This window comes from Xenia sp. Carnegie-2017, unplaced genomic scaffold, assembly GCF_021976095.1.
Source record: "Xenia sp. Carnegie-2017 unplaced genomic scaffold, XeniaSp_v1 HiC_scaffold_29, whole genome shotgun sequence".
Classification (NCBI taxonomy): domain Eukaryota; kingdom Metazoa; phylum Cnidaria; class Anthozoa; order Malacalcyonacea; family Xeniidae; genus Xenia; species Xenia sp. Carnegie-2017.
Window position 1 is genome coordinate 1 of NW_025813492.1, and position 279,921 is coordinate 279,921.

The window sequence follows — 279,921 nt, forward strand, 5'->3', positions numbered from 1 at the left end:
AGTCCAGAAGTACACACAAAAAGATACTTTTATCAACGAGGGTAACTTGTGTATAACCAAGAACACGACCAATAAAATTAGATGATGTTTAATGAAGAACTGCAACAGTTGTATTGCTTAGAACAAACTCAAATTGTGTTGACGGCATTTCGACATCTAATGATAAAATGATGTTTTACAATTTTTAATTGTACAAATACTTTTCTTAAATCATTGGTATTATTAAAGTAAACGACAGCACGGGAATAAGAAATGTAATTATGTTTACCTATCATAGCGTTTTGTCGAAATCTTTTGACTGTGTATTTGACAGCAGTATTTATCATAATGTAGACATCCCTCGATGGAATTATTAAGTTATCAATCACCAATAACTTTACTTCGTCAGATTGAACATCCTAAAAGACAACATGAACGTAAAAGTACAAGAAACATCATTAAATAATCTTAGAGTTTTCCTTCCAGCAATAAATTCCATTTGCGATATTACATTTTAGTGTGATAAATGGAAAAGTTTCACCCGTTTCGCTCATTCTAAATGGGTATTACACAGAGTTCTAAATTTTAGAATGCGGAAGATAGCCAATTTAGATTGCTTTCTGTGCTATCCATTGAGTTATATAATAATTGAGTTATATAATTGAGTTATTATAGAACTCAATGGTGCTATCTAAAGGCTATGTTTGTCTCTCCTGACCTCAATATCTCTGGACACAGTTAGTGTGAGACAGAAAAACCATACTCTTTGACTGTGAAAACATACTCTGCTCATTCAAGTTTCACCCGTTTCGCTCATTCTAAATGGGTATTACACAGAGTTCTAAATTTTAGAATGCGGAAGATAGCCAATTTAGATTGCTTTCTGTGCTATCCATTGAGTTATATAATAATTGAGTTATATAATTGAGTTATTATAGAACTCAATGGTGCTATCTAAGGGCTATGTTTGTCTCTCCTGACCTCAATATCTCTGGACACAGTTAGTGTGAGACAGAAAAACCATACTCTTTGACTGTGAAAACATACTCTGCGTCTGGGAAACTTAGTAGGAAAAATATTTCTCTCTCTCCTAATGTTGTTCTTCCCATTCGCACGATCGAAGGTACAAAAAATTTACGTGGAACTGGATCTCGATATGAAAGGAGGAGAGTGAATGAAAACGAATCCTGGAAGTGTTTGCAAGATAATTTACTAAAGTCGTACATCGAAAATTGTGCCATGTTGCCAGGACAACTCTGCGTAAAATGTTTAGAAGATGGGATACCAGCAAAGAAAGCAGAAATTAGATGTCGTGATTGCAGTCACGGACAGTTCTACTGTTTTGAGTGTGCGGAATCCCTTCATCGAACGAGGAATGTTTTCCATTTGGTTGAAGCATGGAAGGTAAGCTTAATTCTTTCTGGCGGCACAAATGAATCCCTATAAAATTTGCCTGCCAGCAAAACATAAACAAGTTAAATCGTCTATTAGAAGGCAATTCTAGGTGATTATTTCCAAAAGTCAATTCTTCAGATGAAATATTTTGCTTTTACATTTGGAATTTGGCTTGTTAAGTCTAGTATTCATCAAATGCTGGCAATTTTTACAACCATGTCTTAACTCTAAAGTAACTTAATCTGTAGTATTTTGTTAAAACTATCAATCATTTTCAAGAAGGATATGCTGCTATATGCTGTGCATGGTGCCTTATGGAATGTATACATGTTCTGATGCTTAAATAACTACTCTTTAGACTGATTGTGAAATGTTTGTTCCATTACTTTTGGTGGTATATTACGGACAGTCAGCATGCTAACTGCTCTTCAACACAATCACGCTATAATATGTGTGGATGGAAAAGGTACAGTATGGCAGCAATGACAGTATTTTGACATTGACTACATGTAAATGTGTATATGTTGGTCATACTGTTAAGTATTAGCTTCATTTAGGCCAATAATTTCTATGTTAATTATTTGCATATCAAATAATCCAATTTTTAATCTCATACAAAATTTGGGTCGGCAGCATTTAAAAATTGTTGAATTCTGTCAGTGTATTAAGGATGCTGAAAAACTAATTAAACTCCAGCTGTGGCCAGGCTCATCTTCTAAACCCAAAATTGCATTTCACTTTGACTTCATGGATTTTGCTGAAAAATTCTTGCTCAAGAGCCATGTATCCTTGCACAAATTTTGCAGCACTGTTGAAGTTGAATATCCTGAAATGCTACCTAGACTGGTATGTATTTCTCATAAACCTGAATTGTGTACCCATATGATAGTCTACCCATCAAATAGTGGAAATAGATGGGTTGTACTTTGCAAAAATTTTATTGAATCACTGTTATTTACAAACAACATAAATAATGCATATTTGCCTCAAATAAAGGTAAGAGCACATTCAAATTATACATGAAGTTTCCTTTGCTTTTATGACATTGTGTATTCAACCTTATTTTATTTTTGAAACAAATGCACAAGTTTACTAGGTGTTCATTTTATTCTTGTTAAGGTCAAAAACATATATAATGTGTTAAACAATGGATCATTCGATGAATACAGGTATGTTATATGTTATAAAACAAAAGTCTATTTACAGTTATTGTAGACCTAATAGTTAGATTATATGTGTAGAGGAGTACAGTCTAACCTGTTTTAAGTACACACCATTGGACAACAGACTAGTGTCAGCTTATTGAAAGTGTCAGCTTGATTGAGGTTTCATCATTATACTTCCATTATTATTAGCTATATGAGATTAAGTTTTGGATTTTACACAGTATCTGCTTAGTACAGGGTCATTTGATACAAGAGGTTTGACTGTATATATTATATCATTTAAGAATTTGATTTTTTTGTCAGATATTTCAAACACCAAGTCAGATTTAGATCATTAAAGTTCATACAGAAAGACCTGATTGATTATAGAAATTGCCCTCTTTGCCCACAAGTCAGTATTTGATTTCTTTTTTCTACTATTTGCTTTGTGAACTATTTTAAATTATATGTTTTTGTCACATATATTATCAGAACATTTAAAGTTGTTGTGAAATATGAAGTTATACATGTTTACCATAAAATTCGTTTCATTTTATTAAAGAGCTTTGTTTGCTTTAGACTGGTGAGTTAGGTGTGGCCATTCATTCCATGGATGCTTGCTTTGGTCTAACTTCAAAAAGTTGGCAGAGAATAGTTTTGCCGTCCCAAACCATGGCTGCCTTAAGTTTGCTGATCAGGATGAAGTAGATGATTTTGTTGATCATTATAGCAAGTCTAATAACAAAGTAGGAGAGGTAATTATTGCATTATGAAGGACTTTGAAGCCTATTCAAAAGTATTCTGTGAAGGGAGGGAGTGAATAGTTTGAAAACAAACTTTAAAAGCAATGGCAAAGCCAGCATTTTTACTTTTACATTGCAAATATTTTTGTATTCAATCACTGAAAAACAATGAATGGATTTGATTTTCTAAAGAAATTACTAACAATTTTGCTGACAAATTTGCATTGTAAGAGTAAAAGATTGGGCATGCTTCACCCTGAGAAAAGTGGGTCTATGCTTCATGCAGGTCCATGGGCCTTGATACATACGTGAGTAGCTACGTGGATTTAAAATCAAAATTACAAACAGCCAATTTTTTTCTTTTCCTTTAATTTATCATTCTTATGCATGGTCTATGACTTGATTGTGTAAACTGTCATGTTTACTTTTACAGTAATAAAACAATTGTTATATATGCGCTAATCTATAATGTGCTCCACCTTATTTTAGAGTTGTCAGTATTCAGAATTTTGTATTCGCTGTTCCTAATCCAAAGCATTTTAAAAGATGCTGACCAAAGTCCTGGTGTTGATTTAAAAATAATGTATGATATTGGATGTGTATTATCCTCACATTTAAAGGTATTTTAATGTTAGCATGTATGATGTGGGACAAGTTCATTCACCAACTAAACTTTGAATAAATTGGTACCGTTCTAGGCAAACAAGAGGCATGACATTTTGTCAAAAGTGTCAATTTCGTTGCCGATATTTCATTGTTATGGACACAAGGCTTCATGCCAGGTAATGAATAAAGCATTTTCCCTAAGAAATTTATGTATATCAAACCATCAAGCGATCGTAATTGGGGTTTATGGAGCACAATTTCAAAATCTCCAATCATTGTATATAAGAAACAAAATTTAACGAAAATGTCTTGCATGTTACGACAACAAGCAGCCACTAGAATCTTATCCAAACTAGAGCACCCCTCCCTCCAGAAAAGTACATCCCTGGTAATGATGTAGCGATTGAAGAAAGACAATCTTTTCTGCTCTGGTTTCTTCCTTGATTAAAAGCCCCGTAGGTAAAATATTATTTTTAGTGTCTTCAAAAACAGGTCAAATTCAGTCCTAGAAGGCTCGATGGTTTTGGTCTTACAGATGGTGAGGCTATTGAAAGGCTTACCTTCGTGGGTTCTCAGCAATTAATAAGGAGATGTCTGCCAGTAGAAGAGTAGATCTTTTGACAGACGCGCTTCTTCAGTTACCTTGAAGAAATTTTAGCAATGCAGGTGCTTGAATATTGTCATTGCTTTATGTGTAACTATGCGTTGACACAATGAAAATGTTTTATTTGTTTGTTGCGCCTTAATTGTTTTAATTTTTGTATATGATTTGTTTCAGGAAAATCGTTAACGTCGAAGCTTAAAAAATGTCTACAACTTAAAATTAAAACGCAACAAGAAATGAAGGATTTATTTAGCGAACTACCTGGTAAGTAGTTCTGGTAGATTAGAAATTTCTTATGTTTTCTGTGGCCGAAAAGTATTTAAGATTTCTTTTTGCCTAACCAAACTCTCAATTCAATTTGCATCCAAGGAAATACGAATTTATTTTGTTTGTTAGTGACGTACGATCCTGAAATTGTTTGTCAGTGGGAGGCCAGCGAGAAGAAATTATGTCAAGAGTCTACCCAGGTACATAATGTCATTCATGGCAAATAGTTTCAAAATTTTTTCGTTTAAGAATTCTCTAGTTTCGATTCTTCAAAATTTAGAATCCTTTCGATACGAGAAATCCTCGGGATTTGAGGTACTTTATACGATAAATTGAATTTAAGTTATATAGCTTTAATAACTCTCATCTGTCCATCGTAACTTTGCTATACTTCTATGGATTAATTATGTTTTATCCGTGATAGTTGAGCATTAGAGCGTCGCATGTTAACTAAGGGAACCACATAATCCTTGTTTGTTTGCCATGAAACATATGGATGGTTTGCTCGTGATACAAGAGAAACAATAAATGGGAGAGTTAAACCAGAAAGATATAAACTGATAAAAATGCTATAAAACATGTTTAAAGTTGTCTTTATTTATAAATGCAAAGACTAGAAGTCTCTAGTTTTTTTTAAATAACTACAATTCTCATAAATAGAAAGTATATTTTGTAAATTATATGAATGAATAGAAATAAATATAGAAAAGACTGTATTCATACTTATATAGCAAAGCAAATCTTGTGGTCTTTTCAACATTTCAAAAAGGGATGTTGCATGATCATGGTTGCTGTAAGATCAGTATTTACTCTCATTATACAAGAAAATGACCCAACAGCATTCATTTTAAGGAACTTCACAACTTGTGAATAGTTAGATATTGCAAACTGAACTCATAAATATACTTTGATAGTTCCATACGGGTTTCTTAATAAAAACTGTTCCAGTAAGTAAATGACAGTTAAAAACTTGAAAATACAAATGTTTGAATATTGTCAATAATGTATTTATACCTTTTATGAATATAACCCTGTTGTTATTTGAACCTTTGTTAAAAGAAATCTACAATACAACTGTTTTTAATCAGCTTTAGTATAAAAAGAAATACCTAAAATGAAAAGAGAAATTGATTTTCTTCTTTATTGAAATTGAGCTTCAAATTCATTTCCTCTTCTTCTATCTCCTTGCACATTACCTCAAAGACAGGAGAATTTTAGCTTCTAGCAAATAAAAGATAATTAGAAGTCCAAATGCTTCAGTTTCAATATCTATAGTTTGTTTATAACCAAATGAAGATTGTTGTATTTTATTGCAGTACATGTTCAGGTCCAAATGCCTTTCGTTTCAATTTCTTTCGCTCGTTCATAAAAATCTTTTGCTTTTTCGTACTCTCCCATCATACTGTAAACCAAACCCAGATTGTTGTACATTGTCGCAATATTAACATGTTCAGGTCCAAATGTTTTCGTTTGAATTTCTATCGCTCGTTCATAAAAACTTTTTTTTTCGTACTTTCTCATATTTTTGTAAGCCGAACCCAGATTGTTGTACAATTTCGCAATATCAACATGGTCAGGTCCAAATGCTTTAGTTTGAATTTCCATCGCTCGCTCATAAAAATCTTTTGCTTTTTCGTAATCTCCCATGTTATCGTAAACCGAACCCTGATTGTTGTACGTTGTCGCAATATCAACATGGTCAGGTCCAAATGTTTTCGCTTCAATTTCTATCGCTCGTTCATAATAATCTTTTGCTTTTTCGTACTCTCCCATATTTCTGTAAACTAAACCCAGATTGTTGTACGTTGTCGCAATATTAACATGGTCAGGTCCAAATGCTTTCGTTTGAATTTCTATCGCTCGTTCATAATAATCTTTTGCTTTTTCGTACTCTCCCATACAATCGTGAACCGAACCCAGATTGTTGTACGTTGTCGCAACATTAACATGGTCAGTTCCAATTGTTTTGGTTGAATTTCTATCGCTCGTTCATAAAAATCTTTTGCTTTTTCGTACTTGTCACTGAGTTGTTCGTTTCGTTGGGTTCGTTAGGTTTGTAAGTGTTAAGTTTGATAAAGTCAGAGTTATAGTTGTTTTTGTCAAAAACACGTTTCAGATAGTTGTTTTCATTTTGTAGAGCGTCCGGTGAATCACATATGATTTGTGCACGTCTTGTTAATGTTCTGATTGTGGTGGCTTTGTGTGATGTAGGGTTGTAAGATGATTGGTCTAGTAGTCGGTCAGTATGTGTTGGCTTGCGATAAACTGTTGTTCGCAGTTTTTGATTGTCATGTTTTGCCAAACAGTCGAGAAAAGAAAGAGTTCCGTTTTCTTCGACATCTTTGGTAAATTGTATGTGGCTGTTCTGTTTGTTGATGTGAGTATGAAAGCCATTAATGTCGCCTGCATGTAGTGCTGTGATTGTGTCATCTACGTAGCGAAACCAAAAAGGTAGTGCATGTTTGTAAGTCGTGAGCGCCCGTTCCTCTACAGATTGCATTACAATTTCAGCAACTACAACAGAAACGGGCGAGCCCATTGCCGTCCCATGTAATTGTTTGTAGTGTGTTCCTTTGTATTGAAGTAAGTCGAGGTGAGGCAGAGCTCCAGTAACTCCATAATGTCTTCTGTCGGTAATGGCAGTACGTCCGTGGTGTTTGTAATGAGGGTTTTTGTACAAGTAAGTGCCAGATTAACTAGAATACTGGTGAACAGTGATTTCACATGAAAAGACACTAGTATATAGTTGTCCGGTATTTGTATAGTGCTCAATTTTTTAATGAAAGTTTCAGTGGATTGTAGCTTATGTTTTGATTTGTTTGTAAGTGGTTGCAGTATGTTAGTCAAGTACTTTGAAAGTTCGTAAGTAGGCGAACCACAGAATGATACAATTGGTCGCATGGGTATTTGTGGTTTGTGAAGTTTTGGTAGTCCGTATAGTCTGGGTGGTCGTGGTACTGAACATCTGAGTCGATAGTAAATACGTTCATATATAATGTTAGATTTTCTCATAGAAGATCTTGCTGTTAAGTTTGCGTACTAGTGATGGTGTTGGGTCTCGTTTGAGTTGTTCGTACGTTTGTCTGTCGTTAACAAGGGTGTCCATTTTGTTAAAGTAATCATTCCTGTCCATGACCACAGTCACGCGTCCTTTGTCTGCTGGTAAAATGACAAACAAAAAAATGTTAGTAATGATTGCAATGATCATTAGTTGACCATTTATTTTCCATTCCAAATCATCATGCTTTCATGAACAAGTAATTTCCTATACATACAAGTATTACTAATGTACGACCAATTTACTATGAGTTCAATTGAGTTAAACAGTTTTTCTTGTTTGTACCTTGGACGGATTTTCTTGTTTGGGGTATGTTCTCCACTTATATCAGATTTCGCCCTTCTATGAAACATTTTAACCGCCCTATAAATTTTTAGCGAAAGAAATCAGCTGTACGGTACTGATGAAATGAGATTTTCTGCTCAATATTTTAACTTTTTATTCCACCTTTGTTGGCTACACGATTCGACTGCCCCTAAAATCCACACCCTTACCATGTCTTGCGTCGTCCCCTCTAAAATATTTTACATCACTCCTGTAAAAAATAAGAAAATCCGTCCGTGGTTTGTACGATAACGAGGCGCGATGATTATTTGTTTTCAATTGTATCAAAGATAAGGAAACACAAAAAGAGAAGGCGTGGTGTTGACTACAATGCCGAAATACCATTTGAGAGAAAACCAGCTCGGTATGTATAAAAAGTGAAGTTCTCCAGGAGGGTGGTTTGTCATCGAGTATTCATTAGAAGTTTGTTGATGCTGCAGGACTGTACTAACCTGGAAAACGATCTACATCTACAAACATGTAACGGTACTCCCGGGCTCAAACCATTCACTTTAACACGTAGAACTGTTGTTTGAAAAATTTCAATTACATCTGTATGTTGAGCATTTTCTCTTTTTCACTTATATTTTCCCACCAAACCTGTGTAATTTTAATGCCTCTAATTTCAGTAACTAATCGATCTTAGCTCTTCTCGGCATCGTAAGACCGTAAGCTATGGTATGCGTAGCTGGAATTTGTTTCGGCGAGAGGTGTAATTTCATTTGCCGACCGGGGATGTAGAGAACGTAATTGCTTACTTAATCAGTAGAACGTCAAATCAAGATGGTGCCATATTCACTTCTTTAGCGAGTTTGTCTACAAGTGCGAAATTTGAATGTACTGTGTTGCTGGAAAAAAGTGCGAGCGAACAATGGTTTTGTGTAGAATACTTTACTTTTTGATGCAGTCATAACTGTACTTTTGCACCAAATGGACGTACTTCTGACTCTTAACTAGGGCCCCGTACTGCCCTAGCGAGAACACTAATTGAGAGGAGGGTGTATGTTCTTTGAGTTGTGCATGACTGAGTTGTTTTGAAAGTGATTTGGCTTTCAAAAGAAATCGTTTGGGTGCAACTGAATGTATAGATGCTAACGCTCCTCCCACCACCATCCTAACCCTTCCCCGATCCCGATCCCTAATTAATGCTCTAGCTACGACCCTTATCTTAGTCGTAGTCGAAGTTTTTTCCTAAAGCTGTTATCGCTCGGGTAATTACGCGCTTGGTTTCTATAATTTATCATACAAACCTCGCTCTAACACAGCTAGTTTGCAATTTAGCTGTACGTAGCCTCTTGGCGTTCTCTTTTTCTTGTTCTCTTCTCTCTCGCAGTTGTTGTGCGAACATTACATGTTGGCGTGCGATTTTTATTCAGTTCAGTGTTTTCCCTATAGGATTTTACGATACCTCCGATGAGAACGTGACGCCCATCCAACTTGAATTCAAGAAACTACGACAGGACCGAAGGTCGAGAGTTCTTACAACCGTCTCCGACACTCTCCGAGGTTTGCATAAGCCGGGAAAATTCCTAACATTTAATGCGCGGCAACTTTTATGTAAATTTACGAACGGCATGAACGTCTTTCTTTATTTCATCGTGTTTTTGTTTTACTCCAGGTTAAATAATCCTGACCATATCAAAAAGCGCAGTAAACTTGTTATTCCAAAACCGCAGGTTTCGGATGCCAAACTCGAAGAGGTAAATGGACACGTAATTCACGACGTTATTCCAAAGCCATCATCAGAGATTATACATAATATAAATCCTAATTTACTCTTAAATCCTTAATCCTGATTTAGGATTTAATTAACGACGATTCATTGTGTTTTATTGCAACTACCTTTTTTTACAATATATTGTTCATGTGACTTGTTCATGTGACTTCTTATAAGCCCTCAAGATGGGTTTTGCCAGCGAGAGCGCACGTGCAAGCGTCGAAGACGAAAGCACCGCATCCGACGCTTTACTATCTGAGTACTCTGTTACCCCTGGCAACCTCAATCAACTAAGGACACCACGTACACCTGCTTCGCAGGACACTGTTTTGCAGGTACATGGACGAACTGTAATTCATATTCAGCCTTTTGCCAGTCTTTATAAATGTCTTCTGTTGAGGCACGGATCCATTTTCTTTTAATTGTAGTTTTTTTTTATTGGAAAACTTCTTCGGCATTGCTTCCGTACGTGTATCTTTATCATCGAAAAACGCTTTGGGAAAAAATACGGGTGTAGGAAAAAAAAGTAGACGATATTGAAATTTTTAGCGAACTATGAATTTAGCCATGCATCTCGTAGATTTGTGCCAGTATTTGTACTTTTGCATCCTGAGCATCATTAGTTCAATCTGACTCGAAAAACAATCCGAGAATGTTCAACCTCAAACAAAGAAAGAGCGGTTTGCAAAAACCGTATTTTGAAGGGCCTGTGCATCGTGGACCATGAATTCAACCGAACATTCCATAAATTTGTGCCAGTATGTGTACTTTAACATCCGCTTTTAAATCTAACACCAAAAACAAACCGAAAATCAACCTCGAAAAGCACCTTTATAATCTTATGTCAATACTATAGTCGAATCGAAGGGGCTGTTGCCTCTTTCACCACAGCTTTTAGAAACTTGGCAGCCACAGCTACCATTTTTTAGTTATCATGGGACTGCTACACGAAGCCCGGATAACGTTATCCATTGGATAGCAAATTTTGTAAACAGTTAAAATACTTCTCAAAAAGGAAAAATATAAGGTTCGAACTGAGCAATAACTGAAATAAAATATTGTCGTAACTAAAATATAAACACTTTTTTACAACTTTAAAAAATTTTCTATCCAATGGATAACGCTATTCAAGCTTCGTGCTACAGCCCCCTGAACTATATTGCGTTTTTTGTCTGGAGTGTTGTACACGAATGTTTTTGAATAGTCTACATTCATTTGATCGTAGTCAATGTTCGTGATTTACACGACGTTTTGACCTCTCTTCTCCTACTTTCAGGTGATGTTTCTGCCATCTCAAGAGAGATACACGAGAGCCGCCCTTGCCAGCAAGAAAGATAGATTGGAATCGTTAGAGAAGCGACTTGAGGTAGATTTATCGATCACTTGGAAGCTAATTTATCTTTTAGCGAAATAACGTCGAGGAGTTTCGTCAACAATGTAAACTGCTGTTGCCAAGTGCGCATTTAATTTGATTTGAAATGTGATCTTGAATCGGAGAGATTTATACCTTTGTTAATCGGATTCGATTGTATCTTTGGATATACCATTACTGGTCAGCGGTTCACTAGTTTTTATTTAATGCAAAATTGGCGTCCGAACAAAGGGTGCGGCCTATGTGGTCGACTTCTGTTGTTTGAAAATTCATTTTATACAGAAAGGAAGTTGATTCTGTCGCATAAATCAATTTGAATCGCTTTTTCAACGTTGAAAACCGTATAGTATCTACTGTATTTAGTATCTACTGTATATGAATAAACAGCAAGAAGGCGTCTAGGATTGAGAAAAAATTGAAAGTGTTGCTGGGTGGCTATCAGGTACGTTGTTTGGCTTTCTGATATACCTTTGAAATTGCGTTGTATATATAGGACGTAAAGGATTTGATGTTGGATGTCATATCTTCATTGTTTTTTGTGTAATTTGTCCATTAATCATCATACAATTAACCCTTTGGACACATCGTTTTGTCCGTTTAACCTATTGATAACTTCATCATATCCAATTATCCATTAATGATTTCATTTCATCCAATTAACCTATCGATAATTTCATTATCCAGATTACCATTAATCACGTCTTTTTATACAATTAGCCCGCTGATCATTTCATTTAATTCAATTAACCACTGACAACTTTATTATATTCAATTAACAGTTAATCATTTCGGGCATTTCACTCAATGATCTCCATATTTATTATCTAATTGACCTGTTTTTCTGAATGATTAATCTGCTAAAAATCCGCTTCGTGTGCGTCTTTTCAGTCTCGGGCTGTTTGCTTCATAAAACAACTTTCTGACGCGAATGACCAAGTTGAACAGGCTTACGTCGAGAAACGAACGTTTGAGGAATTGCGAAATCAGGAAACTAAGGCTATACCAAAACGACTCAACGTAAGTTTTCGTTAAATTTACGTTTTCTTGATATGCCGTAGTCTTGCTATTGAAGCGCCTGTTGTTGAAGCTTGGTGTTGTATACTCCTGTCTAGTGTCTTCATCAGAAGTGATTTCATGTAAAACTTGAGTCCTTACATACTCCTGTCTAGTGCCTTTATCAGGAGCGATCTGTTGTAAAACTTGGTTCTTATATATTTTGTCTGTTGTTGTATTTTAACACTTGTATAGCCGTATTCATGTGTACGTTGCACCATTTGCTCAACATTAGCGCACAGTGGACATTCAATTACACGCTTTGCTAGAATATTCATTAACTGGAACGTGCATTCAATAAAATCAAAGAAAGGAACATTAAGATAAAGCATACATTCAAATAATCTTAAACTAACTCTTTCTCAACAGAAATAATCATTCGCAGATCGTCTGTCCCAACTGTAACACCGCACTTCTCTGTCATATAAAGTGTTGTTTATGTTTATTTGAATGTCTGCTTTATCTTAATGTTCCTTTCTTTGATTTTATTGAATGCACGTTCCAGTTAATGAATATAGAAAATTTATTCACAAACACTGTATTGAAAATTTATTCACAAACACTGTACTTTCTTCTTTTATATTCGTTTTCCAAATGTAGGCATGAAAACCTAAAGACCTTGAAAGGAGATGCTTACAAATTAGAGAGTTTCGTCGATGAGATTGCCGAGAAAGATGCTGTCATGTCGTGTGACGGCTCAAATGCTCGTGGTATTGGTCAAACTACCACGATATACTCTGAAACCGTCAAGATTATCTTTGAAGCCATGAAAAGGTAGTTTTCACGTGTAGGGCTGTTCTGCCGTTGTATGTTTATGGACAAGTGTTTACACACATTTCAATGGTTATATTTGAGGTTAATATCTTTATCATGCGAAATCATCACCATTTCCATGGCAATGCCCCGGGGCAAAGATTTAGAACCCATGGGGTGACGCAAGGACGCCATCTTGAAAGTTGGCAAAAAGCAAAAATCCATGTAAAAAATAAGTTAAAGAAGGTTGAAAAACCCACTCCTATCAAACATTTTAAAAACCAAACCTAGACTATAAACTTTACAACTGTATATCAACTCAGGAAAAGCAGATATTAATCCTAAATGCCTTCAGTTTTACCACCTTTCAAGATGGCGGCTTGCCTCACTCATAACCACTTCGTAACTTTTAGCATTTTGGAGGAGTCAGATATGTAGTATATTGGGCTCTAGGTCATTGATCCGGGAGCTGACACTTTTTGCCTCTGCTAGCCATTTCTTTAACTTGTAGGGATAATTATAATTAGTCTGTTATACAGCTGGCTATATGTATTTTATCCAACATACATCCATGTTACAACTTACGAGTAAAAATGAAAAAGCAATCCTTTGCAGTGACAAAAATGGCCATTTTATCTGGTATTCAAAGCTCACTAACGAAGAAAGCTTAGCGTCTATAAACATTCCCTGCTGCTAGCCATGCTCAAAACCTTATAAGGTATTGCTTCGTGTGATTAGCTCAACCCGATAGTCCAGTCATCGTGCAAGTTCGGTCATGCTAAATAAATAATCATCGTTCATTTGTTAAGAAATGTATAGGGTTAAAATTCTGTGAACGGCAAAATATTTTAAAACCAATAACCAATAATTAACTTACTAACTTTTACATCTTTGTGTTATGTTTATGCGTTTGAGTGTGATTGACATCAATGTAATAAAGTCGAGTTGGTTTTAAAACTCTACTTGATCAATTTTTGAAGAAGAGCTGCGGTTTGTTGTTTTAGTTCATCATTTATCTTAGGACTTTTTATGGACCTATGCTTTTTGAAAGAATATGCAACGCTTTGTTCTGTTAACTTCGCTTTGAGCTTTGTCCTGTAGTTTAGAAACAAAACTTTCAGTATTTTTTTCATTTCGACACAGACACTCCGTGAAACGTTTCGTTGCTGTTACAAGTTGGTGCGGTAAGAAAACTCCTCAGAATCCCTGGTTTTTCGAATGGATTATCCGTCCTCTGTACATTGGCGGTGCTAAGTGACTCTGAAGATGACTACCGGTAAGGTTGTCGAAACGTCAGTCAACAACAAAATCCTAGTTCTCAGGACTATACCAACCTGGACGATCTACATTTACAAACATGTAACGATATTCCCGGGTATAAACCACTTACTTTATAAGTTGGTTTGTCAAACAGGACCTCGCAACATGGACTTAACCCTCAAACGCTCTCTCAACTGACTTTGTAGAACATTTTCTATGTCAGAACAGATTTTTCTAATACTTATAGTGCTTTTCCGTAATATCATTTGTTTTTTGATTATCAGAGTGAACACGATAGATATATCATTACCTATATCAATGATAGATCAGTGTGACACATGGCAGATAAATCTTTACCAAGTGAGATTCCCTTATCTACTCAGAAACTAACCACAGCAATTTCTTCTAGTCAACCATTCTTTTCTATTAGCTATGATGCATAAACTTGAGTTACTTGAATAATCACTTTTTTCTTGTTTTATTGAATAGAAATCATAGTTTTTGCTTCATTTTTTAATTATTTACAATGTTAGTCTTGTTAGGGTTAGGGTTACAATGTTAGTCAACGGTCTACTCAAAATGAAAACGTTCTACACAAAATGAAAACGGTCTACTAAAAATGAAAACGATCTACACAAAAAAATTTATAACCTCTATCTGGAGAACACAAAATATGTTGCGATGTAAACAGTTATTGCTTACCCTTTTTTTGTAAAGCTTTTTTGCAAGCTAAGATGATCGCAACAACAATGATTCCGAAAACAAAAGCAAATGCAGTTGCCGATATAAAAACAGTTGTAGTTAACCAGGATTCGGTTGACGACCCTGTTATGTCATTGGCTGGTTTTGTTGAACCTGTAAAATTGAACAATATGCATTGAACAATATGCACTATCATACGATATCCAAAAGGTTTTTGTTGTAGAAGATCGAGTTTCACACAAAATTAGTAAGGCTCTAAAATCTATTACTGTGCAAAAATAAAACGGGCAGAAACAAACTAGAATAAAACAGGCAAGAAAATTTTAATTTCAAGATAACATCACACATTTTCCTTACCCGTTTTCTCAACGATTTTCCCTGATGGCCAAGATGATGGTGTGATCTTCGTATTTTCTGGAGTGATCTTTTCATTTTTTGGTCCGCTTATAACACCAGATAGCTTTGTTGCCAAGGTTATTTTAGATGACGATGAAGGCTGACGAAAGGTCAGCAAAGAAAGCGTTGGTTTTTCGGTTGAAGCAACTGGACAAGAAGAAATATCACAATCCTTGTCCAACGTAAGACCTGAGAAATAAAAATATTTGAAGCAAACGTGTGAAATTTTTTTTGCGCCTCAACTTTCTATGCAATTTATGGACAAGGATTGAAAACGTTATAATACGAAACGAAATAACAAGGTAGTCATACCTTTTTTCTCAAAGTTCATTCCATAAACTGACTTTTTATCTCTTGTAACGTAAACAGCAAACAATATGGAACATTTTGCTTTCTTGCTTGATAAACTAGAAAATGTACCATCACCATTGTCTATATAAGATATAAAAAGCATGTATCTATCGATGTTTTACCATTGAATATCGTTTAAAGATGACAATTTTCTGTAGCTATAAAGCTTGTCCTTATATTGAAAGCCTGGGGAAAATAAAATTGCATGATTTCCACTGAAAGCGTAAAAATATGACTAAAAGAAAGTAGTATAAAGATATAACATAAAAATAAATTTATTTCACAAATTAAAGTGATCATCGAGTGACTTCTTCATTATTTTAAAAGTATTCATTACCCCTCAATGTTTTTTCATAGTGCAACTATAGCAGATTCGACAAAAATGATCTCATTAATATTTACTCTTCATTAAAAAAAAATCACGATATTAGATCATATTAGATCAATGCATTCTAGTAATACAATGAAGATATGATGTATTTTTTTCATGTACACCAAAAACAACCTAGCATGCAAATATTGTTCACACTTTTTTGTGTAGTCAACAGTCCAGTTCAGGTTTTAGCACATGAACTACGCTTACCGGATTTCCACTTGCAAAAAGCATTCGCGCGAATCGAATCGTCTTCCATCGATTTTCTTTTTGAAGTTGAACTAATCACGATGCAAATATAGATAAAAAACATTTTGCAGGCCAACTTTACGAGAGAAAAATGCATAAGCCTAATGCATGACCTGTTGACAAAACCTATCCGAAATAGGGCTATAGGGCACGCAAACATGCGTTCACATAGGCCTTCTTTCACAACACTCGCGCGCTCATTAATAAGCAAATGAAACGTGTCTTACTAACGTACTACGGAACTTAATCTCACGAAAATGAGACACTATCATTTATATGCATTGGTGGCCTAAACCGCATTACAACAATGTTACGATTACTTCGAACTTGGAAGTGCAACAGAAAGAACGCGCGCTATTTGGTTTCGTTTCATTTCATACATAAATTTCTTTGTGTAAAGAATGTTCGACCAGACGGTTTATGTTAAAAATAACCACGGCAGGAAATTACTGCTCAAACACGTTTCTTCTAGACGTTCGTCATCGTGATTAAAATTCCTTTTGGTTGATGCATATTTCTATGTTATCATCAACTGTTTTTGTCATTCACGATGAGAGGATTAATTGGATACCGACATATACCGTTTTGTGAAATTACCAACACAGCACAAGTTAAGTTTGAATCTATGTAGGTCGGCGGATGAAATGCTTCGTACATATTACTGGATGTTTACCGTTCTCGTCCGCCACAGATTCATAAATTTATTTTCCAATTATCGCGTTGAAACAAGGCAAGTTCTAGCTCAATTTGTAAACTACCGAGCTCCTTTTCCAAATCACCGTTGCTTCGCTGTAAACTGCTGGCTTCGTCGATCTTCTTTTGTCGAAAAGACTTGGCATATTCTCGATTCTTCAAAGTCCGCCTACGATGCTTAATCTGCTGGACAATCCGCGGCTGCAGATGTCGCACTCGCCTGTTCAGTTCCTTAGTATCCAGAGCTATCAAATCCTCATCATTGATATACTCTTCTGTGTTCACTGGTGAAACGCAAGGTACTTCGGCTTCGGGACTTGAAATTGGACTAGTGTCGACAAGTGGATATGAAGAACTTGACGTACTGGACCTTACTCGATTCCTTCCACGTTGCTTAACTTGTTGAACACTTCCAGCGTGATGTTTGTTGACATTGCTGTAGGAATGTAAATCTTCAATATTTTCAGTCGTTACTATCTAAACAATCAAATGAAACATTGACAACCATAGGATCAACTCTAACCTTGATGCCAAAACAAATTATAAAAAGGTAGCTTGAACTGGAATTCTTTGCTACAGAGAACACATTGTGTATATCACAATTATGTTTTGCTCCTTTTAATCATGTGAAATAAAACTTTGAAATAAAAAATGTTAACAAAAGGTGTCTCTGGAAAGCATGAAAATGACCAGGCACATAGTAAGTTAGTAACCCAGGGGTCAGCTGTAAAAAGTCAACATACCTGGACAGGCTGGACTGTAATAGAACTAGAATTAGAACTGTTTTGGCTTGGGATGTCATCAGCCGTTGATGCCTGCTGATTGAGAAAAATACTTAAAATCTGAATCAACGAAATATCTTTGCTCGTGCTCAATGCTCATCTGTTAAATTTGTTTCAAATCAACAAAGACAAACTACTGTTGGATTGATATAAACTAAATGCGAAATAACTCTCTCATTTATCTCTGCTTAAAGGACATTGGCAACGAAAATTTTTCTTTCATACGTTTATCATAGATAGCTATGGAATACTTAATTTCGTGTTTTCGTGTCTCTTTTGAATTTTGCTGTTGAGAAAATTTGACATAAATTTGAATCCTTATCCGCCATTTTGAAAAAAGGCATGCTAAATTATGCCAGAATACATTACTGACGTCATTAGCTGGTATCCACTGAATGACACAATATAAAATAATAGTATTATATAATATATAGCACATTTGTTCCCTGGAATTTTAAAACAAAAACAACAGTCGGCGGTTGTTAAGATTAACAAAAGTTGTGTAGTTTATCACGCTTATATACTTTTCCAATATTTAGTCGTTATAAGACGTAGAAACGTTTATTTTAGCAGATCTTACAACTAGGTTTTGCCGACATACCAAGTGTAAGCCCAGACAACAACAAGCGCGTTTTATACTCTGCACATTTCGTGCAATAGAAATATTTCATTTTCCCATATTACAAACCTGTGACCAACAAATGAGTTATACGTTTAATTTATTATTTGTATACATAAGAGTCTGAAAGATTATGTAGTTTTATATAGGTGATAAGCTCTAAGCCGCTATGTTTTGTTCTTGACTGTAGAGTTTCGTTTATCCGTAATGTTTTACGTGCGTGTTTGCGTGCACAATGTACAAAACACTTTTCGATTAACTTTATAACTTATGAATGAATACAAGTTTTGGGTGGATCACTCATGCATTTTGCTTTTGCGCAGTTCGTGACAATCCTTCGATAATGATATGGCATCGCAATTGCAGATCATAACAAAGAACATCAAAGAGCGTCTGTCTAAGACTAAATTTACGGTCTTTCGTGATAACATGCGTATTTAAAATGTGTATAAAGTCCGTCTGGTGACACGAAGCGTTTTCGTATGCTAGCATAAACACAAGCAGGAAATGGTCTTCGATGTTTCTTCCCCAAAATTTGAAAAATCCACCTAGAACATCTTTGATAGGCAACTAATCGATACAGCTTTTGTATTCTCTCTAGATCCTCATCACACAGGGGCCAGTTTTCTTCAAGATGCCGACACGTCTATCTTTAACACACTTTCTGAGAGCATATTGTCCCTAAATTCTTGGTGTGCTGTCAAGAAATTTACTCCTTGAGTTTCTGTTTGGCCTAGCAAAGCCTCATACTCATCGTATTCAAGCGCTTTTTCGTGGCAACAAAACACTCGATTGCCTTTTTTGACAAAGTAGAATGTCCACACTTACACCAACTAAGAGTTTGAAGGCGCTAAGCATTTGCTTTCTCAAATTCAGCATGTATTTCATCCTCCGACGAGGACAAGTCGCTCTGCTCACTCTCCTGTTCGGAACCGCTTTCTTCACTAGTTTCGGCCTTCACTTCAGGTTCATATTGATAGGACAGAACCTCACCCGGTTGATTTTCGTGTATGTCATCCATTACAGCAAAAAAAAAACCGTAAAATACGCTTTAAATGTGTTGTAACGCAGTCAATCACAAAGTATATTGTATTGTTGTTTTGAGCAGAGCCCTCTATGTTGTTTTGAGCAGAGCCCTCTATAGTATATATATATATATAAAGTATATTATACTATAGGGCTCTGGTTTTTTAACTCACCAGCCAATGACGTCACTACCGCTCGAGATAATTTTTTCAAAATTTTATCCAAGATGGCACAATTTGTAAAACTTTTGCTGCAAATTTCTCAGCAACAAAATATTTTTGAGAAAAAATTTTTCTATTTTAGTTGTTAGACATCACAAAGTTCATGTTCTCCAACGTTGTTTCCCCTGTCTCCGTTTCTTCTGAAGCCATTTTTCTCGTTACTATTTCTTGAGTTCTTTAGTATCCCGTCGGAGGTGCCACTATGTCGAGAATTTGCCTCCGCTTTTAGATCGTAGTCCTCGAAAACTCACAGATATACGTTTATTTAACTAAATATATTGTACTCATGCAACCCCAAGTTGCCGTTTTGAATACAGTCACTGTGCACGTACGTTTGCTCTTATTCTAATCACAGTACAGATACTAAAGAATAATCGTAATGGTACATCACTATCTAAGTACATGATTTAGAGGAATACAATCACTATCTATCCACTTCTAAGTCCCTCCTAATAAATGTAAATCTTTATGTGTTGAAGAGATATACGTAAGGCACACACTGACACCATAGAATAGAGCTATGCTGACACACAAACACAGTTATTTCTTCACATCATTTCCGGAATCATTTCGCTATAGCAAGTATCTAACGAAACATTACCTCGTTTACTTACGGTTTATTTTTTTTCGTTTGGCTCGGCTCGCAAACTAAAAAAAGAAACACGCTGTCTTCATCAAAAAAGTTCTTGGGGAACTACTACATTCTTAGAAGTGTAACAAGCTACAAAAACAAACATAAAGCGCATAGTGACTTAAATCGACACCTTAGGATACACACTGGGGAGAAACCTTATCAATGTGAAAATTAATTTTAACTGAACCATTGCTCTCTTCAGACAACAGACGAGGAGATGTCGAAGGTATTGTTATTCCAGAAGAAATTAACGAAGCCCCTCTAAAGGCAACCCCAAAACCAGGGAGAAACAGTACTTCAAATAAAGAAACGTTGCTTAAAAAAATGGGAACAGAAGAATCAATTCATGACAACGACAACGAAGTAGCAACAAAACCTGAAATAAATAAAGAGAATGTTCAAAACGCAATTGAAATTGTTGAAAATCACCATGATATTACTGAGAAAAAGCCTGCAGGTTTATCTAGGAACGAGGAAGACAAATGTGAACCAAAAATTGTCCTAGAATGCCAAGAGATGAAAAGCATGAGAAACAGTAAGAATTCTGATGATGTCTCAAGTCCAATAGTCCAAACTGAAAATGTGCAGAACCAGAAGGAGTGAATGATGAGGACGACAAAGTTCGACATCATGATTCTCAATTGAAAGCAATTGATAATGTGACAGAAGAAAGTAATAATGTTGAAAGAGAAAGAAATAATGGATAATGAGAAGAAACAAAGTGAAACTGTGACTGTAAAGGAAATTCAATTAGATGATACCAAGAACAGTGACACATCATCAGAAACATCTTCTACTGACAAACCAAGAAAACCAGACAGGTATTTATAACAATTGTTTTTAATAACAGTACAGTATTTTACACAATGAAATGTTTAATATCCAAGTTTGAGCAGGGCTTCCAAGAGAAGAAATCGTTCTTTGAATTCAACGGGACTTGCCAATGCTGCTAAAAGGAAAAGGCAGACAAGATCGTCTGCAGGAAGTGAGAGAAGCCGTCGTTCAAGATCAAGATCAAATATTCCAGAGTTGAAACCCCAGGAACTCACTGTACCTGTAACACCACAATGCCTGAAGTAAGAAGAAGAAAAAAATCGACTCACACATATTGCTAGGGAGTAATAACAGATAGGATTGAGTTACATTTTACATAATCTTTTGTTAAGGCGTCAGAAAACCAACAAGCCTACAATGATCAAACTGAAAACAACCGAAGAACTTGAGATGGAATGCATTGCTAAGCTTCGCAAGCAAACCAAGAACCACATCAAAGCAAATGAGAACATGATGAAAAAAGCATTTTCATGTACCTCGGTTAAGCCAGTAAAAACAAATTGCATTAGTCTAACACAACCACAGGAGTTTAATTTTCAAACTGAAAGAAGGATAAAGCAAAATCCAGAAATATCAAACCAATCATCAGACACAGTTAGTGAAGATGTTGAAAAGGGATTTTGGAACAGTTTAAGACAACATCCACCTTCACCGGTAAACCTAAAATCTAACTTTTGTAAAGAAATACCAATAAAAAATTCACCTTGTGACATACTGAAGAATAATCGGTTAATAGATGTAGATCATTCAGTTTGGTTGAGTCCTGAGGACTGTTGGTGTTGACATTGACTGTGAAGATGACTAATTCTAAGGTTTTCAGAACTGTCAGTTAACATCAACACCAACAATCTTTCTCAGAACTTTACCCATGTGGATGATCTTGCACATCAAGAAAGACATGTAACTGATGGGTTACATCTGTTGATGTACTGTTGATGTACTAATCACAAAAAATTCAAACAAAATGGACAACCCCAATTGAAGGATTATTATTGTTCGTTTTTTGCCTATTTGAACCTTCTCCATAGTCGTTTATCTAGGTAAATCAATAAGAAAAAATCTAATGCATTAGAATTGTCTCTACTACTGATGACGTGTACAAACTGTCGCATCTGTTGCGCAACTCATCCTTTCTTTCGATTCCTGTAGACATGGAAAAATCGTAATGTAACAATACCAAAGCCTTTCAATCTGAGTAATGGTGGACAAAAGAAACGCAAACATGCGACAATGGAGAAAGACGCCGGTGTAGAGAGTGATTCATACGTTCCCGTAGCTCTTCAAGTTTACAAGTTTCAAACTTCAACGCCTCCAAGATTTCATACTAAGGCAGCAAACGATAAAAACATGCCCTGTGCAAACAACCCAGAAGACAGTAATGACAATACGGTTGTAACGAAGACAAAATCGCTTACCGTCCCGAAGACACCGAATCTGAGCACCAAGACGCGTTCACGTCCCGTTGGTTGTGACGTGTTGAGTTGGCAAGAACAAGAAGAGAAAGACTTGAGAAAAACGACGATTTTTTTGAGAGCAAACATGTTTCGACATTATCAGAATGCCATCTTCAGTGCAGAATGGTTAGTAGTGTTAAGTAATATGATACGTAATATGATATGAATAAATTAATTACAATGAGTATTAAGTATTAAGAACTTATAACATAAGTTCTAAAAATAAGTATTAAGAACTTATAACAAAAAATATTATTATAAAGTAAATATAGTGTTGTTATAAGCTTCAACAATTCCAGGCTTATGTGACCAGCAAGATACTCGTACATAAACTACTATTAAAACGACGACCGGTATACAGATAAATCTTTATTTCAATGCAATGCGTCAAACGTACGGTTCTAAACGACAGAGTATAGATATTAACATAACCGACAAGGAGGCCTAAAGCCGTAATCATCGTTACCTCGTAATTTGGCCACTAAATATAAACATCCATGTACAAAAAATACACCACTATACATGAATTGTGCTCAATCTCAAAAAGACCCCAAGAACCATGCTTTTATACGGGTCCCTTCTTGTTTTTCATAATAATTAGCATAATAATTAGCATAATAATTAGCATAACCTAAGCTCTATGCATCTCGATCCTACATACCAGCCCCGAACGACCTACTATACGTCGTTCAATAATTCAAAAAGGATCGAGAGCTACAATACAAATGTTTTCAATGTTAACTTGCGCAAGTTTTAAACAATGTGTCCACCAATCTTGTCGAATAACCAAACATAAACCAATAGATACCGTCGTTTAACGTAAACAAAATAATAATAACAGTTAAGTGACAACAACAATAACGTTCGTTTTCTGAAGAATTTCTCGCTTTACTTCGCAGTCTCCAATAGGCACAACTTCCTGACATCTCGACGATAACGACTTTGATTCGCCGTGCGGATCTCTACTTGCCGAACATGTCCGTTGCTATCGGGAAATGTTTCTTCAACTATCGCTAGAGGCCATTCACCTCTGGGAGTATCTTCCATCACCATCAAAACGACATCACCTTTGATTAAGTTTCGTTTTGGGTGTAGCCATTTCTGTCGTTCTTGCAAACTTGGCAGGTATTCTTTAACCACCTTGCCCAAAATTGGTCAGCTAACTTCTGCGCTCGTTTCCATATTTCTCGGGGGTTATTTGCCGTAGGTGAAGAACTTGCACTTGTGCTTATGTTTCGATAACGCAGGAGTAGAGTGTTTGGTGTAAGAGTTGATAAATCTCGAGGGTCATCACACTGCCGTACAAGAGGCCGATCATTCACTATTTTCTCGACTTCGCACATTACTGTAAGGAGTGTTTCATCATCAACAACTCGGTCTCCTATTATAACACGCATTTGCTTCCTGATTGTTCTGATCATGCGCTCCCAAACTCCCCCGCTATGGCTTGCTTTCGGAGCAGAGAAATGCCATTGAATTCCCTTTCTCTTAGACGATCTAATATTCTAGCTTGATTCCAATTTTGCAACATTTGCTTAACTTCAGATTCCGCTCCTCTAAAATTCGTCCCGTTGTCACTGAACAACTCATTCGGCGGTCCGCGTCGACTGACGAACCTACATACGGCTTGAATGAAGGAATCTGTCGATAGGTCATGTGCAATCTCAATGTGTATGGCCCTTATGGCTAAGCAAGTGAATACACAGCCATATCGTTTTCAGTTCCTCTTTATATTTGACTTTAAGAGGTCCAAAATAATCGACTCCCACAGATGAAAACGGGTACTCACCAGATTTCACACGAGCTTTGGCAGTGGGGCCATTATCTGCTTCCCTGGAGACTGGTTTCGGCGACGACACGGAACACAATTATTGACTATACTCTTCACAGTGCTAGGTCCCTTTATTATCCAGAAGCGTTGCCGTATTGCTGCTAGAGTTTGACTGGTTCCAGCGTGACCTTCCTTTGCATGGTAATACCGGACAATGAGCTTTGTAACGTGATGACTGGAATCAAGAATTGCGGGATGTTTAGATTCTTCCGGCAGCGATGATTTATCCAAACGTCCACCAACTCTCACAATTCCTCCGGCGATGACTGGACATAGTTTGGCGTATCTCTCTCTCATAGTTTTCTCGTTGATAGATGAACTTCGTTGGGTAAGTTTAATTATTTCCTGGGTTGCCGATTCAATCTCTTTTACCTTTAGAGGACCACGTTGTACTTCTAATCCTGGACCGTTTGGATAACGGCTTAAGATGTACTGTTTGAATCTTAGCAGCCATGCAACCGACTTCTGCAATCTGTACCATTCGGATGTTCGATGGATAAGTTGTATTAGCGAATCAGGGGGTGCATCCTTTGAGTTGATGACGGCACCAACTCTTGCTTTAGGTTTCTTTACTTCCACATCTGTGTCTTCTACGTCTGGTATGTCATCTAGCTGCGTTGGCCATAATTTGGGATCTTTCCAAAGGAAATCGGGTCCGTTCAACCAAAACTGCAAGTCCCGTTGGTCTTGGCCTGTTGCGCGACCAAGACTTATACCTCTTGATGCAAGGTCGGCTGGGTTGAGCTTGGTTGGCACATGTCTCCATTGATTCGGGTAGAAGCATCGTGAATAACTTGTAATCGATTCGCTACAAAGGTTTGAAACCTTTTGTTCTCGCTCTTAATGTAACGCAGCACTATCATTGAATCGCTCCAGAAAACAATTTGACTTATTGACAGATCCAACTCATCACAAATTTGTTTATTCAGCTTCACGGCCAATGTTGCAGCGGTTAGTTCCAATCTGGGTACCGTGACTGTTTTAAGAGGTGCAACTCTTGATTTGCCCATAACTAAGGTACAATGAATCCTTGGGTATCTTCCAGCCGAAGGTACGTTGCTACCCCATATCCTTCAGTCGATGCGTCAGCAAAATAGTGGAGTTCCGCATTCCTTGTCTTGTTAAATTCGTGCGGTTTATAGCATCGAGGTATTTCTAATTTCACAAGGGAATGGAATTCGTTTTGCCAATCATGCCATATTTCGCTTGTCTCGATTGGGAGATCTTCGTCCCAGCCGTGATTTACTCGACACAGGTTTTGCATTATGCGTTTGGCTGGTAAAACGACAGGAGCGACTAGACCAAGGGATCGTAGACCGAAGCTATGAACGATAGAATCCCTCTTCTTGACTCTGCTTTCAATTTGCTTCCCGGAATCCCAACGTGTCCCTTTCCGTATTCCACTGAACGCCCAATGCTTTCTCCATCGGCAACTTCTCCAACTGAAGGCTGACGCATGGCGCTCTTTCTTTGTTAGGTACGTGAGATAAGACTTCTCGATCATTTGACACCCACTTTGTGAGATGGAATCCACCGCGAGACAGCAAAACTGGTAGTTCGTCTACCAACTTCATTGCTTCTTTCCTTTCTGGTAAAGACTTGAGACAGTCATCTACATAAAGTTACGATCAACTGTGTCGACAACTTGTTTGCTGAATTCTTCCCGATTATCTGAAGCTGTTCTTTTTAACGCGTAAGAACAACAACTTGGGAAGAGGTTGCTCCGAATAAATGAACAGTCATTTGATGCTCTACTGGTTCTTTGGATAGATCTCCCTCTGGCCACCATAGAAATCTCAGTGCATTACAGTCTTCTGGCTTAACCTTCACCTGATGGAACATCTTCTCAATATCTGCCATTACCGCTATCTTTTCCTGCCTGAACCGCAACAATACACCAACTAATGAATTGGTATAATCTGGTCCTTGAAGAAGCTGATTATTTAGGGATGCGTTGTGGAACTTCGCAGCACAGTCAAAAACGATTCTTGTCTTTTCTGGTTTTTGCGGGTGTGTCACAGGGTGATGAGGCAGATACCAAACCAGTTTTTTGAGTGACTCGTCCTGTGTATTTTGTTTATCCACTTGAACTACTTTAGCGTGCCCTTTTGAGATGTATTCCTTCATCGTTGCCTTATAATTTGCGTGAAGTATGGGGTCCCTCTCAAGTCGTTTCTTCAAATAAGCAAGTCTCCTTTCAGCCATAGACTTATTGTACGGGAGGAGTGGGTCATCGTATTTCCAAGGAAGACCAATTTCATATTGATGATTTTCTAGCTTGACAGTTCTATCCATTATTGCCTTTGCGCGACGATCCTCGACCGACAGACATTCTTTAACGTCAGCAGCCGACTCGCTAAACTCTGAATTGTAGAGATTTTGCAATTGCTGACGAATGGAACTCATACCATCTTCCCTTTCCATACACCCAAGAGCTTGATCAACATGAATGAAGTTCATCTGAGCTTCTTGATAAGGTTTTCCTTCAGAGGTCCCATCACCGTCCAACCGAGGATTGTCCGTATTGCGTAGGGTTGATTTCTTTTCCCAGAACGCACTTCAAGGGGGCCAAGAGCTTCGGGAACGTCACTTCCAATAAGGATAGTGACTTTCTTATCCACTAAATCGGTTAGATTAACGCCTTTAAGGTGAGACCACCCTTTTACATCAGTGTTCGTGGGAATACTTTCTAGAGCAACAGGAAGAGTGTTGGTCGTCCAAACTTTATCTAGTCTGACACCTTTGCCCGTGGATACTCCAACCACATCGAGAGATAACTGTTGACCCTTACTTTTGTGGCTGCCTGAAACAGTCGCTAACGTGAATTCGATGGGTGAGCAATCGGCTCCAAGATCTTCAGCTAAACTGGTTAAGCACATGGTTGTGTTGGAGCCGCTGTCTAAGAACGCATAAGTTTCTATCACACGACTACCATAGGGTGCGCTGACCTTAACTGGAATAACTTGCAAACCTATACGACAACTGCTATATGATGAATTTGTCGCGCCAACTCCAGACGTTGGGAGTGCTTTGGATTGGCTGTCGCTTTCAGATGGTTCAGGATTTGGATTACTCCTTTCACTTGATTTAGAATCCTTAGCCTTTATTTCGGATGAGTGTAACAAAGGATGGTGCCTTCTCTGACAACCTTCAACACCGCATATGCGGGCACCTCTGCAGTCTTTCACGAAATGTCCTGGGCTCAAGCAAGCATGACAAACTTTGTGCGTCTTTACTAGGTCTTGTCGTTGCTGAAGATTTTGAGCCCTGAACTTGTGACAGCGTTCAAGATGGTGTGTGCCTTTGCATAGTACGCAGGATAAATTTCTTCCCTTTGATTCACTACTGTCAAATATTCTCTGGCTGTGAGTTGCTAAGTTTGTGCTATTCCCACTAAACAAGAAGGATTTCTTCTTCAATCTGTCAGTTCCATCCTTTCGGGTTTCATTTTTCGAGGTAATCATTTGACCAAAGTACGTACTAGCCACGGCTGCGCGGGATTGTATGAATTCAGTTAAATGAGAGAAATCTGGTGTGATGTGATTGTCGTACATATGGCTTGCTTTATCAGCCCATTTTGACTTGAGATGCATTGGAAGGCGGCTAACTACCCTTCCCAGAGTGTCCATCGAATTGATACTTGCCCGATTTCCTAACTGAATAGAACCAAGGAGACACGTTTCCATATCTCTTGCTAGCTGCGACAATTTCTCGGCTTCGTTTACTCTAATTGGCGGTCCATTCAAGACTTTCTCAAGGAATGCTTGGGTTACGATGTGATTTCGACCAAAGTTTTTTCTCAGGATTTCCTTAGCACGCTTGTATCCTTGATCCGGAGGCATAATGATGCAATGCTCTATCGCTTGTCTTGCTGTTCCTTTACAATACTGAATAAGGTAATTCAGTCGATCTGCATCATTACTTTCTTTACTCTCGACATTCACTTCAAAATTCTTCATGAACAACGGAAAGTTGCGAGGTTCGCCATCAAAACTCATGTATTCCCTTTGAGGCATTCTTAATCCCTTCACTACTTCGTCCATCGTAATCTGCTGCTTCTCTAATAGATATTGTAACTGCGACGAATTGTCTCGTTGCAAGCTTTGCTGAGTTTGACATCCAGTTCCACTGGTTATTATACTTTCTTGGGGTACACAATTTCCGGTAGGAGGTATCGCCAAGCGCTGACTTAAACTGCTTCTGTCGATTGGGGTTGAAGGTTGCTGGACTGGGTTTTTATCTGGTTCACGAGCGTTACTACTACTTTCCCTGTCCGACAGTTGATGTTCAATATCATTACCAAAAACTTCTTCTTCAAGCTTCCGAAGCTCATCTCGACGTCGTTGTATTTCCCGTTTCTTCATAGCCATCTCATGCTCAATTCTCGCCTGATGCATTTCTTTCTCTAGTTTAAGCCTTGCCTCCCTCATCTGCTTGTTCAGCTCTTCTCTTCTATTAATTTCCAATTCTTCAAGTTCACGAAACCGTTCTGCCCATTTTGAATCAAGCGCGCTCGTTACTCCAGCCCGTTGTCTTCAAAATTTGTTGTTTGCGTCGGCTTTTCCCGCACGAGCAGTCCGCGTGACGTTCACGTGAGCTGCTTGTTTACCGATATTAGAATTGGACTGGAATACAGGAGCAAGAGGCGATAAAACCGAATTATCCTTCAAAAATGAAGCGACCTGACTTAGACCAAGTTCAAGCTCCTGTTCCTGTTCGTCTGCTACTCGCTCCGGCGAACCCAAACTCGTCGAAGCCTCGTCAGAAACGACAACTTGCTTGTTTTGTACGACGACGTTCGGTCCGCTTTCAGCTCGCTCGCTACCGTCATCTTCAGCGGATTCAATCATGTCTTGATTCGTATTGTTAAGCGAATTCTCTCCAGATTTAGCTCGACTCACTTGACCTGGAGGACTTAACTGTTCGCCAGACGGCTGAAGTACGCGTTTTGATAAGCCTTTAATTTTCGACTTTTTACCTTGACCCTTTCGTTTCTGAGTCATTGCTGATCGATTAAACAACAATTACGAGAACTATATAAGCTTCAACAATTCCAGGCTTATGTGACCAGCAAGATACTCGTACATAAACTACTATTAAAACGACGACCGGTATACAGATAAATCTTTATTTCAATGCAATGCGTCAAACGTACGGTTCTAAACGACAGAGTATAGATATTAACATAACCGACAAGGGGCCTAAAGCCGTAATCATCGTTACCTCGTAATTTGGCCACTAAATATAAACATCCATGTACAAAAAATACACCACTATACATGAATTGTGCTCAATCTCAAAAAGACCCCAAGAACCATGCTTTTATACGGGTCCCTTTTTGTTTTTCATAATAATTAGCATAATAATTAGCATAATAATTAGCATAACCTAAGCTCTATGCATCTCGATCCTACAGTTGTAGTGGTGAACTTGGATATTTAAATCGGGATTAGTTTTATTAATGTGTAGAGCTTCCTTGATTTTGAGTGAGAAAGTGGATTGATCAGTGTCGATGATTTTAAAACAGGAAGGTGAGAATTTGTTTTACATGAAGGAGGCTTGAAGATGTTTGTAGATAGTGGAGTTTTTTGTCTGTGTGAGTATGTTCTTTTATCCTGGTAGATAATTGGCGAAGTTTCACCAATATAGCGGGAATTACATCCCGCACATGAAAATTGATAAACTACCATAGATTTGGAAAGTTCGGGAAGTGGGTCTTTAAACGAAAATAAAGATTTTATTTTAAAAGGTGTGAAAATAAGTTTAACGTCAATGTCAGTGCAGTAGCGTTTAATGATTTGTGTGTTTGCGTTGTGTGTGTCGTGAGTAATCACCTATGTAAGGTAGTTTGAAATAACGTTTATTGTCAGGTTGTTGTATATCGTTAGTGTTAGTTGTGGAGTTAGATGAGTCAGTGCTTTTCTTGTTGTCCAAATAGTGTTGTATAGTGTTGTTGATGAAATGAAAAGGAAAAGAATTACGTTGGAGAGTGAATATTAGTTTCTTTAAATCACGTTGAAAGCCGATGTCTGTGTTGTTGAGTTTCCGTGCTCTGTCGGTCAGTGTTCGTATCAGTCCAATTTTGTAATTTAATGGTGTGAAACTAAAAAAGTTAGTCAGTAGTCCTGTATATGTTGGTTTGTGGTACGTGGAGGTCATGCAGTTTTCATGTGATTTAGTTAGTAAGATGTCAAGAAAGGGTAACTGATTGTCTTGTTCGGTTTCGTATGTAAAGTTTATGCTTTGATGTTGTTTGTTGATGTATTCGTAAAGAGTAATGCTTCGTCTTTGTTATGAAAAATACAAAAAATGTCGTCAACGTATCTGCGGTAAAATAAAGGTTTGTTGTTGCTGTAGTTATTTAACCAGTTTCGTTCGTGAAAACCCATGAAAATGTTGGCTAGAATATTGGTGAAACTTCTCGCCAATTATCTACCAGGATAAAGGAACATACTCACACAGACAAAAACTCCACTATCTACAAACATCTTCAAGCCTCTCCTTCATGTAAAAACAAATTCTCACCTTCCTGTTTTAAAATCATCGACACTGATCAATCCACTTTCTCACTCAAAATCAAGGAAGCTCTACACATTAATAAAACTAATCCCGATTTAAATATCCAAGTTCACCACTACAACACTATATTTACTTTACAATAATATTTTTGTTATAAGTTCTTAATACTTATTTTAGAACTTATGTTATAAGTTCTTAATACTTAATACTCATTGTAATTAATTTATTCATATCATATTACGTATCATATTACTTAACACTAACCATTCTGCACTGAAGATGGCATTCTGATAATGTCGAAACATGTTTGCTCTCAAAAAAATCGTCGTTTTTCTCAAGTGTTTTTTAAGAAGAGAAAGAAGTTGAAAAAATGAAAAAGTTAGTAGGCTTGGATACTAGTACAGATGTCATATCATATACTCTTCAATTTCTGTTCTCCATTTAATCATCTGAAAACGGGTTCCGTCTTGCATTTCTACAAACCTTCGTTGTAAGATGAAAACACATGCTTCTCGACGATTTTATTTCCTTTGATCTTACTTTATTATCTTTTAGTTCTTCTGCAACATACATTGAGCAACAAACCATTAAAACAGTCGCGTCTTTTTTCAGCTATACCTTCAAAGCAAAACCGTTCGACCGTCGCATTGTAGAATGCGATGGCCTGTACGGAATCCCAGTGAAATATCATGAGGCTATCGCACCCACAAAACCTGAACCTTTCTCGTTCGAGCCTGACGAGCGTCAACTAAAAAGAAAAGAGAAATCATCTGCAAAGGTAACATTTTAATCTAAACCCGCGGCTTTTTATCATGAGAAATAACCAGCGTAAAATTATAATTACCTGTAATAGATGTGTTTATTTTATTATCTTTATAACTCTTCAGGAAACGACAGCAGTTAATTTCAAAGCGATGCCGCAACCGAATTTTGAGAAAATTTTCCGACCTCAACTGAAGCACGAACACACATAACCGAAACCGTTCTCGTTTATTGAGAAAGACAAAGAAAGATGGCAGAAAAAAGAAGAGAAAATCCAAGACGTCTACAAGGAAGAAGAAAAGGTAAAGTTCAAACGACTGGACTGGTCTGCATGTTTTTCTCATCAAAAAAGGATTCAAAGTAGCTCAACACTTATAGTTTATGCTATATTTAGCTAAGAGAATTCAAAGCTCAACCGTTACCATCAGATTCGCCAGATCCATTGCCAGCTGTTGCAACGAGATGTGGTACCAACATGATGCCATTTTCATTAAATACTGAACACAGAGGAGCGAAAAGGCAGAAAATGGATACAGAAGGTTTGTAATTGCAAAGCTTTCTCATCAACAGTGAGGGTTTTTGTAAGTTTTCCTAGTGTCGAGGTGCTTCAGCTATTTGTATTCTCAGATTAAAACAGAACTAGAAGAAAGTCGAACGACTGCCATTTTCAAAGCAAAGCCATGTAAAGTTGTCCACGACGCTCCATTTGTGCCGCAGAAATCGAAGAAACCTTTGACTGAAGTCAGTGAGTTCACCTTGAACACGAACAGTCGCGCGGAGCGACACGAAGAACTGGAATTGAACAAGAAAGAACGTGAACAGATTGACGAAGAATTACGAAGAGCGCGATGCTCAACGAGAGAAGGAGGAACAAGAAGCCCTTGTTAAGTTGAGGCAAAATTGGTTCATAAGGCTCAACCAATTCACAAATACAAGAATGTAAAAATAAAACCGAGCGATAAGCCACTGACCGAAGCTCAATCGCCCGTTTGGAGTGAAATGAAGCGACGTAGAGTTGAAAACACAAGATGAACGCTGGCCGTTAGCACCATCGTCTTTATCATTAACTAAACTGAGGCTTATTAATGATTTTTTAAGGTGGCTCGATAGAAAAAAAATCAAGAAAAATTCAATTTTTCAAAAGTATCATTTTTAGACAGTTTTACTAATAATCTTTCATATACAATAGAGTTTTATAATACTAGGCTTTTATTTTACGTGATTTTAGAGGTTTTCTAAGATGCACCATAAATTTTTTATTGGTAACCATGGAAACCACATCAATTTTTTTCAAAATAACCATGTTATACAGTTTTGCATGGTGATTTTCATTTTGTTTTGTAAAAGTAGAGTCCTTACAAGAGGACTGGTAAGTAGCCCCCTTTCATCGCCTGGTTACCAAGTCAGAATGTTCATGCATTCATGCTTGTAAAGAAAGTCAGTGAAATGCTTTGTTGTAATCGTGTCAAAATCTGGTGAAAATGCCTAATAATAAGAAGTTTGTTCGATCGAAGGGTAAAAAACGAACGTTTCATGAGAATTGTTATGTTAAAGTCAACAAATTAGTTCATTCTCAGTCTTCTGAAACTGAGAAAATAGATGAAACATGTACGAGTGTACGACTACTTTGTCAAGTGAAGTGGCATCTACGAGCGCATCAGAAATCAGATCCTTGCCTGATCCTACGTCATATGAAGAAATTTGTGAGAATACGTTGAGCATTCCAGTTGCAGCCGACGTAGAGTGTTGAATGTTACTTCAAAGAGACTATGATAAAAAGCATATTTGTTAAGTCATCTTCAGAGTCAAGTGAGGAGTAAACGTCAGGTTAGCCGTATTTGTCTTTATTTGTCATACGTCATCCTGTATACAAAATAGGATACGACGACTTAGAAGACGACAATCGCTAAGGTTGTCAAAACGTCAGTCAAAATGAGAAGGGGTATTAGTGAAGTGAGGTATTAGTTATCGACTGTTGTTTTTTTTTTCAGAAAGCCCTTACAGATATAGTAATTTCATTCATCAAAAGAACTTTCTCACCAAAATATTGAATGATTTAAAAAGTGATTCTAACGAGGTAAAGACATTAAAAATACTCTCAGTGATCTTTTTATTCACCATATTTAAACTCTATCTTTTCCAGGTCATTACAGATTTGTTTTCATTACGTGAAAAATTAACTCACCATAATAACATTCGTGTTCACATGGCCTGTAATGTAAATACTTTACCAGAGAAGACGAGCGAGATGTGGGAGACTGAATTCATTCCCAACTCTTGTCCATATAAAACACAACTACAGTGTGTATTACCAGAGGATACTCTTTTTAAATTCCTTTTAAATCACCATTTATCCATGCTTATTCCTATGTATCCATTATGTTTGTATCAGGTTGGAGAATGTGCAAAATGTGTGCGTGTTTTTTTATGAGAAAATGTTGGAAGTAAAATCATCGGAGTTGGTTCTGTGGAATCATCATTTCTCATTCAATGCTGTCGTTGTATTCAAACTTACACATTTCCAGATTTTCCCGCTATTTTAGTCTTCATTGAGTGTATGACTGCTTTGGAGGTATGCTTTGGATGAAAAATTTATTGAGGTTTTTGCACGTTTTTATACATGGACTGGATATTTTATTTTCAAGGGTCCAATGTGGCATACTATCCGTGGGCTTGGACTCTCCTATCACTACAGGTACTTTTAAAAAGTTACAAAAAGTTACAAATACACTTTAAAAAAACTTTAAAAAAAACAAAGTAAAAGTTAAACTTAAAGTAAAGTTACAAAAGTTTTTGTTTCAATCTGGAGTTCAAACGTGACTTTGAAGTCGGAATAGTTCAACCTGTCCCTGTGTCCATGTACGACTATTATGATCCAGGTAAGCGCTTATTTATTCACAGCTCGAGAACGAATGTTTTAACTTTTTGGTAGCAAGCTGTTATACATTCTTTATTTTACCAGATGTGTAAAACGCTACATTTCTACAGGTTTTTGACTGTTAATGAAAGTACAGGAATGTCAATTATTGATGTTGGTGTTCTCAATGGATTTAGTGTGAAACAAGATAGCCTGATTGAAGTAAATATATTTCTTTTGTGTTTAAGAATTCGGTTTTTAGGAACTACACAAATCGATTGCACGAGAATGAAAATGTGGTCTTAATTTCATGGATCGTTCAATTTTATCTGTAGCTTGGCGACCATTAAAATATTTTTCAAACAAACAGAAAAATAATAAAAAAAAAAACAGTATCCAGATTTCGTGCAATTGAAGTGTTTTTCTTTATTCGCTATTCCCTCGTAAAAAAATATATACCTAATTCTTTGAATCCATTTGTTAAAAATTACATTTTCTTTTAGCTTCAAGATAAAGCTAATCCAGGAATAGCGAAGTTTGAAATATCTGACCGACAAGTGTATTTGTACCTGGACAAAATAGCCAGCACACACGCGCTTTGTTTCAATCTGGAGTTCAAACGTGACTTTGAAGTCGGAATAGTTCAACCTGTCCCTGTGTCCGTGTACAACTATTATGATCCAGGTAAGGGCTTATTTATTCACAGCTCTAGAACGTAAAATGTAAAATGTAAAATGTTTTAACTTTTGGTAGCAAGCTGTTATACATTCTTTATTTTACCAGATGTGTAAAACGCTACCAGGGGCGGATCTAGGATTTTTCAAACATCAGTCATAAAACGTCGGAGGCGCTCCGCACCGGGGGGGGGTCTGAGGCATTCTCCCCTGAGAAATTTTGAATTTCAGAGTCTTGAAAATGCCATTTTCAGCGTTTTAGAGCAATACAAAATGTATTTTGTGGGCATCGTTTTTGCGTAAAAACAACACATTTTTCTTACGTTTTTTTTTTCAAAAAAAAAAAGTGAACAATACTTGAATGTTTTGCCAAATATTTAGGCTCATTATCATGCCAAATATATGGCTCATTAGCATGTCTAGGAACGTAAATTTATTTTACAATAATGCTATTCAAAAACAGATATATTCTTTAAAATTTCTACCAAGTTGTCAGGCATAGACCCCCCTAGAGACCCCCATTCAAACCTCTATGTAATAAGTTAAGTTAGAAATTTGGTACTACAAGTGACAGTTCATAGATATAGAAAAGCTCAGACTTCAAACCATGCAAGTTTATTGTAACTCTTTACCCATCTCCACATCAGTGCCAGCAAATTCACCTTTGAGAAAAACTCAAAATTTTTTTATGCCAAAGATTAAGCAAAAATTATCAGATTGAAAATTTGCAGTTAAGGTTAGCTTAATGCCATAAATGTTTATTAGGCATTTCACTAGACTATTATCTTCTGCAAGGTGTGCTATATAGCAATCACTAGTAGCATTGTATTATCAAATACAAACAGAATGTAACCAACATGTCTTTAATTATATAATTACATGAATGTTAAAATGGTTTATGTGTCATGCTTACTGGTTATGATAAATATCTTTTCATATGATCAAAGCTTGTTTAAATGTAAATCTAAAATAATTTAGTTTAGAAATTATAATGATAATCAGAAAAATTACCTAGTGATCATGAAAAATACTTTGCTGTTTTGCCAAATTTCAAGTTTATCTGCATACATAGGAAGACATTTTTACTTTATAGAAAATGCTTTTCATACATCAATAGCCCTTTGGAATTTATGGCAAACAATCTGGTATGAGCCGTAGATTAACACACCTTTACATCTCTACATGAGGTGTTCAGTTAGAAAAGGGACAATATGTGACATGGGACAACATTTCATGTATGTGAAATACTCAGGTTTAATACCATTCCAGTCAAATTGTCAAAATAAAAGCTTCATGGATCATAAGACTCAAAATCACAGGTTATAGTAAACAGCTTCTCATGTAATCAATGTTAGTTTTCTCAAATCTTAAACAATATGTAGTATAACTGTCTAATGATTGAATGATCAATGATCATAAACTGAAAAGCCCCAAACATTTGTTTATGATAAAGTAAATAATAGTATGGCACCTTATGGCTACAGATTTTTTGTCCATTGAAATATATTTGCAGAAATGTAGGATTTCGCTGCCATATAACGGCCACGATTCCCCAAGCATTAAAGAAATCATAGCTAAAAGTCCTTCGGCAACAACAATTTTAGAAGCATCAATCTGCTTACCATACGCCATATTAACATAAATCGCATCACACACTCGCATAAATTGACTTTGATATATTGCATTCATGCATACACTTCACTTGTCCTTTACTTACGATTTTCGATGTAAATTTCTGCTGATAAAACTCAAAACAATGTTGGCTTTGTTTTGAACATCAATGACTGAAATGTCGCTGGCGAGATCGTCTTTGCCAAGCATTTACAATTCATCCATAAATTTTCACCCTCTTGAAAAATTCCCATTTTGGAAAGCAGCATTCATGTCAACATATGAATTTGTAAAGATTTCCATAAATTCCATCTGATTGTAGTTTAGTTTCTATCATGCTTATAAAAATTACTATGAAACGATCAAACATTCAATTCAGACAGTGAGCTTGACTATGTTAGTTCAGTTGGCTATCAGTCGAAATCGGTCAAACCAATCACAGTAAGACAAAAATTCAAATGAACCAATTGTAAGATAGCAATTGGACTCCCTTATAGGTCCGGCCACCCCTATTATCGGTCGAGATTATTCCAGACTGTCCACTGATCTGGCCATTGACCAATAAAATAGCGTTTCTGGCGTTCATAGACTCCTTTATAAGTCGAACCAGTCAAGCCACCCCGCTTATCAGTCGGTTATTCCAGGTCAATTAAAATTCAACTGATCTGGTTACCAAGGAGATATTCATTGGATTAGTCATTAGTTTTCAATAATAAATAAAGCTGGATTTTTATCACGAAGTAAATGCGATAATAAAGTAAGAATAATTAATGAATTTTAATTAATATGAATAGGTAATTTTGAATTTCAAACATCAGTCGCGCGACGGATTTGACATACTCTAGATCCGCCCCTGAACGCTACATTTCTACAGGTTTTTGAATGTTAATGAAAGCGCAGGAATGTCAATTATCGATGTTGGTGTTCTCAATGGATTTAGTGTGAAACAAGATAGCCTGATCGAAGTAAATATATTTCTTTTGTGTTTAAGAATTCGGTTTTTAGGAACTACACAAATCAGTTGCACGGGAATGAAAATGTGGTCTTAATTTCATGGATCGTTCAATTTTATCTGTAGCTTGGCGACCATTAAAATATTTTTCAAACAAACAGAACAATAAAAAAAACAGTATTCAGATTTCGTGCAATTGAAGTGTTTTTCTTTATTCGCTATTCCCTCGTAAAAAATATATACCTTATTCTTTGAATCCATTTGTTAAAAATTACATTTTCTTTTAGCTTCAAGATAAAGCTAATCCAGGAATAGCGAAGTTTGAAATATCTGACCGACAAGTGTATTTGTACCTGGACAAAATAGCCAGCACACACGCGCTTTGTTTCAATCTGGAGTTCAAACGTGACTTTGAAGTCGGAATAGTTCAACCTGTCCCTGTGTCCGTGTACGACTATTATGATCCAGGTAAGCGCTTATTTATTCACTGCTCGAGAACGTAAAATGTAAAATGTAAAATGTTTTAACTTTTTGGTAGCAAGCTGTTATACATTCTTTATTTTACCAGATGTGTAAAAGGCTACATTTCTACAGGTTTTTGACTGTTAATGAAAGCGCAGGAATGTCAATTATCGATGTTGGTGTTCTCAATGGATTTAGTGTGAAACAAGATAGCCTGATCGAAGTATATTTCTTTTGTGTTTAAGAATTCGGTTTTTAGGAACTACACAAATCAGTTGCACGAGAATGAAAATGTGGTCTTAATTTCATGGATAGTTCAATTTTATCTGTAGCTTGGCGACCATTAAAATATTTTTCAAACAAACAGAAAAATAAAAAAAAACAGTATCCAGATTTCGTGCAATTGAAGTGTTTTTCTTTATTCGCTATTCCCTTGTAAAAAAATATATACCTAATTCTTTGAATCCATTTGTTAAAAATTACATTTTCTTCTAGCTTCAAGATAAAGCTAATCCAGGAATAGCGAAGTTTGAAATATCTGACCGACAAGTGTATTTGTACCTGGACAAAATAGCCAGCACACACGCGCTTTGTTTCAATCTGGAGTTCAAACGTGACTAGGGTTTAAGAGATCATTATCCAGTGCCATAGCGCTATACAGGTATCATACAATCAATTCCTGGACATTATAGTATGATTATCTTTGGTTAGAACAACGTTCATGTGTTCAGTTTTGTTTGTACGAAATTACATTTCTTGACATGTGTTTTATGAAGTTTGGATGGTGCTTCAACTGGAGATTGAGTTTTTAATTTTGTGAGACTTTTACCAAACTGTAGTGATCGGTTTGTTGATATTAGCTGGGATTAAGTTGTTTCGCTCTGTTTTTATTTATGTAAATTTTTCGTCAAGGTAAACAAACACAACTTTTGATGATGAGTAAAGTTTGTGAAAGATCCATTGATAAGTCCATACCTATACCACAGGTCGTAGCAATTAAAGATGATACAGGGGATATATCATTCACTGGCAAAATTGCTACTGTGGATCCACGTCATCCTGTTCAATTTCTCGCAGCGTTCTGTGACCTTTGCAAAGAGCGTTTTCAAATGAAAGAACTGTGCATCAAGAAACTCACTAAATTGTTTTGCCCTCGATGTGCTAAACATTTGTCTCCGTCACTGTTCCTTCACATAGAATTTAAAGATGACTGTGGTATGGGTTACCATGTTGTGTTGGCAGACGAAACTGCAAAAATTTTCACTAAGACTGATCCCTTTAAATTACTCACGGAGAAAGACGAACAAGAACGCTTGAGAAGTTTTCTTGTTTCAAAAGAGATAAGAAATATGGAATATGACATCTGTATTCGAGAATGTGGGAAAGTGAAAGGAAAGCCTGTGTACGTTCTACTTAAACTATCAAAAAAATGGAAGGTGTAATTTTCTGTAAAATCAATTTTATTATATTCTAATGAGCGTAATGATCGAGGGTCCGGCTACCTGCATGGATAGTTGGGGTTTCAAGTGGTTTATTAAGGTCGTTGTGTACAGGATATTATGCTTAAATTAGAGTTTTAGAAGAAGTTTTTTAAAGAATTCAAAAAAATACAATTCACAATCTATGCAGGCTTCCTGCAATTGACCCCTGTCACTATATTAACTATTTTACGGTAAGAATAACATTGTGTGTAAATTAAATAGAGGTTTTTGATTTAATTAATCCAGTGCCATAGCGCTATACAGGTATCATACAATCAGTCCCTGGACATTATAGTAAGATTTTCTTTGGTTAGGACAACGTTCATGTGTATATAACTTTGCATTGTTTTAGTGTTTTATCAATTTTGTTATGTTCGTATTTACATGTCTTGAGGCCGGTTGCACGAAGCTTGAGAATAGTGCTGTCAACTGGATTATGAGTTTTTCAAAAGGGACTTTTTTGTGGGTATCTTTACTGTAGTGATCAGTTTATTTATATTAACTTGGGATTGGGATTAAGTTGTATTTTACGTTGTCTTTATCACTTTTGTATAATATTTTCTCAAAGATAAACAGAAATTTTATTTTGAAAAGTTTAGGTTTATAAGTCTATATTTGTGGCACCACAGGTCGTTTAAGCTAGGGAATCGAAAAATTCTTTTAGAGAAAATCTATTAGAAAATTTACACAAAAGTGGTTATGCTCGTGGTAACTTTGATGATCGAGATTGACCCATTTAGGGTCTCATTTTAGAAACATCGTAAATCAACTTTAAAGAAAATAAGGAAGTTGAATACGGCATGTCACTAGTTTGATATTGTGCAAAGTAGGAAGTGTTAATGTACGCAGGCGTACCTATTTTTTGAGAACAAGTACTTATCTAATTTCATTTCTGTTTACTTTCCTTTATTGTGCAATTTTTAGGACTGTTTTGCACAATTTTGGCACTTGTTGCGCCAGCAGATATCTGACGAAATGTCGGAGTAATTCTGCAGTTTTTGTATGGAATTGATTTAAGTGGACATTTTTGAAACTGAAGAAATTAGGAATGTTTATTGCTTTAAGGAAGGCGAATATTGAATCACTACCGTGAAATTGGCACGACATCGGGCACCACACTCAATCATTTATATTTTTGTGCACTTTCCAAATTTTGGATATATTTTAGACAATATAAAATTCTATAATATACTTGAGTTTAAAAAATTCTACCCTGTAGTTTTTTAGCTATAGAGCTGTGTCGATTGTGGTGCCAACTTCACAGTTTATACCAGAGTACATTCTCAAGGAATATTATTCCGTTTATATTTTTGTGCACTCTTCAGATTTTCGATATAATTTACACAATATAATTATCTATATTCTGGCCAAGTTTAAAACAATTCTACCGTGTAGTTTTTAAATTATACGCTAATTAAGGGAAATGAAAAGTACACTGTAACCTAAAGTTTAGTGTTTTCTTCAATTTTTTGACTTTTATACTTTCTTTGTGATGGTTAAGGACAGTAAAATAATAATAAACAGTTAAGAATTGTTTTTACTGTTGTATTTCATGGAAAACGTGTTTTAAAGACGATTTTTCGATTTATCATTTTGAATGATAAATTTTAGTTGAATGTGGTGATGAATGTTGTGATGAATGCCCAATGTGGTGCCAATTTCACGGTAGTACACGTATAGTCGATCCAATACGAAAGCGGAAATGGCAACAGGTATGATAAATATAAATTTTTATCGTAAATAATGGGATAAAGATTGCCTTTCAAAATTTTTGAGTTAAACCTTTCATCATGTGAAATAAAATTTTGTTACCTACGTACAACAGTTACGTCAAGAGCTCACACAAGAGTATGAACAAGTTAATGATAGGAATAAGACATTGAACAACTTTAAGAAAGATCCCATTCCAACACAGTACGGAGGAGTTAGTGCAAATGAAGCTCCGACCAGAGACCCAGAGGTTTGGCCTCCACCAACTCCTGTTGAACGGGAGAAAAAATACGAAAGGTATGATTAATATAAATCCAGTTTTTCGAAAGATTTTTAAAAATTCATCTTCAAGTAATTCAAGTATGTATTTATGCAATTAAAATTTCCTTGTTTTATAGAAATGCTCGACCTGCATCCAGGCCAGTTAGACGTGAAGAACAAAATGCAAAACCTGTTTCAAAAAAAGTGTCAAACCCACGTAGGTCTGAGGTAAAGCCATCTGAACGTGGCCGTAGTGCACCGTCCAAGAATCCTAAGAGTGACAGAGACAATCATCGTGCTGGTCGTGCTAAAAAAGTTAGCATCTTTTGTTTCTACCCATAGACTGATTTCCATTTATAATTAAATACATGTATAAGGAATGACATTATGAAAATTTAGGATGATGAAAAGCCAGAATCAAAAGACTCTGAAAATGAAAAGAAGTTTGATTCGTCAGGTAATGACAAAGATCTTGTTGAAGGACTTGAAAGAGATATATTGCAAAGAAATCCTAATGTTCGATGGTATATATTTATTAACTTTTGCTCAATACTCTTGAATTTCAATTTTATTTATAACTTGCCCATTCCAATGATCTCACGATAACTGAATATCTCATCTTTCTTATTGAGGTCGGATATAGCTGAATTAGATGAAGTTAAAAAGCTGCTTGAAGAAGTTGTAGTCTTGCCAATGCTTATGCCAGAGTATTTTACTGGACTACGAAGACCTTGGAAGGTGGAAATCTAAATGCTGCCTTATATTTATGTCATTTCAATGTATTTTTTCATGGAAAGTTAAAAAAATACATTGTTACTAGTTTACTTTGAGCCAAAAATAGTCCATATTACCTTCTCTCCTCTTTCACAGGGTGTGTGTATGGTTGGACCTCCTGGCACAGGAAGAACAATGTTAGCCAAGGCAGTTGCTACCGAATGTGGTACAACATTCTTCAATGTATCTTCGTCAACGCTTACGTCCAAGTATCGAGGAGAGTCTGAAAAACTCGTGCGATTACTCTTTGAAATGGTGAGATTTTGTTTTCCTTTATAATGAGATCAGATTTATTGATTAAATGTAGATAATTTCCCCCCTTTCTCTGATGATATTTCCACTACAGGATAGGTTCTATGCGCCAAGCACTGTGTTTATTGATTAGATCGATTCAATCTGCAGTAGACGCCGCACGGAGAATGAACACGAGGCCAGTCGTAGAGTGAAGTCAGAACTTCTTGTTCAAATGGACGGTATTACTCAGAATCAGTCGCTTTCACTGTTTAAATTGTCTATAGAGACAAAGTCTACATCATAGAGATTTATTATACAGTATTACGTATTTATAATCTTGGTGGGCTTTATTACGTTTTACGTGTTGACGGGGCAACGTCTGTTGATGGTAAACTCGTTATGGTCCTAGCAGCCACGAAGTTTCCCTGGGATTTAGACGAAGCTTTGAGAAGGCGCCTCGAAAAACGAATATATATCCCTTTACCAACAGGTGCTGGCCGTTATTGACCGTATTTTGCAACACTCGCAAAATTTTATTTCGTATTCATTGCCATAGTTTTCATGTTTAGTTTCACTAGTTCTTGGTAATAAACAATACTTTATTCTTACCTATCATTATTTTTCATTCGTTTTGTCTTTCATTCTTTCTCTTACAAGCGTTGTTTTGATTTTTATTTCGTCATGTTGTACCTCTTTTTTTTCTCATTGTCATGTTCTATGTAGCCAAGGGCAGACTAGAATTATTGAAGATATGTCTTCGCGATGTGGCGTTGGCTGAAAATGTTGTCCTGGAAGAGGTTTCTAAAAGTATGGAAGGTTATAGTGGGGCTGACATCACCAATGTTTGCAGGTGATTTATAAATTGAAGGCCATTTGTGCTTAAATATATACGTGTGAAATGTTAAAGGATCTATTGTTTTATACCTTGTATGCACCGCACTGTTTTAGTCAAGCAACCATACGCAGATAAATTTTTTAAGGAGATTAGTTGTTGTCCTAATGCCTATTTCCTTATATTTCTTTTATGGTTAAAAACATTGTAAAAGTTGTTATAGATATTAAAAAATTTCACCGTATTAAACTAAGCTGTATTTTTTGGCACCATGCAAGCTCGCTGCATTTAAATTTCACTGCCAATATGTTCGGGAGTCAGACCATGAATGCGTCTTCTCGTCGACATCATAGACGCATCTCTATTACTTATGTCTCGTATTAACGAATCCTGTGCGTGACGTCACAAAGATTAGCTGCTCCAGGCTTGGGGCAAAGTCATTGAAAAATGTCGACGCTCAATTTAATCTTTACCATAAAAACAGAACGATTAGACAAAATTAGAAACTTTTCCATTTATCACACTAAAATGTAATATCGCAAATGAAATTTATTGCTGGAAGGAAAACTCTAAGATTGTTTAATGATGTTTCTTGTACTTTTACGTTCATTTTGTCTTTTAGGATGTTCAATCTGACGAAGTAAAGTTATTGGTGATTGATAACTTAATAATAATTCCATCGAGAGATGTCTACATTATGATAAATACTGCTGTCAAATACACAGTCAAAAGATTTCGACAAAACTCTATGATAGGTAAACATAATTACATTTCTTATTCCCGTGCTGTCGTTTACTTTAATAATACCAATGATTTAAGAAAAGTAATTGTACAATTAAAAATTGTAAAACATCATTTTATTATTAGATGTCGAAATGCCGTCAACACAATTTGAGTTTGTTCTCAGCAATACAACTGTTGCAGTTCTTCATGAACCATCATCTAATGTTATTTGTCGTGTTCTTGGTTATACACAAGTTACCCTCGTTGATAAAAGTATCTTTTTGTGTGTACTTCTGGACTGAGGGGGTAGGTTTTTGTTCTTTGGTATGTACAAGTCACCCTTGTTGATAAAAGTCTTCTTTTGTGCACACATGGACTGGGTGGGTTGACAATTGTCGCGCGAGGGAGGGGGCTGGCTAACATTTATATATGCATGTTCTTTATTAGCTTCTCTTAAAATCATTGTGTATGTACGTATTTCTGTTTCACTGTACAATACAATAGACAGCATGTACTTATGGTACGTCAGTAGATACTTGTAGTACATTACGTAGGTACTTTTATGGATACTTTGGTTTAATCTTTAACGTTGTGATGAGACATGAAAGATCAAATATCTACAAGACAACCAACAGCTTATATTTATGTTGATGAACCTCATCTAGGTAATTCTTGAATTCATAACTGTTTAAAATGATTATGGACGTCGTGATTTGCACGTGCTTAATTCATTATTGAAGCGTGTTCGTGTGACATCACTGAGCGCAAGTTGTGACGTTTGCAAGGCAAAACTTTGGCGCCAAATTTTGTTTCAAACACGAAACGACGTTAAAATTTCAAAACTTGGGCGAAGAAATTGCGTTAGAAAAGGATTTGGAAAAATTGTTATTGATTTCATTGAATGAAAGAGTTAAAGCACATTTACCTGTGACGTTTTACACGAGTTGTACATGTTTAAGTTTTGTTTTGTAAAATATCATTGATATTTTCAGCTTAACGTTTATAGAAATCTCACAACTCTCTCGTATTAACTTGAACATTTGCTAACTATTTGAAAACCACATCAATAGTCTTATGAAAGAAATCTTCAATTTTCGTGCGTTGCTTAAGCTGTAGTTACTGTTGCTTCATCACGTAAATATTCATCACGTAAATATTCATCACGTAAATATTCATCACGTAGATATTCATCACGTAAATATTCATCACGTAAATATTCATCACGTAAATATTCATCACGTAAATATTCATCACATAAACGCAAGCAAAATCAAGAAAATTTTCATGTAATGTTAACATTGAGATGATTCCGTCTCTATGATTTTTTAGGATTTTCTATCACTTCTGGCGATGTTTGGATCTTAGAAAGTAAACGTGAATATTTTGTCACAGTGAACGTCTTTGACAAACTTAATCATAAACTTTATGTTGGTGGTAACATTCAAATCACAACTTAATTTCCAAAATCGCATTTCGATGTTTCTTATTCATCTGATAATGGATCGTATCATGAGACGAAGACGTTGACCAGTGGGAAAATAGTGCTGCGTGCTGTACTATCTAAGATTACGGTAACAATTTGAATGTTTTGTGTTGTGTAGTTGACTACCATACGTATGTACTACTATGTAATGGATATTTGTATGGATTGCAAAGTTCATTTTCTCACTGATCAGATTCAAACGCTCATACGTAAGTCATACGTAAATGCCTTGTACGGTAGGTCGTTATACTAATAAAGTGAAGGATATCACAGTTTGTTTCATTATTGTGGAGAAGTTGATGCCAGCTGCTCAATAATGATTTTTCATATCAATATTATTGTCAAGTTATGTAATGTTCACTTACTCCATTTTATAGTCAATTATCACTGGAGAAACTGCGGTCCTCGATACTCCCGTACGTGGTAAACATGATGTTATTATTTATAATCCTGTCACCGTGACACCTGCTGTTTTGGCATTTCCATGGATACTAAATGGTAGGGATCATTACAAATACCAACTTGAAGTATGTACATGAACCTAATTTACTGCATGTTTGGAGGGAGGAAGAGGATTTGACATAAAGAAATTGCTGTTGTTTTCGCTTGCCAAAAGTTTAACCAGTTATTTTACGTAGATCACGTTGTATACAATATAAATACTTCATGTAACATTGTGCATTACCTTTTTAGGCCACAGGGGGGAGTGGACAATACTCGTGGCCTTCTGATGCTACGACCATTGCAAGTGTCAACATTCGAGGTCTTCTCACTACGACTGCTGACACTGGATTCACTATTGTGAAGGCTCATGACACTGAGAATTTATTGCATTATGTTCAATCAAAGGTGTGTGTATGACTTGAAGAAGAAAACTTTTAATGGTTGTTTTTCAATTCACTTGTTGTATTGTAGGTTTATATATTGCCTCCGGACAACTTAAAGTTTGTCCCCTCAAGAGTTGAAGTTGAAATTGGTACAAAGTTAAAGATTCCTGTGTCTGCTGCTGCATTTTCTTTACCAGGTTTGTTGTAGATACGTATATTGTTTAACAAACATGTAATGTTTAGAATCAGTTATACGTAGTTCATCCTTTCTTTCGATCATACATGTTTAAAGTTAGATATAATTTATCCTTTTTTAAATACTTCTAAAAATTGAAACTTTACGTACAAAAGTTTAGGCGTGATTATTAATTGAAGTTATTTAACTTATGAATAATTTTTTTAGAAAACGATGATTTATTGTTTTTTGATGATTGTCGCAAAATGAAGCTTACGATATCTGTTAATAATCCTTTTATTGTTATGTAAAGCAAAGTAAGTTCTAGCGTTCAACTTTTATGTTCGCCAAATTTGAATGAGATTTAAGATTCTTTTTTGTTATTTTTATTATAGAAAATGAGCAACGGTAAGTGATTTATTCATTATAATTAGCATTTGTTACTTATCATTTCTATCCATTTTGTATGTAATTTTTCGAAAGTGATTTCAAAAGAAATCAGTAAGGCACAACTGAATATATGAATATACACACCCCCAATTAACGTTCTAGTCACGCCTCTGTTGCTCATATACACTTAGCGTTATCAATAGTGCTTTTACGCAGCTATATTCAGTATATATCATCAGACGAAATCATCAGTTTAAAGTATACTAATATATGCTATGGTTCTCGATGTTCAAGTAGTAAAAATGTCATTCCTGGTCATCAGCTTGACGAAGATTTTGCGGTTAATGACGATAATCGAAAGCCGAAACCAAAAAGAATCATTGCCAGTGGTGTTTGATAAAAACAAAAAAGGGAAAAATAGTACTCTCTAAGCATTATTTAGTGTTGTTTTTTGATTGAATGACTGATATGTAGCTCGACATAATATTTAAATTGACGACGAACAAAACTAAAAGTTATTCCCCTTTTTAGGTTCTTATATTTTTTAAAAAGCCTTACGTACTATTTCAACCCTCTCAGTTGATCTTGTACTAAATTTTCTAAAGAATCTACTCTTTCATTCGTCGGCAAAACCTGTATTCTGTCAGCTACATGCTTCATTTATAAACGTTTTGTTTTCATTATATTTAGCTTTGATCGACAAAGGTAAAAAAGTAGCTGCATAGTGTTCAACAGTTTTGTGAATTTAATGCATTTATATAACAGACACCTCGCTTATTTAGTCCTGTTTTTGTAGTTATTTGTGTTCACTTTCTGCGAAAGCAATAAAGTATAAAATATATTGAGTAATAATTAATATTCTTAAATTTACAAAACAGCCTTTACCTGTATACTGCAATAAATTAATAAGAATGTTTTAAGAATGTAGCAGTCAAGTTTAAAGCAGAGTGACAGGCATACGTAATTAAGCAAAATTTTAAAAGATTTGTAACAGAATAGAGAGGAGAGAAAATTTTAGAAGGAGTTTGTGAATTGGGTAACCAAAGTTTTTTTATTCTATTTTACATTTACATTTTTATTCTGTTCGAATAGTCACGTGATTTATCAGGTGAGGTTTTTGTTAATGCATTCAAAATTATATGAAAGAGCGTCGAATTCTCAGAAAAGTTTACTAAATCCATAACTGAAAATCCTTTCCCCAAAGAGTTTGCATCTATTTTCCTTTATCTTTCTGTCCGGCATTTTGAGTCTTACGTGAAACTTCAAACTACAAGAATATAAGGTTTTTTGATAAAAGAAGCATTAATAGCTAAAATATATAAGATCCAAATGACAACTAATATGTAAAAATGGTTACCTCTCTGCATCCAACATCCTTGTATTTGTTTACGCTTTAATGTACTTGATAAAGATGTATACTTTGTACTTTTGGAAAACACATTTGATTTGCTGACATTTAAATTAAACTTTATTTTACTTTAATCTAAAATACAGTTTACTACTGTTTACATTATATGTATGTTGATTGTTTCAATATTTTATTTGTTCATCTGTTAATTGCCATGAGCTTAAATGACTATAACAAAAAGCCAACCTGTATAATTTCCACGTGCAGAAACTTGATTTCTCTTTTTTACTAAATTTTTCTAATATTAGTTGGATTTCTTTGAAAAACATCTTTTTTTCCTTTCCGTGTGTCTACAGCAATATAATTAATTTTTCATCAGTTAACGTGAATTTACACTATTGGGTTTTTTATTTTGCTATAAAAATTTGTCTTCTAAGAACAAAGGGGTTTCACGTATAGCTACTGGCTTCACAGATCAGTCACTTAGCTCGCTTTAACAACTGAGATGCCATGATTAAATCTTGACTCGTTTACTGTGACTGTTTAGACCGGTCTGTGCCCTGCATGTGTGCTTTTTTATGTGAAGAGACTTTTAACACGTTTGACAAAATTTTGTACAAAAAGACAAAGGTCCGATATTTATCAGTAAAGACTGAAAGCGAGCTTATTAAAAAGTATATTATATGACATTATTTCACCTGAAACGAAGCTTGCTTTGTATCTCGTCATTGCTGTTTTGCACGTGTAGGCTTTCACTTTTCTAGTTTTCATCAGAAAAAAAAATCGTTTCAAATTGTATCGTCTGGAAAGTAATGGACTGGCAAAAATGTTTTTGAGCCAATCAAGACGCACTAATTTGCCGGAAGTGACGCTTGCCATATAATAACGTTTAATTTATGTCGTAATAATGTGACAATGCCACATTATATTGACGCTTTTTTCACAAAAAGTTTGTATTATTATAGGTAAAACCATTGTTACATTGTAAAGAAACGAGCTTAAAACTTTTCGCTTAATACTAGCTATGACGATTGTTTAATTGTTTTTTCGAACTTCTGGAAGTTCTTTGGCATACCAATAATTTAAGACAATGAAGTTTAACGATCGTAAACCGGGGCTATTGATGTTTGGAGATCGAATGCTTTAAATAGTTCCAAACTAAAGTTAGTAAAACTGCTATCGCAATGGCCGCCGACGTGTGCAGTTATGTTTAAAATTCTACCAATTTTTTATTATTAAAATAAGCAATATTTTAGTGGTCACAAAGGTTTGACGAATTTAAAAATTGGTCGCGACCAAAAAAGGTTGGTAATTTTGACCAATCTGTTTTTATTGTGTAGCATAGATGTGGATTATAACTTCTCCTTATTTTGTAACGATGAAAATTGCCAATTATTTTTGTAAATATTCTTTTCCCAGCACCTTTTTTTAATTACAACACTGAACAAGAGTTAAACCATCGATTAACATTTTTAGACGTTCTTGTTTATCAACGCAATACTGAGTAAATTCCTTACTACTATTCTACGCAAAGTTACTCTCACGGGTTTGGATACACGCTTGGACTTGTTCTCTTGACGAAGAGAAATAATGTCTTTGGTAGAGTGCCTGATAAAGCCCATGAATAGGGATTGTTAACAAAGAAGTTCTTAACTTCTTAAAAATATATTAACTTCTTCAAAAGAAAATAGGAAGTGGATAGATAATCAAGACATTTCTTTTAATTGGAGTCCTTCAAAGACCTCAACTCTCTTCGTAAGGATTCTGTTTTTATACTAAAAAAATAGACAATAAGGAGGAACTGTTAAAATTGTTACTCATGTAATAGCTCTTCGCATGCATGTTTTTAAAAGAGCTGTGAGTTTGTGTTAAAACATAGAAGAAACAACTTTTAGGAGTGATTAATTTTTTTTAGTATCTGTAACTAAATGTTACATCAGCTTCTGAGTATGCTCGCTCCCAAGGAAGTATTTTACTCAAAATAATCAGATTTTGAATATTTTCCTGACACAAAAATTGGACTATAAGATTATAAAGAAATTACTTTAACTTACACTTAATAAAGCAATAATTGTAAGTAGCAACAGAACAAACACCCACCACCAGTCCAAATCAACAGCCAAACGTGACGGTGTAGTTTTGATTTAGAATCCAGGTTGCATTGATCAGCACATATAGGTAAAGATGGAGAAGTAACTGCTGTGGTTGTGTGCTCCCTACTATTAGGTATAGTTGGAAATCTTGAAGATGGTAATGTTGCCGAAAACTCTGTAAATCTGGTTGATGAGAAGAATGAGCTCATCTTTTTCGAAAAATTAACATAATGCTTTCCACTTGGCCTGATTGTAGACGCAACTGCTCTCCTTTGTGTCGAAAAAACGAAATTAAATAATGCTAAATGCCTTTTAATTTATACAAGATTTTTAAAAGTTAATGAATCCAATATTTGGCAATGTTAAGTAGACATGAAATGCTACCAAGCATCACAAAAACTATCATTGGAAGAATGCAGTCAGCACAATGCAGTCAGCAAGTTTGAATTTTTATGTAAAATTTTATATTGTTAGCTTTATCCGATTTCTTTTCAATTAGACTGCAAAAATTAATGTGTTAAAATGAAAAACCACGCGTGCTGACTTGCGTGTGTGTTAAAACAACACGAAAACGCTTCAACATCGATCAACAGTTCTTTTTCTTCGCAATATGTTTTTTGCATTATAAGCATGTTATACTTTAAACTATGGGCTGAACATTTGCAAAACGCAAAAAAGTAAACTTGAAAAACTTAGTTTCCGTTTGTAGAGGCAAAGACACTTGATTGCGCAATAGTTGACAATGTTGTCGGTGAAAGAAGCTGAGTGGAACCTGGAATAACAGAATTTGCTTACATAAAATTCATTCTAGAATTATTCTAATTCAGGGCTGGTTTACGAAGCCTGCATAGCGTTATTCATTGGATAGCGAAAATTTTCAAACTTGTAGAAATGGTGTTTGTATTTTCTTGCAACAAAGAAATTTTGTAATCTTCGAAACAATATTTTATTTCAGTGATTGCACACAGTTGAAATCGTACAATTTTATTCATAAGAGATTTTTTGAAAGTTCAAAAAATGCTATCCAATGCAAAGCTATTCGGCCTTCGTGCAACCGGCCTCTATTTTTTGCATAATACATAATGATTGCCTTCAAATGAACATCATATTTTTGTTAACTTTAACTAATCAAAATTTGAATTAGCTTATTCTCTCCTCTTTTAGATTGAAATAATTTATTTTTAATAAGCAACTTTACACAGTATTATCATGTAATGTAGCTACGTTTTAAATATCAGAAAACCACACGGACTACGGAAGAAAGCCAATGTTGACGATATTCTGATTTGGTAAAATTCTTTAGAAAATGTTCTAGAAAACTTTTTAACTTACGGACTTATAATTACTTTAAACAATAATTTTCACTGCAAGTAGCAAGCAAAAAAGAATGCACACTACAATTAGACACTGCAAAATGGAATAATTCAAAGAATTGATAAAGATACTGTTTTAGTAGAAGATATGTTGAATGGCATATCGGTTGAAAACGTTGATAAACATGATGTGGGAACTAAAACAAAGCGTAGGTAAACATAATAAGATTTATTTTTGCAATTCTTTTTGCTTTGGGAACTTTATGCATACTTTTTATAACTGTTTCCTCTAATTATTTTTAATATAAAAATACATCCTGTTGCCATCACATGCAAGGATAAAAAATTGAGTTTTGTGACAGTTATCACAATGACACGATACTTCAAGCTAGCTCAGGAAACTAATCAATTAAAATTCAGAGTAGTTGTGAATTTTATATTGAAGAATTAAGCAAATTTGACAATATAATTTTATCATTTGTTTTTGGTGCTTAAAATTAATGAGCTGGTGTTATTCGCATATTTTATTTTAAGAAAAGTTCTTAAAAAAATGTTAAGAAAACCTTTTTTCACGAACTTTATTACCTAAAACAATCACATACAATGCAAGCACAACCAAAAAAATGCACAGTTTAACGATGAAAAACGCTGAAAAAACATTAGAAAGTTATTATTTCTAGAAGTAGAATTTCTGGTAGCTTTATAGTTGAAAATTCTGTCGGCATTAAAAGTGATCTAGAAGCTAGAACAAAAGCAAAAATTCTTTTTAATTCGCAATATCTTTGTATCGTTTTGAAGATGCCATACTTTAAACCATGGGTCTGAAAAATTAATCTGATCATATATTGCAAAAAAGTTGTTTCGTTTAAACAATAATTTACATATAAAGATCATGAAAACGGCAACATGTATAATAAAGATGAAGAAGTACCAAGCCACATGAAGAAGTACCAAGCCACAAAACAATGAGCCTAATGAATAAAATCCAAGCTTACCAATGATATACACATTGACATTCCTCGAATAGCGTTTCATTCTGGTATAGATGATTAGGGTATATTCCCCATTGTAACGTGTATCCATATTTTTTAGTTCTAAGATTGATGGCATATAAACGTGAATTTCTAAGTTTGAATAAGGATGATAATATACAATTCCTCCATGATCATGCATTTCTGCAAGTCTTTTACGGGAAGACGAGCCATGGGGATGGAACAGCCACACCCGATATATAATTGGGTATGAAACTTTAAACGTCCACGTTATATTTATTGTGGTACCAGGACGAAATAAGAATGTTTTGTTCTTATTTAAAACTGCTATATTTCCTGTAAGCAGAAGAGTATTTTTGCATCAGAACTCATTGAAAATTCAAGAAAATTAAAATTATTTGAGTTATAATACCTTTACAAAGAGAAATAAAAATTGTAAAAAAAACAATTGCAGATGCAGCTTTCATTGTTCTTCCTAAAACGAAATAGTTTTTGCTCAAAATTATATGTAGCATTTTAAGTATCTTTTAAAAAAACAAACGTGTTTTGCATAAAAATCAAACCAAACTAGCTAAATAGTTAAGATTTAAATCAAATATTGCCATGATTGAGGCAGAGGCGGATCCAGGCTGGTGCAACTGATGCGAGTGCATCAGTCATAAAATTGAATAGTTAATGTTTCACAACATTATAACTTACAATCAATACGAGCAAAATGCAAGAAATATATCAGATTGGAACGTTTATAGTTTCTAAATGCTTTAAATACCTTAACACTGACAATATATTGACAACAAATGTACATTGATGATTGAGAAATATTGTTAAAAGCCTTCGTAGATTGTTTACATGTGACTATCATTTTGATTACAGCCGCATTATTAAAAAAATGCATCGCTAAATATGGCGTTTTTATGTGTCGAAATTTTTAGCGAAAATTTGTTTCATCATCCAGCTACACTGAGCTGAATTTGTATTACTACGTCACGGTGGCTAGATAGTGAATCACTACGTCACGGTGGGGAAAAAGTGCACCAGTTGGTGCAACAGTCCCGAGTCTCTTTGGCCGAGTGAACCACCTAAACGTCACGAATTTCATTGTTTTTTAGCCTACGTCACGGTGGGAAATCGCTGCTGACTGTTGCACTTAAGCCCGCGAACACCAAAATTTCATTCTGACTGGTGCACTTGAGCCAGCGTTATCAATCTTCAAACCTTCAAAATTATAATTACATGACTATGGCATTTGGCTTATTTATATCTTGAAGTCATCATGGCTGAAAGTAGGCCTATATACGATCTTGGCTCATTGATTCAAGGCAGTAAAACCAGCGAGATTTCTTCTGTAAGCAAGGATTATGAAGCAAAAGTCTCTGCTGCCATTCCGACTAAAACAGACCTGTTTCGAAAAGGAAAGCTGGCAAGAGATCTTAACGCAGAGTTGCTTATCCCTAAGCATATGGGAGATAATTGGCGGCTTTAAAGTAAGTAGCTTGAAGTGCTTACTGCTTACTATGCTTGACATTGTAATGCATAGCTATAGGTCTATACTTGTATTTATGTAATGCTTATGGCTTACTCTTTTTATTGTTAGGAATATGATGGGAAGGGGCACATGGGGTGTTTATTCCCTGTTGAATTTATTTAAATTTCAAAGCATCCTGACCTGCATTAACCTATTAAATCGAAATTTACTGTATTCTATTTTACAATGTCAATTTTCAAACTCCATGTCCAATATTGTTGGCTCAATGAAATTTAGCCAGTAGTATAATGCAATGCTTTGGATTTATGCCATAACTAGTGTGCACATAATTATGCATGTTGTTGTGCCAAATTTATAAAGTGTCATATAACATAAGATCACAAAACATTTTATTCACAACTATATGTTTGAATTTGGGTAATCATGCATATTTATAGTGAAGATTTCTTCGGATTAAAGTCACTGGTAGAAGTCTCTACGCACTTCCTGGAGAAATCTCCACTCTAATTGTGCTCACATGGATATTGGGATTTCAAAGTTACTTAACATACATAAAAATATAAGAGCTAATAATTTATATTACATTACTTCAGGATATTTCATAGATATATAAATATTCCATGTAATATGTTGTAATATGTGCTCAATGTGACAGACAGAGAGGGCACATTTTTCATACATTTTGCTTGTTTATAAATACTAACTTTCTGAGCTATGCAATGTGTTGAATGTAAGAGCTATGCTGGACCAACCATGTTATTCATTAGAGTTTTTCATTTTCATATTGCATGCCTAATATTGTCAATCCCCTGAAATTTAGCAAAGCAAACTGTAATTACATATTATTTCAGTCACAACAATTTCTTATTATTTCTTCCACACCTAGCTTGATAATGACTTTCATATGAAGTTGAAATATTGCTTCGAACATTCTCTGTTGCTGTTATAACTGGAATCTTGAGTTTACAAGATGATGTTTTTTGAGTGTGTGCTCTCATTTACAATCATGCACAGTGTGCCAAATTTCTAAATTTACCCTAAAACATTATGATCACATAAGGGTGGGTACACAGCAAAGCATTTCATTTACATAGATATGATGTTACTGTATGGTCTTTACATTATTATTATGATCTCAAAATTACCCACTATACATAAAGATTTTAGAGCAACAGTTCTATATTGTAATACTTTTACATATTTCATTGTATATTACATCACCATATTTTATTTTTGCATATGTGCATATGTGCATCCTGATCCTTATGTATAGAAGTCCTCACCATTGCACTTTGATTAAAGCTAGGAGGGCACATAGTATTAGCTATTAGGTACGTACTTATACTCGTCTTGAAAGCTGGTCTCATGAATTTGGTGGGAAAGTATAGCACTGGCATTACCATGCTTAGATTCAATTATCAAAAAATTTTAGATTTTATATCATTGAAATTTGCGAAAAGTTTACAAACTAAGTAAAGCCAAGTTTTTTTAATTCTGTTATCAAAACGCAGGAAATCGCATTTCCGATTGTCTAAAATACAAAATTTTCCGGAGGGCATCCTCCCAGACCCCCTACAGAGCTAGCGCCTTTGGTGCTCGCAGTGGTGCATCAGTCACGAAAATTGCTGGATCCGCCCCTGGATTGAGGGATCTAACGGTCTATATTGCTTGAATGGTTTTGTGTTGATAATCTTATTTGATTTGAATAATCCTGGACATAATTCAGACATTTCCATTATTACTCATTAGCTATAAAACCATTGTTTTTTTTCGGGTGTAGACATTTTACAAGAGGTTTTTTTGCCTACAATCTTAACTACTAGCTTTAAGCCACATATGAGTTAATCTAATCAAAACAATTTATATTTTCCTGAGTCTGTTTATCGGGATCCAAGTAAGTGGGGTTATTTTATGAATTAGAAGAAGGTCAATATATTAAATTAAATTATATTCTAGAGTTAAGTTTGCTTGAAGAAGGTAACTATAAAACATTCGGAGAACATTGTCAGTTTTATACTTATCACATAGAAAGTTTTCTTCTCAAAGATATGATACTAAAGGAAATGCATATGATAGACTTTGACGCTGTTTAAAAATAACTTTTTTAAAACGATTTGAAATTGACGTTGTGCATAGCACATAACATCAGGAAATATGGAAGTATTATATTCAGAAAAAATTTAATTGTAAATATACAGTTACTTAATGTCATGCTTTGATCATTATAACAAGAATTGTGATATGTGCTTGCTTTTTCTTTTATTCTAGAAACATATAAAATGCTGGCAGTAATGCTGGTATGGACAAAATACCTTGTACTGTGTTACGTGAAATGAGTAAAAGTGCGGACAAATGTTTTTGCAATTGCTGACCTTTCACCCCTTTGAATACAAGTACATGTAATGCAGTGAATGTCACCCAAATGACGTATGCTCAAATTTCATAGCAAGAACTTCCCGTAAAAATGTGCACAAAATACAACTCAAACTCTGACTCTTTCTCTTAGCGGCTAGCACTTGGTATACATCAGTATTCTACAGTTGTAATACAACGAAAGTTTTCGGTAGAACTTCGTCACTTTATCTGCTGTTTGTTTAAGATTTGTATGTTTTTGCCGTATATGCAAGCTGTGCATCTAAAAATTTATGTGGGCAGACAAAAGAGTAGTTGCAAATTTAAATTATAAGTTACTATGCAAACTAGGCTTTAAAAACAGTATCATAACACTAAACGCACAGAAAAAAACAAAAGATCAACAAACGTTTTAGCGATAACAACTCAAAAACTACAATTTCAAGGTTGTAAAACTAACTGCAGAAATTAAACGACTGAAAGTTTGATAGATTCAGAAAATAATTCGACAAGTCAAGGCCAACTGAACAACTATATCGTATCAAAGATAGTTTGATAAAAGACTATTCAGCTCAAACTAAGAAAAAACGCGGCAAAATTGATAAAACATGTTTTAATTAAAATACAAAGAAAAAGAGACCTTACTTTCTACTTTCGGTAACTCCTCCAAGATCTTGTTTCCAAATAATGGCAACATGTACAAGTACTGATAAATTATGAAAGTCAATATTTACTTTACACTTGATACTTTCATTTGTGAGACAGGGAGTTGAAGTTTCAGACGTTTTCGTGACTTTTATAGAATATTTCTTCTTTAATAACAATCAACGTCTTTCGCTTTGACAAACAAACATACAGGAGCTGTCAACAGCGTAAAGATAAAACTTAACATATATATACAAGTTAATTCACCCAAACAGATAACAAATGTTGACAACTGACTAGTTGTTTGCCTAAATGCAAAGTTTCTAAAACAGTTCTTTTCCGAACTCTTGATGTTTTCTTTGTTTTCTCTGTTTAGTTTTTTCTCGGTTTTATCTAGGGTTTCGTGGTTTTTATTTGGTTTCAGTCCATTCGCTATGGCAATTGCTCTCTTTAAGGCGATATTCAAATTTGTCACCACGACAAAATCTCTGTTTTATAGATTGCGATGATGTGTTGCCTAAGAGCGTGAAAGAGAGTTGGGAGAGGTTGCAGAGAAATGACATTGCCTAGGTAAGGAAAACCCTGCAGATTTTGGGTAAGGAGGAGTGTTGGTAAGAGAGTTGAAAAATAATATATTATGGTGGTCAAGACCATCTTGGTTGCGTGCGTAGTAGTCCCGAATATTATCCTATTGCAGTTATCGTATAGAATAGTTTTGGTGTTGTTTGTAGTATTTTTGTCCTTTTTCTTTAGTTGTGAGTATATGATGGGTATGTCGATATTTCTTTTTATTGTGTCGTTGTTCTTACTGTACCAAGCTTCTTTAAATTTGCGTGCGTGTTTAGTCTGTGTGCGTCCGAGTACTTTAGTTTCTGTCCAGTCGAATGTGTGGTTGTTTCCGTGGGTATGTTCTGCCGGTAGTGAGTTCGGATCTCGTCGTTTTATGGCGTTTTTGTGTTCTGTGAGTCTTGTTTCGATTTTCTTTGATGTTTGTCCTATGTATTGCTTTGAACAGTCTTTACATGGTATCATGTAGATCGCGTCAGTTGTATCATGAATTGTTGTTTTGTCTTTATGTTTGGTGAAACATGATTTGAGTTGATGTCTGATGGTGTGAGGTGAATTTTTGACTAATGGATACAGGATGTTATAAAGATATTTTGAAAGTTCATACGTAGGTGATCCTGAAAGTGATACGATAGGTCGAAGTGGGTTGTTTTCTTTGTGGAATTTTGGTAGTCCGTAGAATTTGGCAGTGGATGCGTCATTAGGTCGGATTCTTATGTAATCGTTTTCGGTAGTTTCTTTTTGTCTTTTAGTTGTTTCAGTTTCTGGTTGATGCGGTTGGTGGTCGTTTTTGCTGGGGTCTGTGTGGAGAAGTTCGTAGGTGGTGGTGTCTTGTAGGAGGATTTTGGCTTTGTCGATGTATTCTGATCTGTCCATGATAACTGCTTTGCGTCCTTTGTCAGCTCGTAATATGATTATTTCGTCGTCGTTTTTAGGTATTTAAGTGCTCGTAGTTCTTTGTTGTTTTGGTCTGTTAAGTTGGTGTACTTTAAAGCTGATTCCAGGTCGGCAACGTAGTCAAGTTTCATGTTTGTAAATGATGATCGTCCAGGTTAAGTCCTGAGAAGGACTGTTTTGTTATTGTCGACTGACGTTTCGACAACCTTAGCGGTAGTCATCTTCAGAGTCTACCGCTAAGGTTGTTGAAAAGTCAGTTAACAACAACAAAAACAGTCCTTCTCAGGACTATACCAACCTGGGCGATCTACATTTACAAACATGTAACGATACTCCCGGGTTCGAGCCATTTACTTTAAGTTCGTCAAGTTTGTTCGCGTCTTTGAAGTTGTAATGTAATCCTTTGTTTAAAATTTTAGTTTGCTGTGCAGTTAGTGGTTTTCTCGAGATGTTTGTGACAAATTCGTTTGTGTTAGGATGGAGTTGTTTGTAAGATCTGGATTCTTGTAATTTTCGATGAACATATTTATGTGTATTTTATGTGTATTTTATTTATGTATCTTATACATATTTATGTGTATTTTAAAATTGCCATTACCATTAACTAAAGGAATGTCTCTCATGTTAATTGAAAGAAATTTTGCCTCCAGAATGATATACAATACAGTAAAAAAAAAAGGAAGGATTCATTCCTTGTGACACATAAGAGCAAAAAGACTGTTTATGCTTGAATCAGTAATAAAGAACTGCTTTTTAATCAATGAACGTAATAAGACAAATCGATAACAAAATTTGGCTAAATAAACTACCAAAATTCAATTAAGCCTGAGACTGTCCTTGGAACAGAATTACTGCCATCGTTAACATATAAATATTGAATTATTTTGTCATCCAAATATTGTAAAAACGACCTATTTCACCGTTTCGTCTTTTTACTCTTATTCCTTTTCTTATGAATCTGCACTTGTATACTTCATGTGACATACAATTAAAACGTACGTACTTCGCAAGTATTCTATCCAAACTTCAAATTGGCCGGAAGTTTGTCTTGTGCGTAGTGTATATTCAAAGTTATCACAATTAACTTCATCCGACGGAAAACCAATATGGGTACATGGAAGTCATAACGTTGAACTCGAAATTCATACATCATATCATCATAGCGAATAAAACCAAACGGCTTATTTAACGCTTTGTCTTTGTCGAAGCGTTTAGACTAAAAATGTTTACTTTATACGGAGTGTCAGTTGTCTTATGTTTCAGCATCGTTTCTTACTTTTGATGAAAAAATATGACTTGTACAAACAAAATTTGCCTTTATGGAAATATTATTCTTGTGACATCCTTTTACGCAGAATTATAATATATATAAAGATTCACTTTAATATGGCAAAAAATTATCATCGATTTCCACTCAATGTACTACCTTTCTTCTTAGGTACTTTATTTTCAAAAGCACAAACAAAGGCATTTTAACTGAAGAAATGCTCAATGATTTTCTCACAATTTGAAATTCAAAATCGCCGTAATTTTCGTACTGCGAATTCAATGAACGGCGGATGGCGTCTCCAAGTGGTATGAATACTTAAGCAAACACCTTACAGCAAAACAATCTTTTTTCTTAAGACTTACAACAGCAAGTACACATGTGCATTGACAATAAAACGAAATACGAAATGTAACTCACACAGATATTTTGGCTTGTTTCTTTGGATTGTTTCTTGTTTCTTGTCTCTTGTATTTTATACGTTGACAATGTCGTCGTCAACAACACAATGAAAATGCCCTTATTTAATATTTAATTTCGTAGATGAAAGTGTGATCTTCTGAAGTGCTCGATCGGTCTTTTAGCAACTAAACGAACAAACTGAACATTTAACAGCAGGGCGTAATCTAATTCTTAATTGAATACCATAAAGTTCATATGGAAATAAGTACTTGAAGGCAAATTAATTGCAAATCACAGGAATACATTTTAAAATGTTTGTTTTACATTTGTCTGTTTGCATTATTGCTGTTTTCTAAAGAAATAAAAGATGATTGTGTTTGCACTGGCTTAGGTAAATCAAGGAGACTTTATGAGAAGTATCAGGCGGGTGAAAGGTGCAACGGTCGACAACTCGACCTTCGGTCTCAAGCTTTCACTGATTTTCTCTCAAGTTCTCCTAAGTCTCCTCAGTTTGTATAAGTCTTTATATAAAAACATAAATAACTAAAATAAGTCAGAAAACTATGTAGAGACAGGCAGACTGAGGTCAAGTCAAGGTCACCAAAAAAGTATTCGTAAAAATAAAATGTTGTGTATTGAAATTTTCAAAAGATGAAAGGTCTATTTCTTTGACCATCCTGTGCAAACATATATTTTATATATTTTTGAAAAACAAGATGAGAAGAGCTATGACTTGTGTAATGGTAACAATACCATTATCCAGACAGGACACAGTAGTTAGTGGAACTAAGGGGCTGTTTACATGAGCCCGGCAAGCCGGGCTAAAAGCCGGGCTAAGAGATGTAGCCGAGGCGCCCGGCCTCATAAGAACTTCCTAATAAAATATAATTTAGTTTACATGAGCCCGGTTTGCCGAGATCCCGTTTGAGCTAGCCGGGGAGCCCGGTTAAACGGGGTAATTTTTTCCATGCAAACACGTCAGCCCGGCTGACCGGGCTTAAAGTAGAATTACCATAGTAACTAGATACGTTCATTCTTCGTTCTTTTGTGTAATGGCGTCGGACACATGTGCTCAATCAAGGTCAGTAATTACAAAAACAAGACCTTTTCGATGGTCACATGAAATGATCGAACTTCTTATCAATAACATCGAAACATACAAAACAATGTGCGAGTACGAAGGTAAAGATTTCGATGCAGATCGCACGAAACAATACGAATGGATAAGAGGTAATACTGTACTTCGTAAAGACTGTAAAGCTTTTGTTATTTTATGTACTTCTGGTTGAATTTTGCGCACAAGTATGCTTAATAAGCTTTTAAATTTGTAGTTTAATACCACTCTGAATGATTCTTTTATATTTTTTATCTTGACAGTGCAAATGTTAGAGATGTATAGTGATCACTTTGGTCCAGCAGAAGCCGATATACCACATGCCATGGAAATGTCAAAAGATGAAAAAGAAGCTTATGTTAAAGATTTAAAAGTTCAACGTGACTTTATCAAAAAGGGGTATTGTCGAATTCAAGAAAAAGTTAAAGAAATACGTCAAAATTTTAGCACTGCTGTAACCAATGGTAAAAGAAGTGGCAGCGGTAAAATCGTGTTTGAATTCTACGATAGGCTGGCCAAGATATATGGTGGCTCAGCATCAGCTTCACCTCTAAGCATTGGAGTAGACACTAATACATTTAGTACCATAAACCAAGAGCAATGTGATGAAATTGGGCTAACTATAACAGATGAAAGCCATGATGGTTCAGATTTATCATCCAATGATTCACTGGATACCAGCTCTGGAAGTGTATCTTTGGGTGATAAGCGGGGTGCAGAAGATGCATGTGTTAAGTTAATCGACAATAAAAGAAAGCATATGGAGCACCCTCAGTGCGGCTCAACGAGATCAATTCTCCTTAAAGAAAGCAAACATGAAATGAATTTTAGGAAAGAAATGACAGATGTTGTTAGAGAATCCTCGAGGAATGCAACTGCAGCAATTACACACATGAGTACGGCCATTGAAAATATTGGATCAGGATTGACACGATCAATTGAGATGTTAGCTTCGGTGATTGCCAACGAGCAGCAGCAGCAGTATCAACATCCACGATATCAACACCCCCGATATCAACATCCACAATATCAACACTCACAATATCAGCAGCCACAATATCACCAACGATTGTCAATACCTGCACGGCAACAAATGCAAAACAACTCTGGTCATCATATAATCCAGATGACCCTGCAGTGTAGCTATATAATGTATTCACACTCCAAAAGGTATTTACTTTAGAGTATGAGCAGATGACACTATGGCTGTACTTGGCATTGAAACTTAAGACATTGTTAGCAACAGTAACTTTTGTGTCACTATATTATTAAATTTTTCAGTTCCTCTTTTGACATATTATTTCACTCAGAGACCCTGTATGTTCAATAACCCATATAAGCACTTACATCACTTGTGAAATTTCTAGTTTCTACTGTAGTATTTGTAGTTTGCAATCCCATTTTCTGATAATGTATGTTTAAAAGAGGCTTAATGGGTTCTTGTTGTTTTGTTGAGTTGTTTTAATAGGGACAAAGTATTAACATTTTGTAACATGCTTGTTTTTTTTTGTATATTTCCTATTTGAAACAATTTTGTTTACCTTAACAAACTATATATATCATAAAGTTTTACAATTGCATGAAAGTGTAGACTTCATTTACTTATTAATCTGTTACCAAATGATCAGGAAGATTTAACTTAATGTAAGTAGTCAAAACAGTTCTAACAACTCCTCCTTCCCCTTCATTGCTAGAATACTTTGCCAAAGGATTTCCATTTTCTTGCACCTCCTTTAACGAAATTTGTTTTTCAACTAAGCTGTGGTCAATTCCAGTCTTATTTTGTTCACAATAGTTGTGAAGAACAAAGCATGAGTAAATTATTACTGGTACATTTTCTAATTTTACATCGATCTGCTTACTTAAAACTGACCATCTAGCTTTAAGCCTTCCAAATGAGCATTCAATTGGGTTTCGGGCTGATCGCTACAAATTATTAAATAGAACCTCTTGGTTTGTTGTGCATGTTTGGTATTCTTTCATGCAATACGGCAAAAGAGGATAGGCTGGGTCCCCAATTAAATAGTTTGGGATTTCTGCATGACCTAGCACTAGTCGTTTGTAAGTAACTGGAAGTAGACCATTGCTCAACTTTCTATTTATAGAAGAGTTGGCAAACACTTTCGCATCGTGGACACTTCCTGGCCATCTGCAATCTACATCCATGAAACGACCTTGAAAATCACAAACAGCTTGAACACTCAAGGAATAAAACTGTTTATAATTAAAATATTCTTGAGAGTTACAAACTGGTCTTTTAATTCGTACATGAGTTCCATCAATGCATCCAAATGCTTGGGGCATCCCAAATTTTGCTTCAAATTCAGCAGATTTTGTCTCATTTCGTCTTTACTCATTGGCAAATGTATGTATTTCGGGCCGAGATGCTTCGCAATGGCATAACTGACTTGTACTACATGTCTAGAAACAGTACACAGCGCCACACCAAAAGTATTTGCTGTCATTGCCATAGAGCCGGTGTCCTTCAAAAAATACAAGGTCATAGCCAACTTTTTCTGCGCTCAAAGCCATATAATTTGGAGAAGAAAGATCTGGGGATATAAAAGGCCGTAGTTCGTCAGCTAGTTTTTTAAATTCTTCCCGGCTCATTCGAAAATTTTTTTTCCACGTATCAAGTGGCATTTCGTTAGATAAAAGCTTTGCCCACCAAGATTCTGTCCTTCCATTTTGCCTCCAAGTTGACCTCCGCTTTTGTTGTTTCTTTTGCAAAGCACGCTCGTCTTCTTTTCGAGCGAAACAACTTCTTGTAGCACACAATAATATAGCCATACATTGTACCATTTGATGATGGTTTAATATATTGATGACCAAAAAGCCGTAAATTTGAATGAAAACGATCAAAAAAACAAAAATTAATACAATAATCGTTATAAGTGCAGAAACGTTCGCCATGTTAGGTTTTTTAATTTTCGCGCGAAAAACACCAGCGACTTCTCGCGCGATTATTGCCATGTAAAGTCGGGCTTAAAATTAGCCCGGCTAGCAGGGCTAGCCCGGCTTGCCGGGCTCATGTAAACAGCCCCTAAGGAAGGTGGGACAAACCTGATAAGGAACTGTTTAGTTACACAACGTGACTGGGCAGATTAAGCAAATGTTTCCGGATCTCGTGGTGTGTGGATAATGTCTTTGTTGACTGTGGCAACAGATAAATCATAAGACCACAAGAGATTTTTGTTAAGGACTGAATTTAAATTTTGTGTATAGGTGTAACACAGGTGTAACATAATAACGTTCATTATCTCTGATACTTCATTAAAAGAAAATTTAAGCAAATGGCTCTTTTATAGCAAACTTTAGCTCTAACCACACAATGCAATTAACATCTCGACCTTCGCCTTAGAGTTAATGGAAATGTTTAATTCAATTTATCCAATGCTCAATCAAAATGCTCCAATCTTGTTATCGTATGTATTTTAGTATTTCTATAATTTCGTAAAAGCACTATTGCCAACACACATTTAACTTTTTGAAAATAGACATGTTTCGACATGTCATGATGCCATCTTCAGTGTGAGTGAAATAATACAAGGTTTATATAAAAGTAATATGATACATAAATTACAACAATAAAAAGAAAATAAGATAAATTAATGAGGAGCGTCAGAGCGTATTATAAACTAAATATTGTATTGAATTTAAAAACTTGAACCTTGAGGTCAGGGTTAGTTTTGTTAATGTGGAGTGCTTCTTTGATTTTAAGGGTGAATGAGGTGTCGGCAGTGTAGATGATTTTGAAACAAGAGGGTGAATAGTTGGTTTTGCATGAGTCGGTAGATATGAGAGTTTTTGTCTGTTGTGGTATGTTCCCTCATTCTGGTGGATAAATGGCGCGAAGTTTCGCCAATGTATCGGGAATTACATCCCGCGCAATTGAATCCATGTACCACCATAGATTTAATTGAATCAGGGATTGGGTCTTTGAATGAGAAAAGGTTTTTGATTTTGAATGATGTGAAAATTAGTCGAATGTCAATATCTGTACAGAAGCGTTTCATAATGTTTGTAAGTCTGCGTTGTGTGTGTTGGGAGTAATGTCCGATGTATGGTAGTTTGAAGTATAGAGTTGTTATTTTGGAAATGAAAATTCCCGATACATTGGCGAAATTTCGCATCCATACCACTAGACACAGCCAAACAAATTACAAACGAACTACTCACAAACGACAAAACTTGGCATGTTACAACACAACTAGACAAAAATGACATCCTAGACTTACTCAACCTTTGCCTCTCCATTGAATTCACCTTCCAAAACACATTCTACAGACAAATTTTAGGCACATCAGTGGGATCACCACTATCCACCTTCCTCGCAGAAGCCGTCATGCAACACCTCGAAACACAATCAGTCACAAACAACACAAACATCAGACTATGGAAAAGATATGTCGACGACATCTTTGCCATAGCCAAGAAAGACAAAACTGAACAAATTCTACACACCATAAACATTACTACAAAGAACATAACTTTCACTAAAGGCGAAGAGCACGACAAACAACTTACCTTCCTCGGCATCCTACTAACCAGAACAGGTGACAAGTATACCGCAAAACCACCCACACAGACCAAAGACACAATTTCAACAGTAATCATCCAACATAACAGAAAATAAGCAGCATTCGAACACTTTTCAACAGGATAAACACTCATTGTAACACCGAAGAAGCCAAGAAAACAGAACGCAACTACTTATACTCCACATTTATTAAAAACAATTACCCTAGAAACTTCATAAACAAAACTATAAACAAACTACAAAAGAAAACACAAACCGACAATAGCAACAGGAAACCGGACGAAACAGTAAGATTCATCACATTACCATAGATAAACGGAATTTCAGAAATGACTGCCAGACTTCTTCGACCATTTAATATTAACGTCGCCCATAAACCTACACAAAAACTCAAATCATGTTTCACCAAACATAAAGACAAAACAACAATTCATGATACAACTGACGCGATCTACATGATACCATGTAACGATTGTTCAAAGCAATACATAGGACAAACATCAAAGAAAATCGAAACAAGACTCACAGAACACAAAAACGCCATAAAACGACGAGATCCGAACTCACTACCGGCAGAACATACCCACGGAAACAACCACACATTCGACTGGACAGAAACTAAAGTACTCGGACGCGCACAGACTAAACACGCACGCGAATTTAAAGAAGCTTGGTACAGTAAGGACAACGACACAATAAAAAGACATATCGACATACCCATCATATACTCACAACTAAAGAAAAAGGACAAAAATACTACAAACAACACCAAAACTATTCTATAGGATAACTGCAATAGGATAATATTCGGGACTACTACGCACACAACCAAGATGGTCTTGACCACCATAATATATTATTTTTCAACTCTCTTACCAACACTCCTCCTTACCCAAAATCTGCAGGGTTTTCCTTACCTAGGCAATGTCATTTCTCTGCCACCTCTCCCAACTCTCTTTCACGGTCTTAGGCAACACATCATCCCAATCTGTAAAACAGAGATTTTGTCGTGGTGACAAATTTGAATATCGCCTTAAAGAGAGCAATTGCCATAGCGAATGGACTGAAACCAAATAATAACCACGAAACCCTAGATAAAACCGAGAAAAAACTAAACAGAGAAAACAAAGAAAACATCAAGAGTTCGGAAAAGAACTGTTTTAGAAACTTTGCATTTAGGCAAACAACTCGTCAGTAGTCAACATTTGTTATCTGTTTGGGTGAATCAACTTGTATATATGTGATTGGTTTTGTTGATGACTCATCCAGCATGGGAGATGGGTCATTATCAAAATAAAGCCAATTTGCAAATGAACTACTTCTTAGTTTCCCTAAGTGAGAAACTAATTTTGTTTAGTTACTTTAAACAGGTCGACTAAACCGGACTGTTTCTGCTTATTGCATGCCTAGGTCATATGGTCTAAGTATTACCATGGAAATTTATGCAATTAAGGTCACCAAACATACGATAGGCCCCAGGCTTCCTGAGAGGTTAATCCGGCCCTGGTTATATATGTATCATTATGCTAGGTCTTTCATTTTCGTTGATCTATGCTCCTGCCTCGACTAGAACTTTGCTTTTCTACTCAAATAAATTTCTTCCTTTCAACTCGAGTTTCTTTTCATCCGAATTGATGACCTTTCAAGTTTGTTTAATGTAGTAAAGCGTTGCAATTTCTTGTGACATGCAAGTCTATCAACAACCGTAATTTTAGAAAATACACTCAAACTGAAACCGTGAACTTATTACTTGATAATGATAGTAGAGTTAGAATCGAAAGTCGTGAAAGAAATTATATTTGTGTCCAAATTAATTAAGAAGAAAAAGAAGCAGAATTAATTTTACTAAAGAATGCATTTGAAATACTACATTTACCGGATTGAGCATCAAAGTATTCTGTAGATGCATGTGCAGCTTGCTATATGGTGTGGTTGAAGTTGAAAATGGTACTCTTAACTCTAATGAATTCTAAAGCCGTAAATAATATTTGTATTTTTTAAGAAAAATGATGAAGGCGAGTTTAATAATTTTAATCGTGGCATTTCCAATATTTATTTCGTCTTGCAGAGGTATATAACTTTTTACAACCATGCATCTATAGTTTTTTCATAAATGGTTTTTGACGTTTTAATATCTCATTTCAATTTCAGGAACAATAATATCTCCACCTGATGGTCGAAGATTTGTATTTTTACCTGGATCTTCTCACAATATAACTTGGAGATCAAATGTTACTGGAAGCATTAATACATGGAGTTGGCGTTTTACACCTCGTGGCTCATATTCCCCTCAACAAATTGCAATATTATTTCGTATTAGTGACATACCCCTATATTCACCATCACCTTTAACATTTGAAGTTTTTAAACCTGGAACTTTGTGGCTGAAGAATGTAAATCAAAGTTACAATGGCGAATTTACATTTGTTATTTCATCTTTTCCTACTACTCCTCCATCAAAAGTAAATGTTTATATTGCTGGTAAGTTTAAATTATTTCAATCTTTCTTGTATTGTATAAATTGTTCTAAGTATTTAATGGGGGAACTTGGCCTGAATATTTTGGGGAAAAAACATTTATTACTGTTACTTGTTGTATTTAGAAATTAAACTGGTGCAGCTCAGTAAGTTAGAATAATTTTGCCAACTTGGGAATCTCATTCATATAGCTACGTTTAAAAACAATCAGAAGGGTAAAAATACAACCGCAACACTTTAAAGAAGATGATGGCTGTTTGTGGTGTTATTGATACAATAGCATATTTATAAATTGTAAAATCAACAAATATATAGCACTTAATTTGCACGAAAAATGTATACATTTAGGTAGTCGGTAATTAGGCCCTCTTTTAGTTTGAATAATTGGATTAATGAGCTTTGGCATAGATGCAGTTAGTCTATGGCACAGTTGTAAAGCTGATTTCAACTCATCAATATTTTTGAAAAGTAAGAACTGTACCGATTTCTTCACAACTGCCCAAAGTTGTGAATGGTGTTGAGATACGGTGAATTGATTGGCTAACGATTAGGGCCAAACATTGTACGCTAATTAAGTGGTATGAATACTTTACATTTAGCTCTGCCCGACTGAATTCGTTTGAAAATGCAATATTTAGCAATTATTGAAAGGGGTTGTGTGTAATATGAAGAATTATAAAGGCCTTGGTATAATTTATCTCAAAATTAAGTTCTCTTGTGACAGAAAATTACATTAATTGTAATGAAATGTTCTTCTGATTCATGCAGGTTTTTTACTTCGCGACTTGTTGAGTGATCTATGTTTTGTATATGAGAAAAGAGAGATTTAAAGTGACTCGTTTTAAAACACACGTAGGCTCAAATTGATAACTTTATCCAACTCTTTTTCTGTCTTCCAGACCTAACGTGTGGCTCCTAAATAAATATGGCAACGAAGTAAATGAATTTTGAGTCTAAGCCCAAATTAACACAAAGATGTTATTTATAGTCACAGCATATTTTCCCATATTTTAAAGTGTTGCTCTCCTTATGTGTTACCAGATAAATTTGACTGTGCTTATCAAAACGGACTAATGACAACATATTTAAGTGATGAAAATTTTATGCTTTTAATTTCAGTGAAACCAAATGTGGTACACAATTGTTCAAATCTTCTGGTTGTGAATGAAGGCGATAATGTGTCATGTGTATGTAGAGGTGAAGGAGGTAAACCTCCTGCTAATGTCACATGGTTTGATAAAAATAACAACATACTTGGTGATGTTGGAGTTGCAAGTAAGACATTAGTAATCACTAATGTTACAATGAATGATGGTGGAAATTACAGATGTAAAGCACAAAGTTATAATGATCCACGTTTTAGAGATGAAAAATCCATTGAAATACGAGTGAAAGCTACTTGTAAGTTTCAAGATTTTGTTTCAAATTTCATTTTCGACGTTTGCAATTATAAAGACATAAAAAGACAGTAGAATATGATTTTTATTCTTCACAGATCCACCGCAACAAACCAATATTACCATCAGTCTAATGTCAGTAGAAAAAGTTCTTCCCCCCTCATTCCGTAAAAATGCCCCCCCGGAAATGTTAACAGACAGAAAGACAGACAGACACAAATCGAGATTTTACCTCTATATAGGTCGAGTAGAGGAATGGGCCGAGACATCTCAAGATTAGTGTGCTGCCACGCTGATGCGTGGCAGCAATAAATGCGCAAAAATTACCCTTATACAATATACATATTGGCCATTTCTTTCAAAAATAATTCTCAAACTCATCCATTTTAATAGTCAAACTATTATTTGCAATTTTTTATACACGTGAGTCCAATTTTGTGGTAATCAAAAAGCGGAAAGTTAAAGAAAACATTTGTTTTTTTTGAACAACTTGACCGTCGTTTGAGCGATGTTCTTGAGTTCGCAAATGTGCGGATCTCATAAGCCAAGTCAAACGAACTAAACCCTAAACTAGCCGAGTAGCCGTGAGCAGTCATAGCCGAAATGGTAAAAAATGCGCGTTGTGCAGTTGGATATTGCGATAATGATAAACGCTATCCCTATTATTAAGTTAAGAGGTCTCACGTAGAAAATTTAGTTTTTCTTAAGTGGCCCAAAGATCAAGCACTTGCTGAAATTTGGTGAAAACAATTGCAAACAGCAGAGCCGATGACTTTAACCCAAAGCCTGGTGCACAAGGTACTTTCATTTGCTCAAATTATTTTCCCTTGGTAAGAAGAACCCCAAATAAAAGCGGAACGGATTATCCTTTGGTTTTTATTACGCTATCAGAGTACGAGCAATCGAGGACCCCGCTTAAACGTAAAGGAGAAGAAACATGGACGACATCAAAGCGTCCTCATCAAGCCTATGACACCGAGGATTCTGATTCAAGTTTTGATGGAAATCCAGCAAAATCTGAGGCATCTTTACTCCCTGTCCCTTTGGAATTTGAACAGTTGACGAGATAGTATGATGTAAGGTTTCACACCGGCCTGCTATCGACTAACAGTTTTAAGTGTGTATTTGAATACTTGGCTGTTTAGTAGCCTTACATAATAATAAAAATAGCAATGTCACTTTACAAATAATTGAAAATACTAATAAGAGTTTGCCGTAGAATAGTTCCTCGTGATACTTGCTGACTTTGCTGTAGACATGTGCGTGTGTTACGAACTCAAGAACATCGCTCAAACGACGGTCAAGTTGTTCAAAGAAAACAAATGTTTTCTTTAACTTTCCGCTTTTTGATTACCACAAAATTGGACTCACGTGTACAAAATATCGCAAATAATAATTCAACTATTAAAATGGACGAGTTTAAGAAATATTTTTGAAAGAAATGGCCAATATGTATAAGGGTAATTTTTGCGCATTTATTAGTAATTTATATGGACGCCATGCGTGCCCGCGCGCTCGGCCCAATGTTTTTGCACCCCCTGCAATATGGCTGCGATAACCTTGAAAAGGTCTATAACCTCATACTCATGTAAACTAAATTTAAAACTTGTCTACTCTAATTACAAACTATAAAACCTGGATCAAGTTTTTTCATTCTCCTCTTTTGAATTTGCCTCTTTTTATCTTTATTTATTAGAAAAAAAACCATGCGTGCAGTATAACCATAAAAGCAAATGTTTTTTACTTTCACAAGACTTAGTCTAATGACCTTAGAATTTCCCTCCTGTTTTATGTAGATGCAACATTCAGAAAAGGGGGGGAGGACAATTTAAGCTTATACGACCAAATCTGGTAAACAAACTTGGTCACGCTGCATGTGGGTGTCTAGGTATACGGACATGTACAGCTTTTGGAGTGAGTGCCCTAATAGGAAGGACAGCCACAAATTTGCCTTTTTGCTTGAACGTTTTCAATGTGATGTTTTTACTCGTGTATTAATTTTCAATTCAAATAGAAACTGTACAAAAATGTGTCGCTCGTGTCAAATGCTACAATATATTAATGAAGCGTTTACCAGCTTTCCAAAGCGCCGTCCTCAGCTTGTTGTTAAAATTGAAGCCTTTAGCAAACTTATACGAGTTCTCCAGCACTTCGCAAAACAAAAACAGTTGGTTAGATGTAAGATGTGGAAACATTCCGTCGTGTTTTCGTTTAGCGGTTCGTCGAGGAGTGTTGAGACACTGAAATAATGAAAAACTAAGTCAATAATCATAATGAGACATGTACGATTATTGAAAGTAAACAACTCTGACTACAGTGTATCGTTGCTACTTATAACAATGTCAAGACATGAAATTGTATGAAAGTTCAGCTCTTGTTAAATAAACGTCAAAAACCAAGATGCAAAACTCTCAAAGAGCGCATTTGAATGGATCATGGTTGACAATCACTCTCTGGAAAAACACGGTTGTAGCTACATATGGTATTTAAATGACTATTTTTTAAGTAAATAGTCCGACTTCAATTGTGTATATAATAGTGTAATCAGCACGATAGCACTCCGGTGATCACATAGCTCAGTTCTATGATTTCTTTTGGTATTTCGCGAAGGAAAGTAAAATTCGTAAAAATTGCAATTTGTCTATTTTTACATCAATGCCGGCGATTTTGTGAATCAGTTTGACCAATCAGGTGAAAGAGGATTTACTACATCATTGTAGGTGATTTAGAGAATCAGTTTGACCAACCAGGTGAAAGAGGATTTACTACACCGTTGTAGGTGATTTAGAGAATCAGTTAGACCAATCAGGTGAAAGAGGATTTACTACATCATTGTAGGTGATTTAGAGAATCAGTTTGACCAACCAGGTAAAAGAGGATTTACTACACCATTGTAGGTGATTTAGAGAATCAGTTTGACCAACCAGGTAAAGAGGATTTACTACACCATTGTAGGCGATTTTGTGAATCAGTTTGACCAACCAGGTAAAAGAGGATTTACTACACCATTGTAGGTGATTTAGAGAATCAGTTTGACCAATCAGGTGAAAGAGGATTTACTACATCATTGTAGGTGATTTAGAGAATCAGTTTGACCAACCAGGTGAAAGATTTTACTACACCGTTGTAGGTGATTTAGAGAATCAGTTTGACCAATCAGGTGAAAGAGGATTTACTACATCATTGTAGGTGATTTAGAGAATCAGTTTGACCAACCAGGTGAAAGAGGATTTACTACACCATTGTAGGTGATTTAGAGAATCAGTTTGACCAACCAGGTAAAAGAGGATTTACTACACCATTGTAGGCGATTTTGTGAATCAGTTTGACCAACCAGGTAAAAGAGGATTTACTACACCATTGATGATTTAGAGAATTCGTTTGACCAACCAGGTAAAGAGGATTTACTACACCATTGTAGGTGATTTAGAGAATCAGTTTGACCAACCAGGTGAAAGAGGATTTACTACACCGTTGTAGGTGATTTAGAGAATCAGTTTGACCAATCAGGTAAAAGAGTATTTACTACACCATTGTAGGTGATTTAGAGAATCAGTTTGACCAATCAGGTAAAAGAGGATTTACTACACCATTGTAGGTGATTTATAGAATCAGTTTGACCAATCATGTGAAAGAGGATTTACTACACCATTGTAGGTGATTTAGAGAATCAGTTTGACCAATCAAGTGAAAGAGGATTTACTACACCGTTGTAGGTGATTTAGAGAATCAGTTTGACCAATCAAGTGAAAGATGATTTATTACACCATTGTAGGTGATTTAGAGAATCAGTTTGACCAATCAGGTGAAAGAGGGTCTTACAAGCCTGCATACAACACATAAGGAACTTTAAGAAATTCAACCCATGGAAATCGTTTATTCTATAATGTCTCTGGAGGATATTTATTGAAATTTTTTACGTGTCTAAAGAAAGAGGTACCAAATGTGAACTCGATAAATAGGGAGGTTCATATACTCATGTTTTTTTGTATTAACTTCCAGTGAAATCAATTGTTCTCTACAGGTTAAGAGATGCATATATGACTTTGTGACCACCCCAGCCCTACAACCACAGAATAATAATTATACAGAAGGGCCACTCAAGTGTGCACTGCGTCCTCATGGCCGCCATTATTCCAACAAGATATATTTAGGGTTTTTCATTTGTTTCCAAACACTACAATTACATGACGTCATTACTTCGTAATGAAATTAAAAATATTTCAATATAAGAAATGACGTCGGTTCATTTTAGTGTTTGGAAACAAGTGAAAAGCCCAAAACATCTTGCTGGAATAATGCCAGTCGATATGCGCGGCACAATATGCTTGAGGATAAAAACATCAATGGTTCCGACACAAGTGACTTTTCTGTTTATTACATATTCTGCACTTCAGCTAAGAACTTTATTATGCCACCAAGGGGAACTCTGGTATAACAACATTACGACAAAGCAATTTATCTCAGTATTACCTACAATGACCGCAATTATAACTGACCTGTAATTCAGCCATAGTATCTTCATCTTCTCGCTTGCTGGAGCTTGGGAAAAAGACGACATTGTCGATCATTTGGATAAGTTCCAATTGAACGACACACTTAATGATCAATGAATTGAACAGCATCCTCTCCGTCTGCACAACTAACATAATGAGATGATTTTACGACGTTAAAGTACATACATGAAAAAATTAAAAAATGTCACTCGGGTGTTGGTTGAACATTTCCGTATTCACGCACAGACGATTTTTTCATTTGTCGGTAAAAATCGAACTTTTGAATATGTCAAACAAAGGGCTAATTTATCTTATTAGAGGTCTTCTAAAATAAAATAAAATAAGCAACGAATGCCAAAAAATAAAGCAAAAACGAGTTCCTTAAGTTAGTGCCATTTTTTATGAAAAATAAGTGTTAAAAGGAGAAGTAGTAATAATTACAAATTAGTAACATTATTAGTTCTATTAGCAACAATTAACAACATTATTGTTTCAAACATTGCAAAAAATGTAAATTTTTAGAACATAAGCAGTTTCAGGAAATGTTACATGACGTCGCTGTTTACTTCAGATTGAGTTTTTCAAACGCATATATCAATTATACGTTTTTCTACGCCTTTCCAATAAACCAAAGTAAATTAAACACGTAAATGGCAGCAGGCTGTGACAACAAATTATTAATCTCGATTTCTAACACATAGTTACCTGGTTCGTGTTCTTCGACAGGTTCAAATCGTAAACTAGGCGTACTATGTAAACTGATGCTGTCTTGTTCTTTTGTTTCTTCAACTGTTTCTTGAGGCATTTCCTCCTCCGTTTCATTCAAACCTTTTGACGATTGCTGACCATCTTGTTCGTCCTCGTCTATAAAATAATACGGAAAAATTTTCACTTGTTACTCAAAGAATACAAGCTGTTTGTCCATACGAGTTAAAGATTCACACGAGCTATATTGCAATATGCGAACATTTGCTTCATATGAGCTTTTGGTTCAAATGAGCTTTTTTAATATGCGAGCTTTAGCTTACCATGAAATATTTTCCAATCCTATAATCATGGAGACAATTGAAGCAACATTTTCCTTTAAAAGAATTCAAAAACTTTTTATTTACCTTCCAGATATTTGGGCACGATATCATCCTCCAGGTCAACAGGTAACATTATCTACAATATACGTCAATTTTAAAGGTAATAAATACATAAAACAAACAGAATAGTTATGAAAATTTGTCTGAAATTTTACAGTGAAATTTTAAAGAAACGATTCAATACTTATTATCAGATAAATTTTCTCAAGCAATTTCACAAAATTCTGATTTAATAACTACGCAAAACATTTAAAATTAAAACAACCAATTTGCCATAATTTGAGAATTACAACCAGAATGACGTGTGGTGCTTCGCAAACATTTGTAATTTTTAACCTTGAAGTTTTGGCTCTTTTCAATCCCTTGAAATCATCGGGGCTAGCTCGCTATCCGGGCCAGCTCGCCTCCATATAATCAGGCCCTAAGTGTAACTTACCTTGAGTGGTGATGACGGAGGAGTGACATCAGGTGTGGGTGGACTAATTAATTATGGTCAGCGGGTCTCCATTTCAATAGTTCGTGAGGTACGGTTGATTCAAATATCGTCTTTACACATTGACATGTTTTTCCCAGACGTCTTCGGAGAACGTGTTGCCAATGGATATGACGAGATTTTCCAAACAATTGGTACCAGACCTCGCTAACTGCTCGTTATCTAAAGACATGTATTGAATGAACGAGCAAAGCAGGACATGGTGTTACAAAGCATTTACAGTCGAACCTCTAAGAATCTCTGATGCTTCTTGTATACTAATGTACCTCACACCAAATCAATCACAAACTCTAATACTTCAAACCAATCAGTAACTCTGATATTTCAAACCAATCAAAAACTCTGACACAACGAACCAATCACCAAGGCATATGCCAAGCACAAACACGTTGCGTAATTTCAAGCTTACCTTGTTTAACACACCACTCTAGATGGCCATACATATCATCAAGAAAAATTTCAGCAAGAATATGAAAATACTGAGTAAAAACATCGATGATAGCAGATTGAGCGTGATTACAAGTTGTTGTCATCCATTCTGATTTCTATAAAGAAACATCACAAATTTCAAAACAACCTCAGCTGATGTCTCATTTTATAACGAGGAAATACAACACCTTATACACGGACTTTATTGTATGTAAAGGAAACGACCTTCCCGTAGTTTAAAACTACTCCCTCCTGTTTTAAAGGCAAAAGCATTCTTTACAGGTGGGTAACTTTCACAAACGAGTGTTTCAAAACTTCCATACTGGTACAAATCGTTTACACAAAATGAAATCGGTGTGTGAATAGGGAATGCAAGAGGACAAGAATGGATAGAGAATGAAGTAGAGACTCTAGAATGAAAGTGGATAGAAGTGAATAAGAAATAGAGGAAGATATGAGGGGATCATTGAACTAAAATACATGGAACGCTACATGAAGCAAATAATTGAAGCCAAATCTTACATCCAGACACACGCGTGTTTAGTGTTTTGAGTTCTCTCGCGCAGTGAAAATTGATTGAACTACACCCGCGTGTCTGGGTGTAAAATTTGGCTTCAAAAAATTACTACGGTTTTCTATTACAGGTAGCGTTCCATGTATTTTAGTTCAATGGAGTGGATACACAATTGAAATGGATGAGTGAATGAGGAATGAAGGTGGATAGACATGAACACATGAAATGAATATTATTCCATGTGGAACTGGATAGTCATGTATGTAAGTTGACTTTTTGCGATATAATGTGTGTTTATGGCAATCATAGACAATAAGACCAAAATAACGACATATTATAAACTACGCGTTTTGAAACGTGGTCGGTTACGGGAGAATAATGGACCGGAAAAATGTTTCTCAGCCAATCAAAGCGCGCCATTTAGCCGGAAGTGACGCTTGCCATATAATAAGAGCAAAATAATGACAGTTTTCTAACCTCCTGCCAATCTATCTGTCTGTCTGGTAGTTTCATGTTGTCGAAAATTCGAAACACGACTTTAAACACATCACGCCACCAATGTTGGAGAAACGTGTTCCCGTATGTTTTCATGATTTCAAACATCACGGTTAGGCCTCTAGTTGATGGATGGAAAATAGCTCACATTCAAATTATACAATGCATACTAATCTATACAGTACAAACAACTCAATATTTCCACCATACCTTGTTCTGACATCTAGTTTACATCGGTTGATGATACACGAAAGCTCAAAGGACTGGAAACCAGCCTTTCACACAGATTCTGTCCTGCTCTGATATCCCAGCATTCTCTACTCCGTAGTCTTTAAATATCTGTTTATAAAAGAAAAGAAAACAGACGCCATTGAAAAATTCTACACGAAAAAGCGATTGAATGTTGTTACATCATTTAATGATTTCCGTAAAGCTTCATTAGTCACCGTGTCTGTACCACAAGATGGAACGATGAACGATGGAAACATGTAAGGGTGGAACTTTGAGGATATAATTTCCTTTTTGAAGGGTATGTTCTTCAATTGAATGTTCTTACATCATTTAATGATTTCCGTAAAGCTTCATTAGTCACCGTGTCTTTACCACAAGATGGAACGATGAACGATGGAAAGATGGAAGGGTGGAACTTTGAGGATATAATTTCCTTTTTGAATGATATGTTCTTCAATTGAATGTTGTTACATCATTTAATGATTTTCGTAAAGCTTCATTAGTCACCGTGTCTTTACCACAAGATGGAACGATGAACGATGGAAAGATGGAAGTGTGGATCTTTGAAGATATAATTTCCTTTTTGAAGGGTATGTTCTTCATAGAATGTTGTTACATCATTTAATGATTTCCGTAAAGCTTCATTAGTCACCGTGTCTTTACCACAAGATGGAACGATGAACGATGGAAACATGGAAGGGTGGAACTTTGAGGATATAATTTCCTTTTTCAAGGGTATGTTCTTCATAGAATGTTGTTACATCATTTAATGATTTCCGTAAAGCTTCATTAGTCACCGTGTCTTTACCACAAGATGGAACGATGAACGATGGAAAGATGGAAGGGTGGAACTTTGAGGATATAATTTCCTTTTTCAAGAGTATGTTCTTCATAGAATGTTGTTACATCATTTGTTGATTTCCGTAAAGCTTCATTAGTCACCGTGTCTTTACCACAAGATGGAACGATGAACGATGGAAAGATGGAAGTGTGGATCTTTGAGGATATAATTTCCTTTTTGAATGGTATGTTCTTCAATTGAATGTTGTTACATCATTTGTTGATTTCCGTAAAGCTTCATTAGTCACCGTGTCTTTACCACAAGATGGATGGATGGAAAGAACATTCAATTGAAGAACATAATATCTTTCCAAAGCTGGGTTGCCTGTAATATCGTGGCATCATGGGTATTGCCAGGAAATCCAGCACTTGCCCATACAAACCTATACTTGGCATCAATCAAACCCATTAAAACAATTGAATAAAAATTTTTGAAATTGTGATATTCTTTGGCTGCCTCTGCACCTCCATTAGGACATTTAATCGAGATATGACACCCATCAACTGCAGACCAACAACATGGAAATAGCCAGAGTTTTTTCCATATCAATTATTTTTTCCCTCATATGTCCTTCTGACGAGGGAAAATGCGCACTAACAGCATCCTTCCATAAATGAATTACAATGCTTTTGCACACTTCTTTGACAATCTGCTGTAATGTTGCTATTCCAAGGCCAGACATTTCAGAAAGAGTGTAATAATAGTCGCCACGTGCTAATCTATAAAGACATATAGCCAATCGACATGCTGGTGAGACTGGTTGCTCTGACATTGTTTTCTTTTCTAAATCACATTCAATTTTGCCAAGAATCATCGTGAAAATATCTCGTGATACACGAAATGTAGTCCTAAAGCGCTTTTCTGAATAGGTGAACCATATAGATTCCCACCAGTGTCTCCATGATAATGTTCTTCCAAGCCGACGACAAGAACGAATTCTAGGTATTTCATTCTCCTCAGAAATAAGATTTAGCAGTAACAAGCACAACTGACAAATCTTTCTTCTTCTATTAATCAAAGCCAACAATATATGAAGACGCCTTTGTCGTCTTTCTCTTCGTATTCGTATTATTTTCCTTAAAATAATAGCTTTTGCCACAGCCACCATGTTTAATTTTGCCTAAGAAACAACCAGTTAGCAGGCTATAGAGTCGCATTTGATGATTTGAATCCGATGCAAATTCGACGTATAAATCGAGAAACTCATTTCTACGGTGGCCCACAAGGGACATGCAACTTACATAAGTCTGTTGCTGCAAATTAAGTCGGTTGCTGCAAGTTAAGTCTGTTGCTGCAAATTAAGTCGGTTGCTGCAAGTTAAGTCTGCTGCTGCAAGTTAAGTCTGTTGCTGCAAATTAAGTCGGTTGCTGCAAGTTAAGTCTGTTGCTGCAAATTAAGTCGGTTGCTGCAAGTTAAGTCTGTTGCTGCAAGTTAAGTCTGTTGCTGCAAATTAAGTCGGTTGCTGCAAATTAAGTCTGTTGCTGCAAATTAAGTCGGTTGCTGCAAGTTAAGTCTGTTGCTGCAAATTAAGTCGGTTGCTGCAAGTTAAGTCTGTTGCTGCAAATTAAGTCGGTTGCTGCAAGTTAAGTCTGTTGCTGCAAATTAATCTGCGGCTGCGATTTGCAATTGTCGTATGCTGCTGAAAAAATAATAAAAATGGCTGCTGAAGATAACGAAAACGCTTTAAGGACTTTAATAGAAAATTATTTTTATTCAGGATATAAATACAACGAAATAGTCCTACTTCTAGACAAGCATCATGCCGTAAAAATGTGTTGTAAAACTTTAAAAAGAAAACTCAGAGAATATGGTTTCAAAAAACGAAAAAATGATGATTGTATTGATGACGATAGGCTAAAAGAAACTATTCGTCAGCTAATAAATGATGCTGGAAGCTTGTCAGGATATCGAACAATCTGGCATACCCTGCGTCGTCGATTCCACGTACACGTTTTACGTAAAAAAGTGGCATTAATAATGAAGGAAATTGATCCACAAGGTGTCCAGCAAAGGAAAACTCACTGTCTCCAACGACGAGTATATCGATCAAACGGTCCAAACTTTTGCTGGCACATGGACGGTAGGAAAAATTGAAATTTACTAAAGTACAAAAGATGACTACATTGATTTATTTGGTTTGCCTGTTTTGATTGGGTATAAAACATAACATAATGTTTTATTTCATATTAATCACACCATTGCTAATTGTTACAGGCTATGACAAATTAAAGCCCTATGGATTCCCTATTCATGGGGCTATAGATGGTTACAGCCGACGGATAATTTAGCTTGAAGTGGTAAAATCCAACAACGACCCAAAAGTGCCTGCAAATCTTTTTCTTAAAAGTGTAAAAGAAAACCTCGGATGTCCACTTCTATTATGGAGTGACTGTGGCACAGAGAATGGATTGGCGGCTTCAATGCAATGTTATTTTAGAGATAATGGGACAGATGACTTGGCAGGAGAGAATGCTCATCGCTATGGTTCTTCTCACGCAAACCAGAGGATAGAAAATTGGTGGTCGTACTTTCGTCGTAGTCGAAGCAACTGGTGGATTAATTTTTAAAGGTCTAGTTCACGATGGGGTTGTTCTTCTTGGAAACTTAATTCACATGGAGTGCCTCTGGTTTTGTTTCCAATCTGTGCTACAAAATGAACTCAATGATATAATTGACCACTGGAACACTCACTATATCCGACGTTCGCGATATGATACTATACCTGGCGTGCCAAATCTTCTTTACTTTTTACCAGAATTAACTGGTGGCGCTGACTACATTGTCCAAGTGCCAACAGACAAAATTAACGAAATGGAGGAAGAATGTGAGATGGAAGAAGGACTAAATGACTACAAAGAGTATTTCGAACATGTAATGGAAATAAAAGGACTACGTCTTCCAAATAATGCAACTAAAGCATTAGCACTATTTCAATGCTTAGTAGAAGCTGCTAATGATAAGGATTAAATGTTAACGGGAAAATCGACAAAAAAAAATGAGTTTCACGTCATGGACAAACCAGGCACGACGTTTGACTTTTGCTGTAAATGTTGTTTACGTACATACGTACGCTTCTCATAACACACTAGAGTGTAAGCGAATAACCATAACATCAACAAAACGATTTCGCAATGATCAAGTCGATTAAAGTATTAGTTTCAATTGTCAGATCTGCTTTTCAGATAAGTCCAAAATCACACGAATCCCCAATGGCAGAAACCATTAATTCTTCCATTTCCCATTCCGAAGCTATATGAACAGGTAACTTCACCAGCAAGTCACATGTTGACGTAGATGGTCTACATTTGCAGCAATCTTTGCAACCATGGATGAAAGCAACATTGAACTTATTGGGAAAACCTAACGGCGGTACTTCCTTGGCGCCACTGCACCATTGCAGGAAATCTGTCATAGTTAAATTTTGCAAACCTGAAATGCGTTAACATTATTACCTCAGCGGCAAAAACATAGCTTATAACACACGCTGTAGATGTTGAAATAAAATTGCACCGCACATATAACAGTGCAACTTTGTTAATGAGCTATTTGTTAATGAGCTGATTGTTGTGTTGCAGAGTTTTGGTAATGAAAGTGTAGATCGATGCACTCCGAATTTGGTAAATTTTTGTCTTCAAAACATCGAAATGGATCTATAACATCACCATTAAACTTATTTTGTTATCCTTTAAGCTTAGCAACTTCTGCACGGATGAAACATGCTGTAGAATATCTTATTTTTACTCTAGAATACAATTTATATGTGCACTATACATATTGTGTTCCTGCACTGTTTATGTAAGCCTTATTGTATAGAATTAATGTGCTTATATTAGTATCCTTACCATCTTCAAACTTTTGTATTACATCATTGAAGAATTTAAAGGTATTGTTACATGATAATCCATAATCATGTAAATTATACTTATTATTGTTATATATTTAAATATATTATTAGTTAACTAATTAGTAAAATGCCTTACTCATACATGCATGTGTATGTTAACCACAAAAACAGGAAAGCTTACGTATAGGACGTGGTCAACCTACTGACCACAAACAACTTACAGGATACATGGTTAATCAACTGACCACAGTTTACGCACAAGCTGTTAATCGTACGTCATTGTGCAATCATATATAAGCCGAAAATCGAACGTTGTAGTTATGTTGGTGCTTAGTATAAGTCCACATCAGAAGAAAGCTCATGTAAAAGAAGACGAACCATTTAAGAAAAGAATCAAAGAATACAGATACATATCCTATCCATCAACGAAAGAGTCACTGAAAGTTTGAAAGCAGTTGTCTAGATAAGTTTGAACATTTAAACATTTATGTTATAAGATTATATCAAAATTATTAGTATATTAAATAAATATTTTAAGAATTGACAACAACTTCTCCACAAGGTTTTACTCCTTTTGTTACGAGCAATTGAACCAAAAGCGGCCATTTTATTATTAGTCGGGACGTTCGTAACAAAATCCACTTCCTTCATCTTCAAAGCTTGAGAGCTACTATATTGAAGTTGCAGATGGTCAAGAAACTCATCAGCAGTAAACTTGAAAATATCACTCGGCACAAACACTGCCTTCCATACATGTGGCTGTTTTCTTATCGCGTCTAGAAGATTACAGTTAGACAAGCCTTCTTGAAGTTGTTGCAGCTGGGCTACGCTGTTAGAGATTTGATCTTTTATACAAATAGATCTAGTGAAAATAACAAATCAAAAGCAATTAATGCATGTGAGCAGAGGCAAATAAAAGGGTTATTTTCCTCTAAGTGAGCAGCACACACTAAGCTAGCAACCCATTTATGCAAGAGTGGAGAGTAAACAATTTTGCAAAAATTCGTCATTTTAACTCCTGATGTAGTTATGACTATCATGCTATGATTATGTAGCAGGAGTGTTTGCCAGCAGCCACTCCCAGGGGTGTGTGAGAATGAAGGTTACTTTGATTTTTTACACGATGCCAATTGAAAGTATATTGATAGATTAATACTAAGATGAAGTACTTTTAAAAGCAATTTTAGATACAAAAATATTAGCAGAATAAAAATTACACATACTGCCCTATGTCTTTGGATGATTTGATGCTTTCTTTTTGAGGCACACCGGTGTATCCAACATTCTGCAAAACATCTAATATCTCATCTGCCAATATGGTTTCATGAAGTACATCATCTGTTATACAGGATGATAACTAAAATACAAAAAAGAGCAATTTCACTTTCTCTAATACAGAACATAAAACTAAACTTTATGCAATAAAAATAAACATAAGAATGAAAAAGATCAATAAGGTTAGGTCATCTTCTAAAATACTTCATACCTTAATAGCTGCTGATTTAAATGCCTCATTTTGACAATTTTCTGCAGATAAATCTTGCTTTGCAATATATTGGAATATACTTTCATTTAAGAAATTTGGAGCTGGACCACCCTGTATGACAGACATAACCATAGCCTCACCAAGTAGTCAGAAGTCATTAGCCATCAGTGCCATTGTGGAATCATTGGGAAATCCACGAGACATTAACTTCCTTTTTCCTGCTTCTAACAATTCTACAAAAGCAACATTAATGAACATAAATAATTTTAAACACCACTGTTTTACAGTGATTGTGGAGGTTAAATATGAAAAAACATCAAGTTTACCTGTGAAGAACTCTCTTTTTGGTCCTCCATCATCAATGGCACATTCGCCAATAAACACAACCTTTAAGTTGTCATCAAGTTTGATCTTTGTAAGACGTGCTTGTTTAAAGTCGATCCATAGAAACTTTCTTCGAACATTTATTCTGACTCTGTCTTGCTTCAAAATATTATTATTCATAAGTTTTATAGACTCTTTCAACACAGATTTTATCTCCTCTGGACTTTTGTGTGCTTGTTTTTCTGATAATAATGATAGCTCAAAAACATATTTTACAGAGCTCTCAATATTGCTAAGTACTGTGTCTTTCTTGTGAGAAGTGTCATCAAGTAACCAGCTATTACATATGTCAGCATGTTCAGCAATATCTTTCACTGAAAATGGCAAGAAGCATATTGGACACTGTATAGCTGAACTAGTAGCTGCTGATGCCAATCCATCATCTGCTTCCGCATGCAAGTTTATGTCAGGTTTAGAAAAGTCATCAAATGAAGGAGTAGATGCCAATCCATTGTCTATTTGTGCAGAAAAAGTTAAGCCTTGTTTGGATGATTCATCAAATCTAGGATTATTCATTATTGCAGATGTATTGGTAGAATGATTAAAAGAATCCTTTGATAAGTCAATAAAATAAGTTTCTTTATTGTTGTCAAATGATGTATTGATGAAACATGAAGTGCTACTGTTTCCATACCTACAAGCCCCTTCATTCAAAAAAGAATCGTCAGATGTAAAGTCTTCTCCCTTAGGCAAAGAATCAAAAAGAACATCTTTTCTTGTCGCCATGAACATTGTTATCCTTGAGTAGGATTTTCCTGAAGCCTTTTTGTACTGACTCAAGACAAATGGATCCGAAGTTCCAGGAATATTAACAACTTCAGAACCATCAGGGTAAAGGAGTGCATACTCACAATCTTTGACAAATGACCGCTCAAAAGCACTATACTTTTCAATTGCTGCATTTAAAATTACTGATGATGAAGCACTGGCTGAGATTTCAAGCGCTAAAAGGCCACGAGCTGGCTTGAGTTTCTTTGTCTTTCCATCATATTTCATTAAACCTATTTGTACCACATGTTTCTCATCCACACTCTTCTTTGATTTTGATAAAAACGAAGATCTACTCTCGCACTTTCGCTTTTTGTATTCCGTAAATGTCAATACCTTTTTCTCGCCCGAATGAGCTTTGTTTAAGCCTTGTGGCGGGGTAGACGTAGTAAGGTGTGCACTGAGTCCTCTGACACTGTTACTGGAAATTGAAATCCCATCACTGTTACCACTATTCTTCACCTTTTGTTGCTCTTTTCCGCAATGGCAGCAAAATTTTGCCCCTTCGGGATTCACGCCTCCACAAATGTGGCAGTACATTAACAAGTATAACAAATAATATTAAAACGCTTTTGGATGTTGATGTTCTTTACTTATTCAATGATTCAACTTTAACTTAGTTATGGTAATACTTCATGATATATTTGCTAAAGTACATTTATTTTGCAGCAACCGACTTAACTTGCAGCAACCGACTTAATTTGCAGCAACAGACTTAATTTGCAGCAACGGACTTAACTTGCAGCAACCGACTTAATTGCAGCAACAGACTTAACTTGCAGCAACCAACTTAATTTGCAGCAACAGACTTAACTGGCAGCAACCGACTTAATTTGCAGCAACAGACTTAACTTGCAGCAACCGACTTAATTTGCAGCAACAGACTTAACTTGCAGCAACCAACTGAATTTGCAGCAACAGACTTAACTTGCAGCAACAGACTTAACTTGCAGCAACCGATTTAATTTGCAGCAACAGACTTAACTTGCAGCAACCGACTTAATTTGCAGCAACAGACTTAACTTGCAGCAACAGACTTATGTAAGTTGCATGTCCCTTGTGGGCCACCGTACATTTCCGTCGAATCTCCGTCGCAAAATTGTCGCATTAAATTCGACAGATTAAATTCGACGTATAAAACAGGCCTTAGGAAACGTACGGTAGAAATTCTAAAGTGCGCATAAGTAAGGCCAAAGGTAAGTATCAGTTTAGGAATAATAATAATAATAATAATAATAAAAAAGATAAAAATAAAAATGTAGGATGCTTTACTGTGTGCTATTATATAAAGTTTAAATATATGTTTGAGGTATAAGCTGTCATACGAAAGCAGCAATTTTATATAGTGGTTTTTATTTCATTCATTCAGAAAACTGTGTACCGATGGCGTCATGTTTGATGCACAACATTGACAGTAAAGATGCTCAGATTTGAATGTAAAAGTATTAATAAACATTTACAAAAGTTGAATGACTCGTTTTTTAAGTTTGTTCATTTTTTGCAAGAAATTGACGTTAGTTAAGACCTTCTGATGCTGCTGCTCAGCGATTCATTCCAAAATAGCTTAGATTACAAATGAAAAATTTTCTTCAAATATTGGGCTTGAGGAGCGCAGAAAATTGAAAAGCCACCGCAAAATTGCGACAAACTTACTGTGCCCAAGCTCAATGAGCTTATATGGTCAAGCCTTAAAAAATTTCCATCGTCAGCGAGATTTGCGTACCGCAGTTCTACAAGATTCTAGTGTGTGTGTGGCAAGTTCTCTCTCAGTTACTGTCGATGACCAATTAAAATGCTGAGAGACAAAGTCTTGCCGGACTTTCGCGCCATTGCGACTACGCTCTTTGATGCCGTTACCTTATTAGTGCATGTAAATTTTAGAGCTGTCATACAAGCGTCGACGTGTAGGCCCACCCATATTTTTCCCCATCCCCCTCTCCTCCACTCTAACCATTGTACCAATACTCGTGCTCTAAATACTGGTCAATTCATGTGCAGTACTCTCTCTCCTACAGTTCCTGCACTCCTCGCTAATGACTAATAGAATTTCTGGCAACTGGCAATTTTTGCAAAATGCTTTCAATATTACCGTAATGGGCAATTCTCAGAAACTGTGCCTGCACAGTAACACTTTTATGCTTCCTGCATGTGTTATTATGTATGCTAATATGTCTACTATTTACCATTTAATGTATTTTTTACTACTTTGCCTTAGCAATGTTCACCAAGTGTGCACACATTGCATAAATATTGCACACAAAAAACAAACAAACTTTTGTTTCTTAGAATCTAACTTGGAAATATTTGAAATACAAATACTTCATCGAAATTTCAAATCAAAACATGGTCAAACCATGTTTTAACAATTATAGCTACTTAGCTACGAACAATCACCCATAAACCGGAAAAACGGCAAAGTTAATTCTCGCTACCTTCGGCAATCTTTGTTGTGTATTTACAACAATACTAAATACACGACGATAAAAACAAATGGCGAAAGAATAAATTGACCCGCTTTGTCAAAACCATACAAAGGGAAAATATATAACAGGTGCATCTAACTTCGAATCCTACCTTCCCTGCCAGCCAGCGAGAAGTTCTGCACGACCAAGATACGTTTTGAAATATTCCCCATTTCCACTTTTGCATTCTACAAAATTTAATGCAACATTATAGGAAGCTCATAATCGCACCGAAAAAGAAAAGAACCAACTGCCTAACCATAGCTCAATATACGTGTAGGATATCTCTCGAGCAAGCATGAACTAAAACTCAACGAAAATTTTAAAATTCCACAAAGTGCTTCATTACCTTCTTAGTTTTTTCTCCCGCTTCCTAATTTTTCTAATTTCTAAAATATTGTGAATAGGCGGAAAGATTATATGCCTTCTTGTATTCATCACAGGTTACTCAACTTTTTCACTTCTTGCACGTTAAATACAACGACAGTTGCATATATTTTTTTCAACAGCACTGGCGACGAAACCGTCAGTGCTGTTGAAAAAAATATATGCAACAGTTGCATGTGATCTTATATTAAATTAGGCTTCAAACACGCAGACCAAGAACTGTCAATGGTGATGAAGGTAGATAATCAAAATGAATAGAAGTGTTCAGTCCTCTATTTCCCAACAAACGTTTCTAAAATGGATAATTCAAATAGATGTAGTTCAAATAAATTGATGAAGAGAGAGAAATGTATGTTGTGGGCATCTGACAAACCTTCTTCAACTGAGCCATCGAACTCAATAAATCGCTGTCCATTATTTTCTTTATGCTTCTCACACAACTGATATTACTTGCCGTTCTATCATATTCATCATTTAAAGAAATAAGCCTACCACAATAAAGTGGTTTGAGTTATTCCCATTAACTAAAAATCGTATGATAAAACATCAGTAAATAGTTGTTTCTATGTTTGTTGTTCCGCGCAACTTCGACGTACGTAGCTAATGGAATCGACTATTGAGCAGGATCAGATACTAATCCTATGAAATACAAAACAGGAATAATACAATTAGAAAATAAAAAAGCCACTGGAAAATTTAAAATTAGCAGTAATACCTTGCATGAATATGTATGGGGATTAACACACGTTCATACAAAATGCTAAAGATCTTTTAACACCAGTTAAATTGCTTCTTTTTCAGTTGTCACTTCTTCCGCCCGCATCAATGGCATACAACCAGTTTTATCGAATGATGCATGAAGACAAATGCAATTATTCATCATCAAATCTCTATCTACGTCATATTTTCCTTAAACTGTTGTGAAAACAAAACAATTTAAGGAAAATATGACGTAGATAAAGTCTTGTGCAGCATGGCAATGGCACTCCACGTAACGACGGTTAATAACATAGCCAGGGGGGTACCAAACATTTCTAAATAATGACATCTGAAGAAATCGCGGAAAGATCTGCCATGGAAAGATCGCGGAAAGCTGCTATCGTTCTCTGACCATGATATCAACCATTTTTCTGCAAAACAATAGGCACATATCACAGATTAATTTCTTGGGTAAATCAATTAATAAAGCTTTCGTATGTAATACATTCATGATGATTACCAAAACATTTATTACATAAAAAGACCAATCGGGGATACAAACTTTATTAGATGATTATCATGCCTCAAGCACAAAGTTAGATATATTATTTCTACTAACCACTCACCAATTCTTTATTCTATTTTGTTCTGAAGTTCACGTTATAGAGTAGACGTTTGTTATGCTCTTCTGGTTCTTTTGCTTCCATGTATTTTTCTTTCAACCTGGAAAAGTCAATGAAGAAATAACTTGAATAAAGATAACTGCTAATAAATCCACAATGGCTGTAGCTGTTAATCAAACATGAAAATATTTGGATGATAATGCAGCAATGTAATAAGTACTAAATAAGATAATACAAAAATATATTCATTTGTGGTTGCAATATGGCCAATTGTTGCGACTGTAATCTTTGTTGGTGAAATTTTTGTTTACATGAAATGTACTGGGATAGTTTCTTTACAACTCTCTGTTATACCTCAGTACACGGTTTAACTTTTCTAAAATCTAAACCATACTTTGTCTCACATCACTACCAACTCACCCCACATCAACTTATACAAACCCAATAAAAATAATTATGAAAATCAGTCCATGTAGCAAATTGACACAAAATTTTACAAGTTCTTGTTTCTATATCGCTTGATTATTGTTAATGAGGGCTATGAAGGAAATGGATCATTAAAAAATATTTCTAATTTAATATTGTATGCATAAGTTAAACGAATATTTATTCTTCATTTTCTTGTGGATTATTCAGAAAGTGTTCACTTAATTAAATCCTTTGTGATTGTCTAGGTAATATTGTTACCTTGTTTAATTGCCATTCAAACTTTGTTCGAATAGTGTCCTTGCTGGTATGGAAATGATTTACTCTACTTCCAATTTACTTGAAACTAATTTAAAAGTGTTTGAATTAGACTACTCCTACTAAACGTCAATGTTATATACATGTTAATAACATTCTAAGCTAGATTTGTAAAGCAAGGGAGGTTGTTCAAGATAACCGTTTACTTGGTGTGGTATGTTAATCTTATACAAAAAAGTTCATTTCAAATTTGCCACATAAGATTTGGTCATTGCCAAACAAACAGGTTGCTAAAGTTGAATTCATCCACAAGCTTTTTCCAGCAATTTTTAAGTTATATGTGCGTTTCCTTTTTAGACTAAATCAGCTTTTTCTGAACAACATGAAAATAACAAATTTTATGAAGAACATGAAAAATTTGCTGTGCGCATAAACAGATAGACTTCAATTTGTTCAAATCAATTCCATAAGTTCGAATTAATATTAAAAAAAAACATTGATATGTTATCTACCACTTGTTTAAAAAAAAATCTTAGGTCTCAAAAGCCACTTTAGGATGAAGGCCAAGGAATTTTTCAGTACTTAAGGACCCTTTGAGAAAGCTCTTTGAACAATTTACATGGCTTTTAAATCAATTGTACAAATTTTAATTTCAATTTGCAAACAAATTTATTGCAAAAAAATAACAGTATTGGACCACAATCAAGATATTTTATAGAGCTGCCCGCTGTGCCAGCCAATCACTATGCATGAGTACAAAAAATAAATGTGGAAACCAATGATTTCATGATCAATCTCTTATAACAAATTTATAGCCAACTAAGTGCAGTATGTGGCTGTACTAAACAGTCTTTAAGTATAAATAATATGATACTATAATACAGTGGGCTTTCAAGTACAACTTTAAAAACACATGACAAATTACGACAGCCTTGGGAAATGCTCAGGAGTTCCATAAAAGGCTGGCAACTGGCAATTTTTGCAAAATGCTTTCAATATTACGGTAATGGGCAATTCTCAGAAACTGTGCCTGCACAGTAACACTTTTTTGCTTCCTGCATGTGTTATTATGTATGCTAATATGTCTATTATTTACCATTTCATGTATTTTTCACTACTTTGCCTTATCAGTGTTCACTAAGTGTGGCATTGGTCAAAAAGGCCCTAGGAAACATTAAGTTTTGTGTGTCATACACATTTGCTTTTGCATCTCAGAAAAGAATAGTGAAAACATTTAAAAGCATTTGCTTTTGGATAAAGTTATCTTTAGGCACAATAAATAATTGTAAGGTCTTAATTATTGTTTATCAGTGGCGTGCGGTGACCGAATTTAATAGGCAAGCGCTGGGGGTGAGGTTCGCGGTTCGCGGCTTAGCCTGACTCAGGGGCATGCTCCCCCAGAAAATTTTTGAATTTTGAGGGCTACTGGAGCGCATTTCCCGCGATTTCTGGGAGTATTTTGTCGAAAAAAATGTATCTGTCATGACTGAAACAGTATTGAAAAAATCTAAAAAATTCAAAAAACTTTTATAGAGTATAAATCACAATTACGGTTTAAAAGTATTACATGTGGTATTGTGATATAAAGTCGTTTGTAGAAGTAGAACATAAAAGGATGAAAATTCCTATGCTATATATTTTATAGGAACATCAATCTTATTTATACCTTACATCAGTTACATGACTACATAACGTGCGTACATTACTCATCTAGATTCATGTAATAGCAATAGAGGAAATAGCCAATCCTACACTTACTCAAACGCGCTACTTAAACTTACGCACTTAACTTTATAATTACGTAAAACTACTCAAATTTCAAGTACATTATCCGCTGTGTAATAACTGCACCTTCTTTAAAGTGGTACTATGACGAAAACTGAACGTTAAAAAATCATCGATTTTAGCATTCAATAGTTTAAACACATATCAATTATTGCTTTCGTAAAATTTAAGCAAAAATAATAGTATAACGAGGGAGTTATGAACATTTGAAATGTCTAATTTTCATGTCCGCCATTAAAATCGGCCATTTTGAATATTTGCAATCAGCAAAGTTTGTGACGTCATAGTCTTAACACGGCAAGAAGCGCACATTGGAAAGTATACAAAGTAATACATAAATAGAGCAAAAAAATGTCAAATTCATCGAGATCTAGCTTGCTTTCTGAGTCTTCGATCGAGACAAACTCATCGATTTCTTTATCGGAATTCATGACGGCAAATTCGGACGAATCTAATTCGGAAATTTTGCCGTTTGCCGATAATATTGAACCGCTTGCTTCGACCGATGAAATTGCGGAGTACGAAGCTGCAGTCGCGAAAGAACGGCAGGTTGAGGACATGCTGCAAGATCGTTTTGATGCCCGTGTTGATGTTACTTCATGGTAAGATGTCATTCTTAGTGTGTTACTTTGATCTGAATCGTCTGCCGTTAGCTATGATAACTTTATGGAAACATACAATTTGGCCAATATTAAAGGTGTGAATGTGGCCATTGTTCGTTGGATCTTGTTGTCAACCCTCAAGAGTGCCGATGCTGCATGGAATTAGAGCAATGCCGTGGTAAAATGTATCAGTTCGAAGTCGATGAAAGGACATGCATTTTGGATCACCCTGGCTTTAACGAAGTTTGCCTGAACGAATTTGTTCTTCAAGCAGCTTCGTTAGGTTTAAAGACCAAGGTCATCGCATGATACAGACACTTCATTTTGTATTTCCTTTAAAACCTTAGTATAAATGTATATTATATATTGAAAGTTTGCCTGGATGTATTATTGGTTCTCTCAAATTGTGAAAATTTATCATCTGCAATATGTGTAAGTATGTAATAATTGCAACTTATGCTAACCTGACGCCGGTCTCTTGACGTTGTTAGTGTTTGTGATTTCTTCCAAATAGTAGGTACGGCACCAGGTTTGAGCCGTCTAGTCATACCACCCAAATGGAATAAACGCTCAAAACAATCATCCGAGAAGTGATTCGAACAAATCATAAATCGAATTTTGCGCGAACTCGGATTAAAGTTTGCGCGCTTCTTCTGAACAAATTTAACCCAAATTCTTCTCAAAGACTTGTCGTTTGTGCTTTTATGTAATGAAATGCCTGTACTTCTATCAGACTTATTACTGCAATCTTGCACGACACAGCGTGTTGAAGGCATGTTAAAAATTGAGTTATACAACCTTATAAATCTCTATTTGTATATAATGTTATATTGTAAACAGCCGCGAGTTAAGACTATGACGTCACAAGCACCTTCCTTCTTGAAAATTCAAATATGGCGCATTTTAATGGCGGCTCTTAAAGTTCAAGTTTTATCGCTACGTAACTCGAGCAGCATGAAATACATTGCGCTAAAATTTCGCCAGAAGACATTTTTACATACACTATTAATCTATGAAAAAACGAGAGGCAAAATTTTCGTCATAGTACCACTTTAACCAAATATATAAAAGCCTGTAAATAAATTCTAACACATAGAACACTTGCGACTGTTGTAAATAACTTCTTCGCTAGTGAATAAAATAATCACAAAATTTAATAGCGTTCTAGTACATTGAACTCACGTTCGGAGCTTAAACGAGACTTATATTATATATAACGCTAAAATCTACCGGATACAAATATCAAAACTACTACGCAAAAGGAAGCTCTTGTCAATATCATCTTGTATTACATGCTACAGATAATATCTTCTACATACATAAATTGCAAGACAATAGGCGCGAAATGTATTGTAGCAGTCGTGATTATAACAATTAAGAACAGCCAGTTTCGCGCACAAAATTGGCACGGTGTGTTACAAACTGAGGCTATGGCGTTGTTTAATGTTTATATTTTGGTATAATGACGTCATGGCAACGTGTTCTCCCGTTCTTCAAAATGTGTCTGGCACTGACTCGTACGTTTGAGAATATCGGAGAGTCGTGTTTATTATTTAGTATCTTGTACCTTTTATTTTTAGTCATTAATTTACGAATTCAACGACACAAGACTGACAAGAGCATAGTGTTTTGGTCATAATGCTAGTCATACTTTACCACAACACACGTTTGCGTGCATTTCGATATCTCTGCAGACTGCGGCCCTGCTTGTTTACGAACATTGTGCGCAGAAAATAAAAAAATAACCAGTAAAGCACCTACTACTTTGAATTAGAAATCAGAACATTACCTTTCGCTCTCAGTCATCTTTTAATAAACGATAACATTAACGGCGTGAATAATTCGGATGTCCAATGTGTTGAATATCGAATATTATTCGCGCGCTGATATGTGTTTAAAATTGCGAGCGTACAAGACTGTTGACCAATCGCTTTAAAGCGGCGCCCTTAGAAGCGCCGCTTGCCTTTTCTCGATATTCCTCGAATAAGAAGCCTCCAAATCTAGATTAACGCATGCGCAAATGTTCAAATTGAGCTCCGAAGGCAAGCGCGCGGTAGCCTTGTTCAACACAGTCTCAAGCTTAAATAGATGAATAGCATCAATTGACAAAACGGCTTAAATAGATAATAATCATCAATCCAAGGGAAACTCCGTAACTATCCAAATTCAATACGTTTTGCGCACCCGCGAAAAGTTAACATGGCGGAAAAACGACCAAAACGTAAGAATTCACCATATTATAGATATTGCTGTTCAAAAGGAATGGAATCATTGTGTATTAAATTAGGCAAATTTTAACTACAATTAAGCTATTATTCATTCTACCTTGATATACAGCGTGTAAAAAGAAGAAATCCGAGACTCTGGAGAAAGTTCTGAATGATGGTTTAGCCTTGTTGGCGAAAGAAAAAGGATCAAAATGTCGGGGGAAAAAGCTTTCTCATTTTCGCTTAGTGCAAGTTGGTTGTAAGAGGTTGACCCACACGCCTTACCGCTGCCGTCAGGGATCAATTAAGCAAAATGGTAATGTTAATATTTAGTATTTATATTAAAATTTACTATCTTCAGTAGTATGTTGAGATTGTTGTTCTTGTTTGCAATTTTATGCTAAATAATATGTAGTATGCATGTGTAACATTACCCCCACCGTTCCTCATTTCTTGTTATGTTCTACATTACGAAGATAGAATTCGCGTTCTTTTTTCGCCCCTGTGGCTTTTTAAATTTAAGGTATTGTTGTAAAAATATTGATACACACGACCACGAGTTGGACAAAACTCAAAAAATGTAAATCTTTCTTAAACTATTTTTGCGACTTTTTTCCATCGCTTTCTTCCCGGTTGTTTTTGGCCGTGTTTATCGTCTGTAGAAAGACTGGGGACGAAGCTGACGACTATGATTATATGAGACTTCATTGGTCTTCATGAATTGAATCACGACTTCCAATTTTGAATGGAAGGCACACTCGGACATCTAGCAAAAGTAGGCGCATTCGGCAACTTCTTACGAAGATGATTTCCGACACCCGAGGTTTATTTTCGTATTGCGTGGATTCTCCGATAAAACTTATCGCGGGAAAATGGAATTAATTTAAAATAGTAAACAGTCTCCGCATATTGTACATCACCACACAAAACAAACGAAGGTAAATTTCTCTTTATGTTTCCGCTGGTAAACTGTTCTTATAAGAACAAGCACATATTTTTATACATATGGAAAGTATTGACATTTCAGCCGCGACTTCTTTATTTATAATTATAATCAAACTGTCTGAACGCTCTGGACTTGTGCAAAATGTAGAGGAAGCAGAAAGTCTCCTTAGAGAGTACGAGTTGGCAAGCACAACTCATTTTTGTGGAAAAAAAACAAAAAAAGGATTTGGGAACACAGGTTTGTATTTTTTTTCTCTCAAAATATAACTAATCTATATCGATCTATATGCTTTCCTTATTTCTGTTGTCCAGATCAAACTGTTATATGAAACCTGAATGTTGTCATATTCTTTAATATAAGAAGTACTATAATATCCATGCACATTTGAGTCTTACTATCCTCAGTCTGTCGTTGTGTGTCGAACGAGCAAGGAATAGGGAAACTACACTCATGGCAAAAAAGGTGAAAACCAACTCATAGGTAGTACTTTAGTCTAAAAAAGAGCAAGAGGCAAAGCACAGTTTTTCGTTAAAAAGGTTTCGTTTAATGTGTACAGAATACAGCCACGTAAATCACACAGTAATGTTGAATATAATGGTTTAATTTGAAGTAAATGAAATCACTTATTCTATTTTTAATCGAAAAAATGTTAGATCTCACAAGGTTTGGTGTAAAGATGGCCAGCTTCCATTTGACCATATACCGTTTGTTCAAGTGAACCATAGGGTCTACGATTGTCGTCATGGGGTAGGTAGGCATTCAAGCCAAAAGAAGAAAAACAGAACGGTAATAGATGTATTATTCATCTGCTAATGCAATACTACAGGTTTAATGAAAGTAAAATGAAAGTGAAACGACATTGCTGACCCCTGACTGTGGGGTGTTTGCAATTGCATTTCTTGTGTCATTACTTTTTAACCAAGATCCAACAACTTTGATGTATAATGAAGGTTCCATGCGATCACACTTGTTGAGTTGTCTGAAAAAATATGAGTTCACTCCTTTCCCTTCGACAAAGAAAAGGAAAATTGATGACAAGAGTCAAATCCAAAGAAAATTGAAATTTTCACTGATGTGCCACTGTCAAATGCCATGGAACCAGAAAGATCTTGAAAACCCAGACCTATGGTGTACTCAGTGTGACAAATGCTTGGAGTGGTTCCACAAAAAGTGTTCACCAACAATGCCAGATTCAGTTTTCCACAAGACAAATGTCACTTGGAAGTGTCCAAAATGCGTATAATGAATCAAAAGAATAAAATGCTTTAGAGGAAACTCAAAGTTGTAACTATAGAAAGAATTGTTATATTTTGTATTCAATTGTAAGAGTTTCTCTGGATTTTTATTAATGATTTATTGAGCTTTCAACTTGGTGCTTCGCGCTATATATATATGTGAATGTACATTCATGTGTGCATGCACACACAAAAAGTAACCCCTTTATCAATATTTCAATGTTCAAGGTGACTAATCGCAACTTTCCATTTTTGATATATATACAAATATGTACAAATAGCGACAGCAAAAACTTGTAGATTTTATTTTACAAATATGTAATATACATATCTAAGATGGTAATTAGTTTCCTTGGTTACTTAGTTACCTTGAACATTAAAATTGTTACATATATAATGTAGAATGACTATTACTGATTTTCCCTTTATACTACATGAATATGTTGTTAACAAATTGCCACTGGCACATGCAAAGCATAAAACACAATTGGCAAGATTATATTCTATAAAAAATATGTCAAAAATTTAGTACATAAAGTGATATCAAACCATCGTCTAACAAAAAACCAGAGAAATGGAGAATAAAATGTCTAGAATTTTCAATGTTATCTTACCTTTCTTGATAAGTTGATTTAGATTTGTTTATACTGTAGAACAAGTGATGGAGAGCTTACATATGTAATACCAGTGGGCAAAATAATTTCAAAATAAATTGTGCTTTAATTTGCTTTATGCTTTCAGGTTTCAACACATTTAAAGTTAAATAAATGTGTAAGGGTATAAAATTTTTAAATTCTAAACTGCTATACATTTCCATTTTGTTGATCACAATAATGATTAAGAATCACAGGAGACCATTTGTCTTTTTTTACTTGAATGCAACTATGTCGAATAACATGTCAATATTATAAATATATATTATACTACAATATACTGCGCTTACCTTTAAGTTTGGTTTGATCAATAGTCTTTTCAAAATACCACGACCATTTTTCTATCTGTTGTTTTTATATGCAGCGATATTTATCGCTCACATACACGCAGAATCCACGCAATACGAAAAATAAACCTCGGGTGTCGGAAATCATCTTCGTAAGAAGTTTCCGAATGCGCCTACTTTTGCTAGATGTCCGAGTGTGCCTTCCATTTTGAATAAGTGTAGTTGTTGTTTCACAAATAATATATATATATTGAGCTAACTGCGTTATATTTACCCGTAAATGGATACAATACAAACCTCGAAACCGAACTGCTTGATTGTGTGTAGTTCGTCGTGCGAAGGTAAGTAACTGTGTTTGGTTTGACACTCTTAGTTGTGAAATATAGGTTCAAATATGAACCTGTTGAACTATTCGAATATCATAATGAGTAATTTTATTAATAATAGATCAATTACTGGATGACTTATTGCTTTTGTTTTGAACTTTATTTCCCTCTTTATTTTGTGTACAACCACATCACAACAATTTATTGTATTCTAATACGTACAAATTACACTTACCTACGTAGCACACGATGACATTCACTTAATGTGATGTGATCATACTTGAGCACAGGGCGGATCTAGGATTTTCAAACATCAGTCATAAAACGTCGAAGGCGCTCCGCACCTGGGGGTCTGAGGCATTCTCCCTGAGAAATTTTGAATTTCAGAGCCTTGAAAATGCCATTTTCAGCGTTTTAGAGCAATACAAAATGTATTTGTGGGCATCGTTTTGCGTAAAACAACACATTTTGCTTACGTTTTTTCAAAAAAAATGAAGTGAACAATACTTGAATGTTTTGCCAAATATTTAGGCTCATTATCATGCCTAATATATGGCTTATTAGCATGTCTAGGAACGTAAAATTTATTTTACAATAATGCTATTCAAAAACAGATATAGTCTTTAAAAATTTCTACCAAGTTGTCAGGCATAGACCCCCCTAGAGACCCCCATTCAAACCTCTATGTAATGAGTTTAGTTAAGTTAGAAATTTGGTACTACAAGTGACAGTTCATAGATATAGAAAAGCTCAGACTTCAAACCATGCAAGTTTATTGTAACCCTTTACCCATCTCCACATCAGTGCCAGCAAATTCACCTTTTGAGAAAAAACTCAAAATTTTTTTCTGCCAAAGGTTAAGCAAAATTATCAGAGTGAAAATTTGCAGTTAAGGACAGCTTAATGCCATAAATGTTTATTAGGCATTTCACTAGACTATTATCTCCTGTAAGTATATGCAAGGTGTGCTATATAGCAATCACTAGTAGCATTGTATTTGCAAATACAAGCAGAATGTAACCAACATGTCTTTAATTATATAATTACATGAATGTTAAAATTGGTTCATGTGTCATGCTTACTGGTTATGATAAATATCTTTTCATATGATCAAAGCTTGTTTAAATGTAAATCTAAAATAATTTAGTTTAGAAATTATAATGATCATCAGAAAAATTACCTAGTGATCATGAAAAATACTTTGCTGTTTTGCCAAATTTCAAGGTTTATCTGCATACATAGAAAGACATTTTTACTTTATAGAAAATGCTTTTCATACATCAATAGCCCTTTGGAATTTATGGCAAACAATCTGGTATGAGCCGTTGATTAACACACCTTTACATCTCTACATGAGGTGTTCAGTTAGAAAAGGGGACAATATGTGACATGGGACAACATTCCATGTATGTGAAATACTCAGGTTTAATACCATTCCAGTCAAATTGTCAAAATAAAAAGCTTCGTGAAATCGGTGGCAAAACCATTCCAAATTTTACGTCATGTTTTATTAATTACTTGAGAAAACTAAAGCCTTTCATTGCTTTTCCAATGAAATGAGAAAAAACATTTGCACAACAGGAGTGAAAGTCGGCCTGGCTTTGCCAACCACGGTCCAACAGCGCAATAATTAAACAATTCCCAGTTACATATAATTCTTTATAACTTTATCAATCTTTTTGCGACACACAGGGCAGGGTTTATTAGACTCCTTCAGTTTCCGAGCACATGCAACGCAGCATACCTGATGGCCGGTCATACCATGAACGATACAGCCATTGGGCGGTTCCTTGTAGCAAAGGAAACACCTCATTCGATCATGGCCATCAGTTGAGTCCGAGGCAGTTTCATTGGCCACAGTCGTGGAGACGGGGGGAGTATGGTTTGTTGATGGTGGAACAACCGTATTCAACTGGCTGGTTGACGAAGTTGTACACACTGAGTGTAACACTATATTTAACACAGAAGAAGATGCACAATTCAACCTCAATGATCAAAAGCTTTGCAATGACTAATTGTTCAGTGAGACCATTTTGCTTTGCGAGCCTTCAAAAATGAGCCTTTGACATATTATTAATAACTAAAAAAGCCTTCGTAGTCCATGCGCGAGTTCGTTTTGTCACGTGTATCTCCTATTCGAATCATAAACCGAGTTGAAATCCGAGATACAAGAAAATTTGCTGTGGAATTCATGGTTTCGCACGAAGTAATCTGCCGTAAAGATAAGTGGGATCCTGGATGCAAGAGGAAAACTGAAAGGATGTACTGTACGTAGGAATAGAGGGTAAAAGAACAAAATCACTGCAAAATAGTTTATCGTAAACAACATACCATTTGCCTGATCTATTCGAACATTTTCGCGACGAGTTTGACCAGGATCTGAATAAGTTCTAAAATAACAAATCAATCCTAACTTATTACAAAAAATCCACAGTATACACACATGAAACAAGATAATGGTAAAGGTGCCAGCACGAGCTCAACAATGGGATGTTACATCCCAAAATGTCTAATCAAGAATAATCAATCCTTACGAGAAGATCGTAACACAAACATCTTTTTACCTTTCCAAAGTGGAAGCAAACCAATCCTTTCTCTTAGACCAGCAACGTCGACAGCGTCGAGTCATCGGGTGATTTCTTTCCGAGCAGGCTTCACATTGCCATTTATCTTCTTCGTCTATTTCCGAGTCTGAGCTATCGCTGTTTCCAAGTTCATCTCCGCCATCTTCTCCTTCGTCAACCTCTTGACTACATGAAGTTCTTTCAGTTTCTGAAAACAAACACGAAAACTCAATAAACACAAACAAGTATAAAGTTAGTATACACTCGAAGTAATTCAGAAAAAACAAATTAAAACCAAACATTTAGTCATAAAACAACTCGTACCATGCTCTAACACCAGTCTTTCTTCTTCGCTATAAGACATTGGTTCGTATTCCGATAAAAATTGTTCTTTACCATTGCTGACTGTATCGTTCTCTGATCCATGGTTTACTAAAACCTCACTATCAGTAATGTCACTTTCAAACGGTCGTACTATTCGTTCTTCTTCAGTTTCTACACAATGCCATCGATGGAACAAAGTCAAGCATGAAAGTGACAAAGTGCTAAGGTGCACAAAGCAAAGCAGTTTAACTCACCATACAAAAAGAACAAATCATCAGATGTATCCGTTACAATATCTGTAGAATTGTCTCGCATACTTTGATAATGTATAGCATATTCTGCCTTGTTAATGACTTCCTCTTTGTTGTTTGTGTCTTTAGAACCGTGTCCGATATCAACATTTATGATGAACAATGTAAAAACGTTGACAAACGTCATCAATTTATGCCTTTTCAAAATATAAATGAACAAAAACATGCTAAATCAATTTATATATCTCGTAATTATAAACAATTTAATGTGTGATTAAAATTCATAACTTTTCTTTGTTTTTGGCAAACTTTCACGAAATCGAAGTAAATATATATATATCTGTAATTTTAACATCCAGGTGATTTTGGGAAGTCCAAATAAAAATACATTTCTCTGCACTCATTTGACTATATCCTTCCTTGTTGTTTAAAAAAAATATTCAAAATGTTGCTCTTCAAAATAAATACTGAAGAACTATGCTTCGAAAATCCAGTGCCATAGCTAGAACTTCAACTGGGGCCTGGGGTATATATTCCTTATTCAGTTGTGCCCAACTAATTTCTTTGAAATTAAATAGGTTTTGGGCACAATCAAATACATGAAAATACAACCTCCCAATAATGTTCTAGCTACGGCCTTGCTTCAATTCACATATGTATTCCTATCTGACATCGGGTTTCACTATTCTTTAAGATCACCTCAATTTCTATGTTAATAAGATAAAACACAGTGAACTAAATTTTGCAAAAAAGTAAAATGTCATTGAACCTGTGAATGCAACATCATATTCAAATTCTCGTTTCTTTCTCACAGATGGTTGAGGCAATGGCTTGCTACAACAGGCCTGATCACTTGCTGACTGCAAGTCACTATCACTGCAAGGGCAACTTTCTGTTGAGGATGTAGATTGTAAAGATACGGACCGACAAGCAGCGATGGATCTTTGTTGTTTGAAAGAATGAGCATTTTCTGAGTCCCTCGCTGATGGAAAACTCTCAAGATTTTGTAGAAGTAGATCGCTAAGTTAGATCAAAATTTGAAAATTATGAATTTCGAAACAATTAAGAGCTGTGGCAGTTGGAAGATACATTTGCCAACATTGTGAACTTTCAATTATAAAACCTTACAATGCACTTTCTTGACATTAATCTGTCCCCTGTGTGACTACACTATCACAAGTCTCTTGATGAAAACAAAAACTGAAGGTCTATTTTGTAATGCCCTTTAGATTGTGTTTACAAAACATAGCAAAGCTCTTTGGAATACCATTTGAATATCTGTTCATGTTAATTCTACTTACCAAACATTGGAAGATGAAAACTGCTTGCATCCAAATATTTCTTCCAATTCATCGTTTTCACAATACACTTTATGAGGATCAGCAGGATCATACAAACACTTCCTTCGAATATATTCTGTCAACTGCCCCAACACCTGAAAATATATATGCTTATTCAGCACACCATACAGAGAGCAAAAGCTTTGATAGAAAGTGCTTGAGGTATATTACAACTTCCAAAAATACAAAATATTATATGATACCATACGTCATTGCAACTAAGAAATAAAAGATGTTTACTGTGTTTGCACAGGCTTATGCAAACCGTGGAGACCTTTGGGAGAACTTGAGGGCTGATTAGTGCAAGCCCGAGACCAAAGGTCGAGGTTTGCACCTGCTCAAGATTTCTCCCAAACGTCTCTGATATTTTCATAAGCCAGTACAAACACGAAAAACATCTTTTATTTCTTTTATAAAATAACAATAATGCGAAACAGACAAATTTAAAGTAAGCGTTTTAATTTTTCTTCTAAATTGTATTCATGATTGATTTGCAAATTCTCTTTGACTGATTGATTATTATGATTGATTTGATTGCTTGAGCTCAAATGTGTTTTGCACAGGTTAATGCAACACAGCTCTTGACCAATCAGCGCACACGTTTCATTGTGTTCATTTTATAAATTGTAATCACAAGTGCACAACTTGCACAAAGCTATTAGACTATATAGCACAAGTCTACAATACAACCATTATCATTTTATATGAATATAGAATACTAATTGCAAGAAATACCATCTGCTATACCTCAGCTCTGGTGAAAGTGTCAGCTTTCACAACAAGGTAATCCAAGATAGGTTTCATTTTTGGTAGCACTCTTACCTATGAATAACATATTGTTTCATTTAGATTGTAGCTACTTCCATATTAAATTACATCATACAAATGGCCGAGAATTAACCCTTAACATAAACGCTAGAGAGGTGAATGGGTTAAGTGCTTAAAACTGAATTTAACTGTAACTATATTAATCTTCAATATTTTACAAAAAACTTTTTGTGTTTTGTACAGTCCTGAATTTTCAGTAACAATAGTATGTATTATAGTTTGTGCGAAAAAAATCACGTTTCAATTATGAGTTATCACGAAATATCCTTCGTTATTTAAACAAGGGAGGCGTGTTAAAAATCAAAAAGTTAATCAGAAGTCAGTTACTTAAAAAAAATACTGTAGAATTCCCACAGCAAACGAGTACCATCTCACATGTATTGCATGATGAGAGTAGAATTGTAGAAATCAAATCATTCACGGCAATACATACACAAGCATATATATGCCAATAAATACCAAATTATCAGCCATGATAGAGAATGTTTGTCTGGACGGAAACTTATAAACAAAAACAGAGGCCATATTACAATAGTTTCAAATTCTGGGATGTATACATACGAAGAAAAAAACATTACCAGAGCTGGTACGTTCGGAGTGCTTTCAGTCTTGTCTCCACGGCAAGTTGGTGAATGAGGTCCTCCCTGTGGATGCCTTTTACATCGCCTTCGTCGTTTTCTTTTACGCCTGTAAGTAAGTTGTGAGCTTTCTCCAACAAGCTCAATGCTGGCTTGATCCATTTACTTTGCTAAAAACACAACCTTCTCGAAGTTGCGAAGTTCAACATGCTTTTGTAGATACTATTAAGTGGCTGTATACAACGCTAACATGCTTTGTTAAAATATCATGGCTAAAGAGAATTTACGTTTTTAACAGAAAATTAACAACTTACCTAAAGTGGCAAATTATGGGAATTTGTAACAAATATGGAAGGGAAAAACTTATAAAAAAACTTAGAGATTCATTGAACAACTGTGATTGTGCCCATAGATGTGATTTTAGTTGGTTCGACTCCTATTAAGTTAAGTTAAGAACTTAAGATTCTGTGACAGTCGTGGCAGTTGTCTCAACGTCGTATGATTATCATTAAAATTCTCATTACATATTTCTGATCTTGACGTCCATCGCACGAACATGTTTGAGCACATCACATATTGACGTTCAATATGAAGGATATAATTGGTCAAAAACATATTACAAGTAAAACAAATATGTATATTTTCCCGCTTAAACGCTCATATAACCTCATTCAATGAATTGCTCAGTTAGTTGTTAACGACTACATCCTTCAGTGTAACTTCAACACAACTTTAACTTAGGTATTTCTAACACCATCACTAGTCTGGTGCCATAATACATTCTGAGATTAGCGCGCGACATCAGGAACGTAGCCAGGGGAGGACAAAAAGGGCAATCCTCCCTCTTTTTGTGACAATTTCGAATTGATATCAATAAGTTGCTTTTTTCGACACGTCCTAAGCGACTCCCTCACCTATTTATAAATCCTGACTTTCACCCTAGGACCGGTGTAGTTTATAATATTCTACAAGTATGCAATGAACTGTTTAATGAACACGAAAGATTAGTCAACACTAACACCAACAATCAATCTCGAGACTCTACTAACTTGGCCATTTTACATCTACAAACATTTCACTCTCCTCCTGGGTTAAAATCTTTCACGTTGAACAATTGCTTAAAGTATTATCAAAGTAATCTTACCTCTTCAATACACTTGATCATCTTTCACGAGAAGAAAGATCTTTTTTCTTCCGGCATTGTGGACTCAATCAAATACAGTTTAATGATTTATTTCACAATCGACACCAGATAGATTACTTAAAAACACATTGTGCATGTACAATTTACGCGCAGTCATTTTTAAAGTGAGACTGCATAAAGACAACTCGGCCAAAATACTTAGTTTTTTCATAGATTTGGTGGTTTATCTACCATACTTGACAATAAAGACAGCGTTTGCTACACTTTCTTTCTATATTCCTAAATCACTACCAATTTGTAAGTAACTATTCATATCTCTAAGAATCTGAAAAGACCTACTGTTTATTTCAATCGAGAAATCAACGACGAATCTCAGATTATTCTTAAAAGAAACAAATTATAGGCAAAATAATTTCCTCTAGTGATAGAAATACTCTCAGTTAGCACCGTCAACAATAGATGCTGTCAAAATCTGATGCAAAGATACATGAATTAAGGAATGAAGTCCACTTCGCTTACTCATCTTTCTCTACCCTGCTCTTCCTATGAATTATTCCTTGGAACGACTTCTTAAAGCTTCTCTTCTTTTTCACTTTTTCGCGCGACTTTCCACCGGAGCTTTCATTCTCTTCTTTATCAGCAGCACCTTAGTGAACGAGACAATAAGATAGTACCGTTCTACATCTTGTTAAATTCACATGAATAAATTCAAGGTAGCCTTATAGCCATGCCTTCCTCGCTGACATCTTCCTTGTCGTCGACATCGACATCATTGGAAGGAGGAGAGAGTAAATTCTTCTCACTAGTTTGCTCTTCACCATTCACAATAACTTTTTTCTCAACAGTAGTCGTTACAGGTTCGCCGTCACTTTTAACCACAGTACGACTGGTAGTCACAACTTTAGTGCTTTTTGTGGACGTTGTTGTGACTAAAGGCTTTTCTTCCTTTGTTTCCCCACCATTGGAGCCTTTCTCGAAGAAACTATTCGCATCATTCGATGGTTCATCATTGAAAACGCTATCTAATGGAATCTCGCTCATAACTTGTTTTGCAGGCTTGCTTGCTGTAATCGTTCCTTGAACGATATTGTTGTCAACATCTGGCTTTCGTGACTCCTTAACAATACAAAAAAATTATGGTATTTTGCATAGCATTTCATCTGTATTTCCGTTTTACAAATAAAAAATTGAATATGTTTTCTTGACAAAACATGCATGTCAAAGAGACTGTACTTTTATGTAGATCCTGTGAGCAGTGGCTGACATTAGATGAATTATTGGTGGAGGAACTTCTTCATGAAATATTGGGTAGAGGGGTACACTTGATGAAATATTGGGTAGAGGGGTACACTTGATGAAATGTTGGTGAGACGGGATACACTTGATGAAACGGGATACACTTGATGAAACATATGGGAGGAAGACACTCAAATAAATAATGGGGAGGGGAACAATAAATGAGTATTATTTCAACGATATAATACTAACCTCCATAATTTTCACAACTGTTTCTTTTTTAGGTTTGCTATCTTTCAATATGGCAGGTTCGGTATGAGAATCAATTATTAATTCCTTTTTATATTCAGTGCCTTTCACAGGAGAATTCAACCACTTGGCGCGATTCTTGTAAGTATTCCCTTTGGCTTGTGACCCAGTGTGCGAATTATTTCAGAAAAAACGATGTGCAATTTTTTTGACAAAAGTGTTTCTTTATAGGCATAATCAAATCGATATTATGTTAATTATTATATAGCGCTAATTGCTAAATTAATGTTTTCAAACGTGAACAAATTCGTATGATTTACGACAGTGTTTTTCGTTGAAACCGCTGATTTTTGCACATCGTTTGAAAAAGTGATGTGCAATTGTTTTCATTTTAGCTAAAACAAATTGCACATTGCACATCGTTAATTGTACGTTAATTGTACGTAAATCGCTGGTACGTTTTACATTGGATGAAATTGTATTCTCGATATTTATCAGAGTATTCATGCAAGAACCTAAATTCAATGACTATACAATTGATGAATGTTATGCTATGAAAGACTTTGTTGAAAAGTTTTGGAAATTATGTATTAGACATGGATATTTATCCAAATATATTGATGTAGTTCCTGATAAAATGACGACAATATAATTTTACTTTTTAAATATATTTTTATAACTACAGCATATTTGAGTATTTTTCTTCTCATTTTTACATTTTCGAGCATACACTTTCTTAATTCTTGGAAAAAACATTTTAGATAAACTTAACAATTTTTATCATTTTCTAAAGTCGAATTATGATTAATTACATTTAAAATATTCATTTTTAAACATTTTTGTAACAAAAAAAAACAAACACCAAGGGCCGGTTGTATAAAGCTCTTAACTACTTTTTAACTACACTTTTTGCAGTTAAAAAGTAGTTAAATTTAACCACGCGGTTAAGTCGGTTGTATAAAAAAGTAGTTAGCGCTAACTGCAGTTAAAAGTTAGTTAAAGTTAACTTTGGCGGCTACACAGTTAAATTTTACAGTTAAATATGGCGGCTTAGCTTCTCAAAGACAATTATGGGCTAGATGTTGTTGATCAACAAGGTTTTACCTTGAGTTTTTAATCACAAATGTATCTTCCATGGCAAAGGCTTTTAGAATAAAAGCTTTGTGGACGTGTACTACATTCGTCAGTGCTGTAAACATCCCAAGTTTTGCTGACGAAAAATAGCCAACAACTTATCCGCATAACAAATCCCTTTTTACACAAGAGCAATTGCATTTTGTATTGTCTTTTTTTGCGTCCGGTAGCTCTTTCAACTCATAAGTGAGACTCTCAATTGAGATAGAGCCACTTCTTAAAGATTAGTGCTCACAACTCGCTGACATTTTCTTACAAACAGGTACAATTCGTTCAATGACAAAAAAAAAGAAAGAATTTTATTCGAGTAATGAATCCTATAGCCTTGGATGTATCAAATATTCAAATTGCGGGTTTTTCCCTATGCATTTTGCTTGATTGAATATCATATACATCATATAAACACATTGCTCTATGGAAAATAAGCTAGATTATGTTAAAACAAAGAGGTACTACAGTATAAATGTTGTGCTAAATATACCAATGATAATACATATAGATACATGAGCTTTACAACAGTTTTTATTCATGACTACTCTTTTGTGTATCAGCTGCATGAGATACAATGATGTTAGTTTCTTAAATACATAAAACATTTCATTAGCATGCAAGGTGAAGGTCCATGTTGCTTAATATATATATACATTATCCATTGCACATGGTTTATTACACAAGCAGAAAATATACATGACAGTCAATTAGTGGGTTTTATTGATATTCATCATATATTTCCTATGTAAAAATGTTTATTTTTAATGTACATACAATCTTGGCTGCCAATATTTTTATAAGAAGCAAAAAGCTCTAGCTGCTGTTTGATGATTTAAAAAATATGAAAAAAATTAAAACTCCCAAGCTTTAGACAAAAATAGGCTAATAAATAACAAAGGCATAAATAAAACACGATATAAAAAAATCCTTGTGTGATCATATAACCTATATGCGTTTATTGTGTTTTGTGTTTTAAGTCCTTGTTAGCGACAGACAAATGAGGCATAGACTTGACAATCAATACCTACATGGAGCACGTAACAGTAAACCGTAATGCTAAAACTTAACCCTTTGCTGCATGGCGTTGCTTCAGAGCAACAATCACCGAACACGATGGAGCTCGAAGCGAACAAATGCATGCACCAAAGGGTTAAGGTGCTTTTTTTATTTTGTTCTCTTTATGTCCATCGTTCTTCCACCTTATTGGTATAAAGGTGTTAATTGAGATCTGATGGTGTGGTCAACTTAGGACATGAAGAACATGAATCCTAATCTCGACTCAATAAACAGATATACAGTCATACAGATATTTGGCACCCAGACCACACCTGTGTCAAACCATTTAACACCTAACCATCCAAATGATTAGTGCTAAATAGAGTGAATGAGGTGTTAAACAGTTTTACAGAGCTTAGTAAATCAAACACCTTGCGTTGGTAAATTACCTAGGAAGTCACACGCGAAGTCTTCCCGCGAATATTGTCTTGCTTTGTAAATTATATAATTGCTTATATGCTGACAAAACAGTTGTGTATCGAATTGTTGTGTGATTTTTGATCTCATAAAATTTTGTTATATGTTGGCTAATACTTACTGTAACGTGAGGTGCACTAACTTGCTCGCAAATTTAACTTTGAATATTGAGATGCTGATTGTTACGGTGGCTCACAAGGGCCACCACATAATTGATAAAATAAAAATATTAATACACACACATAATAAAAATATACACACAAAATACATTATACACACACAAAATAAAAATACACACGCAAAATACATTATACACACACAAAATAAAAATACACACACAAAATAAAAATACACACACAAAATATGATTGCGGGCGCTTGCAGTGTCGGCTTACTCGGAATTGCTCGTAATTGATCGTTTTTGTTTTCAAAGTTCTAATGGTTCCAACTTCCAGAGTACATAATAAAATTCATTGATTTCACTGTGATCAATTATTTCAAAGTTGCTTACGATATTGCTCCCCGTATTCTGGTTAAAATTAAGCTTAATGTGTTGTCCTGGTTGAGGCAACAATTCCGGCTCAGTCTCGGAATCAAACACGTACGTACTGTGATGATTGTTTATCAGAGCAAAACATTACACGCTTGATAACAGGTTATTTCAATCGTGGTTATCCGTATGGGGCAATCGTCAGACTTTTGCAAACCTCCGGTATTCTGATGTCTATACGGACGTTGAAGCGCCGCTTCAGATCTTTGGGCTTAAGACGAAAAGGACAAGTCGTTGATGAACAAAATGTAAGAAATGTTATAAACCAGGAGATTCAAGGACGACTGTCTGGCTATCGAAGTATTTGGCATGCATTAAGACTTCGTCATGGTATAAATGTGAGTCGTCACGTAGTAGCCAGAGTTATGAAGGAAATCGACCCAGATGGCGTGGAAACAAGAAAGGCCAGACGATTACATCGTAGAGTATATAAAAGCCTAGGAGCAAACGCTTGCTGACACCTCGACGGTAAGATTACATTAATGTAGTTTCTATGAACCTAGATTGGAGGGATTATCTGCAAGATTGCGAAGGTAATGTAAGATAGTTCATTGACTATATTTCTAGTTTACAGTATTTACAAAATCCTGTAGTACTAAGATGTTAAGTTAGAACTTGTAAGTATGCATTATTATTTCTGCAGTTGAAAAATTAAACACTGCTAGTTGCTACATCAACATGTATATTGCTCTCTGTTTAGCTGGATGATGTGGTGCTACTTTGGGAGATGTACTAATCTTTGCAACAGGAAGTGATGACATCCCACCTCTTGGCTTTACACCAATGCCTTCACTATGCTTTTGGGAAGACGTTCGTCCAAGATCAAACACGTGTGATACCACACTTTATCTCCCTCTATTCCCTGGTTCAAAGGATGAAGTGCAATATGATACTTTTAAAGAAAAAATGGATGATGGAATTTTAAATTCTCCTTCTTTGGGATTCCATAAAGTTTTTTAGCAGTTTTTTATAACAAGTACATATTCAATTAGTTCAAAGTTCTTATAACGTGTTTATAACACCAAATTTTAAGTTTAGTGGCGGAATGCTACGTTTTAGCATAATGGTATTCAACAATTTACAACAAATCATGTTTCATAATATAGTTTTATTTGCTTTGCAATTGGTTGCAAAAACCTTTTTGCAACAGTATATTTCTATTTCATCCTTATGGCATGGGTATCATTATGCCAAATACTTCTTACATGGTAACTTTTCATGTTTGTAGATGTAGATTGTCCAGGTTAGTAGAGTCCTGAGAAGGACTATTGCTGTTGATGTTGACTGACGTTTCGATTTGACTCGGAAGATGCTTATTGCTAAGGTTGTTGAAATGTCAGTCAACATCAACAATAACAGTCCTTCTCAGGACTCTACTAACCTGGACAATCTATATCTACAAACATGTAACGATATTCCTGGGTTCAAACCATTTACTTTATTTAACTTTTATTATGTTGTGTGATAATCTATATAATTAACACTAACTTCATTGTGGTACATTAATTAAATGTTGAAAAATTTTAAATCCTTCATTTATGTCTTCGGGATATGCCAAATTTTTGTTTTCCAAGACATAATCAAAATATTCTTTGTAAATGTCCTCACAAATGCATGGGTCAATTCTCTCTTCCATTTCATTCAGCTTATCAGCAGAAATCTCTATTAGGCAGTTTTCACCCCCATAGTATTCTGGCAGAAAGAACAAAATGTCTGGAACTCCTGATACGGTTTCATGCTGCGACCTACAAATGTAGTGGCTATTTCAGTGATCTTTTACTTTTGTTAAATCTTTTTGCAATAACATGTTAAAACAAAACCACAGTGCCTCCATGTGGTAGGTATTGCCCAGCTCTAACAAACCTTTTTGTGCCATATCTTGGAAAAAGTCAATCCACCAGCCTGACCCAGTTCATCTCAGGAAAGACCACCATGCTTCAATTCTTTGATTTGAAGGAGAGGATCCATAAACATGAGCTTTCTCCCCTGCCCATTCATCATCTCCATCAGCTCTCAGGTAGCATTGCATTGCAGACAATAAAACATTTTCTGTCCCACAATGTGCAGCCTCCAAACTCCTTAACAGCAATAAGAAATATTTCTGCAATTACATTTGGATTTTTGTTTGATCTGACAACCTCAAGCCACAGAATTCTTCTGCTGTAACCACAAACAGCACCATGTACTGCAAACCCATATGGTTTGAGTTTGTCATATCCTTAAAAAGGGAAGAGTTTGTTAGACATTTGCACTCAATAATGTGCTACAAAAAAGCTAGGTTTGGGTAACTGTTCCCCATTATCTATAAGTTTGATCAAAAATTCATAGAAACTACATTAATGTAATCTTACCGTCGAGTTGCCAGCAAGCGTTTGCTCCTAGGCTTTTATATACTCTACGATGTAATCGTCTGGCCTTTCTTGTTTCCACGCCATCTGGGTCGATTTCCTTCATAATTCTGGCTACTACGTGACGACTCACATTTATACCATGACGAAGTCTCAATGCATGCCAAATACTTCGATAGCCAGACAGTCGTCCAGCACCTTAAATCTCCTGGTTTATAACATTTCTTACATTTTGTTCATCAACGACTTGTCCTTTTCGTCTTAAGCCCAAAGATCTGAAGCGGCGCTTCAACGTCCGTATAGACATCAGAATACCGGAGGTTTGCAAAAGTCTGACGATTGCCCCATACGGATAACCACGATTGAAATAACTTGTTATCAAGCGTGTAATGTTTTGCTCTGATAAACAATCATCACAGTACGTGTTTGATTCCGAGACTGAGCCGGAATTGTTGCCGCAACCAGGACAACACATTAAGCTTAATTTTAACCAGAATACGGGGAGCAATATCGTAAGCAACTTTGAAATAATTGATCACAGTGAAATCAATGAATTTTATTATGTACTCTGGAAGTTGGAACCATTAGAACTTTGAAAACAAAAACGATCAATTACGAGCAATTCCGAGTAAGCCGACACTGCAAGCGCCCGCAATCATATTTTGTGTGTGTATTTTTATTTTGTGTGTGTATTTTTATTTTGTGTGTGTATAATGTATTTTGCGTGTGTATTTTTATTTTGTGTGTGTATAATGTATTTTGTGTGTGTATTTTTATTTTGTGTGTGTATTAATATTTTTATTTTATGTGGTGGCCTTTGTGAGCCACCGTAGATTGTAGTACTCGACTTTTGGGGGGAACTGAACATCCGGTTTACTTTATCCGACTCCAAAATAAAGTATTGCGAAGACAGTTGCACTTAAGTAATAAAAGATATGTCTCGTGTTTGCACTGGCTTGTGCAAATGGAGGACATTTTTGAGAAAACTCGATAGGCAGATCAATCGAGAGCGAATGTCGACGCTTTCGCATCTGCTCGGTGCGTCGTGCATGCAGTGGGGCAGCCAGCCTGCAAGTTTGGTCGTACCATGTCAATTTTTTGTGTTGAATCTCTAGAATGACACAGCTAAAAGAATTGCTTGCTGTTATGATATACTCACGTTAGATTTGTTTACATTCATATTCATATGCAAATTGTTATAGAATCACGTGATATGTAAATTACCTCGTGGTATGTAAAATGAATTTTTATTAAAGAGTTCAAGTCGATACTACAACATGGTGTCAGAAGTTGTGGATTTTTAAGCCATTTTCTCAATCAAATATCGCTAGAAACAAGCTTTAAACATATCAATGGATAACCTACGTGGTATACCGTTTCCGTCAATGTATTGGACAGCCAGAAATCTTCCAGAAACCTTCAGAAAGTTCAAGAGGAATTGCGAAATCGTGTTCGCTGGACCGTTAAATGATCAAACCGAAGCCGTAAAAGTAAACTATCTCAAACTCTTTCTTGGTGACGAAGGACAAGACATAATCGATGGATTGGACCTCACAGCCGACGAAGAAAAGGAGCTTGACAGCTATTGGTCAAAACTTCAACAATACGTGCGACCGAAGACAAATTTTCGCGTGGTCCGAGCTCAGCTCCGTGAATTAAAACAAGCGCCAGATGAGACAATCGACAGTTTCATGACAAGAGCCAGAATACTCGCTGATGATTGTGAGTACAAAGACAAAGAAGAACAACTAATCGACACACTTATATTTGGAGTTAATTCAAACGAGGTTCGCAAGAAATTACTCACCAAGGATAGTTCTTTGAAGCTCCACGACGCCATGAAAATAGCTCGCGCCGAAGAAGCTTCACAGAAACACGTGACCGCCCTCCAAGAAACTAAAACAATAAGCGCTGTAAAATCTACTCCTAGAAACCAAAACCATCAATATCATCAACGTAGCCAGACAACTCAGTCCCAAAAGTCACCGTATCGCCCAAACGTCAGACAAAATGGATGTCTCAACTGTGGTCGCGCTCACAATCGTGACGATATATGTCCAGCCCGGAAGGACAATTGCAACTACTGCGGAAAACGGGGACATTGGGAAAAAGTTTGCATCACAAAGCAATATCGCCAGATGGATAGGAGCCAGCAGAACCCTAGACGCGAACCATCAGCCAAAACACATGTCAATTCCTTAGAATACGCCGGAGCGTCATATGATGACTACAATGACACAATTGATCTCACCTTTGACTCCTTAGAGTACTGCGCCTTAAAGGGAGAGGAACTGTTCTCTACTGTCAGAATTCACGGAGAAAGAGGACCGTACAATCTCCGCTGCAAGGTGGACACCGGAGCGCCTACCAGTGTGATTTCAAAGAAAATCTACCGCGAGCTATTCCCTAATGATTTTGATAATTCCGGAAAGCTTAAGCCAGAAACAAAGATTATGCCTGCCCAAGTCAAAGTTAAGACATACGGTGGTTCAGAACTACAACACATTGGGTATTTCACCACAACCATACGCCATGGCCGAGAAACCGCGCAAGCCCAGTTCCTTGTGACAGAAACTGATGATACCCCTTTGCTTGGTCTACCTTCTCTACGCCAGTTGAAATTGATCAAAGAGACCTGTAACACAGACTGCACCTTGTGTAATAGCCAAACAGACATATGCCAGATTAAGACCCAACAAAAGCCCATCCAGATTTCAAAAGACTCCCCTTCTTAAGCATTATCCTGAATGCTTTAAGGAGATTGGAACACTTCCAGGAAAATACAAGATACCCATACGAGATGATGCTATTCCGTGTAAGGACGCCCCAAGATCCGTGCCAGAAAGTCAGCGTGAACCACTCCGCAAGGAACTTCGACGCATACAAGACATCGGTGTCATAGAGAAAGTCGACGGACCCACAGACTGGGTTAGCAGCATCGTGGTAGTGCCAAAGCCAAACGGCGATGTAAGGATCTGCCTGGATCCTAAGCGACTCAACGATGCGATCAAACGTGAGCACCACTACATCCAGAAACTCGAAGACGTGCTACCCCAACTCAGTAACGCCAAAGTCTTCAGTAAACTTGACGCCAAATCTGGGTATTGGAATGTGGTCCTTGACGAAGAATCAAAGCTCTTGACAACCTTCAACACTCCCATGGGTCGCTATTGTTTCAAACGCCTCCCATTTGGTTTGGTATCTGCACAGGATATCTTCCAGAGAAAGATTGACGAAACATACGACGGATTGCCAGGAATCTGTTAGATTTAGAGGTTTTACCGAACATCAGATAGAATCATAAAGGAGTTTGACAACATAACGATTGACAATATATTTTAACATAACATGTGCTCTCTTCTATATGGCAGAACAACAACGATATTACGTAACAGTAGTCACGTGGACTCGTAATATACATAAATGATTATTATAAATATGTTTCCCCTTCTAACACTCCCACTTAATAATCATAGTATATTTAACAAATTTAACTAATAGTGTTCATAGATAACATAGTTCTCAAACTTCCATAAGTCCCAGTTTGCTTCTACATTTTTCAAAATTAACTTTTGTTAATCCTTTAGTCATTACATCCGCTAACATATCTTCAGTTCTACAATACTTGATAGTAATGTTCTTTTTCTCAACTTGCTCTCTGACGTAATGATACGATATATCGATATGCTTTGTTCTATTATGAAATTTTGGATTCTTAGTTAATTCAATCGTTCCTTGATTATCTTCATATAGGATGGTGGGGCAATCTTGTTTCTTTGAAATATTTTCCAGCAATCTTCTTAACCAAATCCCTTCCTGGCTAGTAGTACTCAGAGCAATGTACTCCGCCTCCGTTGTCGATCTTGCTACACATCCTTGACGTTTACTACACCAACTTACTGTGTTACCTTGTACTTGAAAAACGTATCCTGTTGTTGAACGTCGAGTTGTAATGTCTCCTCCCCAATCTGCATCCGAATATCCTGTCAAAATCGTGCTTGCATTTTTAGCAGTATAAACCAAGCCATAATTCAAAGTTCCTTTAATGTAACGAAATACTCGCTTCACTCCTTTCCAATGCTGTATACTAGGATTAGACATAAACTGAGACAGTATGCTGACGGCTGTGGACAAATCTGGTCTACTGATTGTTGCTGCGTACGTTAAACAACCAATTGCCTTTTGATAGGTTCGTCTATCAAATGATTCATTTTCATCTGACAATTTTTCATACTTCTTTCCTGTTTCCAAGGGTGTTGAAACAGACTTACAATTCTCCATCTCAAACTTCTTGAGCACACCTTCTAAATAATTTGTTTGAGTAATAGACATTGTTCGAGATCCTCGATTTCTTAAAATTGTCATTCCAAGGATGTGGTGCAGCTCTCCTAAATCTTCAATTTGAAATTTCATTGCCATCGCTTTTCTTGTTGCAACATCTTAACATCATTTGAAAAGAACATCATATCATCAACATATATCGCTACAATTACGAACTTAATTGTACGATCTTTAGACTTCACTGATTTGATGTAGATGCAGGGATCAGCGGTGCATTTCGTATAATCATTGGATAACAGATAAGTGTTAATCGCGTTATTCCAACATCTCGCTGCTTGTTTTAGCCCATATATACTTTTCTTTAATCTACAAACGTAATCTGGTCGTTCTTTATCAACAAATCCATTGGGTTGTTTCATATAAATCTCCTCTTCCAGATTTCCTTGTAAGAATGCAGTTTTAACATCGACTTGGTGGACTTCCCAGTCACAAATGGTGGCAACTGCAAGTAACGATCTTATCGAACTATATCTTACAACAGGTGCGAACACTTCTTCATAATCTATACCTGGTGATTGAGTGTAGCCTTGTGCTACCAGTCTACCTTTAAATCTTTGGACTGTTCCATCAGATTTTCTTTTGACTTTAAACACCCACTTACTACCAATCACATTTTTCTTTTCGGGTGGTGGTACAAGATCCCACGTATCATTCTCGATTAATGATTTGTATTCCAACTCTGTAGCTTTCTTCCATTCGTTACTGTTCTTTCCATTCCATGCTTCAGCGATAGCACTTGGCTCATAAATATCTGCGGTTAAATCTTCTCTGCAACTATATAATTCCTCATCAAATCTTTGTGGTGGTCGCCTTTCACGTCGTGGATTGATATTTTCCACATCTCTTAGAAAGTTATCTTCATACGTGGCTCCCACTGGACGATTACATGGTATTGGCACATTGTCTTCAGGATGATCCACTTCATTTGCAATTTCTCCCGTATGGTTTTCTGTATTGATAATTGCCTCGATTTCAGTAGTCTTATTAGTTGTGAGAGGAACATCTTTAACAAACTTATGGAATACACTCTCACGAAAGACGACATCCCGACTTCGGATAAACTTTTGACTGAGCACATCAAACAATTTGTAGCCTTTCGTCCCTTCAGGATATCCGATGAAGATACACTTCTTTGATTTCTCTGAAAATTTCTTTCGTTGACTTGCAGGCACGTGGGCGTAAACTAGGCATCCAAATACTCTCAGATTAGAAACATCTGGTTTCTTATTGAACAAGCATTCAAACGGTGTAACTCCATTAAGTGATACCGTCGGACTTCGATTTCTCAGATAGACAGCTGTATTCACTGCTTCTGCCCAAAATTGTAACGGCATATTACTGTGTGATAACATTGATCTGGCTGATTCAACAAGTGTCCGATTCATTCGTTCCGATACACCATTCTGTGCGGGATTATACGGCACAGTAAGTTGATGTGTAATTCCTTTCTGCTTAAGAAATTCTTTAAATTCTTTGGAACAATATTCCCACCATTGTCTGTCCGTAAAACTTTAACTGAACAACCAGTGATGTTTAAAACCATTGCATTAAATACTTTAAACTTCTCCAATACTTCATGTTTGTTCTTAATGAAATAAACATAAGTGTACCTTGAAAAATCATCAATAAAAAGAACAAAATACTTTGAACCACCAAGTGAATTTGTTGACATCGGTCCACAAACGTCACTGTGCACCAATTCAAACGGTTTAATTGCACGCTTTGCTTCCTTTTTGGGATACTTGGATTTATGATGCTTACCCATAATGCATCCCTCACATGGAGATTCTTCCTTAGGCGTAGTATCCATGCCAATAACCATATTATCATTCAGCAGTTTTGAAACATTGTTCATTCCAAGGTGACCAAAACGATAATGCCATAACATTAATTTATCATCTATTGCAACATTCACATAGTTACCTTCAATGATTTTCAATACATACAGTTTTTCCAGCATTATACCACTTGCCAACAACTTTTTACCTCTAAAGATTTCACATTGATCATCTTTGAAAGTAACACACGCTCCAAGCTTTATCATGGCTCTTACAGAAAGCAAATTCCTACCTAGATCTGGTACATACAACACATCTCGCAAACTTATCTTCTGAGGTCTTTCATTTGCATCAGCAATAATACGGCAAACCCCTTTACCATATGCAAGAATACTTCTATTATCTCCAAGATTAACAATTGATGGATTTGAAAATTGAACATATTCAATCAAATTGCTCTTATTATAGGTCATGTGCTGTGTGGCACCTGAGTCGATAATCCAGCTGTTATTATTCCATGAACTTGAGGTATACAATGCTTCGTCTTCCACCATATTATCATCATCTTCTTTCTCTACACACGTAGCAGATTCACCTTTCTTTCTTTCATTACTTTTCTTGTTCTTGTCGTCGAGGACCTTTTTCTTTGACAGTCACGAGCAAAATGCCCTCTTTCATGACAGTTGTGACACTTCCCTTTAAATACATATTGTTGCTTTCTTTCTCATATTTCTTCCAGCAGCAAATGCTCCTTCAGGATCCTTTCCGTCTTGTCGTCGATCAACATCATTTAACAACATGTTTTTCACTTTGTCGTAAGATAAGGAGTCATCACCTATTGCATCCAGGGCTGTAATCAAGGGTTTGAACTCTTCAGGCAAACTCGCTAAGAGTGTCATTGCCAGTTCTTTGTCATCAACTTCTACCCCATTTCTTTTAGCTGGTCATGCAATGTTCTTAAGTGACTAATATGCTCCAACATGCTTTCTCCTGAACGATAACGGCAAGCGTAGTATTGTTGTCTCAATCTCACTTTCTGTAACAGAGATTCTCTAGCAAATTGCTTCTTTAGAGCGTCCCATGCTTCTTTTGCAGTTGTGGTATGGCGTACATGAATTTGATATTCTGGTTCGATAGCCAGACAGATGTGAGTCCATGCCTTCTTCGCATTACGCGCAAAACTCTGACGAACTTCGGCACTTTCCGACGTAAGTTGAGCAGTACCCTCAGCATGTTCAAACAGATCAAGGCTTTCTAAGTATAAACGCATGTTAAAAGACCAGGTCCGATAGTTCGACCCATTTAACTTCGCAAATTTGAACGAATTCAATTCAGCCATATTGACTTTATATTCGACCGCAAAATACTTATAGAAATATTTTATAAAATCGTCGACTTGTTCGATTCACATGTAGACCATAGCATTCTGGGCCCATAACCTGTTAGATTTAGAGGTTTTACCGAACATCAGATAGAATCATAAAGGAGTTTGACAACATAACGATTGACAATATATTTTAACATAACATGTGCTCTCTTCTATATGGCAGAACAACAACGATATTACGTAACAGTAGTCACGTGGACTCGTAATATACATAAATGATTATTATAAATATGTTTCCCTTCTAACAGAATCATCTGCATCGCCGACGACATCGTAGTTTACGGCAAAGACGACAGGACACATGACGAAAATCTTTTGCGAGTGATGGAGAGAACCAAAGAACGTAACCTGTCTCTCAATTATGACAAATGCCACATCAAGCAGAGCAGCATTGGCTTCTACGGACACATCTTGACTAGCGAAGGAATCAAACCCGACACATCCAAGGTATCTGCCATCAAAGACATGAAGCAACCTCAGAATGTGAGCCAGTTGCTATCATTCCTGTCATCAGCCAAATACCTCGCTCCATTCACTCCAGATCTATCTGATCTCTGCGCACCACTCAACAAACTCACTCGAAAAGATGTTGAATTCCAGTGGGGACCTGAACATCAGGAAGCTTTCGAGCGAATCAAAGGCAACATCGCAAATGTTGGAGTCCTAGCTTATTTCGACCCGACAAGGCCTGTGACAATCCAGTGTGACGCATCAACGGAAGGACTCGGAGCCATACTCTATCAAGACAACAAGCCAGTAACAGTTGCCAGCAAGACCCTAACGAACACAGAACAGAACTATAGCAATATCGAGCGAGAGATGCTTGCCATAGTTTTCGCTTTGACAAGATTTCATCACTACACGTATGGACGCCACGTATTAGTGGAATCAGATCACAAACCCTTGGAATCAATTACTAAGAAACCAGTCTCATCTGCAAGTCCCCGGATTAAGCGAATGCTACTCAAGATCCAACCATATGACTACACTGTGAAATATGTTCCTGGAAAACAATTGCCAGTTCCCGACATGCTTTCAAGATCACCACTTCCTGGACCAGAGATACCTCAACTAGACGTCAGCATCGGATCTCTTGCACATATGACTACGAGCCGGCTCGAAAAAGTCAAGATTGCAACACATCTTGATCCGTTACTTCAGAAACTTACACACCAAGTCATGGTAGGATGGCCTGAGCATCGCCAAAACTGCCCCATCGACCTTCACCAGTTCTGGAATTTCCGTGACGAGATAGCTGTACATGATGGTATTCTCATGAAAGGTGATCGTGTAATCATCCCAAAGACATGCCAAGCCGAGATACTTCACCAGATACACACAGGACATCAAGGAATCGAGAAATGTCGACTTCGTGCTAGACAAGCTGTCTACTGGCATGGCATTGACAAAGACATCAAGGACATGGTAAAAAGATGTGCTTCCTGCCAGCAACACCAAACTTCAAATCCTAAAGAAACGATAATTCAACAAGAAGCACTGAAACCTTGGGAAGTCGTGTCATCAGACTTGTATCACTGGAACAATGCCAACTACCTGTTACTTGTCGACTACTATTCCTCATACTTTGTTGTGAGGAAACTATCATCAACCAGATCTTCAGACATCATCAGCAAACTTAAGGCCATTTTCTCTGAGTTTGGCATACCCCGAAAATTAGTGAGTGACAATGGCCCTCAGTATGCATCACAAGACTTCGAGAATTTCACCAAGGAATATGGATTCGAACACTCAACCAGTAGTCCACACTACCATCAAGCTAACGGGAAGGTTGAACGCTTCGTCGCTACTGTGAAGAATACCTTACAAAAATGCAAAGAAACGCATCAAGACCCAGCATTAGCTCTTTTGGCTGTACGAAACACACCAATTTCCTCTACAGTACCTTCACCAGCGGAACTTATGTTCCAACGTAAAATCGACGATGGACTTTCGTTCAAGAGTTCCTTTCACCAGACCGCTCAACAAGACATTTCTCAGCACAGACAACGCCATGTCCAGCGATACGACAAAAGAGCCCGCGATCGACCAGATCTTGCTATTGGCCAGAGTGTACGGATACAGAATCCAACCACCAAACTCTGGGATCCTGCTATTGTTACACAGAAACTAGTAGAACCAAGATCATATGAAGTCAAAGCTAGCAATGGAGCCACCTATCGCTGCAACAGAAGGCATATCAACACCACAAATGAAGACTTCACCAACACAGATACAGAAGACCTTACAACTTACTCAGAAACTGAACCGCTGCCAGACGATCCAGCAAGGACAACTTCACCCCCTTGTTGCGCAGTACCACAAGATAATATTGTCATAACCAGATCAGGAAGAATTAGCAAACCCCCACAGAGACTTATTAATATGTAGCTACTTGACATTAGAGAAAGGGAATGTTATGATATACTCACGTTAGATTTGTTTACATTCATATTCATATGCAAATTGTTATAGAATCACGTGATATGTAAATTACCTCGTGGTATGTAAAATGAATTTTTATTAAAGAGTTCAAGTCGATACTACAACACTTGCGCTCTAAAATGACACTGCATGCTAAATAGCACTTGGACACGGATCGTAAATCGTTTTAAAGATCGCAAATACCATGGTGAATGGCAAAAGTAATAAGTCAATAGTTCTTAAAAGAACTGTTTTAAGCACAGAAAACTAACCCAATAGTTCTAAAAAAACTGTTATGAAACTAAACCACAGAATGCATTTCGGCAGACTACTCCTCAGGTGTCAACGTGTGCTAAATGAAAAGCACGACGAAGTCTCTATTTTATTATACAAATAGTAACAAACAATAACATGGAGTGCTCTCTTTTCTGCAGTGTGAGGAGATTTACCCTCATCCAAGATGCCTGGAATCAAAATACGTGATGAAGATCGAGAAAAAATCAACGCGAAGTATATTTGTACTCGCTGTCATCTCCTCCTTGTCAATCCAATGCAGACAATGTGTGGACACTTGTTTTGTCAATCTTGTATTAACATTATACCTGGGTAAGATAATTTTCTGTCAAAACTGTCAACTGAAAGTGTGGTTTAAAGTTGTCGATTAAATAGATTATTTGCAATGTTGTATCTCATCCAATGTTGTATCGTGTGTTCCAACCACAGGTATAAGCTGATGTGTGATCATATATCCTAAATTGCCATATGGATTTACATGCCCCTATGTAGTTTCTCTTATCTAGGCGTCGTGATTTTTTATCTCTATGTGGTATCTTACATTTCATTTATACACGACGTATTCCGAAACTCTGACATCGAGGATGTCAGCAGCGCTCATTTTTGCTTGTTATACTTCACTTAAACATGATAATTAGAACCTAAATTTACGTTCATCATAGTTCAAGCAGTTTACCGAAGATTGTCTGTTCGGTTTCTTCAACATGATCTCTGTTTTACATTTAACATTTTTGCTACTTATTTTCATGTTCTTTTAATCTGTAGAGATCCTGATCCAAAATGTCCTGAAGATCAAGAAAAATTTTAAAAGGTTTTAAAAGGAAACTTCCATACAGCTTTATCAATTGTTGATTGAGAAACTCCTGTAAAATATTCTTCCATTCTCAACATCTTCATCTACTAATATGCAATTATTACACTAATCTTTGAACTTCTATGAAACTTATATACAGGTTTTCCTGATGCTTTTACGAAACGTGAGTTGAAAAGTATTCGTTTACATTGTCCTTCTGAACAATGTGAATGGTTTGGCAACTACGAAGAATTGGAAGTGAGTTGATAAATTTATTAAAAAAGTTTGGTATTTTTACTTATTAATTTTTTTTTGTCAGGGTCATTATCAAGTTTGTGAGCATGCGCTCATCAGCTGCGTACATAAGCAGTGTAACATTCAGTTACCTCGCTCTCTCCTTGGTGAACATTTGAAGAATGAATGTGAATATCGCAATGTAAAATGTGAATATTGTGGTAAAGATGTCCCGTATGCTTTACTTAAGGTATGCGGAATATTCTCAGGCGGATTAAAGGAAAATAGAATTGAGATATAGCCAAAAGTGCTAATCTGTGTTCATTACGATGTATTTATACCCGTTGGGTCATATCGTTGGACTGTTTGCACAAAAATACAGGAGTAAATTAAATGAGCGCTTTTCTCTTGTTTCAATATTTATAAAATTGTATGACTTTAAACGTCATTATATTTTTGTCTATCATTTGTTACCCACCATCTTTCTATATTTCAAGACATTATACCGTATTTTACTTTCTAAGTTTTGTTTACTTCATTTAACATTTAGGATCACATGGAAAATGTGTGTGAGTATTATCCTGTGGTTTGTAAATATTGTAAGAAAAGATACCAAGGAAAGATATTGAACAACATCAAAGTACGACATGTGATGAAGTGCCGACTAAATGTGAATTTCAAGCTATTGGATGTAACCATGATAAAGTAAGAGAATATAAAATGATTTGTTATCACATGTCCGCACTGAAGTATTCAACTTTGAAACTGTTTCTAAACAAAATTTTCATCAAGAACCCTTGACATGATTCTACATTTGTACTGTTGAATTACAAGTTCGCATACTTGATTTTATTAACACCCTGGTTGTTATAATTTTATTAGATTTAATTATATTTCAATATTTATATTTAATTATATTTGTTTTGAAACATCGATTTATTGTAGCTAATTTGTAATTTTGTGTGAGGAATATGTTGGTATTATCTTTGTCTTTTTTTCACAGACTATAAAACGAAGGGAGATCCGACAACATTTGAATGACAATCTAATTGATCATGTGAGCCTCCTGTTACGATATGTTATGGCATTTGTTACACAGTTAAGTAACTATGTACCACGTCCAGAGTTTACCACTGCTGTTCAAAACATGGCTGACCAAGTTACTGCTGTTCGTGCAGATCTTTCAGAGAAATTTGTTATGTTAGTGGGTAAACTTACAGGTCTTGAAAGAAGGATTGAGAGTCTCGAGGCTCGTGGTGATAACGATAGTAATAATGCCAACTCGTCATTAGAGGTTTCTTTGATGCGTGATAAAATTCCAACTCTCGAACGACAAGTGAGAGAAAATTCCTCAACTTTACTATGATATCGTGAGCGCTTAGATCAAATTGATGAATCACTAGCTAGAAACACGGTGAAGATTACGGACCTTGAAGCGCAACGTGGCTCGCATGCACTGGGGTCGAATAAAGCCATACACAGCTACAATGGTACGTTACTTTGGAAAATAGATAACTACAATAGGAAAAGACAGGACGCCATTAATGGTATCAAAACAGCATTGTACAGTGCACCATTCTACAGTTCTCAATATGGTTACAAGATGTGTGTAAGATCTATATGAATGGTGATGGTTTTGGAAAGGGAACTCATTTATCTTTGTTCTTTGTTGTCATGAAAGGTAAAAGCATTTCAGTATTTTTAATCTCTACCGCCTTAAGTTTGTCGGGGGCCTTGTGTTGCAGGTTACATTTCAATATTTTCTCGTCAAATGACTCTGAAGATGACTACCGCTAAGGTTGTAGTAACGTCAGTCAACAACAACAATAACAGGACTATACCAACCTGGACGATATACATTTAGAAACATGTAGCGATACTCCCGGTTTCAAACCACTTACTTTTTTACAATATCTATGTAATAATCTAAGATTAAACAAGATGCCAACTCAGGCGAGTAAGAACAATTCAAACCAAACCCAACACCGTCACTTGTAGGCAAACTTAACAGCAAGATCTTCTCTATGAGAAAATCTTCAACAGATTATATGTAGCATATGAATTTATGAATATGAGTTTTTTGCCAATTATTAATCTGCCGCTGTCCATTAGTAAGCAAAACTGTCAGTTGTATCACAATTACTTAGAGAAAGATAATTAGTTTTTTGGTTTAATTTTTTCCAGCTGAAAGCAGAGTTAGGATGTATTTTGGAGAAGAGTGATGTTGTGCAAGATATGAAGGAACGATGGAATTTGCACAGATATAAAATGCTGTCTGCTATTAAAAATACAAAGCAAAAGAATGTCAGCACTATCCTTGAAGAGCTGGAGGATTTTCGAGTTGAAGATGAGAAAGGTTGGTGTAAAAATCAATAAGTTAAAATCCCTATTTATACTGAAGTGTTAATGCTTTAGAGAGTGATAATGGTAATATATTCATTCTATGCTATGTTGATTATTTTAGAGGTGAAGAACCGGTGTATAATGGCATGTTTGCCTTTTGTGTTAGATGACCAACGCACCCATCGAGATATGAACAAAAAGCTATTTTGGGACATTGTTGATGTAAGAGTTGGTATTGTCACAAATAATATTTTCTGCATAAATGTGTGAAAAAATTGATGAATAATTTTATCTCTGTTGAAGGGTTAAAGATTAGGGGAAGTTCAAGAGATCATTAACAAAAGTTCGTCTCCTAGACTCCTATCAACAGGAACGTTAAGAAACATTCATTCAATAATGTTGGTGGCTGAGGGGATGATTGTGGCAAAGCTGAAAACGGAAAATATTGTCAATGCAGTTATTATTTTACTTAGTTCTTTTTATACTTTTAATGCTGAGTATCCTAAAGGTGTTAATGGACATGGCAAAAATGTATTTATTCTTTTAGAACATTTGCTTTTAAATTCGAGTGGCAATTGTAAGGCTCAATTGCCAACTTTTGTCGATAATTTTATTTCTTCTATGAAGTAGAAAACTTTTGTAGTGTTAATTAATGGCATGTAGTAGAGGTTTTAAGTATTCTGTGTTTGCAAAAAATGTGCTATTTCTAATTGTGTGATTGATTTTCTTTAGCTTAGTTAAAAAGATCCTCTATATTGGTCAAATGGTCATGGATATGCACCTGAAAAAAATGCTTATTTAATGGTAAAAACAACCAAATAAAATTGGTCAAATAAATTGGTAAATTTACCATTTTGTTTTGGTATTTTGACCAATTTAGGAATTGGTTGTTTTGACCTATAAAAGACATCGTTCAATATCTTCACGACACCATGACCTTCCGCAGCTCCTTTTGCAATTGTCCAATTCACGATGGAGCCACATTTTATTAAAATCTTCACAGCACTTTAAAAGAAAGAAACAGAAATAAGGAAAATACACGTTGATGATGTAGCGATTTCTACTGTAGTCTTCTGTTTGTACGTAACATATTATAAATAACAAAATTGTGTTATTGTCTTCAATGTTCTTTTAACTGAACTACAAGACCAACTGTGGACTATGATGATATTTCAAAACACAGTTCTAGTTTCTTTCATACTTCAATATCATACACAATAACATCACGTTGTTGTGATGTACTCAGGTATAGTAACAAGATAATCATTCTCTTCAATGTCTGCCAACTGAATACAATACCAACTGTAGACTATGATGATATTTTAAAATACAGTTCTAGTTTCTTTCATATCTTTAATATCATAGATAATAACATCACGTTGTTGTGATGTACTCAGGTATAGTAACAGGATAATCATTCCCTTCAATGTCTGCCAACTGAACTACAATACTAACTGTAGACTGTGCTGATATTTCAAAAGACAGTTCTAGTTTCTTTCATATCTTAATATTATACGTAAATAATAACATCACGATGTTGGGATTTATTCAGGTATCGTAAAAAAGGGGTTTTTCCATAAGACATCACTTAAAAATTAAAAACTCTGAAAATACATACTCCTCTTGTTCTATCCCAACCAAGGACTCGCCGTCAACCTCAATGATTTGGTCACCGGGACTCACACGGCCATCCTAAAACACAAAGAAAACAAAAATTATCAATTTATCCAATAAAAAGAATTCTTAAAAATGTCCAAAACATCAATCGACGTACCACAGCAGCTGGTCCATTGGCAATAACCTCTTTAACGTTTATACCAGATTTTCCCTGACCGCCGCCCTGAAATATAATGCGTTTTTTTGGATATGCAGGACTAACTCTTTTCCTGGATTTTTACTAACGAGAGGACTTGGGTTGGTACACATAGTTTTGATTCATACTCCTTCAACGATTGTACAACCATCAAGAGCAGGGAGAGGGGAATTTTGGGACCAATACCAGCCTGATAATGCCAGGGGGAGATAGACTAGGGGCATTACAAACTTAATGATAGCCGCGGCGGGAGAAGAAGTAAAGAAATTGAAGATTTTCACCTTAGCAGCTACGATGCTGACGCCCATTCCCTTGTTTCCTTTATTTAAAGTAATTTTAATAGTCTACAAAATAAACAACATAAAAACCGTTAAATTAATTGAAGATAAAATCCCCTGGATTTAAGATTCAATCCATGGCTTTAGGTCCGTGACATAGGATTGAGCCTATGGAGAGAGATTTTTCATTCAGCCCAAAGAATGTACATAATCTTTCACAATTAGATCATTCACACAAAATATCCAATTCCATGATTTAAAATTGAGTCGCATGGAGCCCGCGAATGAAAAATTCGAATCTACACTTACGCAATTAAAAATTTCGCCACATGATTTAAACATAATCCCAAGGTTTGTAAGAGTTATTCACATGATATAAAACTTAATCCTGTGATTAAGGATTATAAGTTCAAGATAAAGACATACGTATACTGTAAACAAACCTCTAAAGGAGGACCCTCGGTTACTAAAAATTCAAAGAGAAAGAAAATTGTCGTGAGCAAACATAAAATCATCTTTTGAAAAACAAATGAACATCATGGAGCAAATTTACCTTCAACAGCCTCAAAATGAACTGTCCAGTATCCGGATGCCTTTGGTTGGATTGTAAGTTTGCATAAACCTTTAGAAGGGACAATGAGGAGCAATGAAGAACATTACGAGATTTAGAAATAACTACGTATAACATGGGCGAAAGAGCTAGGGTTAACATCAGTATTATGATGAATATGTAAATAGGGCAATTTAGAGCAATGAGGAACATGATGAATATGTATGTATAAAATTCGAAGTATAACTGATCAGCAATTGTGTCATTTTTCTTATATCAAGTATTGAGTTGGTAATGAACCTTTTGGAAGATTTTTTATTTCATAAAAATTATATATTTTAACTACAGTCAAATTAAATTATTTTTGCTAAGGATAGGTAAATTTTCCATGAAAAGTTTTAATCTAGAAAGAAACTTCTACGAAAGCTCTTCTTTATATGTTTTATATGTTTTAAAATTTTGGAAAACATTGCAGGAAAAACATCGGAAAGCATGAATAAAACTGGTAAAAGGAAACTTGATCGTTTCTCGATGAATTCGGCGGGTCGAAACACGAGGATTGAGATTATCCAATCCAGCTACCTGGGGCAATTAGAGGAGAAAGGAACTCCTAACTCCTTCAATCCTGGTGGCACGCCGCAAGTATTCTCGACGAAATAACTATCGTCAGGAAGTAAGAATGGTAATTGTAGTTCCGATTCTTCTTCAAGATTTACTTCATCTCCATCAATGCGGGCGCTCTGGTCAGCGGTTCTCTCCGCAATACTAACTGCTTTTTCGATGAGGTCCAAAGAAACGGGAGGCTTGTCCCTCTCTGGCTGATAAAAGTCCAAAAGTTGACGTATTTGAAGTGAGTTGAATTTGAAGCAATTTGATGCGATGTTTGCCGAATCTTGCTTCAGCATTTGTAGTAGCAATGATGCCTGGTGGTGGAAGGATAAACAAGGATTAACATACATAGTATATTATATGATGTATAGTATATTGTGTGATGATCGCGGACGGGATTCATTATGTAGTACACTACTTATAACAGACTGTCAAAGTAATAGATACAGGGGGTCGTTACAAAAGAAAGGTGAGGGACAGGGAGACCATTTAAGAACAATGCTAATGGGTACAAGGGATCATTTAAGAACAATGCTAATGTACACAAGGGATCATTTAAGAACAAAGGTAACGGTTACAAGGGATCATTTAAGAACAGTGCTAATGTATATAAGGGATCATTTAAGAACAGTGCAAATGTATACGATGGATCATTTTTTAGAGCAAAGGTATTGTTCACCAAAATGTCTCTACACTGATGAGCAAAGGTATTGTTTATTAAATGTCTCTACACCAATGAGCAAAGGTATTGTTCACCAAAATGTCTCTACACCGATGAGCAAAGGTATTGTTCATCAAAATGTCTCTACGCCGATGACCAAAGGTATTGTTCACCAAAATGTCTCTAAGTTAATGAGCAAAGGTATTGTTCACCAAAATGTCTCTACGTTGATGAGCAAAGGTATTGTTCACCAAAATGTCTCTACGCCAATGAGCAAAAGTATTGTTCACCAAAATGTCTCTATACCGATGAGCAAAGGTATTGTTCACTAAAATGTCTCTACGCCAATGAGCAAAGGTATTGTTCACCAAAATTTCTCTACGTTGATGAGCAAAGGTATTGTTCACCAAAATGTCTCTACGCCAATGAGCAAAGGTATTTTTCACCAAAAGGTCTCTACACCGATGAGCAAAGGTATTGTTCACAAAATGTCTCTACGCCAATGAGCAAAGGTATTGTTCATCAAAATGTCTCTACGCCAATGAGCAAAGGTATTGTTCACCAAAATGTCTCTACACTGATGAGCAAAGGTATTGTTCACCAAAATGTCTCTAAGTTGATGAGCAAAGGTATTGTTCATCAAAATGTCTCTACGCCAATGAGCAAAGGTATTTTTCACCAAAATGTCTCTACACCGATGAGCAAAGGTATTGTTCACCAAAATGTCTCTACGCCAATGAGCAAAGGCATTGTTCATCAAAATGTCTCTACGCCGATGACAAAAGGTATTGTTCACCAAAATGTCTCTAAGTTAATGAGCAAAGGTATTGTTCACCAAAATGTCTCTACGCCGATGACCAAAGGTATTGTTCACCAAAATGTCTCTAAGTTAATGAGCAAAGGTATTGTTCATCAAAATGTCTCTACGCCGATGACCAAAGGTATTGTTCACCAAAATTTCTTTACGCCAATGAGCAAAGGTATTGTTCACCAAAATGTCTCTACGCCAATGAGCAAAGCTATTGTTCATCAAAATGTCTCTACACTGATGAGCAAAGGTATTGTTCACCAAAATGTCTCTACGTTGATGAGCAAAGGTATTGTTCATCAAAATGTCTCTACACCGATAAGCAAAGGTATTGTTCACCAAAATGTCTCTACGTTGATGGGCAAAGGTATTGTTCATCAAAATGTCTCTACGCCAATGAGCAAAGGTATTGTTCACCAAAATGTCTCTACACTGATGAGCAAAGGTATTGTTCACCAAAATGTCTCTAAGTTGATGAGCAAAGGTATTGTTCATCAAAATGTCTCTACGCCAATGAGCAAAGGTATTTTTCACCAAAATGTCTCTACACCGATGAGCAAAGGTATTGTTCACCAAAATGTCTCTACGCCAATGAGCAAAGGTATTGTTCATCAAAATGTCTCTACGCCGATGAGCAAAGGTATTGTTCACCAAAATGTCTCTAAGTTAATGAGCAAAGGTATTGTTCACCAAAATGTCTCTACGCCGATGACCAAAGGTATTGTTCACCAAAATGTCTCTACGTTAATGAGCAAAGGTATTGTTCATCAAAATGTCTCTACGCCGATGAGCAAAGGTATTGTTCACCAAAATGTCTCTACGCCAATGAGCAAAGGTATTGTTCACCAAAATGTCTCTACGCCAATGAGCAAAGCTATTGTTCATCAAAATGTCTCTACACTGATGAGCAAAGGTATTGTTCACCAAAATGTCTCTACGTTGATGAGCAAAGGTATTGTTCATCAAAATGTCTCTACACCGATGAGCAAAGGTATTGTTCACCAAAATGTCTCTACGTTGATGGGCAAAGGTATTGTTCATCAAAATGTCTCTACGCCAATGAGCAAAGCTATTGTTCATCAAAATGTCTCTACACTGATGAGCAAAGGTATTGTTCATCAAAATGTCTCTAAGCCAATGAGCAAAGGTATTGTTCACCAAAATGTCTCTACACCAATGAGCAAAGGTATTGTTCACCAAAATGTCTCTAGGTCGATGAGCAAAGGTATTGTTCATCAAAATGTCTCTACGCCGATGAGCAAAATATTGTTCATCAAAATGTCTCTACGCCAATGAGCAAAGGTATTGTTCATCAAAATGTCTCTACGCTGATGAGCAAAGGTATTGTTCATCAAAATGTCTCTACGTTAATGAGCAAAGGTATTGTTCATCAAAATGTCTCTACGCCAATGAGCAAAGGTATTGTTCACCAAAATGTCTCTACACCGATGAGCAAAGGTATTGTTCACCAAAATGTCTCTACGCCAATGAGCAAAGGTATTGTTCATCAAAATGTCTCTACGCCGATGAGCAAAGGTATTGTTCACCAAAATGTCTCTAAGTTAATGAGCAAAGGTATTGTTCACCAAAATGTCTCTACGCCGATGAGCAAAGGTATTGTTCACAAAATGTCTCTAAGTTAATGAGCAAAGGTATTGTTCATCAAAATGTCTCTACGCCGATGAGCAAAGGTATTGTTCACCAAAATGTCTCTACGCCAATGAGCAAAGGTATTGTTCACTAAAATGTCTCTACGCCAATGAGCAAAGCTATTGTTCATCAAAATGTCTCTACACTGATGAGCAAAGGTATTGTTCACCAAAATGTCTCTACGTTGATGAGCAAAGGTATTGTTCATCAAAATGTCTCTACACCGATGAGCAAAGGTATTGTTCACCAAAATGTCTCTACGTCGATGGGCAAAGGTATTGTTCATCAAAATGTCTCTACGCCAATGAGCATATTGTTCACCAAAATGTCTCTACGTCGATGAGCAAAGGTATTGTTCATCAAAATGTCTCTACACTGATGAGCAAAGGTATTGTTCATCAAAATGTCTCTAAGCCAATGAGCAAAGGTATTGTTCACCAAAATGTCTCTACACCAATGAGCAAAGGTATTGTTCACCAAAATGTCTCTACGCCAATGAGCAAAGGTATTGTTCATCAAAATGTCTCTACGCCGATGACAAAAGGTATTGTTCACCAAAATGTCTCTACGTCGATGGGCAAAGGTATTGTTCATCAAAATGTCTCTACGCCAATGAGCAAAGCTATTGTTCATCAAAATGTCTCTACACTGATGAGCAAAGGTATTGTTCACCAAAATGTCTCTATACCAATGAGCAAAGGTATTGTTCACCAAAATGTCTCTACGTCGATGAGCAAAGGTATTGTTCACCAAAATGTCTCTACACCGATGAGCAAAGGTATTGTTCACTAAAATGTCTCTACGCCAATGAGCAAAGGTATTGTTCATCAAAATGTCTCTACGCCAATGAGCAAAGCTATTGTTCATCAAAATGTCTCTACACTGATGAGCAAAGGTATTGTTCACTAAAATGTCTCTACGCCAATGAGCAAAGGTATTGTTCACCAAAATGTCTCTACGTCGATGAGCAAAGTTATTGTTCACCAAAATGTCTCTACACTGATGAGCAAAGGTATTGTTCACCAAAATGTCTCTACGTTGATGAGCAAAGGTATTGTTCACCAAAATGTCTCTACGCCAATGAGCAAAGGTATTGTTCACCAAAATGTCTCTACACCGATGAGCAAAGGTATTGTTCACCAAAATGTCTCTACGCCAATGAGCAAAGGTATTGTTCATCAAAATGTCTCTACACTGATGAGCAAAGGTATTGTTCACCAAAATGTCTCTACGTTGATGAGCAAAGGTATTGTTCATCAAAATGTCTCTACGCCAATGAGCAAAGGTATTGTTCACCAAAATGTCTCTACGTCGATGAGCAAAGGTATTGTTCACCAAAATGTCTCTACGCTGATGAGCAAAGGTATTGTTCACCAAAATGTCTCTACGCCAATGAGCAAAGGTATTGTTCACCAAAATGTCTCTACACCGATGAGCAAAGGTATTGTTCACCAAAATGTCTCTACGCCAATGAGCAAAGGTATTGTTCATCAAAATGTCTCTACGCCGATGAGCAAAGGTATTGTTCACCAAAATGTCTCTACGTTGATGAGCAAAGGTATTGTTCACCAAAATGTCTCTACGCCGATGAGCAAAGGTATTGTTCACCAAAATGTCTCTACGCCAATGAGCAAAGGTATTGTTCATCAAAATGTCTCTACGATGAGCAAAGGTATTGTTCACCAAAATGTCTCTACGCCGATGAGCAAAGGTATTGTTCACCAAAATGTCTCTACACCAATGAGCAAAGGTATTGTTCATCAAAATGTCTCTACACCGATGAGCAAAGGTATTGTTCACCAAAATGTCTCTACGCCAATGAGCAAAGGTATTGTTCACCAAAATGTCTCTACGTCGATGAGCAAAGGTATTGTTCACCAAAATGTCTCTACACTGATGAGCAAAGGTATTGTTCACCAAAATGTCTCTACACCGATGAGCAAAGGTATTGTTCACTAAAATGTCTCTACGCCAATGAGCAAAGGTATTGTTCACCAAAATGTCTCTACGCCAATGAGCAAAGGTATTGTTCACCAAAATGTCTCTACGCCAATGAGCAAAGGTATTGTTCACCAAAATGTCTCTACACCAATGAGCAAAGGTATTGTTCACCAAAATGTCTCTACGCCGATGAGCAAAGGTATTGTTCACCAAAATGTCTCTACGTTGATGAGCAAAGGTATTGTTCACCAAAATGTCTCTACACCGATGAGCAAAGGTATTGTTCACCAAAATGTCTCTACGCCAATGAGCAAAGGTATTGTTCATCAAAATGTCTCTACACCGATGAGCAAAGGTATTGTTCATCAAAATGTCTCTACGCCAATGAGCAAAGGTATTGTTCACCAAAATGTCTCTACGCCAATGAGCAAAGGTATTGTTCACCAAAATGTCTCTACGCCAATGAGCAAAGGTATTGTTCACCAAAATGTCTCTACGCCGATGAGCAAAGGTATTGTTCACCAAAATGTCTCTACGTTGATGAGCAAAGGTATTGTTCACCAAAATGTCTCTACGCCGATGAGCAAAGGTATTGTTCACCAAAATGTCTCTACGCCAATGAGCAAAGGTATTGTTCACCAAAATGTCTCTACGCCAATGAGCAAAGGTATTGTTCACCAAAATGTCTCTACACCGATGAGCAAAGGTATTGTTCACCAAAATGTCTCTACGCCGATGAGCAAAGGTATTGTTCACCAAAATGTCTCTACGTCGATGAGCAAAGGTATTGTTCACCAAAATGTCTCTACGCCGATGAGCAAAGGTATTGTTCACCAAAATGTCTCTACGTTGATGAGCAAAGGTATTGTTCATCAAAATGTCTCTACGCCGATGAGCAAAGGTATTGTTCACCAAAATGTCTCTACGTTGATGAGCAAAGGTATTGTTCATCAAAATGTCTCTACGCCAATGAGCAAAGGTATTGTTCATCAAAATGTCTCTACGCCAATGAGCAAAGGTATTGTTCACCAAAATGTCTCTACGCCGATGAGCAAAGGTATTGTTCACCAAAATGTCTCTACGCCAATGAGCAAAGGTATTGTTCACCAAAATGTCTCTACGCCGATGAGCAAAGGTATTGTTCATCAAAATGTCTCTACGCCAATGAGCAAAGGTATTGTTCATCAAAATGTCTCTACGCTGATGAGCAAAGGTATTGTTCACCAAAATGTCTCTACGCCAATGAGCAAAGGTATTGTTCACCAAAATGTCTCTACGCCGATGAGCAAAGGTATTGTTCACCAAAATGTCTCTACGCCAATGAGCAAAGGTATTGTTCATCAAAATGTCTCTACGCCAATGAGCAAAGGTATTGTTCACCAAAATGTCTCTACACCAATGAGCAAAGGTATTGTTCACCAAAATGTCTCTACGTCGATGAGCAAAGGTATTGTTCATCAAAATGTCTCTACACCGATGAGCAAAGGTATTGTTCACCAAAATGTCTCTACGTTGATGAGCAAAGGTATTGTTCATCAAAATGTCTCTACGCCAATGAGCAAAGGTATTGTTCATCAAAATGTCTCTACGCCGATGAGCAAAGGTATTGTTCACCAAAATGTCTCTACGCCAATGAGCAAAGGTATTGTTCACCAAAATGTCTCTACACCGATGAGCAAAGGTATTGTTCACCAAAATGTCTCTACGCCAATGAGCAAAGGTATTGTTCATCAAAATGTCTCTACGCCGATGAGCAAAGGTATTGTTCACCAAAATGTCTCTACGCCAATGAGCAAAGGTATTGTTCACCAAAATGTCTCTACGCCGATGAGCAAAGGTATTGTTCATCAAAATGTCTCTACGCCAATGAGCAAAGGTATTGTTCACCAAAATGTCTCTACGCCAATGAGCAAAGGTATTGTTCACCAAAATGTCTCTACACCGATGAGCAAAGGTATTGTTCACCAAAATGTCTCTACGCCAATGAGCAAAGGTATTGTTCATCAAAATGTCTCTACGCCGATGAGCAAAGGTATTGTTCACCAAAATGTCTCTACGTTAATGAGCAAAGGTATTGTTCACCAAAATGTCTCTACGCCGATGAGCAAAGGTATTGTTCACCAAAATGTCTCTACGCCAATGAGCAAAGGTATTGTTCATCAAAATGTCTCTACGCCGATGAGCAAAGGTATTGTTCATCAAAATGTCTCTACGCCAATGAGCAAAGGTATTGTTCACCAAAATGTCTCTACGCCAATGAGCAAAGGTATTGTTCATCAAAATGTCTCTACGCCAATGAGCAAAGGTATTGTTCACCAAAATGTCTCTACGCCGATGAGCAAAGGTATTGTTCACCAAAATGTCTCTACGAATGAGCAAAGGTATTGTTCACCAAAATGTCTCTACGTCGATGAGCAAAGGTATTGTTCATCAAAATGTCTCTACGCCAATGAGCAAAGGTATTGTTCACCAAAATGTCTCTACGCCGATGAGCAAAGGTATTGTTCACCAAAATGTCTCTACACCGATGAGCAAAGGTATTGTTCACCAAAATGTCTCTACGCCGATGAGCAAAGGTATTGTTCACCAAAATGTCTCTACGCCAATGAGCAAAGGTATTGTTCACCAAAATGTCTCTACGCCGATGAGCAAAGGTATTGTTCACCAAAATGTCTCTACGCCGATGAGCAAAGGTATTGTTCACCAAAATGTCTCTACGCCGATGAGCAAAGGTATTGTTCATCAAAATGTCTCTACGCCAATGAGCAAAGGTATTGTTCATCAAAATGTCTCTACGCTGATGAGCAAAGGTATTGTTCACCAAAATGTCTCTACGCCAATGAGCAAAGGTATTGTTCACCAAAATGTCTCTACGCCAATGAGCAAAGGTATTGTTCACCAAAATGTCTCTACACCGATGAGCAAAGGTATTGTTCACCAAAATGTCTCTACGCCAATGAGCAAAGGTATTGTTCACCAAAATGTCTCTACACCAATGAGCAAAGGTATTGTTCACCAAAATGTCTCTAGGTCGATGAGCAAAGGTATTGTTCATCAAAATGTCTCTACGCCAATGAGCAAAGGTATTGTTCACCAAAATGTCTCTACGTGATGAGCAAAGGTATTGTTCACCAAAATGTCTCTACACCAATGAGCAAAGGTATTGTTCACCAAAATGTCTCTACGTTGATGAGCAAAGGTATTGTTCACCAAAATGTCTCTACGCCGATGAGCAAAGGTATTGTTCACCAAAATGTCTCTACACCGATGAGCAAAGGTATTGTTCACCAAAATGTCTCTACGCCAATGAGCAAAGGTATTGTTCATCAAAATGTCTCTACACGATGAGCAAAGGTATTGTTCACCAAAATGTCTCTACGCCGATGAGCAAAGGTATTGTTCATCAAAATGTCTCTACGCCGATGAGCAAAGGTATTGTTCACCAAAATGTCTCTACGCCGATGAGCAAAGGTATTGTTCACCAAAATGTCTCTACGCTGATGAGCAAAGGTATTGTTCACCAAAATGTCTCTACGCCAATGAGCAAAGGTATTGTTCACCAAAATGTCTCTACGCCGATGAGCAAAGGTATTGTTCACCAAAATGTCTCTACGCCAATGAGCAAAGGTATTGTTCATCAAAATGTCTCTACGCCGATGAGCAAAGGTATTGTTCACCAAAATGTCTCTACGTTGATGAGCAAAGGTATTGTTCACCAAAATGTCTCTACGCCGATGAGCAAAGGTATTGTTCACCAAAATGTCTCTACGTCAATGAGCAAAGGTATTGTTCATCAAAATGTCTCTACGCCGATGAGCAAAGGTATTGTTCACCAAAATGTCTCTACGCCGATGAGCAAAGGTATTGTTCACCAAAATGTCTCTACACCAATGAGCAAAGGTATTGTTCACCAAAATGTCTCTACACCGATGAGCAAAGGTATTGTTCATAAAATGTCTCTACGCCAATGAGCAAAGGTATTGTTCACCAAAATGTCTCTACGTCGATGAGCAAAGGTATTGTTCACCAAAATGTCTCTACACTGATGAGCAAAGGTATTGTTCACCAAAATGTCTCTACACCGATGAGCAAAGGTATTGTTCACTAAAATGTCTCTACGCCAATGAGCAAAGGTATTGTTCACCAAAATGTCTCTACGCCAATGAGCAAAGGTATTGTTCACCAAAATGTCTCTACACCAATGAGCAAAGGTATTGTTCACCAAAATGTCTCTACACCAATGAGCAAAGGTATTGTTCACCAAAATGTCTCTACACTGATGAGCAAAGGTATTGTTCACCAAAATGTCTCTACGTTGATGAGCAAAGGTATTGTTCACCAAAATGTCTCTACACCGATGAGCAAAGGTATTGTTCACCAAAATGTCTCTACGCCAATGAGCAAAGGTATTGTTCATCAAAATGTCTCTACACCGATGAGCAAAGGTATTGTTTATCAAAATGTCTCTACACCAATGAGCAAAGGTATTGTTCACCAAAATGTCTCTACGTTGATGAGCAAAGGTATTGTTCACCAAAATGTCTCTACGCCAATGAGCAAAGGTATTGTTCATCAAAATGTCTCTACGCCGATGAGCAAAGGTATTGTTCACCAAAATGTCTCTACGTTAATGAGCAAAGGTATTGTTCACCAAAATGTCTCTACGTCGATGAGCAAAGGTATTGTTCACCAAAATGTCTCTACGCCAATGAGCAAAGGTATTGTTCACCAAAATGTCTCTACGTCGATGAGCAAAGGTATTGTTCACCAAAATGTCTCTACACCGATGAGCAAAGGTATTGTTCACCAAAATGTCTCTACGCCGATGAGCAAAGGTATTGTTCACCAAAATGTCTCTACGTCGATGAGCAAAGGTATTGTTCACCAAAATGTCTCTACGCCGATGAGCAAAGGTATTGTTCACCAAAATGTCTCTACGTTGATGAGCAAAGGTATTGTTCATCAAAATGTCTCTACACCGATGAGCAAAGGTATTGTTCACCAAAATGTCTCTACGTTGATGAGCAAAGGTATTGTTCATCAAAATGTCTCTACGCCAATGAGCAAAGGTATTGTTCATCAAAATGTCTCTACACTGATGAGCAAAGGTATTGTTCATCAAAATGTCTCTAAGCCAATAAGCAAAGGTATTGTTCACCAAAATGTCTCTACACCAATGAGCAAAGGTATTGTTCACCAAAATGTCTCTACGTCGATGAGCAAAGGTATTGTTCATCAAAATGTCTCTACGCCAATGAGCAAAGGTATTGTTCATCAAAATGTCTCTACACTGATGAGCAAAGGTATTGTTCACCAAAATGTCTCTATACCAATGAGCAAAGGTATTGTTCACCAAAATGTCTCTACGTCGATGAGCAAAGGTATTGTTCACCAAAATGTCTCTACACCGATGAGCAAAGGTATTGTTCATCAAAATGTCTCTACACTGATGAGCAAAGGTATTGTTCACCAAAATGTCTCTATACCAATGAGCAAAGGTATTGTTCACCAAAATGTCTCTACGTCGATGAGCAAAGGTATTGTTCACCAAAATGTCTCTAGGTCGATGAGCAAAGGTATTGTTCATCAAAATGTCTCTACGCCGATGAGCAAAGGTATTGTTCATCAAAATGTCTCTACGCCAATGAGCAAAGGTATTGTTCACCAAAATGTCTCTACGCTGATGAGCAAAGGTATTGTTCATCAAAATGTCTCTACGTTAATGAGCAAAGGTATTGTTCATCAAAATGTCTCTACGCCAATGAGCAAAGGTATTGTTCATCAAAATGTCTCTACACTGATGAGCAAAGGTATTGTTCATCAAAATGTCTCTACGCCATGAGCAAAGGTATTGTTCACCAAAATGTCTCTACACCAATGAGCAAAGGTATTGTTCACCAAAATGTCTCTACGCCGATGAGCAAAGGTATTGTTCACCAAAATGTCTCTACGCCAATGAGCAAAGGTATTGTTCATCAAAATGTCTCTACGCTGATGAGCAAAGGTATTGTTCACCAAAATGTCTCTACACCAATGAGCAAAGGTATTGTTCACCAAAATGTCTCTACGTCGATGAGCAAAGGTATTGTTCACCAAAATGTCTCTACACCGATGAGCAAAGGTATTGTTTATCAAAATGTCTCTACACTGATGAGCAAAGGTATTGTTCACCAAAATGTCTCTATACCAATGAGCAAAGGTATTGTTCACCAAAATGTCTCTACGCCGATGAGCAAAGGTATTGTTCACCAAAATGTCTCTACCGATATGAGCAAAGGTATTGTTCACCAAAATGTCTCTACGCCGATGAGCAAAGGTATTGTTCACCAAAATGTCTCTACGCCAATGAGCAAAGGTATTGTTCACCAAAATGTCTCTACGCCAATGAGCAAAGGTATTGTTCACCAAAATGTCTCTACGCTGATGAGCAAAGGTATTTTTCATCAAAATGTCTCTACGATGAGCAAAGGTATTGTTCACCAAAATGTCTCTACGCCAATGAGCAAAGGTATTGTTCACCAAAATGTCTCTACGCCGATGAGCAAAGGTATTGTTCACCAAAATGTCTCTACGCCGATGAGCAAAGGTATTGTTCACCAAAATGTCTCTACACCGATGAGCAAAGGTATTGTTCACCAAAATGTCTCTACGCCAATGAGCAAAGGTATTGTTCACCAAAATGTCTCTACGCTGATGAGCAAAGGTATTGTTCACCAAAATGTCTCTACGAATGAGCAAAGGTATTGTTCATCAAAATGTCTCTACGCCGATGAGCAAAGGTATTGTTCACCAAAATGTCTCTACGCCAATGAGCAAAGGTATTGTTCATCAAAATGTCTCTACGCTGATGAGCAAAGGTATTGTTCACCAAAATGTCTCTACGTTGATGAGCAAAGGTATTGTTCATCAAAATGTCTCTACGCCGATGAGCAAAGGTATTGTTCACCAAAATGTCTCTACGAATGAGCAAAGGTATTGTTCACCAAAATGTCTCTACGCCGATGAGCAAAGGTATTGTTCACCAAAATGTCTCTACGCCAATGAGCAAAGGTATTGTTCACCAAAATGTCTCTACGCCAATGAGCAAAGGTATTGTTCACCAAAATGTCTCTACGTCGATGAGCAAAGGTATTGTTCACCAAAATGTCTCTACGCCGATGAGCAAAGGTATTGTTCACCAAAATGTCTCTACGCCGATGAGCAAAGGTATTGTTCACCAAAATGTCTCTACGTCGATGAGCAAAGGTATTGTTCACCAAAATGTCTCTACGCCGATGAGCAAAGGTATTGTTCACCAAAATGTCTCTACGTTGATGAGCAAAGGTATTGTTCACCAAAATGTCTCTACACCGATGAGCAAAGGTATTGTTCACCAAAATGTCTCTACGTGATGAGCAAAGGTATTGTTCATCAAAATGTCTCTACGCCAATGAGCAAAGGTATTGTTCATCAAAATGTCTCTACGATGAGCAAAGGTATTGTTCACCAAAATGTCTCTACGCCAATGAGCAAAGGTATTGTTCACCAAAATGTCTCTACGTCGATGAGCAAAGGTATTGTTCACCAAAATGTCTCTACGCCAATGAGCAAAGGTATTGTTCATCAAAATGTCTCTACACTGATGAGCAAAGGTATTGTTCACCAAAATGTCTCTACACCAATGAGCAAAGGTATTGTTCACCAAAATGTCTCTACGTCGATGAGCAAAGGTATTGTTCACCAAAATGTCTCTACACCGATGAGCAAAGGTATTGTTCATCAAAATGTCTCTACACTGATGAGCAAAGGTATTGTTCACCAAAATGTCTCTATACCAATGAGCAAAGGTATTGTTCACCAAAATGTCTCTACGTCGATGAGCAAAGGTATTGTTCACCAAAATGTCTCTACGTCGATGAGCAAAGGTATTGTTCATCAAAATGTCTCTACGCCGATGAGCAAAAGTATTGTTCATCAAAATGTCTCTACGCCAATGAGCAAAGGTATTGTTCACCAAAATGTCTCTACGCTGATGAGCAAAGGTATTGTTCATCAAAATGTCTCTAAGTTAATGAGCAAAGGTATTGTTCATCAAAATGTCTCTACGCCAATGAGCAAAGGTATTGTTCATCAAAATGTCTCTACACTGATGAGCAAAGGTATTGTTCATCAAAATGTCTCTACGCCAATGAGCAAAGGTATTGTTCACCAAAATGTCTCTACACCAATGAGCAAAGGTATTGTTCACCAAAATGTCTCTACGTCGATGAGCAAAGGTATTGTTCATCAAAATGTCTCTACGCCAATGAGCAAAGGTATTGTTCATCAAAATGTCTCTACACTGATGAGCAAAGGTATTGTTCACCAAAATGTCTCTATACCAATGAGCAAAGGTATTGTTCACCAAAATGTCTCTACGTCGATGAAAGGTATTGTTCACCAAAATGTCTCTACACCGATGAGCAAAGGTATTGTTCATCAAAATGTCTCTACACCGATGAGCAAAGGTATTGTTCACCAAAATGTCTCTACACCAATGAGCAAAGGTATTGTTCACCAAAATGTCTCTACGTCGATGAGCAAAGGTATTGTTCACCAAAATGTCTCTACGTCGATGAGCAAAGGTATTGTTCATCAAAATGTCTCTACGCCGATGAGCAAAGGTATTGTTCATCAAAATGTCTCTACGCCAATGAGCAAAGGTATTGTTCACCAAAATGTCTCTACGCTGATGAGCAAAGGTATTGTTCACCAAAATGTCTCTACGCTGATGAGCAAAGGTATTGTTCATCAAAATGTCTCTACGTGAGCAAAGGTATTGTTCATCAAAATGTCTCTACGCCAATGAGCAAAGGTATTGTTCACCAAAATGTCTCTACACCGATGAGCAAAGGTATTGTTCACCAAAATGTCTCTACGCCAATGAGCAAAGGTATTGTTCACCAAAATGTCTCTACGCCGATGAGCAAAGGTATTGTTCACCAAAATGTCTCTACGCCGATGAGCAAAGGTATTGTTCACCAAAATGTCTCTACGCCGATGAGCAAAGGTATTGTTCATCAAAATGTCTCTACAGATGAGCAAAGGTATTGTTCATCAAAATGTCTCTACCCAATGAGCAAAGGTATTGTTCACCAAAATGTCTCTACGCCGATGAGCAAAGGTATTGTTCACCAAAATGTCTCTACGCCAATGAGCAAAGGTATTGTTCATCAAAATGTCTCTACACCGATGAGCAAAGGTATTGTTCACCAAAATGTCTCTACACCAATGAGCAAAGGTATTGTTCACCAAAATGTCTCTACGTTGATGAGCAAAGGTATTGTTCACCAAAATGTCTCTACGCCAATGAGCAAAGGTATTGTTCATCAAAATGTCTCTACGCCAATGAGCAAAGGTATTGTTCACCAAAATGTCTCTACGTTAATGAGCAAAGGTATTGTTCACCAAAATGTCTCTACGTCGATGAGCAAAGGTATTGTTCACCAAAATGTCTCTACGCCAATGAGCAAAGGTATTGTTCATCAAAATGTCTCTACGCCGATGAGCAAAGGTATTGTTCACCAAAATGTCTCTACGCCAATGAGCAAAGGTATTGTTCACCAAAATGTCTCTACGCCGATGAGCAAAGGTATTGTTCATCAAAATGTCTCTACGTCTATGAGCAAAGGTATTGTTCATCAAAATGTCTCTACGCCGATGAGCAAAGGTATTGTTCACCAAAATGTCTCTACGCCGATGAGCAAAGGTATTGTTCATCAAAATGTCTCTACGCCGATGAGCAAAGGTATTGTTCACCAAAATGTCTCTACGTTGATGAGCAAAGGTATTGTTCATCAAAATGTCTCTACGCCAATGAGCAAAGGTATTGTTCACCAAAATGTCTCTACGTGATGAGCAAGGTATTGTTCACCAAAATGTCTCTACGCCAATGAGCAAAGGTATTGTTCATCAAAATGTCTCTACACCGATGAGCAAAGGTATTGTTCATCAAAATGTCTCTACGCCAATGAGCAAAGGTATTGTTCACCAAAATGTCTCGCCAATGAGCAAAGGTATTGTTCACCAAAATGTCTCTACACTGATGAGCAAAGGTATTGTTCATCAAAATGTCTCTACGCCAATGAGCAAAGGTATTTTTCACCAAAAGGTCTCTACACCGATGAGCAAAGGTATTGTTCACCAAAATGTCTCTACGTTGATGAGCAAAGGTATTGTTCATCAAAATGTCTCTACACCGATAAGCAAAGGTATTGTTCATCAAAATGTCTCTACAATGAGCAAAGGTATTGTTCATCAAAATGTCTCTACGTTGATGAGCAAAGGTATTGTTCACCAAAATGTCTCTACACCAATGAGCAAAGGTTGTTCATCAAAATGTCTCTACGTTGATGCAAAGGTATTGTTCATCAAAATGTCTCTACGCCAATGAGCAAAGGTATTGTTCATCAAAATGTCTCTACCGATGAGCAAAGGTATTGTTCACCAAAATGTCTCTAAATGAGCAAAGGTATTGTTCACCAAAATGTCTCTACGTCGATGAGCAAAGGTATTGTTCATCAAAATGTCTCTACGCCGATGAGCAAAGGTATTGTTCACCAAAATGTCTCTACGTGATGAGCAAAGGTATTGTTCACCAAAATGTCTCTACACCGATGAGCAAAGGTATTGTTCACCAAAATGTCTCTACGTTGATGAGCAAAGGTATTGTTCACCAAAATGTCTCTACGTCAATGAGCAAAGGTATTGTTCATCAAAATGTCTCTACGCCGATGAGCAAAGGTATTGTTCACCAAAATGTCTCTACGTTGATGAGCAAAGGTATTGTTCATCAAAATGTCTCTACGCCGATGAGCAAAGGTATTGTTCACCAAAATGTCTCTACGTTGATGAGCAAAGGTATTGTTCACCAAAATGTCTCTACGCCAATGAGCAAAGGTATTGTTCACCAAAATGTCTCTACGTCGATGAGCAAAGGTATTGTTCATCAAAATGTCTCTACGCCGATGAGCAAAGGTATTGTTCACCAAAATGTCTCTACGCCAATGAGCAAAGGTATTGTTCATCAAAATGTCTCTACGCCGATGAGCAAAGTATTGTTCATCAAAATGTCTCTACGCCGATGAGCAAAGGTATTGTTCAAAAATGTCTCTACACTGATGAGCAAAGGTATTGTTCACCAAAATGTCTCTATACGATGAGCAAAGGTATTGTTCACCAAAATGTCTCTACGTGATGAGCAAAGGTATTGTTCACCAAAATGTCTCTACACCGATGAGCAAAGGTATTGTTCAAAATGTCTCTACGCTGATGAGCAAAGGTATTGTTCACCAAAATGTCTCTACGCCAATGAGCAAAGGTATTGTTCACCAAAATGTCTCTACGCCGATGAGCAAAGGTATTGTTCACCAAAATGTCTCTAGTTGATGAGCAAAGGTATTGTTCACCAAAATGTCTCTACGCCGATGAGCAAAGGTATTGTTCACCAAAATGTCTCTACAATGAGCAAAGGTATTGTTCATCAAAATGTCTCTACGCTGATGAGCAAAGGTATTGTTCATCAAAATGTCTCTACGCCAATGAGCAAAGGTATTGTTCATCAAAATGTCTCTACGCCAATGAGCAAAGCTATTGTTCATCAAAATGTCTCTACACTGATGAGCAAAGGTATTGTTCACCAAAATGTCTCTACGATGAGCAAAGGTATTGTTCATCAAAATGTCTCTACGCCAATGAGCAAAGGTATTGTTCATCAAAATGTCTCTACGCCAATGAGCAAAGGTATTGTTCACCAAAATGTCTCTACGCCGATGAGCAAAGGTATTGTTCACCAAAATGTCTCTACGCCAATGAGCAAAGGTATTGTTCATCAAAATGTCTCTACGCCAATGAGCAAAGGTATTGTTCACCAAAATGTCTCTACGTTAATGAGCAAAGGTATTGTTCACCAAAATGTCTCTACGCCGATGAGCAAAGGTATTGTTCATCAAAATGTCTCTAAGTCAATGAGCAAAGGTATTGTTCATCAAAATGTCTCTACGCCGATGAGCAAAGGTATTGTTCACCAAAATGTCTCTACGTCGATGAGCAAAGGTATTGTTCACCAAAATGTCTCTACACCAATGAGCAAAGGTATTGTTCATCAAAATGTCTCTACGCCGATGAGCAAAGTATCAAAATGTCTCTACGCCAATGAGCAAATGTATTGTTCACCAAAATGTCTCTACGTCGATGAGCAAAGATATTGTTCACCAAAATGTCTCTACACTGATGAGCAAAGGTATTGTTCACCAAAATGTCTCTACACCGATGAGCAAAGGTATTGTTCACCAAAATGTCTCTACGCCAATGAGCAAAGGTATTTTCACCAAAATGTCTCTACGCCAATGAGCAAAGGTATTGTTCACCAAAATGTCTCTACACCAATGAGCAAAGGTATTGTTCACCAAAATGTCTCTACACCAATGAGCAAGGTATTGTTCATCAAAATGTCTCTACACTGATGACCAAAGTTATTGTTCACCAAAATGTCTCTACGTTGATGAGCAAAGGTATTGTTCACCAAAATGTCTCTACACCAATGAGCAAAGGTATTGTTCAACAAAATGTCTCTACGCCAATGAGCAAAGGTATTGTTCATCAAAATGTCTCTACGCCGATGAGCAAAGGTATTGTTCATCAAAATGTCTCTACACCAATGAGCAAAGGTATTGTTCACCAAAATGTCTCTACGTTGATGAGCAAAGGTATTGTTCACCAAAATGTCTCTACGCCAGTGAGCAAAGGTATTGTTCATCAAAATGTCTCTACGCCGATGAGCAAAGGTATTGTTCACCAAAATGTCTCTATAATGAGCAAAGGTATTGTTCACCAAAATGTCTCTACGTCGATGAGCAAAGGTATTGTTCACCAAAATGTCTCTACGCCAATGAGCAAAGGTATTGTTCACCAAAATGTCTCTACGTCGATGAGCAAAGGCATTGTTTACCAAAATGTCTCTACACCGATGAGCAAAGGTATTGTTCACCAAAATGTCTCTACGCCGATGAGCAAAGGTATTGTTCACCAAAATGTCTCTACGTCGATGAGCAAAGGCATTGTTCACCAAAATGTCTCTACGCCGATGAGCAAAGGTATTGTTCACCAAAATGTCTCTACGTTGATGAGCAAAGGTATTGTTCATCAAAATGTCTCTACACCGATGAGCAAAGGTATTGTTCACCAAAATGTCTCTACGTTGATGGGCAAAGGTATTGTTCATCAAAATGTCTCTACGCCAATGAGCAAAGCTATTGTTCATCAAAATGTCTCTACACTGATGAGCAAAGGTATTGTTCATCAAAATGTCTCTAAGCCAATAAGCAAAGGTATTGTTCACCAAAATGTCTCTACACCAATGAGCAAAGGTATTGTTCACCAAAATGTCTCTACGTCGATGGGCAAAGGTATTGTTCATCAAAATGTCTCTACGCCAATGAGCAAAGCTATTGTTCATCAAAATGTCTCTACACTGATGAGCAAAGGTATTGTTCACCAAAATGTCTCTATACCAATGAGCAAAGGTATTGTTCACCAAAATGTCTCTACGTCGATGGGCAAAGGTATTGTTCACCAAAATGTCTCTACACCGATGAGCAAAGGTATTGTTCATCAAAATGTCTCTACACTGATGAGCAAAGGTATTGTTCACCAAAATGTCTCTATACCAATGAGCAAAGGTATTGTTCACCAAAATGTCTCTACGTCGATGGGCAAAGGTATTGTTCACCAAAATGTCTCTAGGTCGATGAGCAAAGGTATTGTTCATCAAAATGTCTCTACGCCGATGAGCAAAATATTGTTCATCAAAATGTCTCTACGCCAATGAGCAAAGGTATTGTTCACCAAAATGTCTCTACGCTGATGAGCAAAGGTATTTTTCATCAAAATGTCTCTAAGTTAATGAGCAAAGGTATTGTTCATCAAAATGTCTCTACGCCAATGAGCAAAGCTATTGTTCATCAAAATGTCTCTACACTGATGAGCAAAGGTATTGTTCATCAAAATGTCTCTAAGCCAATGAGCAAAGGTATTGTTCACCAAAATGTCTCTACACCAATGAGCAAAGGTATTGTTCACCAAAATGTCTCTACGTCGATGGGCAAAGGTATTGTTCATCAAAATGTCTCTACGCCAATGAGCAAAGCTATTGTTCATCAAAATGTCTCTACACTGATGAGCAAAGGTATTGTTCACCAAAATGTCTCTATACCAATGAGCAAAGGTATTGTTCACCAAAATGTCTCTACGTCGATGGGCAAGGTATTGTTCACCAAAATGTCTCTACACCGATGAGCAAAGGTATTGTTCATCAAAATGTCTCTACACTGATGAGCAAAGGTATTGTTCACCAAAATGTCTCTATACCAATGAGCAAAGGTATTGTTCACCAAAATGTCTCTACGTCGATGGGCAAAGGTATTGTTCACCAAAATGTCTCTAGGTCGATGAGCAAAGGTATTGTTCATCAAAATGTCTCTACGCCGATGAGCAAAATATTGTTCATCAAAATGTCTCTACGCCAATGAGCAAAGGTATTGTTCATCAAAATGTCTCTAAAATGAGCAAATATTGTTCACCAAAATGTCTCTACGCTGATGAGCAAAGGTATTTTCATCAAAATGTCTCTAAGTTAATGAGCAAAGGTATTGTTCATCAAAATGTCTCTACGCCAATGAGCAAAGGTATTTTTCACCAAAATGTCTCTACACCGATGAGCAAAGGTATTGTTCACCAAAATGTCTCTACGCCAATGAGCAAAGGTATTGTTCATCAAAATGTCTCTACGCCGATGACAAAAGGTATTGTTCACCAAAATGTCTCTACACCGATGAGCAAAGGTATTGTTCACCAAAATGTCTCTACGCCAATGAGCAAAGCTATTGTTCATCAAAATGTCTCTACACTGATGAGCAAAGGTATTGTTCATCAAAATGTCTCTAAGCCAATGAGCAAAGGTATTGTTCACCAAAATGTCTCTAGGTCGATGGGCAAAGGTATTGTTCACCAAAATGTCTTTACGCCAATGAGCAAAGGTATTGTTCATCAAAATGTCTCTACACCGATGAGCAAAGGTATTGTTTATCAAAATGTCTCTACACCAATGAGCAAATGTATTGTTCACCAAAATGTCTCTACGTTGATGAGCAAGGTATTGTTCACCAAAATGTCTCTACGCCAGTGAGCAAAGGTATTGTTCATCAAAATGTCTCTACGCCGATGACCAAGGTATTGTTCACCAAAATGTCTCTAAGTTAATGAGCAAAGGTATTATTCACCAAAATGTCTCTACGTCGATGAGCAAAGGTATTGTTCACCAAAATGTCTTTGAGCGCCAAAATGAGATGAGCAAAGTATTGTTCACCAAAATGTGTTGAGCAAAGGTATTGTTCACCAAAATGTCTCTACGTCGATGAGCAAAGGCATTGTTTACCAAAATGTCTCTACACCGATGAGCAAAGGTATTGTTTACCAAAATGTCTCTACGTCGATGAGAATAAAACATAATTAAAGCAGCATCGTTTGAGGCTTTTGAATTATTCGTCATTGAGTCCTCATTATTTCGACATATATCTGAAAATGAATGAATTGGAGAAAAATTGCGAAGCAAATGAAGTTTTTCTCTGCCAAGGAGATGGTTTGATGCGCGTTGAAAATTTGACGAATTGTAAAAATGCCGTTTGTATGATACACTGCGAAACGAGATGTCTTCAAACAGGCAAAAGATTTTGAGAAAAGGATCTGGATTTTATGTCAAAGCTAAAATATTCAACACTGCATACAAATGTGTTATCACAAATCACCATGTTGTGAGCTGTGAAGAAGATGCTAAAGGCTCCATCGGAATTTTTCTTTGTGAAAGAGAGAACCAAGGTTGTCTAGTTCAATTGCGACCAGGCAAAATTTTTCGTACGAGCCAGTATCTTGATTACTCAGTTATTGGCATTGAAGAAAATGAACTTGCTTCACTTTCACCTTTGATTTCTCCCATTGAATACATCGAGAAACTTCCAGCAAAGATTGATGATCAAGTATTTATATTTTAACATCCTTTGGGAATGCCAAAACAATTTAGCCACGAAAAAATTATCCATATCGAACCGCCCTTTGTATATTATGTCGCGGATACCAATTGTGGATCATCTGGGTCACCTGTGCTCTGGAAACTGCAGCTCTTAGCTATTCATCTTTCAGGCGATCAGCAAAATGGTTATAACAAAGGGACGTTATTTGATGCAATTATCAATGATTTATGTAATGCATGGAACTTTGGTAATTATTTACTATATTTCTCACTTGGGCTGTCAAAGATGGCAGCCGTGTGGTTGCCGGCTTAGAATTGCGCCAACGTATCCTCTGCGTGTCGTAAAAAGACGACTAAAAGGGGTTGGTGTAAGGAAGGGCATCCTACCGTAAAACTTTTGCTCCAACAAAATTCATGAGCTTTGGAAAAGAAGACATGGCCCCCAGTTCCCGGCAGCCCTTCAGTGGGCAGGGGGGTGCGAAGAATCTCCGGATCGAATGTTGGTGGAAGTGTCACCCTTCGGTTAGGCACAGTGAACGTTGGGACAATAAAGGGAAGGAGTGCAGAAGTGGCGGACATGTTGAAGAGAAGGAAAGTTGATGTGTGTGGGTTTCAGGAGGTAAGGTTTAAAGGTGAAGGTACGAGAGTCATAAAGGGTGAAGATAATGGAGCGAGATTTAAGTGGTGTTGGAAGGGGAACGGAAGTGGCACGAATGGTGTTGGCTTTGCGATAAGAGAGGATTGGGCGAAGTCGGTTGTAGCAGTGAAGAGTGTTTCGGACAGAGTCCTGAGAGTTGATGTACTTATTGAGGCCGAAGTTGTGAGTTTCGTTGTGGTGTATGCTCCGCAGGTTGGACGAAGTGCGGAGGAGAAGGAAAAGTTCTATGACAGCGTGTATGCAGTGAGAGCAGACATTAGAGGGCGATGTGTGATGCTTGGTGATTGGAACGGTCATGTGGGAAGCGTAAGAAAAGGATACTGTGCGCATGGAGGTTTTGGAGTTGGTGATATGAATGCTGAAGGCGAGGCTATATTGGAGTTAGCAGCGAGTTGTGGGATGGTGGTAGTGAATACGTGGTTTATAAAGGAAGAAAGCAAGCTTGTGACGTATGAATCTGGTGACAGTAGGACGGTGATGGATTATATACTGGTGAATGAAGAAGAGAGGAAAAACGTGAAGGATGCAAAAGTGATTGCAGGAAAAGAATGTGTGACCCAGCACAAGCTGCTGGTCGTGGACTGGAGAATCAGGAAGGTGAAGAGGAGAAAGGTTGAGGGTAAAGGCAGGCTTAAGCTATGGAAGTTACGATCGAATGAAGGGAAGCAGTGTTTCCGTGACGAAATTGCGACATTGAATGTTGAGGGTGAGACGGTGGAGGAGCGATGGACGTGCTTGGAGAAGGGTGTTTTAAAGGCAGCGGAGAAGGTATGTTGTAGAAGTAAAGGCGGTGTAGTAGAAGAACAGGCATGGTGGTGGGATCAACGAGTCAGCGAAGTGATTGGCGCGAAGAAGTTGGCATTTAAAAGGTGGAGAAAGTCGCGGACTGAAGCAGATAGGATCGATTACATCCGGTTCAAGAGGAAGGTGTTAGATCTGGTGTTTTTGAGGTAAAAGTTGGTGTTCATCAAGGTTCAGTCTTGTCGCCGTTACTGTTTGCTTGTGTGATGGATGTACTGACAGAGGAAGTGAGGAGAAAAGAAGGATGCTGGTGTTTGTTGCATGCAGATGATATTGTCTTGGTGGCGGAGTCGAAGCAGAAAGTCATGGAATGATACCAAGAATGGAAAACGGCAATAGAAGTCAAGGGACTGAAAGTGAATGAGGCAAAGACGAAGGGCATGAGATGCTCGAGGCAGGTGGAGGTGAAGGACAGTGATAAATGGCTATGTGGTGTGTGTGGGAAAAGAGTTGGAGTGAATTCGACAATGTGTGGGAAATGCAGTAAGGGGGTTCATGGAAGATGTTCAGGTGTCCGTGGTGCATTGACAAGAGTAACTGATTTTGAGTGCGGGACGTGTCGAAGTGGTGGGCGAGTCGCGATTGAACGGTTTGAGCTGGGTGACGTGAGTTTGGAAGGTGTATCGGAGTTTAAATATCTGGGCGATGTGTTAAATGATGGTGGAGGGTGCGAGCAAGCGGTGAGGAACAGAGTTCAAGCAGCGTGGTGGAGTTTTAGAGAGTTGTCGGGAATGTTGTGCGGAAAGTCGACTTCGTTGAAGCAGAAGGGAGAATTGTACAAGGCATGTGTTAGAAGTGTTTTGGGATATGGAGCAGAGTGTTGGGCGCCGAAAGCAGAGAGAAGATTTGCCTCGACGGAAAGGAGAATGCTTAGGATGATGTGTGGTGTAACGTTGATGGATAGGATTCGAAGTGAAGAGATTACAGAAAGAGTTGGTGTTGAGTGTATCGAGAATTGGGTAAGGCGCCAGCGTTTGAGGTGGTTTGGGCATGTGGAAAGGAGGGAAGAAAGTGCTGAAATTCGTAGAACGTTGCATATGAATGTTGATTGAGTCCGCAAACGAGGTAGACCGAGAAAGAGATGGATGGATGCTGTGAACAGTGATATGAAGGCGATGGGTATAACGAGAGATATGGCGAGAGATAGAGACGTTTGGCGTAGAAAAGTTCATGGACCGGTCAACCCCCCTGGCGGGGATTAATACTTGCCGGTAGACAAATGTTGTTTGTTTGTTTGTTTGTTTTAACATGTAACTGATGGAATAAAATAAAGTCTGTAAATATTTAAACTTCTCTCTGTAGATAATTTATTGAATAGTAAATTTTGTTATTGTTTTTGAACAACAGCACGCCCCTTGTGGAAATCAACCCCAGTTGACAAGGCCAGCGTGTCAAAATAAAGATTTTCATTCATTCATTCATTGCGTAACCAAACCAACATTTATAATTTTATATTGAATTTCATGATTACTGATGGATCAGTACTATTGATTGCATTGTGTGTATCTGCGCAGTATAAAGCAATTTACTATAATGCCATCATACAAAACTGAAGACCTCGTCAAAAAAAGGCATACTTTTCAGAATACTGAGAATATAGGCTGAGTAGATACATTGATGATTGTCATTTTGAGAGTGCAGTAACTGGCTTTGACAAAAAATGATACGATGAACCTGACGGTTGAAATAAACAATTAAGACCTATAATTAATAGTATACCTCAGCAGCAGCACTCTTCTCCCTCAATGCTTTTAACTTTTCTCGCCGTTTCAATGCTTCTTGCTCTAATGAAGTTTCTTCGGCCATATTTATTTATAGAGTTTTATATTGACCACGCGCACATAGAAGTAGCCTGGGCCGAGAGTCAACAATACAGAGTGATAAAGAGATGTCAGCAAATGGCAGAAAACGATAACACAAAAATCTAGCTTGTACTATTAATTCGTACGAATAACTATGGCATCTACAGATACTCTAATACTGGTATGTTTCGTCTTATAGATAATTCTAACATTAGTTGCAGAAATATAAATTATATTTTGACTCAAGCAAGTGCAATATTTTACTTGGCAACAGGGCAGTATCAACTATTATTGTCGAGCAAGATTTTACACGCACCTACAAAACGTGTGTTTGCAAGGTTTGCAGAAGCACGGAGGTGATCCGGTTTTGACATTTTGGAAAGCATTTGGAATACTGATGGAAGGTTTGTTGTTAAAAATGTAGAGTATTGTCGTTCTCATTCTGCAGTTGTTGCGTTGCATAGTCCATGGCAACAGGTTTTCTAGATTTTCTTGTAATTGATTGTCCCATTTTACTAGTACTTTGTCATTTGATGCATTTTGACTGTTTTAAAACTGTCTGTGTATACTGCACCCTTCAAATAAGAAAATTTTCACTTTATTTTGTCTCCTGTCATTTCACATATGAAGCTTTACATTCTGCCAGCAGAATTTATGTCAATTTATAGTGGTTGGTCTCTTATCCATCACTAAACTAGCTTTTGCTTGCTTAAAAGCTCTATTTCTTTGTATTTAAAATGATCCAATGATATTTATTAAAATATACTGTATTGTCAATACTTCATAATGGTTGTTACATTGACTTGCAGATCGTGTGTCAGAAGCCATTAGAGAATTTGAATCCATCCAAGAAAGTGAAGAAGTTGTCCTGTGTTGTTTGATGGCATTAATCTATGCACATAAAAAGGCACAATTAATTGACAAGGAAAGTGTACATGAATTGGAAACAAGATTGAAAAAGATTCGAACAAGTGTTGGTGAGAATGCGCTATACTTTGCTGCAATGTTTTTGTGGCACACAGGGCATCATGAAAAAGCAAGAGAATATGTTGACAGAATGTTGAAAATGTCCAATGGTTCAAAAGAGGTTTTCTAAACACTGGAATTTTTTAATAAAGTAAGGAATTTTTTAATAAAGTAAGGAATGCGCTGGAATTTTTTAATAAAGTAAGTTGTTTATTGTGAAATATCGATGGAAGTGGAGTCAATAATTCAAACAAGACCTGGTATGATTGTGCAAGGACAAACAATGCAATTGCAAGTGAAGGCATCCACCAGCCCTGTTGCATATGAGAAACTTAAGAATATTCTTCTCAAAGAGTAAGTTTTGCATTGAGAGAAGAGCATTTTTGTGTAATTTTCATTTGTTTTTTTATCATATCAAAATGTACAACAAGTAAATCTCCACGAATGCTTTCATACGAACTACCATGTATTCAGATCTTTTTGTTAACATTATGATACTGAAGCGGAATGCAATAGTTAATTTATACCTGTAAAATTGGCCTGTGTTTTTTACATAGGCGTCGTCAAACGTGTCGCAGCGATTTAGAAGTAAGCACAAAGTTGAATACTGCGTGATATAAAGCGCTCTCAAAGACCAGCGGAGAGTTTTCAAAATAACTTGCACTCCTAACTTGATTTTGTATCTACGAAAAAGTTATTTCTGTTACCTACTGTCTATGTTTTCCTCACTTTCCTTCCCTACGCTCCTGCATATTATTGTCTACGTATATATTAGCGTATATTTCTATTGAGAAAGCAGTTATCTTATATTTATCTCCATTAACCATGCATTTTCTTTTAAGAAAAGTGCTGGTAATTGAAAAATAGATTGATTGCAAACTATGTAGGTTAATATCATACTGTAGCTACGTACTTTTTGCAATTAAAAAAAAAACAGGTCTTTTTCCTCATCAACGTTTTCGTTCATGGTGGCTAGATTAGTCTACTGTATGGTAATACTAAAGATGAATATGTTCAGTTGCGTAGCCAGCCTACAGATTAACTTTTATGTGTAAATTTCAGAAGTTTACCGTTATTCAATTCTTTGAAATTTGTTGTTCTCACGGTCCCGTGCATAATTGCATAGTGGCAATATTTTATGTTATATATTTCTTTCGTCCGACAGACATTACTGACTATCTAGTTAGATTATTCCATCCATTTGAGATATTCGTTTGTATGTTTTAGTGAAGATATCGTTCATGCCTTTCGGAAACAGGAGAAAAAAGTCAATGCTGCATCTGCATAAGTGATCGAGTTCTGAAGGAGCAACGAAAAACTCTTTGAGGTTCATAAATTTGTTCGAACTTGGAATAATACCGTGTAAAATTCATGGCGTGGAAGGCCGACGGAAGTTATTGAGGTACGTTCATATCATGTTAGGGCATGTTGAACATGATTGTGACAAGATTTCTTTGCATGATATAAGGTGTATAACAACGTATATTAAAGATATGATCTTCGCATGAGACAATTGCTTAAATTGTCCAACAAAGTGCGAAGATCATATCTTCATTTAATTCAAACACCGCACTGCATAAAAACATTCAAATACGTATATTACTCACAAATATTAAACCAAAAGTCTTATTATACCTCGAGCATATACCTCAACCTCAGCACACCACCATTTTTATACAGCGTAAAATTTCAACTTTACTGGATGACGAAAAGTTAAATAGGAAACAGAAAGGAGAAAATGAAATTGTACATAATTATACAGTCCAGCTTCATACAGCCGTTGTCACTGTGACGCTTTTGTCACATCGGCTTTGTCATCTCAGTTTTGGTCAAGAATATTCGTGTGAAAGCTCAATCCGATCCTCGTCATCTTGTCCAGTGGAGATTATTCGTCATCCACTACAACCTCCCTCCCTCACCGCACTGTATTTCAAGGATGCAAGATGTAATATAAATGCCATGTATCATCAATTGAAAATAAGTCTCCAGGGAAGTGTTTTCATCAATATGCTATTAATATGCTTTTAAAAAATGATCCAAAATTCATTCAGCACCTGTTTGACTGAGAAACCTGAAGAAACATGGAAATTAACTGACATTTTTCTATGTACATTTTTTAGAAACAACTTAGATTAATACCTGGATGGTAGAATTAGAACAGTTCACGAAGTCATTCTGCACAACTAATGGTTTATTAATGGTTGATTGCCGAAATATCAGAGATAGCATCGTTCCGAAACTTGGTTCCATTTTTCGACAACTTTCCAAGATGGTTGCAAAGGATCTTATGAGGATGTCGAAGAAGTTCATTGACGAGGCTCAACAGCTTGTTAAGGTAATACGTTTTTATCAACATGCCACTTTTTTACTGCAGAAGTACTGTTTGCAGTGTAATATTTGATAAAGTTTACGTTACTCAACATTCAGCAACATTGTAGCAACTTAGCTATAACATCGTGTAAGCCCGTTATCGGAAACATCACAAAAACTTACAATATCACTTATGTAACCCAACGTAGAGCAACATTACATTATACAACATTACGTAACCCAACATACAGCAATATCATAACATCTTCAAATATTGCATAGCCCAACATTACGCAAAATAGCAGCTTGCAACATCACGTAACTACGCATTTGGCAAAAACTAAGTAATATTAGTAATATTAGAACATTACTCACTAAACAGATCACAACAATTACCGACACCTTACAAACGACTTATTCACAACCTCAAACGAACGAGCAATTTATTTACTTGAGCCTATTCTACGATGACAATACACAATTGATGCCCCACACCGACACATTTCTACACGCAATGACACATGAACTCTGAAGATGACTACCGCTCAGTCAACATCAACACCAGCAGTCCTGCTAAAACTCTACTAGCCTGGATGATCTACAACTAAAACACGTAACTAAATAACATTGATAACTAAATAACAAGTTATGACATGCGTAGATGTTCCATGATTCGTTAGTCGCGGAAATTACGTAGCATTTTTAGTAGTTGCGTTGTTAGCCCGCAATGTTTGGTCCTGCTATGTAAATTTTAGATCATTAGCGTTATTTATTTGTTTATAAATTTATTGTTTTTATGCTGAGGAAACATCGAATCATTTAACCCTTCATCCGACACGAAATGAAACTCAATTGTTCAAAAATTTGCCGGAATTTACCTTAGTATAATATTTTTTTAGCAACTGTCCGATAGGCGTACCGATTTAGAGAATTTTGCCAATTTCATCAAAGTTCATGGTAAAATAAAAAAGAAAGTGTCATTTCTACAAGTTGAGGTCGAATATATGAAAAGCATTTTTGAGGTATTATAATAGGTTTCATGCCAATATTTTTGTGAAATTATAAAAATATTTGACTATTACAAAAATGATATTTTACTTATAGTAATATTACTATGTTCAGATGATTCGTGCTAGCCAGCGACCTTTGTCTGAAAAAGAGAAAGAAATTGAAGATGCTGTATGTAGATTGCATAAATCTCATCTGAGTTATTTCATCAAATTAATAATGCTTGTTTATTTTATCATATTTTTTTCCTATCAGACTTGCTTATCTTGGGAACAATTACTTTTTTGTCTTGAAGAAGCTTCCAACTTCTTGGTCTATAAAATTCCTGAAATAATTCGTGACCTTGATGATAAGATTATGGTAAAATATTTTGGCATATTTACACTATTTTTAAAACGAAAACGATAAAACAGTATATGTGATGTGATAAGTTTGTCAATACATAGTTATTCCATACAGAGGAGTAACTAGAACGTTAATTGAGGTGTGTGTGGGGGCATATTCTTATAAAATCCGTTGTGCCTTACTGATTTCTTTTGAGAGTGAATTGAATTTCAAAAGAAATCGGTAGGGCGCAACTGAATATATGAATATACACCTCCCCCAATTAACATTCTAGTTACACCTCTGATTCCATGACGTAACGTGGTGATGTGAAGGGATACGATAATTTTCTAAGTCTAGGTTAACAAATTTTTTTTTGTTTTAAACTATGTGTATTATATTCGATTGTATAAAGTTTTGTCATTTCGTTTAACTTATTGCCCAGTAATATCTCACATCATATTGTGCATAGAAACAAACTGTAATAATAACATAGAAAAAGGATTTAATAATCATAAATAATTCACAAACTTACATAATGTTCAATAACAATACCGTCTATGTATCAGGAGAGGACATCTTGCTCATCTCTGTTTATTGAATGTGTTCTTTTTAGTCTGTTGAGCATCAAGCTCGTGTTGTTGGTAAAAGGGCAACAAGCGGAGAGTTCTTGATTTCTGAGAACAATTTCTCGTTGATGATGTCAAGTTTAATGAAGGTAAAGATTGCCGTTCATGATTTTCATGTCTACTGAACTCACGAACTGTTTTCACGGAACTCTCGAATTCTCGCGAGAGAAAAGAATTCACAATTATGGCACAGTGAAAGTGCGGAGAATTCTTTCCGGAAGAAAAGAATTCACAATTTCAGCTTAGTTTTATCGTAGATTTCTTGCTAGAGGGAGAGAATTCACATTTAAGAATATTTTGAAACTGTCGAACATGTCTTCGGTAGTCAAATTCAACTTTTTTCGCTTTAGCTTCGGAGAACATTTAGAGGTTATATGAATGATTTGGACGAACTCGTGGAATACAGAGAAGTGATTTCAGGCAATAAGTTTTGTAAAGATGAACTTCTACAAATATTGAAGAACGTTGACGTACGTTATGAGTTGTGGAAGTATTATGAAGTGTGCGGCGAGAAAATCGAACATTAGCTTCAAACACCATTTTTTAAGGTAAAGCACCGTGACTGAGCGCATAGCATGATGCGAGAATGATATCATTGCGCTTTTAGCCTATGAGTAATACAATATGAACCGCTCTAGGGAAGTCACCAAATTACACAAATGCGGACATGACAGAATTGAAAATGTAACTGTGTTAGAACATAATATCAGAGCAGTCGCGAATGGTGGATCATGGGTGCGAGATGCACCCAATCATCGTTTTGTCGGCAAAAATTGGTCATCTATCGGTATATTTTCACTTAATGCTAAGTCCAAACCAAGACCATACCACGCCCACTTTGCCGACAAATTTGACGCTTCGACCCCCCGTAAAACATAGAAATGACTAGGTACCATAGCTATCCACTGGGTAGATTTGAACTGTGCATTCACTGAAATAAAATATTGTTTCGAGGACTACAAAATTTCTTTGTCTTAAAAAAATATAAACATCTTTTTTACAAGTGTAAAAAATTTTTCATCCAATGGATAACGCTATCCAGGCTTCGTGAAACCGGCCCCTGATCTTTTCTAACTATTTTAGCTGCTAATAAGTAAAAACGGCTTATTAATTAATTTCATTTTATGTAAGTAAACAATCGTGAGATGAATATATAGTATGATGAACAATGACGTAGAAATGAATCGTATGAAATTAAGATAAAGAGACTGAAAAAGTAAAAGAATAATCAGAAGATAGATCTTCATATGGCAAGTTTATATTCGTTTTTCCTTTAGTTTAGGATGGGCTATTTCATGGCTGATCCCTATGTTTTCTCTATATCATACGTCTCTACTATCTTGAAGTTGTCTTTCAGCTGACAATATTATTATTAAAATATTAAAACTTTCATGGTCTTGCGCACTAGAGGGCGTCGGAAATGAATGATTATGATGTGAAATTGAGCTGCATATCGCCCTGTAAGAAACTAAGTTTGTGTCTTGTTAGCAACTTACATGAGTAAAAAGATGCTGAATATTCACACTTTCATCACAATTGACTACATATAAAGTATTTCGTATTTTGTAGACAAACATTAAGAAAGTACTTGAAAAGATGAGCGAATGGCAGTTGGCTGCTGAAAATCTAAAATCTCTCTTGCCTGACCATGATGATATTTTCAAACTTTACAATTCTATAGTATATTATATCCTCCATAATATCTGAAAGATTTGGAGGTGGCACAAACTTAGAATTAAGAAAGAATTTACTTTAAATTATGTGACACCATGCTTCACTTAATAATTATATATAAATATATTAGCAGAAAGCGCAAAAGTTTAGAAAATTAGTCATAACTCTGGATGTATTCACTGGATATTTTCAAACTTCACAATTCTATAGTATTTTATATCCTCCATAATATCTGAAAGATTTGGAGGTGGCAAAAACTGAGAATTAAGAAAGAAATTACTTTAAATAATGTGACACCATGCTTCACTTAATAATTATATATAAATATATTAGCAGAAAGTTTAGAAAATTAGTCATAACTCTGGATGTATTCACTCGGATATTTTCAAACTTTACAATTCTATAGTATATTATATCCTCCATAATATCTGAAAGATTTGGAGGTGGCAAAAACTGAGAATTAAGAAAGAAATTACTTTAAATAATGTGACACCATGCTTCACTTAATAATTATATATAAATATATTAGCAGAAAGCGCAAAAGTTTAGAAAATTAGTCATAACTCTGGATCTATTCACTCGGATAATTTCAAACTTCACAATTCTATAGTATATTATATCCTCCATAATATCTGAAAGATTTGGAGGTGGCAAAAACTGAGAATTAAGAAAGAAATTACTTTAAATAATGTGACACCATGCTTCACTTAATAATTATATATAAATATATTAGCAGAAAGCGCAAAAGTTTAGAAAATTAGTCATAACTCTGGATGTATTCACTCGGATATTTTCAAACTTCACAATTCTATAGTATATTATATCCTCCATAATATCTGAAAGATTTGGAGGTGGCAAAAACTGAGAATTAAGAAAGAAATTACTTTAAATTATGTGACACCATGCTTCGCTTAATAATTATATATAAATATATTAGCGGAAAGCGCAAAAATTTAGAAAATTACTCATAACTCTTGATCTACTTACTTGGATATTTTCAAATTTCACAATTTTAAAGGATTTTATCTCCTCTACATTATTTCAAAGATATGGAGGTAGCACAAACTTAGAAAATAGAAAAAATTTACTTTAAACTTATGTGAAGACATGCTTGACTTAATACTTATACATAAATATATTAGGGGAAAACCTCAAAATTTAAAAAATTAGTCATAATTCTTGATCTATTACGTCCAACGTTTTTAAACTTCAGAATTCTATAGTATTTTATATCCTCTATAATATATCAAAGATCTGGTGGTAGCAAAACTTATAAATGAGAAAAATTTACTTTAAAGACACGGACGCCATGCTCGGCTTAATATTATATATGAATATATTAGCAGAAATCGCAAAAAATTAGAAAATTACTCATAACTCTGGATCTATTCACTCGGATATTTTCAAACTTTACAATTCTATAGTATTTTATATCCTTCATAATACTTAAAACATCTAGAGGTGGCACAAAATTAGAATTAAGAAAGAATTTACTTTAAATTATGTGACACTACGCTTCGCTTAATAATTATATATAAATATATTAGCAGAAAGCGCAAAAGTTTAGAAAATTAGTCATAACTCTGGATCTATTCACTCGGATATTTTCAAACTTCACAATTCTATAGTATTTTATATCTTCCATAATACCTGAAAGATCTGGAGGTGGCACAAAATTAGAATTAAAAAAAAATTACTTTAAAGTTATGTGACGCCATGCTTGACTTAATATTTACATATAAATATATTAGGGGAAAACTCCTAAATTTAGAAAATTAGTCATAATTCTTGATCTATTTCGTCCAGCTTTTTTAAACTTCACAATTCTATAGTATTTTATATCTTCTATAATATGACAAAGATCTGGAGGTGGTACAAACTTAGAAACAAAAAAATATTCACTTTAAAGATATGTGACGCCATGCTCGGCTTAATATTATATTTAAATATATTAGCAGAAAGCGCAAAAAATTAGAAAATTACTCATAACTCTGGATCTATTCATTCGGATATTTTCAAACTTCACAATTCTATAGTATTTTATATCCTCCATATACTTGAAAGATCTGGAGGTGGCACAAACTTAGAATTAAAATGAATTTACTTTAAATTATGTGACACCATGCTTCGCTTAAGACACAAAGAATAAGACACAAAGAATTTCTTTGCCATCTATTTTTGCTTCTTCTGCATTCAACTTCATTGTAACCAAGGCATCCGATGTGATCTTGTGGATCACCTGGAATCATACCAAGTATGGATTTGATGAGATGAGACAATAATATGTTTAATTTTTCATGCATATTAATAATATAATCATAATATGCAACAAATCTTAGCACATTGCTCAACACACTACTTTTATCTTGGTTTTGAAGTAGTAACCTGTTTACTATAACAATAAATACTTAATTTACAGAAACGCTAAGTAGTAAAACTGTTTGCATAAATCCAACTTTCCAATCCCATTATAATTGTCTACACTATACAGTCAGTCAAATTGAGCAGGCAAACAGTTTAATAGTTATTTTTATTATACAACATATACCATAGTTCTCATTAATTTTGCATGGCAATGCATTCAATTTTAACACAACTCTGTTGTAAACTTTCCCTTCATCTTTTCAAAAAACATGAACAAATTATGCCCCATTTTGGGAGGTAAACTCAATTCAAATCAGGAGAGTTTAGCTTGATGCATTGATCATGATACAAGATGGATGCAAAACTCGATAAAATTGACCATATAAGCCATTGGGTTTTATATAACTTAATGTTTAAATTATATCATATCTTTATCAAAATGTTTTAGTTGAGTGTTGTTTAAATGTTACTAATATCTAGTGCACTATACTGAAGAATTGAAGATTCAGTGATGAAACCTTTAAAGTTTCTGTACTGTATACTTCTTCATTATTACAGTTTTTGCTTTAAGAAACAGTTTTGGCTTATTTACCTATGGAGTACAGAATGGAGATTTATCATATGCATTATTGCTGCTTTTTTAAAGAAATCTTTTTTCACTTTTCAAAGCTTTTCTACATTTCTTTTCATGAGATTGATGATATAAATGTAATATAATCCAATAACTTTCTAATTTCTAAAAAGCTTTTAAGCTTCTAGCATAAAAGTACACTATAGGTATGTAATTCATTTGGTTTTATTGCCTTGCTATGACATATCTACTTGCACTTCATTCTTGTATGAACGAAACACCAGATGTTGATACTCAGAGAACAAAATGCACTACCAACTGCTTATGAAATTTATTATTGAGGTGAAAACTGTGTTAATCATTCAAATTATAGTGCACTTTTATTGCAAATATAGGAAAAACAAAACAAAGTGAAAAAGAAAGGTAGAAGTATTAAAACTACAAATGAATTATAAACACCATTGATTAGAAGCATAAGTGTTTTGATGATTATTTGCATTTTGCCCAATTCATATATCAATACAACAAAATCAAAATGTGCTACAACTTTACAAGTATTTGATGCAGTTACACTTCAGAACATCACAAAAAGGTTACTTAAAGTAATTTCTATACAATATTGTTTGATTTCATTTACCAAACTTATGCAGACTTGAGTCTTTTTGAAATTTCATATGAAACTCAATTACAGAAAATCTGTAAATATCCAGAGATTTAATATGTACTTTTTTAAAGAAACAAGTAAAAATCCTACAATTGTGGCGAAAACGCCATTGCCCATTGCATGAAAAGAAGGAAAATAGCAATGATAACAAATAAGCTGACTTCTCTCTCGTGAACCGTGGAGATGAACTATGATATACTTTTTGTATAGACTAAAGAGTTTAATCGATCAAACAAGTTTGACGACACACAAAACGACGCACATCTGCATTCATACATGTGTAGCCGACATATAGCTCTTTCGTCGATAGCTATAAATGCATCCTCGTAGGAGCAGATAACTGACAACCACAGTTGACTCGCTGTTATGAATTTAAGGTTTTTACCTTGATTTTCATCAAAAAATTGCTTGCCGAATCCCAAATACACACATACATTTTCCTCACTCTTTCTTCAGAAGGAAGTGGGAAATTGTGAAATTTTCGGAAAAGTGGTCAATTTCGGTAAATCTCAGCGGCAAAGGACGAAATCCCCCATTTTTTTGGCGTTATCAGATATCTAAGGGCCTGTTTATATGGAGCCGAGTTACCCGGCTGAGCGAGTTACTCGCCTAGCCAGGTAACTCGGCCCTTATATAAAATGAATGCATTTCCCGGTTAATCGTTTATATGACACATCCGAGTAACTCGCCTTGCCGGGTAACTCGGTTTGTGTAAGCGAGTTACCCGGCTAGGCGGGATGAATTTTTCCATATAAACGCATTTGCCGGGTAACTCGGCGAGGCGAGAAAATTGGCTCTGTTGGTACGCATGCGTGCTAAGCCTTGTACTTGCAGTATTATAATACAAAAACATACACATGTCATAATTTTCAATTTTATATTCACCCATTCCATTTTTGCAGCGAAACTGTGAGGCTTTTTAAAATCTCGCGCCTTAACTCGAAGTTAGCATAGCAAAACTTCATTTAAGATTAATAAACGGAAGTGCTAGCCGAGTTACCCGGTGCCATATAAACAGATCACTTTGTCAAACCCGGCTAGGCGAGTAACTCGCTCAGCCGGGTAACTCGGCTCCATATAAACAGGCCCTAAGGCGGCGCTTGAGATAGCCGCTCCAATTATTAAATTATTTTTTTTTTGTGTTATAAAATATAAATTTTTCATCGCTACCGTTGACTTATTGAACCATTCTAATATTACAATTTACAGATGGAGGAAGTTTCTCTCCTAATTCCATTGAAATAGGAAACTGTAAATTGTGAATGAGATACCATGCATCTGAAATTTCAAACCCTTCCCACAACAGACGTAAAATTCTAAACACGCCTGTATGTTCTATCGGCCAATAGCATTGTCAAAATGATTTAAATCTCTTTTAACATTTTTCTATGTAGTGGCCACACATTTTTGCCATTATAAAACATCAATTTTAGGTCATAAATTTGGTTATAGATAAAAAGAGATTGGTAGATGGAAACATTAACTGAAAGAAGTTTCGGCATTTTTTATGCAGAGGTGGAACATCATTATATGCTATTGCCTTACTATAGTATAAAGACGACAAAGTTGACCAAGCACAACATTTTCTGAAACTTCTTTGAATGTAAATGAGAAGAGCCAACTGGAATGTTGTACTCTTTTCATTGCTATTCAAAGCATGGTATACAGAATTGAGAAGACCATGAGCAGTTATTTTGTCAAAGCCCAATCATTTTCAAAAGAAATCAGAAGGGCATTACTAAGTATGATGTGGTCTAAAATCTTAATTTTTATACTTTCATGAAAGACAGCTCCAACACATCGATGAAATTATAATCATGATATATCACTTGCAAAAAAGCATTGAGGATTTAATGTTCGTTCATAATGATCAATCTATATGTATATATATATACATGCTATTCCCACTGATATTATAATATGGCTTAACATGCGTTTTTTAAACTTAATGTTTTGCAGTATTGTTTATGAGCACAATGAAATAAATTAACAAACACTGTATTTTTAGTTTGGGACAGTGCATTACTTGCTTTTGTTTCCAAAGTTGTAAATGATGTTATTGTTCTTATCATTTTTTCGCTTTTTCTGGCTCTTGGCTAATTTTCCAGTATTCATGAACATGAATTTGTTCGAGAAAATTGAACACATTTGAACAACTATCCCACCGTTACACCGATTTAATACATCAAGTCGATGCCTAGTCATATATAGGCCGTTGTTTGTACTATACGATAGCATGAAAAGGATCGTTGTATGTCGTGATAGTGACAAATAGTGCCATGCATTCTATAGATCAGGGGTCTCCAAACTTTACAGCCAGAGGGCCACATGAACTTTCATTCAGCATGTTGAGGGCCGAAGAATATAAAAAATTTCCACGTTATCCTTCAGCTTTTTAAATTTCACAAAGTGCTTGAAACGGAAGTAGGAAGTTGGGAGAAAAATTGACGTAAGCCACTCTTGCTAGTTGGCTTGCGACATAACGTGAACTTTCTGAACAAAATTTATTTTATTTAATAATAATATTATTATTTTTCTTAAGTGCCTCTGCGGGCCGGATTGAGAAGCTCAACGGGCCGCATCTGGCCCGCGGGCCGTAGTTTGGAGACCCCTGCTATAGATGAATAAGACCATCGTATGTAGCTCGTGAATGTTGTGTGAGAGCGTAATCCAATGACAACAGAAAAAAAATTCTTGTCAAATTCCGAACAATAACTAGTTGCTGCATGTGTAAAGCGCGGGCCACACTATCGTCGAAATGCAACGAATTTCGTGACGAGTCGCTCGTCAACGAGAAAATATGACGATATGGCCGAATTCGTCGCCGTTGAGCATGCACACCGAAATCGTCAACGAGTGACGAGTAATTGTTGCATATCTATTCTGATTGGACAAGAAAAATCACATGACTAATGTTTACTTTCACTCAGTGAACTCGACATTTGAATAACTGGAATGATAACCGAAGCCAAAAATTGAAGCCAAAAAAATATTTGTCGTCATCATTCGTCATTACACGTCAGGCTCTAGTCTCTCGCGTGCTCATTTTAATTTTTTTAAATCATTTGTCCCTTGGTAATGGTAGAGTTCGGATCTTGACCAGAGCGTAAAAATAACGAAATTTTTGGAATGAAAAGGTTCACGGAAAGTGAATCAAAGTGATAAATCGAGAAGCAGGGTGAGGTGAACTTAGTCGATCTGCTTTTACGCTGCGGTTTTCCTTTAAAACATATCAAAGTCTTTAAGGATATTCAATTATTGATATCGAGATGACAACCATTTAGTATTTCAAGCACTATCAAAATCGATGAAAGATACAATCACTCTGTAAAAAGTAAAATGCGAGTTATAGACTCAACATTTTTTATGAACCTAGATATTCAAGTTTCTTTTTTCTTCGGAAAAACAGATCTTTAAATCCATTGAAATGACAAAAAAGACAAACACTGTCTGACACCGTTTGAAAATTTACCTTCCGACGAGAGAAAAATTTTGCTTGAATATTTTCTCGTCATATTTTCTATTGTATTGTCTTTTAGCATACAGTGTAATTTTCAGTTGGCTTTTCCTCGTTACAAGTTGTAAGTTACAACGAATTCACTGTAGTAAAGTTTTAGCTGTAAAAATAACCTTTGCGAGAAGTTGGCCTAGTGTGTTGTTTGTCGTGATGTTGTTTATATGTTTATGCTTTTGCAGTTTGTATTCAAATTTATATTGGCCGTGTATGTTTGGCACTCAGGGGAATGAAACTGACGTACAAACCGCGTGAATATTCGACTTTGAAGGACTGGAACTGACGTACAAACCGCGCAAGAGACTAGGACTTTGGCTTCAATTTTAAATCTATAAAATGTATTGTAGTTATCATTCCAGATATATATATATATATGGAGTTCACTGCTTTCACTGTGCTGTTGCAAAATGGCGGATGGGCAAGAAATATTAATTGAGCTAGTGAGAGAGAGGCGATGTTTGTGGGACAAATTTCATCCTGACTATAAAGATACACGCAATATAAAGAAAAATAATTGGAAGGAAGTTGCTCGGGAACTGAAAGTTGCGACCAATAGAGCTTGACGAAGCTCTTGCAACAACGTGTCATACAAGCCCTTCGCCTTTTATTTATGGGATGTACCCAGAACCTTCTTTTGTATGTACGTCGTTTTGCAGAAATTAGAAGCAGTAGAATTTTTCTTCAATAATAGAAGTTTCTTTTGCGCTGATAATCGTCCATGCTTTTACGGAAAATCGTTACAATGTGGCACATGTACTCGTCACAACGGCTCGTTGACGAGCGACTCGTCACAAAATTCGTTGCATTTCGACGACAGTGTGGCCCGTGCTTAACACCAAAATCATCATAAAACAAAATATTAAGGAAAAGAGTGCTGGATCACGATCCAAGTCAAGCAATTAAATGTATTTTTGTTAACATATATTTTTTGAAAACAGTACTTTATCTACAGTGTTACAATGCTGGACTTCAAACGTGGATTCGCTTCGGTATCAAAAGTCTAAAACATTTTTATTTTTTGAATTGGTTAACCGTCCATTAAACTGATTACTTTACTTGACAAAATATTAACCTGACCTACTTTATCAAAGTCGTACACAACAAAGCAAATGCCGAAAGGTGTAAAATCACGCAGCTTATCGAATCCACGCTTGCATAAAAAAATTAAGACAAAATAAAGATTGAAAATTTACACTCTTCCATTATTGGAAACTTTCAATGCAAGTGTAAGTAAGAAATGATGACATTTACATTCAATATATCTTCAACACTATAGACAAACACATATTACTTATATAAAACATGAAATTTCAAAACAAAATGAAAACTAAAACTTTCTTAGATTAAAAAAACACACTTAAACTAAACAGTAATAACTCTGATTTCAAATAAGAAATAAGCGAAAGAAAGAAACAAAGGCATTTTGCTTTCGCCTGGGAGTGAGAAACCAAAGTTTAGATTAATTATGAAATACGAAAGCTTGAGTATGACTTAACCAAAGGCCGTGTAGAAGAGTTGAAAATCAACTTTTTCGATAATGGGTGTGGTTATACGGCGTGGTCTTCTGAAAGGAACAACACCCACATGGTTATTCAACACAAATAAGATTTAGTTTTTTTTTCACGCTTACGTACATGTATAAACAAGCCTTATTTAGCCGAAAATATTACTTGAGTGTGTCCAACGCCCGCTCACCCTGTCCTTCGTAACGGCCTGCGGTTAACTATAAATATAACTATACACTAAACAAAATTTACGCACATTTTACATGCACATGCCTATATGGTTTGCTGTTGTGTTTTAATATCCACAACTTTACCAAACTGTACGAGAGCTTTAAAGCTGTCAAGAAACTTAAAATTGATGTGGAAGTAGCTGTAACTAATTATGCAACATGGTTTTCAGATCTCTTACAGTGTGATCTTCGAACAAGAGATTTCTATAACATTTCACAAAATTTAACGCAAATGTTCGAAAAGTATTTCGGTCCTTAGGTAACCTGCTGGATTGAAGCAGGGTAAGATTCGAAAGTAAATGCACAAATTATTTTTTTTAAGTTTTGGCAAAATCAGGTCACATTATTTTTTCAGAACTTAGCTACGTTGCTGTGCTACTTATCATAGTATCATCAAAAAACAACACAAAAATTGCCGGGTATGTAGCGAGAATTAGTTTTGCAGGATCAAGAACACTTCTCTTCAATTTCCTTTGAGTATGGGTGTGATAACATTATGAGAATCTTCAATTTACGAAAATTTTTCACATGGATAATGGCACGTTGATGTAGGCTTTAGCATTTAACGATAAAGCTAAACGTTCGGGATCGACGGAAAGTGCTGAAGACAGAAGACGATAACTATTTTGTTAGCTAAAAAAAATTTCTTGTACAATTTAACAAGTCTTTCCTCATAGTCGCTTTAAAATTTTACATTCATTTATATTTAAAACATTTAACCAGGGATAAAACAATGTACAAGATCGCTATATATGAAATGGAACGTAATCAGTATTTTTCTTATGAAATCATTCTTACAGTTTACATACACCAAATCATATGTGTGATAAACCTTTATGGAAAAATTAAAACAGTACAATCATAAAATAAAAGTACTTAATTCAGTACTTATTGCGTAAAGAAACCAATCACAAGAACGCCAATTAATTTCACTGGTAACTGCTAATGTAATGTTACTGTTACGGGCTGTGTGAAAAAAACACACGAATAAACAAAATCTGCGTGGTGATAGTTTTTCAAAATAATTGATATAAGAATTTTCGATGTCAATTTGGTATGTTTATTGTTTAAAAGTTAAGAAATATTTTAAAATATTTTTCGTTCTGATTAACCCTGCATTCTTTCAACAGAGTTATGCTAACTGAAAATATTCATGCTAAGTTCAAATAAATTCATGCTAAATTCAAATATATTCATGCTAAGTTCAAAAATTCTCATGCTAAATTCGAAAATTCATGCTAAGTGTAAAAATTCATGCTAATTAAGATTCATAGTCTACCCGCAACACACCTGAAAATCGTGAAATACTTCGATGGATGAAACACTTATTTTTTCTTTGTCCAGCGATCTTAAATTGGCTCGTTTATTACACAGGACATCAAAGACCTGTGGTAAAGATCACAACAGTCCCCAATAAAAAGTAGAAACAGTAAAACTTTCCAAAAATACAAGGAAAGAATGATGTCTTGTTGAACATCACATCAAAATGTTCAACATCAACAAAAACGCTTGTATTTCTACAAATGTTTTTGGCTCCACACAAACCAATTTTCGATCATGTGACGATACTTCCTTCAGGTAATTTAGCCTTATCAGGAATTTAAGTTGAATGATTTTGCTGCGCTTGATAAGTCCTTTAGGCAATTTACCAAACAATACTGTGTGTCGACTGCGCATACAAATTGGATGGCATACAGTCCCAATAACGAATCGGTAGACGCATAACTGCTTTGTGTTAACGCGCAAAGGAGAAAAAACTGCAACACAAAGTAACTAAAAATTAACATGATCGATCAGACTTTTGTGGACTGTAACATACCAACAATTTGTGGGCATTGCAGTTGCTGTCGCAATTTATACATATTGTATATACTTTCTATCTTATTTGGTATAATTTTGTCGTAATTAATGTCAGAATAATCACCTAAAGCTTACCCATTTCATTGACTTATGGCAGGATTGGCTCTCCAAAATGCTACCCTATAATTAACCTTTGTGCGAGACAAGATTTTCTTTCATTCTGAACTGCAGTGATTGATGTCTTTTTGGAAAAAGTAATTCGAGCGTTGTACCCAAATAGCAACATTTTGAATTGATACACCTTGATGCGAATGAACTAGAGCTCAGGTTGATCAGGAAAGTTTAAAGCTCTTATAAAAAGTTCAAGAACTTGTGATAAATGCTAAGATGCATGTAGTTGTTGTGCTATTTACCAATAATACAGAATGTAGGAACTCCAATAATGATATAGATATTGCCTTGAAGAATAACTATCAATGTCAGATTTAGTGAAAATCGTTAATGAGCAAAAGTCACGATTGCAAAATCAGGATCATGTCCGCCTTTGTTAATTTTTAGTATAGGTCAATTTTCATACTAGAGACAGATCATCTGTTTGGAGGAATGATCCGTCTAACAGATCATACGTCTAAGTATAAACACGAGACGAACTATGTATTAATAAACTACACAAATTTTGGAGCGAGTTATGAACTACGAAGTATCATTTTTTCCGTAGTTTGTCCTCGTTTCACATTTGTATTCACAGAAGGATGATGCGTCAAGTCGAAATACCCGTGCATATTCGTCTAAATAAACAAACTACTCAAATAATTCGTAAGCATCTTGACGGATGATCTGTAAGTTTGCGCGTATATACACAAAGACGAACTTGAAGACGAACTATGTTTTGCTTGCTTAAGTTTGTCCAGATAGATGATCAGTCGTTAGCATAAATCTGGCCAAGCAGTAAACGGGTGTGGCTGTTCTCGCCCTATGGCTCCTCAACTAGCAGAAAACTTGCAGAAACGAATGATGATAACAGAGTTGCATATTGTCATCATGAAACAAACTTAAAATTTCACGTTTACACACCATCAACAATAGAACTAAAAAATATGGATACACATTACAAGGGGATACACATTCAGCACTGAGAGAACGTGTCCACAACGAGCTAATAGATATGGAATCCAAAGGAATAATTAAGAAAGTGAATGAGCCGACAGCATGGGTCAACTCGATGGTAGTTAATGAAAAACGCTCTGGAAAGTTACGCATTTGCATCGATCCACGTGACCTCAACAAAGCTTTGCTCAGAGAACATTACCAGCTTCCCACCCAGCAAGAGATTACCAGCCGTTTGACCAATGCCAAATTCTTCAGCAAACTGGATGCAAACTCGAGATTTTGGCAAATGCCTCTTGACGAGGAGAGCTCTTACATGACGACGTTTAATACGCCATTTGGTCGATATCGTTTTACTGTAATACCCTTTGGAGTAATGTTCGCACAAGAGGTGTTCTATAAAACAGTAAACGAGAAGTTTCAGCATCTACCGGGATGCGAAACAGAAATCGACGATATACTAATCAGGGGACGGACAATGGAGGAACACGATCGCAATCTGGAGCGTGTTCTCAATCGTGTAGCAGACGTCAATATGACACTAAGCAAGGATAAGTGCCAGTTTCGGCAAACCGAGATAACATATCTTGGAGAAACGCTAACAGCATATGGTGTCAAACCTGATGAGAGTAAGGTTGAAGCAATCAAGAACTACCCCAAACCAGAAAACAAGCAGGACGTCCAACGGTTGTTGGGCATGGTTAATTTCATCGCCAAGTTTGCACCAAATATTTCGGACGTCACCGCTCCACTGAGAGAACTTATAAAGAAGAACATTGAATTCCACTGGCATGAAACACATGAGAAAGCATTTCAAGCAGATCATATCTTCATTTAATTTCAAACACCGCATTGCATAAAAACATTCATATAACATTCATTTCACGAGAAAACATGAGCCCAACAAAATTGACCTGCTCACCACTGTGTGACTTCATAGCTCAGTTGGTCAGATTACTGCACCGGCACCGCAGAGGTCATGGGTTCGATTCACGTTGAGTCACCTGATTTTTTCAGGTTTATGAGACAATTGCTTAAATTGTCCAACAAAGTGCGAAGATCATATCTTCATTTAATTTCAAACACCGCACTGCATAAAAACATTCAAATACGTATATTACTCACAAATATTAAACCAAAAGTCTTATTATACCTCGAGCATATACCTCAACCTCAGCACACCACCATTTTTATACCGTTAAGTAGGATCTCGCCATCGAACATCACCACATTAATTGCGACAACTTCTTCAGAGCCATCCGATGTCAATCCGGGTTTGAGATCTGAAACGACAAGCTTAAATTACAGAGAGGATTCTGTATTTCAAATCCAACAATAAATACAAATTTTTTTAGATACACTTCATCGATTCTGACATTACACTTCAATCACGAATTCTCAACAATAACTTGCAATTGCAATTTGCAAAGTGGGATAATGCGTTCCATCGCGAGCAACTAAAGTTATGTAATACATTACTATCGTTTACAGCACTTTTCTATAGCAATGAACTTACTTTTAGCGTGTGTGAAAAGATTGGTATATACGAAGGGAATTTGACAGTGAGAAGTATTCAAATTATATCTACTTATCGATAACAAAAAATACCATATCGATTTGTTAAAGTTGACGGAGCCTCCAAAGATGAAAATTTAAGATCAAATTGAGCGGCTTATAAACGAAAGACAGATGTTGCCGATAGCTGTGAAGGTAAGCGCTTCTTACCTAAAATACGTGCAAGAAAGTCGTGCCTAGTTGCAGGATGAATTGTTTCCGTTATCTGTGTGCAGACGATGCTTATATTTCCATGAATTGACGTGACCGGAATCCTTCGTCTCGAGAGATGACGTAGTTCCTCATACATGTTATTGTATTTGGCTATCAAAACGGCAACATTGAGTTTCAACTGTTTTCGCCGTACCATCTCATCGAAATTTGTGAAGTTTTCCTTGATGACGATTTGAAACCTTCCCACACGCGTTAGATAACAAGTACCAGTCACGTGATGGCACACGTGATCAACATCACAATCGCAGCGCTTTCCGCAGTTCTTTCCATAATTCTTCAGCATGCAATCACTGTCACACCAATGTCCTCGGTAACGTGGGGAGCAGGGGCAACGGCTGTCAATTTTATAACACGTAACCTTCTTCATCAGAAAAGTCAACCAAAGCTGGAACGCAAAATGACAACGAATGAATATAAGAGATAGGAAAAATGACACATTAGGTGGTAAAGGACAATAGATAATCAATAGATAGATAGATCGTAGGGCTCTAGCACAGGAAACGATCCGAATTAGAGTCTTAAAAAATAAAGGAAAAGGCTTCTGCCATTGATAAGAAGACCTATGGGTATTGTCATAACGAATTAAAACTTTCATCAGAATTGCCAAACCAATGACATATACAAAATTGAATAACTTGGTATTCTACAGTAAGTCTGTATGGCACGACAATCGCTTTTTCTAATGAAAAGTGTAAATTTTAAATTAGCATAAGCTAAAACGTCATCCGGGAAAGCAATTCGTCACGCTCGAAAATATCAGACTTGGGAACAACACTATTGACGGTAAATAAATGTTTCGTAAAAAAAAAAAAAACACTACAGGAAGAGCGGTTATTAAGGCCCATTAACAATGTTCTGTTTTCATGACCTTCCCTCGTTGTTCATGAGGATGAGCGTTTAATGTTCATCCCTTTTGACGATTGACAACAATGTGAAAAAGTATTAAAAAACAATACGTGGTGAACAACGACTTAGAGAAATGCAAAGATGACGAAAGATCGTGCACGCGCAATCACACTTGCCGCGGGATGAAGCAGTGCACGATTGACAACAATGTGAAAAGTCTTAAAACAATACGTGGTGAACAACGACTTAGAGAAATGCTAAGATGACGAAAGATCGTGCGCGCGCAATCACACTTGCCGCGGGATGAAGCAGTGCGCAAATTTTTGAGCTTGAACCCTTTGATTACAGAACATATAAATGATGATCAAAAGTCGTGTCTAGTTGCAGGTTGAATTGTTTCCGTTATCTGTGTGCTGACGATGCTTATATTTCCATGAATTGACGTGACCGTGATATAGTGTTCATCCTTATATCATGCGTACCCTTACTAGTATTGTGTTCATCCTTATATCATGCGTACCCTTACTAGTATTGTGTTCATCCTTATATCATGCGTACCCTTACTAGTATTGTGTTCATCCTTATATCATGCGTACCCTTACTAGTATTGTGTTTATCCTTATAACATGCGTACCCTTACTAGTATAGTGCTTATCCTTATATCATGCTTATCCATACTAGTATTGTGTTCATCCTTATATCATGCGTACCCTTACTAGTATTGTGTTTATCCTTATAACATGCGTACCCTTACTAGTATAGTGCTTATCCTTATATAATGCGTATCCATACTAGTACTGTTTATTGTTATATCATGCATGCGTACCCTCACATGTCTTTTGCTAGTGTCATACATTTACTAACCTCAGCAGATGAGAAACCACACAGATCAAGATGTGCCCCAGATTGCGCCAAAGCACTTCCGGTATCTTTCTATAAATAATCAAACCAAAAACAAATCATACATACACGCGCGATACAAAGCAAATCTTCGATGCACGGCCTAAATATCCCCCTTCACTCACGGGCCATCCTGGAAATCATCCTTGCGCCCAGTTTCTATCAAATTCTTCTTGGGTTTCCTCCATTTCCTAAAACGAAACGTCTGGAACTGTTGGATTTTTTGTGATATGTAAATTACGTAGCTAACTTATGGTCGTTTTCTGATTTAGGGCCTGATTATATGGAGGCGAGCTGGCTCCATTGAACTAAAATACATGAAACGCTATCTGAAGCAAATAATTGAAGCTAAATATTACACCCGAGATTACACTCAGACATGCGTGTAGTGTTTCGAGATTCTGGAAATTGATTAACTACACGCGCGTCTGGGTGTAATCTCGCGTGTCTGGGTAATCTCGCGTGTCTGGGTGTAAAATTTGGCTTCAAGATTTTATTAGACTTTTCTATTAAGGCAGTGTTCCATGTATTTTATTTCAATGGCTGGCCCGGATAGCGAGCTAGCCCGATGATTTCAAGCGATTGAAAGGAGCCAAAACTTCAAGGTTAAAAATTACGTTTGCGAAGCCACTACACGTCACTCCAGTTGTAATTCTCAAAATTTGAAATCAGGGCAAATTGATTGTTTCAATTTTAAATGTTTTGAGAAGTCATTAATACAGAATATTGCGAAATTGCTTGAGAAGATTTATCTGATGGTAAGTATTGAATCGTGTTCATTTGCCAAAATCATTTAACGCTTGGCTGAATCCCGGCTACCGGGCTCATGCGATCAGCCCATTACAAAAGATAAAAATCACGTGTATTTTCGTTGTTACGCAACAAACTCGCCTGTGTTTTATGACAAAGTTTTGATTGCTAATGAAGTTAATCACATACATGATGTACGGCCAATTTGTTTAACATTAGCAGGAATACATTAGTTGGGAGAATACATGGACGGTGGACAACTGCTTATCTACTTTACTCATCAAAAAAGCTTCAATCGTTTTGAAAGTAAGCATGCGAAAAGAAATGTTGCGAAGAAAGTCCATTTCAGTTTTAGAAGATCCTTTATTAAAACAATGAAAGTTTCTACGTCAAAGGCACGTGAAACCAATGATGTCGGCTTACCTTATCAAGATCGACCAGCGGTTGGACACGTTGACAATAGTAGTAAAGGTAATCAAGGAGAACGATGATGTATCTAAAGTTAGGAAAAGAGGATCAGCGCAATCCAGTGGGCATAATTAAATAAGTGATCGAGGACCCAATCAGACTGACGGATTTAGGAAAACCTTATTTAATACAAAGTTACTGCATCGAAGCAAAACTCGCGTAAAGGAGACCTTAAAGTGATAAAGCGAAAATTAAATATAGATAAGATATGTAGTGCTTGTTCAAGGAATGGGCATTGACAGAAAATTACGACAAAATAAACTCGGAATCTTTATATAATTTGCAACTTGACTAGAAAAATCTGAGTTATATGTTGAACTCTATCAAGAAAAAGTACCCGGAAGTAGTCTTTATAGCAAACGCGAACTCATAGCAACCATGTTGTGGTGAATTTAGACTATCGCCTTAGCTTCTATGGAAACAAAATTTCAGTTTCACCTTTTGTATTCGTGTGTTTTCTTCTCTTTGGGAATGTCGAACAAGCGGTCGAATGTTTCCAAATACGCAAGATAGTCTATTCTCTAGACAACACAAAAGAAAATAGTGAAAGTTCTCGAACGCCAAAGTGTCCTAATTAGGTTGTTCATTTCATCAAATCAACATGTCAATTTTATTTGTGTTTGGCCAATATAGCATACGAAGATTTCCACGAGAGAACTAAAGTAAGACAGGCATGAGATGCATGGCAATGCTTTCTTCGCTACGAACGTCAAACGCTTAAGTCTGTAGTCTCAACTATGTGTATTGGTGACTGCTCCGAAACCAACTTTGACAAAATTCAAATGAAGTTCACCGAACATCATGAGATCTTTCGATCCCTGAAGTGATAATCGCCTTCACTCTTCAGTCTGACATTAACGTAGTTGAATTACCTCGATTCCCTTGATGTTCATATATTTATCATAAGGTTCGTGAAGATCCAAGTACTTGCCGTAACCTTCTTCATCAGAAAAGTCAACCAAAGCTGGAACGCAAAATGACAACGAATGAATATAAGAGATAGGAAAAATGACACATTAGGTGGTAAAGGACAATAGATAATCAATAGATAGATAGATCGTAGGGCTCTAGCACAGGAAACGATCCGAATTAGAGTCTTAAAAAATCAAAGAAAAAGGCTTCTGCCATTGATAAGAAGACCTATGGGTATTGTCATAACGAATTAAAACTTTCATCAGAATTGCCAAACCAATGACATATACAAAATTGATTAACTTGGTATTCTACAGTAAGTCTGTATGGCACCACAATCGCTTTTTCTAATGAAAAGTGTAAATTTTAAATTAGCATAAGCTAAAACGTCATCCGGGAAAGCAATTCGTCACGCTCGAAAATATCAGACTTGGGAACAACACTATTGACGGTAAATAAATGTTTCGTAAAAAAAAAACACTACAGGAAGAGCGGTTTATTAAAGCCCATTAACAATGGTCTGTTTTCATGACCTTCCCTCGTTGTTCATGAGGATGAGCGTTTAATGTTTATCCCTTTTGACGATTGACAACAATGTGAAAAAGTCTTAAAAACAATACGTGGTGAACAACGACTTAGAGAAATGCTAAGATGACGAAAGATCGTGCGCGCGCAATCACACTTCCCGCGGGATGAAGCAGTGCACGATTGACAACAATGTGAAAAAGTCTTAAAACAATACGTGGTGAACAACGAAATGCAAAGATGACGAAAGATCGTGCGCGCGCAATCACACTTCCGCGGGATGAAGCAGTGCGCAAATTTTGAGCTTGAACCCTTTGATTACAGAACATATAAATGATGATCAAATTTGAAAGTTCTAACTTTAGTAGCTGACCAAGAAATCGCGAACAACCTCTTTACGGTTCCACGTGATCAGTTCATACATGAAAAGTGCAGTGAGAGGGTTTAAAACACTTCATTTCATAATTCAACGACCGCAAATGATCGATAATTGGGTGAAGGGAGGGGGCTGATATTCATATGTGCATAATGTGCCCTATCAAGTTCCTTTGAAATCCATTGTTTTCTATGGATTATAGCATACATATATGAGTATGAGCCCACCAATTATCGATCCTCTGCGGTCCCAGTCATTTAGATATATTACTTGTGAGTTTTATCAATTATCACGTTTAAATGGGAAATGTGATCGATTTTACTGGAAAATCGCATCTTCAGCTAAGGATGTGTTGGGGTGTTTAAGTTTATGTTCTTGGAATTTAGGTGAAACAAAGCAAAGAAAATAAGATTTCACCTTCACAAACATTCTTTTGGTTCACTGAAAGTCATGTGTCAATTCAATAGAGCTCAACCTCAATACTGAGTTTGTGTCAATACATACAATACCGAGTTTGCGTTTTATTTTGGCTAAAACTGGACATAGGTAATTTGGTCAGAATTCCAGAGGGCCAAATTTCTAGCTCAAACACTAAATATGTCAAATAAAGCAAACCGAATCAATTTCATGCAATTTCTTTCAAGAAAATTTCATATTCCATGGTGTTTCAATGGTATCCAAAAAACGATGAACAAAATATTTTTTCCGAAATGAAATACATTTCCCAATGGCTGTATATGCATTCATTCTAAATCATATCACCTCATTTGGATACTTTCTGTGATAGTCTTTGATAACTCGTAATCTGCTGTAGAAATCAGCAAACTCATTGGGCCCAGATAAAGCAGATATTTCTTCTTTCCTCATCCTAAAACAGGAAAGACATTTCAAAAGTATAAGAAATGAACCAACAATGAAATAAATACATGTGCAGTAACTGAATGTTTAAGGCAGCATAGCAATGACGCAAATATGTAGTTCGACTCACATTATGCAACGCTAGTCGGCTAATTCTTACCTTAAATTAACTAAGCTCGTAAAAAACTATCAAAATGTCTATTCTTACCCATCATTATCATTATACAATGTCAGCAACGAGCTAGTAGAAGAGAGATATCTCTACAAAAAGACATTTCAATTAAATAGACAATGTGACTGGTGAGTTGATATACAAAATCAAATTCAATGTCTGGTGGTGTTGTGCAAACAAAAAGGCTAAATTATTTAAGCACAGGATTGTAGTTTTAAAGTTAACCTTATTTTTGTAAATGGATAAGCACTATAAGTCATTCAAGAGGTACAAAGAAATTGAATTATCTGGCAAACCTCTAATAGATCCCAGGCTCTGTGATCTGAATTGATTTGGTCTTTAGGCTGCGGAAAGAGATGTCATTTCGATGCAGTAAAAGTAAAGAGTAAATTTATGTTGAAAATATCGTGCTGATAACTAAAGCTGATGAATACAGTCTGAATCAGTAGGTAAATTGTGATTGAATGATTTGGAAGACTAAAATGCTTTACCGTCTGTTTCTTCAGTAAAATTCTTCAGTTATCGCATCTTCGAGCCTCTCGCATTCTTCGTGCTGCCTTCTTTGCCTCTCTATTATCGTTTCCACACTTCAATTTTTAAATTTACCTCAGTGAATTGTGTAAAAAATCACTATTTTCTTTTCATATAACTTCCAACATGGCGAAGCATTCTTGCAAAGGCTGCTGGGATCAAAGTGGGATCAAAATGTAAAGCCAAAACCAAAAGCCGGCATCCGATACAGTGATCCAATCCTGTAGTCCACCTGATCATATGCTTTAAAATTCAAGTCCGTAAAGTAAATCGCTACTCGATAATCCGCAAACTTTTAAAGTGCGGCACGCCATTATTTGAATGAGCAAAAACGGTTGCATTAATAAAAAAGCACAAAATACGAGCTCATTATTAAACTGCTCAATTAGCAGAGCATGACAGCCCACTCTACAGTCTCTACTATGCCAAGGATAATTCAACATAGTTTTTCTGATTTTGTATGCTTATACGCGCATGCGTACAGTTAAAAGCAGAACAGAAGGAAGACGGCAAGGCAGTTATATCTTCATTAGATCGATTTAAGGGGGTGTTTACATGAATCCGGAATGAGTTTCGATCCGGAATGAGCTCATTCCACTTTAAAAGAAATGATGAACGATCTCCGCTTTACGATTGCAACAGACGTCGAGGGCACAGTATGCAGGCACAGAATAGATATATACAGAAGCGCCACTCAGCGAAAAATCTGTCCCCTACTTGTACCCAGTTCTTAAGTGCGCATCTTATGTGTCCGCCATTACTCCAGCCAGATAAACTGGCCAGAATGTATATACATTAATATTATGAAGATTTAATATAGATTTAAAATTGTGTTGTATTATGTTGTATTATGTTATATTATGTTGTATTATAATTATGTTGTATTATGTTCTATTATGTTTTATTGTTGTTATGGAGTTCATTGCACGTGCCCAGTGAACTCGACATTTGAATAACTGAAATGATAACCGAAGCCAAAAATTGAAGCCAAAAAAATATTTGTCGTCATCATTCGTCATCACACGTCAGGCTCTAGTCTCTCGCGTGTTCATTTCAATTTTTTTAAATCATTTGTCCCTTGGTAATGGTAGAGTTCGGATCTTGACCAGAGCGTAAAAATAACGAAATTTTTGGAACGAAAAGGTTCACGGAAAATGAATCAAAGTGATAAATCGAGAAGCAAGGTGAGGTGAACTTGATCGATCTGCTCTTACGCTGCGGTTTTCCTTTAAAACATATCAAAGTCTTTAGTTTGAACCCGGGAGTATCGTTACATGTTTGTAAATGTAGATCGTCCAGGTTGGTATAATCCTGAGAAGGACTGTTTTTGTTGTTGTTGACTGACGTTTCGACAACCTTAGCGGTAGTCATCTTCGAAGTCAAAAAAATGACATGCAAAGTCTTTAAGGATATTCAATTTTTGATATCGAGATGACAACCATTTAGTATTTCAAGCACTATCAAAATCGACTAAAAATACAATCGCTCTGTAAAAAGTAAAAATGCGAGTTATAGACTCAATATTTTTTATGAAACTGGATATTCAAGTTTCTTTTTTCTTCGGAAATAAGATCAAACACTGTCTAATACCGTTTGAAAATTTACCTTCTGTTGTAAAAGTTTTATTAAATATTTATTATATCTTCTATATACTAACCTAAGGAGGTTTCTTAAATAATGGGCATACTTATTTACATTTACGTATATTTAAATTTCGTAATGAATTCTGTTCATTCACCCTAACAACAAAAAAGAATACCTAAACATATATCTAGCTACATTTAATATAATTGTCCTTAACTAACTCAAGGTAATAGAATGACTTTAATAAATGTTAGTTGATTCGTTCTGTTTTATTTTATTTTAATCATAAGTTAATCGATCTGGTGCTCTTCTTCTTCTTTCCGAACGTCGTAATTGCGACGACTGCTGTTCAGCACTCTCATCATATGAATTTGTTCCTCTCACTTCTTCCGTTGGCGTAGATATCTCTATCTTTGCGTCTTCGGTGGGACGTATTGTAGTGTCTTGAACTTCTGTTAGAGCGGCAGAAGTTGTTATACCATCTTGAAATCCTAATCCTAAGAGCATATTGAGGGTTTGCTTGTATTAGATGTACTTCGTCCACTAATGGTTCAAACTTTGAATTGCGCGCTTGACGTTTTAATAGAACCTTTCCTGGTGTAGCCAACCATGAAGGGACAGACACCCCGCTCGTTGACTTACTTTGAAAAGAAAATAATCGTTCATGAGGAGTAGCGTTTGTAGCCGTACATAACAAAGACGAATGGAGTGCATCCAGCATCACCTCTTGCCAGTGGTTAATGGGTAGATTTTTCGATCGTAAAGCGAGGCAAACTGTTTTCCACAACGTTCCATTGAATTTTTCTACTTGGCCATTTCCTGCAGGATTATAACTTGTTGTTCTACTACTTGAAATACCCTTCTGTAAGAGAAAACTCTTTAGTTCAGCACTCATAAATCCTGACCCTCGGTCAGAATGAATGTACGTAGGCATACCAAAAACCGAGAATAATTCTGATAGACAAGCAACAATAGTCCGAGCGCTAACATCTTCACATGGGAACGCAAATGGGAATCTAGAATACTCATCTATGATAGTCAATATATATCGTTTCTTGTCCGTACTAGGCAGCGGACCTTTAAAATCTAGGTTCAGTCTTTCAAACGGCTGTGTTGCTTTTATCAGATGTGACTGTGCAGGTCGATAGTATTGGGGTTTACATTCTCGGCAGTCTCTACATGATTCGGTCATGCGCTTAATTTCTTCTATCGAAAATGGTAAATTTCGGCTTTTTACAAAGTGACTCATGCGAGATACTCCAGGATGACACAGTGCTTTATGAAGTTCGAAAAGTTTATCCAGTGTAAGCGACATAACCTTCACTCTCGATAAGGTATCCGCTGGTATATTTTCTTCTCCTGTTCTATATACTATGTCAAAATCATACATAGAAAGTTCCAATCTCCACCGCATTATTTTATCGTTCTTAATCTTACCATGACGTTTCAAATTGAACATATAAGCTACTGACCTCTGATCCGTTACTAGTTTGAAATGTTTACCTGTTAGATAATGTTTCCACCTACGAACGGCTTCCACGATAGCAGCTGCTTCCTTTTCTACTGACGAGTGTTTTAGTTCTGAACCATTTAGTGCTCTTGAGAAGAATGCTACTGGTCGTCCTTGTTGATTTAATGTCGCTGAAAGTGCAAATTCTGATGCATCGGTCTCTATTTGGAAAGGATAAGATTCATCAATTGATCCTACTACAGCATTCTCAATATCATTTTCAGTAAATCAAACGCTTGCAACGCATCATTTGATAATGGAAAAGCTAAATTGTGAGACAAAGGTCTAATTTTAGTTGAAAAATCTTTAATCCATTGGGAGTAATATGAAAACAAACCGATGACACGCCTTTGAGCTTTTGCATCACGTGGGGCTGGCAGCTCCCGCAAAGGTTTTAGTCTCTCCGGATCTGGCTTAATCTCTCCTTGAGATACAACACTTCCGAGTATACTAATTGAAGTTACCGAAAAAACGCACTTGCTTTCATTAAATGTTAGGTTACGCTTCCTCGCTGCTTTCATAAAAAGTTCCAAATTTTTATCATGATGCTCCTGATTGTAACCGCATATAGTAATATTGTCTAAATACGCGAAAGTATCTTCTAAAGCTTCTTCGGATATGAAAGTATCCATTGATCGTTGAAAGGCCGCCGCTCCATTAGTTACACCAAATGGGATTTTACGGAACTGATAAAGTCGATGGTTAGCTTCAAAAGCCGTGTACTTTCTCTCTTTATTTTTGATAGGTACTTGATGGTATGCACTTTTAAGATCTACAGTGCTAAAGACACTATATTGGGCAACTGCGTTTACTGTATCATCTATTCTTGGCATCGGATAAGCGTCCAACTGAGTAAACTTATTAATTGTTTCAGAGTAATCGATTACTAGTCTTTTCTTTTGTCTTTCGTTCTTGGTTACAACGACTTGGGCTCTCCAGGAGAGTCACTTTCTTCAATAATCCCTTCTTCAAGCAATTTCGACACTTCCGTTGCGATGAACGCTCTGTCCTCGGCACTGTATCTTCGTGATTTTGCAGCTACCGGTCTACAATCTTCAGACAAAATTGAAACAACGGCGGTGGCCCTATATTTATAGTTGATAAACCACATATCGTTAAAGAGGGCGATTTTCTCCCATACTCAACAATTATGCTTTCATGTTTTTCCTGCCAATTTTGTCCTAATATCACGTTCGTACATAAATTTGTTAAGACAAACAGTTTTACTTTCGCATACTCTCGCTCTTTAAGTATAATATCGGTAAGACAATAGCCTTGAATTTTAGAAGAAAACGAGGATGCAGCCATTGTTACTTTCTCTTGAGTTGTATAAACGTTCAATCCCAGATTACTTGCAACTTTAGGATGTATAAAATTATGTGTACTTCCCGAATCAATTAGAGCTTTGCAAGATTTTCCATTAATCAAGACATCAATACAGGCTTTCTTTAGTGACTTTGCTACTGTATGTTTAGTTGATGGTAATGCTATATACGAGGCCTGAGGAGCGACCGATTTACATACTCTTTGGAAATGTCCTTTCTTTTTACATTTATAACAATAGGCGTCTTTAGCCGGGCATGCGGAGGGATGGTGTGGTCGATTACCGCAGAAGAAACATTTCGCTGATCTAGAAGAGGCGGCAACGTACCTTTCTATGCCGTTGTTCTCTTGATGTCCGTCAGATTGATCAGTTTTATCTTGGTTTTCAAATGCTCGTTGATTAATAAACGAATTCTCCCCGTCCTTGTTTGATAGAGTAGCAGCTGTTATTGGAATTCCGTCTGCATAAGTTTCAGAAGTTCTCTGTGTTGTATCTAAGGCTCGGGCTTGATCAAAAGCTGTCCGAAGGTCTAATGTTTTATTCTCAAGAAGACGTTGGCGGATGTTAGTTGAAAGAAGACCTGCTATAAACGCGTCTCGTACAGCTTCGTCTCGATATTGATTTGATGTCACGCTACGAAAATTACAATCTTTGCTTAGCGATTTTAATTCTTGCAAATACTCATCCAGGCTCTCGCCAGATTGTTGTTTACGAGTAGCTAACTTATGTCGCGAAAATATCTTGTTAGGAACCTTAACATAGAGATTTTTTAACAATTCTATAGCTTCCTCGTAAAAGTTGTCGCTTCACAGAAAAGTTGATAAACGTCGGCAGAAACATAATTGACTAGAATCTTTAATTTGTTCACTTCTTCGTTAGGTATAGCAGCTACAACGTTTTGGAAAGTAGCAAACCAGTGCAACCACGATCTAGCAGCGTCTTGAGCGTTAGGATTGGTGTCAAAACGTTGTGGTCTTAAAACTTTCTCCATCACAGCATAAGATGCGGAAGACACTTGATAGGATTGACTAGTGAGAGCACCAAGATTCTGAGTGTTGTGTAAATTGTTGTAAAAGTTTTATTAAATATTTATTATATCTTCTATATACTAACCTAAGGAGGTTTCTTAAATAATGGGCATACTTATTTACATTTACGTATATTTAAATTTCGTAATGAATTCTGTTCACCTTCCGACGAATGAAAAATTTATGCTTGAATATTTTCTCGTCATATTTTCTATTGTATTGTCTTTTTAGCATACAGTGTAATTTTCAGTTGGCTTTTCCTCGTTACAAGTTGTAAGTTACAACGAGCTCACTGTAGTAAAGTTTCAGCTGTAAAAAATAGCCTTTTGCGAGGAGTTAGCCAGGTGTGTTGTTTGTAGTGATGTTGTTTATATGTTTATGCTTTCGCGATTTGTATTCAAATTTATATTGGCCGTGTATGTTTGGCACTCGGGGGAATGATACTGACGTACAAACCGCGTGAATATTCGACTTTGAAGGACTGGAACTGACGTACAAACCGCGGAAGAAACTAGGACTTTGGCTTCAACTTTTTAACTATAAAATGTATTGTCGTTATCATTCCATATATATATATATATATATGGAGTTCACTGCACGTGCCTAGTGGAAAACAGGCTTTACCCTCCAGATTTGATTTCGCTGCGCAGTCCCTGTTTTACCGCGTGGAAACGTGTTAAAGCAAAATAAAAGCTGGACTAATCATATAGAACTAAGTCGATAGTCAAAATCCATATTCTAATATGACAAACTATTTCAAAAATTCTTAAACTGGAGACAAAAATATAAATATGCATAATCCTGCCTTGACTTAGTTCCCCAGTAATCTCATTACTCCCGACGAGTTTTAGTTGAAAGACAGAGTGACTTCTCGAAGTAAACTGGACACCTAGAGTATGAAAATTTTACAATATAGATAAAAAATAACAAAAAACAACAGCAAAAAAGTGAGTGAGACCACACTCATTGTAATCATGTTTCTTAAAGAGTAAATATGCCACGACAAGCTCACTTACCTAAAAATGACGTACGAAACAAAATATTAGGGAGCTTTAGCAAAGGCTACGAGTACGACTTACGTCATTTTGGCGCGAAAACATTGTTGCGACAACAAAACCATGTAGCCGTACTCGTGCTAAAGCTCCCTATTATATTTAGATGACAAGTGAATGTAAAGCATTTTATTAATTACAAAGAAGCTGCAACACAGCAGTGTATTGTAAGCAACGTAGAACATTATCAAGCAAATTAGAAGGAATTCTACGAGTCAACAGTTACAAATGGAAGTTGTACAAAATACAGCACGATGCATGCGCAAACCAGTGTTAAACAGCGAGTGTAACTGTTTATGCTGAGTAACTGGACGAGCATGGGCGTAGAAAGATTGTTAACTGGGGGAGGAGGCTCGTATTCATATATTCATGATATGTAGTGTTAAGTTCTTTTGAAAGATAGTACTTTGTATAGCAATATTGAGAAAAGAAGAGAATTTTGGAAGAGAAAACTAGCAACCGGTTTTACAAGCTTTGTACAATTTGCATTGGAAGCCTTTCCGAAAAAACCCTCAAAAGCATGTTCTTTGGCAAATGATTTACTGGAGCAAATATATTGCCTTTCTAAAAATTCAACTTTTCCACTTTGCTATTCTGCTTATTCTAATAGAAGAACAGTTGTCACAGTTTCCCTTAAGGGGATACACTGGCTGTTTGTATAAATCAACTCGAAAAAGCATTTCATGTGGCTTGCTTGTAATTTCTATGTGTCAACTCCTTTAGAATTTGGCAAGAAGTACGAAGCTTTATCACAAGGGGAAAAGTTTGTCGATGTCTAAGCATATCAAATTGCAATTGGATGTATGAATTGTGCAAAACTCATTAGTCGGCCTGACTTAGCAGTTGCTGTTTGTGTCCTTTCGACGTTCATGACAAATCCAGGTTTAGAACATTGGAGAGGGATAAAGAGAGTGTTTCGATACATTCAGGGAACACTAAACTTTGGTCTAGTGTACATTTCAGATGGAAGCGATCCTGTCCTAAGAGGATACTCCGATGCCGATTGGGCAGGTGATTTGACCACACGACGTTCAACAACTGGGTATGTTATTCAAGTTGAGAATAACACAGTTAGTTGGTGCAGTAAGCGACAAGGTTGTGTGTCGAAGTCAACTTCTGAAGCTGAGTATATTGCTCTAAGTACTGCTTGCCAAGAGGGAATTTGGCTTAGAAGATTGCTTGAGGATATATACATAAAAATTGAAAAATTAACCGCCATATGAAAGTTATTTGAAGTTGACAGTCTAATGGGGAGAACTATTGGATACTTACAATTTTTACGTGTTCACCAACGGGGATTACAATGGAGCGAGTCATATGTATAACACTCTTAAATTGACTGCATTCTTATCTCGAAAAATCGTCAATTATTCAAGCCACGAACAATTCAAGGGAGCACGTGGTAAGATGGCGGACAGTGATGACTTGACGAGCTCCTCGAATTCATTAAATTTATCTTCTGAGTCTAAAAATCATTCCTTGAAAACAGTCAAATCGAATGTAAAAACAGATAATCTTATAATATCTGACAAACAGATTCAATGGCATGGAAACCTGAAGTTATTAAAATGTTTTATATCGAATACGCTGAACTGACGTGGCAAATGGAAATCACCTGGAGGCAACGTGAAAGTGTTCACTAGCTCAAACGAAGAATTCATTTTCAAATGGCACGGAGCAAAATCTAAAAAGATAACCATTCTTGATGACACAGACAACAAGTTCCTTGAAACGTTGAAAAGCCACAGTTTCCCAAAAAAATACTCGTCTACCGACCAAGTTTATTGTCAAGATGACCACATACAAAAAGCCATGTCCCTAATCTTGCCTACGGAAACTACTGAAGCTACTGATTCAGATAAAGAAAGCGAAGAGTTAGTCACTAATGATGTTGAAGGAAAACTTGGCCAAATCCTCGCTCGTTTACACAATTTAGAAGAAAGAACTGAAAGAAAACTGAAAGTAACGAAAGAGCCGTACTCATAGCCGATAACATGAAAATGGCAGCCCAAATAGAGCAGTTAAAATCAACTATTAGCTCGTTAAGAGAAGACAACGACCGAATCTTGTCACTCCTAGATGCCAAACAAAAACAAAATGCTTGGATTGTTGTCAAACGTACGAAACAGTCCAATATTAACCAAAGCAAATCGATCACATATCCTTTTCCTGTTGAAAATAGATTTGAAAATCTTCCAGTAGAAGACTGTGATGGAGATGAAGCATTGCCTACAGTTAGCCCTAAACCTACAGAAACAATCAACACTGAAGCACAATTGAAAGCTTACCGCAGTAAGCATAAGAAAAAGTTTGCCGAATCAAGGAATGGCATTTCGAAGGAAGATGAAGAGCAGACCCACTACAAAAACCGCAAAGAATCATTTTCAAGAGCTCTGATCATTGGTGACTCAATGGTCAAACATATCAACCCAAAAAGATCTCAAGGGCAGCCAGAGGGAAATCTACTTGCCATTTTTTCAGTGGTGCCAAGGTAAAGGATGTACACCAAAATTTCCTAGAGTCCTTTTAAGATGAATATGATACCATAATTCTTCATGTTGGTACCAACGATCTGGTCAACAGTGATGCTGATGAAGTTGCTACAAGCATGGAAAGTTCGATTGCTGATGTGAAGAACCAAGCAAGTAAAGTGGGAATTTCCAGTGTAATCAAATGTTTGATGGTAAGGTCCCATTAAGTAAAATTGCTTATTACAACACTCTAATTTATAGATTATGTGCTAAAAATAATGTTTCATGTATAAATAATGATGATATAGGCAAAAATCTTCCAAATGGCTCCAATCTCCACTCAAATAAATTTGGAGACAAATCACTAGGTAGTGCATTTTGCACCTTTGTTAAACCAGTAATCAATAGTCATGATGCTGCGACACAGTCAACAACCCACCAGTCTTTCAAAGACCTGGCAGATGGAGCAAAGAATGGACAAATTATTTGAGATTTGTCAAGAGACAACTAAGCAAGTAATTAATTTAGATAATTTAGATGAGAAGAATGTGGGCAGCGATTTTTCTACCTGTTTTAAATTGGTTCCTAAAACTAGAGGCTTCAAAATGACTTTTCTCAACATAGCCAGTCTTCCAATGAAGATTGATGACATACGGTTGTCAAGGCCAAGCAAGCACATTGATTTGTTTGCCCATAATGAAACCCGTCTTGATTCTACTATAACTGATAATATGATTCATATTGATGGGTATGATGTGGTAAGAAATGATAGGTCAAGAAATGGGGGAGGAGTTTGCTTATAGTTGCGTAGCTCCATTAACTACATAGTTCGAAAGGACCTAATTTCTTCAGAGTTAGAAGCTGTTTGTTTAGAAATTTGTAAACCTCATAGACGACCATTCTTGGTAACTACTATTTATCGCCCACCAAACTCACCTACTAACTAACAAATACGACATATTTACCTGACTTAGCTGCACCAGAATTCATGATGTACTTTGATAATCCCACAATGGTAGTGATTCTTACGTGTACGAAAATGATACAGATATCTTTGACAGTCACAGTCACGATAGACACACAACACGCAACCACAATAGAAGCTCAACAGGTGAACAACGAGAGGTGCCATTGATACAATTAGATTCTGATAACGAGTCTATAACAAGCGGTGGATCTGCAGTTCCATCACCTGCAATACCACAAAACTTTAATTTTCCAACATCAAGCTTACCGAAAGACAACGAGCTAACGGTGTTGAGTGTTAAGCAACTCAACACTAGACTAAAAGGACTGCCGAGAAATGTCGTCAATGACATAAAGAAAAGAAGACGAACATTGAAGAATCGTGGTTATGCGCATTCCTGTCGCCTTAAGGATATCGAAATGGGATACTAGTCCGCGAAGATGCGAGTTCAAATCTCGTCCAAATCACGTGTTTTCCATGCGCGTATAGAGACCGTGTCAGGATTCATATTATTATGTTGCTCTGATGATGGTTTGGAATAATTAAACATAAGCGCGCAAAACATTACCGTTATTTTTCTTTAAAGTTCACACGATGTTTTGTCTGCAGGCGACTTCTTGGATATAGCATAAAATGAGTTCGACCATAGCTTAGTTTTTTACTGCAATGCACCTTAGTTTCAAGGACAAACAAGTAGATAAAGCTAAAATCTCAAACATTTAATCAATTCATTGACAAAGGATTCGCCTTTGTTTTAGGTATACTCCTGCGCGATCAACCCGCTTCATTTTTCCTGAAACTCAAAGATATGTTGACGGCAGAGGGACGGCCCAGCTGGAGGCAACTCGCCGGGGAACTGCAGTTTACTTACGATCAAATTTGCAATTTAGCCGTTGCAATTTAGCAATATTAATTTGCAAACATAATTTTTAATTCCCTTGACTTTTATGTTGTTTTGAATACACCCTTTTATAGTTCACAGGTATATTGTTGGAATTAAAGTTTTACAATTCAGGATATATTAGTACGACAATCGAGACAATCACTTCTTGTGACAAAAATTCCTTATTGAAAACTGTCGTTATTAACAAAGCAAAATCAATATTAGCTAATTACACGGATAAACACAATATATATCTGTTAAAAAATGCCCAAGAGCTTAAATTCGACTTTCTAAGTGTACGGACTTGAAACACGACTCTTTCAATATACATTTATAGCGGTTTTCTTTACAGTTTGAAACTATGCCACAAGATCATAAGAAAGAAAATTATTCTACAAGAATGTGTTTTAATAATGTTTTACATAATTGAAGATGACATATCCTGTACGCAATAAGAACTACTGCGGAATTTACCGACAAGCTAAGTGCTTGACCATCATGTAAAAATGTCAACTGAGATTATACGGAAAAATCGTGGGAAAATTATGAAATTATAACAAGACAATAGTGACAATTCTTTAAGCTTGATTTTTATTTTTAGTTAGTTGCACTAAGTTTCAGTACACTTTCTCAAAAAATTCGATGTAAATGTTCCACACTTATGTAATGTGTGCCTTTAAGGTAAAGTTATTTGGTGTTAAATTTGTCAAATGCCAAATCTACATAACTAAGCAAACCGTACATTTCACACAGACTTCTACTGTTTGATATTTAATGTAATGTGTGATTTTTTAAGTAAATGATTTGGTGTTGAATATTTCAAATGCCAAATGACTCTACAAAACAGTCCATAAAATATGTAACCGTACATCCTGTGTCACAAGTGCAGGAGTCACCACTGCACAATGGTGATAACCGGGAGGATTATACATTGTTATACACTTTGTAACTAAACAAACAGTGGCTACATTTGACACTGACTTCTACAGTTTGATATTTCATAAATCTGAGAATGAAAAAAGCTTTTTTAAAAGATATCCAGACACTCGAGAAATTTCGAGTAACAAAGTCTACAAGGGTCTTGCTACACTATAACATACAATTATTCCTAAACAAGTAGCTACAACTCCAATATTTTTTCAAATTTATCGCTCAGTTGTAATTTTGATGAGTTACATGATTGTCACTTTCATTACATGCTGAGATTTTGTTGTAAGTGTTTATCGAGATGCAAATAGAAGTATGATATCGAACTTCTGAGAGGCTCATTTTCTCTTCGCTACTGATGAGACAGCTATAAAAAAACGTTTTGTTTCGTTGGTAAACACTGGTTCGTCAATGTGATTAAATTCGACGCCATGTTGGTCAAAAGTCTTGTAGTTATATGGCTATATAGCGTCTTTTTTCAATTAGAACAGTTTGTGAAAATAACGGTGTTTGTAAGAAATGAAGTACTTCTAAAAACTTGCAAGATCACGAATTTGGATTGCAGTTTTATAGCTTTGTGTATATTACTGATTGCTAAAGAAATGAACACTTGCCACTTATGTGAAATAAAAGAATAAATAAAAATGATCAAGTTGATGGGACTCAACTACAGAAACGAACCAACCATCACAAGACACATATTAAATATATTGGCTTATAACATATATTGGCTATGGTCACCTTTGGTCACCTTTCTCCGCTGTGTCCTGCTCGGGTAGCGGGTCTTTGCCGGAGACCCAGTTCTATCAGACTCTTCCAGGCTGCTCTGTCCTGGGTATCCTCTTTCATTTTTTTTTTCTTTTTTTTCATTTCATGTTGCGTCTTACGAATCTGGCATCTTGTGAACAGAGTGCATTTTTCGCATCGGATTGCTCAGCGAATCCGGTATCGTGTGAACAGGGCCTTTATATCTGTAATTCTTGTTAACTTCCTTATTAGTCTGAAGATGTCTTGTGTCAAGACGAAACGTCACTATTTTAATAACTTTCACAAAACCGAATTGTTTATGATTGTGTTCAAAATTATTTGTTGGGCTCTAATGATTATATTGAGAATCCGTTTCTCGCCTGGCACTTCATTGGCAACAATAAAGAAACAGGTGTTAAAGTTAGTTAAAGTCAGTATCGATTTCTTAAAGATCTTATGTTAAGTTTTCAAATAATTGTTGACATATTAGCGCTTTGGTCTGTAGCTATATTGACTAAAATAATTATTATCATGTTAATGCCATGGAAAACAAACTACACGGGCAAACGATAACTATGTCGCCATTTTTAAAGTGGAAATTCGAGCGTGCATTTGATGACGTTTTACAGCAGCTCAAAATTACACAACAAAAAATGAACAATGTTAAAACAATTAACGAAGTTAAACAAACAGGACTATCACAAATGTAAGCAATAAATTTTGTTTTCAGAATTCTTATTTTCTGTTATTCGCCGGACGGACATTGCTAACTTGCGATGCCTCGATCGCTAAAAACTTGCAGTGCCTCCATTGCTTTAGGCCCCATCAACAATGTACATTGGATGAAATGTAGCAATCTAAACGGCAAGGCTTGTTTTTCTCGTTGACCTTGACAAAAAAATCTACTGTCCTTTTCTCAAAATTACATTGATGCTAGACCGATCTGTGGATAGTTAAAATTCACGACTGCTAATTTTTCAATGTATTTACTTTTCGAAATATCTTAGTTGCCAAAAAAACGTGACTGGTCAAAAAAATCTTTAGAAATTTATAGCTAAGAAAGTCCAGGCATAAGATGATTATCGCAACATTGTAACCGGGGAACTGGGTCCAGAGCAGGTATATAAGTGAAACATGGTAGATAAAGGTATTCAATTAGCCAGTCTGTAGTTAGCATGCATGGCAGACATGTGCCATAAATTTATGATCTGGTAAGAAAAACCTATGCTAATTAGAAGCAGAATTCTTATTCTGGAACGCGATTTTCCATTAATGAAAACGATGATGATTGGATAGTGTTTGATAATTAATGATGTACAAACTTTGATATGAAAAATATGAAAAGGCCTTTAGTTTGTTCATATGAAACGCCTGTTTAGCTGATTGAACTAAAGTACATGGAACATTACCTGTAATTACTAATACAAAACCTTAATAATTTTTTGAAGCTGTGTTTTACCCCAGACACGTGTGTAGTCAATCAGTTTTCATGCTCCTCGAGAGAATCGCGAAACACTACATACACGCGTGTCTGGGTAAAATCTCGAGTGTCTGGATGTAAGATTTAGCTCAATTATTTGCTTCCATGTATTTTAGTACAATGGTTTAGCTAGCTTGGTGAGGATATTATCACACATATCATTTAAAAATGTTTTTGAAAGTGCGTTTATACAAGATTCCATTTGAAGGAAGCGGTATGCCACATATGCCCGTTCCATACGAATTGGTTGATAATACTGTTAGAGATATTGGCGATAAGACATACTCGGATTTACCGTTCTTTGACAAGTGCGTAAATTCGATTTTGTTTACAATAAAAATTAATTCTCTTTAAAATATTGATTTATCATAAAGGAATTGCAACTTGTACCAACAACGTTTTACACTCGGCGAGCAGAGACTCATACGAAAGTTCTATTTTTGCGTTACTCTGTCTTGGTTGATATTTTCAAGCCAAACAAATCAATCCTATGTTAACTGCGGGGAAATATCACTACATTTATTCTGCTATGCCTTGCTAATTTCTTTTCAAAATAGTTTCATTTTCAAAAGAAATCAACCTGACATTACATAAAATATGATAAACGGTCGTACATTTTGTTGTATTTCGCGACCGAACTTTGCAACGTTGTATTTAAGCTGCAAAAATTAAGATGTTGAAGTTTGTATTATATAATCAAACTTTGTTTGTAGTATATAAAATGATTCACTACTTTATAGTTGTTTAACGATTGAAATAATACTTGATCTTAATCATGACTTCACAAAAAAACGACTGAACAATTAAGACATCTAAAATAAATTTATAAACCGAAGGGTTTTGTTGCTTTCTTTGATTAAATGTTATTAGCTATTAATGTTCAGTCAAGTGAGTCAAGCAAAATTGAAAATTTCCCATCAAGTAAAACAGTATGAACCGAGCGAGTGTACGAAATTCGACAAGAATTATTTCACGAGTAAAATGTAAGCTAAGATACTGGATATGTAGCATAAGAAAATCGACTTCCTATAACATTCTCATTAAATAAAATGCTGTAATTTGCCCCATCGAAATGCTAACACTAAAGCATGCCTCGACATGAAAGTAAGTAAGATGACAAACTTACTAAAAACTGAAGATTACTGGTATGAAACAACATATTAAATTCAAGAATATGCAGGCGCTTCTAAGCAAAATCAGTTATTTAACTCATCACAAAAAGATTTGAATAGTGCGAGTTAAACGTTCCGCGAGGTTGGCTAATGTAGTATGTTGTAGTATGTAATACGTGCTTTCATGTTTAAACGAGGATGCATTGTTATGCTAATCTCAGTTCAAAATACGTTTCCTAAAAAGTAGAAATGTGCGAGGTGTGCTGAAGTTAAAATGATATAGACGAGGCACTTGCAAATGGTATTCACCATTAATAATAATGATTAATAATAATGAATGCGGAGAAAAAAGTTTTCACTAACCTTCAAACAAATCAGCATAAGTTAATTCAATGTTGGAGACCATGTTGCAGCAAAACATTGATTACTGTGAGTCGAACATAAAAGTTGTCAGAAGAACACATCAATGTATATAGCAGCATGCGTTACGAGGAAAAAATGAGTGAAGTACAGTTGCAATATACCACAGTGAAGGAACTCGAGTAAGGGGTGTGTCAATCAGTTTGATTACTAAAGTAAAGAATAATAATTTACCTATTTTATCTTCTAAGTTTAACGCAAAGCATTTAGCGTGATATATGATGCGATGAGAACTTTTCCACATTCACTTTTAAGTTTTTCTTAACGTCTTTATAAGACGGACGAAAAGGAAATAATTGCTTGCAACGACAGAAGAGGATAAGAGTCTTTATTCTGTCATGACATCGTATTCATGTCCAATCACCAATATTAAAGTGGTTCTATGACAAAAACTTAACGTTGAAAAATCATCGATTTTAGCATTCAATAGTTTAAACACATATCAATTATTGCTTTCGTAAAATGTAAGCAAAAATAATAATATAACGAGGGAGTTATGAACATTTGAAATGCCTAATTTTCCTGTCCGCCATTAAAATCGGCCATTTTGAATATTTGCAATCAGCAAAGTTTGTGACGGCATAGTCTTAACACGGCAAGAAGCGCACATTGGAAAGTATACAAAGTAATACATAAATAGAGCAAAAAAATGCCAAATTCATCGAGATCTAGCTCGCTCTCTGAGTCTTCGATTGAGACAAACGCATCGATTTCTTCATCGGAATTCATGACGGCAAATTCGGACGAATCTAATTCGGAAATTTTGCCATTTGCCGATAATATTGAACCGCTTGCTTCGCCCGATGAAATTGCTGAGTACGAAGCTGCAGTCGCAGAAGAACGGCAGGTTGAGGACATGCTGCAAGATCGTTTTGATGCCCGTGTTGATGTTACTTCATGGTAAGATGTCATTCTTAGTGTGTTACTTTAATCTGAATCGTCTGCCGTTAGCTATGATAACTTTATGGAAACATACAATTTGGCCAATATTAAAGGTGTGAATGTGGCCATTGTTCGTTGCATCTTGTTGTCAACCATCAAGAGTGCCGATGCTGCATGGGAATAGAGCAATGCCGTGGTAAAATGTATCAGTTCGAAGTCGATGAAAGGAAATGCATTTTGGATCAACCTGGCATTAACGAAGTTTGCCTGAACGAATTTGTTCTTCAAGCAGCTGAAAAAAAGCGCTCAGATTAAAAAGGTCCAATGGACAGATGCTGGGAGTACGTTTGTTATGCTAAAACGCAGCTGGAACGGTGAGCAGAAAGATTACAGTATCAATTTTCGGTGAGAGCTTTACTCCTGCTATGGATAACTTTACTAATTTTCGTATAATGCTATATGTCTTTTCATTTAATTTATTCAGATCCAGTGTTGAGCAAAACAAAGGGGTGAGTATTGTCTTTTCAGACTTCTTTTCAAGGCTTTTAATACAAATATCAAAATATTATATGGCGATCCTTAGGCATTATATGAAAACATGGGTTATTTATTATAAATGAAATAATTTCTTGCGCTAAATAACGGAATTTGCGAGTTATCATGAATTTCTCGCCATTTTAGAGCAGCCTCGTGACCTTCTATATTTATAAGTTTTGAACAATTGTTTAATCATTTCATGATTGAAGAAATTTCAATAAATGTGTCAGTTTGAGCGGCTACATCACTGTTCGTAAACATAAGTTTATTCATTGTTACACACAAGTATATTTCTAACAGAAAACAGAAAACAATGTTTATCCAACATTAAATTTAAGAGTGATTCATACTAAAGCAGCACTGTTTTGAGTTTATCACTGGTTACATGATAATTTTTGTACTCTTGCAATCAATATTAATTTATTTTATTTAAGAAATAGAACACAATATTAGCACAAAGTACGAGCGTTTCCATGCTTATTTTGAGTTGCTAAAGAACAAGTAAAATGTTTCTATTTTCTGTATGCGCAAACCACGCAACTTGTGAGACTGAAATTCTTGTGTTTCTATATAGAGTTATAGAAACAAAGGTTTATTAAGCAATTCGATCAATCAGTTCATCAGCGCCCGTGTTTTTAAAAGGCTATTTTATAATTTTACAATAATTTAAAAGAACGCTCGATTACAAAAACCTAATATTTGATTTTTATGCTAAACACTTCTCGGTTTCTTTACAGATGTTGCACCTGTCTTTCGAGATCCATGGGAGATTTCGAGCAATTTCTTTTTGCATCATACTGGAGATAGCATGAAAATAACCTGTGATGCTTACGGAAGGCCACCCCCCGAGATACACGGTAGACGGTGACCCATTGACAGAACATACAATGGTGTTAAAATTTAAAGACTTAAAGTGCTACTGAAGTGAAATTTTCATATTTCGTTTTTCGATACAAACGTTTTCTCTGTATTTTACTGATCATTTTGAGCTATCGCCCACTGAATTTAGTCGATGGGAACGCATCGAACTTTGCGTTCAAACATGGCATATTTGCTTGTTTTGATGCGAATTTGACTTTGAGTGCGTGACGTCATTTAAAGGACGGAAGTTCAATTTTAAAGCTCTTAGTATATAAAAATTATATACGAACAAGCATATTTACAACTGGAATTTTACATAATTTATAACTTCTCTTCGCAAAAATTGCGTATATTTAGTGGAAAATGTGCAGCACGCATAGGTAAGCAACATTTACAATCGATTAGAGTTTTATAAACTTCTTGAATTAACTTATATTTCTCAAACTGGGTGCCGCATCCTTGACGAAGTCTGCGGTTTTAACACACACGCAATGTTATCAGAAACTCATAGGCGTACGGGCACATATTTTTAGGGGGAGCTGGACTAAATTTGCCCGAATTATATGACGTCATATGACGTATGACGTCATAGATATTCTTATGTTGTCTCTGGCCATCTCAATTAATAAGCTAAAATCATTACAATTTGCTAAGAGGATGCTACGAAAGTAACTACATTTTATTTGATATTTGAAATTTTGTCATATATAACACTAGACGCAGAAGAAATTTAGTTAGTTAAATGTGCGACGATCTAAGACTAAAAGAAATAAGATTTACGATTACGTCGCTGTCCAAAATGTTAATTATCTTTTCCATGTCGTTCTTTAAAGTACTATTTGCATAGGCTCTTTCCACATTGATTAGGGCAATGCTGTTTAACCGTTTTGACCAATTGTACTTCGAAGATAGGTTTTAAGCGACGAAGAGCGCTAAAAGATCTTTCTGCTGAGCAGGATGTTGCCGGGATCGCGGCCAGAATCGAAAATACTTTGTAAGCCACAGGCAGGACTTCATGAACACCATTTTCGAACATTCTCTTAACAATTTTGGCAGCGTTTTCTCTCAGCACAAGGGAAATCAACGTCAATATTCTCAAAGACATTTTTCTCGCTACTAAGAAGCTCACTGTCGATACCATAGAAGTGTGATACCAACTCAACATTCGCCGTGGTTGGAGACCTGTTGAACACAATATCTGCAAGTGCCAATAGGACCTCTTGATCACTACCTTCAAATCTTGATTTCATCTCCGCCACAATCTTGTCAATGCTTAGGTAGTAGCATGTGATACGATAGTAATCTTTTTCTGTTCGATTTTCCACTTCTGCATTTACTTCAGCCATTTCACCGACGAGAGCTTGGAGCCGCCGTGACGGCTGTTGGAATCTTGGTACTTTTGCATCTTTGAAATTGAATTCTGTACCTTCAATTTGCTCCTTAATTTTGTGTGCTATGATTTCAGCCCGTGACCATAACAGTTCGAAATTTTCGAGGGAACGACATCCAATTAATGTCTTAATCACGCCATCAACACTCTTCTTTGCTGTGGCGACATCCATTTGCTTTCCTTGTAGGTACCTGCTCAAACCATCGGTGTTAGATAAAATAACCTTTAATACCATCAAACCAAAAACGAACCGAAAGTCGCAAATCGAGTTAAGTAGCGAATTGCTGTCATTGTAGGTCTTCGGATCGCGATCTTTGAGAGTGTAAGGAGAACCTCGATGATCTTAGGTAATTGGTTTACTACTGCTTTTACAGCTGCCCAACGACAAGACCATCTAGTAGCACTCTGCGATTTAATAGTCAGTGTAATATCTTCGTCCTCATCTTCGACCTTGATGTCATTGAAGATGGAGTGGCGTTTGGGACTTCCTTCCAAGAAATTATGGAGACTCTGGATCACACCTAAAGCTTTCTGAAGTGGCTCAATTGTAGTCATCGTATCTTGTAGCGCCAAGTTAAGCCGATGCCCATGGCAGTGAACATAGATGCTAAGAGGTGAGCACTCCTTCATGCGTGCAGCAAGTCCTTTGCGAGGGCCACTCATATTTGCAGCGCCATCAAAGCATTCTGCGACAATGTTTTCCAATGTCAACTCTAGCCTGCCAATGGCTGTCTTTAACAGCTCATACAATACTTCTCCTTCCGTAGATTTGGTTGAATAGAAACCAGTGAATGTCTCTTTGGTTTCGCCATTGAAAACATATCTGAGGAAAGAGATAATTGCTCTGTTCGACTGATGTCTGCCGTTTCATCGACAACTATTCCGTAGTAGTCGCTACTTCTTGCTTCTTCTGCTATCCTCTCAAGCATGACACTTGCTACTATTTCCAGTAGTTCATTTTGAATAGCAGGGGATGTCCACTGAGCATGTGTCTGCAGCTGGCTTTGAAGTTTAGATTTCAGCCAAGGCAAATCGTTGCATCTTATGCAAAGTAACTCGAGAAAGTTTCCTCTATTTATATCAGATATCTCCCATATATCACCCCGAATCTCTTCATGACCTCTAATTGCAACATTTTGTTGTGCAGTGTACATCAAAGATTGTATGATTACTTTTAAGTATTGTCTGTTAATAGCAACCTGGTCCTGGTGTGCACTATTCAGCTGTTGTAGTACGGAGGTTTTCTTTCTTTCCATTGCTTTAAACTGGAGCCATCTTGTCATGGATCTGACGTGGTTCTCACTCTTGCCATGTTTTGCCAGCTTTGACGACTTCTTCCAATTTGTAAGCACAAATGAAGTATTCTTCCCAAATTCTTTACAGGCAAAACAAACGCATGCATCTTTATCCACTTCGTAACTAATCCATGGATATTTCTTGTACCATTCAGGCTGAAATCGTCGCACAAATGTTTCACTGCCGAATTTTCGTGCAGGATATTCACCTAATATAGGCTGTTTTGGGGCGTGCAAGGTGGAAATCTCTTCTTCATTCATACTGTTAAGGGAAACCTTTCTAGTCTGTTCATTTAGAACAGATGCTGTTGAATCTAAATCTTGTATTGCTGTTGTGTCTAGAGTGTTAGACGTCGTCGTTGATTCTGGTGTTGCAACGCGTTGTATATTTTGATTTAAGTTAAATTCTTCGATGAACAGTGCGTCACTGGAAGTAAGATTTTCATTATCCGTGACCGTATTCAATTCTTTATTTTCTCTGAACTGCGTCAGTGGATTTAATTCATCAACATCAATAAACGTTCTCATTGGTTCCGTTTGGTCTTCGCTTATGGGCTCCTTCAAATTAATCTCAGGTAGATTTTCCTCAAAAGACCCAGTGGCTGCTAAATCTTTACTAGCACTCGATTCTGTTTCCTGTAAGGTTAGGTTATCATCCTTGGTTGTCATGTTACTTTTTACAAAGAAACCACTGATCTTTGACTGCGATAAATCCGATGAATCCATCACTCGATGACACTTAACTTTTCATTATTGTGAACTCGTCGAAAGTGGACCTCCTTATAATCACTGTCAATTTCCTTGCTGCATTCCTCGCACCAAACGCGATGTCGATACGGTCGTTTACGAGACGCCATATGTACGCTTTATTAGAGCTTGGCTACTAAATGTTTTCCCCTTGTGGATAATAGTTTCCTTGAACAACAATCATAGAGTGAATGGCACTAATCTAATCAATGGAATGGACAGTGCCTCTCCATACGAAGCCTAATTTTCATGCAAAATTAAAAATCACTTTTGGGGATCGCAGCGATTGTTAATCTATATATTAATGTATAACGGATAGCGTGTGGGGAGACGATTTTTCGCAATTTCAAGACATTTCAAGACTTTTACTGACCTCAGCCCTTTTTTATAAATGGAGAACGTTATGTGGATAAATTTAATACCAAAAGCTTTGCTCTGATTGAAAATATCGGCGTTCGTGTTCGTTTAAAAGTTGTAAACACCGAATATATTCGTCGCAATATCGCTAGTAAATAGACCGATTTCTCGTGACGTAATTTGTTTATATTATAATGGGGCGGATGTAAAATTCTCCTATTATGTCTCAAGAAAAATTTTGCACCCAATCACTTTACGCGATTTTTTATTTTACCTCCTGAAATTTAAGTAATTTAAACAATTTAAAAACCATCCATTAAAAGACCGTTCACGCTCAAGAACCGAAGCAGTTTATGATATAGAAATGATGTAGATTAATATTGAAAATTTAAAAACTGTAGTAAGTATCTTGCCAGAATATCATGTAAATGCTTGCCCGAATACACAAATTCTCGAGAAATTGGGGCTGCAGCCCCCCCAGCCCACCCCCCCCGTACGCCTATGCAGAAACTAACTGTAACGCACTTATTTCCAATCATCCAATGTATACTACTTTTATAAACTTCTGGATTAGACTTATCATTCTTATCATATGGGTGTCGCATCCTTGACGTAGTCTGTGGTTTTAAAACCCATGCAATATTATCACAACGCACATAATATAAGGAGAATAATTTTTATTAAGTTAGTCAAACGTAACGATACACCACAAGTTAAAATATGGCGAGTAGGCAAAATTCTGCAAAAAATCGTCGAGGAGGACAATATTGTGTTGCTGGTTGGCCCAACGGTAAAAGTTGTACAAACAGTCAACACACAGAGGGTGTCTCAGTACATCGTTTCCCCATGAATGACAAGGAGAGGCCGAGTAAATGGACAAAATTTGTTAGAAGACATAGGCCAAAATTCGTTCCTCAGCAGTACTCTGTGCTATGTTCAATGCATTTTGCAGATTCTGCATTCACCGTGAACGCAACAGTTGCAAAATCGCTAAACATGAGACGACAATTGCGCTCTGATGCTGTTCCAACCATAGACTCTGTAAAAGGCATTTCAATCCAAGGTGATAAGAGCAATCGCGACCGCAGAGTTGTAAGTACAAAATTATACAAGTTAAATTACACAAGTTTGTATGCACAACCTGGAAATGCATGTAAATGTGTCTTGTTATCTTCAAAGATGACCCACTTTTCTTGGCTTGGTACATATTGCAGGTAACTTGTAATCACTGTTCTTTATCTGCCAAGGCTTTTTTACTTCTTCCTAGTCAAGAAAAAAAATTACATGGTAAATGGTTTGTTCTGTTTAGGCACGTACTGGCAGTACTTCATTTCAATGAAAACCTTCACAGACAGCCAAAAAAAAACAAAAAATGGAACACCATATTATTCTGTGACATACCCAAAATTTAAATCAGGGGATGAAGTAGTAAGAACTGTTTCTTCAGCACCATCATATTGTAAGTTTAGCATGTATGCATTGGTACTCTTGACTTACACATCTAACCACTTGTCATTTTTCCAGACTATGTTAATGAAATCAACTCCAATTAAACCAGCCCCAATCTTTTTACCCCACATCCCAAAGACAGTTGATTTACAACGATAAACTAGATTGCGGGATTTGACCCCCAGACACGTGTGTTTCGTAGTAAAATTGCGCTTCATGAAAGTTCAGACATTATAAGGTAGCCTTTTAGTTATTTATTTAGTTCATTTAGCCAGCCTTCAAAGTTCATGTTGTAAAAATTTATGTTTTTAAGCAATGATGATAACGACGCCAATTCCTCTACCTTTGGAGAACATGACTGTGTACGAAGGTGACAACGCGACCAACACTTGTAAGGCTATGTGTGACCATCTTCCATGGTTTGAATGGTATATATTTGTCGGCAAAGGTGAAAATAAGCAACGGAAGCATTTTATGCCAGATTTGTACGTGGATGATACGAGTGGAAAGGGATACACATGGATAGGCGATACCCCTCGATATATGGGTATTAGCTTCAGATGTGATAACGTGACTAAGGAAGACGAAAGATATTATTACTGTGAGATCGCACTTGATGCAAATGGAGAGAGTTATTCAGAATCAATATTTTTCTATCTGCATGTTTTTCCAAAGCCAGTGAAATGTTCAGTGTTATTTACCGTACGGAAAAATAACATTTATTTTTTATTTCTATAAGAAATTCGCTTTGCAAAGTCACCGATGTGGCTTGATGTAGATACTAAAATTGGATTGTTTTTTTTTACAAAGTTTTCCTCGTCTAGATGATAAAATTAACTCTCGCTATGGTAACTACCATCTGAAAAAAATTTTCTTTTTTTTAATAAACTTACGCAGCTTTTGAATAAAGTTTAAAAATTCGCAATTTATATAGTAAACAAGATCGCTTAAAAAAACAACACTTCTGGAGCACCATCAAGATATCGAAAGTAGCCGCTCGCTGCCGCAGCCAATCACACCGCAGGAAATTAAAAAATAAGATTAAGTCTGCACAATTAAAAAATCGAAAGACTTACGAAGCCAGTTTTGTACTACGTGAAATGTTATTGTAATCATGGTTTGAATTTGCACTTTTTGTAAAATTAATAATGTTTATTTGCAGATATTTTTACAACGCCTTCAACCTCGTCAAAATTTCTGTCGTTGTTCAGCACCAGTGGTAGGCTACTGGAAATGAAAGAATCAGTGAACACCAAGGAATCGATCGAGAGATCGTCTTCGAAATCACACACGCCACTGATCATTTTAGTATGCAGTGTTTTTGCTGCAATTTTCTTGGGATCAGTGTTTTTGTATTTCTTAATATTCAAGCGCAAAAAAACACAAGAAACACAGGCAGGGCTTTGCGGCGTATCGCGTACCAATCAATCCTCCGAATGGCAGGCAGATATTGATTTCTACATCATCATCTATTTCGAATCGCTCGACGAATCCGCTGTTGAAGAGTTCGCGCCATGTAAGACTAGACTCGAATTTATCGCACGTGAGTATCACAATAAACGAAACAATTTTCCAAAGTTGAACGCAAAAATACCACTACTTTTTATCCTTTGAATAGATCAGTGAAATGACGATACATCTTGATCCAGAGTGGGAAATTGATCGAGAAAATTTGAATCTTTTGCACGCGATAGGCGAAGGTGCTTTTGGTAAAGTGCTTAAAGCCGAGGCGTTTGATGTGGTGAAACAGAACTCGGGAAAGACTATCGTTGCCGTGAAGACGTTAAATAGTTTAACTTTAAAGACTTTATCAACGATACAAAAACGAAAAGTAAAGAAGAAGAACGACAGAGATTATTGAGGCAAGTTAAAGAAATCGACGCATTGAAAACTAGGATGGAAGCACTTAAATCTGGTAACAATACGTGATCGTTAATTTTACTGGTTTTAACTGTTTTCTGCTAAGGTCATTAAATTCTTCTTGCGCTCATAGAGTTGACATGTTGTAAAGAAGAATAACGACAGAGATTATTGAGGCAAGTTAAAGAAATTGACGCATTGAAAACTAGGATGGAAGCACTTAAATCTGGTAACAATGCGTGATCGTTAATTTTACTGGTTTTATCTGGTTTTGCTGAGGACATTAAATTCTTCTTCCGCTCATAGAGTTGACATGTTGTTAAGAAGAAGAACGACAGAGATTATTGAGGCAAGTTAAAGAAATCGACGCATTGAAAACTAGGATGGAAACACTTGAATCTGGTAACAATACGTGATCGTTAATTTTACTGGTTTTACCTGTTTTTTTCATAATTACTATAAATCTTTCATCTTCATGATAGAAAAAGGATTGTATTTATTTTTATATATACCTAAGGGGGAAGGGGGAGGGGGCTATTTTCATATATGTTTGAAGCATTGTGAGCAGCAGAAATTTTACAGTATAGTTAGCTTTTGAGGATGAACCTTCTGACGCTAGCTATCATTTAGTTGCTGTAACAATTTATTTACTGAAATTTTACTTTGAAATTTGAATTGTTTGCTTTCTTATAGATCATTAAATTTTGTCTATCCATTTGGTGCAACGCTACATGTTGTAAAACCAGCGATTCCTGTGTTATCGACTGGGACAGTTTCATTGCCAGTAAATCGTCCGGTTTGTGCATTTCATTCTTCAAAGGTACGTGTATCATATGAAATCATCGTACCAAAGGCAGGCAACAAGTAATAATAAATGTTATTCTTCTTTCATTGATAATATCACTCCTCCAACAGCAGCAGGAAAAGATACGTAGATATAGCAAAGAAATGTTCAAGATGTAATCATCGTACCAAAGGCAGGCAACAAGTAATGATAAATGTTATTCTTCTTCTTTCATTGATAATATCATTCCTCCAACAGCAGCAGGAAAAGATACGTAGATATAGCAAAGAAATGTTCAAGATGTAATCATCGTACCAAAGGCAGGCAACAAGTAATGATAAATGTTATTCTTCTTCTTTCGTTAATACATATTACATAATATATTTAATTACTTTGTATTATTTTATTAATTATAGTCTTTTGATGAAAATATGAAACTATGATAAAATTCATTTTCATGGGGGGTGGAGTAGATTTTTTTATAAAAAATCTTTTTGATGTGGAAAATGTGTTAAAATGCATGAATTATAGTGTTTTGGTGAAAATATAAAAATAAAGAAAAATTCATTTTCAGGGGGTGGCCTATATTTTTTTGTAAATGTTCTTTTTGATGTGGAAAATGTGTTAAAATAATAAATTATAGTCTTTGATGAATATGTGAAACTATCATAAAACTCATTTTTACGGTGGGCGGACTCGATTTTTATGTAAAACGTCTTTTTGACGTAGAAAATGTGATAAAATTCATTAATTATAGTCTTTGGATGAAAATATGAATCTATGATAAACTCATTTTCATGGGGGGTGGAATCTATTTTTTTATAAAAAATCTTTTTGATGTGAAAATGTGTGAAAATTCATTAATTATAGTCTTGATGAAAATATTAAACTATGATAAAACTCATTTTCATGGGGGGTGGAGTAGATTTTTTTATAAAAAATCTTTTTGATGTGGAAAATGTGTTCAAATACATAATTTATGGTCTTTTAATGAAAATATAAAAATATGATGAAAAATAAATTTTAGGGGGGTGGATTCGATTTTTTTCTAAAAAATCTTTTTAAAGTGAAAATGTGTTAAATTGCATGAATTATAGTCTTTTAATGAAAATATGAAAATAATGAAAAATTCATTTTCAGAGGGGTAGCCTATATTTTTCGTAAAAGTTTTTTAGATGTGGCAAAATTTTCAAATGCATGAATTATAGTCTTTTGATGAAATATAAAAATATGATGAAACTTTTTTGAGATGGTGGACTCGATTTTTTTGTAAAAAATCTTTTTGACGTAAAAAATGTGTTAAAATGCAAGAATTATCGTGTTTTGACGAAAATATGAAAATATGATAAATTTCACTTTCAGGGAGGGTGGAGTCTATTTTATTTATAAATGCTCTTTTTGTAATGGAAAATGTGTTGAAATGCATAAATTATACTCTTTTGATGAAAATATAAAAATATGATGAAACTTATTTTTAGGGGGGTGGACTCGATTTTTTTGTAAAAAGTCTTTTTGACGTAGAAAATGTGTTAAAATGCATGAATTATAGTGTTTTCACGAAAATATAAAAATATGATGAAACTTATTTTGAGGGGGGTGGACTCGATTTTTTTATAAAAAATCTTTTTGATGTGGAAAATGTGTTAAAATGCATGAATTATAGTGTTTTGGTGAAAATATAAAAATAAAGAATTCATTTTCAGGGGGGTGGCCTATATTTTTTTGTAAATGTTCTTTTTGATGTGGAAAATGTGTTAAAATAATAAATTATAGTCTTTGATGAAAATGTGAAACTATGATAAAACTCATTTTAGGGTGGGCGGACTCGATTTTTTTGTAAAACGTCTTTTTGACGTAGAAAATGTGATACAATTCATTAATTATAGTCTTTGGATGAAAATATGAAACTATGATACACTCACTTTCATGGGGGGTGTATTCGATTTTTTTATAAAAAATCTTTTTGATGTGAAAATGTGTTAAAATTCATTAATTATAGTCTTGATGAAAATATTAAACTATGATAAAACTCATTTTCATGGTGTTGTGTTGGGTTATTGCTGTTGAAATCGAATATTTGGTCTGTGTGGGTCGTTTTGCGGTACAACATGTGTGTTTAGTGTGCTGTTCTGGTCAGAAGGATACGGAGGAATCTAAGTTGTTTTCATGTCTTCAGCTTTAGTGAAAGGGATGTTCTTTGTGGTATTGTTTATGGTGTGTAGGATTTGTTCAGTTTTGTCTTTCTTGACTATGGCAAAGATGCCGTCAACACATCTTTTCCTTAGTCCCATGTCTGTGTTGTTAGGGACTGATTGTGATTCGAGTTGTTGCATGACAGTTTCTTCGAATTTGTGCGCCTAAATTTGTCTATGGTATGAGTTCTGTAAGGAGAATTCAGTGGAGAGGAAAAGGCTGTTGGTGTTTATTTAGAGTAGCATTCTTATTAAATAGACTGGCCGCTGACCATATATGGTGATATAAACAAAACGTTCGATATACGTATTTCTAGTGAGGTTAATTTTGTTGAGCTATCTTATGTAAAACTCGTATTGTCTTAAATAAAATAAATCGTTCTGAACTATTCGCGATCCATCGACATATTCAACACAGGTTGACTAAGTCTAAGATGTCATTTTTGTCAATTTGTGTCATGGCTTGCCAAGATTTGTCGTTTGTGAATAGTTCGTTTGTAGTACTTTGTCTGTGTCTAGTGGTATGGATGTGAAGAAAAATGTGTCGTCGTAAGATATCATGATTGTGTCTGGTTGTAGTTTAACGGTGTCAATATTGGCGAGAAAGGTGGTGGCGTTTTTGATGGTGTGAGGTGAACTTTTGACTAGATGAACGGCTTTGCTATTATGTATCGAGTCACGGCCTCTTTCATCCTTGGTCTACTTCAAGTGCTGAAATTGAGCGCATCCGAGAGTTGTGTGTACGGAAGCCAGAAAGAAATGCCACCAGGATGTGTTTATGTGCGCAATTGCGTTGTATAATGTATCCTCTCTATGCGAATTGAAGATGAGGCCTTTAGCTAGAAGAACTATGAACGCGACATCTCACGTTTTTGCCACAGCGAAGCCCTGTTCCGAGGATTGCTTTCGTGCGATACACAAACTGAAAGGTACAAAACTCGGCAGCGAGCTGCACCGTTGTGATTGTGAACAGGATGGTCACTGCCTGATGTCCAAGTCTCGTATTTCAAGATGTCTACATGCGTAAGCGATGAAACCGAAGCAGAGTTGTACGCTGGCGTTGGCGAGTTGTATGGCGGACACGAAATGCTCGACGTTGAAGAGGACCTTCCTTCAAGATTGTACAAATTTGATCAACGGTTTGCGATGCGATAAAGAATGTTTGGCGGCGCAGGAACGATTGTACGAGTCGGAACACGGCAAGCCATTGATGGATTGTGAGTGCGACGGCACGTACGAAGCATACTGCCATGCGATCAAAGCTCATGCTCAACAACTGAAATGTCGTCCGGGCTTAGATGGATCCGGGAAGCCCTACTTTATTTACTATAACGACACAGACTTAACGAAAATACACGGAGAAGATAGACTGACCACACTTGGCAACTCTGCCTTCTTCCTTCCTTGCCTTTCATGGTCACTACTTTTCGTTTGTACAATTTCGCTGTTCGTGTTGAACTGATTTGTTATCAATGTATTTTCTTATTTAAACCGAAGGTACCGAGCCCATTATTCTTAAAGTTTACTTGGTGCATGATTGAAAGCATTAAATTAAAATCTTTCGAATTTAATTGATTCTCGCATTTGATTCGGCGCATGTAAAATGCGACGTTTGAACTGGGCCTAAGCATTTTACCGAACAAAAATTTTTTGGATCCATCTCAGAGCAAAATCAGTTTAAATTTTTCTGTTCTAAACAATGTCAATGTAATCTTTTGTCTAAATTGTCTTTACAGTTGAAATGCTTGCTATTTATACGCGATTTACTGTCGTGGTTTTCGGTTTCACTTTGCTACACTTGTAAGATGAGTCAAGTGGATTAAATACACCTTAAAAATTTCTTATTTATCAACCAAAGCAAGCGCGCTTGCCTTCGGAGCTCAATTTGAGCATTTGCGCATGCGTTAATCTAGATTTGGAGGCTTCTTATTCGAGGAATATCGAGAAAAGGCAAGCGGCGCTTCTAAGGGCGCCGCTTGATAGCGATTGGTCAACAGTCTTGTACGCTCGCAATTTTAAACGCATATCAGCGCAAGAATTGTATTCGTATATTCAACACATTGGACATCCGAATTATTCACGCCGTTAATGTTCTCGTTTAACTGAGAGCGAAAGGTAATGTTCTGATTTCTGCGCACAATGTGCGTAAACTCGAGAGATATGGCGAGAGATTGAGACGTTTGGCGTGGAAAAATTCATGGACCGGTCAACCCCCCTGGCGGGGATTAACACTGGCCGGTATACAAATGTTGTTTGTTTTTTTGTTTAATGGGCGTAAACAAGCAGGGGCCGCAGTCTGCAGAGATATCGAAATGCACGCAAGCGTGTGTTGTGGTAAAGTATGACTTGCATTATGACCAAAACACTATGCTCTTGTCAGTCTTGTGTCGTTGAATTCGTAAATTAATGACTAAAAATGTACAAGATACTAAATAATAAACACGACTCTCCGATATTCTGAAACGTACGAGTCAGTGCCAGACACATTTTGAAGAACGGGAGAACACGTTGCCATGACGTCATTATACCAAAATATAAACATTAAACAACGCCATGGCCTCAGTTTGTAACACACCGTGCCAATTTTGTGCGCGAAACTGGCTGCTCTTAATTGTTATAATCACGACTGCTACAATACATTTCGCGCCTATTGTCTTGCAATTTATGTATGTAGAAGATATTATCTGTAGCATGTAAAACAAGATTATGATATTGACAAGAGCTTCCTTTTGCGTAGTAGTTTTGACATTTGTATCCGGTAGATATCATGTAACTGATGTAATAATAAGGTATAAATAGGTATAAATAAGATTGAAATTCCTATATAATATATAGCATAGGAATTTTCATCCTTTTATGTTCTACTTCTACATTAGGTATTTTCACGACACCTGTACAACATGACTGAATGCATTATGGAATCACTGTTATCCCGCTCATTTGGATTGAGACCTTTTTCCGAGAAACGAGAGATCGTCGAAGGTGGCCGTCCCACTCCTGAGTTGCCAGGACTACATACAACATCCAAGCGAAGTGGTAAAGTCTTTATTCGAAGTTTTCAGACGTCAAATTACGACAAGTACAAATGGCTGGCTGGCTCCTCAAAATTGAATAAGTTATTTTGCTGGCCGTGTCTTTTGTTCAACTCAACAGACAAGACAGTCTGATGCAAGAAGGTATACGATGATTTGGCCAACCTGTGTAATGCCGTCAACAGACACGAGAAAACGAAGACACACTTGTCCACAGGGGCGGATCTAGGATTTTGGATACAATAGGCAAAACATTATGACGTCATTCAGTGCTAAACCTATGACGTCATACTTTGCAAAACATACTACACTATTTATGCTTTCGATAAATTGTTTAAATCAAACAGTCTAATCATTCAGCTATGCAGAATCTTGTAGATCTCAATCGTATAAATACATAAAAACATTGTATATTTATACTTACATATCACCAGGTCGTTGATTTTCACTATTCAGAATATTGAATGCACACAAGACTGTTTCGCCCCATATCAGGGCTCATCAGCATGCCTAGGAACACTTTAATGCAAAACAAAAAATCGTGATCCGGCATGGACAGCCCTGTGAGAGCCGAATTAAGCAGACTGGTTATGGCGCCAGAAGTTCGCCTACACACCTTTGAAAAAGGAGTTTGGTTAGAAATGGGTGACTATATGGGATATTTCATGGATGTGATATTGCTCAATTTTTCACACCATCCTAGTCAATTCCAACCCTTTACCCCCCACCTAAAAATGAGTACTCTGGTTTTTGAAGGCGCCAGAAACTCGCCTTTCACACCTTTAGCAAATAGCAAAAGGAGTTTGGTTAGAAATGGGTGACTATGTGGGACATTTCATGGATGTAAGATTGCTCAGTTTCTTACACCATCCCAGTTAATTCCAACCCTTTACCCCCCACCTAAAATGTGCACTCTCATTTGCCAACAAATGAGCAGAATGTAAATGTAATGTAATAGTCAAAATAGAGCTTTGTATAAAGAGTCTTTGTGAAGACTAAAATTTGGTGTAAGGAAAAATTATTCTATTTATGCTTAACAATTTTTGTGAAAGTAAATTTATGTCAACAACGGCCGAGTACCATACACGTACTCAGCAGTTTTAAGATTGGAATGTATATAGGGAAAAAAACCTTTATCGGGCGAGCTATTAGTTTGATGCAAATTCTATTGACGTTACTATTGTGTACAACGCACAATAAATGGTTAACATATGGACATTTCAACAAAATAAAAAACTAGCATATGAATAAATTCATACAAATTTTAGCCTTGTATTTCCAATAGCAAAAGTATTAATAACCTCACCAATATCTGGTACAATTTCCTGATGAATTTGCATCAAGGCCAAACCATTTAAGCGTTGCCCAACCATGGTACTTCGCTGATAGTTTTTAAGTGTCCTAAGGGAAGAAATAGATCGTTCACATTCACAAGAGGTAATGGGGAGCGTTCCTAAAATACGTAGTAAAATTTTAATGTTTTCAAATCCGGCGAAATGAACAGATTTTAAAGTCTGGGCAATGTTATCAGGAAGGAGGCCGCAGTGGGTCTCCCAATAAGTGTACCACAACCTAAGTTCAGCATCTAAGGCCAAAGGATTTGGCAAATCATCATAATAAAAGTTAGCCACAGTTTTGAATGGCTCTTTCCAATCCACCCCATCTCTTGTCATGGACATCATTTTCGTCGGTACAATGCTAAGGCCTTTATAGACATTCACACTCTCAAGGTCGAATCGTGATTCTAAAGAAGATTGCAAATGATCTAGTAGAGGAAGAGTAATTGCACGTTTATAATACTCAGAAATGGTTGTGTGGGGAATATTTTCCTGGTCGTTTGTTTGCGCACTGTTCTTGGTTTCCATTCTTCAATGCCAACTTTTGCTGCCAGTTCAAGCGCTTCGTCATACCAGGTGTCATGATAAAAATCAGAGGAATTCCTCATGTTCACCACCTCAGTTTTCAAAGTTGAAATTAAATGAATACCATCCATTATATCGATACTCTTACCCTGTAATAACTGTGTTACTGGAAGAGTTGAATCAAGAATATTTCTCGTGATAACTAAAGCAACGACGAAATCAAACCTGTCAATAAGTTGAAACAAAGATGAGGCATCAGACTGAAGCGACGGTTTGAACTCACCATCTAGATTTTCAGACATATCGTTAAGGGTGGTGTATACAGGTACAAAAGCTCTTGGAATGTATCTAAACCTTCGATACGTTTTACCCATCTAGTTTTGCAAACGTCTGTTAATCTAGTCTTTTTCGAGTTTGTTTCTGAATTACGTATATGTTTTCAAAGGGAATATTGCGAGTTTGGGAAATTTTAATAAAATTAGTGGCATTGTTAACATGTTTCAACATATCATTGACAACACGTATACTCAAAGAATCGCAAATGGATAAGTTTAACCTATGACTATAGCAGTGTGTATAAAGAGCCTTTGGGTTAAGCTTTAAAATTTGAGCTGCTAGACCATTAGTGCAACCAGCAACTGAACCAGCCCCATCATAACCTTGCCCCCTACAATCATCTATTGATAAAGTCAGTTCCTTTAGAGCCTCTAAAAGTAGCTTGGCAAGTTGAGCACCACTTAGTCCCCACTTACAAAAAGAAATGAAATGAATTCTTCCCTGATATTCATATCGGTATCAACAAAGCGCAAAACAAGAGACATTTGTTCTTTATGTGAAGAATCAGATGCTTCATCAGCAATAACAGAAAAAACTTACTTTTTGATATCAGAAATAATCTGATTACTGATTACCTGGCCACAACATTTAATGATTTTATTTTGACTTGTTTTAGAAATATAACTTCTATTCTTACCACAATTCTTTAAATGATTTTCTAAAACTTTATCCCCTCTCCTAACTCCATAATTGAGTGTTTCAATGAAATTACCAACCCCTCCAGATGAATAACAACCAACAGTAGGGTGATACTTGGAATCATCACGATGCCCACGAAGAGGTAAACCTAGACGTCCACAAAAAATGACAGAATCAATAATTGGAGATAGTATTTCCTATTCTGTTCTATTTCTTTCTTGATACCAGCATCCATGATCATCTCGATAGGCTGCAGAGTACCTGATATTTGGGAACGCAAAGCATCAAAATTGGTGATGTGGATGCATGCAAACCGACTTCCCTCCCTTTACTTTTTCCAGCATGTTGAGTGAAAGAGCATTTAGCATTCTTCCAATCTTGAAGAGGTTCAGTAAACAACTTTTTTTACTTTACTGGCCTTGCCTGGGAATCTATTGCCAAACAACACACACGATAGACAATACGCACCATTTTGTGAAGGTGAATAGCAAAGCCATTCATGCTGGTCTAGCCAATCATGCCTAAATGATCTGCCATTAGATTTAGGAAAATGATACTTTTTATCTGGTTTATATACATTTTTTATCAAATGACATATTTCAGAATTATCCATACCCTTAACTTTCTCCCTATACAAGGAAACATCAAAATTATGGGTTAAAACAGCAGGTTGCATATCACCAGAAGTTGGAATACCAGGCAATAGTTCCTGGGATGATGTGTGAAGCAAAAGACTATTGGCTTTTATTTAATGTCTGAGCAAGAGCTGCAGCAGAAGAAAAACTCTAATTGGGCATCCTTTTAAAAGTTGGTTGGGCAGCAGGCCTATTAGTTGAAGTAAAAAAATTTGAAATGTCAACTGTTTTTGGTGCAATATTTGGAAAAATTTTGACAAATTTTCGTTTCTCTGTTGTTGAGCTGCTAGAATTAGACTGTGTACAGGAATTAGACAATTTTCGCTTCAGCCTGTGGGCATGGAAAATGAGAGGCACAAAATGATTAGACTGAAAAGTCTCACCTGGTTGTACAGATCCTTCATGACAAAACAAAATATTAATAGCATCCAAACCTCTTTGGCTTAATAACCGGGGCTGAACAATATAATTAAATAACAATTTATATCTACTTTCACCAGAATCAGGATAAAAAGTATGAATTTTTCTACCTAAAACAGAAGATAGGCCCAAAATACAAAGAAAAGATGACCATTTCTGGTCATTACAATTTAAAATAGCCTCCTGTTTTACCAGTTCATCTGTTGTATATCCAGTGTCTAAACATTCTTTAGACACTGACAAAGGCAAAAGATTGTTTAAGCTTTGGGCAAAGTCATCACTGTGCTCACTTATAACAGACAAAAGCATGGGTGTTGAGCATAAAAGCAGCATGAATAAATAGCTCAAGCGATGTTAAAATTCGCAAAGTAGGGACCAATGCATTGTTACCTACCAGAACTAAGGAAGCTGAACTGTAGAGGCAATTGCCAGAAGCTTCAGATCTTAAAAAATATTCAAGAAAAGAAATTAATATTTTGTTTGGTAGATTGATTGCATTGTATGAATGAATTGCTGACTGTAGACAAAGATATAGCCTAGCGAAATTGAGATTTAACCATTTTACACGTATATATAAATACTACAATACGATATATATAATTATAATATATTTACCTTATTGCAGTACAAGTCTTTCCGTCATGAGCGTGCTTTGGCACATATATTTCAGCTCCAAAATTTCGACACAGAGTATGGTCGGGGTCATAAATTCTATCTAACAGCTGCTCGTTAGTAAACATAGGTCGAACGTCGACCAATAAACGAGAATAAAGCTCATTAAGGCATTTTAAATTGTTTTTGGCCAACGCAGACTGAGCAGTCTCGTAAAAATTACCACAACACAATGAAGACATTATAAAATATCACAAAACCGTAAACTGAGCACAGAGGCTGTTCAGAAACAATACGAGTGTATGTTAATTTTCAATTGCCTAATTTGCCTAGCTCAACTATGCTTATCAACAGCAATGATTGGTTGGAATTGCTCAAGTTAGGCAAAAAAAATTGACCAATGAAAGCATACGGTTGCAAAAAATTGCCCAATCAGAATACCTATACACGATGTCAAGTTAGGCAAATTCATCTTGTTAAGGCAAATTGCTAACAACCAATCAAATGGCTAGATCGCCTTCTTGACTTAGGCAAAATGGCTGCTTTGCCTAACGACACGGAGCTTTATAGATAATCATACGCATCTGGACTACGATTCATATCAAAATTACGTCATTTAATTGCACAACATTTCTAAACAAAAGTCAGATGATTTGACTGCGATAAAGTGCTATTCATAGTTTCATAATTCGATAAATTCGTATCGAATCTAAGTCGAAGTATATTTTGGTAATTTCACCATAGGCACTTGCCTATGGTGCCTACCCCTAGATCCGCCCCTGCTTGTCCAGTTGCCTAATGAATGCGAGTTTTGGGCGTACACGCATCGACATGCAGCTAAACGAACAGGCCCGTCAACACATCTCAGCTCACAACTTGATGGTGCACAAGAATAGAGAAGTACTTCGCCGTTTCTGTTGATATTTGAGTGATTCATTACAATCAGAAATCAGGAATACATAGAATAGAAATGTAATTGATAGAAAAAATATTTCATGGCTTCCCGTATAACATAACATGTGCTAAGATAACGTAAATACTTCATGCAATAATATTATAGTGTAACATTACATCATCAATAATACTTCATATTGCTAACACTCCCACTTAATGTGCACTATAAATGTTCTTTAAGAATTATGAATTCTTAAACTAAAATTTCTTTGACACCTAACATGTCTCGAAAGTTTTGGAATGTTTGCTTTGGTAAACTTTTCGTCATAACATCCGCTAACATCTGATCTGTACTACAGTATTGAACAATAATGGAATTATCGTTGACCTTTTCTCTAACAAAATGATACGCAACGTCAATATGTTTAGTGCGATTGTGAAATCGTGGATTCCTCGAAAGTTCAATTGCCCTTGGTTATCTTCGTTCAGTATAGATGGTTGATCTTGATTTATTCCAATATCCGCTAGTAAACGTCGTAACCATATGATTTCCTGTGTTGCATAACTTAGTGCAACATACTCAGCTTCAGTCGAAGATCTTGCAACACAAGATTGTCGCTTGCTGCTCCAGCTGACGGTTGATTTGTTTATCTGGAACACGTATCCTGATGTAGATCTTCTTGTATTTACATCACTTGCCCAATCAGCATCTGAATATCCAACCACTTCGCATGTTGAATCTTTGCTTTGAAAACAAGACCATAATTGATTGTGCCTTTTAGGTATCTCAACACTCTTTTTGCTCCCTGCCAATGCTCCTTTCCTGGCTTTGACATAAATTTTGAAAGAATACCTACAGCAGATGCCAAGTCAGGTCGAGTTGCTGTTGTCACGTATGTCAAACATCCGATAAGTTTTTGATATTCATGAATATTTGTTGCGGTCTCTTCTTCGGGCAGATTCTGAAAATGTTTTCCAGGTTCTAACGGTGTTGAAACAGGTTTGCAATGTTCCATGTTGAATCGTTTCAAGATTCCTTCCAAATATTTTGATTGACTAATTGTCAATTTTCCCTTTTCTGTCTCGTTTGATCAGCATACCAAGGACATGTTTGACTTCATTTAAATCTTCCACTTTGAACTTTGATGCAATGGCTTTCTTCTCCACCTTCAGCATTTTCGTAGAATTGGAAAATAGGAGAATATCATCTACATGAATAGATAGTATCACGAAATTCACATTTCCATCTTGCTGTTTAATAGATTTCATGTACAGACATGGATCACAGCTCATTTGATTGTATCCTTTTGATTTCAGGTATAAGTCGATGGCGCTGTTCCAACATCTGGCTGACTGTTTTAAACCATAGATGCTTTTTCTCAATTTGCAGGCATAGTCAGGATGCTTCTTACTAATATAACCTTCAGGTTGTTGCATATAAATTTCTTCATCCAAATTTCCTTGTAAAAACGCTGTTTTAACGTCCATTTGGTGAACTTCCCAGTCTTTTGCATTCGCTAAAGCTAACAACGATCGAACAGTTGTATTTCGTATGACGGGTGAAAATACTTCATGATAGTCGACACCTTCAGCTTGTGAATAGCCTTGTGCAACTAGGCGAGCTTTGTATCTCTGTATTTCTCCATTTTCGTCTCTCTTCACCTTGAAAACCCATCGGCTTCCAACAATATTCCTATTATCTGGTAATGGGACAAGTTCCCAAGTATCGTTCTCGATAAGTGAATGAAATTCGGAGTCGGTTGCTTTTCTCCAGTCATGTCCATGTTCTCCAGAATAGGCTTCGTTGATGTTTGCTGGTTCGTTGATTTCCGCAGTTAAATCATTCGCGATGTAGCATTCTTCATCAAACCTTTGGGGAGGTCTTCTTTGTCTCCTTTCACCAATGTTTTGTACTTCATTCATAAATCTCTCCTCGTACGTTACTCCCACTGGCTCGTTATCGTTGATTTCTGCATCCATGTTGACGTTTTCGATAATTGGATTCAAATCAAAATCTTTACCTGCTTGCGTTGGGGTTTCTTCGATAATCACAGGAACATTTTGCTCTTTATTTTGATCAAATGCAGTCAATGGTCTTTTGTCTTCACCAAAGTCATGGAATTGTGTTTCACAAACATTGCATCACGGCTACGGATGAATTTCAATCCAATAGGGTCATAAAACTTGTACCCTTTGTTCCGTCAGGGTATCCCACAAAAGTAATTTCCGGGATTTTGGGTCTAACTTCTTACGCTGGTTCTCTGGAATATGTACATAGCTCACACAACCAAATACTCATAGATTAGCTACATCCGGTTTTCTTCCATATAGACATTCGTATGGAGTCATATCCTTTACTGATGTTGTAGGACTTCGATTACGTAAATAGACGGACGTATTTACAGCCTCAGCCCAAAATTCATTTGGCAAATGTGAATGAGACAGCATAGAACGAGCAGATTCAACAATGGTACGGTTCATTCTTTCTGCAATGCCGTTTTGCGCCGGATTATGAGGTACACTTAACTGATGGATGATACCATTTTTCTTCAGGAAATCTTTAAATTGCTGTGAGCAATATTCCCCACCGTTATCAGATCGTAGGGTCTTGATAGGTTTGCCAGTAATGTTGCGAACATGACTATGAAATTCCTTTAATTTCTCTAAAACTTCGCTTTTCTTCTTCATGAAGTAAATGTACGTATACCTTGAATAGTCGTCGATGAATGTGATGTAGTAGCGCGATCCACCAAAAGAGTTTACAGACATGGGACCACACACATCACTGTGTACAAGCTCAAACGGTTGGTTGGCACGGTAATGATGACCGAAAATAATGACGAGTTTGACGGTACGACGTTAAACGAAGCGAGGGGCTACCGACAAGTTCTTGCAGATTTCCAGTTTGTGTTCTGCCTTAAAATATTTTCGGAAATATTTGGTCTTACGGATGTTTTGTATAATATCATTCAGAGTAAGCAGTTCGATATTGTCTTCTGTGTCACGAAAGTTCGCGAGACGAAAGATAAGATTCAAGAACAACGAACAAAATTTGTAGATTATTGGAATTTTACGTCAAGTATCGTCAAAGTAGCACTGAAACGCGGGCAAAGTGAAGAGGATGTAAAGGCGTCCTTCCGTCAAATGTTTTTCTGTGTAGTCGATAGCATTGTCGTGCAGGTTGACTCTAGATTCGAAAGTCTTAACAGCAGAGCATTCGTTTCTTTGTTGGATCATTCAAAGCACGAATTGTACAGCCGGAATTTTCCCGAACGAGAGCTGCAATCGTTGCAAGATTCATATGGAACATTCTTTAATCTTCAAGCACTAAAAGTGAACTAATCGTTGTATACGCATCTGCCGACCTCAAATCGAAACCTGTTTTTGATATGATATCAAAAATAATCGAACTTGACTTAAAAGCCTGTTTTCCAGATGAATATTATGACACCCGATGTCGTTTACCAAAATGGATGAAGATGTCTTCAATGAACCAATCGTGGTTTGGTGTAGGATGCTGTGTCATGGATTGTGATGTATATGCTGTTGGAGGATCAGATGGGACAAATCTGCAAACTGTCGAAAGATACGACGCTGACTCTGGCGCTTGAAAATTACTGGCTCCAATGGTAACTGCAAGGTAAGCTTGTACCAATGGCTAGTACTGCTTATTGATAGGGCGATACCAAGAATATTGATTCGATTACGATACGAGCTACTTTACGCACCAAGTATTGTAGTAACGATTACTCAAATTACTACTTATTGCGTAATTCTTTTTGTATGTTTTCTATTCCCTAAGAAGCCTATAGCTCATTTCTAGCTCATCCAATACAGTATATTTGAAAATCAATAGTACACTAAATACTAGTACTAAAGGGGGAAAGGGGTGACTTTATTTTTGTCTAAGAACAAATTTTAATGTTTTTGTGGAGAATGTCGTGCTGACTTTAGTTTGCATCATGTTAACTTTTCGGAAGCATTCTTTTCGACATAGTTCCAGACCTCACTTCGCATTGGAGACATTTTGCTAAGGATGCATTTTAGTGCACTTTTTATTTTGTTCATAAATTTTGAACTAATTTCAAGGTTTGACTCAGAACATCTAATCTCATGTCAAAGCAAAAAGTCAAATATTTATTATCTTAATTAAGTTTTTAATGTTTCAAATTCAGGTTACGTAAGTTACAAATGTCTATGTAGTAAGGCACATTGACGCAGTACTAAAGAATAGTTACTTACAACTGTAGGAAAATGGCATGCTTTGACGGTCTGATAGTTGTGTGTGTCAAATGTAATGATTTGAAAACTTAATAATTCCATGTCACATCAGGGTGTGAAATAACGGCGTGAGAGTTAGCTACCCATCGATTTGCCGGCATAAGCATTTTTCTTGTACTTCCTGGATTTTGTTTTGAAAATTAATTTGGTACCAAGATAAGCCGTTTGGCTGAGCAAATACTCATCGTAGCCAAATGTTGTTCCGTGGACCTGGTGTTATTTTGCGATCTCTTTGGCTTACTAGTTACATGGGATATCATCACAACTAAATAAATTATTACTTTATTGATGTATTATCAAAGATGTTTCTTACCTAGAAAACAAGTTGGAGTGGCAGCTTTAGGTGGTTATGTCTATGCAGTTGGTGGTTGTGACCACACGACAAGATTTAGCTCCGTAGAGCGTTATGATCCAACTAAAGATGAATGGATTGAAGTTTGTAGTATGAGCGTACCACGTAGCGGTTTGGGTGTAGCTGTTCTTAATGGTTTTATCTATGCTGTTGGTGGTTATGATGGAACATCATATCTTAGCTCAGTTGAAAGGTTTGTGTTATAAAGCTACTACTAACTAATCAACGAAATGTGTAATTTTCTACTCTCCGGCAAATATTTATCTACCAAGTCTTGCCTTAACCTAAAGGTAATTACTGCACAGTCAAAACATTTTTTGGCCAGAAATAAATAAATAAATTTAATAAATTTAATAAATTGGTTAGTGATATGTGTATACAAGACAACCTAATATTTATAAATAATGACAAAATTGATAAGAACCTGCTAAACAGGTCCAACCTTCATTTGAACATAGCTGGTGATAAAGCATTAGGAGTGCATTTTGCACTTATCTCAAGTCAGCAAGATATGGCCAAAATAAGCATTTTTGACCAAAATTATCGGACAAAATAGTGGAACGATTATCTGCAGTTTGTACGTCAAACATTGAGGCAGGTCTAACTATTGAAAAGCAAATTCTATTAATGCAAGTAGCAATTTTTCATATGATGTCAACAAGGTTTCTAGCAAAGGGTTTTAAAATGGTTTTCCTGAACATAGTCAGTCTCCCAAAAAATATTGGTGAGATAAGGTGCTCCTTATCAAAGGGTCATATTGATTTAATAGCCTTTAACGAAACTAGGCTTGACTCAACCATTAACGATGATTTGATGCATGTAACTGGATATAATTTAATCCGAAAAGACCGTTCAAGGAATGGTGGTGGTGTTTGCATTTATTTACGCAATACCATAAACTATAAAATAAGAAATGATCTTGTCTCCTCAAATGTAGAAGCTATTTCAATTGAAATTATTAAACCACAAAGTAAACCAAAAAAATTATTGTATACACTATAAATGTTTTGTATTTAAATTGAAATGATAAAAATAATACAAAATATACACAAAAAAAAATTAAAAATATCGTCAACATCATCATCATCATGATTATTTTCCATTTTCATTCAATAATTTTTTTCATTCAAATAAAAAATTATAATAAAATTTTCTACTTAATACAGTTATGAGTATATATATGTATTAATCAACTACTAAGACATCGTCTTTTTCTTCAAGTTTTTTTAGCAATGTTTTATTTATATCAATCAATTCATTTTTTTTTTCACATAAAGATTTATTTACTATTTTCATTTCTTCAATAGTTAGAAATAATGTTTCTTCTCTTTCCACAAAATCTTTATTCTTTTCTTCAGCAATTCGAAGTCTTTAGTACAAGTAATGCGTTAATGACATATCTTTAAAAAAATAATGGAAAGAAGTTTTACAAATATTGTTGCAACTCTAATGAAGACCAGAAGTAAAATTTCTTCATAGGTAATTTAAGTAAAATGAGTATACTTAGCAGAAGTTATAATTTTTCATATTTTCAGGCCTTTATATCATTCTAAACTTTAATGTAAACGCAAAATTCATCAAAAAGTGAAAAATGGATATTTCATTTTGTCTTGTGCTAAAATTATAGTTGATCATTTTTTCTGCTTGAGCATGCACTAGTACATACACCATATTGTTTCTGTTAAAGTATTTGTTTACTTATATTCAATTTCATTCTGGTATTTCATATTAAATTTTTATAGGTATGGTCTGTTGTCCTTTGTTATTCTATCATTGTTGTGTTTTTTTGGACATCATCATATACAAAAATCATCACAATCTTTGCATACCCTGTTTAGAGTGTGTTTATTCTACACGTGGCATCCAGTGCTGGGAAGTTCAAAGTTACATTGTTCTTATTCATCCTAATGCTATGCTGTCTTGGTGCACTTGCCGAGTTAGTTAAGTCTTATAAAGGTTAGCAACTTAGGTTTTGTTGTTAGCTAGCTATTCGATTATGTAGTAGCTGCTTCAAGGCAGTTTCACTCAAGAAAATATTTTTATTATTGTGTTTGTCTTCAACCTTCATAAATGCTGTTCACTTGAGTCTGAGCTATAGAGCCGAAGTTAAGATCTAAGTTGTTGAGGTCTGGACAAAAAATCCAGCAGTGATTATGTGAGCAGTTTTAGTAAATGCCTCATCAAATAAATGTCCACGAAAAACGAAATGCGTTAAGTTCCACAAAAAAGTTAAAACTTGCACAGTTACATAACATTGTGTTTTTTTTGTGTTTTTCTGAGCGATTTATTTTTTCTGAAAAGAACATTATTGGTACTAAGAAATTTCATAAATTTTCGGAGATTGGGACTTTTTATCTGAGCTAAAACTTTGTTTTAAGCGAAACTGGAGCTGGAACTCGTACATAAGTTGTACAGCATTAACCTTCGTAATGAAAAAAATTAAAATTGTATAGAATATGAAAATGTAAAGGAAAATATTATTTGAAACGAAATGAAAGAAAATCAAATTATCTTTTTTCCAAAACTGCGTAGAGGCACAACTGATTATGCCTATTTAATGAACTTGTCATGTTCATTACGTAAATGCACATTTTTTTCATTCTCAGGTCAGAAGTACAAGCTTCATAGAGATGCCTCTTACTTAATTTGTCGCCAAATTAAGGCAAATTCTAGTTGGCTAGCCAAAAAATTTAAATGTCAGGCATTACTTTTCTTTCAATATCATGCCTAGATTGACAATCAAAACATACAAACACAATGAATGCATTACTCGCTTTCTGTTGAACTGTCACTGACTCCTCTCTTTTAAACGCGACCTTCCTAAAGATCAAACACATTCTGTTTCTAGTGTTTGTATGGAAAATACAAGTCATGTAAAATTTTGACTGATAATGGAACAATGTGCAAAGCATTCTTAATTGCTGTGCACAAAATAGAATGGAGATTTTAAAACAAAACACCATTACACGCAAGAAACACATGTTTTGTTTTTATTGTGTAACCAAACCAACATTTATAATTTTATATTGAATTTCATGATTACTGATGGATCAGTACTATTGATTGCATTGTGTGTATCCGCGCAGTATAAAGCAGTTTACTCTAATGCCATTATACAAAACTGAAGATCTCGTCAAAAAAAGGCATACTTTTCAGAATACTGAGAATATAGGCTGAGTAGATACATTGATGATTTTCATTTTGAGAGTGCAGTAACTGGCTTTGACAAACAAATGATACGATGAACCTGACGGTTGAAATAAACAATAAAGACAATAGTATACCTCAGCAGCAGCAGCGCTCTTCTCCCTCGATGCTTTTAACTTTTCTCGCCGTTTCAATGCTTCTTGCTCTAATGAAGTTTCTTTGACCACGCGCACATAGAAGTAGACTGGGCCGAGAGTCAACAATTCAGAGTGATAAAGAGATGTCAGCAAATGGCAGAAAACGATAACACAAAAATCTACCTTGTACTATTAATTCGTACGAATAACTATGGCATCTACAGATACTCTAATACTGCTATGTTTCATCTTATAGATAATTCTAACATTAGTTGCAGAAATATAAATTATATTTTGACTCAAGCAAGTGCAATATTTTACTTGGCAACAGGGCGGTATCAACTATTATTGTCGAGCAAGATTTTACAGGCACCTACAAAACGTGTAAAGATGTAAAAACAACACCTATATAGCTGTGTAAAGATGTAAAAACAACACCTATATAGCTGTGTAAAGATGTAAAACAACATATATATGTGTAAAGATAAAAACATTACCTATATAGCTGTGTAAAGATGTAAAACAAAACCTATATAGCTGTAAAAAAATAAAAAAAGATATATATATTGTGAAAGATGTAAAACAACACCTATATAGCTGTGTAAAGATGTAAAACAAAACCTATATAGTGTGTAAAGATGTAAAAACAACACCTATATAGATGTAAAGATGTAAATAAAATGAGAAGATAAAGATAAAATGGAGAAGGAATGGATAAATAATGGAAATGGAAAATGAGAAGGAATGGAATGGAAAAATGTAAAATGGAATGGAATGTGGATGTAAAAACAAACCCATATAGCTGTGTAAAGATGTAAAAACAACACCTATAGCTGTGTAAAGATGTAAAAACAACATATATAGCTGTGTGAAGATGTAAAACATTATATAGCTGTGTAAAGATGTAAAAACAACACCTATATAGCTGTGTGAAGATAAAAACATTAATATATAGCTGTAAAGATGTAAAAACAACACCTATATAGCTGTAAAGATGAAAAACAACACCTATAGTGTAAAGATGTAAAACAAAACCTGATAAGATGGGAAAATGTAATGAAAAACCTATAAATGAAGATGGAAGATGAAATATATATAAAGGAACAAACAAAGATGGAAGATAGAGATGGAAAAACAGGATATAAGGAATGAAGAAATGGAAAAGGAATGGAATGAGAAAAGGAATGGAATGGAGGAAGGAAGAAGGATGGAATGAATGTAAAGATGTAAAACAACACCTATATAGCTGTGTAAAGATGTAAAAACAACACCTATATAGCTGTGTAAAGATGTAAAAACAACACCTATATATGTAAAGAAAAACAACACCTATATGGGAAGATGTAAAACAACACCTATAGTGAAGATAAAATAACATAGAAAAGATATTAATAGAAGGAATATAGCTGTGTGAAGATGTAAATAATGGAAATGGAATGGAGAGAAGGAATGGAAGGAAAACCAATGAAGATGTAAAAACAACACCTATAAGAAGGAAAAAATGAGAAAAGATGGAATGGAAATGGAGAAGAATGGAAGGAAGATAAAGGAATGGAAGGAAATGGAAGGAAATACCTATATGGAATGAAGAATGTAAAACAACACCTATAGCTGTGTAAAGATGTAAAAACAACACCTATATAGCTGTGTAAAGATGTAAAAACAACACCTATATAGCTTTGTAAAGATGTAAAAACATTACCTATATGGCTGTGTAAAGATGTAAAAACAACACCTATATAGCTGTGTAAAGATGTAAAAACAACACATATATAGCTGTGTGAAGATGTAAAAACATTACCTATATAGCTGTGAAATATGGAAAAACAAATATATGGCTGTGTAAAGATGTAAAAACAAACCTATATAGTTAAAGATGTAAAATGAAAATATATAGAAGGAAGATGAAACAATAATGGAGATGTGGAAGGAAAAAAGGAAGATGGGGAAATAATGGAATGTGTAAAGATGTAAAAACAAACCTATATAGCTGTGTAAAGATGTAAAAACAAAACCTATATAGCTGTGTAACGATGTAAAAACAACACCTATATAGCTGTGTAAAGATGTAAAAACAACACCTATATAGCTGTGTAAAGATGTAAAAACAACACCTATATAGCTGTGTAAAGATGTAAAAACAACACCTATATAGCTGTAAAGATGTAAAAAAACAACACCTATATATAAATATGAAAAAACCTATATGTACAAATATAGTGTAAAAGATGTAAAACAATACCTATATAGATGTGTAAAGATGTAAAAACAAAACCTATATAGCTGTGTAAAGATGTAAAAACAACACCTATAGATGTGGAAGATGAAACAAACCTATAAGAAATGGAATGAAGGAGGAATATGGAATAAGATGGAATAAAATGGAAAACATACCTATATAGCTGTGTAAAGATGTAAAAACAACACCTATATAGCTGTGTAAAGATGTAAAAACAACACCTATATAGCTGTGTAAAGATGTAAAAACAACACTTATATAGCTGTGTAAAGATGTAAAAACAACACCTATATAGCTGTGTAAAGATGTAAAACATCACATATATAGCTGTGTAAAGATGTAAAAACAACACCTATATAGCTGTGTAAAGACGTAAAAGCAACACCTATATAGCTTTGTAAAGATGTAAAAACAACACCTATATAGCTGTGTAAAGATGTAAAAACAAAACCTATATAGCTGTGTAAAGATGTAAAAACAACACCTATATAGCTATTTAAAGATGTAAAACAATACCTATACATCTGTGTAAAGATGTAAAAGCAACACCTAAATAACTGTGTAAAGATGTAAAAAATTGATTTTTTTATATATGGCACCGGTCAAAATTTGCTCGCTCCGAGTTTGAGAATTAAACATTATGACATTACTATTTGATCATGCCGTACAAGGAAATATGTCGCTCAGCCTCAATACATTTTCCCATACAGGCCTAAATGCACGTATATAACATAGCTACGTATATTCTTGCAATGTTCCCCAACTGTCTTACAACAGGTGAGCTAAGCAAGCAGTAAAAACGCCAATCAACAAACCTCATTGCTACAGGGACAGCATTTACTTCCACTTCCTTCTCTTGAATTTCCTCTAAAAATCTCCGACGATTGTCCATGTTAAAATCAGCGTCACCATCTAAACCCTTGCTTGGGCTACATGCAAAGGTCTGCTCCAGTCTCCTACATGGCTCGACAAACTTGCTTTCAAGTGGAAAATTCATCTCCATTAACCGGCTTACGAAGTGTGCCCGACGGATAAACGGTCCAACGACGTTGCTTACGCTGAGAAAATTATCAAAGTGAAGAACTATATGAGTATATTTTCTCTGAAATAGTGCGCGTTTTGTGCTAGTATCGGGAAATTTTAAAAGCAAAATTCTGAATTTTATAGACATAGTAAATTCCGTTCAGAAATTTCGCAAAATTCTTTTATTGTAGTGACAGATGTCACTTGATCATGATAAAATTTTATTTCAAAGCCATTGGTATTTTGTGTGGACTTTGTATTCTACCATACGTAGTTGATGCTGCTATGTAATTGGTTCCTTTTCTCTGTATTTATGTAAAGTACTGCAACCTCCAACCATACGTAGTTAAATACTGCTATGTAATTAGCTCATGTTGTTGGTATTCAAAGTACTGCAAATTAAGTAAAATGGAGCCAGAGATTTGGCAGTACTTTGAGTTTTTTGTGTCTGCGCCTGCGGCGTCTTTAACACAGAATCTTCAAACAGTTTTTCGTTGCGAACTCATAAACAAATGCCACATGCATGTGGTGTTGATTTAAAGAAAAATTCTTGACGAATTATCGAGTATCTGACTGAATTTCCTATTGGTCGCATTAAAATTTGGCTTTTGTTGTAATTCCAGGCCACAACCCACCACCATTGATTCACCAATCATAAAATGATGCCAGCCAATTAGCATGGGGTTATCCAAACCTGTACTAAACGCATGGCCTCGGAAAGTGACTGCTTAATGGAGATGTCCACTTGATAGAGATTTCATTGCTACAAAATTGATATTTGAGATTAAATTTAGGTCTTTACGAAGTGTCCGCTCAATACAGGATGTCCGCTTAATACAGGTTTCACTGTATACAAGATTTCCAAAAATCGACTTGCCATTTGGCCGCTTGATATAACTTACTTGTTTTACATCATTTTCGTTTCGCTTCGAAGTACACAGGATGTTTGTGACATTCATAAGCTTGATTTTGGTCTCCTCCTTTAACGAAAATATAAACAATTGTCTCCTACCTTCACAAATACGCAAGAATAGCAGGCTGTCCAAAATTGCGCTAACGAAACCTGGGTTACGGTGGCGTTACAACAAAGATATAGTTTAGCGCTAACCTAATCTGGAGATTTTAAAGTAATTCGAGCTTGTTAGTTCAATAAAAAATCGCATTGATATTTTGTAGTCAGTGGTGAAGACATATAGTTGCAGGTAATTGTAAACTGCAGACATGTTGTTACTGTATAATTGTAGACAGTATATGTTTGAATCAGCATGTTTGTCTTGAAAATTAGCTCGAAATTAGCTTTGAAGATTCAATAAAATCTTGGTTATGGTTACTTTTCAACGGCATTAAGGTACTAAATTCCTTTACAGTTTATAAAACACCTTAACAAAACATTGCCAAATTTTTAAAATTGTTGATGGTTTAGATATGGTAAGTCCCTCATGCACTTTTATCAATGAAATCTACGTGGAAAATTTGTGTGACCCAAATTGGCTTTTTTCCGCCACATCAAATTTTGAACATGCTGAATGAAGGTCGCTTGGTTGTTTCTACACACAATACATCAACAGAATTATCTCGCAAAAACTTACAGCAATCTTTCTCTGTTCTTCAAGTTCTTGTTGAATCTAAAAAAGGCAAACAAAACTTAAAAAAAATGTCGCGAAATCTGTTATGATCTTATTTTGCCCACTTAAAAATGATATAATTGTTAAGTTTTATCTTTACGCTGTTGACAGCTCCTGCATGTTTGTTTGTCAAGGCGGAAAACGTTGATTGCTATTAAAGAAGAAATATTCTATAAAAGTCACGAAAACGTCTAAAACTTCAACTCCCCGTGTCACAAATGAAAGTATCAAGTGTAAAGTAGAGATTGACTTTCATAATTTATTAGTAGCTTTTATATAAAAGCACGTCGAATCTTTGTTGCTATTATTTGGAAACAAGATCTTGGAGGAGTTACCGAAAGTGGAAAGTAAGGTCTCTTTTTCTTTGTATTTTAATTAAAACATGTTTTATCAATTTCGCCGCGTTTTGCTTAGTTTGAGCTGAATAGTCTTTTATCAGTGTACTATCTTCAAATTACTGTTTTCGAATTACTGATTTCAAATTAGTTGCTATCAAACTCCTACTGTTGCTGTACCATTTTGTAAGATGGAATCCTCCTCTTTTCAATAGTTGACGCAATTGACTCGCTAAACTTATTGCTTTCCATATCCTATGGCCTTCTTGACAAATGAGGCATTTCATGTTTGATGTTCTCCTTTCTTTAAAGTTTCCATCTCTACCGTTCTCTCGTTTGTACGCTCCAGCTACAAACGAACTAGTTCTCTCAGAGGGACCCTTTTTCTCATCTAATCTCTTACCTCCATCTTTCCTTACGACGCCAGAACAGAGATCTTCTCCGAATTCATTGTTCACGAGTTTGGCTCTTTTCTTCACAAACAAAGGAGATCTTTAAATTTAGGTCTAGAACCAGATTCGATAATAGAACCCGCACATTCTGTCCACCTAACTCTCGTAAATAGTGGCAGCTTACGATTTAATTCGCGTAGGGTGTTCATATGGTCCAGCTCGCTTTCATATTCTGGCCCCATACTAGCAAGGGTTCTGTTTGCCACTTCCAGATGTCGAGTTAACTCCAACAAACTTGGTCCATCTGCTTGCTTCAATAGCGGCAAATTCATCAACTTTAGAACGTGAGCCTTTGCAATTATGCGCGGTTTGCCAAAATTTTCATACAGTGTACATCCAGTAGGATTGTGTATCTCAATAGCATCACGTGCTTTACCAGTGCAATGTTGTATTAGGAGTTGAAGTCTAGTAGAATTATCTGGACTGTCCTTTTCTAAGCAAGTCTCAAAATTATGCATGAAGGTGGCATAATTTATTGCATCACCCTCAAAGTGCATATATTTGATTTTTGGCAAGGAAACTACTTCTCTCAAGGCTTTTACTATCTCGTCTCCTCCTCCTTCTTCCTTTAATTGGATCTGTTCGGCTTTTTGTTCAATTAAGTTCGTCATAGAAGCTGATTGTGATTCGCCTTCCGACGATCTTACAGTTTGATCTGGATTAGTTTTAGTTTTCTACGTTGGTACCTCCGACTGTTTTATTTGTGGTTCGGATTGATCTACTTCAACGATTTTCTCCAAGTCCCCAACATTCCCTGGCTGGGAGGGCATGCCTATTGTTTGTACTAGCGAACTTTGCGGAACATACGCCTTTGCAAACGGTGACAGGTTTTGTTAGTTTTGATACCGTTACCGCTGTGGTCTTACCGTGGTCTTCTTCGAGTTCGATCTTTGCTTTTTTGCGGCAAGTGTTAAGGCTCACCAACGCTCCCTCTTCTTCCATTTTGGCTTCCATAGCCTCCTTTTTAAATCTTAATTCTGCCATTTTCCTTTCAAGTTCATGTTGTTTCGCTAACTGATCTCTCTTCAGCTGTGCAAGGGCTAACATTTCTTTCCTTCTGGACACTATTGAAGACTTGGAACTATGGCTCCTTGACTTACTTTTTGAGCTTCTACTTGTTAGTAATGAAGGCGAACTAACCTCTTCTCCTCGTTGCTTTGCTTCTAATTTGGCATTCCTTTGCCAAGATCTGACCATTTCGTCCAGATGCACCTTTTTTGCCATCTGTTCTTTGTAGCTACGATTTGCTATTTCTCTTTCTTCATCCTGGACGACTAATTCAAGGTATCGTTCGTGAATGTCAACGAACGCCTTCCAATTATCATCATATTGTTTTTTGCGTCTCTTGATTTTGTCCAATGTTGCACCAAGAATGAATGCCTTCTTGTAACCATCCCTGATTCGAGTCTTAAACAAAACGTTTATTGTTTCGTTTCCGGTCTTCTCTATATTTGATTCCGATATTGGGGTATTTAGTTCATTGTCGAACACTGTAAAGCCTACGTGTCTGAAGCCACTCAGATCTCGTTTTCTGTTCGACAATCCGCTCATTTTGCAACACTATCGGCCAAGATTTTACTGACATAATCGAACTCCCAACTGTCAATCATTCCATATAATAATCCCAAAGGTTTTGTTGCGATGTCCCGTCCCGATTAAGCAAGTATATTCAGATAGCCGTTTCCTTCGAGCAATTAAATACATCGTCTGTAACGAGCGAACATAAATGAAAACACCTTCCCTGACGCGAGAATATAGTTGAGATACAGATGAGATTCACCGTCCCTGACAAGCGAATATAGATGAAATACACGAATATAGATGAAATACACCGTCCCTGACGCGCGAATATATTGTTTACCAATTAACAATCGCGGTGTTTAGGTCCTTAACTGTTACTATCAAGTCGTCATACAACTTGGGAATAAGCAATTTAATGAAACAAACCAAATTACAATTTACTACTTTCAAATTACTATCTTCAAATTACTGTTTTCGAATTACTGTTTTCAAATTACTTTAAGGACCGTTTGGTCCCACTTACAAGATTCAACTACAACCAAATTGTGTTTTACTCTTATTAGACAACAACACCCTTTTAAAGGTGAAGGTAACGTTAAGACATCATTAGAACAGAGAAATTATAGAGAGAAAGAAAAGAGAATTGAAGATTAAAATGAATTTTCAAGGTAAGATAGTGTACAACATTGCAATAAAAATACTTTAAAACTACGTTATCTTGTATTACATATAAATGTTATTTTTGATATTCATAGTCTAAAAAGACTCTTAAAACAAGTTTTCATCAGGATGAAATAGAATTACATTACTTTATTTAGCAAAATCCACATAACATAAATCACCAAACGTTGTGATTATTTTTAAAAGCTACAATTAGTCCATGTGACTATAAAATATCGCATAAAATATAGAAATAGAAAATATATTTTCAATGGCACAACACGTGTTACAAAACGATATTACATTACATGTACAATTGTACATTTTTATCACTCAACACGTTAAACAATTAGGGGAAACCCCAAACACTTACGAAAAATAGTAAATAATTAACAGTTAGGAGAATTGGGAAGTCCCTCTAAACATTATCCATCCTCGTCCTGAATTTGTTCATGATTTGGATGTATGAGCTATTTTATAGCAATTACCATGAGAAATCATTTTTATTTTAGTTAAACTTATCATATTCTTATCACGCTATTGTTTTTAGAGCTTTACGTAAAGGTGAAAAGTATCATTTACATCTTAACAACATTAAATATAATTGGACTAAAGGGGCAATATTTAAGCAACAACAAAAGATTGTTTATATACAAAAATCTCCTCGAAACAGCAAAATTAGCTCACAAAATGTGCTGGAAAGCTGTAAAAAGCTTGGTTAGTATGTGTTATCATTTTAAACAAAAACAAATCGTCATCACTCTAGATTAGATTTATGGATGACTTTAAATTATTCATTCCATGGATTATCTTCAAACTTCCATATTCTATTACCTGGAGTTATCGTGGTTGTGAAAATACTCAATGGTTTCCGTAAACATTTCTGAAACGATAACACTGGTCGAATTCTTGTATTTTCTATGCTCCAGTATTGGTGGGGGTGGTATAGTTAAATAAAAAATGTACCGTTTTCAAATGACTTCTCTGAATTTCAAGGGTTCAAAAGGAGGAAAGCCAGTGTGTTCAATTTCCATTACACCATTAAACCTTACAGTAAGTCAAACACATTAGAAAAATGTTAAACATTACACATAGTAAGCACTTAGGCAAGTTTAAGCAATATTTTTACCGTACTTCCGAAGAAATATAATAAAGTAAGTCTTCTCGTGTTTATAGGAAATAGATAAGTTAAACCAAAGAAAACAAAAATTTGTCATATTTTACAAAATGTTAAATGAAGTAGATGTGGACATACAGAAGCAACCAAAGAAGATTCCACTGTCGTTTGATGAAGTGAAACACCTCAAATCAAAAATCAAAGACATTGTTAAAACTGCATATATATGGTAGGTATAAAACGAATTCGATAATAGTGCAGTGGCGTGCGGTCATGTAGCGTAGGCAAGCGCCGCTTGCCTAAGCATTTTACCGAACAAAATTTTTGGATCAATCTCTGAGCAAAATCAGTTTAAATTTTTCTGTTCTAAACAATGTCAATGTAATCTTTTGTCTAAATTGTCTTTACAGTTGAAATGCTTGCTATTTATACGCGATTTACTGTCGTGGTTTTCGGTTTCACTTTGCTACACTTGTAAGATGAGTCAAGTGTATTAAATTAAGTGGATTAAATTAATTATTTATTAACCAAGGCAAGCGCGCTTGCCTTCGGAGCTCAATTTGAACATTTGCGCATGCGTTAATCTAGATTTGGAGGCTTCTTATTCGAGGAATATCGAGAAAAGCAAGCGGCGCTTCTAAGGGCGCCGCTTGATAGCGATTGGTCAACAGTCTTGTACGCTCGCAATTTTAAACACATATCAGCGCACGAATAATATTCGTATATTCAACACATTGGACATCCGAATTATTCACGCCGTTAATGTTATCGTTTATTAAAAGATGACTGAGAGCGAAAGGTAATGTTCTGATTTCTAATTCAAAGTAGTAGTAGATTTCTAATTTATGTATGTAGAAGATATTATCTGTAGCATGTTATACTTTAGCGTTATATAAGTCTTGCGTATGAGCTCTGAACGTGATTTCAATGTACTAGAACGCTATTAAATTTTGTGATTATTTTATTCACTAGCAAAGAAGTTATTTACAACAGTCGTGAGTATTCTATATGTCAGAATTTATTTACAGGCTTTTTATATTTTGATAAACAAGGTGCAGTTATTACACAGCGGATAATGTTCTTGAAATTTGAGTAGTTTTACGTAATTATAAAGTTAAGTGCGTAAGTTTATGTAGCGCGTTTGAGTAAGTGTAGGATTGGCTATTTCTTCTATTGCTAATACATGAATCTAGATGAGTAATGTACGCACGTTATGTACGTCACTACAAGATATCATGTAACTGATGTAACTTATCCACTGTTGCGGACACCCATTAAATTTGGCCCTTGTCCAAGCTGTCTCGTCAACTAAAGAGTGTCGTATATTTTTTAAAACCGTCACTGGTCCTTCATCCTTTTTTCACGCCTCGTCCAAGAGAACATACCTGTCGGACACAGTTGTTGGCAGACGCATTCCCACTGGAACAGCTGTTCGATGGCACTATCACAGCAGGTTAATCCATGCTGTACTGGAGACAAGAGCAAAGCTGCTCGAAGTTTTCGAATACATCATCGAAATGATGACGAGTTTGACGGTACGACGTTAAACGAAGCGAGGGGCTACCGACAAGTTCTTGCAGATTTCCAGTTTGTGTTCTGCCTTAAAATATTTTCAGAAATATTTGGTCTTACGGATGTTTTGTATAATGAATGTTTTTATGCAGTGCGGTGTTTGAAATTAAATGAGATATGATTCGCACTTAGCTGGACCAATCGTCTCAGGACCTGAAATCAGGTGACTCAACGGGTTGAGTCACCTGATTTTTCAGGTCCTGAGACGATTGCTTAAATTGTCCAGCTAAGTGCGAAGATCATATCTCATTTAATTTGATGTTTTGTATAATATCATTCAGAGTAAGTAGTTCGATATTGTCTTCTGTGTCACGAAAGTTCGCGAGACGAAAGATAAGATTCAAGAACAACGAACAAAATTCGTAGATTATTGGAATTTTACGTCAAGTATCGTCAAAGTAGCACTGAAACGCGGGCAAAGTGAAGAGGATGTAAAGGCGTCCTTCCGTCAAATGTTTTTCTGTGTAGTTGATACCATTGTCGTGCAGATTGACTCTAGATTTGAAAGTCTTAACAGCAGAGCATTCGTTTCTTTGTTGGATCATTCAAAGCACGAATTGTACAGCCGGAATTTTCCCGAACGAGAGCTGCAATCGTTGCAAGATTCATATGGAACATTCTTTAATCTTCAAGCACTAAAAGTGAACTAATCGTTGTATACGCATCTGCCGAGCTCAGATCGAAACCTGTTTTGATATGATATCAAAATAATCGAACTTGACTTGAAAGCCTGTTTTCCAGAGGTGTACCGATTGTGTCAGCTCATTCTTACTATGCCAAGTACGTCCTCCTCTGCAGAAAGATCATTTTCGGCTCTCAAGCGTATCAAAACGTATCTTCGCAGTACACAAGGGCAAGAGCGACTTTCTGCATTGGCTACAATTTCAACCGAGAAGGAGATGTTGGTAAGTTTGCAGGGGAAGCCACGATTCTATGAGGACGTTATGAAGGAGTTTTGCGCAAAGGAAAGACGGATGGAATTTACATTTAAGTAAATCTGTTGTAGGATTTTGGACTATTTCGTTCTGTTACTTCTTCACTACAATAGAAATGCACGCGTAGCCATTTACTTAAAACGACTTTATATCACAATACCACATGTAATACTTTTAAACCGTAATTGTGATATATACTCTATAAACGTTTTTGAATTTTTTAGATTTTTCCAATACTGTTTCAGTCATGACAGATACATTTTTTTCGACAAAGTACTCCCAGAAATCGCGAGAAATGCGCTCCAGTAGCGTTCAAAATCCAAAATTTTCTGGGGAGCATGCCTCCAGAACCCTAGATAGCTTCGCGGCATGCCGCGAACCTCACCAGCGCTTGCCTATTAAATTCGGTCACCGCACGCCACTGTAATAGTGTAATATTAACTTATTGATACATATCTGCTGACTTATGTAAAACCCACATAAATTTCTTTCATTTTGTAAAACAGTTTAGAACAGATACACTATTTTTTAGACAATGCATATGCCAAACAGCGTTAAAGAAAAAAAAACCTAAAAGAAAATGTAAAATTTAACCTCACATACAATCAATCAAGAAAGAGCGCGATAAAATTATTTCAGTGTCTACAAATTGAATTGTTGTATTCGATTAATTTCTACGATAGTATGGTAAAGATCTTGACAAAGAATAGATCTATTTTGGTATGAGTAGTGTTAGTAAGGAACTGTAATACTTAGCTAGATTATAATACAGTTAGATATATACATATAACACAGAATAGATAACTATGAAACTATTAAATGGTTTTGTATATCATTAGACAATCTTGACTCAATCACACGTGCACAGCAATTGTAGGCTAAGTTTCAATTTGATCATCACCAATGTGCAAGCTCATACATGTCAAGAACAGTATGACATTCATACATGTTTTTGTGCAGTGTAATCATTGTATGGTTAAATATTATGTACACAACATTCATAGCTAAATTTCTACTATCAAACATAGGTGCAATGCTTACTTTCATAGTCATTTAGCCTGCTTAAATATAAGTTGAAACGTGAGTATGCTCTTCCTATTGTTCTTTGTACTTTTCCACTGAAAATGGACTTTCTGTCCCAGGGAGATAAAGCACCTGATCAAAATCTGGATATAAAAGAATACAATCACAATGACCAATTTCTCTCAGATGCTTGTTGTGTGCCAATTGTTTTGCAATTTCCTTGTCTTAAACAGCAAGATGAGAATAATTTTTTTGCACTTCTTCAATTAGAAGAGAACTTCCTCTAATTTTCAATTTTCTACCGTCACCATCAACCTCTGCAACTCCTACATTGATCTATAAAAAAATAAGAATTAATAAATAAGAAATGGACAGATTTAAGGTTTGAAAGTACAATTAAAACTGTGTAATTAGACATTAAAACATTATGACATATATCTGATGTAAAGCACTCACTTTTACAAGTTCATCTTTGTCCATTTTCTTTTTTGACATGTGAAATACACGTTCATTTTTTCGTTTTGAATGGAATTAATCTCTTCTTCTTGAGCCTTCTTTCCATAAGCTCACAGAACCTTAGAGGCTCCTTAGTGCTAGTAGAACCATGCTATAAGATGAACTGTGAGATAAACTTTCAAAATCGTCGGCAGTGGAGGAGTTTCTTACTCTGCATTTTTAGTCATTTCTGCTCCGCAGTTTCCACAGAAATTGGCTTGTTTATGGTTAATGACTGTGCCACATGTCACTCAAAACATCTAAAAATTTGTCTATTGACAACTATGTTTTAGCGAAAAAAATCAAACAAAACCCTCTCGGATCTCGTACAACGCAAAATTTGATTAAATTTCACAAGTCCGAAGACAAAATATTAAGAATTTAATGAATTTGCATCATGAATCGTGATGGTGAGATTCTTGACCACAGAATAAAAATATGCAGAAGAGTCACTCGTGTCGGAACTTCTGATGTTTATGTCCTCGCGCCATATGGCGTTCCGTTCCGGTCATAATTATATGAAGTTGATCAAACGAAAAACAATCGCTCATAAATATGTCGAACTTTCAAAGTTGAAGTTCAAACGTTAAAAACTAAAACAAAATGCCCAATGTCAATAGCAAACATCGATGCATACAGTCGAACCGCTCAAAAATAAATCGAAGTGCAAAAATATAAGTCGAAGGGAAACGGAAGTCACTGAGATATTAGCGGATATGGTCTATGGTCATACAAAACCATAGATATAGTAGGACTAGATTGCTAACGAGTGTGACGTAATATAAGACTTATTAAGACGGCAGCGTGACATTCATGATAAATCCAAGATGGCGCGGGATCCGGGCAAAAAACTTAGGGCTACTATTAGGCAATTGTTGTTTTTTGCAGTTTACTTCGTTTCAGTGTTTTCAAACTCCTCCAATCAAGTTTTATTGGAAACAAAGCGTTATTAATAATGTTTTGAAGCCATATTGGACAATTATTATTGGAATACGTGCGAAAATATCGCTTGCGAAGTGTTGTGTAAATTGGTCGTTTGGTTGTCTCGATGCGTTTGTTTACCAAAATAAATGGATTTCGTCCGCTTTAGCTCCCATACTGGTTCTTCCACGTTGAAATACATCATATTGAATACATACAAAAAGATGGGAAAATTATTCTTCATATTTTTTACATAAATTTCACTTCAAGATGCTATTCGTTCTTTCAATCTTCAAATATGTGTTGACACTTAACAGATGGATGTACACAATACATGATTATAAAATGTATAATCATGGATTGTGTTGGCTTGATATATTGAAAATAACCATCTTTCTTACAAAAGCAGATTGTGATGACCCAGGCATCCTCTTTCTAAATGCATCCCACAAATTAAAGACATCTTGACTAAATATGTAATGAAAATTTTCAGGGCTACCAGGCCACCAGCCACTCTCAATTATACTGTCAACAGAAATTGGTGACCACTTCCAAATGAAGAGCAAATGTACAGTGAACCAATTAAGATGAAATCGTCCTGTTGAAGACAAAATATAATCAAGAATAACCAGTACAGTGCTGAAAATATGTGCTTCAAAGAAATCAAATCCTGGGGTTTCATAAGAAGCCAGCAACTTCATCAATGATTTGAAGTTTTTAGTTTCAATCTAAAGTCTATGAATTTGTGTATAATCCAACCTGCTGCCTATGTACTTTTCTAAATGTGACTAAGATAATGAGCCCCTAACAAATCTGATTTTAATAAGATGCATCATATGTACATCCATATATCAAAAATTGTTATTTGGACTCTGTAAAAAAATTGCATAAGGACATTTTGACCTTCACATTGATCATAATCACAAGAGAGCTGTTGGTAGTTTTGATGATAGGTTCATTACACAACTGACATGATGATGGGTAAAGGATGGGACATGATCGATCTACAAAGATAACAGCATCATCACAGAAAAACATTTCTCTCATATTGGGCACAACAAAAAAAAACAAATATTTATATAAAATTCATAAGTATGTACATTATACTTACCAATGCTGCAAATCTTTCCATCAGATGAAATGGATTGTGTTGGCTTGATATATTGAAAATAACCATCCAACCACACTTCTCGATCATAGAGAGGATTATTCTTATGGACATCATCGCATTCTTGACAAATATATCTCAACACACCACATTGTCTGCATCTCAGTACAGCTTCATTTTCATTGCATCTACAACACTTCATAGCAGATAAAGGAGGAGCAAATGATGACACAGTGACATTGAATATTTTTTCCCTCGTACTTTCCCAATTTTCTTCTCGATTTTCCATTCTTTTTTGCCAAGCAGATGGCCCAGTATCCACTTCTCCAATAACCAACTGACAGCTTTCAAGAATGGCTTCAAGATCTAAAATGAAAATGAAATGATTTTATGACGTAAAGCTGTTTCCTTTTCTATTTTTTTTTCTAAAATATGACACAATTATAAAAAGAGTACATTGAAGTGTTAAAAGCACAGTCACATGTGTATAAAAATATAAAAAACTATGTATAGATGCAGTGGCCTGGACAGCACAAAAGTTTTGCTTTTGTTATGTAAAGTTGAGATGTAAGAAGTATTATCAATAACCTCTTTAAAAAACGAAGGCAAACGTTGCCAAAATTTATTGGGAAATACGCCACGTTGTGAGAACTAGCTTTCGTGGCCTCGCGAAGTCTTTCAAAGAAAAACTTTTCGTCCCATTGCTCAATAGAAACTCCCGTCATGAGAATTGGAGGAACACGAGGAAGGACCTGGGAACGAGGTTTTTCATAATCCTATGTAATGATAACAATCAAACCTTGTGATAGCCTTGGTGTTTTTGATGCCATTCTGGATGTTTCCAATACTCTGGATGGACCTTAAAACATCAACTTCAACTTTTAATCTAGTATTAAAATCGCTCAGTCACAAATTAATTAAGAATTAATCTGAGCATGCGCAGTCAACTCCACCAACTCCCAAAGTTTGTGGTCATGGCAACGACCAACTGGATGTACTAGTATTAATTATGGAGTAAGTAGCTCGCTCAGTCACTAATTCTCGGATAAATCATCTGCGCATGCTCAGTCTTCATGAGTATGCGCAGTCGACTTGACCAGCTGCACAAGTTCATGGTCATGGCAACGCCCAACTGCATGTACTAGCACCGATTTTGAAGTAAATAGCATGCTTACTAACAATTTATTAGAGAAATACGTTTATACGTTTTTTACTTGCTACCTTTTACAATGTAAATTTCTCCTAACTCTCTCAAGATGAACAAGAGCCACCTTATACAATATAACGCTCTCATCATGAACGAAAGCATCCATGGGCTTCATGGAAAAAAGAGATTATCTACTTTTTTGTAATAGTTTCTACAAAGATAACATTTAATAAGCCAAGCAATTTGTATCGTCTGAATTGAAACGTATCGTAAGAATCCTTACTAAAAAGATCATTCACGCCACAACATGCCAGTATTGAAGCTTTCCTTCGATTGTTAACGCAAAATGGTTAAAATTTACTGTCATGCCTGCTACCTTTATTAATAATCGTTCTGAATAACTAGATACAGATTAAAAAATGCACCAAAACTCCTAACCATTTTATTGCCACTATTCTACATAAGATTTGATTGTAGTTTGATCTTGTATTTTTGACACGTGTGTTTACCGTCCGAAAGGTGAATTAAATAGCCAAAATAACATCGGTTGTAAGGAAATTTTCTTCATCTTACCTCCTGTACAAATGTCTGAACTCTTTCTCGAAATGAAGGATTCTTGAGCAACAAAAATGTCACAAGTAGATTACAAACTTGAGCTTCTTTTGATTCGTAATAACGCAACACCTAGCAAATGACAATTGCAGGAATAAAACAATGGCTAACGTCAACAATGGTTTGTTCACATATGTACAGCCAAACTCACCAAACATAAAACAAGACGATCTATGGTGAAGATATGATATTTCCATACCATATCATGAAGACATCCTGTGCGCTATAAAAGAATTTCAAACTGTAGCAAGTATATGAGTGTGAATTACAGTATACAGTCGCACATAAAGGCATGTATTCTAAGGTATATTCTTGTACTGGTACATACAGGCATGTACTCTTAGGTATATTCTTGTACTGGTACATACGGGCACGTACTCTTAGGTACGTTCTTGTACTCTTGTGTGTTCCATCATTTATTTATAGATTTGAACACCATACACAAACATCTTAAGATATTAATACTCAGTTTAATAATGCAAAATTCAAACCTTCGTGATTTCCTCTGATGTAATAATGGAATAATCGTATATAAGAAAATCAGAAAATACGCGGATCTGTTTGGTTAACGCTCTGGCTCCTAACTTAACCAAAACTCTATGAAGAGAATAAAAAGAAAAGAAAAACAGTATTTTGTTCATTTGTAAAAAGTAAAATAAAACTTACTGAAGACAAATTTGGTTCACACGACCACTTTCCAACAAACACTTCCAGATAATGCTAGATGATAGACGGTAAAAACAGTATTCAAAACTTTGCATTTATTTTGAAAATGCGACGACAAAAAAATGGCTACAAGAACATGATTACGTAGAGAAGAAAAGACGCAAATGAATTTTAAATTGCTTACCAAACAAATATATTGGGTGAACCTGGTTCACCAAAATAATTCAATATTTCAGCCTGCGATTTCATGTCTGAAATGAAGAGAAAATATAATTTCATAAAGGGATGGATCTTGGATGATTTTAACTGGGGGGGAGGGTTAGGGTTTCCCAACCGGATGTAATCGGACGTCAAACCATTACATAATCAACTATTACAAAGTTTCATCGAAGATGAAGCGCGTAAATCAAATAGTTTGCACAGCATCGATAACTTACTTTTAAATTTCACGTATTCTTCTTCAACTCTCTGTTTTAAAGCAGGTTTGCTTTCTACTGGAATGATTCGTTGGGCTAAGAAGTTTTGAATGGGTAGCGGGAAATGTTCCAAAGTATGTTTGGACCAACTATGAAAATACAAACATGTAGGTAAATGAGGAGCACAAGGGAAACAAAATGACAAGAAAGGATATAGATTAAAATATCGCCATACTTCATGGGTGTTTTTTCAACAATTGTTTTCAAGATATCGTCGTACCACTGAGAGGAATGTTGCTCTGTTCCTGAAATGATAAAAAAGTCTTTGACAATTATCATATAGAAAATGCATATAAGAACATGAGAATATATCAAATTGACAATTATCATATTGAAAATGCATATAAGAACATGAGAGCATATTAAATTGACAATTAACACATTGAAAATGCATATAAGAACACGAGAACACATTAAAATTACCTGATATATGTATCGCTCGTGCAATGTTCAAAATAAATATCCTGTTTAACTCCTCAGACTCAGCAGACACCAGCTAAATTATATATTTCAAAGAAATCAAAATTCGTATACTGTACACGTACGTGAGTAGATAGTTTGTTGATGTTGATCGTGCAGGTTGGTATAGTCCTGAGAAGGACTGTTTTTGTTGTTGTTGACTGACGTTTCTACAACCTTTGCGGTAGTCATCACGGGTTCAAACCATTTATTACGCTCATTTGGGTAGACAGTTAAAATTTTTCTAAGCTTACCATATTAGGTTTGTGTTTTGTAAAATACGACTCGACGACATGATTCTCGAGACCTTGAATTAAACAAAACGCTGTGCTTTCCAGGCTGAAAACATCGAAACATAAAAGATTAAAATTACTTTACTACTTTTATAACAAAATCGACGAGTGTGCCTACAAACAAACACAACGATATCAACATCTGAATGATGTAGTTTTGACCTTCACTGTAAGACATGAAAAACGAACACCTTAATTTCTTTACTGAGCGGGGTGGGGAGGAGGAGAGAGCACAGTGATTGATTGCAATTACCATAAATGGAGTTGATAATTTTGATTCGTCTGCGGTATTGCAGCAATTGAGTGTATAAGAGACATGAGATGAACACGATAGTTCTGGGGAATAAACGGTAAGCGATAACTAAACATTTCCAGAAGATTGTGCAAGATACCCCAAGCTTTGTGTTCAAAAACAACAGGAAGCACTTGACCTAGGGAAAAAACAAATTTCAGCTGCAAAGGAGGTCGGAACCGAAGTTAACAACACACAAACATACAATTCATGCTTTCCATTAAACACAAGCAATAATAAATAATAAAAAAAACTATTTTTTGGCTGAAACTCTATGGATGTGAAAAGACCAACGAAATGCCACTTTTGTTTAAACTTACTAAAAACATTTCTGATGCTGGGAATGTCATTTTCTGCCAACAAAGAGCTGTAAGTTTCTAACATTACATAAAATAATGTTGTGTTCGGATCTTTCTTTCCAATAATATTACTTATGTTGAACAGTAAACTGAAACAAATGTTTAGCGAACACGGCCTATTGAGATTAAACATTCAGCGGATTCGGCCATTAACAACAAATTAATGGAAAGTTCATTAAGTCGAGTACCACATCCTTTTTCTCAGTCTCCAGTAAGGAATTGATAGTTTTCCACAATTCTGTAAATGCCGAAAGGAACTTCTCATCTTTTTCGTTGTCATGCGTTTGGTCTCGTGCTATAAAGCTGAAGAGTTAAATGAAATAAATGTTACTTCTTGATCAGACAAATGCCCATACGGACAAGCTATCTCTCAATAATGATTATTTCTTTCCCTAAATGTAAGTTTGGAGATGTTTTATGCTTAACTTAGCAAAGAATTAAATTAAATGAGATATGATCTTCGCACTTAGTTGGACAATTTAAGCAATCGTCTCAGATCATATCTCATTTAATTTCAAAACACCGCACTGCATAAAACATTCATATGACATTCATTAGCAAAGAATTACATGGAAACACAATTGACTTCACCTGGAAAACACCAATTGAAACTCGTTGATTTTCTGAAAAAGAAATGAACACATGAGAACAGTTTGGTAAACATGAAAATCTATATTTATCAATACTCACAAAATACTCATTCACAAGCACATTGAACCGATTAATTTGAGCCTCCATCAACGTTTGTGGAATTTAAATGATTTAAAAGGCCTTCACAAAGAAAAGCTTGACAAGGTAAAACAAGGAACTCGTCTTTAAGAACACGAATTCTTGATGTTGATAACACCTCTTCGTTACCATAATCCACGTAGCGAACACGTACACCTTAACATAAAATATTTTTTGCTTTGTTATAAAGATTTGAATGTTAACACGTTAGAAACTACTTAAAAAAATTCCTACACAAAAACCCTTTCATTGACAAACCTTCTGGTACAACTTCAACAATTTCAGCACGATACCACCCATCATCTTCAAGAAATTGACCACAACAAGGACGTCCGACGTCGTAATTGTGAGCAAGTAGTTCTTCGGGACCAAGGCTACCATATACTTCATCTAAGTGGTTCATAAGATCATTTAATTCCGTTTCATTGGTTGATAATAGACACCAAAGTTTCTTCGGTGATTCAATATGAGAACACGTAACATTCTTATCGTCGATATTGAATTCATATACAACAAAACGTTGAATTTCGTGGATTTCTTTGTTATTTTCAATGAGTTTCGATACTGACACATTTTCATATTCCACAACATGACTCAAAATGTCCTCACCATCACAATACAGCTTTACCAACACACCATCGTCATTATTTGTGGAAATTTTACAAAGTAACTCATTTTCCGAAAACATTTCAAGAAGTTTACCAGCAGTATTTTCACACCATACCCCGTCAACTGTCGATAGATCCAAAGAGCAACAAAAACAAAACTCGGGCAAATTACAAAATCTTTCATTTATCGGAGCAAGTTCATCAAACAAAAGCCATTCTTTATTACCATGGTCAACATAAAAAACACTGACATTGTCCCCATCAACTTCTAATATCTAAACACAGAAAGACGATATTATGAGTTAACAAACGATAAATCAAAGCTTTTCACTGTTTCCTAATGTCTACTGATAAAACCGACGTATTTTATGATCGAGTTTACACGACTAACGTTTACAGATCATACATTCACTTCACCTTTGCTCGGTACCAGGCCTCGTCTTCAGTAAAGCGAGCAAGGCAATAGTCTCCAACTTCGATTTCGTTCTTTGTCAATCGGATCTGAGGAGGATCGTTTGCTATATCGTCCATCAAAGTCTCCAAATCACTTAAACTACTACTTATTTGAAGTATCGCATCTTTAGCTGCGGTTGCGCTGACAATGTATACAGGTAACTCGTCTGCAGGTTTTAAAATCGGTTTCGGAATACATTGTTTTCCATTGCTTGGGGTCTCATGAGATTCTTTACGAGGGTTCAACAATTCGTTAATTGGTTGCCCGTCATCTACTAAGGTTACAAGCCAAAAGTTGTCGCAGAATTCAATAAAAGTAGCCATTAGTGGTTTATCCACAACGGCCGTGACGAAAATCAAGTTCTGTTCCTGGGACCAAGGTCCGCCCGAAAGTCGGCAAGGTACAGCTTGACAAGGCGACGATGACAGTTCAGCGGTTGGACGTCGTAGATCAGAAGAAGTATCAACCACATCCGAGTTTCCGTGGTCAACGAATCGAACCGTTGCCTTTTTATCGTCGAAATCGACAGTAAGGATTTGAGCTCGGTACCAGACTCCATCTTCAGAAAACCGCGCACAGCAAAACATATTCTAAAGCATATAATTAGATGATCAACAACAATCCGATGTTGAGCCTTCAGTATATAGTGGTTTTAAATTAGCTAAATCTCTATGATTTGATTGAAAAGTCACGATAATCTTATAGAGACCATGAATTGCATGTATCACAAACTTAAAGCAAACGCTAAATAAACGAAGACGGGTCGACTAAAGAAATGGTGAAAATTTTGTTACCTCTTTCACATTGTCCAGTTTGTAGTTATCACCATCAGGCCAATAATTATAGATTTCGGCAAATCTCGCAAGGCGTTCGAGCTCAGTCTCCGCTGTCGCAAGCTGAACAAAGAACTCGCGTGGACTGACCACGTGACTGGTGAATACTTGGACAGTCGTTTTCTCAACCACAGGAAATGAGGATAAAGTAATTTGGGTTTCCTAATAAAATATTACGCGACAAAAATTGTTAACGTTCATAGTAAAACAAAACTTGTGAAAACGTGTGAAAACAACACTTAATCATTTCAACATAAGAAAACATGTGAAAACCACACATCATCATTTCAACATGTGAAAACATGGGAAAACATGTGAAAACAACACATAATCATTTCAACATGTGAAAACATGTGAAAACAACACATCATCATTTCAACATGTGAAAACATGGGAAAACATGTGAAAACAACACATCATCACTTCAACATGTGAAAACATGGGAAAACATGTGAAAACAACACATAATCATTTCAACATGTGAAAACATGGGAAAACATGTGAAAACAACACATAATCATTTCAACATGTGAAAACATGTGAAAACAACACATCATCATTTCAACATGTGAAAACATGGGAAAACATGTGAAAACAACACATCATCACTTCAACATGTGAAAACATGGGAAAACATGTGAAAACAACACATCATCACTTCAACATGTGAAAACATGGGAAAACATGTGAAAACAACACTTAATCATTTCAACATGTGAAAACATGGGAAAATATGTGAAAACAACACTTAATCATTTCAACAAGTTAGAAACCATTTCATTAATAATACAATACCTGAGAGGATTTCATATTTGAATCATTTTCACCATATCCATCAATGAACATATCGTTCAACAACAATCCCTCGTCATTCTTTAAAGTCACAACATGTTGACTGCCAACCACTTTTACAACGGTCATCGTTAAACGTTTGTCAGTAGTTTCACTCACAAATTTTCCCTTCAATTCATCATTCCAAGTCAGAGGGTGTTTCGTCTCCAGACTGCAGCGCAAAGCTAGCGCAGGTAGTTCAAGAAAACTGGGATGTAGTGCCTTGATCCTAAAAAAGCACATTATAATATAAAGTACATAAAACAGATTAAAGTTACGACAAAGAAGTCGAACTCTAAAGTCTACCTTTGTTTGGGTAATGCTTCCTTATTCCCGTAGTCAACATAAACAACTTCAAAGGATTCGGTCCAGACTCCTTTACAACTCTCGCACGATACCATTTATCGTTAACCGTATACTGAGCTGCGCATAAGGTGCCTGGATGGATTTCTTCCAACTCTTTTGGTCGCCATTAGTGCAGGATTTATGAAGGTCATCCACAACTATTTCAATACCGTAATCATGATTAGTTACAAAGATAAACGACAATTATGATGAATTATCTACACTGAAAATTTTCAAAAAACAAACAGCTTTATGACTAGTGATTTTAATCAATCAAAAAATGTTTCATAAATTTGTTTCTCCATAACTCCCATTTAACATAATTCTGTATAAACTGAAAAGTTAATTGACTTTTAACAAATTTGATAAGTCGAGTGTAAGCTGACATCCATCAACATATATTGTTGTGAAGCAGTTTCGACGTTTGTTCAAAGTAAAAAGAGTTCAAATGATGGTATTAAAAGATCAAGATAATATTTTTGCATGCATTCATATACCAATATAAACCAAAATTTGTGTTCAAATTAAACACTAAACAGAAGTGTTAAGAGTTGTAAAAATGATGCGTTAATCTTGTTAATCGAAAATACAACTTCCGCAAACAATATCTCTGTTGTTTTGGATTTCGGTGAGAGGAAGCAAGTCACGTAGCCAGACTGCAAATTTGTTACTGCTATGTAAATTTCAAGTAAATGGTTTGAACCGGGAGTATCGTTGCATGTTTGTAAATGTAGATCGTCTATTTATTTTTTTACCTCTGAAGATGACTACCGCTAAGGTTGTCGAAACGTCAGTCAACAACAACAAAACAACAAAACAGTCCTTCTCAGGACTATACCAACCTGGACGATCTACATTTACAAACATGTAAATTTCAAATCATTATCATTATTCATTTCTTTAGAAATCTATCGTTTTTGCAGTGAGTGAATATAAAAAAATTTACATAACACGAACAAACCTGGGGGCTGACTACGCTACTGGGGACAAGCACAAATTTTCCCTGATCCCTAAAATCTGGTGAAAATTTCATGTCTGACATGAAACATTTTCCAACTAATTGCTCTGCAATTTACAATAGTGCAAACTTGCACTAAAAATTACCAACCTTTATTGATGTCATCTGAACTTGATGATTGCTGAACAAAAAATTATTGTGGTGTTTTAATCCACGTGACATACACGTCACAAAGCGTCCCAGTTTCCAACTCGAGCTCATAAAAATCATCTTGCTCAACATCGACCTCACTTTGTTTTCTCGACATGAGCTTCTTACGTGCAAGCCACGTGTATATATTTTCAGATTTGTCTTCAAGTATTACAGAAAGTGGTTCCTCATCGCCCATCATTATTCTTGCTTTGAACTCCTTCTTCACCACATATCTCACGAAAGAGTAATGCGCGCGTGGAGTCCACGAGTAATGGTGTCCGTTATCATCAATAGAAGCCATACAACATACCAAACCTCTCATTGGTGGAAAACGTGACAATTCGTCATTCAAATAACGAACTCTTTTTCCTATTTCAGATTCGGGGATGATTTCAGAATTACCGTAGTCGATGAACATAACTTCAATATCACCATCGTTTATATGTTTCGAGACAGAAGCTCGGTACCAGGTTTCATCCTCGGAATATAGAGCCGCAATGACATCATCTACTTGCAAAGGAGTGGATACAAAGTCAGGAGCGGTTTCCTGGTGGTATATATCGTACATCATGTCAGCTAATGTTTCTATATTGTTGTTAAACCGTGAGAGCTGACATTATATCGTCAAATTGAGAAGCAGTGTTTGTAAATTGACAGTAGAAATCTCGCGGATCGTTCACGTAAGTGACATACACAGAAACATCGCTGCCAATGAAGGGTTTAGCGGGTGCAATCTTAAGAACTTCCTTCGAAACAATTTCTGCTGGAATTCAAAGACGATTTCAAATATTTCGAAACAACAGCACACAAACTTATTCAAACACATGATGTCAAAACTTCAATCACTCAACTAGAAAAAATTGACTATGCCCAAAACCATGTCAGATAAAATGGCGTTTAAGGTAGTACGCAATTTAAGAAAAATTCCCTTTAGTTGTAGCCTGTGTGTTTAAAAGTTTGTGATATAACTACAAAATGTGACACAACACAAGAAAGGCACTAAATTAATAATTCCAATGAAATACCGAACAATAAAAAAACACCGCACAAAACATATTTACCTTTCCCGGCCGCTTCTTTTCCATCATTTTCAATAAACAAGTTCATTATCTCGTTGATTACAACTGTTTCTCTCTCGGTGTTCAAAATCAAAACCAGATATTTGCCATTATCTGTAAGATTCTCAATACGACAGACGAGTTCTTTACCGTCGACAAGGTCGTGAAACTGCTCGGCATATTTGCTCTTATTCCTCTTCGACGATGAAATATTCACAAGGCCACATTCAATTGCTTGGACAGGTAATTGTAAAAACTCTTGACTCAGCACGGCTATACTGTATAAAACAAGAACATTTAGAAATAAGCAATGAACTTTTACAAATAAATATTGGCATGTGAAATTTGGATACAATGGTTGTAACCTTTTTAAAATCAACACTTCACAGTTCCCATAATCTACGTATTGAACTTTGAAGCGTTTATTGGTTAATCCTCCCACGATACCACATTTGATCTTCACTGAAACGCGCACAACAAGGAGAACCTGAATAAATAATGTCAAACAAACAGTTAAAGAAGAAAGATGTTTTGATAAAACAAGACCAAAATTCATCGCTGCTTGCCTTCTTTCAATAAATCTAAGTCAGTACTTTTAGGTGGATTAACATCGTAATAATCTTGAAGATTAGTCATGAGATTTTCCATTTCCGTAGCAGAATCCGTAAGATGGCACCAAAATGTGTCGAGATTTTCAACATGAGTGACTTCAACATCTTCATAGCCAGGAATTTCAATGGTAGGAAATTGATAACCTGTGATGTTTGTTCCCACAGTAACAACAAATTGTCCAATATTTGAGACAGCATAACCTTAAAGAAAAACCAAAAACAAAGTATTAAAAATTATAGTTTTATAGAAAATAACACCAGATTCACGGTCTGGTATTACAACATGAAATGAGATGGATGAGGGAATGATACTGGACAATAGATGGGAATCGATGGTTACATTTATGAAAGAGAAAGCTTTTGAATACTTGTAGGGTGGTGATATATAGCTACGTAAGTTGGTGAGGTAACAGGGAAACTCTTTACTGGGAAATTGTAGCAATTACTCATGAAAAGTTTGTAAATGAAAGAAAATAGTTTTTGAGTAGGAGATTTTTGAAGGGAGAGTTTGTTGCTTTACCTGGAGTAAATTTTTGTATAATATAGGTGGTGATGTGTGATGGTGTATGGTGGGTAGGTGATGGTGGTGTATAGGGGTAGATGATGGTATATTAGTGTAGATGGTGATTATAGGGGTAGGTGACAGTGTATGGTGGGTAGCTGATGGTATATTGATGGTGGTGAGGGTAGATGCTGGTATGTGGGAGGAGGTGATGGTGGTGTATACCAGTAGATGATGGTATATTAGTGTAGATAGTGGTGATGTATGTGGAAAGGTGCTGGTATATGGAAGTAGATTATGGTAAATTGGTATAGTTGGTAAAGGTATAGAGGGAGGTGCTGGTGTATGGGAGTAGGATGTGGTGGTGTATGTGGGAAGGTGTTGGATATATTGGTGAAAATGGTGGTTGTGTATTGGTGTAGGTAATGGTCTACGGAGATCTGTTTTAAGTAAAATAAAAATAAAAACATTTTCCATTCAATAAAATCACTACCTTTCTGAATAAATTCTTTATTTATGCTATAACACTCTTCACCAATGGTCTGCATCAAAGCTACACCATAATGTTGACTGTCATTGTGAGATATAACTTCAATCATCATCTCTTTATCAACAACCACTTCTTGTAACTTTGTAATTGCCTCATCAGACCATGACACGCCTCTAGGTTTTATACCGTACAATGAACAAGGAATTGCTTGCTGTAGTAAGGTGAGAAACTGAGCTTTTATTTCCTTGATTCTGGATGTAGATAGTCTTTCCATGTTGCCATAATCAAAGTTGTCTTCTAAAATACGATTTAAATTATACAGCTTTGTAATTATACGGCTAATTACAGATCTAAAAGCTGTATAATTAAAGTTGTCTTCTAAAATACGATTTTGTAAAGTTACCAACTCATTTTTGCCAGTTGCAAACACATATATAAATGTAATGACACTTCACCATGCTTCAAACAGTTCTAAGCGATTGCCAGCTGATTATGTCTTGTTTGGTTTATATGATGAAGCTTTTTCATGTGAACATTTTGGAAATATTTAGATTTTCAAAACAAACACTGCATTATAAGTGAAGGAACTGCAAAAGATACCTATCGGTTGTGGGAGGCATTATCAAGTTTTTATATTATAAGTTATAATCATAATTGTTTACATTAGAGAGTGATTTAAGTGTCAAGAAAAATCATTTGCTTAGTTTTCCGAATTTCTTTCGAGAACTTCCAAATTAAGTTTATACTGTTCAATTCCATAGTTATCAGCATTTCATGGGACTTTCTGAAGTTCATCAAGGTCTACAGTAAGGTCTAATGTTGGTGGAGAAAAAATAGGCCTACCCTCTTCATTTTCATCATCATTAGTATTATCAATTTCTCCTTCATTGTTGCACATCATCAACCAGTATATCAAGGCCTGTTGGATTTTGCACTTAACCGGCCATTCATAAGCTTCGTGGACTTGTCTTCGTGGTTCTCATGTGATGGTTAGACCTTTCCCAAATTTTAAGTTTTTTATTTATGTTATTCATGTATGTGTGTTGCAATGCAGCGATGTGTTTCAGTGTTTGCTGTTTACTAGATCAAGGAGACCTTGATCCTCCATAAAATAAAACAAATAGTAGAAAAATCTAAGAACTCCCTGAAACACATCTCTCCAAGGTCACTCAATCCCTTGGTTATGTGTACTTCGACATGTAATTACATTTCCTCTATTGCTTCCTCTTTTCAATCATGTGGTCTGCAATTCTGACATTTTCCAGACCCTACAAAGTTTCATACAATGAAGTTTGCACATAACGAAATTCTATATAATGAAGTTTGGACAGCATATAATGAAGTTTCGACAACATATAATGACGTTTGGACCCCATATAATTTGGTTTCGACCGCATATATTATTCTTTCAAGGGCAAATAATGTCGTTTCGGGCCAAATATAACTAAAAGAATTATAATGTCAAGAAAACTGATCACTTAAGAGAGCTATGGCTATCCATACAACAAAAAGGGATGCTAAGACTGGAGGAAACTGATCCTTGGATACCATTGATAAAAGAGGCAAGAAACAAAGTAATGTCGATTTTGATGAAATGAAAGAAAGCTTTTTGAACAGGGGTCTAGATGAGCAGTCAGCTGAAGATCAAGCATATTCTATCATTCTACTAAAACTTAAAAAAAATGGAAAATGTTTATATTCAACGTCGTATGTGAATAAATTATAACAAGCTCAACGGTTAAAAGAGGAAGACCATGCAAAAGTTAATACTTGAATAAATACTTGGTATTTGGAGTCAGATATTCTTACCTATTGTCGAAGTTGTACGAAGAGTAGTAGAGAAAGATCATCGTGTGATGGAATAATTTATTATATCTAGCACGAATATAATTAAACAATAGGTGCGCGTTGCATTGTGGTTGGCAATGATTCTTTAAGTTCGTAAGAGCACAATAGAGGCTTTGCATGAACACGTGACTTATAACTTGTTGATTAGCAACCGTAACTATGGCGCCATGATAGGGGGCATGCAAAACGCACATGGCGTCAAGTCAATACGAACGAGTGCCATGCCTTCCTAAATATCGTGAAACTTTAAGTGTTGAAGATCGTGTTAAATACGAAGAGAAGTTAAAGTTAATTTGTGGTATCGATCCCTACAATGTTAGTCACAAATTTTTTTCTGACGCGATGGATTTATGGCCCAATGTTGAGTTCCCCGACATTGTGACCTACCTGTTGTTTTCAACAAGTAGGTATACCAAGGAGCAGCTGAAAGCTTACAAAAGCTTAGAATCATACCAGTATTTTGTTGCTGGATGGGTGAGGTGTGTGTATGTCGGTAAAGCAAGTACTAACATCAAGATTTTAATCGCAAAGGTTAGTATAATTATTACTTAAAACGTGTTTTTACAATCATTGTCACAATCAGTATGAAAAAAATTTGGTGTTTAATTCATAGGTAAATCATTCGCAAAGCCTGAATGACACTCCTCTAAAACCATGGGCTGCTGTATATAACAATGGGTCTGTTATAACAGCACATTGCAACTGTAAAGCTGGACTGGGAGAATGTTGTTCACATGCTGGAGCGTTGCTCTTTGCTGTTGAAACTGGTGTACGAATAGTAAAGAACAGGACTTGTACGTCTATTCCCTGTCAGTGGCTAATGCCTAAGACAGTATCAAAGATTACTTATCAAGAACTTTGTGACGTTGATTTTACTTCTTCCAAACGTAAAAAGCAAAAGCTGGATGAACATATCAATGAATTAGCTTCTAGTTCATCATCTACTACCGATCAGACAATGACAACAGACAAGCCTCGTTTGCAAAACAAGTACAAGCCGTCTGAAAATCAAATAAAGAAGTTTTATCAACATCTAAGTGACACTAAAAGTAATCCTGCAATCTTGTCACTGATTTCTCCATTTAACGAAAAATTTGTGCCAAAGAGACCTGCTGTTAACCTTCCAGACCCCTTGAATAAGTTGTACTCCCGCCAATTTGCTTGTCTTGAGTATGAAAAGCTAATTTCGAAATCAAAAGAAGTTATGGAGACAATTACAATCAATCAACAACAAGCTGATATGATAGAAAAAGCTACACGAAATCAAAGCAAGTCTCAGATTTGGCATCAAATGCGAATGGGGAGAATAACTGCCAGCAACTTCCACAGGGCTTGTCGTACAAATCCTGAAACACCATCACTAAGCCTGGTCAAAGATGTTTGTTATGGTTCACAGTTTAAGTCTGATGCAACATCGTGGGGAAAGGCCAATGAGAAGAGAGCCCTAAATCAATATACACAAGTCAGCATTGACATATTGTTATTTCATGAATTGTTCATCCAGTTAATTAAGTGTTTATTGCTGCAAATTGATTGCACATAAAATTTTTTATGCACTCATAAACCTAATAGCAAACATGTACTCATTTGGCACAAAAATTTAATTTTCTTAATTACATGGGCTTTGCTGTGCAATATATCAAAATAAATAATTAGATACATAAATATATATCTTAATTTTATTTAGGTAATGAAAGAAAATCATAGCATCTTCTCAGTTAAAGAATCTGGATTTGTAATTGATCCAAAGTACCCTTTTCTTGGTGCAAGTCCAGATGCAATCAGTTACTGCAACTGCCATGGTGAAGGATGTGTTGAGATTAAGTGCCCATACAGTTTAAGAAACAAGACTATCCAGCATGGCATATGTGGTGGAAAGAATTTTTGTCTCACTAAGACACCAAATGGTACCTTACAGATGGACAGGAAACACCAATATTACTATCAAGTCCAACTGCAATTAGCCTCTATAAAGTTAAAGTTTGTAGATTTTGTTGTCTGGACTCCAAATGACATTTATATTGAACGAATTCAGAGAGATGACAAATTCCTTGCGGTCAATATTGAAAAAGCAAAAGAAATCTACATTTTTGCAATTTTACCAGAGCTTCTTGCAAAGTTTCACACTTCAAAACCACTTCCATCAAATGACACATTATTGTTTTGCTATTGCAGAGTTAAGCTAGATGACACACTTGTTTTAAAATGTAGTAATGATAAATGTTTGTTTAAAATGTTTCACACGAAGTGCTGTGGTTTATCTCGAAAGCCGGCAGCAAACAAACCATGGTTCTGTGTAGACTGTAGAAAACTTTTGTAGAAAGGGAGAAAATGTAAATAGTTCACTAGCAACTATTTCAGAAGCAACTTCTGAGCCAATTATGCTAAGTTATGATGTTTGCAATATTTATTATTTATCTGTTTCAACATATTTTAGAATAAATTGTTCATGTTTAATGTTGTTGCACTACTCGAAAGAAACTACTGATGGACAACAATTAACTAAAGCACAACATACTGTAGCTATCTTGTCAAGTAAGCAATGTTCACCATCATCTGCTCGCAAATAGTCGATTGGAGCTATTCCATGACCAAGAATTGTGTATTTCTGACAAACACTGCCAATAACTCGCTGCACATGTATGCGAACATTAGCTATGGATCTTGTTGTTTCTATCTCTACAGGTGACAGTTGAGCCTTGCCTTTAGTAAAAGCTGGAATCTTAATACTTGCACAGTATAATCCGGCACTGTCTGCAATGTTAAATCCTCTGTCTGCTAGAACTAAGTCACCAGGAACCAGCTTGTTTAATATGCCTGAGTGTTCAGTAATAAATTTGTCTGACGCCCTACCACCCCATGCTTTTGATATAAACGATACTGTACCTTGTGGTGTAATCCATATCAGAAACTTTGCAGTGTTATGATGTTTATAAGACGACCAAGTATGGGCTCTAGCTAAAAAATCGGAAGGGCGGTCGATAAATACTTCGAAGCAATCGATTATGACAGCACAAGAAGAAAACCTTTCTCTAAAACACATTGGAAGTGTCAGTCTTAATTGTTCTCTATCTGGCCAATGAATCAGAAATTTCATTCTTGAAAACATAACATCTATGCAGCTTTGAAACACTCTTGATACAATGGATGCATGAATGCCAAATCTGTAGCCAAGATCTTGAACAGGTAAGTTTAACCGTAATCGCATTAGAGTCAATAACATTTGTTGAAATCTTGTCAAGGAATTTCGCATTACAAGACCTGGACTTATTAGCTCAAGAATTCCCATAAATACAGCCATATTTGGTAGACCAGTGTAGAATCTAAGCTTTTCATCATCAGTTAGATTTTCGGGCGCCAAAGGATCATTAGTAGAGTTTCGTGTGGTTTTTTCTTGAAGCAAATCGATATCGATTGATAGCAAATCGGTTTGCACTTCGATACTTCGTGTGCTCATATACTCGGTCTGTGTTTCTTGTGATTCTGTATCTAGGTTATCAGCTTCTAAACCTTCCCCCATATCATTATTTATGCCAGAATTACATTCTAGATGATATCTTGGATCAGTTAGATGACGAAAGTGAGGACCATTATCCACCATTTCTTCCGAGGTTGCTTCCACTTGTTGAATGCTTATAGCTTGCTTTTCTTTGTTCTCTCCAGTTTGCTCAAATTGAAGACGCCTTTTTAGGGCTCTTTGACTAGTTCGATGGTGTCTTGTAAGCGAGGAGGTTTTTGATGGCTGACTTACTGAACCAGATAAGTGACCCATTGCGATTGTTGGAGCCCAGTCAGGATGAGTCGTCTCATATACTGTAGCTGGTTTCCCTGAATAAAAATAATAAACCTAGAGCAACACCGTACAATCAACGCTGAAGATGCGTATTTGAAATGACTTATTTCACAGATACAGTTTACCTTGATGGAAATGAAGCGAGCAAACAGTTACATTTTTTATTTGGCCATTAAACACAGCGTCCCGCCGAATGTTTGAAAGCCATTTTCCACGACGTTGAAGAGAAATCTGTCTGGTTTTTTCACCCTGATGTGTAATAACCTTTGGTAAATTAAAAAATCTGATATTTTTGTCCCTTTCAGAGCGTTTTCCACAGCCTACAACACAGCAAAACTTTCCCATGGCTCGAACGTATTTTGTTTGTTTTTTACATGCCCCCTATCATGGCGGCATAGTTACGGTTGCTAATCAAATGCAGTAAGTCACGTGTTCATGCAAAGCCTCTATAGTCATTACACATTCAAAATACACGACAAATTTCTTTAGAGAAAACATGTCTTGGCATACTTATGCCATCTTCAGTGCGAAGTGAATCAATATAGGAAGTTAACACGATAATAAGTATATAGTGATAAAGCGGAAGTGTCAAATAGTTATGAATAATTATTTACAGTTGATTAAGATGTTTTATAATGTTCGTGTTAGGTTTTATAAAATAAAAGAAAAAACCTATGTAGAAAATAGACAAAAATGATAAGTCATAATTGCTATTTACAGGTAGCAGATAGTGTTAAGATGTTGTATTTGTTTGTTGAGGTAAAGTTTAAATATCAAAGATCATACAAAGGCAATTATAATGAATAAATCACTTATCGTTGTTCATTTTCTATAAAAAAATAACACAAAAGAATCTTAAGTCTCATTCAAATTTAGTGAACATAAAAAGTTGAGCGCTAGAACTTACTTTGCTTTAAATAACAATAAAAGATGACAGAAAAAATGGTGACAAGAAAAACCACGCCCACAACAGTGCCAGTAATAAAACCGATGCTTGTTGTATAATTATATCTTTTTGAACTATTTGTATTTTTGGAGGCACCTTCAAGAAACAGGTGTCAAAGAACAGTTTTTGGTAGCTCCACTACATTTAAAGAAGAAATAATTCGAATACCAGACCAACAAATAATGTAAAACAATCGAAACTCAAAATAAAACATTTCTAATATGTAAAAAATATACTTTGTTCTGCTCTAGATTAAAGAAGCAACTTTGGAAATTTATTAATGCTTTGTCTGCCATTGTTTTTAACACAAGCAGATATAGCTCATATATTACAAAATTATCAAAGATATCCTACAATCCCAAACACCTTGGAAATTTTCTTACCCCGACAGGCGGCACGAGTTAAACTTTGCAATGGTGACATGATAGGTCTAATGTTCTCTTTACTAATGTTCTAATGTTCTAATGTTCTTTACTAATGTCTAATGTTATCTTTAGTAGAGGAAACGGCTGTTAACATAAGATAACGTTGTTTTTGTTGCTCAAAAATTTTGTAGAATATAATTGTCACATCAATTTAGATGTCAAGACTTTAAACCTCAAGTTATGAAACATTAGAAATAGCTTTGTCGAAAAAAAATTGGCAATACTTCTTCTTAGAAGCGCCCCAATTTCAAACATCTCAACTTTTTTTATCTTAAGTTGTGTATAGGCAAGAATAGTTTTGCCAAATATCAGTTAATTCGAATAGATTCCATCACAAAGAACTTGTAGAGCAATAGCGCTAAAAGGCACGACAAAACTTTGCTAATTAAGCTCAGATATGATATCTATAATGTGGGTAACTAGCGGGCATTAGGCGACCAGCCAAATTTTTATTTTACTTAAAATCCAAAGAATCATGATTTTTCGCGCACGTGAAATACTACAAAGAGTTAAATTTTCACATACACCCACCCAAAATTCAAAATTTTAAAACTTTCCTAGTTTTTTCTAAAAATAATAGAGGTTCTTTATATTTTTTAATGAATTAACAGCTGGGAGGTGAAATTCGAGATATTAGGCTATTATGAACATGAGCTTGTAAAAGTTCATGTGTCGTTTATAGAATATTTTCTTTATAGACACATTACAGTCATCGGATACGAAAATTGTTATTTGACTTTGACGAACAGCTAAATAATTACATATTTTTATTTTAATTGCGTTGATAAGATAGAACTAGGAATTAAGATTTAAGAATATCACCTGTCATAACAAAACAATGTAACACTTGAAAAGTTAAGGCGGTGTTGTGTTTCATTGATTCAATTCTGGGTATTTTTAAAAATGGAGCATAATTGAGCAATCCGAAAGATGAAAATTAGTTGGGAGGGGATCAAAAGTTAAGTAAGATGCAAGGGACATTTTTATAAACATATATTTCAATGTGTTTGGAAGTATTGCATGCAATTTTACATAATAACGAGTCACAATGTTTCTTGCAACGTTTTTTACGAACATGAAATTTAAAATCACATTCATAACATATAACGAAATGACATTTAACAGAAGAACTCGGAACATTGTCTGTAATATAAAGTTTATGCAATAATCAAATGCAATCTTCCGTGTTTGGATTTTCTGACCTCCTATGAATAGCAAGGAAGAGTTCTGTTTTCTTTGACATCTTTGGTAAATTGTATGTGACTGTTCTGTTTGTTAATGTGAGTGTGAAAGTCATCAATCTAGTCTGCATGTTAGGCCGTTGTGGCTAGAAATCAAATTCCGTAGCCCCCATCGCGGTGCTAAAATATGTCATCGGTTATCAGTAGAGTTCAATGCGCTGATTTCAAATATCTTTGTTCCCACACGCCAAGACGCGCTGTTTTTTCATAATGCATGGCCAAAGTTTGTTATTTTCATCGGCATAGCGCCATTTTGAATTCCGCGGTATGTTTGATCTTTTGGCAATCTTACTTGAAGTAAGGGGATGTCCTCGAAAACCGTGGACATATAAACAATTTAAATGTATAAGTGTATGCCACGAACCTATCTAATAACCTCTACCAACGATACGATTTTATTCATTTCAAATGTAAAACTGGTTGATTGTGATCGTGAGCGCTTGAGACAATTGGAAAATATCGCGAAAAGTGAGTAAACTTGACGAGAAACAGAATCAAATTTCAACAGTAGCATAACGTATCAAATGTTGTTTATGTTTTAATGTAATACTATTTGGTATCTAAAGATGATCTAAAGCTCAAGAGCTAGCTAAAATAGGAATTGCACAAAATAAGTATGAGGTTGTTGCGACAATTTCTCTTAAATAAATCAGTTTTTTTACATTACTTAGATTTAGTTTTCCTCCAGATCAGTATCCAGATTATAATCCGAGTCCTCTTCCCTGGATTCGTTTGGACAATTTGTGCAATCAACACATTGGCACATTTCAGAGCACTTGTAGTTAGCTTTCATACAGGAGCACCTTAAGTTTGAACAACCAGTTCTACATTTACAGTTGCAATCTTTAAGAAGTTCATCTGGAGCACATTTGCCCGTCATCCATACCACATCAATATTATCTTCTTCATCAATCTTCCATCCATGGTAAACTGGTGAAGGTGCACCAATCTCTTGGGTTGTTGCCCTTTTCCATATTGCGGTCTGGTAGTTTGCACGCTTAATATGTTGTAAGAGACAATCCTTGTTTGGAGGCAAAGCTGCGTCTGAGAATTTACCCATCCTGAACATGTCATATCTTACCTTGTTGACAGAAGTGGAATCCTTGATCCCATATAACATGCATGTCAGTGACTCCAGGTTTTCTTGAACAGCTTCATCGACTTCAAATTCATTACCAAGTTGCACAAATGTGGTCAGACATCTTTCGTTATTGAAAACCGTTTTAAGGAAGATATCTTACTTCGACCATAAAATGAGCTAGTAGAATCACATCCTTAAAGGCAAAAAGAATAATTGATATTTAAACTTGCAAAAGTTGTTGTGTTTACGAAAACTATGTGCATTTTACTTCATACCCACTTTCGGTGAAACGTTTTAATTAAACTGAATCCCAATTATGTAAAAGATGGTTATCAAGTAAAACTTACCTGTATATGCATGGAATCCAATTAACGCTTTGCTCTTTTCTTCGCCAATCTTTTGCTGCACAAAACCAATATTGATGATACGTGTCTTCTCATTCACGCCAGTTTCTAGAAACAAATCGCATTGGATGATGTGGCAAAAGAATAGCATAAGAACGAAGACATCTGTATCTGGGCTCTTTATTAGGACACTGTCACATGACTGAGACGCGTGATTTGGATGAAGTAGCATTCTGGTGTCAGCCTCTTCATGGTCACAAGATAATGTCGCTATTTCTTGAACGATAATGGGTCCAATATCAATTCCTGGTTTAAGGTGATGGCACTTGTCGTCATGGCAAACGTAAACCACAATACCATTAAACATCGTCGATTTGTATGTACACCACTGCTCAAATAAAAAGCGAATAAGTGCTTCTTTGTTTCCACCATGTTTGAGAAACTTGATCCATTGTGCTGGTAGTCTCTGATCAGCACCATATATATTCATAACCTCTAATCCACCACTTGCCCGTTTGTTGCGTTCTAGATTCTTAATACTCGCATCAGGATATCTGTCTACCACAAAATCGGCACGTGTTGATCTGTGATACGTTGCCAACTTGATGACCCTCAAGAACAATTGCTCTGCAAATTCTCCAAACGACGAAGGCAACTTCTTTGCAGCCTGAATGAGCGCCATTCCATCAAGGACAATTGTATTACCCTCTGGAACCTCTTCAACTGTATGATCTGGAACACTTGACTCGATTGATGCCATTAAATTACTTTTCTGAGTCTTGTGTAAGGTACCCATCTCAGTTGAGAGAGACAAAGGGAATGGACCCAAAGAGTAACAAAGTACTTCCTTCATGTCAATATTTCTACTTTGTGCTAGCAAAGCATTCGAGCGAACAGATTACGATTATTCTTCAAAGTAGTTTCTACACCTTTTGCTGAACTAACTTTTACTTTTTAATCATCGAGGTAAAGTTTTCAGTTTCAACTTTGGAATCGTTGAAAAGATATCAGGCGCATCAACTAGTAACTTATCTTTAATAAAAGTTGTCAAGCATTCTTCTCCTCGTTGTTTTGCACTTAGCAGGTCAGTCTTCACTTCAGGTGTTGCAACTAGTCCACTTGACAAGTGGATCATTTCGGCTGTGTCGCTAATCAAAAGGATTTACCATATTTTGAAGCGTGTTTACTATGTTGGAGATATCTTTCTCATGTCGAGTTTTTTGTGGAGTGTCCAGTTCTTTTCTTTTCCTATAAAATGAATGTAAAAACCAAAATTATATCCTTATGTGTTCATTTATGCAGTTGTTCAAAATCTATTCCTGAAATGTATACCTTTTACTTGGATCGGTGCCGGCCATTTTCATACATTCCCTGTGATTGCAGAACGATCGGATTGAGCTAGAATCCATCGTTGCATAGCACCTCTGTTTAATGTAATTCCGACCATTCCTGCAAAAGAAATAAATATATACTTCTTAGGCTTTCAGTACTGCATAATTTTAAATCACTTGGTCTATACCTCCTGTTGTTTTTGAATCTCTGTTTAAGGTTTGCTCAATAGTCATATCGCATGCGACAGAGGAAAATCCATAGTTCTGCTGGCGTTGCACCGTCCATTGGTGACGCAGATCTTGCAACAACGCTAAATGCATAAAAAGTGATAATAAAAACCCGTGCAGAGGATTGATACATTAGTATGTATTAATTTTATTTGTACACCATTTGATGCAACAATCTACTTCTCAACAAAATACCTACTACTGTTTTGTCTGTAACATTAAAGCACTGCGGTATTATACGTATGTTACCTGGGTGTGTTTCTTGTAGTTTGGTCATTTCAAACCAATACGCTGTTCCGTGACGAGAATAATTCACACGATCGCATGCAAAATACCATGTAAGCATTATGCGCATTGTGGATAGATGCAGTTCCCAATTACCCTCTCGGGTAGCTCTAAAAAAGACAAAGCATTTTTTTCTACTGCAGCTGACGAGGAATTTGCTTGGAGTAAACATTTGTTAGATGTCGACCTTATGGAATAAGTAGAGGTTCTGTTTAATTATGTCAGGAAATGAGCATAGTAGATAAATAGGTTCACCTTATAAACTGAAGAAGAGTTCCGACCATTTCAAGGTAGGTACTCCACAATTAAAACGTTGGGTTGCTTTCACTTTGCCGAACCACGAAGGCATCGTACTGGACAATAATGTCCGTGAATGGTTCCAATGAAAGTTTTTCCTGAAAATTTTCCCCAGGAAAGTTGCTTAAAAGATCGCGTGCGACTGTGTAAACATTAGCGGAATCCTCGTCATCAAGACAACCCAAAAAAGCTTGCAATCGCAGTCGATGCAGAGCTTCGCTCATAACTTTATGGCAATAAATGCTTCTGTTATAATGCTTTCCATTCATAACACCTTTAACCTGCCCTGGCCCAACAATTTCAGCTTCAATAAGTACATCCTAAACATAAAGCAATATCGTCATTAAAAAAATGTTTATCTAAGTTTTAATTATTAATCGCATTAGTAAGAGTACACACCTGTAACCCAGCATCTCTGAACATGTTTCCTATTGCGCTCAGGAATGACATGGTGGCATGAAACTCCCCAAGTCTAACAACCAATCTCTCCATAAAAATCTCGTTTTTCCATCTACAACAAAAAAGGCAAACGTCAACCTTGACATTAACTACCATTTGCCATACAGTTCAATCTTAACCTGATTTGTTGAATCTTTGCATAAATTGCTTCGTCAAAAACAAGAACGATGTGTTCTTGTGACAACATGTCTGCAATGTTGATGCTCTTTAAAAGCGCTGTGTACAGTGTTGGGTACTCACTTGGGGATCCATCTATTATTGGCAAGTAAGTGATTCGAGACATTGTTGGTATTGCACGTTGCCTCAGAAGAATGTTAAAACCTGTCCAACCAGGAAGTAGAGTCCCAAAGTGGTTTTGGCATAGCTTCATTAGAAGATATGCAAAATCCAGTCTCTTGGCAAGTTCTTCATGAGACGAGAAACTTTTTTCGTAATAATTATTTAACATTGATGTATTAATGTCAACAAAGTGTGGTGTCTGCTTTTTGCCAAGATTGTACGGGACAATATCTTCTCTTAGAGCTGTAAATGTTCTCCCACCTTTCTTTTGCTGTTTTGAAACAACAAAAGGTTCATTGCCAGACGAATCCTCTCGTTGAATTAATATGCCTCCTAGTATATGAGTTTGGTTCCTAGAATCTTCAGTGAAATCATCATTATCGTACACGAGGCAAGTAAATTTATTTTTTTCTACGCCTTTTGGAAGGAAGGAATCTGATTTCACTGATAGCTTAGCTAGGTCTGTTTCATAAGTTAAAATGGCAGAATGACTTGCACAATGGCCAAATCCATTTAAAATTTGCGTAAGTTGTGATGACCGTGTTAGTTGTCTGACTGCCATACCCAGTGCTAAGGACTTTGGTGTTTGTTTTTTCCCATTTGACGCTATGTACAATATGTCTTGGCAGATTGATAGGACTTTTGTCTTATGCGAATCCTCTAACTCAAGGCGAGATGAGATTTCTGGATAATCTGAGAAATCCAACATCCAAGCTATAAAATTAAACAGTAAAACTGGGACCATCTTTAGAACTTGGTCTGTTAAAAGATCCACAGCCGATGGTGGCCAACATGAATCCATTCCCGGTGCTCCTTTTATAGCATTTTTTAAACTCATCGCAACATCATAAAATTCTTTTAAAGTGACTTCCTTTTGATGAAATATAGGCTGAATATTTGCTTCTTGGTCACCATCGCTTTCTTCCTCTTCATTATCTGCTGTTGTACAGGTCTCGGCTACTTCACCTACTGATAGCTCTTCTACAAATACAAGCTCGCTTTGATTTCTGGTTGCAGGGCGGTGAAATACAAGTTGCGGATAGTCTCTTTGCAATCTTGTTTTAAGTCGGGAGGGACGGTAATTGGATGCATCAAGCTCTTCAATCTTCATTACTTGCTGCACAAAAAAACCTCATGCAATAGCCTCATTCTCATTATTTGCTTTTCCTTGATCAGCTTTTCCTCTATTGTTTTGGAACAGAATGTGTTGTAGCTTAACTGATATAGCTCGTTGTTTTGTTTACCTGTCACATTTCTTGACAAAAATCTGCAGTAATCCAAATGACAATGCTTGTGGTAGCGTACTTCTATGGATACGCAATCTTTACCCCTAATGTGAGCTAAAATTGATTCGTCTTTTTTCTTTTCGGCAGCCTCTCTTAATTTACCCCCCATCAAACGTTTGTGCTAGAACTAACTTATGCAGTTTTCGTTTTCTAGTGGCCTGCAAAACATGCAACGTTATTGTTACCAAAATGTCAAGAAATAATGCAAGGATTATGTTAAACTGTACCTTGTCCACCTTGTATGACTCTTGTCTTTTGCAAATTATGCATTGCTCTGGAAGAACATGTTTATTTCGCCTGACTATGTTTTCATCACCACTAAGCAATGTTCGTGGTGATATCCGTACAGGTGCACACAAGGTCCGGTGGGTGACAGGAGTGCTCGTTTCACCTTGTGTGAATGCATCAATAGTATTTGTTTTTTTCTTTATTCTTCTTTCGGCTCTTGCGACTTTTGTTTTATCACAGAAACGAATATAGCATTCCTTATGAAAACGCACATTTGCAATTTCTTCTCGCACTGTCTCTCTGTCTGGACCGAGCGACCAACGTTTGACTCGTTTGGAAACGTTTGACGCAATTTTATTAGGTTCCCCATCCAAATGAATCCACTTTTCAGAATATTCACTTATTTTATCGATTGTATGTGCCGTTAATTGACACAATTCGCCTGACTTACCATTAAAATGAATGAAACATTCATCCATTCTCTTGATTTGCTCTTTGGGACTTGCAGAATTGTTCTCAGAAAACAGTCAGAGTTAATAACGATTTAATTTAATAATTATCCTTATAAATACTTCAGCATTGCGCGTACTTCAAGTAATAATGTCAAAAGATCAAACACACCGCGGAATTTAAGATGGCGCTTAGCGGAATTTAAGATGGCGGAATTTAGTCGATCAAAATATCCAAGTTTGGTTATACATTGTGAAAAAACAGCGCGTTTTGGCGTGTGGGAACAAAGATATTTGAAATCAGCGCATTCGACTCTACTACTTTCCGTTGAAATATTTTAGCACCGCGATGGGGGCGACGAAACGAAACATTTTCGTGCCAGAGCCAACGGCCTAAAACAGGAACTAACGATTACAAAGTTCTACGACTCCAAAGTCTTTCTACAACGAGATGGACAACAAGAGTAAAAGCTGCTGACGTCATCTTCGAGAAATCGGCTGAACTGCATGCAACCCTTGAAAAATTGCAGGAAGATCCTAGCATTTCGGCAGACACAAAAGCAAAGATTAGAGGAATATTAAGGCGACAACTGTCTTCCTTAATCGTCATCTTTAATTTAGACGCGACAAGAAAGCTATTGACTTTACTCGAGAAGCTTTCTAAAGAGCTCCAAGCGGTTGATATTTCAGCTGTGTACGCTCTATTTTCAATAAGACATGTCCTGCAACGTCTTCATGAGATGTCAAGCGAAGAAGAGTTTGAGCGTACACTTGATGACGCTAAGAAAGTTTTTCGTGTTATGATGTCGTTTCCACTGGAATTTAGTAAAAATTTTGGCACTGGCACTAGACTAAGAAAAGTTCCAAGATGGATGAATAATGAAGAAATGTTAATAACAGAAAGCCTTCACGTCACAGATGCCTCAGTTTACATCAGTGCGAATATAACACCAATGCAAAGCTCGTACTACCAAGCCATTGATGCAATCATCTCAGGTCTAGGATCGCGATTTGAACAAGACGATCTTTTCCAAATCAAATGTATCGAGGAACTGTTACTTAACTCTATGAAAGAAAGAGGAGTATCTTTAGATGGATTAAGCAATTTTGATTGATAAAGATGTTCTAAGAATGCAGCTTGATGATCTTCCTACCATTCTTGGGCTTTACAACACGGATCAGAAGATAAAAATAACAGAAGTCACGCATATTTCAACAATAGCAGAGATATTCAATGCCATGCCGTCAGCAAAGCAACGTGCTCAGAGATCCACAAACTAATTATACTATACTACATAGTGCCACTCTCATCTGCCTCGTGCGAACGCACATTCAGCGTAATGCGTCGTCTCAAAACATGGCTGCGGTCAAACACTGAAGGAAATCATCTGAATGATATTATGTTCTCTAACATTCAGAAGCAACACATGGATATGGTTGAAATAGACGTAATTGCCAAAGAGTTTTCACAGAGAAATGAAAGAAGAAATAAATATTTTGGAAAATACAATACATGACAAATTGTAAATTAGTGACGTTACATCGTTTGATAGTTATATTATCGTTAATATTTATCGACCAACACTGCGGACATGTGCTTCTGTACAGTGTATTGCATGTAGCACATCTCTTTGCTATTTATCACTATTAGATTATTTTTAGTATATTTCACTAATGTGCCCTTCCACAAAGGCTTGCCCCTCCTGCCCTTTTGCCGTTCCGGCGTCCCTGGTCGAAACATGTCTATTTTCAAAAAGTTGTCGTTTATATTAAATGTGTGTTGGCAATAGTGCTTTTACGAAATTATAGAAATACTAAAATACATATGATAACAAGATTGGAGCATATTGATTGAGCATTGGATAAATTGAATTAAACATCTCCATTAACTCTAAGGCGAAGGTCGAGATGTTTATTGCATTGTGTGGTTAGAGCTAAAGTTTGCTATAAAAGAGCCATTTGCTTAAATTTTCTTTTAAAGAAGTATTAGAGATAATGAACGTTATTATGTTACACCTGTGTTACACCTATACACAAAATTTAAATTCAGTCCTTAACAAAAATCTTTTGTGGTCTTATGATTTATCTGTTGCCACAGTCAACAAAGACATTATCCACACACCACGAGATCCGGAAACATTTGCTCAATCTGCCCAGTCACGTTGTGTAACTAAACAGTTCCTTATCAGGTTTGTCCCACCTTCCTCAGTTCCACTAACTACTGTGTCCTGTCTGGATAATGGTATTGTTACCATTATACAAGTCATAGCTCTTCTCATCTTGTTTTTCTTAAATATATAAAATATATGTTTGCACAGGATGGTCAAAGAAATAGACCTTTCATCTTTTGAACATTTCAATACACAACATTTTAATTTTAGGATTAATTTTTTGGAGACCTTGACTTGACCTCAGTCTGCCTGTCTCTACATAGTGTTCTGACTTATTTATGTTTTTATTTAAAGGCTTATACAAACTGAGAAGACTTAGGGAACTTGAGAGAAAATCAGTGAAAGCTTGAGACCGAAGGTCGAGTTGTCGATGGTTGCACCTTTTACACGCTTGATACTTCTCATAAACGTCTCCTCGATTTACCTAAGCCAGTGCAAACACAATCATCTTTTATTTCTTTAGAAAATAGCAATAATGCAAGCAGACAAATGTAAAACAAACATTTTAAAATGTATTCATGTGATTTGCAATTAATTTTCCTTCAAGTACTTATTTCCATATGAACTTTATGGTATTCAATTAAGAATTAGATTACGCCCCGCCCACTTTGGGAGGAGCCTTTTATGCATATTTACCTATGAATATCAGAATTTGTTTTTGAATTTGATACTGTCACATGACCTTAAAATAAACTCCATAGTGCAAACTGCTTAGCAACAGCAATCGAACATTCGAAAGTGAACATGTTTCTTACTTAGTTGAGCTGTTGAATGTTCAGTTTGTTGGTTTAGTTGCTAAAAGACCGATCAAGCACTTCAGAAGATCACACTTTAGCTGTCGTCTCAATATCTAGAAAATTAAATATTAAATACAAGAGACAAGAAACAAGCCAAAGAAACAAGCCAAAATATCTGGGTGAGTTACATTTCGTATTTCGTTTTATTGTTAATGCACATGTGTACTTGCTGTTGTAAGTCGTAAGAAAAAAGATTGTTTTGCTGTAAGGTGCTGGCGTAAATATTCATTCCACTTGCAAGACGCCATCACGCCGTGCATTGAATTCGCATTACGAAAATTATGGCGATTTTGAATTTCAAATTGTGAGAAAAATCATTGAGCATTTCTTCAGTTAAAATGCTTTTGTTTGTGCTTTTGAAAATAAAATACCTAAGAAGAAAGGTAGTACATTGAGCGAAAATCGATGATAATTTTTTACGATATTAAAGTGAATCTTTATATATATTAAAATTCTGCGTAAAAGGATGTCCCAAGAATAGTATTTCCATAAAGGCAAATTTTGTTTGTACAAGTCATATTTTTTCATCAAAAGTAAGAAACGATGCTGAAACATAAGACAACTGACACTCCGTATAAAGTAAACATTTTTAGTTTAAACGCTTCGACAAAGACAAAGCGTTAAATAAGCCGTTCGGTTTTATTCACTATGATGATATGATGTATGAATTTCGAGTTCAACGTAATATGACTTCCATGTACCCATATTGGTTTTCCGTCGGATGAAGTTAATTGTGATAACTCTTTGAATATACACCATGCACAAGACAAACTTCCGGCCAATTTGAAGTTTGGATAGAATACTTGCGAAGTACGTACGTTTTAATTGTATGTCATACGAAGTATACAAGTGCAGATTCATAAGAAAAGGAATAAGAGTAAAAAGACGAAACGGTGAAATAGGTCGTTTTTACAATATTTGGATGACAAATATACTCACAACTAAAGAAAAAGGACAAAAATACTACAAACAACACCAAAACTATTCTATAGGATAACTGCAATAGGAGAATATTCGGGACTACTACGCACGCAACCAAGATGGTCTTGACCATCATAATATATTATTTTTCAACTTTCTTACCAACACTCCTCCTTACCCAAAATATGCAGGGTTTTCCTTACCTAGGCAATGTCATTTCTCTGCCACCTCTCCCAACTCTCTTTCACGCTCTTAGGGAACACATCATCCCAATCTGTAAAACAGGGACTTTGTCGTGGTGACAAATTTGAATATCGCCTTAAAGAGAGCAATTGCCATGGCGAATGGACTGAGACCAAATAAAAAACCACGAAACCCTAGATAAAACCGAGAGAAAAAACTAAACAGAGAAAACGAAGAAAACATCTAGAGTTCGGAAAAGAACTATTTTAGAAACTTTGCATTTAGGCAAACAACTCGTCAGTTGTGAACATTTGTTATCTGTTTGGGTGAATCAACTTGTATATATATGATTGGTTTTGTTGATGACTCATCCAGCATGGGAGATGGGTCATTATCAAAATAAAGCCAATTTGAAAATGAACTACTTCTTAGTTTCCCTCAGTGAGAAACTAATTTTGTTTAGTTACTTTAAACAGGGTCGACTAAACCGGACTGTTTCTGCTTATTGCATGCCTAGGTCATATGGTCTAAGTATTACCATGGAAATTTATGCAATAAAGGTCACCGAACATACGATGGGCCCCAGGCTTCCTGAGAGGTTAATCCGGCCCTGGTTATATACGTATCATAATGCTATGTCTTTTATTTTCGTTGATCTATGCTCCTGCCTCCAGTAATACTTTGCTTTTCTACTCAAATCAATTTATTTCTTTCAACTTGTGAGTTTCTTTTTATCCGAATTGATGACCTTCCAAGTTTGTTTAATGTAGTAAAGTGTTGCAATTCGCTGTGAAATGCAAGTCTATCAACAATCGTAATTTTAGAAAATACACTCAAACTGAAACTGTGAACTTATTACTTGATAATGATAGAGTTAGAATCGAAAGTTTTGAAAGAAAAATCATATTCGTTATATTTGTGTCCAAATTAATTAAGAAGAAAAAGAAACATCATCAATTTTATTAAAGAATGCATTTGAAATACCGCATTTACTGTATTGAGCATCAAAGTATTCTGTAGATGCGGGTGCAGTTCGCAATATGGTGTGGTTGAAATTGAAAATGGTGCTCTTAACTCTAATGAATTCTAAAGCCGTACATAATATTTGTATTTTTTAGGAAAAATAATGAAGGCGAGTTTAAGAATTTTAATAGTGGCATTTCCAATATTTATTTCATTTTGCAGAGGTACATAACTTTTTACAACCATATATCCATAGTTTTTTCATAAATGGTTTTTGACGTATTAATATCCAATTTCAATTTCAGGAACAATAACATCTCCACCTTATGGTCAAAAATTTGTATTTTTACCTGAATCTTCTCACAATATAACTTGGACATTAAATGTTACTGGAAGGATTAATACATGGGTTTGGAGTTTTACACCTTGTGGTTCATCTTCCTCTCAACAACTTGCAAGATTATTTCCTATTAGTGACACACCCGATTATTCGCCATCACCTTTAACATTTGAAGTTTTTAAACCTGGAATTTTGTGGCTAAAGAATACAAATCAAAGTTACAATGGTGAATTTACATTTACTGTTTTAACTTCTACTGGTACTACATCAAGAATAAATGTTTATATTGCTGGTAAGTTTTAATTATGTCAATCTTTCTTGTGATGTATGCATTGTTCTGAGTATTTAATGGGGGAAACTTGGCCTGAATATTTTCCAAAAAAACGTATATTACAGTTACTTGCTGTATTTAGAAATTAAACTGGTGCAGCTCACTAAGTTAGAATAATATTGCCAACTTGGGAATCTTATTCATATAGCTACATTTAAAAACAATCCGAATGGTAAAAATACAACCACAACACTTTAAAGAAGATGATGGCTGTTTGTGGTGTTATTGATACTATTGCATGTCTATAAATTGTAAAATCAACAAATATATAGCATTTAATTTGCACGAAAAATGTATACATTTAGGTAGTTGGTAATTAGGCCCTCTTTTAGTTTGAATAATTGGATTAATGCGCTTTGGCATAGATGCAGTTAGTCTATGGCACAGTTGTAAAGCTGATTTCAACTCATCAATATTTTTGAAAAGTAAGAACTGTACCGATTTCTTCACAACTGCCCAAAGTTGTGAATGGTGTTGAGATACGGTGAATTGATTGGCTAACAATTAGGGCCAAACCTTGTACGCTAATTAAGTGGTATGAATATTTTACATTTAGCTCTGCCTGACTGAATTCGTTTGAAAATGCAATATTTAGCAATTATTGAAAGGGGTTGTGTGTAACATGGAGAATTATAAAGGCCTTGGTATAATTTATCTGCTGGCAGATAAGATCTACCAACTCACAAAATTAAGTTCTCTTGTGACAGAAAATTAGATTAATTGTAATGAAATGTTCTTCTGATTCATGCAGGTTTTTTACTTCGCGACTTGTTGAGTGATCTATGTTTTGTATATGAGAAAAGAAAGATTTAAACTGACTCGTTTTAAAACACACGTAGGCTCAAATTGATAACTTTATCCAACTCTTTTTCTGTCTTCCAGACCTAACGTGTGGCTCCTAAATAAATATGGCAACGAAGTAAATGAATTTTGAGTCTAAGCCCAAATTAACACCAAGATGTTATTTATAGTCACAGCATATTTTCCCATATTTTAAAATGTTGCTCTCCTTATGTGTTACCAGATAAATTTGACTGTGTTTATCAAAACGGACTAATGACTACATAATTTAAGTGATGAAAATTTTATGCTTTTAATTTCAGTGAAACCAAATGTTGTACACAATTGTTCAAATCTTCTGGTTGTGAATGAAGGTGATAATGTGTCATGTGTATGTAGAGGTGAAGGAGGTAACCCTCCTGCTAATGTCACATGGTTTGATAAAAATAACAACATACTTGGTGATGATGTTGGAGTTGTCAGTAAGACATCAGTAATCACTAATGTTACAATGAATGATGGTGGAAATTACAGATGTAAAGCACAAAGTTATAATGATCCACGTTTTAGAGATGAAAAATCCATTGAAATACTAGTGAAAGCTGCTTGTAAGTTTCATAATTTTGTTTCAAATTTCATTTTCGACGTTTGCAATTATAAAAACATATAAAGACAGTAGAATATGAATTTTATTCTTTACAGATCCACCACAACAAACCAATATTACCATCAGTCCAATGTCAGTAAAAAAAGATCATAAAGTGACAATATTTTGTCTATCAGATGGTTATCCTGAACCAACCTACCAAATATATCATAATGGTACTGGTAATATGCGTGTTGTCAGTAATGACAGGACATACATCATTCAATCTGTCAACTTCAATAACGCTGGTTCATATCGTTGTGAAGCAAAGAATAAACATGGAAGTGATTTATCTGATGTTAAATATCTTACTGTCAGCCGAGGTAACTTTAAGAATCTCAGTTTATCTCTTGTTGGACTTTTATTTTGCATTATGTACGAGCTATTTTGGTGGCAAAAATTGACGGGCTATGGTCATCTTAAAATATTAATGAAGTTCTTTTACTTCGCTGCACTTAAGACAGTCGTATGAAATTATATTAAACACTAGAAGATTGCTACGAATGCAACAGCTTTTCATTTTATTGCCGCACCAACTCAAGACTTTAGTTTCCCGTCCGTTTCTTTATGAGATTGAACTATAGGTAGGCAGAAACATAACTTGTAGCGTACACTAAGTTGAGTGAGTACGCACATAACAAGAGAATCACAGCGTTATATCAATATCGCCAAAAAATACAGAAGTTTTCGTCGTTCAGTCGTCGATACAAACTAAAGTTTAAGTTAGGGGAGCTTAAAGAAAAATCTACTGTTGTTTCTAGTGTGGTGAAGTAAATGTAGGGGAGTTCAGTAACATTAACCATATTATTTCTTGCTATATGTATACATTCTTCAGTAAGCATAAGTAAAAAAAATTTTCAGCATATCCGTATTTCATTTCAACGGTATTAAAGTTGCCTTAAACGTTAATTGCCTTGAGTTTATTAATTTAAATAGATTACTTGGCGCTTAAACTATTTTCATGTATTTCATGGCACTCTAAATGTGTTTTAACATACTATAAAAAACAGAAATAAAAGAATTTCATTAATGATGTAATTCTAATACGAACCATTTCTGTCAATGTGCTAGACCAACAAAGTTCTTCCAGTTCATTGCCGACAATGTCTTCGTCGATGACCATTTTGCCATCAACTAGTTCCGCTCCAACTAATAACGGTAATTTTAACGTTTTCTGTTGTTAATTTCAAGTGGAAATATCATTTTTGGAAAGCATGTATTAACTTTAATGTTTTTAAAGCTCTCTTTAAAATTCAGCAATTTTGTTCCCATTTAGGACGCTAACATACTTTAGTGTTCCTTTTTTGCTTATGACAATTGTTTTAGTCTGGCTTTTGGCTATTTTAAATATTTGTTTGACCTAGTAGTTATTAATAACACTGTTTGATAGAATTTATCAAAGTTCGCAAAGATGGCGATGGTGTATCAAACATCGGTCTTATCATTGGTATTGTCGTTGGAATGTTGTTCCTTCTCGCCATTCTAGTTGTCATTTTCTGCTGTTATAAATCAAAGCAAAGTAAGTTCAACATAAGAATTTTTAATTAATTTTTAATTTCAAACACCGCACTGCATAAAACATTCGTAAAACATTCATATAAGAATTTTTCATGGTTGGAAACGTTGAGTAGAATTCCTTTTATATTTAAAAGCTGTCGTTTATGTCAAATTATTAACCATCTACTTTTGTCTTTTTTTATTTGTAGAAAATGGATACCAGTAAGTGAATTGTTTGTTTTAATTGTGTTTGTATAATTTGTAATGGTGATAGTGTTTTTGTCACATGTATCAGTTATAAGGGGAAATATCGAACACGACGGGCCATTTGGCGCCGTGGTGAAAATTGCCAAATGTCCTTGTTATGTATACGCTATGTAAGTGCAAATACGAAATTTAGGTTTATTTACGTCTAAGGCTATTCGTCAAGAAACAAACGGCGAAGCGGCAGCGCCCCCCCCCCCTTTTGCTAGAAAAAACCCCCAAAAAAGTTAAATGATAATAAAAAATGACAGGATAGTTTCCGTTTCCAATTAAATTCAAAGAGTTCGGCCCTCTTTTCATAATCTCCTGGACCGCCCTGTCCAAGGTTCGATACTAAGCATTCTTGAAACTAATTTAATTGCCATACTTAGAAACATTTTTCTGAGAAACTTTGCACTATCCATTAATCTCTACTTCATTTAGTTACAACAAAATTTGCGGACTTTTCAATATTGCGTTCAAAAGCTTCCAAATGCAAAAACAGAGAAATTTGCTTTCTTGTTCAATTGAAAAATTACAAACTTAAAGGTTCTTTATTAGAAAATTTTATTCATTAGAGTTTTTCTATCAAAGCAGCATTAGCTTGCTCATTCTGTTAATGTGCGGTAGGTGAGAGCACGGAAAATAGCAATTTGAACTATCCCCCCATATCAACTACCTAGGTAACTATGCTGGCATAAATATTTGCCACGGTAGAATGTGAGGTGTGGGTTGCAATTAATCAGTTTTATAACATTCATTGCAAGGCTCCAAATATGATGGAAGTTAGTCATTTGTAAAAAACCTATTTTTGTATGTACCACACACATTGATTCAAGTTGAATTTGAATTTTTTTAGATTCAAAGATGATTTTAAAATCACAACCGAAAAAAGAATCAAAAAGTCCCTCTATCTTGACATGGATTGTTTCATACACAGGTCATCAAAGACCTGTGGTACCTATCAAAACAGTCCCAGATACAAAATTAGAAACGACAAAAATTTACAACAAAAACAAAACGCTTGTATTTCTACAAGTGTTTTTGGCTCCACATGAAACACTTTTGAATCATGTGACGATACTTCCTTCAGGTAAGTTAGCCTTATCAGGAATGATTTTGCTGCGAAAATTATGATCTAAAATTATGATCTTTCCTTATCTTTGATAAGTGCTTTAGGCAATTTACTAAACAGTATAGTTGTTACAATCTATTGATAAAACTTAGAGACGCATTTTGATGCAAATAGTATTAGTAATATTTTTAAAATGCAGGAATTCTTACCTGAATAATTAGAACTTGAGGATACTTTTATATTAGTATTACTTTATTATCTAAATATCTGCACAAATGCAAAATAAACTTACACGTAAACATAGGCCTATAGGAACAGATTTAAATTTTGGAGGGGTGAAAATGAATTAAGTGGCTGACTTGATAAGATTGTCTCTTTCGTCTTCAAGTATAACTCTGTACAAGCGCAGCACTTGTAGAAAGTTAAGAAGTGATCTTTATTGTTTAGTTGTATTTCATTACAACTCATTCTATAATTAATGCAACAAGCAAGTGTCACAGAATAGATATATACAGAAGCGCCACTCGATGTCGGAACCTTTGATGTTCGTGTCCGCAGCATCCGGGCAACTTTACACGGCGGCCATGTTTCCAGCCAGATAAATGCAGCCAGATCGCAATATAATATATAGTTCTACGGATGGGTTTTGGCAAATAAACCCAAATATTTCTATAGATTGGCCATTTTTTTAATATTTTTTGTGTGGATACAGTTAACACATCAAGCTCTCAACAATTTATCATTAATTCGACGTCCGTTTTGATAAATGAGGGTTTATTCGGAATATTTACAAAGTAGATATGTATCTGACGAGATGCGTACTCGGTATATGGTTTGTCGTCAGTTTTAATTTTATCATATAAGAATTCTGCAGAGAATCTTGAAGACATTTGTTCTAACATTTGAAATCTCGGTCGTGGCTGAAACAAGTGACAAATCAAATTATCCTCCAGTTAAGTTTATATATTGCAAACAACGTTTGGCAGGACATTCGAATCACCAAAATTGTCTACCCAGGTGTTTTAAACTATCAGAAGCGATGCTGCATGGCCACTATGAAAGTCATCTGATGCCAAAATATTTTGTATTCATCACAGTTGTGACTTGTGAAGCTTGAATGACTTTTTGAGCAAGTTGGAACATAAGCAGCAGCATGTTGGCCTCCACCAATAAAGTGCTTGAATAGCAATTTGTAAAACATATACTGCCATATAGTCCACATGACTTAACTTTGTTATTTCTGCCTTTTTAAATTCAATCAGGAGATTATTTATATATTTGACATGGATGCTTATTGATGATGTGAGAAGTGAACATAAAAAAGCTTCCTGAATGCTTTTGTGAATTGGATTGGTGTTGGCTTGGCAGTTTCCCCCAGTCAAATGTTTTAAAAAAGTTTTCTGGTGTATCTGTGTTTCACCTTTTGGTAAACATTTTACTGTGTAAAGTATTACGATTTAAATAATGGCATTAAGAGTAACTATAACTGGTTTTTGTCAGAATAAGTTCTGTTTGTGACATGATTACTTACAATAAAAATTTTAATTTACTGAATGAAGTTTATGACCCTTTGTTGCAATAATTTCTCTCTGCTGGTTGATCAATGCGGTGAATCAAACATAATTCTAATCATTTTTCACATACAATTGTTTGTCACAACTCACAAGTGAAGTTTAACCAAAGAGGTAAAGCTGTAGGAGCTTGACAATATGTTTGACATAATGGTAAAGTTGTTAATTTAATTGTAACAAATTATCAATAACTTCATTCTTTAAAAAATTGTAATTTCATATATTGTTTATTAAAAATAAGACAACAAAAAACATCTTTATTTGTAAGTTAATACAAATTTGACAGATATGGCGCGCCAAGATGGACAATATTACCAAAATCGAAAATATTTACAACGAAACACATTATCGTATGTCGAAAATAATATACTGGCAACTTTTTCAATATTTGTAAAACGAAACGCAAAAATATAAAACAAAACAAAAATTCGTTTACCATAATTTATATATATACAACGAAATTTATTTTTCAAGTTATGAAAATTATTTTTATAAAACGAAACTCATTTATATAAAACGAAATTGACATTCATAAAACGACATTTTCTTCGAACAAACGACATTTTTTACCTCTTTTTTGCGGCATTATTTTGTAGCCTGCAAAGAGCCATCCACTACAAAATTTTGAGGATGTCTTCGCGAAGGAACTTACATAACTTGACAAACCTTGTTGCAGCAATCACTCAGCTCTCTGAAAGTGATTGCTCCAACAATTGTGAAAGAACTTTTGAAGGAGATAACGATGCTAACGCTAGCAATATTGAAAGTACGATACGCACTCTGTTCCCTTCTGCAAATGGCCGTTCATCCACAACCACAACAGTCGGAGGAGCAGCGACTACAGCAGCTAATACTTCACTGTTCAACCCAAGTGTAAATTATGGAGGAGGAAAAAAGTCAAAAAGGTCCAAGACTAGTAAAAATAACAACGGCAAGAAGCTGAAATTGAACGAAGCTCGGACAACTCTAAAAGATGTTGTCTTGATACCATATTCAAGGCAAACTAAAGTACCACGTGGACGGGAAAGAGAAGCAATTTTTTCCGCAGGATTTTTGTCTACGTTTGAGTTAGACCCTTCCATGGATGAGGAAGGAATAAGAACAGCATTAGAAAGCAAGTTTGCAGTGAAGTTTTCGAATACAAGAAAGTCTCCCAAATTCGAATTTATGAGAGCTGTACACAGCAAGCTGATTTCCCTTGAAACTGACGGCTGTCCAAAATGTGACGGTAGGCTTTTAAAGCATGTGTCTGGTCAAGGACCAATATATATTCGGGCCAAGGAAGACATTAGTGTGTCAGTGCATAGTTTAGTCAAAATAGAGGACAACAGCAGTGATGACATTAGCTCTGAAGATGATGACATTATTTTGAAAACAACAATGTTCGAGGACCAATTCACAAGTTCATTTTCATCACAAAATTTGGGAGACAATCTAAAATCAACATTGCCTCCCTTGTTGCACTCTTCTTCTTTGCATGATATCTCTCATGAAAGGTCAAGTGTGGCTACCACATCTACAACCTCATCAATTTTGTGTCCAACTTGTAATATGAAATTCAAAATTGATGAAATTGAAGAGCATGCTGATTTGTGCTGTGAAAGTGCTTGGAAAGGCACTGAACAGCACTATGTCAGTATAATGTCTCAATTTAAACGTAAAGATGACCAGAATCAACCTAAAGATGACCAGGATCACCATTTGTCGTCTGATGCAGCAGCTGAGAATACTGAACTTTTACAAGTTTCATTGCTGGATGAGTTGAAAAGACTAGAAAAAAATTTGGATCAAACCACAAATCGTGTAAATGTGCAAAGGATCAGTATTTTGAACGACTATTTGGATAGGAGGATAAAATGTTCTTGGTTTTCTCCAAAAAACAAAATTAAGGTCGTCTTCATAGGTGAACCTGCCGTTGACGATGGAGGTCCAAGGCGTGAATTTTTTTCTGGTAATGTGACAGAAAAAATAAATTTAGTGCATAATGTTTTACCCTTTAATGTCCTGTAACATGATGATGTTTTTTAGAAATACTACTTTTGTTGAGAATGCGGCTGTTTGATGAAAGAGGAATGCCTTTGGAAAGCACCATGGCATTGACACAGAACTTGTACAAATATGCAGGGGAAATTATGGTCATGTCAATTCTACAAGGTGGACCAGCTCCAAACTTCTTGTCACCTGTTATTTATGATCTAATTGCAAAAGGACTCTCAGCTGCTAATTTTTCTCTTGATATGATAGAAAATGAGCACTTCAAAAAAATTGGCATGAAGGTATGCTACTTATGAGAGAAATCTATTTTTCTTCTGTTCTTCATCAGTGGTGATTGCTCTTTAGATTGACGATGCAAACACAGACAGTCAACTACAATCATTATTGACAACAGATGATGCTCTTGATGTTCTTGAAAAAGTTGGGTACAGAGGAGTTCCCACACAAGAGACATTGTCAACAAAGCAAAGATTAGTTAGGTAAATGTAAAATTTGAATTTTTTTCCATAAGTTAGTTTTTTTGTAAAATATGTTGTGGATACATAAAATTTTATATGTTATACACACATAAAATTCTGCAAACTCAGGATTATGATTTTAATTACAGTGGAGAAGGGTTCTAATTTTGTTTTTCTAATTGATAAATAGGTCCATAATAATCAAATCATGTATTGAGCCAAAGCTGGCCATGGTCAGGCAATTGGAGGAAGGTC

General features: G+C 35.9%; 33 protein-coding genes and 15 long non-coding RNA genes across 60 annotated transcripts in view; 21 read left to right on the top strand and 27 right to left on the bottom strand.

Moving 5' to 3' along the window:
- Positions 1-24: 24 nt before the first annotated feature.
- On the bottom strand, positions 25-599 carry LOC124454021. Its single transcript, XR_006951300.1, has 3 exons — positions 491-599; positions 269-398; positions 25-156 (listed from the first exon to the last, which is right to left on the bottom strand). It is a non-coding gene; the product is annotated as an uncharacterized LOC124454021 (long non-coding RNA).
- A 2,575-nt stretch (positions 600-3,174) lies between these two features.
- On the top strand, positions 3,175-5,047 carry LOC124454005. The gene is made up of 7 exons (XR_006951294.1): positions 3,175-3,274; positions 3,752-3,882; positions 3,961-4,044; positions 4,361-4,534; positions 4,647-4,736; positions 4,869-4,939; positions 5,020-5,047. It is a non-coding gene; the product is annotated as an uncharacterized LOC124454005 (long non-coding RNA).
- Positions 5,048-14,773: 9,726 nt separating this feature from the next.
- On the bottom strand, positions 14,774-16,574 carry LOC124454003. Its single transcript, XM_047004817.1, has 5 exons — positions 16,309-16,574; positions 15,687-15,806; positions 15,336-15,563; positions 14,979-15,131; positions 14,774-14,886 (listed from the first exon to the last, which is right to left on the bottom strand). The coding sequence occupies exons 1-5, from the start codon at positions 16,505-16,507 to the stop codon at positions 14,867-14,869; spliced, it is 720 nt and encodes a 239-aa protein (XP_046860773.1). The 5' UTR covers positions 16,508-16,574; the 3' UTR covers positions 14,774-14,866.
- Positions 16,575-17,040: 466 nt separating this feature from the next.
- Positions 17,041-19,462, bottom strand: LOC124453975 (transcription factor Maf-like). Its single transcript, XM_047004792.1, has 4 exons — positions 19,360-19,462; positions 19,155-19,237; positions 17,784-17,855; positions 17,041-17,517 (listed from the first exon to the last, which is right to left on the bottom strand). Exons 1-4 carry the CDS (start codon positions 19,460-19,462, stop codon positions 17,041-17,043), a joined length of 735 nt encoding a protein of 244 aa, XP_046860748.1.
- Positions 19,463-21,000: 1,538 nt separating this feature from the next.
- On the top strand, positions 21,001-24,241 carry LOC124453976 (targeting protein for Xklp2-like). The gene is made up of 5 exons (XM_047004793.1): positions 21,001-21,143; positions 21,210-21,398; positions 21,489-21,810; positions 22,306-22,621; positions 24,156-24,241. Exons 1-5 carry the CDS (start codon positions 21,001-21,003, stop codon positions 24,239-24,241), a joined length of 1,056 nt encoding a protein of 351 aa, XP_046860749.1.
- Positions 24,242-24,405: 164 nt separating this feature from the next.
- Positions 24,406-25,451, bottom strand: LOC124453977. Its single transcript, XM_047004794.1, has 2 exons — positions 25,158-25,451; positions 24,406-25,053 (listed from the first exon to the last, which is right to left on the bottom strand). Exons 1-2 carry the CDS (start codon positions 25,449-25,451, stop codon positions 24,406-24,408), a joined length of 942 nt encoding a protein of 313 aa, XP_046860750.1.
- A 1,446-nt stretch (positions 25,452-26,897) lies between these two features.
- LOC124453978 lies at positions 26,898-28,963 on the bottom strand. Its single transcript, XM_047004795.1, has one exon. It carries the CDS (start codon positions 28,869-28,871, stop codon positions 26,898-26,900), a length of 1,974 nt encoding a protein of 657 aa, XP_046860751.1. The 5' UTR covers positions 28,872-28,963.
- Positions 28,964-33,159: 4,196 nt separating this feature from the next.
- On the top strand, positions 33,160-40,031 carry LOC124454029 (complement C3-like). Of its 4 annotated transcripts, none has more exons than XR_006951306.1 (11): positions 33,160-33,549; positions 33,714-33,799; positions 33,866-34,023; positions 34,115-34,294; positions 34,368-34,417; positions 34,711-34,801; positions 35,083-35,263; positions 38,104-38,284; positions 38,385-38,501; positions 38,774-38,939; positions 39,265-40,031. XR_006951306.1 is itself a non-coding variant. In XM_047004837.1 (9 exons), the coding sequence occupies exons 4-8, from the start codon at positions 34,280-34,282 to the stop codon at positions 38,112-38,114; spliced, it is 348 nt and encodes a 115-aa protein (XP_046860793.1). In that variant the 5' UTR covers positions 33,160-33,549; positions 33,714-33,799; positions 33,866-34,023; positions 34,115-34,279; the 3' UTR covers positions 38,115-38,284; positions 38,411-38,655. The 4 variants fall into 4 exon arrangements, 1 of the variants encoding a protein (XP_046860793.1); XR_006951305.1 differs by having other exon boundaries at positions 38,411-38,501; XR_006951307.1 differs by lacking the exon at positions 38,385-38,501.
- Positions 40,032-41,399: 1,368 nt separating this feature from the next.
- LOC124454015 (katanin p60 ATPase-containing subunit A1-like) lies at positions 41,400-43,104 on the top strand. Its single transcript, XM_047004830.1, has 7 exons — positions 41,400-41,471; positions 41,585-41,766; positions 41,868-42,045; positions 42,130-42,254; positions 42,363-42,468; positions 42,601-42,759; positions 42,890-43,104. Exons 1-7 carry the CDS (start codon positions 41,406-41,408, stop codon positions 43,040-43,042), a joined length of 969 nt encoding a protein of 322 aa, XP_046860786.1. The 5' UTR covers positions 41,400-41,405; the 3' UTR covers positions 43,043-43,104.
- A 1,092-nt stretch (positions 43,105-44,196) lies between these two features.
- Positions 44,197-46,268, top strand: LOC124454016 (nuclear pore membrane glycoprotein 210-like). Its single transcript, XM_047004831.1, has 5 exons — positions 44,197-44,325; positions 44,438-44,566; positions 44,893-44,958; positions 45,623-45,864; positions 46,154-46,268. Exons 1-4 carry the CDS (start codon positions 44,268-44,270, stop codon positions 45,748-45,750), a joined length of 381 nt encoding a protein of 126 aa, XP_046860787.1. The 5' UTR covers positions 44,197-44,267; the 3' UTR covers positions 45,751-45,864; positions 46,154-46,268.
- On the top strand, positions 46,001-47,186 carry LOC124453980 (nuclear pore membrane glycoprotein 210-like). Its single transcript, XM_047004796.1, has 6 exons — positions 46,001-46,012; positions 46,154-46,303; positions 46,470-46,625; positions 46,692-46,800; positions 47,007-47,095; positions 47,174-47,186. The coding sequence occupies exons 1-5, from the start codon at positions 46,001-46,003 to the stop codon at positions 47,087-47,089; spliced, it is 510 nt and encodes a 169-aa protein (XP_046860752.1). The 3' UTR covers positions 47,090-47,095; positions 47,174-47,186.
- Positions 47,187-53,861: 6,675 nt separating this feature from the next.
- On the top strand, positions 53,862-60,821 carry LOC124454017. Its single transcript, XR_006951298.1, has 4 exons — positions 53,862-54,398; positions 57,897-57,967; positions 60,300-60,436; positions 60,672-60,821. It is a non-coding gene; the product is annotated as an uncharacterized LOC124454017 (long non-coding RNA).
- Positions 57,783-60,700, bottom strand: LOC124454018. Its single transcript, XR_006951299.1, has 2 exons — positions 60,549-60,700; positions 57,783-57,914 (listed from the first exon to the last, which is right to left on the bottom strand). It is a non-coding gene; the product is annotated as an uncharacterized LOC124454018 (long non-coding RNA).
- A 2,209-nt stretch (positions 60,822-63,030) lies between the features above and the next one.
- Positions 63,031-63,893, top strand: LOC124454004. The gene is made up of 2 exons (XR_006951293.1): positions 63,031-63,288; positions 63,750-63,893. It is a non-coding gene; the product is annotated as an uncharacterized LOC124454004 (long non-coding RNA).
- A 7,949-nt stretch (positions 63,894-71,842) lies between these two features.
- LOC124454031 (brefeldin A-inhibited guanine nucleotide-exchange protein 1-like) lies at positions 71,843-76,065 on the bottom strand. Of its 3 annotated transcripts, none has more exons than XM_047004840.1 (5): positions 75,916-76,065; positions 75,667-75,718; positions 75,260-75,418; positions 74,558-74,700; positions 71,843-72,298 (listed from the first exon to the last, which is right to left on the bottom strand). In XM_047004840.1, the coding sequence occupies exons 1-5, from the start codon at positions 75,916-75,918 to the stop codon at positions 72,107-72,109; spliced, it is 549 nt and encodes a 182-aa protein (XP_046860796.1). In that variant the 5' UTR covers positions 75,919-76,065; the 3' UTR covers positions 71,843-72,106. The 3 variants fall into 3 exon arrangements, with proteins under 3 accessions (XP_046860796.1, XP_046860797.1, XP_046860799.1); XM_047004841.1 differs by having other exon boundaries at positions 75,979-76,063; XM_047004843.1 differs by lacking the exons at positions 75,667-75,718; positions 75,916-76,065 and adding an exon at positions 75,583-75,603.
- LOC124454030 lies at positions 75,707-160,311 on the top strand. Of its 2 annotated transcripts, XM_047004838.1 has the most exons (13): positions 75,707-75,742; positions 153,253-153,417; positions 153,511-153,640; positions 154,046-154,353; positions 154,436-154,556; positions 155,430-155,604; positions 156,323-156,537; positions 157,412-157,534; positions 157,635-157,691; positions 157,776-157,880; positions 158,461-158,562; positions 158,824-159,021; positions 160,043-160,311. In XM_047004838.1, the coding sequence occupies exons 7-12, from the start codon at positions 156,346-156,348 to the stop codon at positions 158,998-159,000; spliced, it is 756 nt and encodes a 251-aa protein (XP_046860794.1). In that variant the 5' UTR covers positions 75,707-75,742; positions 153,253-153,417; positions 153,511-153,640; positions 154,046-154,353; positions 154,436-154,556; positions 155,430-155,604; positions 156,323-156,345; the 3' UTR covers positions 159,001-159,021; positions 160,043-160,311. The 2 variants fall into 2 exon arrangements, with proteins under 2 accessions (XP_046860794.1, XP_046860795.1); XM_047004839.1 differs by lacking the exons at positions 75,707-75,742; positions 153,253-153,417; positions 153,511-153,640; ... (1 more) ...; positions 154,436-154,556; positions 155,430-155,604 and having other exon boundaries at positions 156,117-156,537.
- LOC124454033 (brefeldin A-inhibited guanine nucleotide-exchange protein 2-like) lies at positions 76,135-77,914 on the bottom strand. Its single transcript, XM_047004845.1, has 4 exons — positions 77,784-77,914; positions 77,556-77,694; positions 76,545-76,680; positions 76,135-76,297 (listed from the first exon to the last, which is right to left on the bottom strand). Exons 2-4 carry the CDS (start codon positions 77,679-77,681, stop codon positions 76,191-76,193), a joined length of 369 nt encoding a protein of 122 aa, XP_046860801.1. The 5' UTR covers positions 77,682-77,694; positions 77,784-77,914; the 3' UTR covers positions 76,135-76,190.
- Positions 79,145-79,753, bottom strand: LOC124453981. Its single transcript, XM_047004797.1, has one exon. It carries the CDS (start codon positions 79,751-79,753, stop codon positions 79,145-79,147), a length of 609 nt encoding a protein of 202 aa, XP_046860753.1.
- On the bottom strand, positions 83,723-84,491 carry LOC124454040. Its single transcript, XR_006951314.1, has 3 exons — positions 84,302-84,491; positions 83,976-84,208; positions 83,723-83,846 (listed from the first exon to the last, which is right to left on the bottom strand). It is a non-coding gene; the product is annotated as an uncharacterized LOC124454040 (long non-coding RNA).
- Positions 87,464-88,116, bottom strand: LOC124454037. The gene is made up of 2 exons (XR_006951311.1): positions 87,939-88,116; positions 87,464-87,777 (listed from the first exon to the last, which is right to left on the bottom strand). It is a non-coding gene; the product is annotated as an uncharacterized LOC124454037 (long non-coding RNA).
- Positions 88,186-88,798, bottom strand: LOC124454036. 2 transcript variants are annotated; one of them, XR_006951310.1, is made up of 3 exons: positions 88,692-88,798; positions 88,350-88,609; positions 88,186-88,268 (listed from the first exon to the last, which is right to left on the bottom strand). It is a non-coding gene; the product is annotated as an uncharacterized LOC124454036 (long non-coding RNA). The 2 variants fall into 2 exon arrangements; XR_006951309.1 differs by having other exon boundaries at positions 88,350-88,615.
- Positions 92,119-92,746, top strand: LOC124453982. The gene is made up of 2 exons (XM_047004798.1): positions 92,119-92,369; positions 92,465-92,746. Exons 1-2 carry the CDS (start codon positions 92,119-92,121, stop codon positions 92,676-92,678), a joined length of 465 nt encoding a protein of 154 aa, XP_046860754.1. The 3' UTR covers positions 92,679-92,746.
- Positions 99,642-100,889, bottom strand: LOC124453983 (E3 ubiquitin-protein ligase Mdm2-like). Its single transcript, XM_047004799.1, has 4 exons — positions 100,883-100,889; positions 100,588-100,795; positions 100,355-100,413; positions 99,642-99,973 (listed from the first exon to the last, which is right to left on the bottom strand). The coding sequence occupies exons 1-4, from the start codon at positions 100,887-100,889 to the stop codon at positions 99,669-99,671; spliced, it is 579 nt and encodes a 192-aa protein (XP_046860755.1). The 3' UTR covers positions 99,642-99,668.
- On the bottom strand, positions 105,126-106,698 carry LOC124454032. The gene is made up of 3 exons (XM_047004844.1): positions 106,541-106,698; positions 105,784-106,168; positions 105,126-105,698 (listed from the first exon to the last, which is right to left on the bottom strand). The coding sequence occupies exons 1-3, from the start codon at positions 106,544-106,546 to the stop codon at positions 105,568-105,570; spliced, it is 522 nt and encodes a 173-aa protein (XP_046860800.1). The 5' UTR covers positions 106,547-106,698; the 3' UTR covers positions 105,126-105,567.
- On the bottom strand, positions 111,117-111,993 carry LOC124454039. The gene is made up of 2 exons (XR_006951313.1): positions 111,548-111,993; positions 111,117-111,429 (listed from the first exon to the last, which is right to left on the bottom strand). It is a non-coding gene; the product is annotated as an uncharacterized LOC124454039 (long non-coding RNA).
- LOC124453984 (uncharacterized protein K02A2.6-like) lies at positions 113,385-115,299 on the top strand. Its single transcript, XM_047004800.1, has 2 exons — positions 113,385-114,627; positions 114,698-115,299. Exons 1-2 carry the CDS (start codon positions 113,385-113,387, stop codon positions 115,297-115,299), a joined length of 1,845 nt encoding a protein of 614 aa, XP_046860756.1.
- Positions 121,942-125,961, top strand: LOC124453986 (TNF receptor-associated factor 5-like). The gene is given in 10 exon segments (XM_047004801.1): positions 121,942-122,567; positions 123,207-123,304; positions 123,366-123,530; positions 123,831-123,920; positions 124,284-124,574; positions 124,647-124,893; positions 124,896-124,975; positions 125,465-125,636; positions 125,745-125,855; positions 125,927-125,961. Coding segments are annotated over 10 exon segments (1,437 nt in total). The 5' UTR covers positions 121,942-122,419.
- LOC124454035 lies at positions 126,587-128,944 on the bottom strand. Its single transcript, XR_006951308.1, has 7 exons — positions 128,847-128,944; positions 128,268-128,336; positions 128,158-128,180; positions 127,718-127,780; positions 127,398-127,463; positions 127,242-127,315; positions 126,587-126,628 (listed from the first exon to the last, which is right to left on the bottom strand). It is a non-coding gene; the product is annotated as an uncharacterized LOC124454035 (long non-coding RNA).
- On the top strand, positions 150,553-151,587 carry LOC124453987. The gene has a single exon (XM_047004802.1). It carries the CDS (start codon positions 150,553-150,555, stop codon positions 151,585-151,587), a length of 1,035 nt encoding a protein of 344 aa, XP_046860758.1.
- An 11,496-nt stretch (positions 160,312-171,807) lies between the features above and the next one.
- LOC124454038 lies at positions 171,808-172,760 on the bottom strand. Its single transcript, XR_006951312.1, has 2 exons — positions 172,523-172,760; positions 171,808-172,298 (listed from the first exon to the last, which is right to left on the bottom strand). It is a non-coding gene; the product is annotated as an uncharacterized LOC124454038 (long non-coding RNA).
- A 194-nt stretch (positions 172,761-172,954) lies between these two features.
- Positions 172,955-175,573, bottom strand: LOC124454034. Its single transcript, XM_047004846.1, has 4 exons — positions 175,562-175,573; positions 175,401-175,469; positions 173,628-174,075; positions 172,955-173,185 (listed from the first exon to the last, which is right to left on the bottom strand). The coding sequence occupies exons 3-4, from the start codon at positions 174,055-174,057 to the stop codon at positions 173,076-173,078; spliced, it is 540 nt and encodes a 179-aa protein (XP_046860802.1). The 5' UTR covers positions 174,058-174,075; positions 175,401-175,469; positions 175,562-175,573; the 3' UTR covers positions 172,955-173,075.
- Positions 175,574-175,576: 3 nt separating this feature from the next.
- Positions 175,577-183,130, bottom strand: LOC124453988. The gene is made up of 6 exons (XM_047004804.1): positions 181,997-183,130; positions 177,527-177,618; positions 177,422-177,472; positions 177,093-177,175; positions 176,610-176,682; positions 175,577-175,627 (listed from the first exon to the last, which is right to left on the bottom strand). The coding sequence occupies exons 1-6, from the start codon at positions 183,069-183,071 to the stop codon at positions 175,577-175,579; spliced, it is 1,425 nt and encodes a 474-aa protein (XP_046860760.1). The 5' UTR covers positions 183,072-183,130.
- A 5,396-nt stretch (positions 183,131-188,526) lies between these two features.
- LOC124453989 (transcription factor Maf-like) lies at positions 188,527-190,395 on the top strand. Its single transcript, XM_047004805.1, has 2 exons — positions 188,527-189,017; positions 190,059-190,395. Exons 1-2 carry the CDS (start codon positions 188,527-188,529, stop codon positions 190,393-190,395), a joined length of 828 nt encoding a protein of 275 aa, XP_046860761.1.
- Positions 190,396-196,080: 5,685 nt separating this feature from the next.
- On the top strand, positions 196,081-196,730 carry LOC124453990. Its single transcript, XM_047004806.1, has 2 exons — positions 196,081-196,433; positions 196,529-196,730. Exons 1-2 carry the CDS (start codon positions 196,183-196,185, stop codon positions 196,728-196,730), a joined length of 453 nt encoding a protein of 150 aa, XP_046860762.1. The 5' UTR covers positions 196,081-196,182.
- A 5,826-nt stretch (positions 196,731-202,556) lies between these two features.
- LOC124454001 lies at positions 202,557-203,165 on the top strand. Its single transcript, XR_006951291.1, has 3 exons — positions 202,557-202,816; positions 202,912-203,061; positions 203,127-203,165. It is a non-coding gene; the product is annotated as an uncharacterized LOC124454001 (long non-coding RNA).
- LOC124453999 lies at positions 202,799-212,299 on the bottom strand. The gene is made up of 4 exons (XR_006951289.1): positions 212,290-212,299; positions 212,226-212,231; positions 203,004-203,145; positions 202,799-202,865 (listed from the first exon to the last, which is right to left on the bottom strand). It is a non-coding gene; the product is annotated as an uncharacterized LOC124453999 (long non-coding RNA).
- On the top strand, positions 205,223-205,970 carry LOC124454002. Its single transcript, XR_006951292.1, has 3 exons — positions 205,223-205,313; positions 205,605-205,731; positions 205,827-205,970. It is a non-coding gene; the product is annotated as an uncharacterized LOC124454002 (long non-coding RNA).
- On the top strand, positions 208,642-209,458 carry LOC124453998 (growth arrest-specific protein 1-like). Its single transcript, XM_047004816.1, is given in 1 exon segment — positions 208,642-209,458. A coding segment is annotated over 1 exon segment (684 nt). The 5' UTR covers positions 208,642-208,665; the 3' UTR covers positions 209,350-209,458.
- A 1,657-nt stretch (positions 212,300-213,956) lies between the features above and the next one.
- On the bottom strand, positions 213,957-215,077 carry LOC124454000. The gene is made up of 2 exons (XR_006951290.1): positions 214,775-215,077; positions 213,957-214,385 (listed from the first exon to the last, which is right to left on the bottom strand). It is a non-coding gene; the product is annotated as an uncharacterized LOC124454000 (long non-coding RNA).
- Positions 215,078-238,377: 23,300 nt separating this feature from the next.
- Positions 238,378-247,466, bottom strand: LOC124454006 (mediator of RNA polymerase II transcription subunit 23-like). Of its 4 annotated transcripts, XM_047004819.1 has the most exons (17): positions 244,156-244,187; positions 243,526-243,867; positions 243,167-243,344; positions 242,875-242,959; positions 242,585-242,657; positions 242,337-242,406; positions 242,123-242,250; positions 241,870-241,936; positions 241,686-241,739; positions 241,511-241,616; positions 241,171-241,242; positions 240,981-241,091; positions 240,060-240,119; positions 239,522-239,626; positions 239,264-239,456; positions 239,056-239,156; positions 238,378-238,750 (listed from the first exon to the last, which is right to left on the bottom strand). In XM_047004819.1, the coding sequence occupies exons 2-17, from the start codon at positions 243,695-243,697 to the stop codon at positions 238,673-238,675; spliced, it is 1,653 nt and encodes a 550-aa protein (XP_046860775.1). In that variant the 5' UTR covers positions 243,698-243,867; positions 244,156-244,187; the 3' UTR covers positions 238,378-238,672. The 4 variants fall into 4 exon arrangements, 2 of the variants coding, with proteins under 2 accessions (XP_046860775.1, XP_046860776.1); XM_047004820.1 differs by lacking the exons at positions 238,378-238,750; positions 239,056-239,156; positions 239,264-239,456 and adding an exon at positions 240,482-240,576 and having other exon boundaries at positions 239,527-239,626; XR_006951295.1 differs by lacking the exons at positions 238,378-238,750; positions 239,056-239,156; positions 239,264-239,456; ... (8 more) ...; positions 242,337-242,406; positions 242,585-242,657 and adding exons at positions 244,255-244,449; positions 244,552-245,176; positions 245,319-245,945; ... (1 more) ...; positions 246,984-247,248; positions 247,326-247,466.
- A 2,135-nt stretch (positions 247,467-249,601) lies between these two features.
- LOC124454007 (tudor domain-containing protein 1-like) lies at positions 249,602-253,042 on the bottom strand. The gene is made up of 6 exons (XM_047004821.1): positions 252,985-253,042; positions 252,019-252,443; positions 251,179-251,472; positions 250,139-250,384; positions 249,938-250,059; positions 249,602-249,850 (listed from the first exon to the last, which is right to left on the bottom strand). The coding sequence occupies exons 2-5, from the start codon at positions 252,074-252,076 to the stop codon at positions 249,995-249,997; spliced, it is 663 nt and encodes a 220-aa protein (XP_046860777.1). The 5' UTR covers positions 252,077-252,443; positions 252,985-253,042; the 3' UTR covers positions 249,602-249,850; positions 249,938-249,994.
- A 126-nt stretch (positions 253,043-253,168) lies between these two features.
- Positions 253,169-255,480, top strand: LOC124454012. The gene is made up of 3 exons (XM_047004826.1): positions 253,169-253,554; positions 253,637-254,485; positions 254,711-255,480. The coding sequence occupies exons 1-3, from the start codon at positions 253,216-253,218 to the stop codon at positions 255,341-255,343; spliced, it is 1,821 nt and encodes a 606-aa protein (XP_046860782.1). The 5' UTR covers positions 253,169-253,215; the 3' UTR covers positions 255,344-255,480.
- On the bottom strand, positions 254,604-257,219 carry LOC124454013. Its single transcript, XM_047004827.1, has 2 exons — positions 256,942-257,219; positions 254,604-256,851 (listed from the first exon to the last, which is right to left on the bottom strand). Exons 1-2 carry the CDS (start codon positions 257,159-257,161, stop codon positions 255,491-255,493), a joined length of 1,581 nt encoding a protein of 526 aa, XP_046860783.1. The 5' UTR covers positions 257,162-257,219; the 3' UTR covers positions 254,604-255,490.
- A 2,729-nt stretch (positions 257,220-259,948) lies between these two features.
- Positions 259,949-261,580, bottom strand: LOC124454014. Its single transcript, XM_047004828.1, has 2 exons — positions 260,857-261,580; positions 259,949-260,702 (listed from the first exon to the last, which is right to left on the bottom strand). Exons 1-2 carry the CDS (start codon positions 261,533-261,535, stop codon positions 260,623-260,625), a joined length of 759 nt encoding a protein of 252 aa, XP_046860784.1. The 5' UTR covers positions 261,536-261,580; the 3' UTR covers positions 259,949-260,622.
- A 324-nt stretch (positions 261,581-261,904) lies between these two features.
- LOC124454010 lies at positions 261,905-262,982 on the bottom strand. The gene is made up of 5 exons (XM_047004825.1): positions 262,953-262,982; positions 262,662-262,807; positions 262,373-262,495; positions 262,186-262,302; positions 261,905-262,101 (listed from the first exon to the last, which is right to left on the bottom strand). The coding sequence occupies exons 1-4, from the start codon at positions 262,979-262,981 to the stop codon at positions 262,214-262,216; spliced, it is 387 nt and encodes a 128-aa protein (XP_046860781.1). The 5' UTR covers position 262,982; the 3' UTR covers positions 261,905-262,101; positions 262,186-262,213.
- A 1,882-nt stretch (positions 262,983-264,864) lies between these two features.
- On the bottom strand, positions 264,865-265,818 carry LOC124453991. The gene is made up of 4 exons (XM_047004807.1): positions 265,246-265,818; positions 265,121-265,176; positions 264,977-265,039; positions 264,865-264,916 (listed from the first exon to the last, which is right to left on the bottom strand). The coding sequence occupies exons 1-4, from the start codon at positions 265,723-265,725 to the stop codon at positions 264,865-264,867; spliced, it is 651 nt and encodes a 216-aa protein (XP_046860763.1). The 5' UTR covers positions 265,726-265,818.
- Positions 265,819-268,256: 2,438 nt separating this feature from the next.
- LOC124454008 (carcinoembryonic antigen-related cell adhesion molecule 6-like) lies at positions 268,257-277,196 on the top strand. 3 transcript variants are annotated; one of them, XM_047004822.1, is made up of 9 exons: positions 268,257-268,782; positions 270,886-270,954; positions 271,036-271,362; positions 272,505-272,789; positions 272,884-273,150; positions 273,899-273,985; positions 274,218-274,346; positions 274,534-274,546; positions 275,427-277,196. In XM_047004822.1, exons 2-9 carry the CDS (start codon positions 270,894-270,896, stop codon positions 275,623-275,625), a joined length of 1,368 nt encoding a protein of 455 aa, XP_046860778.1. In that variant the 5' UTR covers positions 268,257-268,782; positions 270,886-270,893; the 3' UTR covers positions 275,626-277,196. The 3 variants fall into 3 exon arrangements, with proteins under 3 accessions (XP_046860778.1, XP_046860780.1, XP_046860779.1); XM_047004824.1 differs by lacking the exons at positions 274,534-274,546; positions 275,427-277,196 and adding an exon at positions 274,425-274,519 and having other exon boundaries at positions 268,258-268,782; positions 274,218-274,357; XM_047004823.1 differs by lacking the exon at positions 273,899-273,985 and having other exon boundaries at positions 268,387-268,782.
- A 586-nt stretch (positions 277,197-277,782) lies between these two features.
- The window catches only part of LOC124454019, a 2,831-nt gene continuing 692 nt past the window's right edge, over positions 277,783-279,921 (top strand). The window contains exons 1-4 of the mRNA XM_047004832.1: positions 277,783-279,164; positions 279,242-279,489; positions 279,554-279,687; positions 279,857-279,921. The exon at positions 279,857-279,921 is cut by the window's right edge and continues 207 nt beyond it. Of these exons, the coding sequence (XP_046860788.1) occupies positions 277,844-279,164; positions 279,242-279,489; positions 279,554-279,687; positions 279,857-279,921 (1,768 nt within the window). The 5' untranslated portion in view covers positions 277,783-277,843. The remainder of the gene's footprint in view (positions 279,165-279,241; positions 279,490-279,553; positions 279,688-279,856) is intronic.

What these genes read in the sequence shown, in the direction of transcription:
- LOC124454033 (XM_047004845.1), bottom strand. Translation starts at nt 77,681, where the DNA reads ATGTTTGAAATCATGAAAACATACGGGAACACGTTTCTCCAACATTGG. An exon ending in GACAGATAGATTGGCAGGAG is followed by an intron (nt 76,681 to 77,555) that starts GTTAGAAAACTG and finishes GTTTCTTTATAG; the next exon opens with AAATCAGAATGGATGACAAC. An exon ending in AGAGTGGTGTGTTAAACAAG is followed by an intron (nt 76,298 to 76,544) that starts GTAAGCTTGAAA and finishes ACATGTCTTTAG; the next exon opens with ATAACGAGCAGTTAGCGAGG.
- LOC124453989 (XM_047004805.1), top strand. Translation starts at nt 188,527, where the DNA reads ATGGCAGCCCAAATAGAGCAGTTAAAATCAACTATTAGCTCGTTAAGA. An exon ending in ATTTTTTCAGTGGTGCCAAG is followed by an intron (nt 189,018 to 190,058) that starts GTAAAGGATGTA and finishes TATCTTTGACAG; the next exon opens with TCACAGTCACGATAGACACA.
- LOC124454010 (XM_047004825.1), bottom strand. Translation starts at nt 262,981, where the DNA reads ATGGTCGGAACTCTTCTTCAGTTTATAAG. An exon ending in ACTCTTCTTCAGTTTATAAG is followed by an intron (nt 262,808 to 262,952) that starts GTGAACCTATTT and finishes TGTCTTTTTTAG; the next exon opens with AGCTACCCGAGAGGGTAATT. An exon ending in AGATTCAAAAACAACAGGAG is followed by an intron (nt 262,303 to 262,372) that starts GTATAGACCAAG and finishes TTTCTTTTGCAG; the next exon opens with GAATGGTCGGAATTACATTA.
- LOC124454008 (XM_047004822.1), top strand. Translation starts at nt 270,894, where the DNA reads ATGAAGGCGAGTTTAAGAATTTTAATAGTGGCATTTCCAATATTTATT. An exon ending in ATTTATTTCATTTTGCAGAG is followed by an intron (nt 270,955 to 271,035) that starts GTACATAACTTT and finishes TTTCAATTTCAG; the next exon opens with GAACAATAACATCTCCACCT. An exon ending in AATAAATGTTTATATTGCTG is followed by an intron (nt 271,363 to 272,504) that starts GTAAGTTTTAAT and finishes TTTTAATTTCAG; the next exon opens with TGAAACCAAATGTTGTACAC.
- LOC124453975 (XM_047004792.1), bottom strand. Translation starts at nt 19,462, where the DNA reads ATGGATGACATACACGAAAATCAACCGGGTGAGGTTCTGTCCTATCAA. An exon ending in AAGCGGTTCCGAACAGGAGA is followed by an intron (nt 19,238 to 19,359) that starts GTGAGCAGAGCG and finishes TTGTCAAAAAAG; the next exon opens with GCAATCGAGTGTTTTGTTGC. An exon ending in GCCAAACAGAAACTCAAGGA is followed by an intron (nt 17,856 to 19,154) that starts GTAAATTTCTTG and finishes CTCAATCAGCAG; the next exon opens with GCATCAACGGCTGATGACAT.
- LOC124453990 (XM_047004806.1), top strand. Translation starts at nt 196,183, where the DNA reads ATGCCAAATTCATCGAGATCTAGCTCGCTCTCTGAGTCTTCGATTGAG. An exon ending in CGTGTTGATGTTACTTCATG is followed by an intron (nt 196,434 to 196,528) that starts GTAAGATGTCAT and finishes CCAATATTAAAG; the next exon opens with GTGTGAATGTGGCCATTGTT.
- LOC124454029 (XM_047004837.1), top strand. An exon ending in GGACTCTCCTATCACTACAG is followed by an intron (nt 34,418 to 34,710) that starts GTACTTTTAAAA and finishes ACATTTCTACAG; the next exon opens with GTTTTTGACTGTTAATGAAA. An exon ending in AACAAGATAGCCTGATTGAA is followed by an intron (nt 34,802 to 35,082) that starts GTAAATATATTT and finishes ATTTTCTTTTAG; the next exon opens with CTTCAAGATAAAGCTAATCC.
- LOC124453983 (XM_047004799.1), bottom strand. An exon ending in TTTGCTTCCACTTTGGAAAG is followed by an intron (nt 100,414 to 100,587) that starts GTAAAAAGATGT and finishes TTGTTATTTTAG; the next exon opens with AACTTATTCAGATCCTGGTC. An exon ending in TCGAATAGATCAGGCAAATG is followed by an intron (nt 99,974 to 100,354) that starts GTATGTTGTTTA and finishes TGTTAAATATAG; the next exon opens with TGTTACACTCAGTGTGTACA.
- LOC124454034 (XM_047004846.1), bottom strand. Translation starts at nt 174,057, where the DNA reads ATGAAGAAGGTTACGTGTTATAAAATTGACAGCCGTTGCCCCTGCTCC. An exon ending in CTTTCTTGCACGTATTTTAG is followed by an intron (nt 173,186 to 173,627) that starts GTAAGAAGCGCT and finishes TTGTCGTTTCAG; the next exon opens with ATCTCAAACCCGGATTGACA.
- LOC124454007 (XM_047004821.1), bottom strand. Translation starts at nt 252,076, where the DNA reads ATGATGTGCAACAATGAAGGAGAAATTGATAATACTAATGATGATGAA. An exon ending in TAAAGAATTTATTCAGAAAG is followed by an intron (nt 250,385 to 251,178) that starts GTAGTGATTTTA and finishes TTTTTCTTTAAG; the next exon opens with GTTATGCTGTCTCAAATATT. An exon ending in CTTAGATTTATTGAAAGAAG is followed by an intron (nt 250,060 to 250,138) that starts GCAAGCAGCGAT and finishes TTATTTATTCAG; the next exon opens with GTTCTCCTTGTTGTGCGCGT.
- LOC124454032 (XM_047004844.1), bottom strand. An exon ending in GGAAGATGTCAGCGAGGAAG is followed by an intron (nt 105,699 to 105,783) that starts GCATGGCTATAA and finishes TCGTTCACTAAG; the next exon opens with GTGCTGCTGATAAAGAAGAG.
- LOC124453981 (XM_047004797.1), bottom strand. Translation starts at nt 79,753, where the DNA reads ATGGTGGCTGTGGCAAAAGCTATTATTTTAAGGAAAATAATACGAATA.
- LOC124454006 (XM_047004819.1), bottom strand. Translation starts at nt 243,697, where the DNA reads ATGTTTAATCTCAATAGGCCGTGTTCGCTAAACATTTGTTTCAGTTTA. An exon ending in AATTATCAACTCCATTTATG is followed by an intron (nt 242,960 to 243,166) that starts GTAATTGCAATC and finishes CGATGTTTTCAG; the next exon opens with CCTGGAAAGCACAGCGTTTT. An exon ending in ACGAGCGATACATATATCAG is followed by an intron (nt 242,407 to 242,584) that starts GTAATTTTAATG and finishes TTATCATTTCAG; the next exon opens with GAACAGAGCAACATTCCTCT.
- LOC124453984 (XM_047004800.1), top strand. Translation starts at nt 113,385, where the DNA reads ATGGATAACCTACGTGGTATACCGTTTCCGTCAATGTATTGGACAGCC. An exon ending in TGATGATACCCCTTTGCTTG is followed by an intron (nt 114,628 to 114,697) that starts GTCTACCTTCTC and finishes CTTGTGTAATAG; the next exon opens with CCAAACAGACATATGCCAGA.
- LOC124453978 (XM_047004795.1), bottom strand. Translation starts at nt 28,871, where the DNA reads ATGAGGGAGGCAAGGCTTAAACTAGAGAAAGAAATGCATCAGGCGAGA.
- LOC124453982 (XM_047004798.1), top strand. Translation starts at nt 92,119, where the DNA reads ATGTCAAATTCATCGAGATCTAGCTTGCTTTCTGAGTCTTCGATCGAG. An exon ending in CGTGTTGATGTTACTTCATG is followed by an intron (nt 92,370 to 92,464) that starts GTAAGATGTCAT and finishes CCAATATTAAAG; the next exon opens with GTGTGAATGTGGCCATTGTT.
- LOC124454030 (XM_047004838.1), top strand. Translation starts at nt 156,346, where the DNA reads ATGGTAGAATTAGAACAGTTCACGAAGTCATTCTGCACAACTAATGGT. An exon ending in AGGCTCAACAGCTTGTTAAG is followed by an intron (nt 156,538 to 157,411) that starts GTAATACGTTTT and finishes ATATTTTTTTAG; the next exon opens with CAACTGTCCGATAGGCGTAC. An exon ending in ATATGAAAAGCATTTTTGAG is followed by an intron (nt 157,535 to 157,634) that starts GTATTATAATAG and finishes TACTATGTTCAG; the next exon opens with ATGATTCGTGCTAGCCAGCG.
- LOC124453988 (XM_047004804.1), bottom strand. Translation starts at nt 183,071, where the DNA reads ATGTTCAATTTGAAACGTCATGGTAAGATTAAGAACGATAAAATAATG. An exon ending in TTCATTTGAATTTTGTCAAA is followed by an intron (nt 177,176 to 177,421) that starts GTTGGTTTCGGA and finishes TGTGTTGTCTAG; the next exon opens with AGAATAGACTATCTTGCGTA. An exon ending in AAAACACACGAATACAAAAG is followed by an intron (nt 176,683 to 177,092) that starts GTGAAACTGAAA and finishes TCCTAACTTTAG; the next exon opens with ATACATCATCGTTCTCCTTG.
- LOC124454003 (XM_047004817.1), bottom strand. Translation starts at nt 16,507, where the DNA reads ATGTTTGCGTGCCCTATAGCCCTATTTCGGATAGGTTTTGTCAACAGG. An exon ending in AATGAACTTTGAGAAAAAAG is followed by an intron (nt 15,564 to 15,686) that starts GTATGACTACCT and finishes TTTATTTCTCAG; the next exon opens with GTCTTACGTTGGACAAGGAT. An exon ending in AAAAGCTTTACAAAAAAAGG is followed by an intron (nt 14,887 to 14,978) that starts GTAAGCAATAAC and finishes CATTTTTAGTAG; the next exon opens with ACCGTTTTCATTTTGTGTAG.
- LOC124454015 (XM_047004830.1), top strand. Translation starts at nt 41,406, where the DNA reads ATGTGGTGCCAATTTCACGGTAGTACACGTATAGTCGATCCAATACGA. An exon ending in GAAAGCGGAAATGGCAACAG is followed by an intron (nt 41,472 to 41,584) that starts GTATGATAAATA and finishes TACGTACAACAG; the next exon opens with TTACGTCAAGAGCTCACACA. An exon ending in CGGGAGAAAAAATACGAAAG is followed by an intron (nt 41,767 to 41,867) that starts GTATGATTAATA and finishes CTTGTTTTATAG; the next exon opens with AAATGCTCGACCTGCATCCA.
- LOC124453976 (XM_047004793.1), top strand. Translation starts at nt 21,001, where the DNA reads ATGTTGAAAGAGAAAGAAATAATGGATAATGAGAAGAAACAAAGTGAA. An exon ending in AAACCAAGAAAACCAGACAG is followed by an intron (nt 21,144 to 21,209) that starts GTATTTATAACA and finishes TTAATATCCAAG; the next exon opens with TTTGAGCAGGGCTTCCAAGA. An exon ending in GTAACACCACAATGCCTGAA is followed by an intron (nt 21,399 to 21,488) that starts GTAAGAAGAAGA and finishes TCTTTTGTTAAG; the next exon opens with GCGTCAGAAAACCAACAAGC.
- LOC124454014 (XM_047004828.1), bottom strand. Translation starts at nt 261,535, where the DNA reads ATGGCGCTCATTCAGGCTGCAAAGAAGTTGCCTTCGTCGTTTGGAGAA. An exon ending in TGGATTCCATGCATATACAG is followed by an intron (nt 260,703 to 260,856) that starts GTAAGTTTTACT and finishes TTTGCCTTTAAG; the next exon opens with GATGTGATTCTACTAGCTCA.
- LOC124454012 (XM_047004826.1), top strand. Translation starts at nt 253,216, where the DNA reads ATGGCGTCAAGTCAATACGAACGAGTGCCATGCCTTCCTAAATATCGT. An exon ending in TCAAGATTTTAATCGCAAAG is followed by an intron (nt 253,555 to 253,636) that starts GTTAGTATAATT and finishes TTTAATTCATAG; the next exon opens with GTAAATCATTCGCAAAGCCT. An exon ending in CCCTAAATCAATATACACAA is followed by an intron (nt 254,486 to 254,710) that starts GTCAGCATTGAC and finishes AATTTTATTTAG; the next exon opens with GTAATGAAAGAAAATCATAG.
- LOC124453987 (XM_047004802.1), top strand. Translation starts at nt 150,553, where the DNA reads ATGTTGAAGAGAAGGAAAGTTGATGTGTGTGGGTTTCAGGAGGTAAGG.
- LOC124453991 (XM_047004807.1), bottom strand. Translation starts at nt 265,725, where the DNA reads ATGGATGAATGTTTCATTCATTTTAATGGTAAGTCAGGCGAATTGTGT. An exon ending in AGTCATACAAGGTGGACAAG is followed by an intron (nt 265,177 to 265,245) that starts GTACAGTTTAAC and finishes CATGTTTTGCAG; the next exon opens with GCCACTAGAAAACGAAAACT. An exon ending in GCACAAACGTTTGATGGGGG is followed by an intron (nt 265,040 to 265,120) that starts GTAAATTAAGAG and finishes GCGTATCCATAG; the next exon opens with AAGTACGCTACCACAAGCAT.
- LOC124454031 (XM_047004840.1), bottom strand. An exon ending in CGTGCCCAAATATCTGGAAG is followed by an intron (nt 75,419 to 75,666) that starts GTAAATAAAAAG and finishes ATTATTTTATAG; the next exon opens with ACGAGGACGAACAAGATGGT. An exon ending in TGTCGAAGAACACGAACCAG is followed by an intron (nt 74,701 to 75,259) that starts GTAACTATGTGT and finishes TCATTATGTTAG; the next exon opens with TTGTGCAGACGGAGAGGATG.
- LOC124453980 (XM_047004796.1), top strand. An exon ending in ATTACAAATACCAACTTGAA is followed by an intron (nt 46,304 to 46,469) that starts GTATGTACATGA and finishes TTACCTTTTTAG; the next exon opens with GCCACAGGGGGGAGTGGACA. An exon ending in TGCATTATGTTCAATCAAAG is followed by an intron (nt 46,626 to 46,691) that starts GTGTGTGTATGA and finishes GTTGTATTGTAG; the next exon opens with GTTTATATATTGCCTCCGGA.
- LOC124454016 (XM_047004831.1), top strand. Translation starts at nt 44,268, where the DNA reads ATGATAAATACTGCTGTCAAATACACAGTCAAAAGATTTCGACAAAAC. An exon ending in AGTTACCCTCGTTGATAAAA is followed by an intron (nt 44,567 to 44,892) that starts GTATCTTTTTGT and finishes CGTTGTGATGAG; the next exon opens with ACATGAAAGATCAAATATCT. An exon ending in TGTTGATGAACCTCATCTAG is followed by an intron (nt 44,959 to 45,622) that starts GTAATTCTTGAA and finishes ATGATTTTTTAG; the next exon opens with GATTTTCTATCACTTCTGGC.
- LOC124454013 (XM_047004827.1), bottom strand. Translation starts at nt 257,161, where the DNA reads ATGGGAAAGTTTTGCTGTGTTGTAGGCTGTGGAAAACGCTCTGAAAGG. An exon ending in CTCGCTTCATTTCCATCAAG is followed by an intron (nt 256,852 to 256,941) that starts GTAAACTGTATC and finishes ATTTTTATTCAG; the next exon opens with GGAAACCAGCTACAGTATAT.
- LOC124453977 (XM_047004794.1), bottom strand. Translation starts at nt 25,451, where the DNA reads ATGGGCAAATCAAGAGTTGCACCTCTTAAAACAGTCACGGTACCCAGA. An exon ending in AGCCGACCTTGCATCAAGAG is followed by an intron (nt 25,054 to 25,157) that starts GTATAAGTCTTG and finishes TGGCCAACGCAG; the next exon opens with CTAGATGACATACCAGACGT.